General features: G+C 48.5%; 2 protein-coding genes across 2 annotated transcripts; both read left to right on the forward strand.

Moving 5' to 3' along the window:
- The first annotated feature begins 95,379 nt into the window (after positions 1–95,379).
- Positions 95,380–206,487, forward strand: IGSF3 (immunoglobulin superfamily member 3). The gene is made up of 10 exons (XM_056138978.1): positions 95,380–95,456; positions 161,009–161,386; positions 163,011–163,421; positions 169,129–169,518; positions 173,386–173,787; positions 177,005–177,409; positions 189,417–189,827; positions 196,780–197,187; positions 203,440–203,922; positions 206,140–206,487. Exons 1-10 carry the CDS (start codon positions 95,414–95,416, stop codon positions 206,388–206,390), a joined length of 3,582 nt encoding a protein of 1,193 aa, XP_055994953.1. The 5' UTR covers positions 95,380–95,413; the 3' UTR covers positions 206,391–206,487.
- Positions 206,488–219,252: 12,765 nt separating this feature from the next.
- Positions 219,253–256,704, forward strand: CD58 (CD58 molecule). Its single transcript, XM_056139142.1, has 8 exons — positions 219,253–219,362; positions 237,706–237,981; positions 243,079–243,339; positions 246,341–246,406; positions 250,225–250,260; positions 250,707–250,757; positions 251,205–251,279; positions 255,052–256,704. Exons 1-8 carry the CDS (start codon positions 219,293–219,295, stop codon positions 255,057–255,059), a joined length of 843 nt encoding a protein of 280 aa, XP_055995117.1. The 5' UTR covers positions 219,253–219,292; the 3' UTR covers positions 255,060–256,704.
- The last annotated feature ends 31,654 nt before the right edge of the window (positions 256,705–288,358 follow it).

Consider the following 288,358-nt stretch of genomic DNA (forward strand, 5'->3'; position numbering starts at 1 on the left):
AGATGAACTGAGAGGCCATGTAATGGATTACCTAATCGCCCTTTACTAACAGGAGACAAACTCAGACCTACAGTCTGTTTTCAATGGCCCTGGTGCACACAGCAAGATCACATAGGAATATACACAAATGTCCAAGTGGTTAATGAAAGAACCCAAATATTTATCCCATTACACTAGCACTTTACTGTAGCACTGTCCTCCTGTTGTTCATCGTTTTTGCTCTAGCGGGCACCAGTAACATCTCACAACAAATTGTGAGACTTGCTGTTACTGTTTTGGGCGTAAATCTACAACTGTACCTCATGGTGTTTCACTAACAAAAATTTTTAAAAAATGTAAATGATGGAGAATGGGCACTGGTGGAGGGATGAGTACTGGATCATTGTATAACTGAAAGGCAAGCACAAAAATTTGTAAGTCTACAACTGTACCTCATGGTGTTTCACTAATAAAATTTTTTTTTAATTTTAAAAAATAAAAAATAAATAAAATATAAAACTTAGGATAACATTACAAAGGCAGATTCCCCCCACACACCTGTTTCCCAAAGGGCACTTTTAATATTCTCAGATCTTTCTGTGATTTAAAAAGTCTACTAATTGTAGCTTAGTTTTAAATGCTTGAAATCTTCAAGTATTGGTGTTAATATTGCAATGTTGTTAAGATTGCAATTCACAGACAAATAAAAATGTGAGAACAAACAAAACGCATGGAAACTGAGAAGAACAATCAAACAACCAGAACAAATGATCCCCAAACACTTAAGACAGCAAATTCAATGGATGGTGAAGGAAGAAAAGACGAGCTGCGTGCAGCCCACTCGGTGGTGAATGCAGGAAGAATGATGCATGCAGGAAACGGTGGGAGTCCAGACAGAAGAGAGAACAGAGAAAAGAGAAACATTTGACATGGGGCATAGATTGGTGCCCCCAGTAAAGTGTGCCCAGAGGCCAGATTCTAGGGAAAGGGGGATCCTCACAGACAGATTTTTAAAGAAAATTTCCAATTTTATGATTCAATGCTGGGTGAGGGCCTCACCGGGCTGTGCTCAGGGCTTACTCCTGCTCTGTGCTCAGGGATCACTCCTGGCAGTGCTCAGAGGACTATATATGGTGCTGAGGATGCAACCCAGGCTGGCTGCCTGCAAGGCAAATGCCCTGCCTACTGTACTATCTCTCTGGCCCCTGAGTCTTTCAGTGCTTGGGAGGAATCCAGGGTACACATATCAAATTTGGATTAGTCATATGCAAGGCCAGGCCTTAACCCCTGTATATCTCTCCAGTCCTCCAAACTCAGTTTGTTTTATTTTCTATGATGGACAAAGCATATACATGAGCAGTTCACAGATGGAATGCTTTACTAGAAGAAATATCAGTACATGTCTGAGACAATCTCTTATGTGATCCCAAACATACATATCTTTCTCCTCAATTTACAGTGGGATTATGTCCTGATAAACCCTAGAAGTCAGAAATGGTTGTATGCCCTTCAAAAGACCCAGCCACATCCTTTCCTGCACTGTGCACTGTTGGGTGCCAGCAGTTTCCCTGTGATCACGAGGTTAGATCTGAGCTCCTTGCTGCCGCCAAGAACACAGTGAAGGAGTTTGGTAAGATTTAACCGGGGGGGGGGGGGGGGGTCAGGAAAGGAAATAATGCTTCAGAATTCAAAATACTGTTTTAATAAAGGCATATTGCTTTCACACAATTGTAAAGTTGGAAAAAAAAGTAGGTCTAATCATTATTTCAGGGATCAAATATCTGTTTCCCATGATGAATTCCATGTTTCACCTTCAGATTGGCAAAAACTGGAAACCAATGACAGTCCACTCCCCCAGTATTGTACAGAGGGATGGACTGGAGTCATGTGTCGGCTGTAGGTCAGAAATCAAAAATTACGACCAAACTTTAACATGTACTTTGAGGGGTCTCGGGAGATGACAGAAAGGGCTGGAGGTCTAGACACATCCTTTGCCTGTGGTAACCCTGGGCCTCACTCTACATGGTCCCCCAGCACTGCCAAGACTGGACTCTGAGCCCCAGAAGAATAGCTCTGAGCACTGCCAGCTGTGCCTCCCCAAGGAAAGGGAAAGTAGCCTGTCTCTCCACAGTGTTCTGATTTTTGAAGTTTGTCCTATACAAAGATTTCATCAATATGCAAAAATTCTGTTCAAGGATATTTGTTTGTTTGTTTTCTGTTATTTTTTGGTCCGGGGGGGGATGTTTTTTGTCTTTGCTTTTGTTCTGTTTTGGTTTTGGACTACACTTGGTGGTGCTCAGGAGAACATATGGAATTCCAGGGGTCCAACCTGGTTAGAGTGCATGCAAGGCAAGCGCACTCCCTGTTGTATTATCTTTCCAGCTTCTATGGAGCATATTTGTTGTAGTATTTTTAGTAAGAAAAACTGCAAGCAACTACAATTATAGTATATTTATACCAGGAAATGTCATATAATACCATATATCAGGAAGTAATATGTTTCCTGACACAAGTATATTATTAAAAATACCTTTAAATAGGGCTGGAGCAATAGCACAGCAGGTAGGGCATTTGCCTTGCATGCAGCCGAACCGGGTTTGATTCCTCCACCCCTCTCAGAGAGCCCGGCAAACTACCGAGAGTATCTGCCTACACGGCAAAACCTGGCAAGTTACCTGAAACATATTCGATATGCCAAAAACAATAACAAGTCTCACAATTTGTTGTGAGACATTACTGGAGCCCACTCGAGCAAATCAATGAACGGGAGGACAGTGCTACCTTTAAGTAGAATGGCCCGGGGCTGGTGTGATAGGGTGTTTGCCTTGCATGAGACCCGACTTGGGTTCAATTCCCAGCATCCCATATGGTCCCCTGAGCACAGCCAGGAGTAATTCCTGAGTGTATGAACCAGGAGTAAAGTAATACCTGTGCATTGCTGGGTGTGATCCAAAAAGAAAAGGAAAAAAAAAAAGAATGGCCCGTGTTGTATCATAGCTTTTGTACTATACCATACTATACCATATCATACCACTTTATACTATACCATGCCATACAATACCATATCATTGCATACCACACTACCCCATGCCATACCATAGTCATAATACACTGCAGTATACCACCCTTCCCTGCACTACACTATATAACACTGTAATATCATTAACATATATAAGAGAGGACATCTGGTAGAATTTGACTAGACTAAGAGAACTCCCCTGTCATGTCTTCAATTCCCAGGAGGAAATCTGGAAAGAATCTTTTTAAAATCAGCTTTTGTAAAGTTAGAAATTTGGATCACAACAAAAAAAAAAGAAATTTGGATAACAAGCACATTGTTTCTATAATGAAGAGTTTTTGAAAAGAAAAAATTTCTTGAGCTATGCATGCATTTTCACCGCTGAGCTGAGTGATTTTCAGCCTTTCAAGGTCTCATCTGGACTCTGTGGTCACGGCCCCCACGCCCAACTTTAAGGGCAGGGGTTTCTCCCACTCCCGGGGGTTTCCCAAAGTTATCTGGGCCTAAACAGAATAACTTTCTGTTCTTCTCTTTGAAACATTCCTTCTGTCTCTCTCAGGAGTAAGTGGATTTCGGAACAAAAAAGTATCAACCAAGACTGACTGTGAGGACTCAAGGTGAAAAAGAAAAGGATCAATATGTCTGATTTTGTATTATATCAAACTTCCTTGTCAAAAAAGCCATAAAGCATGCAAGAATAAAGTCCTGAAATGAACAAAGATAAACAAATGGGACTACATTAAACTAAGAAACTTCTGCACCTCAAAAGAAACAGTGACCAAAATACAGAGAGAGCCCATGGGATGGAAAGAGTTATTTACGCAGTACACATCAGGTAAGGGTTAGTATCCAGGATATACAAGACACTGGTAGAACTTTAAAAGAAAAAACCTCCAACCCCTTCAAAAAATGGGAAGAAGAAATAAGCAGAAACTTCCTAAAAAAAAATACAAATGGCCAAAAGGCACAAGAAAAAAGTGCTCCACATCGATAGTCATCAGGGAGATGCAAATCAAAACAACAATGAGACATTATCTCATACCACAGAGTCTGGCTCACATAAAAAATAACAAGCATAACCAGTGCTGGCATGGATGAGGATAGAAAGGAACTCTCATTGTTTGTGGGAATGCTGACTGGTACAGTCTTTTTGAAAAACAATATGAATATTCCTCCAAGAATTAGAAATTTATCTCCCATATGACCCAACAATACCACTTCTGGGAATATACCCCAGGGATGCAAAATAGCACAGTAGAAATGACATCTGCACTGTTATGTTAATTGTAGTACTCTTCACCATAGCCAGAATCTGGAAACAATCCAAGAGTCCAAGAACAGACAACTGGTTAAAGAAACTTAGCACATCTATGTGCCAAGTGGAATACTATGCAGTTGTTAGGAGAGATGAAGTCATGAAATTTGCTTATAAGTGGATGGACATGGAGAGTGTCATGCTAAGTGAAATGAGTCAGAAAGAGAAGGACAGACATAGAATGACTGCACTCATTTGTGGAATATAAAATAATATGAGACTAACACCTAAGGACAGTAGACACAAAGAACAGGAGGATCACTCCGCTGTTTGGAAGCCAGTTTCATGTGCTGGGGGAAAAGGCAGTTGGGATGGAGAAGGGATCACTAAGTCAATGATTGGAGGAATCGCTGCGATGGGAGATGTGTGCTGAAAGTAGACTAAGGATGAAACAGGATGGCCTCTTAGTATCTGTATTGTAAACCACACTGCCCAAAAGTAGAGAGAGAGTAAGAAGGAAGGTGCCTACCATAGAGGCAGGGGGTGGGATGGGGGTGAGGGTGGTAGGAGGGATACTTGGGAAACATTGGTGGTAGAAAATGTGCATTGGTGGAGGGATGGGTGTACCATTGTATGAGTGAAACTCAATCATGAAATCTTTGTAGTTGTATCTCACAGTGATTCAATTAAAAAATATATTTTTTAAAAGAAATTTAGGATATAGTGCAGCAGCTTCAGCATTCCCTGAGCATGCACCACTGACACCAAATGAGTCCCCATGCAGCACCAGGAGTGATCCCTAAGCACTGCCCAAATGAAACAAACAAGAAAGAAAAAGATCAGGTCTTGACAGCATAACGGCAGTTCCCATGAGCTGAGTAGATTGTTGGGTTTCAGAGAAAGGCCCATCTGATTTCCTGCTCCATTTCAGTCCAGGGCCTGAGCCAGAGAGAGAGGCTCTGGGGACCTGACCCCTCATCCAGACCACAGCTAGGTGTCCAGCATCAGATGTGGGCCAGACTTGCAGACCCAGCTGCTTCCTTCTGAGAACCCAGCTGGGCCATTGCTGCCGCTTTACCTGAGGGGCTAAGCTGGGTGACCGCTCACCTCCACCACCTGCCCCCCCTCCATTCTCCCTCTACGTGTGCCCTCCTCACACCTTCTCCAAAACTTAGGTGGGAATCCTGAAAAAGAAGTCCAACAGGGATTTCTTGGTGTTGAGAGCAGAGAGGTTTTGGCCACACTCACTGTCATGTGCGATTTTAGCCAAGTTGACACGCAGTTTTGGCCATACTCGCATGCTGTTTCAGCCACACTCATGTGATCACATGTAGTTTTAGCCATGCTCACATGCGGGCTCAGCCATGATCATGTCCCCTCCAACCTGGGTCAACCCTTCTGCTCACACGTGGGCAGCCTCTGGAGGTCCCATGCAAAGCTGTGTCACAATCCAAAGTCATCTGCATAGGCCAAGAGGGAGTGCTGAGCACAGTTCCCCAGGGTCCACTGTCTGTAGCAGGTGCTGTCTGCTTGAAGCAACTGAGCTCTCTTCCTCTCATGTGGGAGGCCCACCTACCCAGCAGGGAGGACAGAGTCGTTCCAGGGAAACAGCCCCAGTGGGAAACCCTGCTTCTCAGATGACTGTTCTACAGCTGGGAAGTCATTGAGGGCCAGACACTCTAGAGGAGAGGATCCATGCCGTCACCCACTGTGTAACCCAGGGTCCCAGGAACAGCACTTCGAGACACAGCTCATTGTGCACTTGTACCAGACAAGGCCTGCAACTCAGGTCTGGGAGTCAGTTCCCACTTGGTGAAGGAGACAAATACTATTCTCTCAAGCTTATTGTGGGAGATGAGCAAGAGGCATGCCTGCATCCCCACGGAGAAGCCCAACAATGTCTGCACTCTCCCATGCTCATCACTGAGTTCCCAGGGCAGGGACTCCTCCCCCAAGAGAATAAAGGAGGAACAACATATGGGGCTTTGCTGTCAGAAATAAGCCAGAAAAAAACAAGGTCTCCAGTTTCGGGAGACCTTCCAGCCAGAGTGAATGATGTTACACTAACAAAGCTAGAAAATGCTATAGGATCTTTTTGGCATGCATTACTTATTAATTTTGTGTGTACTTCCTCCTGTTATTTATCTCTCAGGGCTGATTATCCAGAACACCAGCAGGACCCATGAGTTTTGGGTTCAAGAGTGATGATCAGCTTTTTCATCCAGAAGGGAGCAACATGATGTCCGCCATAGCCATGCCACCAGACCCCGTGCCAGGCTGTTTCACTCAGGGTGCCCCAGAGGGGGGCAGATGAGACCCTCCCTGCCCCAAGGTACCCAGCTCCAGCAGCCGAAAACCTCCAGAACCAACTGCTGCCATGCTCAAGGCCACTCCCCACATGCTTGGGCTGAGCCTCACATATGAGTGAAGGTATTCCTGGACTGTGGGCTGCATTTGCGGCCATGTGACACATCATAAGACACTCCCTACCCATTTCCATAAGTACCACACCACATTTGATGGGGTTCAAATAGAAGGCAACAAATCATAGAGGGAAATATATATATATATATGCATATATACATCAGTTGCTGGGGCTCTGCTCAGGGCGGGGAGGGAAACTCAACCTGCCCCTCTCCAAGGGGCCCTGGTGAGGACAACCAGGTGTGGGGGCAGGAGATTCTGTGTTGATCTCTTCCGGGAGCTTGGTTTTATAGTCTCTGGGTCTTGGCCGTTGATGGGATTACACAGCGCCGGGGGCAGTTGATGGGTGTAAACCTAGCTACTGGAAGATGGGGGATCTGGGTGGAGGACGCCCAGTCCCAATCTGAGCTGGCTTGGAGATCTCAGCCTTGGGTCCCGCATACCTGGGTTCCTCTGCCATTTCCTTCATGCGTGAGGCTCGTCTGAGCATGTGGGGAGTGGTCTTAAGCATGGGTGTGGCTGAATTTCAGAGGTCTTCAGCTGACTGGGCTCTGCCACCGCATTTGCAGCTGTGCAACCTCTTATTGTTTAGTTCTCTCTCTGGGAGAACCTGGCAGGCTACTGAGAGTATCCTGCCCACACGGCAGAGTCTGGCAAGCTCCCTGTGGCACATTCGATATGCCAAAACCCAGTAACAATGATGAGTCTCTTTCCTCTGACCCTGAAAGAGCCTCCAATGTGGCACTTGCTAAAATCTCAGAGCTAGAAGAAATGAAGATGTTACTGGTGCCTGTTCGAGGAAATCAATGAACAACGGGATTACAGCGATACAGTAAAATATACATAGTTTCATATATATGTATACACGCACATCACTCAACCTTTAACAACTTTTAGTGATATTTTAAATAATGTCTTAATGGCCCCTGCCAAAATAAAACAATCTTCACACTGTCTCCTCTATAGATATTTTTTGTAGTGTTTTCAGAAGTTTTCCATAACAGACAATACAAAATATATCATTCTGTTGTTCTTTAGGACAGGGATTGGGGCTTGGGATGGAAACATTCCAAATTTGGTGGTGGGATTGGTGCTTGAATATTAACTGTAATCAAATATTGTGAACCACCTTATAAAATTAAAACATTAAAAAAAAAGAAATAGAGTGATGAGGCCCAGGGAGGTAGTACAGCAGGTAAGGTAAGGTGCTTTCCTTGCTTATGGCCCACCTGAGTGCCAGCCCTGGCACCCCATATGGTCCCCCAAGCACTGCCAGTAGTGATTCTCTGAGCACAGGGCCAGAATTAAACCAAAAGCATAGCTGGGTGTGTCCCCCAAATACAATAAAATAAAATGAAGCAGTGATGAAATGGGCAGGAGAGAGAGAGTTCAACAAGCGAGCGCAGGCTCTGCATTGCCAGAGGCCCAGGTTTGATCCCTGGCTCTGCTTATAGTTCCTGGAGCCCTGCTGGGAACAACTCCAGAGCAATAAGCCAGGAATAGCCCCTGAGCCCCACTGGATATAGCCTCAAAATAAACAGGAAGGACAAATCAAGAAGCAGTGAGGGCAGGGGTATGGCTTAGCTGTAAGTGTGCATGTACAAGGTGTTGGGTTGGATGCCTGGGTACCACTCTACACTCACCCATCCTACCCTTGGCTCCCCATAAAGGAGCAGTGATGGAAGGACCCCGGGGGAAACAGACTGCTTTGGTTCTAGGCTTGCAGGACGAGCACAAACATCCTGCATGCCCAGGAGCAGGGAGTTAGACTGGATGCCAGCAGGGCAGGTGCCAGCAGCTGAGTGACTTCAAGCTCATCCCGCTCTTACCCAGCAGGAAAAGCTCAGTGCATGCTGGTTCCACAAACAATGCCATGGAAGTGGTGGGGCTTCAGCGAGCAGTCCCAAGTATAAAATGCGACTTTCTGACCTCTCTTGTTTGCTCAACTGTGCCATCTACAAAGACCCTCCCAGAGCTACAGTGGAGGGAAGGGCAGATAACTTCACCAGCTCCCTCTATCTTAAAAGGCTGTGGTGAGGATTAGATAAGATCACACATTTTAAAACAAAACAAAAACAATTTACACTGTACCCCAGAAAGCTCAGGAAATGTTGTGTTGGTGAGTAGAAAATGTAGGGCCAACATTAAGGGGACGTTTCTGGGGGGGTGAGTGTTTCAACATTAGCCAGATTGCCCACCCAGAAAACAAAAAGGTGATTTCTTCAGGGCTGGACAAAAGGCATCTCAAGGCCCTTGCAGAACATCCTCCTTCCCACAGCGCCTGGGTCTGCTTTACATCAGGGGACCATGGGCCGAGTCTCTGCCTGCTGCTGTCACCCCCTGGCCACAACCTGAACTGCACCATTGCTAATTTCATAGGTGATTTAGTCCACCTAATTCTTTCTTTCATAAAGTGTTGATCATTGGATAACTGAAACTCAAACACAAAAATTTGTAAGTCTACAACTGTACCTCATGGTGTTTCACTAATAAAAATTAAGAATAAATAAAATAAAATAAAACCTCGTGATTACAAAAAAAAGTTGTATTGCATTGTCCCCAACCACACCCCCATTTACTCAGTTTCTCCTCAAAATAATACTTCTTTATCCACACAATGGGCTGGAGCGATAGCACAGCGGTAGGGCATTTGCCTTGCACGCAGCCAACATGGCCAACCCAAGTTCGATTCCTCCGCCCCTCTCGGAGAGCCCGGCAAGCTACCGAGAGTATCTCGCCTGCACAGCAGAGCTTGGCAAGCTACCCGTGACGTACACGATATGCCAAACACAGTAACAACAAGTCTCATGATGGAGACGTTACTGGGCCCGCTTGAGCAAATCGATGAACAATGGGAGGACCGTGACCATGACCATGATCCACATAATACCATTACAGTGCAGCATATTTGGGCATGAGTAAACCAAGTCCTGACGAACTTCAATGACTCTGTGGCTAATGAACCATCTCTGCTCTGAGTCTGTGTTCTTCCCAGGAGTGTGGCAATGGTTAATTCAGCTACCCCTTGAGAGCTTTTGGAGCTGAACAAGGAGTTCTGCTTTCTGCTTCTGCTCCTTCTTTCTCCACAGACATGAAGCTGAAGATTCCCTGTCTGTACCCGAGGGCCAGAATATGGGCAGGGCCAGTGGTGGCTGTTATATGGATTCAGAATCTGGGATCATAGGCCATGGGGAGAGATACGACAGGAGCCTAGGAGCAAGGCAAAGGACTAACTTCCACCCCTAGATACAAAGTCTGCTGAAAGTGTAGTCTAGTCATCTTTTCTAATGCCACAGCACTGGGACAGCGAGGACAGAGCTTCCCACATCACAGCAACCGTAATCCCACATAGAGGTCCACAACATGTGTCTCTGAGTATCACACACAGAACATGGATGGCATTAGTAAATATGGGATGACATTAGTCAGTGGCTAAGTCATGAAGCCACCTGAGCACCCATCGGAAGGTGAGTGGATAAAGGAGATAAGATGTAGTGGAAACATGTATCTGAATACTATTCAGTTGTTAAAAAGAAGGAAATCAAATCAGAGAGACAGCACGGGGTTAGGGCTCATGCCTTGCATACAGTATCCACATATGGCCCTGAGCACTGCCAGGAGTGAGCACCGCTGGGCATATCCCCAAACAAACAAGGAAAAAATAAATAAAATAAAAGTAGAAAGAGGGATATCTGGCCATTTTCTTTATTTTTTAAAGGGTGGGTGTGAGCCCTACCTACTGGAAGATGGAGGATCTGGGTGGAGGATGCTCAGCCTTGATCCGAGCAGGCTTGGAGATCTCAGCCCCGGGACCCACATGACTTTATTCCTCTGCCGGTACCTTCATGCATGTGGAGAGTGGTCTCAGCATGATTGTGGCTGGTTCTGGAGGTCTTTGGCTGCCAGGGCTCTGCTTGTGGTGGGGAGGGAAACTCAACCTGCCCCCCTCCAAGGGGCCCCGGCGAGGACAGCCAGGTGCGGGGGCAGGAGATTCTGCGCTGTTCTCTTCTGGGAGCTGCCATCTGCCAGTAGGCAGGTGTCACACCCACCAACTGCCCCCCTGCCCACCGGAGCCATGTAATCCCAGAACCAGCCACAACCATGCTGAGACCACTCTCCACACACATGAAGGTACCAGCAGAGGAACAAAGGCATGCAGGTCCAGGGGCTGAGATCTCCAAGCCTGCTTGGATCAAGGCTGAGCATCCTCCACCCAGATCCTCCATCTTCCAGTAGGCAGGGGTTACACCCACCAACTGCCCCCCTCCCCCCCCCCCCCCGTGCTGTGTAATCCCATTAACGGCCAAGACCCAGAGACTATAAAATCCAGCTCCCGGAAGCGCACGGCCGCATTTGCGGCCACACAACATCTTATTATCTCACTCTTTCTTTGGACAACCTGGCAGGCTACCAAATGTAACCTGTCCACATGGCAGAGTCTGGCAAACTCCCCGTGGTGTACCCAATATGCCAAATACCAGTAACAATGATGGGTCTCATTCTCCTATCCCTGAAAGAGCCTTGAATATGGCACTTTTTAAAATCTCAGTGCTAGGGCGAAGGAGACGTTACTGGTGCCTGCTCGAGGCAATCAACGAACAGCAAGATGATCTTGATTTAAAGGGAGGAAGAATGGAAACTTTTATTTCAGAACCCTAGAAATTATTGACACTTTGCATTACTTAGTAAAAAGATATTTATCTTGATTTCAACAAAATGCTACCATTTTCAACAACAGAGATGAAACTGATATGCTAAGTACCTGGAGGATATGTTCTTTGTGATTTTCCTCTGGGGGCCATTCTGGAAGTAGAGAACACACTGTGGTGACAATGGCCCGGTGAAGGGAGATGGAACATGGCCTTAGCTGCATGGTGAGTCAGTTATAGAGGTCTGCTGTGTGACACAGTGCCTACGGCGAATAATAGGGAAATGCACAGTTACAAATTTGGTTGAGCATAAATGTCATACTTCATGTTAAATATTCTTTACCCCCAGCTTTACTGGGATGGGGGGAGGGGAATTTACCTATAACATAAGATTCTAAGGCCTGCAGCTTGGTGCTATGACATGTTGTGGGATGGCTTCCATATAGGGTCAGTGAACATCGCACACACTTACTAACCCATTCCTTTGGATGGGCTTTCCTGTGGGTCAAGACATTTCAAATCAACTCTCAGGGGCCAGAAAGATAAGACAGGGAATAAGGCGTTTGCCTTGCATGCAACCAGCCCCAGTTCAAATTCCTGGCACTCTATGGTGCTCTGAGTAGCATGGGGTACAGTAGCTTTGGTTTCCGAGCATTGCTGGGGGTACCTGGGTGATCCTCAGCACCACAAGTCCTGTTCCCCCAAAAATATCAGCTCTTAAACTTAATCCTATACAAAATCCCCAGCTGGGGATTTTTATTTTCTTTTTATTTCTCTTTGACTTTCCAATAAACACTTTTTCTTTTCATAGACTATTTTAATTGTTCTCCTTTCCAAAATTTTGTTTTGTTAAAGTACCATGAATTACAAATTTATTCATAGTTAAGGGTGGTTGCCTTGCACACAGCCAACCCGACTGACCCGGGTTCAATTCCACCACCCCTCTCAGAGAGCCTGGCAAGCTCCTGAGAGTATCTCGCCCGCACGGCAAAGCATGGCAAGCTACCTGTGACGTATTCAACATGCCAAACACAGTAACAACAAGTCTCACAATGGAGATGTTACTGGGCCCACTAGAGCAAATCGATGAACAATGGGAGGACAGTGACAGTGACAGAAGTTTTTTATATACATTATTCCATCATCAACCCCAACACCAGTGTTAACTTCCCTCCACCAATATTCCCAGGTTCCCTTTCCCACCCCTCCAATAAACTTTTCTATTTAAAGAAATCAACTAAAAAAATCAATTATCCTAGCAACCTTCGAATATAAAATATAATATTGTTGTTTCGGTTTTATTTGTTTGTGAGGGTTTTCTTTGTTTGGGGGCCACACCTAGCAGTGCTCAGCACTTACTCCTGATTTTGTGTTCAGGAATCACTCTTGGTGGGCTCAGGGAACTATATATGATGTCAGGGATTGAACCCAGATCAACTGCATGCAAGGCAAGCACATTACCAACTGTTCTCTATCTTCAGTCCCTAAACTATAGTATTGTTTACTGGGACCCCTATGTCAGACATTAGATGCCCATCTTTCTGGCACATTTCACTTAGCATAACACCCTCAGTTTTTATTTGTACTGCCACAAGTAGCAGAGTTGCCTTCTTTTTCATGACTGATTAATATTCCACCGTGCAAGAGCTTTACTCATGCACTCATCCAAGGTCACTTAAATTATTTCCAGTGCTTGCCCTGAACAATGCAAATGAGCAGACATCTCTTGGAGCCCGGGTCACGTGATTGTTCTATTTTAAATTTGGGGTAACCTCCATATGTGCTCCACCATGGCCATGCCCTCAGATGGAGAAAAACCAAGGATGAGAGGAGAGTGTAGAAGGTGTTGGGCATGGATGGCACTTTGACTGTAATGACAGGGTCAGAGGACTGTGCCTGTGTCCAGATGCACCTCCCTTCATTCAGTACACAGTTCTTTGCATAGCCTTATTCTCCTGTGAAGTTGCTCCAGCAAAACCAAACAAAAGGTTCTCCAGGGTGTCCCTATTCAGAGTCTCAGCCTCTGTCTCTCCCTTGGCAGTCTGTGTCTGTAAACAAAGAACAGATTCCTTTCTTCAGACCTTTGGAGAGGGGGGTACCAGTTGGGGTGGTGCCAAATGAGTCAAGTATGTATTAATAACTCTGAACTCTATTGGCAGCCATGTGGCTTTCTGCAGTCTTTTGCAGCCTGGGAAACATTTTCTGATTAGAAGCCCCTGCTGTTTTATCTATTACATGTGAAACCAAATAAGTCTTCATGTGTCTGCTGGGGATTGGTGAGTAACATCTGAGTGTGCAGTGAGGGAAGGGAATTAAAAAGGGAGCTAATGTCCTCCATGGGGACAGCTGGCAAGGAAACAGCACTCTGGAAGTGAAGGGTGACTAGGACTTCTTGCCAAGTGTTATCCCAGTCCCTTATGGCAGGAACCCCATCTATTGTCCATGTCCTCAACATGGAGAAAAGCAGCTGCAAAGAATCTTAGAACTTGGTCTGCCTTGAGAGCACATTTTTCCTCTTTCAGGGAAGATTTCTTGCAAGCCATACACAGATTTTTGTCTTTCCCAGAGAGCCCTCAATCTCATGTGGGAAAAATGACGTTTTACTGGATTTCAGAGAGGAGGGAATTAGAAATGAACAGACAGACCAGAATTTCATTTGCATCTCCCCAGGGCTGCATGGAAGCCTCAGGTCCCTGGAGAGAAAAGAAAGCATCACTGGGTGCGAACATGGCTGTGGGCAGGGCTCGTCTTTACGACCCAGCATAATGTTCACACCGCTCTGCTGTTTCATTCCTCAGGCCTAAATGGTCCATGTGTTGTGGGTGCGGGGGTGGGATGGAGGGAGAGCAATTTGTGCTACTTCTCAAGCAAGATCAGCATAGCAAAGTGCCCCTGTGTGTGACTTCATCCTTTCAGACTTTGTTTGAGACCCTGGCTCCACTGTCTTCTGTGTTTGCGCCATTTTCGGGGCCAGGGGATGATTCCAAAGGGAGACAAAGGCAGCCGTAACCGCTCACTGTCTGACTTCTGGAGTTTTCTCAGAAGGACAGAAGTTATGTTGGCCCCAAGAATCTTCAGTAAATATCCTCTCCTGTGGTTTGAACTGGGCCTTGGAAATGGGTGGAGGACCTGCAATGGCACTGACAGATTTGGCCAGACTGCTTCAGCTCTCATCAGCACCTTCCAATCTGGGGCAGGCATGCTGAATGGAAGGAAACCAGGGTGGCCATTCAGTGAGGAGGTGTAGATGCAGGTTGGACTCCACATTGTCCACTATCTCCAAGGTAAAGTTTAACAGTGCTTTAAGTGCTTGAAAAGGAGTATACTCCAAAGATGGGTGGAGGCTGAGAGACGGGGGAGACTGGAGATCTGTCTAGAATACTGTAGGCTCCAATTTCCCTAGGAATGGGGGCTATGGGATCCAAAGTATGTTTCTAAGGAGCTGGAGTACAGGGTACAGTGGATAGGGCTCTTGCGCTACATGTAGCTGGCATGTAGAGCAAAAACCTGCCAGGAGTTTTCCCAAGCACAGAGCCAGGAGTAAACCCTGAACACTGCCAGGTGTGGACCCAAAACAAAACTATAAATCCGAAGTGTGTTTAGATTACAGAAAGATGAGGCCAGAGCAGTAGTACAGCGGGTATTTACCTTGCATGTGACCAACCCGGTTTTGACCCCAGCATCCCATTTGGTCGCCCAAGCACCACCAGGAGTAATTCCTGAGTGCAGAGCCAGGAGTAACCCCTGACCATTGCTGGGTGTGACCCAAAAAGAACAAAAAAAAAAGAAAAAGAAAAAGATAGAAAGAAAGAAAGAAAGAAAGAAAGAAAGAAAGAAAGAAAGAAAGAAAGGAAGGTGAGGTGATGGGTTAGGTCTTAGACCTGGGAGAGAAAGACCTCTGAGTGTATTCCTGAGTGCAGAGCCAAGAGTAACCCCTGACCATTGCTGGGTGTGACCCAAAAAGAACAAAAGAAAGGAAGAAAGGAAGAAAGGAAGAAAGGAAGAAAGGAAGAAAGAAAGAAAGAAAGAAAGAAAGAAAGAAAGAAAGAAAGAAAGGTGAGGTGATGGGTTAGGTCTTGGACCTGGGAGAGAAAGACCTCTGAGTGTCTAACACAAGTCAAGGCAGAAGGAAACTGCTGTGAAATAACACTAAGCAAAACCAGCTAGAGAGCCTGAGGTCAGGAATGGAGAGATGGACATGTGTCAGGAGACCCTCAGGTCTGGCTCCAGTGGAGGGAGCAAATGTTCTTTCACCAATAATGAGCACTTAATTATCCTCACGGGGCCACAAGACCCAGCAGGCATGGGGCATCTATTTCCTCATTAGCTTCCCCGCTAGCCTGTATACCCAAGGTGTAAGTCAGCTGCCTATTGGATGCAGGCTTGGTCTGCCCCAGGCACTGCCTTCTGTTCAACCTAAGCAGCTGGTCTGGCTGCAGAGAAACCCCAGCAATTCCCAAGGAGAAGCTTGCAGGGAGGAGATCCAGCCACTCTCAAAACCCAGTCCTGCTCTTCCTTTAAAAGGAGAGTTCATGCAACTTCCCCAAAAAGACTGGCCAGAGAACCAGGGAGAAAGAAGTACATGTCGACCCTTGGAGCCAAAATGAGGAGGATATTAAGCAAGAACATGCTACATCAGTTAAAGCTTCCAAAGAAAAGGTAAGAATAGAGAAAAAAATCAAAATTAAATAGCACCAGCCAAAGCAATTAAGGAGAATAAGATGTGCTTTTACAAATATGTGGAGGGGGGAAGAGATTATGGAAGCGAAATAAGACTTAATAAATGCAGAGGACCATGAAATTAATGATGACCACAAAAGACCTAAAACTTCCATTCATTCTTTGTTAGACTTTAACTAGAAAAACAAAGAAAAGAAATGGGGCAATGAAAAAGGGAGGGCAACTTGAGGAAAGAAGGAATTAGCTGTCTGCAAAGAGGAGATCACCTGTCCCCCCCTCTCCCCTTCCTCCTCTTCTCCTGGTCCTCAACTCTGCAGGAATTCCCATCGGATTCCCCATACCAGAAAAATTGCCACCCCCTCCCCCGTGACACTGGCACCAGCTGGCATCAGGTCACCAGCATGGTACACTGGGGTGTTGAATTTGATGAATTGGCAGGGGTGAGAAGGTGACTCCAGCTGGGCAGCTCTGAAGGCAGAGTGACGGTGGAACCATCCATCAGGCCCCCAAAGTGAGCCGTGAGGAAGTTCAGGGGGCCTCAGCACCACTGTCCTGTGTCCACCCTCTCCTTCCTCCCCAAGTGATCTCAAGTCAGTGTTTCCTCAGTCTGTGCTGACTTTGCCCCATGCTAAGAGCTCACTTACCAGATTGCCTCATTTTTGAGCAAGCACGAAGGACAGAGGCCCCAGCAAGCTGAGCAAACAAAGCAATTTGTCCTGCATTATGGTTGAAAGAGCTCTAGTGACTTCCGGAGCTCACAACCCAATCTTTTTTTTTTTTTTTTTTTTTTTTTTTTTTTTTTCAATTTTTTTTCCCCCTTTATTTTATTTTATTTTTTTTAAAGTTGTAGATTTACAATTTTTTGTGCTTTGGTTTCAATTATACAATGATCAGATACCCATCCCTCCACCAGTGCCCATTTTCCACCACCATGGATAATATCCCTCCCACCCCCATCCCCCCATCCCCCCGTCTCTGTGGCAGGGCAATCCCCTGTGTTCTCTCTCTCCTTTTGGGTGTTGTGGTCTGCAAAAGAGGCATTGAGTGGCAAACATGTTCAGTCCATAGTCTACTTTCGACATGCATCTCCCCTCCTGGGAGGATCCTCCAAACATCCTTTATTTGGTGCTCCCTTCTCTATCTGAACAGCCCTTTCCTCTAGGATACCCGGCTGGCCTCTAAGTTACGGAGTAATCCTCCTGGTGCTGATCTCAGCTATTCTTGTCACAACCCAATCTTGACAATTAGTTGGGGACAGGAGAACAAGGCTTGGAACATCCTGACTTCATTCGCAGAGCTCACAGCCCAGGCAGGGGCCCACAGCAACCAGCTCGGGCCTGCAGCACTGTGACTGTGACCCAGGGGGTATGTGGACAAGCCCCACCACTCAGGAGGAGCAGTGACAGTGGACAGGGCTCACGTGCTTGCTGGCGACAAGGAGCAGGGATTTTGAGAAGTGGCAAAACAGCACTTTCAGCTGCCAGAAGCATGGGTGCAAAGGCAGAGAGCTCAGTCAAACTGCACAATCCCCAGAATAAACTACTCCCATTCCTCTCCAAACTCTCACTATCGCCAGTCTCTGGCTGTTTAATAGTGCCTTAAACTCAAGTGCGAGGACAGGGTCCAGAGTTTTAGGAACATATCAAGTTTTGTTAGCTAAACTCAAGGGAAAGAGAAATGTGAGGAAACGCTTCACCAAGCATTTGGGGTTTTATTATTTTTGACGGTGGCCACACCCAGAGATTCTTGGGGCTCACTCCTAGCTCTGCATTCAGGAATCACTACTGGTAGTGCTCAGAGGACTCTATGAGAGCTGGAGATTGAACTTGGGTTGGCCACGCACAAGACCTTACCCGCTATACTCTGGCTCTCTGACTGTTATTTTTAAAAGCTGGTTAACCAGGGGCTTTCTTTCTGCTTGTTGCCTCCCCCCAGCTCCCCACCCAGCTCCCACAGAGCCTCATCTTTCTTCTTGGACACCAAAGTTTAAAAGGAATGTTGACCTGCTTTGCCTCCAGAGAATGGAACTGAGACAAACGGGCAGGGGGAGGTTGCACAGTGATAAATGCCACTCGGAACAGGCAGATCCTCGTGGACTCAGGACTTGCACTGTTGGCTCCTCACATGCCAACAATGCTAGTGGAGCCAGCCAGCAGTTAGCAGTGCTGGAAAGCTGAGGGGGCCAGGTGGTTAACTGTGGTCAGCCATGGCAGGAGTTGGATTGGATTTTTACTAAGTTTCCTCTGTTTCCACACGGCAGGATTGATGGATCTCCAACTAAGTCTTCAATATGTTTGACCAAATTGACAGTGTCTTTTCAGTTCTTTGTCTTGATCGTATCTTGTCTTTCCATAAAAAAATGTTGGCAGAACAATACCAACTGACAGTCACAGTCCCAGAATCCGGGGGCTGCTGGGGCCTTTCCCCAGTCTGGAGAGACAGGAGCCACATGGCTGTAGATCGGATGCCTGATGGGTGACAAGGTGGGGTGGGAGGGGGACAGGCACATGCAAACGTCTGTAGAAGGGTGCTGGTGGGTGTGGAGGAAAGGGTGCAGGCCGAGGGTGGCCCTGCTACTCTCGGTCTCTCCCCAAGTTGCTGCACAGAGCCTCAGCCGATGGAGGCATGAGGGTCTTCCCTCTGTGCTAGTGTCCCCAGGTCCTACCTGTTTGCCATCCATCCCTGCACATAGCCAAGCCTCATCCTTATGTAGCTCCTGAACCTGGGCACACCCACCTTGTTTCGCATGAGAGCATGTCCTTTTACCCCAATACTAGCTCTTCTTGGCAGCTTCCCAGTGTGTGGAGATGAAGAACTGCAGTCCAGCACTGCCCCGAGGTCCACCCCTCCAGGGTGCACCAGACCACAGGGCCTTAGCACCTGCCCTTCTTGTTCCTTGGGGGAATCCGCACACCACCACCACCACCCCCCAACTCCCATACACGCGTCTTACCTGCCCTGCTGATGCCAGCCAGTGGCACATTCTCAGGGAGCCTTTCCCCACCTTCCTTCCCAGTTCTGCTGCCCTGGGCACCACGGATTTGGTACTCAGCCCTCTCTTTTACAGAATGTCTCCTGTTTTTGTACTTGTACCTTCGTTTCTATGGTGATTTGCTCCAGTTTGGAGTGGAGTGGCCACTACTAGAGGGTGGAAGTATTTGACATTTTCTGTGTTTGCAGTGGCCTGGCCTGAGAGTCAGGTGGACGCTGAAAGGATCATAACCTGCACGGAGCTCCCCAGCTCACATGTCACCTGCATGACCATCCTTCAACTGTAACTACAAGAAGGTTTGCCAAGAACCCCACCTTCTTTGCTCATACCTTCCTTACCTGGTCCATAGCAGAGGTAACAGCTTCAGTACTACCAGCTGCCTTATCATGTCCTCTGGCTTGAGTTCTTGGATCTTAAGTTTCACTCCTGATGTTCTCACTGTCGTTTTCATGTCATTCTCCAAATGTCTCTCTTTTAACCTGCTCTTTGTCATGTTACTCGAGTCATTTGGGGTTTCTCCAAAGCTCTTATTAAGAAAGGTGGGGCTTTTGTACTCATTTGAATCACCAATAACTACCAGGAATTTTGAGTTCCTTGTAACACAGTGTTTGCATGAATGTCTTGCACCCATCACTGAAAAGGTGTTTCATGCTTATTAATTTGCTTGTTCATTTTTGCTGTAGTTGTGGAGCTAGGAATCATACTTGGCATAATATGGTGATGCTGGGGATCAAACCTGAACCTCATATATGCGAGACATGCATCTATTACCAAGATACACCCCACCCGAAAGTCCTTTTTACGGTCTAGAATCGGTAATTTCAACTCTCTGGAATTCCATTCATCACCTATTAAGTGTGGAAATGCAGTGAGACCAGTCATTTCTAGGCTGAAGTCTCCTGATCCTTAGAAAGCTACATCAGAAGAAACAGAGAAAGCTATTCTGACTGTTTTTAAAGGCTGAAAAAGAATGTGTGCAAGTTCCCAGGTAAGTCTGCACTGGGGAAAGTAAACACTGCCTTTTAATCTGGTTGGGAAGATGTCGATTTAGTGTAGTATCATAGGTACATCTCGCTGCTCAGCATGCACATTCTTCAGGAAGCTTGGCTGCAAAGTCTAGAAACCAAGTCTGATTGACTTCAGCAAAAAACAAGTGATCCAGAAAGATGCCAGCTAGCTCCGGGAGAGGAAAGGACAATGAGAAGACTCCAGAAATGCACCACCTCCGAGGAAAGTGGCGTGCTACTATTCTCTCCAAGGTCATGCCAAGGTGCCACCAGATGACCGATATTGGCCCATTGGCACTATGACACTCGAGGTTGGAAGAGACTGCAGGCCAGTGGGGTGAAACATGGGAGCCAGGACTGAGACTTGTGTCCCTCACAGTCTGTACAAATCCCCAAATGAGACTGTCCAGTCAGCTGGTTTCCCCTCAAAAGGGGAAGAGATGGGATCAGAGAGCTGGTACAGGGGTGCAGATGATACAGGGGTACAGGCACATAACCTGCACTTAACCAGGTTCAATCCCCAACCCCAGACCATGGCAGGATGAACCCCTGAGCACAGAACCAGAATGGACCCCTGGGCACCACCGGGAATGACACAACTCCCCTGACCCCAATTTTAAAAATTTTCATGAAACATAGGATCTATTTTTCAAAAAGTCATGACGTTTTGATGATTTGAAAAACTAATCCAAACAGATGATTTGCAAAGTCATTCACAGGCTTAGATATCCCTCTGCAGGTAAGACAGAGAAATAAAGACTCAGATAACTGTCTCAACCACTTACTTGCATCAAAGATAGTCCATGAAATCCTGGACTAGTAGAATTAATCACTGCTCAGAGATGATTAGTCATAGCTGGAATTGGGCTTTGCTACACATAATAAAAATAAATAAAAAGAATAATGGCACAAGTAATTCGGAGTGTTCTTTCCTTTTGGATTTTGGGGCTATACCTAGCAGTGCTCAGGGGCACTCCTTGCAGTGTTTAGGGGACCAAGCAGAACCAGAGACTGAAGTGGGGTTGGCTGCATAGCTATCTTTTGATTCCCTACAGAGTTTTCTTTTACATGTTAGAAATCCAGACGTGGGTAGTCGCAGCTGGTATGGTGGTTTCAGTGTACTCATGAATCCAGACCTATTAATTTTTGCTGTGTCATTCTTAGTAACTCAGGTGCTCATCCTCAAGGAATATCCCCAAAGCTGCAGGTGCTCCAGCCATCAGAATTGCATTTCAGATAGGAAGAAGGAATAGTGAAGGGGCAAAAGGCCACATTCAAACTCACCCTTCTTAACATTTGCTGGATATCAGAGCTAGCAATGTCTGCTTAAAGTCCAGAGAGATAGTACAGGAGGTAAGAAGCTTTCCTTGTATGCAACTGACACTAGTTCAATCCCCCAGCATCATATACGGTTCTCCTGAGTACTTCCTTCTGAGCACAGGGCCAGAAATACTGAGCCGTTGGGGTGTCATCTAAACAACCCTCAAATTGCAAGGCAAGTGCCTTACCCAGTTGTCTTTTCCTTTGGGTTTTCTTTGACAGAGAAATAGTATCACTGTATCACTGTCATCCCATTGTTCATTGATTTACTCGAGTGGGTGTCAGTAATGTCAGTAATTCGTTCCAGCCCTGAGATTTTAGCAGCCTCTCCTTACTCATCTTTCTCGACGATTAGAGGCTCTTTCAGGGTCAGGGAAATGATCCCTGTTATAGTTAATGGTTTTGTCATATTGAATACACCACGGGGAGCTTGCCAGGCCCTACCTGTGCGGGAGGGATACTCTTCATAGCTTGCCGGGCTCTCATATATATATATATATATATATATATATATATATATATATGTATATATATATATCGTTCTGTGATTTGTTGCCTACTGTCTGAACTCCTTCAAACATGATGTGGTAATTATGGAAAATGGTAGGAAGTATCTTATGAGGTTTAGAAAGCGGTGGTTGGGTAGTAGAGATCAGCTGCCGGGGCTGGGTTCCTTAGGGGAGGGAGGGCTCTTGCCCGTCCCCCTCTGGGGTGACCCAAGTGGAAACAGCCTGGCTGGGAGTCTGGTGGCATGGTAATAGGGGCCTCATTTTATACTCCCGTCTGGAAGGAACAGACGTGAGTTCTGGAGGGTGGTCAATGAGGAGATTATCTGGTGCTGGCAGGGTGGTGTGGCTTATGGGTGTGACCCCTGGGTCACCAGTGACTGGGGGAAGCCGGCAGAGGATCTCTACTCCCGGTCCCGTTGATTCCAGAGTCCAAGGTCACAAAGTTCCACATTACCTGGGTTCCATGGGGCTTCACTCCTGCGAAAGGCTCTACCTGAGCGTCCGGAAAGCAGCCTGGAGCGTGGCAGCGGTTGGGTAGTGGAAGTGGGCTGCCGGGGCTGGGTCCCTTGGGGCGGGGAGGGCTCTCCCCCCCCCCGGGGGGGGCGTCCCAAGAGAAGACAGCCTGGTGTGGAGTCAGACAGAGAAATAGTACAACAGATAAAGTATTTGCCTTGCCTGAAGTCAACCCTGTTCTATCACCAGCACTATATGCAGTCCCCAGGACAACTCCAGGAATGGTCCCTGAGCACAGAGTATCCAACCTGAGCAGGAAGAAAAGGAAGGAGTGAGGGGGAGGGAGAGAGGAAGGAAAGGAGGGAGAGAGGGAGGGAGGGACGGAGGGAGGAAGGAAGGAAGGAAGGAAGGAAGGAAGGAAGGAAGGAAGGAAGGAAGGAGGAAGGGAGGAAGGAAGGATAGAAGGGAGGAAGGGAGGATAGAAGGGAGGAAGGAAGGGAGCGAGGGAAGGAGGAAGGAGGAAAAGAGGGAGGAAGGAAGAGAGGAAGGACGGAAGGAAGGAAGGAAGGAAGGAAGGATGAAAGGAGGAAGGAAGGATAGAAGGGAGGAAGGGAGGATAGAAGGGAGGAAGGAAGGGAGCGAGGGAAGGAGGAAGGAGGAAAAGAGGGAGGAAGGAAGAGAGGAAGGACGGAAGGAAGGAAGGAAGGAAGGAAGGAAGGAAGGAAGGATGAAAGGAGGAAGGGAGGAAGGAAGGATAGAAGGGAGGAAGGGAGGATAGAAGGGAGGAAGGAAGGGAGCGAGGGAAGGAGGAAGGAGGAAAAGAGGGAGGAAGGAAGAGAGGAAGGACGGAAGGAAGGAAGGAAGGAAGGAAGGAAGGAAGGGAGGGATTGAGGGAAGGAGGGAGGGAGGGAGGAAGGGAGGGAGGAAGGGATTGAGGGAAGGAGGGAGGGACAGAGGAAGAGAGGGAGGGAGGGATTGAGGGAAGGAGGGAGGGAGAGAGGAAGAGAGGGAGGGAGGGAGGAAGGGAGAGAGGGAAGGAGGGAAGGAGGGAGGGAGGAAGGGAGGGAGGAGGGAGGGAGGGAGGGAGGGAAGACCGATTGTCTTTGGTCACCCACCTAGGAAGCAGGACTTCCTAGGATACATGGAATCGCAGCTGGATACTTTGCCACCTTTAAATAGTGAGCGGGCGACTAGCAGCCCCCCACCCCCACTAAGGAAACTTTAGAGGTGATCTGAGGTAGCCTGAGTCTGCTTGGTGGCCATTGGCTCTTTCTGCTCTTTGTCTTTATTCTTGTTCCTAGTCAATTTGATGTGGTACCCTAAGACCAAAGACTTCTCAGTGGAGATCAGCTTGGATGCTCTGGGAGGGAGGCACCTTTCAGAAATGGGTGCAACAGGGAGCTTCTCCCACTGGTGACAACAACAGTGATGTGCCCTGAAACCAGACTGTGTGAAGACCATCACTGCGCTCTCTCTCCCTCATGCACACAACTTACGCAACAAATAGCAGCCTGCAAGAGGGGAAGCTATGGGGGTAGGGCAACGATACCTTGCCTGGTTATAGGCTGAGTCCAAGTTCTTGACCAACATGCCAGGGCTACACTGTCATACAGTGGGCAGTGGCCAAGAGGAGCTATGCATACTTAGACCTGAAAATCACATATTCATTAGGCTGGAGCCATAGCACAGCAGTTAGAACACTTGTCTTGCATGGGACCAAGCCAGGTTCAATCCCTGGCATCCCCTATGATCCCCCCCCCAGCACTGCCAGGAGTGATTCTCAATCATATGGCCAGGGGTAAGCCCTGAGCATCACCATGTGTGGCCCCAAAACAAAATAAAACAAAAGAGAATTCCACCTTCCATTCCTTAGTCCTACTTGCCACAGATCATAAACATTCAGTAGCCAGATGCATCAAGTGAATTCCTTATCAAATTGTAAATCTATAGATTTCCAAAAACCACAGAAAGTTCTAGCGGGCTCTGCGGGGCCAGAGGATGGGATCATCATTGGCTCTCACTCCTCATAAATGAGGTGATGAGTTCCCTTCCTTTCTCCCTCCGTCTTTCCTGTTTCCACTGCCCTGTCTTGTTACAGCACACACTGCAGTCAAATGCACAGAGACGAGAAATCCTGAAAAAGACAAAACCCAGGAAAACCGGAAAGGTGGCAGCTTGTGAGATGCAGGATGCCACATGCTTAGCTGCGGGCTAGTTGTCAGGAGAGCAGGCTTGGCAATAAGGATGTCCCCAGGAGCATGCTGACAGCTCAGCTCACAGGTGACCACTGGCCAGATACGACTTCCTGAATGCAAGCTCCTTATCTTTTTGTTCCGTCCTATGCTATCTAGCTTCTGCTTCCCCCTGAAGGGGAGCCAGCTGTGTTTCCGTCGAAACCTGCTCTTTGAAAAGGTTGCGCAGCTCCAGCTGCAGCCAAGTCAGATTTTTAAGAACACATTTGCATCTTTTCTCAGTTGCTGCCTTAATTACACATAATAAAGGTATTTAGTTATAGGAGAATAGCTGATGAACCTGAGCTATAATAATAATAATAATAATAATAATGATAAAAGGTCTTGCCAAGAGCCATTTCCTCTGTCAAGAGAAAACTTGCTCAGACAGCAGGAAGCCATGATTCATTCTTATGCCACAAGCACTACTGTAAGAAACTCAGTTCTCTGGGGGTGGCTGGGCTGGTCCCACAGTTTCTAAGGAGTGGCAACCACGAAGCCAGCACTAGCAGGAGGTGAGGCAAGCTTGCCTGGCATGCAGCTGACCCTGGTTTAATCTCCGGCACACTGCCAGGAAGTAAGGCCTCAAAACAAACAAGCAAACAAATAGAAAGTACCCAAATAGAAAGCAACCAATTCCATTCTGTTCTACAGCCCAATACAATTTGTCAGTCTACCATGTTTGCAATATGGGGGCCTAGCTTTGTAAATAAAGTTTTATTGGAAAACATCCCAATTCATCCTTTACATATTGTGTAGGGGGGCTTTGACACTTAGCAGGAGAGCTGAGAAGTCGCAGATGACACCGTAGCACTGCACTGTAGCACTGTCCTGCCATTGTTCATCGTGTGGCCTGGAAATCTGAGTTTACCATCCGACCCTGTGCAGCATCTGGCCCGGAAGGCAGGGGTCGGAGCAGGTCAGAGGCCAGAGCCTACCTGTTGGAGGCTCACACTGACCCACCTAGTTCCCAGGACTCTGGAGGAAACTCAAAGTCCTCTGAGTCCTGCTCACCTACCTACTGTCCCTCTCCAGCCTGTCTGCCTCCCCTGCTCTCTGGCTTCCAAACACACCTTTAATGAGATCTCCACTCACAGGCAGAGGGCACTTGTGTGCACCAAAATGGCCCATCCAGAGAGTGGCCTCAAGGATGAAAACCAGCAGCACAGAGGGACAGACCTCTGCCACTAAGGCACTGGCTCAGGGCTGTTCCTTGCCCCAGGAACCAAACAGGAAGTGGTGCTGGGGGTGTGTCCTCAGAACTGGCCTGCTTTCTTGTCCCTACTTGCACTCATGTGCAGATCTTCATGGGTCCCGGGAAAGTTTTAAAGCCACAGGATAAAAGGGCTGAGTCTCTGAGCCCACTAAAGGATGCAGCAAAACACTGGAGCAGAGATTCCCGCCTGAAGCCCAGTGGGGAAAGTGCCCGTCCAGCTCCGGGGGACCAACCACCAGTCCGTCCGCCCCTCCCCTCCAGGTGGGTCGGGGGCGTCCAGCCGGGAAGTGCTCCTGCCCCCCCAGCTGCGCCTCAGATTCCCGCCTGAAGCCCAGTGGGAAGACTGTAGACCACCCTTCCTCCATTCCAGGATCCTGGGTGGGAGTCACCTGGGACAGGCTAGGGGCATGGCCACCAGGAAAGGGGCGTGGCCTCTTAAAAGTGGGCGTGGCCTTCCACTCGGCGGGCGGCCTCATTACGGCCGCAGTTAGATCACTCACATCAAGTACTCAGGATTCCCATCCCACAACTTGCTGCCTAATACCAACCAAAAATTTCCCACCTCTTCTACTACAATCCAACAACAGCCCACTTGCCTACTCAAGTTCCAACAAAGACCTGTTTGAAAACAGCTGTGTAAGCTCAGTACCAAATAGCACCTCCTCCAAAAGTTTCACTCAATGTTGTTATAAAACAAAGAATAACGCCTGACTGAGAAGAACGTCAAACTCAGAAACGTAGAAGGGTGCCTACCATCGACAAAACCTTATCCATAATCCTTTCCCACTATAAGAGGGAATAGTATAATCTGTGCTGGACGGGAACCGAGGCCCATTGTTCGGCAACAAAACTGAACGGCTCCTGGCAGTCTCTCCTCATTCAACCAGGTACAGCCTGCCCCAAGGCTTGGGACTTCCCCCAGGGAATGCGCAGCTAGCTCGATCCCCTAGAATTGCTGGTTTTCTCCCTTGACCTGCGCAGGACGGGAACTGAGGCAACATCAGATCCCGGGGCAACAAATCTGAATGGATCCGGGAACTCTCTCCTCACTCAACCAGAATAGTAACAGTGAACGTGAAGGACTAAAGCACACTGGTCACAATGGTAAAGCAACGCAAAAACCCACCAAACTTTCTTATTGAAGAGGCTAGCCCAGAAGACACCAACAGTATTGTAGTATTAGACAACCTCTCTGACAAGGAATTCAGAAGGGAGCTACTTAGGATGCTTAGGGAACTAAAAGAAACAATGGAAAGCAATGCCAATAAAAGACAAGAGGATTTGAAGGCAGAAATGAGAAAAATGCAATCGGAAATGTCGGACCTGAAAACCCTGGTAGGCAAATTGAAAACCTCAGTGGAAGGCCTCAGAAGCAGAGTAACAGCTGCTGAGAACAGAATCAGTGAGCTTGAAGATGAAGTTCAGAGACTCGCCAGAAAAGAGCAGAAAATGGAAAAGAGACTCACAGTTCGGGAACAGATGGCAAGAGAAGATCGTGATGAAGCCAAGAGGGGTAACATAAGAATTATTGGAGTCCCAGAGGGATAGGAAGAAAACCCTGATGAAGAAGAAACTGTCAAAGACATCATTGCTACAACATTTCCAGAGCTGAAGAAAACTTGTGACCACATTCAGGAGGCCCGAAGGGTACCAGCTAGAAGAAATCCAAACAAAAATACCCCAAGACATATCCTGATCAAAATGACTAAAACTTTAGACAGAGACAAAATTCTGAAAGCAGCAAAATCGAAGAAAGAAATCTCTTACAAAGGAGCATCCTTAAAATTCACAGCTGATTTTTCTGATGAAACCCTCAGGGCCCGAAAACAGTGGTGGGACATAGTGAAAAAACTCAATGAAATAAATGCCTCCCCAAAAATACTTTACCCAGCGAGACTCTCATTCATAATAGAAAGAACAACACACAGTTTCACAGACAAACAACAGCTCAGGAACTTCATAGACTCAAGACCATGGTTACAAGTACAACTAAATGGGCTACTTTAAGACAGGACAGGCCCCTCAAATACACCTAATTTCAACAGAACAATGGGACAAAATCCTATAACAATAATCTCTCTCAATGTCAATGGGCTAAACGCACCAATTAAAAGACACAGAGTGGCAGGATGGATTAGAAAATTGAACCCAACATTCTGCTGCCTGCAAGAAACACACCTTAATAGTCAAAGCAAACACAGACTCAGAGTCAAAGGCTGGGAAACAATCCTACAGGCAAACAGCTCCCATAAAAAAGCTGGGGTAGCCACCTTAATATCAGACCACATTGATTTCAGAGTGAAGAAGGTCATAAGAGATAGTGAAGGCCATTTCTTAGTGATCAAAGGATCTGTACAACAGGAAGAACTTACAATAATAAATGTATATGCACCTAATGAGAGACCAGCAAAGTACTTAAAACAACTACTCATAGATTTGGAAAAAGACATCAATAGCAACACAATACTAGTGGGAGACTTCAACACCGCTTTGTCACCTCTGGATAGATCAACCAGACTCAAACTTAGCAAGGACATACTTGAGGGAAACAATGGAAGAAAGGGACTTAGTAGATATATACAGGACACTTCATCCTCAAAAGGCTGAATACACATTCTTCTCAAGCGTACATGGAACATTCTCCAAGATAGACCACATGCTGAGCAACAAAACATACCTCCATAAAATTAAGATGATAGAGATTGTATCAACAATCTTCTCAGACCACAATGAGCTTAAATTAGAAGTAAATCACACACAAAAACAGAAAACCAAATCAAACACTTGGAAATTAAACAGTGCGCTATTGAACAACGAGTGGCTTAGACAGGAAATCAAAGAGGAAATCAAAAGATTCCTAGAAACGAATGAAAATGATGACACGAGTTACCAAAACTTATGGGACACAGCAAAAGCTGTCTTAAGAGGAAAGTTTATAGCTCTACAAGCATTCCTCAGAAAGGAGGAGCGAGCCCACATAAATAAACTAACCTCACAGCTTAAGAGCTTGGAGAAGGACCAACAAAAGGAGCACAACCCGAACAGGAGGAAGGAAATAATAAAACTCAGAGCAGAGATTAACGAGATGGAAACCCAAAAAACAATCCGAAAGATCAATGAAACCAAGAGCTGGTTCTTTGAGAAAATTAAAAAGATCGATAAGCCTCTAGCAAAACTCACAAAGAAGGGGAGAGAGAAAACCCTAATAAACCGAATCAGAAATGAAAAGGGGGTCATCACAACAGAAACTACAGAAATTCAAAGGATCCTCAGGGAGTACTTTGAGAAGCTTTATGCCACGGAACATCAAAACCTCGAGGAAATGGATAAATTCCTAGACTCCTACAGACTCCCAAGGCTGAACCAAGAAGACCTGGAATACCTGAACAGACCTATCACCACCAAGGAAATTGAAATCGTAATAAAAAGTCTCCCCAAGCACAAAAGCCCTGGCCCGGATGGATTCACTAGTGAATTCTTCCAAATCTTTAAAGAAGACTTACTCCCAATCCTCTTTAGGCTTTTCCACGAAATTGAAATATCAAAAACACTTCCGAATAGTTTCTATGAAGCGAATATCACACTGATACCAAAAGCAGACAGACATACCACAAAGAAAGAGAATTACAGGCCGATATCCCTGATGAACACAGATGCAAAGATCCTCAACAAACTACTAGCAAATAGAATCCAACTACTCATCAAAAATATCATACACCATGACCAAGTAGGATTCATCCCAGGGATGCAAGGATGGTTTAACATTCGGAAATCAATCAACATAATCCACCATATCAACAAAAGTAAAGATAAAACGCATATGATCATATCAATAGATGCAGAGAAAGCATTTGACAAAATCCAGCACCCCTTTATGATGAAAACCCTAGCCAAAATGGGTATAGAGGGGGACTTTCCTCAACATAGTTAAAGCCATCTACCACATGCCTACAGCAAGCATCATCCTCAATGGGGAAAAACTGAGAGCCTTCCCTCTAAGATCAGGGACAAGACAAGGATGCCCACTCTCTCCACTGCTGTTCAATATAGTACTGGAAGTACTTGCAATAGCGATTAGGCAAGAAAAAGATATTAAGGGCATTCAGGTAGGAAAGGAAGAAATCAAGCTCTCACTATTCGCAGATGATATGTTACTATACTTAGAGAACCCAATAACCTCCACCAAAAAACTCCTAGAAACAATAGACTCGTATAGTAAAGTTGCAGGCTATAAAATCAATACCCAAAAGTCCATGGCTTTCCTATACGCAAACAGTGAGAGAGAAGAAAGCAACATGAAAAAAACAATCCTGTTCACAATTGTGCCCCAGAAAATCAAGTACCTAGGAATCAGCTTAACTAAGGAAGTAAAGGACCTGTACAAAGAAAACTACAAAACGCTACTTCCGGAAATAAAAGAGGACATGAGGAAATGGAAAGATATCCCCTGCTCATGGGTCGGGAGACTTAACATTGTCAAAATGGCAATACTACCGAAAGCATTGTATAAATTCAATGCAATCCCTATAAGGATACCCATGACATTCTTCAAAGAAATGGAGCAAACACTCCTGAAATTTATATGGAACAATAAGCCCCCACGAATAGCTAAAGCAATTCTTGGGAAAAAGAAAATGGGACGAATCAACCTCCCTAACTTCAAACTCTACTACAAAGCAGTAATAATTAAAACAGCGTGGTACTGGAACAAAAGCAGAACTGCAGACCAATGGAACAGGGTTGAATACACTGACATCTCCCCTCAATCATATGATCATCTAATCTTTGATAAAGTTGCAAGAAATGTGAAGTGGAGTAAGGAAAGCCTCTTTAACAAATTGTGCTGGCATCACTGGACGGCTACATGCAAAAAATGGGCTCAGAACTCTCCCTAACACCATGTACAAAAGTAAGATCAAAATGGATTAAAGACCTCAACATCAGACCAGAAACCATAAGGTACATTGAAGACAAAGTTGGCAAAACCCTCCATGACATTGAGGCTAATGGTACTTTCAAAGATGCCACACCACTGGCCGAGCAAGTGAAAACAGAGATAGATAAATGGGACTATCTTAAACTAAGAAGCTTCTGCACCTCCAAAGAAACAGTGACCAAAATACAAAGACGTCTACAGAATGGGAAAGGATATTCGCTGAACACACATCTGACAAGGGGTTGATATCAAGGATATACAAAATACTGGTTGAACTCCACAAGAAGAACACACCCAACCCCATCAAAAAATGGAGCAATGAAATGAACAGGAACTTTCTCAAAGAAGAAATCTGAATGGCAAAAAAGCACATGAGAAAATGCTCTACATCATTAATCATCAGGGAGATGCAGATCAAAACCACAATGAGATACCATCTCACACCTCAAAGACTGGCCCACATTCAAAAGAACAAAAGCAACTGATGCTGGCACGGATGTGGCAAGTGAGGGACGCTCCTTCACTGTTGGTGGGAATGCCGACTAGTTCAGCCCTTTTGGAAAACAGTATGGACGTTTCTCAAAAAATTAGAAATTGAGCTCCCATTTGACCCAGCGATACCACTCCTGGGAATATATCCCAGAGAGGCAAAAATGTGTAGTCGAAATGACATCTGCAATTGTTTGTTCATTGCAGCACTCTTTACAATAGCCAGAAACTGGAAGAAACCTGAGTGCCCAAGAACAGATGACTGGTTAAAGAAACTTTGGTACATCTACACAATGGAGTACTATGTAGCTCTTAGAAAAGATGAAGTCATGAAATTTACATACAAGTGGTACAATATGGAAAGTATCATGCTAAGCGAAATGAGTCAGAAAGAGAGGGATAGACATAGAAAGATTGCATTCATCTGGGGGATATAAAGCAACAAAATATGAGATTAATACCTAAGAATAGCTGAGATCAACACCAGGAGGATTACTCCATAGCTTAGAGGCCAGCCGGGTATTCTAGGGGAAAGGGCAGTTCAGATAGAGAAGGGAGCACCAAATAAAGGGTGTTTGGAGGATCCTCCCAGGAGGGGAAATGCATGTTGAAAGTAGACTATGGACTGAACATGTTTGCCACTCAATGCCTCTTTTGCAGACCACAACACCCAAAAGGAGAGAGAGAACAAAGGGGAATGCCCTGCCACAGAGGCAGGGTGAGAGGGGGAGTGGGGGGGATATTATCCATGGTGGTGGAGGGTGGGCACTGGTGGAGGGATGAGTATTTGATCATTGTATGACCGAAACCCAAGCACAAAGATTTGTAAATCTACAACTGTACCTCATGGTGCTTCACTAATAAAAAAAAAAAAAAACACTGGAGCAGAGTCCCGCTCAGGAGTGAACGTGGAGAGCGCCACATTTTGCCTGGAAAATGTGGGGATTTGCTTGTCTCACTATTGCTCTCACAGATGCAGGAAGTTTGCACCTCCTGTTCCCTCTGCCTGGAATGTTCTTCCCCAATTTTCTACGTGATTCACATTTTCTGGGTCTCTGTTCAAAACTGCTCTTATCTAAGAATTTTTCTAAGATGACCCCAGAATAACAGAGCGAATCAGCTGCTCGCCCAGCCCTGTCCCCTAAGAGTGGTTATTTATGCTAGCTTAGTGTTCAGAGCTGAGCTGTTCACCATCTCTGGATCCACTCAGAAAGGAAGCTCCATGTCCCCGTCACTCAGCAATAAATGAATGAACAGACCAGAAATCTCAAGGACTGACTGTGCAATTATATCCACAGGGGCTGATAGAGAAAAGACATGGCTGGGGGGTGAGGGTGGGGTGGAGGGGGGGAGGGAGATAACTCTGGAATTCTGTGGGTGTTCGAGGACCCTGCTGTTGTGGGGTGTGGGGCACAGCTGTCAGCTCCAGATCTATTCTGGCGCAGGGAACTGAGGTTCTAGAACCCTAGGGTGGGCACTGCAGTTAGCCTGAGGAGTCAGGGGCTGTCACTTGTCCCTAGGGGCAGCAGCATTGAGGACTTGGCTGGGGAAGGAGGCCTGGAGACACATTTCTGGAGGAAGGAAGAAAACGCAGACGTGCCAGCCTGGGAGCTCAGAGGACCCTGGCACGGTCTGATACAGGATGGACATGGGCTGGGTGCAGAGAGGCTACAGGCCTAGACCAGGAACAGACTGGCTGCTGAGCTCCAAAGGCTGAACTGGATTTACAGGGTGATGGGAACTGGGCAAGAAAGGTCTGTCAGGTGTGTATGCCAAAGCTTTGCAGCCTGTGCTGGGGACTGGAATAAGTGTGAGCTTAGAGTTAGGCCAGGGGCGGAGCTCTAGCCAAGGAAACGGGTGATGCTGCTGCCTCTTCCACCTGGTGAGGGGGACACGGGGGTGTCATTTGTGTAAGACAAAATCCAAATCCTGACTGAGTGTCCTACGCCTCACTCACTGCCCAGGAGGGGGCCTGACAAAACACCTGGGGAGCTCCTGTTACAAACAGAGCCCCCAGGAGGCTGAGCAGTAGGACAGCGGGCAGGGTGTTTGCCGTGCTCAGTGCTGACCAGGGTTCAATCTCTGATACTCCGTATGGTCTCCTGAAGCTTCCAGGAGTGATACCTGAGCACAGAGCCAGGAGTAGACCCCGAGCTTTGCCAGGTGTTGTCCCAAAACAAAACAGTCTCCCAATAGGCAAAAGAACTGGGGACCAGCTGAAGGGAGAGCATTTGGCAGGTCCAAGCTTTAGGGTTATGTTTTAATCTAACTTTAATTTAAGATCTTGGGGCCCGAGTCATAGTACAGTGGGTAGGCGGCAGACCCAAGTTCAAAGTCTGGTATCCCATATTGTCCTCAAAGCCCTCCAGGAATGACCACTGAGAACAGTCAGATGTGGCCCCAAAACAAAACAAGAAAATCTTAGTACTATAGTCTTGGCACCTGATGAGAATGAAAAGTTGTACAGGATGGCTCAGGGATCTGATCGGAGCAGCTGCGTTTCTGGAGTCGGTTTTGTTTCCCCAGGGCTGGGCGGGAAGGAGACTCAAAGACATGATGTGGCTCCCACTCCAGCCACAGTGGCCCCCCCTGTTCGCATTAACTTCCATGCAGCTATGTCTCTCCAGCAGCAGTAAGGCAAATGCCTGCCCACATCACCTCCCAAGCCCACTCTCCTAGGAGGGGCCACACAGGGGTGCCAGGAAGGTTTGGAGCTAGGTGACAGGGAGTTCAAGGGCAGCCCAGCTCCAGCCAGGAGTCGAGTCAGTAGGGAGAAGGTAATGCAATCTCGCTTCTCAACCAACGGGAATATGGGGAAACTTTCTGCAGTGAAAGAGCTTGGAGAAGCCCCAAGGATGACAAGAGGCATGAGATGTGTGTGTGTGTGTGTGTGTGTGTGTTAGAGAGGGAGAGACAAGAGGTGTGTGTGTGTGTGTGTGTGTGTTAGAGAGAGAGAGACAAGAGGTGTGTGTGTGAGAGAGAGAGAGAGAGAGAGAGAGAGAGAGAGAGAGACAAGAGGTGTGTGTGTGTGTGAGAGAGAGAGAGAAGAGGGGTATGTTTCTGTGTGCGTGTGAGATGTGTGTGGGGGAGTGAGTGTATGCATGACACGTGGGGGGGTCTATATGAGACATTCTCAGGGAGGAGGTATGAGTGTGCATGTGCATAATACATACGGGGGTGTTTGCTTCATGCAAACACCCCGGAAGCAAAGGATGCCACGCAGGGGCACTCACACTGGGGCACCGAGTCCACAGCAGCCGGTTATGGGCCCTTGTTCCATGTGGGTCCCAAGAGTGGAGGATGAGGGGGCAGCTGATTGGGGACAGCAGGTCCCAGGATGTGCAGGGAAGATGGATGCTCCCACACACCAGCGGCTGAGGTGGCTGACGGGACATTAGTGGCTAAGGTCCGGCTCTGTGTGTCGTCTGGTCAGATCTCAGGTGGCATCATACACCCTGGTGGCAGGGGTAAAAGGGTCCACACAGTGGCCGAGTGATGCCTTTTTAAGTCCCCGCTTCCAGTGGCTTTGGGTCACTGCTCTCACACCCCTACCACCAACTTAAATGGCTCCCAGCCTGTGTGAGCAGAGAAAGGATGGATGACCCCTCAACACTTCCAAGACTCCAATGGGGAGACTTTGCTGCGGGCCCAACCTCTGTCTGGGGTCAGAATTCAGTCAGCCACAGGCTCCTCCAAATGCATTGGCAGCAGAATCAAGTGTCCAAAACTGGGCAGAGCCACTCACAGCCAGGAGAATCATAACAGCCAGTCTGGAGCCTCCGCATATGGGGCCAGAGGTGGGCTGAGCCGTCTTGCTCTCTCCCCGACACACTCCCCTCAGCCTCACAGTGCTCTCAAGAATTAATAGTGATGACTGAACCTGGGCATTGTGGGCGCCCAGACCCAACGCTGCCTGCCTACTCTGACTTCCTTTCCCAGGAGCTCATACTCTCCCTCTAAGTAAGTCATTAACAAACATTACCCAGGATCCAAGTGCCTGACCTCCTCAGACATAGCCACGTCTCTTTCCTCCCCATCCTGTGGTTAGTAGTGTTGCTGCTGCACTCACTACTGATGCAGGTGGAGGGTGAACCCAGGGCCTCACACACACCAGCTCTGGGTCCCACCTATAGAGATACATCCCAGACCTGACTTGGACTTTCCACATTCAGGGCATTTGCCTGGACCTTATGTTTTCCAAGGGTTGGAGCAATGGCACAACCGTAGGGCCTTTGCCTTGTGCGCAGCCAGCCTGGTCGAGCCAGGTTCAATTCTTCCCCCTCTCTTGAAGACCCCAGCAAGCTACGAGAGTATCTCACCCGCACAACAAAGCCTGGCAAGCTATTCGTGACGTACTCAATTTGCCAAACACAGTAACAACAAGTCTCAAAATGGAGACTTACTGGGCCCACTCGAGCAAATTGATGAAAAACGGGAGGACAGTGTTTATGTTCTCCACAGCCCTTCAAAGATGATGGGCTGAAATCAACAGTGACATCTGAGCAGATTTAGCAGTCTAGAGTGAAGGGTTCTGATCTCACCCTGTGAAAGTAAGAAACTGGGGCCAGAGAAATAGAAGAGTGGGTAAGGCACTTGCCTTGCATGCAGCTGGCCCTGGCACCATCCCTGGAACTATTTACGGTCTTTAAGCATTGCCAGGAGTTAGCAGAGTCAGGAATGATCCCCGAGCACAAGTGGGTGGAGCCCCCAACAGGAACCCCAAACAACAAAATAAAAGTAAGAAACCCCTTTACTCTCCATTCGTTAATTCTTCATAATGGGTGTGTCCTGGGTGACTGCTACACCATCTCCTTTACAAACCACAAGGGCAGAATCTGAGGAAACTGCCGTTAATCTTTGTTCAAATGTTGGACAGCAAGTTAAATCCACATGGATAATCCACCCTTGGGCCATCCTCCACTGGTCATTTTCCACATCTGTGGGTGAAAGATGCCTAGCATGTGTCTTCAGAACAATAGCAAAAGCCTGTTCCCAAGTTAACACCTACAAGGGCGATTAGAGGCCTCCCCAAAAGCCTCTATCCCTCTCGGAGAGTCTGGCAAGCTACCGAGAGTATTCCGCCCGCATGGCAGAGCCTCGCAAACTATCCGTTGTGTATTCGATATGCCAAAACCGGTAATTACAATGGGTCTCATTCCCCTGACCCTGAAGGTGTCACCAATATGGCAGTGTTGAGAAGAATGAGGAAGGAGAGGCTGATAAAATCTCAAGGCTGAACTAGGCTGCCAAAACAAAGGAAGACAAAAATGATTGTCTGTGCTTTCAATGCACGTACACTAGCATCGGATGCATCCATCGAGGACCTGATGGTACAAGCACGAAAGATCAAGTACGACATCATTGGTCTGACAGACACAAGAAGGCATCAATCACATCACACCGTTTTCAACACTGGAGAAGAATTGTTCCTCGGAACAAGGGATAAAAGAGGCATTGGAGGCGTCGGTGTCTTTGTCAACACTAACTTGGCCATGAGCATTGATTCATTCGAATGCCTAACAACCCGAATCGGATGTTTACACTTGAATAGATGTGGCTCACTACTGGCAGTTTCTATCTTCATTGTCTACGCACCAACATCCAATTATGATGAAGGAGAAATTGAGAAGTTCTACATAGAGCTGGAGAAGTTCTATAAAGAAGACCACACCTTCTACAAGATCAATGTCGGTGATTTTAATTCCAAGATAGGACCGAGAAGATCAGCCAAAGAACTCCATATCGGGACCCATGGCTAGAATGGAACAAACAGGGTGAGAGACTGTCTGAGTTCATCATGTCGACCAAGACCATCCATGGTAACTCAGTTCCAGAAGGTCGAATCTAAACGTTGGACATGGGAGTCTCCCAGTGGACGGTTCCACAACGAAATAGACCACATCATATTCAATTGACAGTTTTGCCTGACCAATGTCGCTGTTGTCCCAAAATTCCAAACGGGATTGGACCACCGTCTCCTTCGTGCAAAATTCTACTTCACAGAGTGGGGAGAAAGGGCTCAAAGTTTAAGAAGAGAACTCCCAGAACGACCACCAAATGGGAGCTCTTTGGCACTATTGCTGCAACATGGGAAGATGTTGTTGACAACATTGACGAGGAATACGATCGACCACCATGATTATGCGAGGAACGCCAAGAGAGAAAGCAACAAAAAAATGCCTGTCTTTGAAAATTCTTGAGCTTATTCGCCAACATGGTTTGGAGCATGCCTCAAGCAACCGCAAGCAAACGTCCAAGCTCGCAAAGCAGTGCAGAGATGCAATAAAAGAAGACTTCAAAGAGAGAAGAGCAGAAGTGCTGGTAGATGCCAGAAAAAGCATTCATAATGCCCATCTGTCCTTCGCCAACTACAAGACCAAGATGACTGCCCTCCAACGTCCTGATGGATCTATCACATCTTCCAGAAGGGCAATGGAGAAGATTATCCATGACTTCTACTCAGATCTCTTCAATAGCCATGTCCATCTGCCCACATACCAAATTCCACAGGATGAATATATTGTTTCCAACATTCTCCCTTCCGAAATCCAACACGCCATTTCGTCAGTAAAGAAACAAACAGCACCCGGCCCAGACAAGGTCAGACCCAAACAACTGAAGAACCTGTCATCTGTACTCATCAATACATCTGGCTCGGCTATTCAGATGCTACCTGTCTGAATGCAAGGTTCTGTCCCAGTGGAAAACCAGCAGGACTGTACTACTGTACAAGAAGGGAGACATCCATGACATTGGCAACTATCACCCAATCTGCTATTATCTGTCATCTACAAGCTGTTCACTCCAGTCATCCTGAATAGGATTGGAAAAACACTAGATGAAGGACAACCATGCAAGCAAGCCTGGTTCCACAAAGAATTCAGCACTAACAACCATATCCACACTATAACCAAGCTCATTGAGGTTTCTTGGGTGTTCAAGGTGCCACTCTGTCTAATGTTCATTGATTTAAAGAAGGCCTTTGATTCTGTTGAGATGGAAGTGGTCATTGAAGTCCTAGCCAATCAGGGCATTCAAACTCAATACATCAGGATCTTCCATGAGCTGTATTATGGATTCACTACCAGGATCTCACCATTCTACAAAGAAGTGATCATCGATGTCAAGAGAGGGGTTCGGCAGGGTGACACCATTTCAACGAAACTCTTCAGTGCCACCCTCAAGAACATCATGCGATGACTGGAATGGGAAGAAATGGGAGTGAAGATAGATGGTCGGCAACTACACCACCTCCGCTTTGCTGATGACATTGTTCTAGTAACACCAAACATTAGCCAAGTGGCACAAATGCTGGCCGACTTTGATCGTGAGTGTGGAAAGGTCAGACTACAGCTGAATCTTACGAAGACAATGTTTATGAGAAACAGCCTCGTTCCTGACGCTCCATTCGCTCTCAACGGAATGACCATCTCTGAATGCAACAGTTATGTGTACCTAGGTCGAGAAGTCAACATGATGTCAACCTGGCATCTGAATTGTGCAGGAGGAAGAGAGCAGCTTGGGACGCCTTCAAGAGCGTCAAAGAAATAGCTAACAGGATGAAGAACCTTGGGCTCCGGGCACATCTCTTTGATTCCACTGTTCTTCCTGCATTAACATACGCCTCAGAGACCAGGGCCCTACAAAAACAGGATGAGAACGCTATTCGGGTCTCCCAAAGAGGAATGGAAAGAGCTATGCTTGGAGTATCACGTTTCACTCAAATGAGAGAAATAATCCGGAGTTCCGACCTCTGTCGACGATCAAGAATCAGGGACCCTGTCTTGCTTGCCAAGGCATCAAAAATCAGATGGGCTGGTCATGTAATGAAATTTAAAGATGACCGCTGGACTAGAGCCATTACCGACTGGATTCCACGGGATGTCAGAAGACCACGTGGCCGCCCACCTACCAGATGGTCAGACCTCTTCAAGATCCTGAACGATCAGTTTGAGGCTCTTCATGTTCCTAGAATGAACAAACATCATTGTGCTACACTAGCATGTGACAGGGACAAATGGAGACATTACTGGGGCCTGCTCGAGCATATCAATGATTAATTGGAAGTCAAGTGATCAAGTGATCAAGTTCCCAAGTGGGCTGAGGTTTGCACGATGCATGTTTTGTTTCGATAGAGTATATTTTCATATATGATTGAGCCAGAATGGAGTGTTTACCATCTAGCCTTCAAAGAAGGGAGACAATATTTCTCTACTCTGAATGTAATGAATCAGTGTTGGCTTGTTCTTGCAGAGCAGAATGTTCAATTTGGTTTCTGGAGCAATTGCTTGTAGGAGCTCAGAGCTCAGAGCACTGTGAGGCTCATTTGGGCAGGGGGCTTCTGGCTCCCTATTAGAAAGACTACAGCTAGTGTTCTTGGAGCCATGGTGGGAGAAGGGGGAAGGGGATAGGGCCTGCTGTGGGTCCTCAGCACTGTGTTAGAGCGTTGGGAACCTCCAGGTTCTGCTAGACCCTGCAGAGGACCCTGAGGCTAGACTTCCTATGGCAAGTATCCTGGTGATCAGCAATCCCAAGGCAGCTCCAGAGCTGGGACAGTCTTTAGGGCTCAGTGGGGTGAGCCAGGATCCCAGGCATAGCTGACCTGACTCCAGGGAGCTTATCAAAAGGCCGATTGTGTGGAAATGGGTCCTGTGGGAGAGAAGCCTCTCATCCACGAAGCAGGGGCTCCTGGCCACAGGACAGTGCAAGCTGTCCCATGGTGTGGGCTGCCCCTGGGAGAAAGGTCTGTCTTTCTCTTGCCACAAAAGCACTACCAGGTGTTCCCAGACTTACCTCCTTCCTCCCTTTCTGTAGCACATTACTTAGCGCCATAAGTCAGCAGACAGAGGGGGCCCCAAAGCATCTGAGGCTACAGCTGTCTCTACTGTGTCCAGCCCCACCTGCTATGGGCAACACTAATAACCCACCATCTGCCTTCGGGTGTGTCCCTGAAGCACTTTCTCTTGTGTCTTGTCAGCCCATGGAAGAATTGCGTTGTTTTGTTCTGCTATTTCAATTTTGCGGTGCTGGGAATTGAACCCAGGTTCTCCCTATACGAGGCCTGCTCATGACCTACTGTGAGCCCCACCCCAGTCCCCAGAGAACTCTTGATTTCTGGGAGGGGAGCTTCACAAGGCCTGTCCAAGGGGCCAGGGGCCTTCTTTATATTTATGAGGCCATGAAGTCCGGGCTCCCAAAACCCTGAGATGAGCTACATCCTTAAACTTGCGCTAATTCTTCTCTGCTTCCATCTCCTTTAGCTTTGACACGCTGTGAACTCAGCTCACGCTCACTATCAAAGCCTGTTCTAGAGACTCAGACCAAACTCTGCCTGTGGATAGTATGTTCTAGCAGGAGGAAGGGCCTCCCCTGTCTCCAGCAAGCATTGGAGACGCTGGATCCTTGTTTCTGATGGAAAGACAGAGGCACTCTCCCATCTGTCCCCGAGCTTGCCCACTGCTGACCTGCAAAGCACCATTCCAGGAGTGCCCTCAGCAGCATGGAAAGGCCTGGGGAGTGGAGAGACAAGCAGACACACCCAGAGACCTTGGAGTGGACTAATGTCCACTTACTGGGGCCTCTGTCTCCCTCAGGGCTGCGGGAACCTGCTCCAGTCATTTCAGGAGAGAACTCCTCCCCACCCCCACACCCCACAGCAGCATTCATTCTGCCCTTTCTAGATCCAACATCAGTTTTCTTGACCCAGAATTTAGAAGCAAAGTACAACTTGAGTTCTGCCTTCTTGCTCTCATCTATATCAAAATATAATTAGTTCCAATTAGTCCCCAATTAGCCTCCCTTTCCTCTTGAGCTCTCTGCTCCTCTAGTCTCTCTTCACAGACTCCTTCCTAATTTTTGTCTGAACCCCCACCCCCCAGACCTTCACTCCCAATCAATCTGGGGTCTCCAGTGCCCAGGCCCCAGCCATCTCCCCTCAGGGTGCCTGACACTTCTGCTCCTGCAGGGCACAGGGAAGCCCTTTCCCTCCTTTTCTCCTTTAAATGGTGGAAGATGAAATTGTCAGGAGCGTGAGATGGATTGGACACCCTCTGTCTAGCAGAATGAGACTCCCCTGTCCCCACTCCGTCATGCTGACATATCAAACGTGCCAGCCAGAGATGAACTTGCTCCAAGCCTTGAGGGCAGTGCCACCAGCCTGGAACAAGCAGGCGTGAAAACAACTGCTGAGCAGCTGCACTGAGCCATTTGCTGGAATTCCACAGGAGTCTTTGTGACTGTGCCTTATCCCTTGAGCCAACCTTAGTGGCAAGTCCAGACTCCTCTGGTTTCTAGGTTCTACTCCTGATGGTCCCCTCTGCCGGGTCACTCTGGGCTCTCTCTTTCTGAATTGAGTTCACTGCTGTCACCTGTTCCTTGAGCCTGGACCTCTCTGCTCTTAAGTCTACCTATTTTGCACCTAGTGGGGGTTCCTGCACCCCTTCCCCCCACCTGCTCAGCTGCCTCCTGGTTCCCAGCTTGCTGAGCTTTCATGCCTTCACAGTCCTGGTGAGTGAGAGATGCACCACTCTACCCAGCCTGTGCCCTCCCAGCCTTCCAAGGAGCAGGCTGTTCATTTCCTGCTTGCAGGTCTCACGGCACAGCCAGAGGCTCAGGTCCCCAGAATGCTCTGATTCCCTGTTCTTCTCTACTCACTTGATTTCCACGAAGGTGCTCTCACCCCATCCCTCTATCACTCACCCTGCTACCAGCTATGTCTGACACATATCTAACCCTACACTCCTGCAGACTCTTATTTGTCTTTCCAAGTAAAAGTCTGAAGGTCCCTTTTCCCAGAACCTGTTCTCTGTACCCTGAGGGGTAGACTGGGAAGATTGAAAATTACAAATACAAAACTAAGACAATGGTGACTATTTGTAGAAAATGAGAGAATAAGTCATGGCAAGTTTCAAATTTTAAAAAAAGTACACGGGAACCTTCTGCCTGCTGCTCCACCGTCGCACTTGCCTCTGGATGACAACAGTGGACTATTCCAGAACGGGAGGCAGAGCTCCTCCCTGCCAGGTGAGTCCCAGGAACTTCCACACCTAACCATCTTCAGGGTCCACACCACAGCTTCTGAAGCAAGAGATCCACTAAACAAGTTACATGCTGCTCACAGTTAATCTTCCTGTCATTTTGTGAGGACAGGCAGAGATGAGGAAGAGAAATCACCAGCTTATTCCTCATCTTCCAGAGGGGGATAACTGCAGACTCATCCCCAATACAGCAAGAACACTAGAAAACCAATGAGAGAAAACACATAGAAATGCACTAAGCTCAATGAGCAAAAGCAATATCCTCAAAGATATAAACAACACCTTCCCCAGCATCCTATATAGTACCTCAAGCTTCCCAGGAGAAATTTCTGAGTGCAAAGCTAGGAATAAGTTCTAAGCGCCACTGAGTGTGACTCCCCCAACATCCCCTCCTGCAAAAGAAAAAATCCAACACCAGTAAATCTTCAGATCATGACTTTAATGGCACTATGATGAGGATGTTCAATGAATTCAAAGAAATGATAGCACAGGTAGTTAGCATAGCACAAGAAAGTGTGAGAGTCAAAATGAAATGGGACTCATACAAGAAAGTATGACTGTCAAACTTGGTCAGAAATGACAGAAATGAAGAACATTGTAGGTGATATATATTTTTTAAGTCAATAGAATCTCTGTATAGTAGAACCACAGACACTGAGGCAGAAGATCAAGGAATTCAAGATGAGAAGGAACAAATCTCTAGGAACTATCAGAAACTAATGGTATCTTCAAAGATGTCATGCCACTGGCCAAGCAAGTGAAAACAGAGACAGACAAATGGGACTATCTTAAACTAAGAAGCTTCTGTACCTCAAAAGAAACAGTGACCAAAATACAAAGACAGTCTACAGAATGGGAAAGGATATTCGCCGAATACACATCCGACAAGGGGTTGCTATCAAGGATATACAAAGTACAGGTTGAACTCCACAAGAACAAAACATCCAACCCCATCAAAAAATGGGGAGATGAAATGAATAGAAACTTTCTCAAGGAAGAAATCTGAATGTCTAAAAGGCACATGAGAAAATGCTCCACATCATTAATCATCAGGGAGATGCAGATCAAAACCACAATTGAGATATCATTTCACACCACAGACTGGCCCACATCCACAAGAACAAAAGCAACCGGTGCTGGCACGGATGTGGCGAGAAAGGGACCCTCCTTCACTGCTGGTGGAAATGCCAACTGGTTTTGCCCTTTTGGAAAACAGTATGGACGATTCTCAAAAAATTAGAAATTGAGTTCCCATTTGACCCAGCAATACCACTCCTGGGAATATATCCCAGAGAGGCAAAAAAAAGTATAGTCGAAGTGACATCTGCAATTGTTTGTTCATTGCAGCACTCTTTACAATAGCCAGAATCTGGAAAAAACCTGAGTGCCCGAGAACAGATGACTGGTTAAAGAAACTTTGGTACATTTACACAATGGAGTACTATGTAGCTGTTAGAAAAGATGAAGTCATGAAATTTACATACAAGTGGTATTACATGGAAAGTATCATGTTAAGCGAAATGACTCAGAAAGAAAGGGATAGACATAGAAAGAGTGCATTCATCTGGGGAACATAAAGGAACAAACTAGGAGACTAACACCCAAGAATGGCCGAGATTAGTACCAGGAATTTTACTCCATAGCTTGGAGGCCAGCCACACATACTAGGGGAAAACAGAGCTGAGATAGAGAAGGTAGCACCAAATAAAGGGTGTTTTGAAGATCCTCCCAGGATGGGAGAAGCATGCTGAAAGTAAACTATAGCCCAAACATTATTTGTCACCCATTGCCTCTTTTGCAAACCACAACACCCAATAGGAGAGAGAGAGAGAACAAAAGGGAATGCCCTGCCACAGAGGCAAGGTACAATGGGGGGATGAGGGATGGGAGGGATACTGGGATCCGTGGTGATGGGAAATGGACACTGGTGGAGGGATGGGTATTTGATCATTGTATAATTGAAACCCAAACAGAAAAATTTGTAAGTCTACAACTGTACCTCATGGTGTCGCACTAATAAAAATTTTTTTTAAAAACTAGTTTTTCAATAAGCCTGAAAAGAGCTTTAAAGGACAGAAAAACCTTCCTATCATGTGGCATTGAGTATGGCACTCTCTAATGGTGCATATGATTGCTCTCTTCTGGATTAAAGAAGGTTAAAAACAAATAGCAATTAATCACCACAAATTGACTTTTATTGATTTATTTTCCAATAATTCTATTTGCCATTTTTATAAGTTTTATTGGATCAAGTAATATAAAATAAATTTGTAATATACCTGCCAAGGAGGCAGGAGAGGGGTGAAAGAGAACCTGGAGATATAAAAAAATAAGTTTATGGAGTCAAGGATGTGACGTAACAGTAGAGCCTTGGCCTGCACGTATGAGGTCCTAGATACCAGTCCTCGTACCACACACACACACACACACACACACACACACACACACACACTAATAAATACCACAAAACCCAGGTACAAATGTAATCATTTTTGTGTTAATTAATGGCTATTAGAGCTCAATTTTATACTCTATAATGGTCTCTTCATGTGACAACTTCTTTAATATTTTCTATAAAGAGAATGAAATAATTGAATCCTAATTTAGTTGATCAATTTGTGTTATTAATTTTTCAAATTCATAAAATATGCAACTTAGATGGACACATTCTCTATAACTCTTCTACAGTACTTGTGCCCTATAAATAGAGGAATTCTGATAAATTTGATTTTTCATAGACTCTTCAAGGAAGAGCAGGCATGAAGTATTTATAATTTCGTGCTCTGCATATAGAGTACATTCCTGACATACTTCCCTTTACTAAGAATTGATGAAAACTTGGATCCTCCCGTTATCATTCTATGTGTTTTAATTGGAAGAATTTTCTGCAGAATAGCTTATGATTTTGCACATAAAATCTATTTCTTTTCTGCTCCACAAATATATCCAGCTCTGGGTGCTATTAATTACTCATATCACAGTAGATTCATTTATTTTTATATATGTTAGTGAGTAGCTTTATTCAGTGGACAATCAGAGAACTTTTTTTATTTTTTGGTTTGGGACTTACACCTGACTGTGCTCAGAGATCATACCTGGAAGTGTTCAGGAACCATTTGGGATGTCAGGGATTAAACCAGGTCAGCAGCATACAAGGAAATCACCTTCCCGGCACTATTTCATTGGCCCAATAGTACTCCTGTACAGAGAGCTAGGAATACGTTTATTATACAGGCTCCTTAATAAGGTTGTTGAGTTATAGCATTGATGAGGAAAAGACATTTAGACTGGTGCTGAATGAAACAATGTTATTTAAGGATTTACTATTATTACCTGCTTCAAATATAATTGCACTTTCTAAGAACATGTCAATGATGTTAAGTGAAGGCTTACTATACATGGAAGTGTCTTGAAGATCATAGATACATCCTACTTAGCCCAAACTAAATATATTATTAACACAACTGCCTAAGTAAGATCCCTAAAATGCCTGTAGCCATGACCAGGAGATTGGCTGGAAAAAAGTAAATCATCAAAGAAAGTGTAGTTGCCTTCATTGGTTGTGGTTCAAATAAATACCTCTTCTTTGAAAATGTGTAAAACCTACTACCATGCAAATAGATTGCTTGAGACCCTACCATAGCATTAGGCATGGCCCATTAAATAAGAACCCTCATATTTAACTTTGTTACCTTTGTTAGCACCTTTGTTGCCTCTGTGCTAAAACCACTGTTGAGGGTCATCAACTATTTACCTAAGTGAGAGTTGTCAAACTGACTTATGGATTTGGAGGAGGGGAGGGGAACAAGCATTTTCTATATACAAAATCCTGACTATGAGCTTTAGTAGAAACAGCTACATATAAAATTACTTCTAAAAGATTTTACAAAACTACATAATCACAAATAAAATTGAATCTAACAGACTACTTACAAATTGTAACAGTTGGTTGACTTGGAAAGGATGGATTTTGAGATGTTTTATAAGAGCTAAGACACAGGACAAGGGAGAAAGTAAATTCTATGAGGGCAGGTGATGTCTGTTTTCAGGAGAGCATAAAATTGTAAGAAGGGAACATCTTGAAGTTGTCTGGAACAAAGTACTCAATGAAAAAGGGTATTAAAAATTAAATTTAGTAGGACTACTTCTGGCCATAAAAGATAATAAATGGTATACAACCAATCCACCAAATATAAACAACCATGAAGCTATAAAAAGTATATTAAATCATTTTTTTCAGATATAGACAGTGATAGAACAACAATAATCATTCCAAGACTGAGCTCCTGAGAGACAAGAACCAAGTGAGTCATATCTCAGGCCTAGCATTTTACTTGGTATATTTTCTACACTCAGGAGTATGAAGAGGGACTCCAAGCAGAGTTCAGCAGACTTGCTGAGCTGATGAATCAGAGTTTAGAGTTCAAAAAGGCTGAAGTGTCTAGAATTTGTGGCACAGAGGATTAGGATAGAAGAGCAACACAGAAAGTGGCAGAGGAGTCCTACTGAGTCGTTGGCTGAATAATAAGGTGCTGTGTTTGGGGTCACACTCCACATACCCATGTAAATATTAGTGGTCAGGGAAAAGAACTCGTAAGGAGGTAGAAGCTGAAGAACTGCCAAAGCTCACACAGGTTTGCGATTATATTTTATTTCACATCAGCCAGTATGGAAAGATCTTGTCAATACTGAGAATTCCAGTGAATCCAGAAATAGTACAATCTAAAATCAAGGGGCGGTTGGGAGGGGGTGGAGAAGAGAATGACGAGAGGTAATGGGTGAGCAGACATTAGGGCTTTCGTTATTCTGGTGATATAAGTGAGGGGTACAGCCATATATTCAAAACACGGGCTCAGCAACACTGAAAACAACGTCCACTGTAATGTGCCTGTCAAGTTGACAGGTGGGGAAGGAGTGGGGGTTGGGGTGGAGAGGGAATCGGGGAACATTGGTGGAGAGAAGTTGACACTGGGGGAGGGACTGGTGTTGAATTATTGTATACCTGAAACTCAACTATCAGTAACTTTGTAAATCATAGTTCTTTAATAAAAATTTTAAAAACAAGCAAAGAAATAGTATACCTTACTAATCAGGCCTGGAGCGATAGCACAGTGGTAGGGCATTTGCCTTGCACACAGCCAGTCCGGCCGAGCTGGGTTCGATTCCTCCACCCCTCTCAGAGAGCCCCGGAAGCAACCACTACCGAGAGTGTCTCATCCCCACAGCAAAGCCTGTCAAGCTCCCCGGGATGTACTCAATATGCCAAACACAGAAACAACAAGTCTCAAAAATTGAGACTTTACTGGGCCCGCTTGAGCAATATCAATGAACAACTGGAGGACAGTGGACAGTGGACAGTGAACTAATCAGGCCTAAACTAGTTCAAGGATAAGATTACTCCATACCCAAACTTAAAAAGTCTCAAAGGGATCAAATTGATCTAAAATTAAGCTTATTTCTTGCCAAACATACTCAATGTCCTGTTTCGAGAGGGAGGCTTCATTTGGTGGTACATGGCGGTTTATTCTCTGCTCTGTGCTTGAGGGGTGGTCCCAGAGGTGCTAAGGTGGTGCTGGGAATTGAACGTGGGACTCCTGTATGCACACAGGTACTCAGTGTTTTGAGCTACTCTCCTGTTCAAATCTCAGTACTTTTGAAAGGAACACAGGACAATGCAAAACGTAACATTCACAACAGCTAGTGTTCAATCAGAACCATCAGGCATACCCCAAGCAAAAAAATATAACCCATAATGAAGTGGGGAGACAGTCAATAGAAGCAGATCTAGAAATGACAGAGATGGAAGTAGAGACTGAAAAAAACCGTAACATATAAATATTATAAAAATTAGTTCAAAGAACTGAGAGAGAATATGAACATAAGAAAACTATAAGAGTAAATGATAAATAAATTTATATTTTAACCATCCCTAGAAGGAATACTCAATACACATTTGTCAGGTTTAATAGCAGATCAGATGTTTCAGAAGAAAAGGTCAATGATCTTAGAGAAAGTAAAATAGAAACTGTTCAGTTAAAATACATAAGAAGAAAAGACCAGGAAAAAAAATCAGAATTTTGCAACCTATAAGACAGAAATCTTAAAAGGAGAAGAAAGAAGGGGCATGACATTAACTACTAATTCATTAAAATAATTAACTTAAAATAATACCTGATGGCTGACAACTGAATGAGTTAACATTTGAAAATCAGTGTAATTCACCCCATTAACAAAATAAAAAAGCAAAACCATACAATCATCTGAATCCACATAGAAATTCCATATGAGGGACAATAGTACAGCAGGTAGGGCATTTACCTTGCACATGTCCAACCCAGGCATCTCAGATGGTCCCTCGGCACTGCCAAGAGTGATTCCTGAGCGCAAAGCCAGGAGAAACATCTGAGCATCACCAGGTTTGTCCAAAAAAGTCAAAAGAGTTTTTTTTCTATGATTGAATTCAATGATTTATTATTATTTAGAAACAATTCAGCAGATAGAAATAAAAGAATACCATCTCAGGGCCAAAAAGATAGTATAGGAGGTCAGACACTTACCTTGCATGTGGGAGCTGTGGCCAGGTTGGACTCTGGTTCAAGTCCCCAACACCATATATGAGCTCCTGAGCATAATCCAGGGTCACTCCTGAGCACATTGTCAGGAGCCAGGGTATCCCTGGAGCACTGAGGATGTAGGCCTTCATGCCCCCCACTAAAAAGTGGCTTCTCACCCTAAAAAAGGTAGAAAACCTAAGTAAACACCTGATATAGAAAGACATTACTTTCCCATTAATATTGAGATCAAGGCAATAAAAGGCCTTCTGACCTTTTATTCAATATTGTTCTAGTGCCCCAGCCAATGAACTAAGACATGAAAAACAAAAAATAAGCAAGACATGAAAATAAAATCTTACTAATTATGAAAGCAGAAGTTAAATTTTTTACTCAAAGAGGGCATAATTTCATACTATAAAATACATTGAAAGTATAAAAATTAAATACATTAATAAAAATTATTAAGATAGTAGAATATAAGATCAAAACACAAAAAAAATGTTTCTGTATACTAGCCATAGTCAAGAAAATTTAAATGCTACCAAAATAGTGTCAAAAATAGAAATTACTGAAAAGTGAATTAAAGCAAATATATGCAGGACCTACATACTAAAAATATTTTTTAAACTGAAGGAAAAAACTAAGAAATGGAGACCTACACCATGGTTGTGAACACTCAATATTGTTAAGTGGTCAATTCTCCACAAATTTATAGTTTCAATGCAATCCCAATCAAAGTCCTAGTAGGCTTTCTTCATTGTTATACTGAACTTAAAGCTTAAATAGAAATGCCAGAAATCTGTTAGCAGAAATAACCTTGAAAAAAATAGAATTGGAGGGTTTAAACAATCTGGTATCAGAACTTACCTTAAGGCTATGGTAATTAAGATATGTTGTTTTTCACTGTAATGACAGAGTTGAGCCTTTGTGACAGGGACCATACAGTCCACAAAGCCTAAAATATTTACTATCTGACCTTTCACAGAGTGTTCTAAGCCTGTGATAAATGATGTTACAGATACAACCCACTATATGTGGTACAACTCCTCCCTCACTAGATATTAATCTTAGTTATCTGGAATGCAGATAAATGTGTGTGTGTGTGTGTGTGTGTGTGTGTATCCTTCTAATTTGTTTTAAAGCATACATCGCTTTCAAAGAATTAATGTATTTTTCAATCGCTCACAGAGTCATGGTTCAAAATTGTACCTATTAGGGTGAAAATAATTACATGTTAAGTTTGCATCATGTATATGTAAATTAGATTGAGCGTAGTTTAGGAAAATGTCTTCTTAAACCCATTTTATAAATTTAAACATGATGGGAGGTGGGGCTGGAGAAATAGCACAGGGTGCAAGGCGCTTGCCTTGGCACACAGCTGACCTGGGTTTGATGCCTGGTATTCCATCTGGTTCCCCAAGCACTGCCAGAAGTGATCCCTAAGCACAGAGCCAGGAGTAAGCCCTGAGCACCCACTAGGTGTGACCCAAAAGCACCAATAAATGAATGTGATGGGACTAACTGTCAAATACATCTATTAGACTCCACTGAGTGAGTGAGGACGATACAATAAGGAAGAGCAGACCAGCTGGACTGGGAGATTAATAGGTACAGGTTGGTGATGGTTAGGTACAGGTAAGGAAAGCAAGAGAGTGTAAAAAAAAGAATTCTCAGAGATTCTGTGAGTCTGGATTTTTAGATATAATTATTTTGATCTGATGGGAAATTGTGAAGAAATATTTATTTAGGCATTTAGGAACAGAAAGATTATGAGTTCAATTTGCAGCTGCTTCATCTGGGGAACATAAAGCAACAAAAAGGGAGATTAACACCCAGGAATGGCTGAGATTAGTACCAGGAATTTTGCTCCATGAATGGAAGGCCAGCCACACGTTCTAGGTGAAAAGAAGCTCAGATAGAGAAGAGAGCACCAAATGAAGGGTGTTGTGAGGACCCTCCCAGGGTGGGAGAAGCATGCTAAAAGTAGTCTATAGACCAAACATGATTGCCACTCAAAGCCTCTCTTGCAAAACACAGTACCCAAAAGAAGAGAGAGAGAACAAGGGGGAATACCCTGCCACAGAGGCAGGATGGGATGGGGGGGATGGGGGGTGGGGGGGATGCTGGGACCTGTGGTGATGGATGACGGGCACTGGTGGAGGAATGGGCACTTGATCATTGTATAACTGAAACCCAAGCACAAAATTTGTAAACCTATAACTGTACCTCATGGTGTTTCACTAATAAAAAAAGGGAAAAAAGAAAAAAAAAAGGAATGCATTTTGAATTGATATACGTAACAGTGGTTACCTTGTTAGTATGTAAATTGACTCAGTAGTTTGGGGACAAGTCCCAAATTTCCACATTTTCAATAAGTCCTAGGTATTTGTGATATGGCTGATTAAAGAGCAAGTCACTTTGTGACTAATGAATGCTCAAGTCGAGATTTCTTTATGAAGACATAAGGAATGTCCCGCCAGGGAGTGATTTTTGTGCATTTGGAAGGAAGATGTCTATTAGTTTTCTCAATGGTGTAGCGTCAAAGGGACTGCAAACTCAAGGAGAGTTTCAATGTACAAGAAGGGGATCTAGAGATTAAAAGAACTGTCAGAAAGAGGGGAGGAGGAAGGAATCAGGAGTACTTAATGTCATTAAGAAAACCTACACGACCTGAGCGAACAGCACATTGGGTAGAGTGCTTGCCTTGCATGTGGCCTGCCCAGCTCCAATCTCCAATACTACATACAATCCCCTGAGCCCACCAGGAGTGGTCCCTGAGCACAAGCCAGGAGTAACCTCTGAGCTGCCGGGTATAGTTATCCCCAAACAAAACAAAACAAAGAAATCCCGTAGGGTTTGGAGAGATCGTATAGAAGTTAAGTCACTTGCTCTCTATCTCATTTTGAGATATGGGATTTGAACCAGGGAAATTCAAACCCCGGAGCCATATGATTCCCTAAGAACTTTGAGGAATCTCTGAACACAGAACAAAGAATAGCCCCTGAGTACCACAGGGTGTGACCTAAAAACAAAAACAAAAACAAACCAAAGAAACCCTGAGAATACTGAGTTTCAAGGAACAAATCAGTAGAATTCCAGCATGTAAATCATCAATCACGTGATCTTTACTGCTCTCTTTTTATGGTCTTATTTGCACATTTTCCCCCTCCAGTGGCTGTAATAGATTTTACTGAATTGCCTGTTCAAAGTTTCCTCATCAAAATGAGGTCATGACGGCAACAAAAAGAACTAATGTGCTTTTATATGTCCCCAGAGCCCCCCCTCAGCTGGTTGGTCCAGGCCTGGACACCTGATCCCAGCTGGGCCAATCAAGTTCTTCCTTGGAGCTATTCCAATTCCCCAGTGGCAAAAATTATTAGATTATGGTACAGCCTCAAGAGTGGCAAAAGGCGCTAGATAGAAAATCTGCTAAGTTGTTGGCAGCCACATTGGAAGCCAATGTCGAGAGAAATGACAGACAGGTGATAGAAGAGATCCCTGGCTGGGTGCCAATACATCTCAGCCACTCCCAAGCCCTGCCACATCCAAGGCACTTTCCCATGGTTATTCAATGCTCCCTTCCATGGCCCAGAAATTCCCGCTATTGCCCAAGTGAGTTAGAATCTCTTGCATAAGAATCCTGACTAATATCCAGCGAAACTTTTCCCACCCTATTTCCCCACCTAGACAATTTTCCTTGGAACTCTGGATGCCATTGATCATGGCCTTCCCCTGGTTCTTGCAGAAGATGAGAGCAGGCTAGAACTAGCTGCCGGGCAAGACCCATCACCCCCTGCACAGGTCCTCGTGTAAGTTAACATGTCACTGAATACCACTGTACCAAATCCACATATTCATGGCAACAGTCAAAAAGAACCTAGAAACCTCAGATCTCCAGTATGTGTGTCCTCCTCTGGCCAAATGTGAGAGCCCTGGGGACAGAGCTTAACGTGCTCCACTATTTGTGGCACACAATTTCCTTTTTATGCATTTAAACTGAATTAAAATCATTTTGGAATTCTCAAATTTATTGCTCATTGACTTCTCCCCTTTATTTTACATTCTAGTTACATTTCACCCAAACTGAAATCCAGTCACTTCTCTAATTCTCTGGGCACTGCAGGTCCCTAGGAAAGATGCTTTTCCTCTGGGTTTGGGGGACTAGTAAAATAAGAAAATTCTTTAACTGTTGGGGGAAATATTCTTAAAGCAAAATTCACTGTTCTGCAAAAATGTAAATACTAAAAACTTCCTCCGCCCCCCCTCCTCCAACACACACACACACACACACACACACACACACACACACCACACACACCACACACACATACACACACACCAGGTCCAGAGAAAAAGAAGCCGACCTCCCATCACCCCTTCCACAGACAGAAATGCTGGCATTCGTAAGCTGACACTCAAGAAAGACAGCAGCTGTGTTATTCTGTGATTTATAGAACAGATTTGCATTTCCTTGCCTTTGAAGCTTGCCTATAATCTGCCACATAAATATTTGAAAGACAGGATGGTGGAAACAGACCTAAGCAGCTTAATCGAACACTTGGCAGGTAGAGGACTTGAGCTGGTGCTCATTTCAAACGCTCCCCCCTCCCCCCCCCCCCCCCGCCCCCGTGCCATTGCCCTGGGGCCATTTGGGATGTGCGTGCAAAATTGAAATGCAATGTTTAAACCCAATTCCTCAGTCAGAATACCATTTGAAAAAGAAAGAAGCCAGAAGAGCTTCTTTCAAAATACAGGTGTGGTTTCATGTCTGGGCTCCTGGGTCTGAAGCCCAGCTGGCTACCAGGGAGCAAGGAGTCAAGAGTCATAACCCAACAGAAGCCCCACCCCATGTGAATGGGAGGGTGGGAGGCCTCCCTGGCCCAGGGCCACCCTGTGGCCACATAGACGCCACTCCACCCCAAGACCCCAAGTGTGGCCAAACCCAAATGCCCTGGTGGGAGAAGAGCCTCAGATTTTCTGTCTTCCCCTCAGGCTGCATTTCTCCAAATCAGGTTCAGAGAGCATTTCCAGTAAAGAACACCATTCAGAGTAATAGCCAGAGTCCCAGTTTTCAACTCAAAGTCTGGCCAGCAAGCTAACAAAGTCCAAAAACATCCATCTAAGAGTGTTTCTAACTGTTGAAGCAGAAAATATTCACAGTTATTTTTACAGCAGCCCAAGTCCTGTTCTATAGAATGAGTAGAAAATAGGAAATCATGCCCAAATCTGACACTGTAAATGAATGTGAACGTCCCCTAAATAGGCTAGAAGAGGGAACATCAAGGTGGTCTTCATCTTTTTTTTGGGGGGGGGGGGGAACTGTACCTGGTGATGCTCAGGGATTTCTCCTGGTGGTGTTCAAGGGACCATATTGGATGCAGGGGACTGAACCAGGGTTGGCCGTGTGCAAAGCAGGCACCCTATCCACTGTATTGTGTCTCCTACCCTAGGTGGTCTTTATGTTTAAAGCATCCCTGAGAACCACTCAGGGCCCAGGTTGGGGTGGGGGGATGGAAGGAGAGGATGCCCCAGGCTACAAGGATCTTCTGTCAAACTCTGAAGGGAGAGGGCAGATGACAGAGCAAGCAGAACAAAGCAGAGACCTGGACATCAGGGAGCCTGACAGTCCTGCCCTATTGTGAGATTTGTGGTCCTTGCTCTAAGTTCATAGACTTCCACTCCCTGGGCTTCTCTGTTTTCTCTGCAAAGTGAGGGCTGGCCTTAAAGGAGGACCCCAGCTCTCTCTGTGCCTCTGTGCAATTTTCTGTCATAGGCTAGATCTTGAACCACAACGGCACCTCTTCTCCTGTCTCTTCCTAGACACCCATCTTCACTTCAGAGCTCTGGAATAAGCAGCCCAGTCGAAAGTTCCCTCAAGAGCTTTTGATAGAGAGAGGAGGGGTCAGAGAGATGGATGACAAGCGTGGACGTAATAGAGTGGACATGGAAAGGCAGAATGCTAGCAAATTAATCTAACTGGTCACTTTAAAGTCTCACCCATGAATAGATACCCAATCAAAGGAGATGATGGGCTAGTTTGGTGTGTGAGACAGCAAGGAAGAGGAAGCCCTGTCAGGCAACTAGTTCTTTGCCACTTTAAATATGCCCAGACAGCAAATTCTCACTCATCACACATGGCCATGGATGGAGATTAAGGAAAGCCAAGATGTCAGGGAGCTGCTGGGGTACAGTCCTAGAAAGGTCCAGGGACAGAGCAGCAAGGGGACACATGTGACAGGACTCCAGCTGCACACTCCAGCTATGCACTGCATACACTGGTGGAGAAGAGTGTAGACAGAATCAGGTCAGAGGACACTGGAGGCAAGCAGATGGCAAGAGACAGCTGAGTCACATCATTCAGGAGGGGTCCAGAATCACCTATTTAAACTGCACAATAAGCTGTAACTTCTTAAACATCTGCATTTTGCATGCAAATCTTGCACATAATTCTCGAGAACCCACGAGCTCAGGAATTAAGTTCACTAACAGAAGAGATGGTCAGACCTCAAGAGGCCGAAGCCTCCTCACCATGCAGAACCATTCCCAAGGGAACAGGACAGTGCCAGGCTCGAGGGATGGTGCCAGCCACTTACTGGGGGAGCACACTGACCTCCCAGTCTTCCAGTTACCTGGGGCCCTACTCCAGGGTCCTGCCATGCTGTCACCTAGGGCAGGGATCCCTTCTCTGATTCCCAAGAGACTGCCAGAAATCCAATGTCGTGGAAGGTCACAGAGTTTACGAGCCAGTGTGACACTTGCCCTAGAAGGGTCCAAAGAAGTGGGTTGGTTTCCTGAGACATAAGACTAAGGAACATGCCGACATTCTCACAGTCTCACTCGGGCCCACACTAGCTTCCCCCAGACTACAAAAGGAAACAGGACTTGAAATGGATCCACTGATGGGGTTTTAGAGAAGTGGCTCTTGAAGAATGGGGAAAAGAACCTAGTGTCAGGCCTGCCCCAGGGCCAGGGCCAGGTGGGATGAGTCGTGGAGGATCCTGCCTTTCGTTCTCAGCCCCCCAGAAGCCAGCTCACAGAGGGGCGGGGAGATTCTGCACCACAGTCCCAAACACCCTTTCCTGCTTTCCCCACAGCAGCAGCTCTGCCTCACCCCCACATGCTTTCAGGGCCCACCCTGCCTCCAAGGGGCAGCAAGGAGGCCCCTCGGGCCCCAGAGACCCCTGGGACTCCATTCGTGTTACCTTGCACCTCCCTTTTCACTCCCCAGGAAGCTGCGGCTGGGCAAAGCCTCTCGGCAGCACTTGAGAAACCTTTGACCCTGTCAGAGCTGAGGTGGCTTTTTCTCTCTTACTGAGCTGAGCCTGCTGCCTCTATGTCCTCTGCAACTGTCTCTGCCCTGGGTGCGGCTGCAAGCCTAGGCAGGAGAGGCTCAGGGAAGTCAGCATTGCTGCTGTGTGCCCCCTCAGCCAGGGGCAAGAGCCAGACTAGTGGCCGGGAACCGCTTAGAGGGGCCTAAGCTACACACTTAATACCAGTCAGTCTCCTCATCCTGCCCTAGGCTATTGGCATTTGCTGGTGTCTCTGCCTGGATCCTCTTCCTCCTGACCCCCACCTGCCTGGCTGCTCCTGCCCCCTTCTCTACAAGAGTCTGTTCACTGCCTCTCTACCACACTGGCAATTTCCTTTTAAACAATGATTTATGATTATATCATTACCTGTTTGGGCTGGAGTGATAACACAGCGGTAGGGCGTTTGCCTTGCACGCAGCCAACATGGCCGACCCGAGTTCGATTCCTCCGCCCCTCTCAGAGAGCCCGGCAAGCTACCGAGAGTATCTCGCCCGCACGACAGATCCTGGCAAGCTCCCCGTGACGTATTCGATATGCCAGACACAGTAACAACAAAGTCTCCAATGGAGACGTTACTGGGCCCGCTCGAGCAAATCGATGAACAACGGGAGGACAGTGACAGTGACAGTGATCATTACCTGTTTGGTATTCATCAACCCCCCCTTTCCCCTCTCTCTCTTTCTCTCCCCTCTCTCCCCTTTCTCTCTTCCCTCTCTTTCTCCTCTCTCTCCTCTCCTCTCCTCTCTCTCTCCCCCCTCTCTTCTCTCTCTCCTCTCTTTCAATCTCCTCTCTCTCCACTTTCTCTTCTCTCTCTCTCTCTCTCTCTCTCTCTCTCTCTCTCTCTCTCTCTCTCTCTCCTCTTTAGGGGAAGGGTGCTTCCTGTCTTATCCTCACTGTCCATCACTGTTCCCACACCTGGTGCATGGCACATATCTGTGAAACAAATGAATGAATGAATGAATGAATGATACATTGTGATTTTTTTTTCCAAAATCACATTAGCCTCATGTTTTTATCTTTCTGACAACTCCTGTTATTTGATGACCTGTCCTACTTACGATCCTGTTTTACTCTGAGCTGTTCCTGGGCAATTCCTTCCTTGTGCTAGTGACTGGTTTTGGAAAGAACAAGGACATACTCCTGACTGGAATTAGAGCCGAGCCCTCGGATGAGGGGGGCAAATGAGGCTGCTCTTGTAAAGAAAGAGAGATGCAGACTCTGTCATTTGATTCGCTAAGTTACTGAACGAAGCTGACAGACCCAATGCTTGGACACTGAAGAACAAGACCTGTTCAGAAGCATGAGGAAGCTTCTCATGAGTTACCTCTCCTATTGTCTGGCTTAAAAGCCTGCTGGTCCTAGTGGCTCTCTGTGGTCTGTAGACAGAAGATTTTATCCCTGAATTTAGTGTCAGGTAAATAAAGATTCAGAACTTCATCTTTTCCTACTTTTTTTGCACATTTAATAAATGTCACTAAACATTTCTATGTACCAGGCTTTGTTGTGGAAAGAAATGGATTGACACACACAAAAAAGGCCCTGACACCAAGGAGCCCAGAGTTCCATGTCAGTAAGACTTCAGGGGCCAAAAGCATGGTGCAGTGGGTAGGGCACTTGATTTGCACATGATCAACCCAGATTCGATTCCCAGTGCCCTATATAGTCTCCTGATTCCTGCCATGAGTGATCCCTGAGCACAGAGTCAGGAGTAAACTCTGAACATTGAGCACTGCTGGATATGACCCCAAAACAAAACAAAGACTTGTAAACAGAGAATAAGGATGCTGAAACAACTTTTCAGAGCAAGGTGCTGGCAGGGAAGAACAGGGACAAGCCTGAGTTAGGGCCAGGGAGACAGGACAGGGATTGAGGCACTTGTCTTGCATGTGGCTGACTGCCCCACTCAAATCCCCAGCATCATAAATGGTTCCCTGAGCACTGTCAGGAGTGATCCCTTAACTCAGAACCAGGAGTAAGCCCTGAATACAACCAGGTGATATCCAAAACAAAATCAAGAAGAGGCTAAGTCAGGGAGAGGAATGGTCAGGGAGACATTGAATCAGTTTCACCAGAAACTATGTTTCTGAAGGGGAGGTCCTGGGGGTTGGGGAACCAGCAGTGATCAGGAGCTATTTCTTGCTCTCTATGACCCATGATGGTGCTTAGAGACCAATGGGATGCTGGGGATCAAACTGGGGGTCAGCTGTGTGCAAGTCAAGCACCTTATTCCTATACTGTCTTTCCTTCCAGTCATTTAAAAAATAATAAAATTTGCTTGGAGGGTGATTTAATGGGCTAAGAGGAAGCCATTCAATGGCATATAGAAGGCCCAGGTTTGATCCCTGACATCACATGTTCCCCAGGAACCATGAATATTCCCTGAGCACTACCAGGTCTAACCTAAAAACCAAAAATAAATAAAATAAAATCATGCTAATAAAGTTCTTGTATGGAGAAAAAGGGAAAGCTTTGTTTTCTCATGCATGTGTTTATTTCCCCCTTTCTCTTCTCTTCCATTGCTTGGTGGCTTCCATTGTAATAACCAGGGCAGCAACCATGTAATCCTGGGGCCACATAGGGGAACTGTAGCTGTTGTGACGAACCTTGGGACCCAGACAGCAGTAGAGAGCTTGTGCACAATTGTGGCTCTGAGGACCTTCTCCTAGATCACCCTCAGAATGTAGGGTAGTGCCAGGGGTCCAACTTGTGACCTCATTCCTGAGCCATCCCAGGGACCCGCTTTGGTCTTAAACAAAGAAACAAGGACTTTCTTATCAACCAGTCTCTTGACATCCTCTAGAACAGAGGATGGCAAACTCCCATGTTCTAGAAAAGTCAGAATAAATAGGACACTTTGGGGAGGGTGTGATTAGGACCATGCCTAGCCATGGTCAGGGGCTACTTCTGGCTACTCAGGAGAACTTGTGGGGCCCTGAACAACCCTCTACCCCATTCACGCCTGTTCTCAGCCTTTGAGTTAATTCTCTGGATCCTACAGGAAGCCTTGCTGAGCTCTTCAATGTGCCAGGTACCCTGCATAGTGATTTAACAGAAATTTCCCCTCAATCTTAAGGATGGGCATATGATCCCATCTTTTTTGTTTTTGGAGGCATCATACCCAGCATTGTTCAAGATTTATACTCCTGGTTCTGAACTCAGGAATCACTCCTGCACTCAGGATGGGATGTTGGGATCAAACCAAGGCAAGCGTTATACCCATTGTGCTGTGTCTCCAGTCCTTGATCACTTGATCACTTGACTTCCCGTTACTCATCGATTTGCTTGAGTGGGCGCCAGGAACGTCTCCATTCGTCCCTGTTGTGTGCTAGTGTAGCCCAATGATGGATGTCTGTTCGTTCTAGGAACACAAACAGCCTCAAACTGATCGTTCTGGGTCTTGATGAAGAAGTCTGACCATCTTGTAGGTAGGTGGCCATGCGGTCTTTTGACATCCCGTGGAATTCAGTTGGTAACGGCTCTGGTCCAGCGGTCGTCTCCAAATTTCATTACATGACTAGCCCATCTGATTTTCAACACCTTGGCAAAGGAGACAGCGTCCCTGATTCTTGACCATCGACGGAGGTCAGAACTCCGGATTCTTTCTTTCATTTGAGTGAAACATGATACTCCAAGCATAGCTCTTTCCATTCCTCTTTGGGAGACCCGAATAGCACTCCCATCCTGTTTTTGTAGGGCCCAGGTCTCTGAGGTGTATGTTAATGCAGGAAGAAAAGTAGAATAAAAGAGATGTACCTGGAGCCGGAGGTTCTTCGTCCTCTTAGCTATTTATTCAATGCTCTTGAAGGCACCAAGGTGCTCTCTTCCTCAAGTGCGACTCGGGTGCCAGGTCATTTGTCATGTTGACTTCTCGACCTAGGTACACATACTGTTGCATTCGGAGATGTTCATCCCTTTGAGAGTGAATGGAACATCAGAAACGAGACTGTTTCTCATAAACATTGTCTCCATGAGATTCAGCTAGAGTCTGACCTTTCCACACTCACGATCAAAGTCAGCCAGTATTTGTGCTGCTTGGCGAATGTTTGGTGTTATTGGAGCGATGTTATCAGCACAGCGGAGGTGGTGTAGTTGCCAACCATCTATCTTCACTCCTATTCCTTCCCATTCCAGTTGTCGCATGATGTTCTTGAAGGAGGCACTGAAGAGTTTCAGTGAAATGGTGTCACGCTGCTGAACCCCTCTCTTGACATCGATGATCACTTCTTTGTAGAATGGTGAGATCTTGGTAGTGAATCCATAATACAGCTCATGGAGGATCCTGATGTATTGAGTTTGAATGCCCTGATTGGTAGGTCTTTGATGATGGCTTCCATATCAACAGAATCAAAGGCCTTCTTTAAATCAATGAACGTTAGACAGAGCAGCATCTTGAACTCCCAAGAAATCTCAATGAGCTTATCGTGAATATGGTCCATCATGCTGAATCCTTTGTGGAACCCGGCTTGCTTGCATGGTTGTCTTTTATCTAGTGTTCTGCCAATCCTATTCAGGATGACTCGAGTGAACAGCCTGTAGATGACAGACAATAGGCAGATTGGGCGATAGTTGCCAATGTCGTGGATGTCTCCCTTCTTGTATAGTAGTACAGTCCTGCTGGTTTTCCATTGGGATGGAACTTTGCATTCAGACAGGTAACGTGTGAATAGCCGAGCCAGATATATTGATAAGTACAGATGGCAGGTTCTTCAGGTGTTCAGGTCTGACCTTGTCTGGGCCGGGTGCTTGTTCATTTCTTTACCGACAAAACGGCGTGCCGGATTTTGGAAGGGACAACTTTGGGAATACCATATCCATCCTGTGGAATTTGGTATGTGGGCAGGTGAACTTGGCTATCAAAGAGATCTGAGTAGAAGTCATGGATAATCTTCTCCATTGCCCTTCTGGAAGATGTGATAGATCCATCAGGACGTCGGAGAGCAGTCATCTTGGTCTTGTAGTTAGCGAAGGACAGGCGCGTGTTGCAAATGCTTTTCCCGGCTTCTGCCACATCTACCAGCACTGCTGCTCTTCTTTCTTTGAGCTCTTCCTTTATCACATCTCTGCACTGCTTTGTGAGCTCGGACATTTGCTTGCGGTTGCCTGAGGCATGCGCCAAGCCACATTGGCGAATAAGCTCAAGAGTTTTCGAAAACAGGCGGGTTTTTGTGTGTGTTTGTTTGTGTGTGTGTGTGTGTGTGTGTGTGTGTGTGTGTGTGTGTGGCTCTCTCTCTGTTGGTGTTCCTCGCACAATCATGGAGGTGCTGAACCAGTCGATCATATTTCTTGTCAATGTTGTCAACGACGGCATCTTCCCATGTTGCTGCAAAAGTGCCAAAGAGCTCCCAGTTGGTGGTTGTTCTGGGAGTTCTCTTCTTAAACTTTGCAGCCCTTTCTCCCCACTCTGTGAAGTAGAATTTTGCACAAAGGAGACGGTGGTCAGATCCTGTTTTGAATTTTGGGGACAACAGCGACATCGGTCAGGCAAAACTGTTGATTGAATATGATGTGGTCAATTTCCTTATGGAACCGTCCACTGGAAAACTCCCATGTCCAACGTTTAGATTCAGCCGTCTGGAACTGTGAGTTACCATGGATGGTCTTGGTCGACATGATGAACCCAGGCAGTCTCTCATCCTGTTCATTCCATTCTAGGTCATGGGTCCCGATGTGGAGTTCTTCGGCTGATCGTCTTGTTCCTATCTTGGCATTAAAATCACCGACAATGATCTTGTAGAAGGTGTGGTCTTCTTTATAGAATTTCTCCAGCTCCATGTAGAACTTCTCAATTTCTCCTTCATCATAATTGGATGTTGGTGTGTAGACAATGAAGATAGAAACTGCCAGCAGTGAGCCACATCTATTCAAGTGTAATCATCCGATTTGGGTTGTTAGGCATTCGAATGAATCAATGCTCATGGCCAAGTTCATGTTGATAAGGACACCAACACCTCCAACACCTCTTTTGTCGCATGTTCCAAGGAACAATTCTTCTCTAGTGTCGAAAATGGTGTGATGTGATTGATGCCTTCTTGTGTCTGTCAGACCAATGATGTCGTACTTGATCTTTTGAGCTTTTACCATCAGGTCCTCGATGGATGCATCCGATGCCAGCGTATGTGCATTGAAAGTACAGACAATCATTTTTGTCTTTCTTCATTTTGGAAGCCTAGTTCGACCTTGAGATTTTATCAGCCTCTCTTTCTACATCCTTCTCAACGCTGCCGTATTGGTGACTCCTTCAGGGTCAGGGGAATGAGATTCATTGTATTTACTTGTTTTGGCATATTGAATACACAATGGATAGCTTGCCAGGCTCTGCCCTGCAGGTGGGATATCTCAGTAGCTTGCCAGCTCTCTGAGAGGTGACTTCTAATTGCCCTTGTAGTTGTTCCCATGGTTCAAACCATATTTAAACCCTATCAAATATGGTGCGGCAACCCTGGAAGATGGGTATTAAGTGTCTTATGATGTGTCCGGAAAGCATCCTGGAGCATGGAGGCAGCTGGGTAGTGGAGGTAGTGGAGGTCTGCCAGTGAGGTATTTTTCTGGTACCGGTAGGTTGGGTTTTCTGTAGGTAATCCAATCCCTGGGTCTCCAGCGGTTGGTGGAAGCAAACAGGGCAGGGTAGGGTGGGGCTCCTGGTTTTAATCCCTTCGTCACCTGTGGTTGATGGGAGCAGGCAGAGGATCTCTGTCACCGGGTCCATTGAGCCTGGAGTCCAAGGTCTCAGAGTTCCGCTTTATCTTGTTCTGTGAGGCTTCACTTGTTCGTGAGTCTTGGCCCAAGCATCTGGAAAGCATCCTGGAGCATGGCGGCAGCTGAGTATTGGAGGCAGTGGAGGTCCAGTCCTTATGATCCAAATTTTTAACTTTTGTTTTGTTTTGCTTTGTTTGGGGGTCTTACCTGGCAGTGCTCAGGGGCTACTCCTGGCTCTGCATTCAAGTATTACACCTGGCGAGCTCAGGGGACTGTATAGGATGCTGAGGATTGAACCTGGGCCAGCTATGTGACCCAGCAAGGCAAGTGACATACTCATTATACTATCTCACTGAGCCCAATCCCATTTTTTTATATAGAAACTGAGAATCCAGACCATGAGTGCACCCAAGCTCATCCAGCTGGAAAGTGGCAGCCAGGTCTTAAATTCTGGCTTCAGAGCCTACCTTCCTACTGAACCCCAAAGCCCTCTTCTAGAACAGACCCTGTCGGGCAGGTATGCACTTAAACACCAACCCAGAGAACCCTATATGGTGAGGGTCAGACCCCATGGGCAGCGGTGGTGGGAAATGAAGACGCTATACAGAAAACACAACAGCAGGACCAGCTATGTCAATTTCATCCATGATGTTTCATTTTAATGGAACAACTAGACCCCAGGTTGCTGTCTGCTAGCCTTTCCCATTAAATTCACCCTCCTAGCTAATATTATCTCCCCAAACTCACCAGCCTACCAATTTTTGTTAAGCAGCCTGTGACGAGTATTACCCAGGTGGTGAAATAAATAAAACACACCTGTAGTTATGAACTCAGTTCCCTGAAACATGGGCCAGCCCGGGGCACTAGGGACCCCTATGCATCTTAAATAATGAACAGGGATGTGAAGTAGTCAGGCTCCCAACATCATCTGACACTCCAATTCGGCACCCCAGACCCTGTAGGTACCCAGGGATTGCGCTCTCCTTTGCAGGAAACAAAAGGATTTGGCAAACAATCATCATCATCACTAAATAAAGACAACAGCTAATTTCCTGAGGCTTCTGTGTCAGCAGGGAAGGCTATGTTATTGCAAGCCAGCAGCAGCCAACCAAGTGGTGAGACAGTAGTTCTCTTTTACATTACATTAAATGTTGCTATTTCTGAAGGGACTATCTGTGGACCGCTGGTGTAACCCATGGCAACCAGCTAATAAATTGTAACTTACACTGCCTAGGCTTATTGTAGGGGAGGAGAACAGCAGGGGGGGAAAGATTGGGGGGGGGGGGGAGGCGAATGAAGGCAAAAAAAAAAAAGGAAAGAAAAAGGCACATTCCCCCATATAGCACGCAGGCAAACACATACACACACACACACACACACCCCCCAAAAGCTGCGTCAACGTTCCCTGGCAAAATTACTTGTTGAAGTGCAACAATTAGCAGCTAAGATTTTTAGAATTTTGATCTTGTGGTTCCGACACCTCTCTAAAAAGATACCTGTCAGAAAGTATCCTTTAAATGGTTCTGCCTGGATATATAAGACACTAGTAGAACTGTACAAGAAAAAAACCTCTGGAGTTGCCCCCCACCAGCGGCTCTCTGGCAGGGCATGGCCTCAGAGGCACACGGACCTAATTCAGAACCCAGCAGCTTGCAACAGAAATGTGAATGGACTATGTGTTAAACTCTGGTGCCGTGCCCCCCCCCCCCCCCGGGGAGGGAAAGGGTATCTGTCTCTTCCGCCTCCCCCCACACCCCCAGCAGCATGGTGGCTGCTGCCTCAGAGCTTATTGAACATCCAGGTATGAGCTGGTGGTGACGGGGTAACTGCAGCCTCATGGGATGGGGATTGGAACCAGCACGTCTTTCACGCCCTACCGAGGCCACGAGTTGCCCCCCACGAGAGGCTCTCCAGAACGGCCATGGCTCCAGGGGCACACAAACCAATCTTATAATTATCCGGCTTTTGGCAGAAATCCCTCCAGACTTTATTAGTAAAATATCAGAAATCCAAAATTGCGCGGCTGCAACTGGGGCTGCACGGCATCATATGGTCTTCGTAAGCGGCAATAGAAAACAAATTATTTCACAATGCCTTTTCAGAAATTCTGATTATTGGGGGGAAATTCCAAATAATAATGGTGCATCTTTTGTTAAAATAATGAATGTAATCAAAGCAGAGAGAGAGTTAAGTAGAAATCATCTGCCTCACAGACATTGGGAGGGATGAGAAGGGGGTATGTTGGGGTTCTTGGTGTTGAAGAATATGCACTGGTGAAGGGATGGGTGTTTGATCATTGTATGACCAAGACCTGAAAGCTTTGTAACTTTTCTTGTGGTGAGTCAATAAGTAAATTTAAAAAAAAAAAGAAAAGAAAGAAAGAAAAAACCTCCAACTCATCAAAAAATGGGGAGAAGAAATGAACAGAAGCTTCCTTTAAAAAGAAATACAAATGGCCAAAAGGCACATGAAAACATGCTCCACACAGCTAATCATCAGGGAGATGCAAATCAAAACAATGAGATATCATCTCACACCACAGAGACAGGCACACATTCATAAAACAAAAGCAACCAGCGCTGACATGAATGTGGGGAAAAGGGATACTCTCTCACTGTTGGTGGGAATACTAACTGGCCCAGCGTTTCTGGAAAATGATAAGGGTATTCCTTCAAAAATTAGAAATTGAGCTTCCATACAACCCCGCAATACCACTTCTGGGAATATATTCCAAGGGTGCAAAAAAGCACAATAGAAATGACAGCTGCACCTGTATGTTCATTGCAGCACTGGTCACAATAGCCAGAATCTGGAGACAACCCGAGTGCCTGAGAACAGACGACTGGTTGAAGAAACTATGGTACATCTACACAATGGAATACTATGCAGCTGTTAGGAGAATGAAGTCAGGAAATTTGCTTGTAAGTGGATACACATGGAGAGTATCATGCTAAGTGAAATGAGTCAGAAAGAGAGGGACAGACATAGAAAGATTGCACTCATTTGTGGTATATAAAATAACATAATATGAGACTGCCACCAAAGAGAGTAGACACAAGGGCCAGAAATACTGCCCCAGAGTTGGAAACCTGCCTCATGAGCTGGGGGAGAAGGCAGCTGGAATAGAGAAGAAATCACTAAGTCAGTGATGGTTGGAGGGATCATTCAGGATGGGAGATGTGTGCTGAAAGTAGATAAAGGACCAAACGTGATAGCCTCTCAGTATCTATATTGCAAACCATAATGCTCAAAAGTAGAGAGAGTATGGGGGAAATTGTCTGCCATGGAGGCAGGGGAGGGCTGAAAAGGGGAGGAGAATGTGCGCCTGTGGAGGGATGGGTGTTTGGTCATTGTATGACTGTAATCCAAGCATGATGTGAATCAATAGGGGGTGGGGGGGAGAAGGAATAAATAAATAAATAAATAAGTGGTTCTGCCTGTGTCTGGCCCCCTCCGCAAGGGCCACTATGCCAAGGCCCAGACTCTATTGAGGGGCTCCTAGCTCACCCTTTTTCCTTCTGTCTGCAAATTGCTCAGGCCTAATGTTCCCCATATCTCAAATCACAACAAGAGGTGAGCCTTTCCTCTTCACCTCTGTGTCTACTCTTGGGCCCCAAAGCTTGAATTCTTCCCATCCATTAACTCCTATTCTGGGAGCCATCGCTGACATCCCCTAAGACTGGATCGTAGGATCTGTGTTTACAGGGAATCATTCATGGGCACTCTGTGGTCTTTCGTGTGCTCATCGGCTGTAACTAATTAATTGTGTACTCCCACTATCTGTGCGTGTAAATAGAGCTGGACTTACTGAATTGCAATGCCCGTTCCACAGCTTACCAGGAGGAGGTGACCCAGCTTACATCCCCACATAAGGATCACTGAGTCCCATCCTCTGTTTGGCCATCCTGCTCTGCAGGGAGCCAGGCACTGGAAGTCAGGAAAGCCCCAAGACTTGGGCTAGAGGCACTCATGCCTCTGGAGGCCAGCATAAGGTGCAGACTGGAACCTGGGCCATGGCTCTGTGTACTGAGGAGCAAGAACCAGCTCGGATCCTTATCCCATGGAACCCAGCTAGAAAAATTGTCTTTGTTTCTGGGGCCTTTGCTTCTTTACCTGCAAAATCAGGACACTGCAAGAGATCCATTGAGATTGTAGCTGGCATCCAGTGTGTATCTCTACTTGACCAGATCTGACTCCTCATCCCCCAACCCCCAACCCACTATCTTTTGCTCAGCACCAGGCATGTGGTCAGGATGAAAGAACGGGGAATGAATGCATGAATGGCTCTATGTTCTTTCACTTATGATAGAATAAAAAGGAAATCTGGGGAGAATACAAATCTGCAATATGTGTGAAAATGCTCTGCAAATTGTAAGATGACTCAAAACATGAGGCAGCATTGTGAGTATAAATTATTATAATTCATGAATAGTTACAATTAAGAATTACTACAATGAATTATTATGCTGGAGATGCACCATGCTGAGGACCAGCCTCTTCTGTGCTGGGATAAGTGAGTTCTTGACCACACCAGACCTGAGAGAGTTTCTGATGGGACAAGGGGAGAAAGGAAGAGGGCAAAAAACGAGGCATTTTTGCCCCCCACGAAAAGTTAACACTACAATGTACTTACTAATTACTAAGTTCAAAGTTGTCTTTATAATGGAGAGGGCTGATAGATGGTCCCTTAACCAAATAATGAAGCTCAATGCCATGGACCATGTGGGCAGTTGACCTCCCGCCCTCCTGAAATGGACAGTGGGAAGTGTGTAATCTCCAAACAGAATTCTTGCTCCAAACTCTCTGCCGATATAGAAGCACGAGGAAGCTGTCAGCAAGAGCTAGACCATTCAATAGGATGACCTGTGGAACTCTTTAATAATGTCAGTGTCATTAAAACAAAGAAAGAGGAAGGCCAAGGATTCTTCTAGATCAGCAAATACTCACAAGACAGAACAAGCAAACAGTGAATGAGTATTAATGGATCCTGGATTATAAAAAAAAACAATAAAACATTTTTTAAAAGATTGGTGAACCACAGTAGTGCGTTAAAATTAAATTTCCTTAGTGAGGCCTTTACTTTTGGTTTTGGTGCTTGGGAACAATGAGTATCTTGATGCTCTGTAGACACTCCAGTCGTCTCCGACCCATGAATGGGGGGATTGAATCCTTCAGGGCCTCACAAGTGCAAGACAAGGGACCACACCCCCAGACTGATAATGGTAATTTTGGATAGCGTCTTTTATGTTCCACAGTGAAGTGTCATGATGTCTATGTCTTATTTTGAAGTTGTTTAGAAAAAATGTTTTTTGCATACATATATTCATGTATACACACAACATTCAGATGCATGCATACACAGAAAAAAAAGTGAGCATTGAAATAGAAACACAAGGAAACCATCAGCTAGACCTAGACCATTCAATAGGAAATCTCTAATATACATACATATATTCATGTATACACACAACATTCAGATGCATGCATACACAGAAAAAAAAGTGAGCATTGAAATAGAAACACAAGGAAACCATCAGCTAGACCTAGACCATTCAATAGGAAATCTCTAATAATGGCATGACAATTTAATAATGATAGACAGTTTTTGTTATCCATTATACCAATCTCTTTAGTCCATAATTTTTGTAGGCACCATGAATTGCAATACTGTTAATAAAGGGTTTCATGCAGACAATATTCCAAATCACACTCTCTGCCAGAGTATCCCCCTCCACCCCCATACTCCACTTGGTAAATTCAGTTCTGTAGACTAGTTCTCAGGCTCTGTTGCCTCTGACCATTTGTTATTCACTGACTCTATTTCTTTATATCCTATCTATGAGAAAGATCATTCTATATCTGCTGTACATTGCATTATCAGCCATATACATATATTCTGTGTGCAAAAGAAAATATTAAGAGCAAAGATATTAACTTTGCTCCATTATTGTTTGTTGTTTCCAAAATATTAACCGGCTCCTGCAACATATTCCTGTGATGCCTCTCTCTCTCTCTCTGTCTCTGTCTCTCACTCGCTCACTCTCTCGCTCTCTATCTCTCTCTTGCTCTCTCTCTGCCTCTGTCTGTCTGTCTGTCTGCCATGCATTCTCTCTCTCTCTCTCTCTCTCTCTCTCTCTCTCTCTCTCTCTCTCTCCTCTTCTTACAAATGATCTCAAGTGCTCCTTTAGGTGACTTTAAACCCGCCGTCTAGCCCTTTATACCCTGGAGAAAATTTCCTCTGACCAGAAGCAATTAGACAGCATTTGCCAAAGTCCCCAACACTCCCTCATAAATACACACTTGAGATCTGGATAAAGTAGGACAAAGCAGCTCAAATTGAGCCTGGTGCCACACACACATGCACGCATGCACACAGACACACACACACACACACACACACACACACAGAGCAGTACAGCAGGTAGGATGTTTGCCTTACCCACTGACCCTGGCACTGCATAGCATATGGTTCACTGAGCACTACCTGGAGTGATCCTCCCTGAGCGCAAAGTCAGGAGTAAACCCTGAGCATTGCTGGATGTGCCCCAAAAACAAATTTTAAAAAAAAAGTGGGGGGAAGGGATGATACCAGCTTTATCTAGTGCAAAATAAAGGTGGGTTGTGACAAGGAATTTGCTGAAGGAGGGCTGTGAACTGATCTGGTCCTGGCTACTAAAATGTAGAGCAGGCTGAGGTCAGGATGCTCAATCTGGCAGTTTCTGGAAAGGGCAGGTCTCTGCTGCTTCTAGTCCCTAGAGCCAGAAGAGGCCAGCCGGTCATGCTGACCATTGGCCAGTGACCCTTTGCTCTCTGGTGCATGAAAGCCTGAGTGTGCTGATTGCCAGGCCTGCATGCTGTCTTGTGACCCCGTTCCTCAACGTTCCTCCAGCGCGTTGGTCCACAAACAGGGCCAGACATTGCCATGGGCAGAACTAATGCAGGGAGTAGGGTGACACAGAGACCCTTAGAGACTCCATTTCACTGGAGTTTGGCCCAATGGTAAATACTGTCAGGTCTGTCTCTTCCCCTTGGCATACTGCCTGGCACACCGTAACTGCTCAATCAATCTCTGTTGAATGAATGAAGAAATAGATTAATTCCCAGAAAAATTAAGTTAATGGGTAAATATCTCCAGTTTTTAGTTTCTTCCACACTACAATTTTATTAAATCTTTGGCACCTGTTATCGCCTGTCCACTGGCCAGTGCTAGCAGATGACAGAAAGAATTAGTGGGCAGCAAATGAATACTAATGGATCCAGACATAGAAGTCCGTGTTTAGTTTGACAGCTTGTTTTTTAAATCTGGACAGGTGTTTTGGCTTATGGTTGTGATTTTATACTGTGCTCATGTCTGTAAATTTAATTAAATTTAACATTTCTAAGCAACTTAAGCACACAGAAGCTAAATATATAATTTTGTGCTTAATCATAGGCTGTATTTGGGGTGTAAATATATCAATATTTTATGGTGTTCTGCAGAGACCCATGCTGATCGGCACTCCACCGCATGAAAATGTGAGGAACTAGAAGATAACCACTTTCCTGGGACAAATGTGGTCGCTGGAGGTAGATCTTAAGTGGGATGAGGATCCTTTCACATTACAGGGAATCTCAAGGAAAGTTTAAGATAGAGGAAGAAGGGTTGAAGTGAGGCTAGCAAAGGCAGGTGATCTCTCCCCATTTTTCTTCCCATCACTTAAGTCTGAGAAGATAATTCTCTCTCATTTTGTTCTTGTTGAAGGTTAAGGTGTGTTTATTTTTGATGTCTGTGCATTCTGTGTATGCTGGAGTGATAGCACAGCGGGTAGGGCGTTTGCCTTGCACGTGGCCGACCTAGGTTCGATTCCTCCATCCCTCTCAGAGAGCCTGGAAAGCTACCGAAAGAATCCTGCCTGCACAGCAGAGCCTGGCAAGCTCCCCGTGATGTATTTGATATGCCAGTTACTGATAAAACAGTAACAACAAGTCTCACAATTTGTTGTGAGATGTTACTGGTGCCCACTCGAGCAAATCGATGAACAATGGGAGGACAGTGCTACAGTGTATTCTGAAGTCCTGACAAACAACAAAAACTATTAGCTATTCCTGGGTAAAAGAAAAAAAGGAAGATGAAAAAGCACCTGTGAATTGTGAATTGAGTAGAGGGAGAAAAGAGAAGTTCAAGGACAGATCTCTGGGACAAGATGACGAAATGCCTTTGTTCCTCCTGCTACAGAGAAAACTTCATTAGGGCCAGAGAAATAGTAAAGGGGTTCAGTCAGGGATAGCTCCCTGATTCAATTCCTGGCTCCACATAGGATCCCCAAACAGTGTCAGGGATCCCTCCTGAGCATAGAGCCAGGAGTAAGCCCTGAGAACCTCTGAATATGGTTCCAAAACCCAAAACATACAGAAAACAATTATATTAAAGGCTGCGTATTGGCGACTCTTGGAGCTGGTCATAGCATGGTCACTGAAGGGACCATTCCTTCTGTGACTCTATTTCCATCACAAGGGGAAATCTGTGCTAGGAGACATACACATACAATTGGGAGAATGCAGCACATATTGAAAACCACTGGTCTAGGGACAAGAGTGCCAGCTGAAGATAGTTCGTCTTATGGGACATATACATATCTTGTAGGAGGCTGAGTGCTTGGCTAATAATGGCAGGGTGAGCTCAACTCAAAAAGAGAGACAATAGTCAATTCTGTTCCTCATTTCCAATAAAGGATTTCTTATTCTCTGTCTCCTCAGCCTTCCTTTATCCCTTCCTTTGTCCTCAAACTCAATCCATAAAATTGCTAAGAAAATGTAAGCAAATAACATTTCACGTTCTTCTACCTATATGGTAGAACACAGATCCTCTGCCTGCTCCTAGCAGCTCGGCAGACCTCCACTACCTCCACTATCCAGCCCCCGCCATACTCCAGGACACTTTCTGGACCGCGCGGCCGCTTTGCGGCCACACGACACATCATAAAACCTGGCCAACTTCAACCATGAGTGTGGAAAGGTCATACTCCAGCTAAATCTCACGAAGACAATGTTTACGAGAAACAGTCTCATCCCTGATGTTCCATTCACTCTCATAGGGACGAACATCTCCGAATGCAACAGTTATGTGTACCTAGGTTGAGAAGTCAACATGACAAATGACCTGGCACCTGAGTTGCACCTGAGGAAGAGAGCGGCTTGGCGCCTTCAAGAGCATCAAAGAAATAGCTAAGAGGACAAAGAACCTCCAGCTCCGGGCACATCTCTTTGATTCCACTGTTCTTCCTGCATTAACATACGCCTCAGAGACCTGGCCCTATGCAAACAGGATGAGAACGCTATTTGGGTCTACCAAAGAGACATTGAAAGAGCTATACTTGGAGTATCATGCTTCACTGAAATGAGAGAAAGAATCTGGAGTTACAACCTCCGTCGATGGTCAAGAATCAGGGATGCTGTCTCCTTTATCAAGGCATCGAGAATCAGATGGGCTGGACACTTAATGAGATTTGGAGACGACCGCTGGACTAGAGCCATTACCAACTGGATTCCACGGGACATCAAAAGATTGCATGGCCGCCCACGTATGAGATGGTCAGACTTCTTCGTCAAGACCCTGAACGATCGGTTTGAGGCTGTTTGTGTTCCTAGAAAGAGCAGACACCATTGGGCTACACTAGCATGCGACAGGGACGAATAGAGACATTACTGGCACCCGCTCAAGTAAATTGATGAGTAACGGGATGTCAAGTGATCAAGCGATTTACCTATATCTCTCCAGCAATTAATGTCAAGCCCTAGAGTCAAGGATTGGTTTTACATGAGGTTACATTTCTCCCGCATCATGTCAAACCCATTGTTGATCCCAGTTATGTCTCCATGATTGGTCCCTGCAATGCCTCTGTGATTCATCTGTACAAGGACATCATTGAGGGGCCAGTGACACAGCACAGGAATGAAGGTGTTTGCCTTGCTCATACCTGATCCCATCTCTAGCATCCCATATGGTCCTCTGAACACTGCTAGAAATAATTCCCGAGTGTAGAGCAGGAGTAACCCCTGAGCCCTACCAGGTGTGACTCCCTCTCCACCTTCATAAAAAAAATGCTCCCAAATTGAAATCACTCTCTTTATTGCAAATCCTTCTACTACTATGAAGCTATGTGTTTCTTTTCTTTTGTATCAGAATTCAAAAACATTCCTACCAGCAACAGTGGTAAAATTCAGTGATCAATGATCAATCTCTCTCTTATTGTACCAGTTAAGTGTTCAACACAGTTAATTCCTCCTTAATCCTAGAAACACACTATTCCTTGTTCCCAGACACCCTCTCACACCTGCTTTTTCTCTTATTGGACCAGCTGTCTCTATTCTCTCACAGTTGTAATTCTTCTCTTTCTAAACGACACTTTATCCTTTGTCTCTGGGCTCTGTCCTTGAACTTTCCTTTTCTCCTTATACTCAATTCCCTGGTGTGTTTTTGTTTCGTTCTGTTGAATCAGTCTCCTGGATTTGACAATCATCTATATGCCAATGATTGACAAGTGGGTTTTCAGTCTGGACATCCTTGAATTCTATTATGGGTGATTTGGGAAGTGTCTGTAGTGAGGGAAGATGAGCAAACCCAAAGGTGCTCAGAGAGGCCACTCCTATGTGAGATTCTGGATACTTAAAGTCAGTGACCATGAGCTTGTAAGACAAGCTTTTTTTTTTTTTGGCCTTTTGAGCCATACCAAGAGATAGATGCTCAGGGGTTATTCTTGGTTCGGCACCCAGTATTATTCCTGGTGGTGCTCAGGAGACCACATGGGATACCAGGAGTTGAAACCAGATCAATCACATACAAGACAAGTGCCCTACCCACTGTACTCTCTCCAGTCCCCAAGCCAGACACTCTAAGTCTAGTCATAGTCCACTGGACCTTCCCCTGGATGTGAGACCTGTACTTCCAGCTGCCTGCTTGACATCCTAATATGGGTGTCCTGAGCTTCATGTGATCTGTCAGTTGTCTATTCCTGTATAGCAGACCCTAATGCTTAGTGGAAATTGGGCTGGATTCCGCTGAATATTTCATCTGCTGATCTCACCTGGGTTATTCATGCAGTTGAAGTTTTTAGAGGTTTTACTGAGACTTAATGGTTTCAAATGACTTAAGAACATGTGAGCTGGAGTTATTTTTGACTGGAATACTTAGCTTGTTTTCTATGGAACTCAACAGCAAAATAACCTGGGTTTCTCACATAGGCAAATCTGCATTCAAAGAGGGAAAGCCCCTCTGCACAAACGCCACATGCATGATTCAATAAAAAATCTCTCACAATGACCAAAATATAATTCCTGACATCTAATGCCTCCACTCCCAACTTCCCTACCGACAGCCTTTTCTACCTCAGTAATGGTCAGTCCACCTCTCATTCTAAAGCTTCAGAGAGGGGGCCAGAGCAATAGTACAGCAGGTAGGGTGTTTGCCTTGCACAAGGCTGACACAGGTTTGATTCTCAGCACCCCATATGGTTCCCTGAGAACTACGAGGAATGATCCCTGAGCACAGAGACAGGAGTAACCCCAGAGCATCACTGGGTGTGGCCAATTCCCCCAAATAAAGAAATAATAAAGCCTCAAAAGCACTCTAAATTATTCATTTTGTTTTCATACTCCTCTTTGAACCCATCGTTGAATTATTTTTTTTATGTAGGAGTACTGCTATTTATTTAGCCACTGATTAGGCTGATTGAATTGTGCATGAACTCCACCTTACTTTTTTTTCCATTTTTTATAATTATTTATTGAATCACCGTGAGAGCAGTTATAAAGCTTTCGGGTTTAAGTCTCGGCCATACAATGAAACACCCATACCTTCATCAGTGCCCACTATCCACCATCAAAATCCCCAGTATACCCCCATCCCACACCCTCCCCATTCCTGTGGGGCAGATGATGATTTCCAAATTTACTCTCTCAATACTTTGATTACACTCAACATTTCAACACCACACCCATCACTATTATTTGGGATTTTGCTCCAACACTCAGATCTGCTGAAAAGGCAACAGTAGACAATTTGTTTTCTATTACTGGTTATGAATAACGTATGATGTCGCTTAGCTGCAGTAGTGGCCGCATGATTTTGAAATTTTGAAATTTCAACAATTAAATCTGGAGGGATTTCTTGCCAAAATCTTCTGGGTTCCGAGATTTGTTCCTGAGTCTCTGGGATCATGGGCATTAAGCAGCTTGATCAGGAGCCAGAGAGGCCATTCGTGGGCGGTTACTAGCGGTCTCATTGGGGTGGGGAGGAAAGGGCCAGCTACACCCCCATCCCATGAGATCCCATGTGTCTCGTCACTGTGAGCCCATACCTGACTGTCCAGTGGCCTCTGGCAGATGGCTGCCACCAAGCTGCCAAGGAGGAGCAGCAGAGCGACAGCACCCTTTCACTTCTGGGGTGGCCCAACAACAGTAACCTACCACACGGTCCAGACGCATGTCTACCAAAAGCCGCTGGGTTTCAAGATTTGTTTCTAAGTCTTTGGAATCATGGCCATTAAGCACCTTGATGAGGAGCCAGAGAGGCCGTTCATGGGCGGCGATTCAGGGTCTCTTTGGGATGGGAAGCAAAGGGCCGGCTCCACCACCATCCCGTGAGGCACCATGTGTCTCGCCACTGAGGGTCCAAACCTGACTGTCCAATGGCCTCTGGAGGATGGTGGCCACCAGGCTGCCAGGGGGAACAGGCCAAGGCACGAAACCTATTCCCACCTGGGGTGGGCCAGCGCGGGTAACCTACTGCAGGGATCAGACGCATTTCTGCCAAAAGTCGTTGGGTTTCAAGATTTGTTTCTGAGTCTCTAGGATCATGGCTATTAAGCAGCTTGATCAGGAGCCAGAGAGGCTGTTTGTGGGTGGCGACTCAGGGTCTTGTTGGGACTCGGAGGAAAGGGCCGGTTCCACCCCATCCCATGAGGCCCCGCGTGTCTCGTCACTGTGGGCCCAAACCCAATTGTCCAATGGCCTCTGGAAGATGGCATTCACCAGGCCACCAAGGGGGAGCAGGTGAAGGGACAGCACCCTTTCCCCACTGAGGTGGCCTGGCGACAGTAACCTACTGCGTGGTCAAGATGCATTTCTGCCAAAAGCCGCTGGGTTCTGTGATTTGTTTCTGAGTCTCTGGGATGATAGCCGTTAAGCAGTTCAATCAGGAACCAGAGAGGCCATGCCTCCAATTATATAGCTGAGCTGGAGGTGGTTTGTGGGTTTATCTCCCACATACCTAACTTTTGGCCATTTACTTTCTTGGTAAACTTTGCCCCAAGGTTTTGGGGTCTGGCCAAAGGAACAGCAGTAATTTGGGGGTATCTGGAAGTCTGAAGGTGGCATGAGGCTGCTCATGCACTCACCTCACAGTTACAGATTGACCTGCTGCGGCACCATACCCCTGTTGAATTATTTTTTTTAAGAAAAACGTATCTTAAGCCAACCACTTTCCACAGCAACCCTTTTCACCCACAGCAAAGTCACTACCAGCTCACCTACCCCTAACTACTTTCCCCATAGTCATTTCCCCAGCCACCCCCAATCCAACCTGTTTTCAATATTAGGGTTTGAGCAATCTTGTTAAGAATATTAATTGGGTTTTGGAATTCCACTTCTTGAAACTTTCCAAAGTTTTTACAATGGCCAGCAAGTTCCTACATGACCATACCGCCCCTCCCGCCCTGCCCTCCTGCACACACGGCTGCCTCCCTGACCTCATTTCCAGCTCTTCTCTCTCAACTCTTTACTTGGCTCCATCTCTGCTGACCTCCTGAATGTGTCATCAGGATCTAGCACAATTCTGTCCCTGGGCCTTTGCACTTGAAGTTCCCTCTACACACAATGTTCTTCCCTCCAGATATCTATATGCTGGCCCCTTCAATGTCTTCAAGTCTATTTGAAATATTCCTTTCTCAAGGAGCTTCCATTTAAAACAGCAATCCCAATCCTTTATTATTTATTTACTCATTTATTTGGGTTTTGGGTCACCTCCGGCAGTGCTAGGCTCACTCCCGGCTCTGTGGTCAGGGATCACTTTCTTGGCAAGACTCAGGGACCATATGGGACGCTGGAGATTGAACCCGGGTATGCCACGTGCAATGCAAGTGCCTTAGCCTCTGTTACTAAACCTCTGGCCCCATTGAAGGCAGGTTTTCCTTTTATTGGTTTTGTTTACCTAGCACCGGAGCCCGGCATGTAATAGTAATATACATACTAGATGATCCAAGTTCAGTGAGGATTATTGTGTTACATGCTTCTGCCTACATCTTTCCTTTGTATTTTCTTTATTAAGATTGTGAAGAAGGTACTCCCCTATCTTTTCATAGAGACCAGGGCTAGCTTTTCCATTTCACAGATGAGAAAACTGAGGCTAACTTGTAAAGAAATGATCTGAGGTTACAGTGAAAATATGAAGTGTGAAAGTAGAGAGCTTCATTAACTAGCAAAGTCAACTGCCCTTAGCTGTCCTTTTCTTTTCTGGTTTTCTCTCATGCCTCAGTGTGGGAGGTGGCTGGAAGCCCTGGATCTACTGGTCAACATTTTTGAAGGATGTAACTTTCAATGCCACAGTGGGGTTCTATTGCTGATTCATTCATTGTTGTTAAGGGAAAAGAAGGAAGAGGAAGAGAGGGAGGAAGGGAAGAAGGAATCATGGGAAGAGAAACTGATAGGAGGAGGGTAGAAGTGATGACATTAGTGAACCACTTAGCTGTCTCAGGTCTCGGACAGACCACGGGATCACCCAGAAAGCACCCATACTTCTTATCCATCTCTCCATGCTCCCCAATCCTTGGTAGTAGGTCAGCGCTCTTTGTCCATCCTCACAACAACTGGATTCTCAAGCTGAAAACAAGTCCCCATCCTTTAACAAAATAATACAAAAGAATTCTGATGCTGGTTCTTTGTACATAAGAAGTACAAAGCATCATCTACACAAACAGTAAGAAGAGGCAGGCCAATAACAAGAATTGATAATTTCCTTATAATTGCAGGTCTACCATTCTGGTATCTCCCCCCTCACCCTTTCCTTTCTTTTTCTTTTTTTATTAAGACTCCACAATTTACGAAGTTATTCATAGTTGAGCTTCGGTCATACAATATTCCACCATCAATCCCACTACCTGTATCAGCTTTTCTCTGTCAATGTCACCATGGGGAGACCTGGGTTATCCTGGTCCTAGATTACTCTGGTCCTAGACCTAGATTGCCCTGATGATAGAACTGAAAAGAACAGGAGAGGAAAGAGACCAAGGGGCTGGAGCAAGCAGAGGCCAGGAGGGAACAGGAGCAGGGAACTGGGACTTGGACACATTGGCTGTGTAGAGCTGTGGTCTGTCTATCTACATATCTGAATCACAGAGCCAGTGATGCTGACAGCATAATACCAAACAACAACAACCAAACTTAAAATCTGCCTGCCTGAGAAGCAGGCTAGGGGGCGGGAGGGGGATGGAAAACAAGCCTTTTAATCAGCAGCAGTTGCTGAGTTTAGGAACTAAATCTGCCTCACCCCATCCCAGGCCTCTCCTCTCATCCCCTCCCCACCAGCTGGCCGCAGGCAAGATCAGGCTCCACACAGACCTGCCTGGGGTTCAGACAGTCCGTAAGCCCCCACCCCTCCACCAGCTGAACTGACTCTGTGGTGGGTGAGGATGAAAGGGAACTGCTGACTGGCCCACATCTGGCTGCCAGGAGAGAGTTGGAACCTCACCTTGGAACTTTCCCAGTTCACCATGGTTTGAGCATAGGCCACTTGGGTCTGGTGACTGATAAGCACACACATATTTAATAGATTTTTTCTTTTGATTCTTTGCTTCTTAAATACTGTATGACCAAGACAAATAGCTGTGGTTGATAATGTCTGGAGAAAAATAGCAACTGTGTTTGGCTTATCATGTGATAACTCAAACAAAAAAGGAGGGGCTTTGTTTTATGATTGGCCTCTCTGGTGAATTAAACGTTTCATACCTGCCATGCTGCTGTTTCAGGAGTGATACTGCAGTTGTATTTCAGAGATATATGGGGAACTAACTTAATTTAAGGGAGATTCCCACCTACTCCAGGTGGCATCCCAGTGACCAAGACTTCCACAAGCAAGGCCCAGATATGCGGGTTCCAGGACTAAATCTCCAGGCCACATGGTGGCAGAGGACCTGGGCTGTCCCTCCCCAGGTCCCTGCCTGCCCAGAAGACTAGCTGTTATGCCCACAATTAGCCTCCAGGCACCATCTTAGCACACCAACAGCCCTGACTCAGAGACACAGCAGCAAGACACCACAGCACCAGAGATCCCGGAAGACACCACAGCACCAGAGATCTCTCCGGGCCCCAAACCAAGCCAATATCACCAGGGCACCCCAGATGGAGTAGGTACAGTTTCCCTGATTACTCCAGATGGAATCCCGGTGACCAAGAGCTTTCACAAGCAAGGCCCAGGTATGTGGGTTCAGGACTAAATCTCCAGGCCTCATGGTGGCAGAGAACCTGGACTGTCCTGCCCAGAAGACTGTCTGTCAAGCCCACAATTTGCCTTCAGACACTATCTTAACACACCAGCAGCTCTGGCCCAGAGACTCCCAATTGAATCCCAAAATGTATTAGTCCCATACAGAGATGTCTCTGGAACCCAACAATTTACAATCTAGAAATTTACATTTACAATCATGGCCATGTGAGCTCTTGTGATTTTCGAAATGAGCTATGGAAAATATATTATCTAGAGTCTTCCCCTGGCAGGTAAGTTTGAATAGTGGTGGGAAATTTTGAGCAAAATTAATGCCCAAAATTAGAGAGAGAGTATTGGGGACATTGTCCTGGTGGAGGGATGAGTGTTCCATCATTGTATGGCTGAATCTCAAACATGAAAGCTTTGTAACTCTATCTCACAGTGATACAATTAAATAAAGAAAGTAATGTGGAGTTCATGCCCAATTCAAACAGCTTAATCAATGGCTGAACAAATAGCAGTACTCCTACATTACTTAAAAAAAAAAATTTAAGGGAGATAGCTCTTTTTTCCTCCCTTCACATTTTTCTATCTTAATCCTTCTTTTTCTCCTCTTTTTCCCCCACTTTCACTCCCTTCCTTCCCCTTTTTTCCTTATTTGCCTGCTTTCTGTCACTCTGTCTCTGTGTCACCTCTTTGTTTTCCCTCCCTTCCTTCCTTCCTTCCTTCCTTCCTTCCTTCCTTCCTTCCTTTCTTCCTTCCTTTCTTCTCCCTTATCTTTTCTTCTTTGGTTTATTCTGCTCTTTCCCACTTATTTTCCTTCCATTTGCTCCTCCCACACCACTTCCATAAATAATACATTAAAAGTGAGGAAAAGAAAATAATTCTGAGGGAGTGATGGAGGTATTATAGAAAGTGATCTTGAAAGAAGTTTCCCAAACCGGTGGGGACTCACTGTAGGGGCTTGAGGGTGGTATGGTTCCAGAGACCAGTATTAGACTTCCTCTTTTTCCAAGGTGTAAGGAAAAGGACCATATGTCCTCAGTTTGCTCTTTTCCCCAAGGTCTACTCCTTACTTGATTTAGGTTTGCGGATAAATATGCCAGGCTGGAGAGACAGTAAAAGGGTAAGGCCTTGCATGTGTTAGATTCCATGCTCAATCCCCAGTATTGTATATGGTCTCTGAGGTCACTACCAAGGGTCACTCCTGAGCATAGGGCAAGAAATAGCTCATGAGCATCACAGAATGTGGCCCCAAAACTCCAAGACAAAAATAAAGATAAAGCTGGTGTGTGCCTCAGGGGACCAGTCCAGCAGGGAATTTTATTCTTTGTTCTGGTATAGGCTAGCTAAAAACATATTTCTTTGCTCACTTCTCTTATTAAAAAAAAATCTCTTCTTGGCCTACCTCCCACAGCTGCTTGACCCATCCACCAGCCCTGATCTTCATAGTCATGAGCTAAATCTCTGAACTAAATCTCCAAGGAGATGTAAGCCAGCCCCCATTCAAATTCATGGACACTTTTGCCTGAAAATTCTGGGCACCCGCAGGAGGCAGGCAGATCAAGTGCCTATACCCAGACCCCACTCCTGCCCAACTTCTCACTAAGAATATCTGCAAAGACATCAATTCACGGAATTTCCAAGCAACCTGATGTTAGACTGAGAACTCTGAGATCTTCTCTCGGTAAGAGCAGGTAGCCTCCCTCTCCGTCCACACTCCCCATCCATACTTCTAGAACCCTCAGAAGCCACGCCTACCCCCCAACCCCTACAAGTCACTCTGGTCAACTCAGCCCAGTTCTATAGATCCTGAAGTTCCTGGACCACACAGCCCCATACACTACCTCCAAATTCCACAGTAGGAGCACTCCTAATTAGATGAGAAAGTAACATAGAAACCAACTGAGCTCAACAATAACATAGAAGGTACAACTACCAATAGCTTAGAAAATACTTAGACAAGGACTTACAATCCTGTGGTGAGATTTTCACAAATTTTCTTCTACTGAAGTATTGTTGATCCTTTAGTCATTTGGCTGTAACAAAAAATATAAAATAAATTATTATGTGTCTGATATGGGGACAGGCTTGGGGGATGGTTGGGAAAATGGGGACAATGGTGGTGGGTAGGTCACTCAGGTATGGGGAATTGACTTTGGAACAGGAAAGTCTGAACAACGGTATCATGAACAACTCTGTAAACCATGGTGCTTAAAAAAAAGTGTTTACTTTTTAAAAAAATCTTTTCTTCTGACAATACAGGTGAGATGGTTCCTTTGAGGGCCTGGGCCTATTATCTTTCAACCTGTCACCTTGTTGACAATAATGCTTCTCAACTTCACACCTTGACTGCATTGACTGGAATTCAAGCATCTTCACAGGCACGAGGGCACGGTCCAGAGTATTCATTTAGTCACTCCTTCCTCCATCCATAAAGCCTTAGTGGGGTGTCTGCTAATTGGTAGGCCTAGTCCTAGAACATAAGACATAGTTCTATCAGGCAGCTTTTGACCTCCAGAAAAAATCACTGGGGGTTGGAGGGAGAGCTCAACAGACTGAACACAGGCTCTGCACGCAGGAGACCTGGGCTTGATCCCAGGTCTATGGATCTATGAGCACTGTCACATAATGGCACCTGAGTAATGAGCCAGGAGTAGCAACTGAATATGGCTGAATATGGCCAACCAAACAACAAAAACCAGTAGGAAAAGAAAAGCCTATGAGTAAATGGATAAATCAGTGGAAAATCACTAGCATGGAAGTTTCTACTCAACACAAGAGCTTTCACGGGTGATGAGCTCAATGAGAGAGGGAGAAGAAGGGGAGCTACGGAGGATGCACCAGAGACTCTGAAGTAGGATGAGGGTTGTGAAGTCAGTGGCATGTAAGAAAGACACCTAGCAAAATAGGTGTCATTTTTGTAATATAATACATGATCGAGAAATCATAAGTAATGGAGTAAGACCAGATCCTGGTGGGAAGCAGCAAGAGCTTAGGAAAGTTTGAGTGACATTAAGGGGGAAGAGAAAAACACAGGCAACCCATTCTAAGGAACCTGAATCATCTGTAGGTAACTGGCAATCACAAAAGGGTCCCAAACTGAACTTCAGAAGGACAGGACGAAGAGAGCGAGCCCATCCTGTGAGAGATCATGATAATCACCTATACAGTGGAAAGGCCTGAACGAGGGCAGAAGTCACAGACCTGGAAGGGGACAGACAGCTTCAAAAGATGTCAAGGAAGTGTCACTGTTGGCCATTTCCAGGTACCTACTGGTGAGGAACTAAAATGAATCCAAAGGCCTGGCATTTCAGATTGAGTTGAAAATGGTATCATTAACTGAGCAGTGAAATTGAGAAAGGAGAGATATATCTTGGAAGGGACAATAACAATCTGAACCTGGGGTCTATCCAGTCTAAGGCTCAGGAGAGGAACTGAAAATGTTAGTCAAGGGGTGGTGTTGGAGGTGGGGACAGTTGAACGGGAGTAAGGGGAGAAAGAGGGTATGTGGGGGATCACAGAGAGTATACGTTGCGAGCAATCTAACATTTCTTCATGCTCCAAGGCCAATCCATGAAGAAGAGATGCCAGCCATCTCCTCTGTGTCTGTCCTGAATTCCCTTCTCAGCAGCTCCATCAGCAGCACCTTCGGTGAAACCTCCCTTATCTTTCATGTATGTGACAAACTATGCATTGGACTCCACACTTCTATTTTTGCTTCACTGTAGACTATTTCCTATAAGACAGCTAACTGGCCTCTTAAAATGTAAAATAAGTCATGCCATTTTAATGCCCTCAGCCAACCAGTGTTTTCCTTGAGGCATAGGATGAACCAAATTCCTGTTACATCTCTGTGGTCTGACCTTGACCACCTGTTCTTCCCCTTCACCCCCACCCCCATGTTTGCTTTTATTTATTTTTATTATTCTCTTTGCCCCTTCCCCCGCTCGTTATTTTTGGTGATGGTGTTATCATTGTGGTGAAATGACCTTCACATGGTATGCAGACATGGCAATGCATGGGCTTTGAATACATGGCAGCATGGGTCACATAGCATGCTGATAAGACATCGTGGGGTCCTCTGGCTGTGGGGCTGGTCCCTGCGGGGCTCCCATATTAGGATGCAGTGCTAGCCAAGTTCTGCTTTCCTTTAGCTAGGAGTGTGAACTGCAACACACTCCCTGGGGCTCACTCTCTTAGCTGAGGCACACATGTTGCGATTGTGGTTGTGGTACTCAGTGGGGGTCACCTGCTATGGGGATCACTGCAGTGCTCACACGTATGCTCATCAGGGGTATCACTTCATGGCTGTGGTGCTTGCCCAGCTTCTCCTTGAGGTATGTGCTGGGGAGTTGCACCCCTCTTTTTTCAATTGACGTTCTGTGATTTACAATGTGGTTAATTATAATTTCTCATGCACATGATTCTAACACCACACCCATCACCAGCGTACACACATTCCTCTCCCAAGGTCCTGGTAACCCTCCCTTTCAAACCTTCACCCCTAAAACTCAATCTTGTGCATCAGTTCTCTCATTGTCTTTATAGCCTCTTGTTGCTACCTTGCTGCGTGTTTTTAGGTCCCATGCGTGAGAGACCATTCTGTATCTATCCCTTTCCTTCTGACTGACTTCATTCAGCATGACACCCTCTAGTTCCAACCATGTTGTGGCAAATGGCACGAGTTTGTTCTTTCTTCAAGCTGCACAGCATTTCAGAGTGTATGATACCATGATTTCTTGACTTCTTGATCCATTCACCCATAGTTGGGCATTTGGGTTGTTTGCATATCTTGGCTATTGAGCTAAGTGCTATAATGTGCATATGTCCTTTCAAATGAATTTTTTGCGTTTGAGGGATAGATTCCCAGAAGTGATATATCTGGGTTGTATGGGAGTTCTGTTTCTACTTCTCACATGATCTCACATGCCTGGCTGTAGTGTAGCAGAAATTGCTATAGTGCCTATTGGGCTTGGGTCACAACCTTCAGTTTTTAAACTTTATCTGGAAGTGCTCATGGGCTACTCCAGGCTCAGTGCTCTGAGTTTCTTCCTAGCAGTGCTTGGGGATCATGCGATGTTGAGGCTTGAAACTCAGCCTGCATATAGGAATACAGGAAGTATATAGTCCAGACTGCTGAGCTCTCCCTCCACCCCCTAGGACAGTTCTCTTTCATCTTCCTTTCTGAACTCACCTGCCACCCCTCTCTCTCTCTCTCTCTCTCTCTCTCTCTCTCTCTCTCTCTCTCTCTCTCTCTCCTCCTACTCACACTGTTTCTGCCACATAGACTTCCTATCACTCAGGCAGCCTATGCCTTTGCCTGCTCCAAGGCCTTTACTCAGGCTTTTTTCTTAGTTTCGGATGTTCTTCTTTTTAACATGTTTTTGTTCTAGTTCTCTTTTATATAGACACATTCATTTATTTTACCCCCTTCTGCCCCTCTATTTTGATTGCTGTGTGCAATTACAAAGAATTGCACACTTTATTTGCAGTGTTAACTGAGGGGGTGGTCACGCACTTAATTGCAGCATCACTAATCCCAAACTTCAGTCCTCCTGGACAGTACTGAGAATCTGGAGCAATGCTAGGGATCCAACTCATAGTCTCACCTACAGAGCAGGTACTTTTTGTTTTGTTTTGGGGTCGGGGGAGCAGCTAATCTGGGGTGCTCAAAGCTTATTCCTGATTCTGCACTCAGGGATTACTCGTGGTGGGTTCAGAGAAACTGCGGTGCCAGGGATTGAACATGGATCAGCCACATACAAGGCAAAAGGCCTACCTGCTGTACTATTGCTCTGGCCCGATTTCTTTGAATATAGCATGCAATATCAAGTTTGAGCCTATTGCCCATGTCAGACTGTCTCAGTATTTCAGAGCCTGGTGGGCCTGTGTTTGTCTCCTGTGGCTTCTGCCAGTACCCACATCAAGCATCCTATTTTTTGGTTCTAGCAAACTGTGTGCTAGGAATCTCATTTAGAATACTGTGTGGCCCAGGGTGAGAGGCTCTTCCTCTTGGGAGAATTTTTCTTCATTTCTGCAGGTACCTAGTCTAGACCACTCCCACTCACATCTGGTTACTGGAAACCAGCTTGAAAATGTGAGTCAGGGCTGATTCTGCTTCTCAGTTACCCAGAATGCAGCCCCACCCCCTTCTCTCTGTCTCTATTTCTATCTCTCATCCACTTCTCCTGTCCCCCCTCCATTTTTCCTTTCTTTTATATCCTACACAGTCCTCTTAAAGGTTCCTAATTTCAAATTCTGCTCACCTACATCCCCTTCAACCCCCTGCATGCAAAATCTATCCTCACCCCTTGAGCTGGCCTTCCTGTACAATAACTATATATTTTTTTCTATTTTGGGTTGGAGCGATAGCACAGCGGGTAGGGAGTTTGCCTTGCATGCAGCCGACCCAGCCGACCCAGGTTCAAGTCCTCCACCCCTCTTGGAGAGCCTGGCAAGCTACCGAGAGTATCTCGCCCGGCACGGCAAAGCCTGACAAGCTCCCTGTGATGTATTCGATATGCCAAACACAGTAACAAGTGTCACAATGAAGATGTTACTGGGCCCACTCGAGCAAATCGATGAACAACGGGAGGAGAGTAACAGTGACAGTTTGTTTTTTGAACGTGTAGGCAGGGCTCAGGGTTGACTTCTGACTCTGTGATCAGAGGACCATATGGGATGCCTGGAATCGAAACAAAGTCCTCTATGTGCCTGGCAAGCGCCTTATCTGATGTGCCTGGCAAATGCCTTATCTCTCTGCTCTCTTCCCCAATAACTCTATTTTTAACATTAAATCTTCCTGGTCTAAAATTAGCAGAAGCTAATATTCTTCTCTCATCTATCTTTGGGAGGATCCTTCCAACCAATACTAAGCGGGTCCTGACTCTTCTAGTGGTTCTCGACCGACCAGGCCAGGCAGCTCATTGTGTGGGCCTGAGGACCACAGAGGTGCTGAGGCTCAGCAGGGCCACTAACAGTGCTTGGGGTACCAGGGATCAGGCTTGAGACCTTACACATGCAAGGCACATGCCCTGACCCCTTCACTTTCTCCTCTTCCCCCAATTTCCCTGTTTCTTCCAGAGAAATTTATCTCAAATGCCCATAGGAAAATAGCCACTTCCGTCCCTGTATTCTTGATTTTCTTTTCTTCATAGCTCTTATCCCCATCTGCATATTTATTTACTTATTTTTATTATTTGTCTCCTGAAGTAGAAGTGATTTATTCATTTATTAATCTAAGACATACTGAGCCTATCCTCCATGCCAGATGCTTTTCTGGGCTCTGAGCAGACCCTAGAGAACAAGAAAGACCCCTTCTAATTGTGAGAGAGCTTATAGTCAACTAGGGGAGACAGACAAGGAACAGAAAAACAAATACAGAACTGAGCTTCATAGGGAAAGGAATCTTGATGCTTTCTTCAGCACCTCAGGGAGAATAACAATACTTTATGTTAACTGATTATTGGTTTGATTCTTTTAAGGCAAGCATTGTGATTCCAATGTTATTTTCTGATATTATTTCATCATTGATATTTCAACTGTGTTGGTTTTTACCTCTTTTTCCTTTCAAATACATTTCATTTATTTATTTTGGGAGGCACTCATACCCAATTGTGCTCAGAGTTTATTCCTTGTTCTGTGTTCAGGGATCATTCATTCCTGGAGGTGCTTGGAAGGGGAGCATATGTGGCACTGGGGATCAAACCCAGGCAGGTTGGCAAAATGCAAGGCAAGAGCCTTACCTGCTCTATGATCTCTCAGTCGGCAACATATAGCATTTTAAGTATATGGAATGTTAAAGATACATGTGGAAGCCTGGAAATAGAATCACATTTATTATATTACTATTAGAGGGAAATGTGTTCTGAGTTTCAAATAATTGACTTCCGTGTGAACTTTTGGAAACTGTCAGTCAGGGTCCTTATATATATTTGGGTGTAATTTTCCAGTGTCTTTATACTCTTCTGGAAAGAGAGGCAGCCTGCCAGTCAGATGAGACTAGACAGCCCTGGTGCTGGGTGGGGTAGCAGATGTCTCTGTGAGAGCACTGTCACACTCACAGGACGCTGTTCTGCTGTAAGCTTATGGCTGTTTGCATTCTTAGATTCCCAGATCAATGGTGACATACTTTTCCCAGTGTGAGGAAAAGTGTGATTAAACTCTTTCTCTCCACTCTCTCATGAATGTGTGCTCACTCGCTCCTTTTCTCTTTCCCTTTCTCTGGCTTTCTTCAACAGGACAAAGTCAAATTCTTAAGAGTCCTCCACCTACTCTGAGCATGGTGGAAGGAAGCAGCCTTCCCTGGCAGCCTGCCCAGCTGCCCTGAGGCATTGAGAGAGAGTAAGCACAGAACTGGGGCCAGCCAATACAACTCAGAGAAGTCATCCCAATGGGGAGATGCGTCATGACATTCAGCCTGAGCTCATACTCCTTGCCTGCACACAGCATTATGTTATTTCAATTCTTTCATGAAGGGTAGAAAACGAGGCTGTGACTTTCTGGAAAACAATATGGGCATCCATTTAAAAAAACTAAAAATTAAGTTTCCATACGACCAAGCAATATCCCAGGGGTGCAAAAAAAGCACAGTAGAAATGACATCTTCACTTGTATGTTCATTGCAGCACTGTTCATAATAACCAGAATCTAGAAATAACCTGAATGCCCGAGAACAGATGACTGGTTAAAGAAATTTTGGTACATCTACATGATGGAACTCTATTCAGCTGTTAGGAAAGATGAAGTCATGGAATTTGCTTATAAGTGGATGGACATGGAGAGTATCGTGCTAAGTAAAATGGGTCTGAAAGAGAGACAGACATAGAATGACTGCACTCATTTGTGGAATATAAAATAACATATTATGAGACTAACACCCGAGGACAGTAGAGACAGGGGCCAGGAAGATTACTCCATGCTTGGAAGCCTGTGTCATGAGCTGGGAGAGAAGGCAGCTAGGATAGAGAAGGGATCACTAAGTCAGTGATGGTTGGAGGGATCATTCGGGATGTGAGATGTGTGCTGAAAGTAGATAAAGAACCAAACGTGATATTCTCTCAGTATCTGTATTGCAAGCCATAATGTCCAAAAGTAAAGAGAGAGTATGGGGTAAATTATCTGCCATAGAGGCAGGGGAAGGGGTGAAATGGGGTGGGAGGAGGGATACTGGGGACAATGTTGATGGAAACTGTGCACTGGTGAAGAGATGGGTGTTTGATCATTGTATGACTGTAAGTCAAACATGAAAGTTTTATAACGGCATCTCACAGTGGTTAATAAAAAATAATAAAATAAATAAAATTAAAATTAAAAAAAAAAAGAAAATGAGGCTGTGAGCGAGTGCTGGTTTAAGAATGGGATCTAAGGGACCAGCTTGGTGGTAGAGTGCTTACTTTTGCTTACTTTGCATGAGTGAGGCCCTGGGTTCAATCAGAGCTATGACTGGTGAGTTAGCACACACACACACACACACACACACACACACACACACACATACACACGCGTGCGCGCGCGCGTGCACGCATGCACACACAGAGGATGTATGAGATTTGGGGGGGAAATAAGTAAAAAGGGAGTGGTGAGCAGTAAAATGCTCAAGCTTTGGGCTTTGAAGACTAGGGAACTTGCCCGACCACAGTCAAGAATTTCAGAATGGAATATTGTGGGGGAAATATGAGTTATTTTTGCTTTTTATGAAGTAGGTGCCAAGTCATAGAGTTGAGGAGCTTCTGAGTTAGACTGAGAAATTAACTAGGACAGAGGAGAAAGGATCATAAATTTGGAAAGCCCATCCTAAAAAAGTCAGCCACAAGAGTCCTTCCAAGTTAATGGATTTCGGGGCTGGAGTGATAGCACAGTGGGTAGTGCGTTTGCCTTGCACGTGGCTGACCCGGGTTTGATTCCCAGCATCCCATATGGTCCCCTGAGCACCGCCAGGGCTAATTCCTGAGTGCAGAGCCAGGAGGAATCCCTGTGCATTGCCGGGGGTGACCTCCCCCCCAAAAAAAGTTAATGTATTTCAATGTTGTAGTAATGGTAAAGAAAAGGAAGCTTCTGGAGGGGACCTGGGAATCTTCTGCTTGAAACTGACTGGTCAAAGCAGCCTCATTTGACAGAAGAAACTTGGGCCCAGAGAAGTCAAAAATAGTCTGTGCTGAAAGCTAAAACTTCTGACTCTGGCTCCTTCAATAGTGGGAACAGGAGCATAATTAGTGGAAAGCAGAGCTCATGAGCACTAAGAACTAAGAATTAGGCATTTGACTAAGTTCTTTGCACAAATCAGTTACTCTAACCTTTCAGCCCTTCTCGAGAAGACAGGTTCTTTGTTTTTCCCTTTTATAAGGTGGAACCTAGCCCAAGAGAGAGTGGAAAGAACTTGACCAGACTTAAGTGTCACTGAGCACAGAACTGGAGCACACAGCCAGGTGTTTGTTCATCTTCAGGTTCCCATGCTCTATTGGCAGGGAAGAGAGGGCACTATTCTCTGGTTTTCTAGAAGGAGCTTGCTGGCTGCCTAGAACTCCCCCCTAGCCCCCCCCCCCCCACCCCCGGGGAGAAATCAGAGTTCCTTCAGGAGACAAGTCCAGACCCTTCTCACAGCGCTCGATAGCGCCCCTGTGTGGGAGAGCCCTCTCCACCCTGATCTCATGTTTGAGTCAATCCTTCCTTTCGGAGGGCTGGTAATTGCATCAGCTCTTCCTGCTTGGGCTCCGGGAACTCACCTGCCCATGCAGAGGGTCATCGCCAGCAAAGCTTGCTCTCAGGGCTGAGGAGGGCACTTTCAGCTCTGACTATGCTTTTTGTGAGTTGGGAGGCTTTGCTCTTCCCACTTGGCATTTCAAAGTGCATTAAGAGCAATTAACATCCGGGCTGTGAGCACACCCTATCAGGCTATCTTTAGGCAAAATGCCTCCCCTCAACTTTTTGTTGAGAAAGGAGAACATGGCTACCACCACTGCTTTTTAAATGTAACTTTATGTCTCTTGCGGTTTTATCCTTTGCTCCCACCACCACACCCCCCCACCCACACACACACACTTTGTGGTTTATATCAGCCTTTTGATTACAGCTGCTTCAGGTCTGGGGCCTTGGCAGGGCACTTGGCCATATCTTACCCGCAAAGAAATATTATGTTTTTATTTAACAGTGTTTGATTTTTTTTTTCTTTTTAAGTCACACCCAGCAACACACAGGGGTTCCTCCTGGCTTTGCACTCAGGAATTACTCCTGGCAGTGCTTGGGGGACCATATGGGATGCTGGAGATTGAACTCTGGTCGGCTGCGTGCAAGGCAAATGCCCTACCCGCTATATTATCGCTCCAGCCCCTTGATTTATTTTTAAATACCCCTTCCAGGGCTGGAGTGATAGCACAGCGGCTAGGGTGTTTCCTTGCATGCGGTCAACCTGGCCGAGCCGGGTTCGATTCCTCCGCCCCTTTCGAAGAGCCCGGCAAGCAACCAACCGAGACTATCTCGCCCACATGGCAAAGTCTGGCAAGCTCCCCTTGATGTATTCGATATGCCAAACACAGTAACAACAAGTCTTACAATGGAGATGTTACTGGGCCCACTCGAGCAAATCGATGAACAACGGGAGGACAGTGCTACAGTGCTATCCCCTTCCAGTGGATAGCTATGGAGGAACTCAACAAAGCTTTGGATTTCCTGCTTCTTTTGAAAGGTAGGACAGCCAGACAACACTGGCTCTGTTCCCCACTGCAACACTCAGCTGAGGTGATGCTTCTGCGAGGCTTCTATGAACTCTATGGAGAAGATTAAGACATCTAAAACATCCACCTGACTCCAGACCAATGCAGCAAAGCGTTCAACATTCCTGGGTGGGATATTTTGGATCAAGTTACTAATATTTAACCTGGGCATCAGATAGATTTGCTACAGAGGGACTTTTGTCCCCTTCTCTCCTTTGCCCTGTTGTTGTTGTTGTTGTTGTTGTTGTTGTTGTTGTTGTTCTTCTTCTTCTTCTTCTTCTTCTTCTTCTTCTTCTTCTTCTTCTTCTTCTTCTTCTCCTCCTCCTCCTCCTCCTCCTCCTCCTCCTCCTTCTTCTCCTCCTTCTCTTCCTTCTCCTCCTTCTCCACCTCCTCCTCCTTCTCCTCCTTCTCCTTCTTCTTCTTTTTTTTTTTTGGAGGAGATTTGGCCCACACCCAGTGGTGCTCGGGGCTTACTCCTGGTTCTGTGCTCAGGGGTCAGTCCTGGCAGACTCAAGGGATTATATGGGATGCTAAATATTAAACCCTGGTTGACTAAGTGCGAGGCAAGTGCCCCACTAGCTGGACTAGGGCTCCAGACCCCCTGAGTTTCTTCCCTTACTTTCCCTGCTAGAGGATAATTTCCGGGAAAGGGCCCTGGACAGCCGCCATTGTGTGACACGACCTCATCTAATCCTTTCTATGGCAGTTGGGTACAGCCCTTCTTTTTATTGTCCTTAACCCTTTTTGCCCAGTGATTGTCATTACTCTCTGCCTATCTTAGACTTATAAGTGTGCAAATCAAAAAGCTATTATGCTGGGAACCAGCATGTCAAACCCAGGATGGAGATGAAAGTCAAGGGTTGCTAGGTTTTACAGAAGAAGCAAGAGTTCTGGGTTCAAGGATGAAGTGACCAGGAGGGTGCTGGTGGTAGAATCTTCAGAAGAATAATCTTACAGGAGGAGACAGAGCAGTCCAATGGGGTTGAAGAGTCCCAAAGAAGTCTGAGATAACAAACAAACAAACAAACAAAAACCCTTCTGGAAGATTCCTGGACTGTCCTTTATCTCTTCTCATCTATGTCAAACTCTCCAGAAATTCCATCTCATTTTCTTTCACAATGTTTGCAGACACTACCCATTTCTTAAAACCGTATCTCTTCCACTCTCATTTGAGCCATGCTGAGACTCTTACTTAAGAGTACAAGAGCCTCTTTTTCAGTGTCCCTATTCAACCTCCTAAGACTCTGTTCTGCAGCCAAAGAAACCCAACTGCCTCAGGCCTGAGAGTCCTGTAGGATTAGCCTCAGTGTCCTGTCTGATCACACCCCCCTCCCTTTCTCTCTCATGGCATTTCAGGTACGTTAACTAGTAATTTTGCTTTTGTTTTTTGGGGTGGGTCACATTCAGTTGTGCTCTGAGCTTACTCCTGGCACTGTGCTCAGGAATCACTCTTGACAGGGATCGGGGACTATATCAGATGCCAAGGATCAAACCCAGCTCAGATGTAAGCAAGGAAAGTGCCTTACCCTGCTGTATTATTGCTCCTTGCCTAACAGCCTTTTTGTGTCAGAGAATGTTCAGAGGCTTCGTTCCTGTTCCCTATGTTTACAACGATTTTCCTTTCAGAAATCTCCAGGGTTTCCTGATGTCTCTGTTCAAATGTTACTTCGTTTTTAGAGGTTGTTTCTGTGACCAACCACCCCTTTAAAACAGACTCCTCCCATCCTACACACTCACATTCGATTCCCTTATCCTGCTGTTGCTCAGAACACATGTCCCATTCTGGGGCGTGTTTCCTTGCTTCACTGTATGTGTTTCCCACTAGAATGCCAGCCCCTGGGAGTAGACTTCCTGGCACACAGAAGATGCTCAGTAGATATATGAGGGGGCCTAGCAGATAAGGAGAAGCGAGAGGTGCCAGAGCCAGTGTTGCCTTTCTTAGGGAAAGAGATAATATTTAACACACAAGAAGAGATTTTCAATACAAAACATGGCATATGTGATAAATATTCAATTCAATTTGATTCAAGTATTTATAGTGCAATTACTGTATGCAGATTGCAGTGCCAAGAGTTGTTTGAAGGAAATGATAATGAAAGGGCAGATCCCACTGGCGAGGAATTTACAGCCAAGGGAGAGGGTGAGAGTCTCTGTGGACCCCCATCCATGCACGATTGGCGGGGTGGAGGGTGATTCATTCTCTCTCTCTTTCACACACACAGATGGAGGAAGAGAAGAGAAGAGAAGAGAAGAGAAGAGAAGAGAAGAGAAGAGAAGAGAAGAGAAGAGAAGAGAAGAGAGATAGAGGTATATTTCTTTACCAAACCTTTTTACTGTCAAGGATCCAGTAGGGTCTATGATCAAGCTCCTTCTCAGTGTCGGAATCTAATCCATCCTGTTTGCTTCCTAGACATGTTTATTGCAGGCTTCTTGGGCATCTCAAACTAGAAACACTCTGGGGCGTACATTCTGGTCCCAGCAGCTGTGGCCGAGCTGGCTTTTCTGCCCCATTCCTCACCTCCAACTAGACCTTCCCTGGAGTTTCCCCTTTGCTAGTTTACCAGCATCTCACGTCAGTTTTCAGTAACACATCAGCCTCCAGGAGCACACCCCTCTCCTGCGACCTCCACCCTAGGCTGGAGCAATTTCTCTAGAATTCTCCTCTGATAACAAAAGTCCAGTTACCTGCACATCATAGCAAGAGTCCTCCAGTTTTTTTCTTCTCTGCTTCTTTTTTTTTGCAGCCTCATTTGGGCCCAGTGGAGACTTCTGGAACTCTTACACCCGTCTCTTTTGATGGGCCTTCCAGGACACTGATCCCTCTGTCCCTCCTCTGCCTCCAGCTCGGTTTGGATTTTGTTTCCACGTTCTCCAAGAAGCCGGCCTGACCGTATGTTTCCTCATCCTTGAGTTTCTCACTATACCTGACGGATGATGCTGGCCTCTACCCCACCAGCCCCGGGAGGGCAGGATTGACTTGGTGAGCTTCGCTCCTTGTGACCAAGTGTACCCCACGCACGTTTGGTAAAACGCACGTCTGCGTTCTGCGAGAGCTGCCTGAATGAAAGTGCATTCGTGCAGATAGGCCTGTTTTCCATGAAATATGGATAGCTTACACTTACTGACGAGGCACGCACCCTTCTAAGGGTTTGGCCAGCCCGTGTCAGGGACATTTTTCATAACCTATTCATGAAGGGGGTGGGGAGGTGAGGGTGGGGAGCTGTCTCTGTTCATAACAGAAGGGGAAATCGGGGTACAGAGCCAAATCCCTTGTTCCAGGTCGCCGTGAGAAAGCTCAGGAGAAGATCAGAGCCCAGATGGTTTCCGGAGTGCAGTTGGGGTTCAACTTCTAGGAAACTGTTCTAAGCGCGCAGCGCCATGTGGGATTCGCCGGTGAGAAGCAGGGTTTGCTTTGTCCCGGGGAGAGGACGCGCGGTGCCCTTCGCCGTTGCGGGGTTCCTGCGGGCCTTGCAGGGTACCGGGGGTCTGCGGGGGAGTCCCCGGCGGAACTTCCCGGGCTGCGGGGCGGGCGCCGGCGGCGCGGGGCGGGAAGGGGCGGGCCGCGCCGGGGCGGGGACTCGGGCGGCGGGCGGGCGCCGGGAGGGGGCGGCGGGAGGAGGCGTGCGCGGGCCGGGCGGACGGACAGACGGACTCGGGAGGTGGGCGGGCGCCCGGAGGGGGCGGCGGGACCGGGAGGCGCGCGAGGGGCGCGCGGACGGACGGACGGACGCGGCGCGGGACGGGCGGGCGCCGGGAGGAGGCGGCGGGCCCCGGGGCCGAACGCGGGGCGTGCGGACCGACAGACGGACGGACGCGGCCGGGCGGGCGCGGCGGGCGCGGGCTCCGAGCGGGGGTCCGGCCCGAGAGCCCCCAGCGCTCCCCCTGCTGCGGCCGGAGCCCCGCGCGGTGAGACAATAGCGGGGCCGGGCGGGAGGGGCCGCGGGAGCCCGGGACGGGGCGCGGGGCCGGGGCCGGGCCCACCCGCCGCCGTGTCCGCCCCGAGCGCGATCCCCGCCGGCACCGGGGGCGGGTGCAGGGGACCTTCGGATGGGGACACGCCCGCCGTGGACGCCGCCGGGGCTGCGCGGCTGCCGGAGGTTCCGCTCCAACCTGCCCCGCTCTCGCGGGTGAATCCGAACCGGGAGACGACAGACACCTTGACTGGGAGCGCCAAGGACATTGCTGCATAATCGGTGGATGAAAGGGTTTCCCCGCTCTGCCCCTTCCTTCTCCTGGAGGACCGGACCGCAGCAGCCCCAGTCCCCGGGGAGCGCCGGGAGAGGATGCGACCGGGGCCCGGGACGTCGGCACGGTGCGCGCGGGCGCGCCTGGCGCCCAGGGGACCCTGAACCCTGCCCTCCCGCGCCCGCTCCTCTCCGGACTAATCCCCGTGCAGAACGGGCCCGGAGCCCGGGGATCGCCGCCGGCAATGAGACGCTGACCGCTGGGACGGAGGAAGCCCCCGCGCTCCCCCGCTGGGCTGTCGACATGAAGGGCTGCTTCCGCGTGCTCTGCTGCCTGGCCGTGCTGGGTAAGTGGCCTGCTGGCCTGTGACCCAGGGTAAGTGGCCTGTTGGCCTGTGACCCTCGGGAAAGCCAAACCCTCTGGGTGCCTGTGGCCGCGGGGTGGACTCATTCCTCAGCGCAGCCCTCAGCTCTGCGGGACAGCAGGAGGCAGTGTCACGGGTGGGCAGAGCAGGGAACAGGCCCTTTCCCACTGAGGAGGCTTGTCTGGAGGAAGAGGTCTCTGCCCTCTTGCCTTGTGTCTGCCCCAGGCCTTGAGGCAAGTCAGTTGTGCTGTGCAGCTGTGGTTTAGACACGATGTGCTGGAGGGCTGGTTTCCTGCTGCGTATTACAAATATGGTGCTTCCACACTGTTGGCAAAGTTGGTTTGGGTTCCCGGTCCTTCTTCTGGAGAAGTGAAGGCGGGGCTTGAGAGAGGCTTTGCCTGCCTCAGGTGATCTGGAGCTAGGAGTGCTGGATGCTGTGAGTGTGTGTCCCTCACCAGGGATGCCCAGATCACTCTGAAGGGATGGTAGGAGGGCCCAGGGAGTGGGCTGCCATGGGCAGGACCCACGAGCAGGGAGATGAGACTGTGATCCCAGGAGTCAAGAACCTTGACTCTTCTCTTAGGGAGCCCCTCCCCACGGAGACCCCTCTGACTCTGGGCCCACTTCTAACACCATGTGTTGAACCAGCTCCCAGCCAGAATTGAGTTTGTCCTGCCTTCAATTCCCCCCTCCGACTTGTGCCAGGGACCCCCACCCCCATTCCAAAGAGGAATGCTGTTTACACCCCCACGTAGAGTCTTGAATTTAGTGTCCACGCAGAAGAATGATTTCACGTGATGTCTGTCTACAACAGAGAGTCCCTAACTTGTCTGACCTTTTGCTCCCTTTTGAGGATAAAAAACAATCACATAATCACACAGTGCCCCACTGGGACCCTTTCCTTAAGTGAACCAAGTGCCCACCAGCTGCATCAAGGCTACTGCTGCCTGCCTCCAGTAACATTGGAGCTGTTTCCCGGACCATCCAGGGCTGATGGTTCCCACTTTGGAAGACACTTGTCTACACCCTTGCAGGAGTTCATAGGTGTTTGGAAAGAAAGCAGACTTTGGTGTTAGAAAACCCACAGTAGAACCTCAGCCTGATCTTAGTAGCCCTCTGCCTCTCAGGAGAGTGGGGTGACACCTGGCAGGTATAGGGGGCTGCTGTCTTGACACTTAAAGACTCTGTCTCAGATGCTTGGAAAAGTGGTTGGGACTTACCATAAATGGACAGTCAAATCTGGGTGCCTCTTGAGATCTTTCAAAACTTCAGGGAGCAACGTGTGGCCGTTTGTGTGTGCGTGGTGATCTGGAAGCAGAACCAGGCTGGGCTGAGTTCTCTCATCCCAGCCCACCCTGGCCACCAACACACAGACATAGCTATGTCTAGTTGCTCAGGCTGACTTGCTCCTCTGGTTCCAGCCCAAAATATTTATTTATTTATTTATTAGTGAAACACCATGAGGTACAGTTATAGACTTATAAATTTTTGTGCTTGGGTTTCAGTTATACAATGATCAAGTACCCATCCCTCTACCAGCTCCCATCCTCCACCACCACGGGTCCCAGCATCCCTCCCACCCCCCATACCCCCATCCCACCCTGCCTCTGTGGCAGGGCATTCCCCCTGTTCTCTCTCTTCTTTTGGGTCCTGTGTTTTGCAAACCAGCCGGAAATATTTTATTGATATTTGTTATACTGTATTTGTCATCCATCCTGAGTCTGGGCTACAATCAGTGATCAGTGACTCATGGGACTCCGGAGGGTGCTAGGAAGGGAAGCCCCTAGTGCGGGTGCTGTGGGGGATGGGACTGAGTCTGCAAGGGTGGAAGGCAGGGCAGGAGGAGGGGCCGTCCCTGGGAAAGCAAGTGAGACCACCTGCTGGTTGCCTGCCAGGCCACAGTACTGGGTGGACCTGGGGCCCTGGCACTGGGCCCTGTGGGTCTCCCCACCTCTTGCAGCCTCAGGGGTGGGCAGCTGCCTTAGGGAAAAGTGAACAGCAAGATGGATTTAAAGGGAGGCGGTGGCAGGTGTGCAGGACAGAGGGAAGGCTTGGGCTAGCGTGGAGCCTTTCCCCTCTGCCCAGTTTGTTCAGCCCCACCGGACAGCTTCATCTGTCCTTGCCCCCTCATCGGGTCTCAGCCGGGGGTAGCACTGGGCCTCGCTACCTCTGGCTTCACCTTGGAGAAGCAGAAGGCGCTTGGAGAGGGAACAAAGCCCGTGGTGTTGGGGTCTCGTTTCCTGATGCATTCTGGCATGCAGTGCTTCCTGTGTCAGCATTCTCAGTGTGTGATGCAAATTCATGTGGAATGTGAATTTGAAGTGTGAGGAATCCCAGGGTTTTATGCCCAGGTGGGTCACACCCTTTGAATAAGATGTTTGTCCAGAGGGGGCTCAGTCCAGGTGCACAGTGGTGGGAGAGCATGTAGGCACTGCAGTGGGAGTTAGGACCCCCCCCCCCCGTGAGGAGAGAGGGGCATGGGGCATGCTAGCCACTCTTCTGATGTCCTTAGACCTGGGACTTCTGCCCCCTTCGAAGCTTCACCACGTCAGCGATTGAACTCAGGGTTCTCTTTTCCTGTCTGTCTGGATACTAAGTCCTGCCCATGTCTTTGTCCTCCTGAAGCCACAAGGCTCTGTCCCTGTCCTCTTGGTCATTGTGGTTAGTGGTCTGCCTGCTGTTGCCCTCAAACTCCCTGACAGCCAGGGGTCAGGGGTCATGTTTGCTTTGCTTCCATCCAAAGCCATCATTAAGTCTGGACCCGCTTCACCCCAGAGGACAGCTAGGCTGAGACTGGTAGGTCTGGGCAAAGCAGAAGAGGAAAGCCGGGGCTGGTGGGAATGTGAGAGAGGGGCAGGAGCAAGGGGGGGGGGGGGGGGCAGGGCGACTATGCTGCACCTGCGAGGAGCAGTGGGTACAAGTGACAATCACAGGGAAATTGACAGCACTGTCACTGTCGGGGAGAAAGAGGGTTCCTGCTTTCTGCCAGAGCAGGAAGAGGATCACTGGGGGAAATGAATAGAAGTGTTTGGCACATAAAGCAGATTTTGATTGTGCATGAAAAGTTATGCTTCCCAGACCCGCGCTCATGTTGCAAACAAGGAAAAAGAACTTTAAGTGTTCGCAGTGAAAAATTAAGGTGATGGGTCACATCTCCCGATCCACACAGGAGAACGTAGCTTTCCTGCAGTGCATTTGGAAGGCGAGGGGAATCCCTGTGTTTGAACAGAAAGGGGCTGCTAGCCAGGGGAGAGGCCAGGGGGTGCTGCAGGGAGAGACAGGAAGAGATTTTGTTCATTTGAGAGGCGAGAGCTCGGAGCAGCTCTGGGCAACCAAAGGGGGAGAAGAGAATCCAAGGGGGCAGCGTGTCAGGGTGAAGGTGAGGGTCTGATTGCTGCTACAGTCCTGACAGTCATCCTGAACAGAGGAGGAGCCTTTCCTCTCAGGGCGACTCTCCGGCCAGGTGCTGGAGGGGAATTTTGTCAGGAGAGCTCGCCTGGCTTGGATGGAAGCCTTCAGCAGCACCTGTTGAGCCACGTCTGGGCCCCTCAAGCACCAACACTTTTCTTTGCATCTTAAAAGAGTTATAGGAGGACAGCCACTTCTCTTAGCCCTCTTGGTTGCTGTGAAGCCAGCTCTGCCTCAGCCCACACAATAACCTTGTCAGGAAAACACCGTGTCCCATCTTTTTTTTTTTTTGAAACAGGAGATGCCAAGGTCCAGAGAGGCTAACGAGCTGGGGTGAATTATTGTGCTAATTTGATGTGTCACAGTCCTTCACAGTGGTGAAGATCTTTTCTCTTGTGCCGTGTCCATATTGGCATTCTCAAAGTGATCCCATCGTCCAAGATGCCATTGTTAGCCCAGTCTCAGGACCCTTCTGAGACAGTCCACCTGTCATTTCTGCTTACATTCCACTGGTTCAAACTTGATTGCAGCACCAGACTTTGTTCTAAGGCAGGCTGGGGAAAATGATCCTTAATCTGGAGTGTTCGAGCTGGAGAGTGTATGCTTTGCATGTCGGAGACCTGGGTTTCATCCCTAGCACCGTGTTGTCCTTCAAACGCTGCTGGGAGCAACCCTGAGCACATAGCTGGGAGTAGTCCCTGAGCACTGCTGGCTGTGGCTCAGAAACAGACAAACAAATATGAGTGTTCTGTTCAAATCTGTTCTGCTCCTGGAGGGGAAGGAGAGAACAGATTTGGGTCTTCAGCTACTTGTGTGCTCTTTTGTAGTCAGAGCTAGTAAGAAGCAGAGCAGGGTTTGGAAGCTCGGACCATTTGGTTCTAAAGCCTGCGTTCTTTGTCTAACAAGCTGCTCTGTAGGTGAGTAAGGCTCAGCCCTGCCCTCTTAAGAAATCTTCGTGGAAAGGCCTGCGCTAGCTGAACTGACAGTTGTCACATAGGAAGCAGCTTATATCATATGATTCAAGAGTGAATGCTGAGTTTTTAGCAGTAGCATAGTGTTCAGAGAACACTTATGTGATCGTCGTACAGCATGTCTGAATAAACGGCCTCGTTAAAGATGGCCTCAGTCAGGTTCATTACTGTAGCCCCAGAGGTCAACCTCATACCTGGCATAAAGTAGGATATTGTGTCCATTTTTTTGAAGAATGAATGGTTTCATAGGATTGGTAGTGTTTCCATATTGGCACCTTTGTTCATGATAAGGAAAATTTAAGTTTCAGGGAGTTTAAGTTTTGCTCTAAGGAAAAAAGCTGAAACTTGTAAGAGTCTTGATTTGAACCCTAATTTGTCTGGTTTGAGAGCTTGTGCCTTTACTGCACCAAACAGGTTCTCACCTCTTTTGTCTCATGAATCCTCTGGCAAGGCAGACCCCTTTTAGGATAACATTTAAAAGTGTGTTAATGAAGATACAGAGGCCAACAAAGAAAATCAATTTTATTGAAAGGTAGCCACCATGATATTAAGATTTTTTTTTTGATATAACAGTCGGCTTCTTTAGTAGCATTAAATGGTAGCATCTAACAGCAGGTCAGAATGTGTGAATAATTTTGTGTTTGTGTGTGGCAACTCTATTGTGTCTGAGTTCCAGGGCCCAAGATAGGAGCATGACACTTACCTACAGTCACAGGAATCAATGGTGTGCAAGATCACACACCATCTGAACACTATCCCCAAATATCTGTGAAGTTCAAAGTCAAGCTCCATGGTGATGAGGATACAGCAGGAGAGCCCTTAAGTTGGGCTTTTAGGAATGGGCAAGGCTTGGTGGGGAGAAATTCCAGCCCTAGAAGAATTCTGAATGTGCTGGGTGCAGGTGTCGCCACATGGAACTGAGTTTGGGCTTTGGGCCTACACTGGGTCCATGGAGCCCAGACTGACTGCTGCCACTGAGCCCAGGCCAGAAGTGGGTGGAATGATCCCAGCTGATGGCCACCTCAGTGCTAGGGCTTGGTGCTGCTGCACGCCAAGGTATGGTCCCTTAATTGGTATTTTTAGGCTCCTTTGGAGTTCTTCATTTGCCATGATTGGACACCTGTTTCTCTCCCTCTTCAAAGGGAACACAGCTATGCCTTTCAAAAAGGTGTTTTAGTTGTTTTTTTTTTTTATTTAAGGAAATTTGGGACACCTGCCTGTGAATTCCCCCTGATTTTTAAAGAAGTGCCTACATCAGAATTAACATTATATTTGTAGAAAATCATGTACTGCCAAATGCTCTCAGAAGAACCTTTGATTCAGTACTAATTGTGGCCAGCCTGCCAGGCATATCCGGAGCTCACGAGCATGGACCTCGCCTAACTAGGATCCTCCATTAAGTGGGATTTTGTTTTATTTTGGAACACGACTTTCCATGAAGGCAAACATCATGAGACATGGTTGGGAAGATCCTTCTAGAAACCAGCTTTCTGGCCACTGTCCTCCCGTCTCCACATCTTCCGCATCTATAATTAGAGCAGTAGATGAGCCTGAGGGCTCTGTAAGATCCTAAATCAAAGATTCAATTATATTAACTCTACCCAGGCCAGAAAGTGGTCCGATGTCATTTAAAAAGCTTTATAATAGGGTTTGTGACAGTGAACACTGAAGCAAAGTTTCTGCCGAGTCCTCACTTAGGCCTCTAATGAGATTCTCCCTGGGCCCCGTTCTCCAGGTAGCCCAGGCTGGCTCTCCCTGGCCTCTGTCTGTGAGGTGACCATAGTGAAGGGTAAACAGGGTAAACAGGTCCAAAGTCACTAATACTGTTTACTTTTTCCAAGGAGTGTCTACTGGATAAAACTGGGATGCAAGGCCCTGGATTCTCCCTTTCCACTCCTCAGCAGGAAGTGTGCAGGGATTGAGGCTGCAGAAACTCAGCCCCTGTCTGGAAGGGCTTTCTGGAAGAACTGGAATGTTGGCTGTTATTTAACAGGAGAGGAAAGGCTCAGCAGCACTGTGGGGCGGGGGACAGGGGGGTATGGGGAGCTGCTCTGAAGAGGCTTCTTAAGGGATGTGGGATGAATGGGAGTTGGAGGGTCCTGGAGAGGCTGACCAGTAAGGGTTGGAGGTAGAGGTGGCACCAGCGCAGGGATGGTAGGCACCAGCGCTGTTCTTGGGTGTCTGAGGACCACAAGGAGGAGTGGGAGGAGCAGAGCAGGTGTCCAGAGTGAAAGTGAGAAAGAAAAGCTGCCTCTGTGCCTGCAGAGCTGCAGGGCCTGGGGTGTGGTTCAGAGGCTGAGTGTCTGCCTTGCTTATGTGAACCCCTGGCTTTGGGCCCGGGTACCACGAGCCCTCAAAGTCTCTAATAGGAAAAGGCATTCTGGTGAAACTGAACACAGATAAAGTACAACTCAATCTGGCCTGCAAGTGGAGGCCTCTTCCCATCAACTTTCAGGTCCCCCAAACTTGCCTTTGTAAACTTGGGAAAGAAGTCTCATACCAGTCCCACTTTCTTTCCAATTCTGATGCTTTGGTGCAAAAGGGGAAGTTCAGGATTGCCTAAATTCACATTATTTTCATGCACTTAAGGCTGCTTTTGTTTGCAACATCTATTACCACTGTGATAGGGTGCAGATTCTTTCCCATGGCAGCCTTCGGGAGCCTGGTGTCTGCCCTCCTCTCTGGGTATGCCCACGCTTGGCTGCTCCATCACTCACAGGCCAGACCATGAAACATGCCCAGGAGTCCCTGCATTTGGACTCTCCCGTCTTCTAGGCAGACCACATGCATTCTGCAGGAATTCATCTTTATACTCCCCTGTGTGATAGCCAGCACTATGGCTCACTCTCAAATAAATGCAGCCCAACTCGAAAGCCAACTCAGCATGGTAGACTGGGTTGCTGATGACCTTAGACACGTATCACCTCATCCTGAAGCCTCTCTTAGCCCTGTCTGTGCAGTTTAGTGGCATCAGCATTAAGTGTTTGTGAAATTTCTAGGTGCTGGTTTCCTTCTCCCAGGTGTAACTAACAAGTCTAGAGAGCTTATGGAGGGAGACTCGGTGGCCCATTTGTTTGCATGAGGCCTTGAATGGCTTTCTTAGGAAGTACTTTCCCTTGGAAAGGGCAGCAGGACACTTGGCGCTGAGGACTTCCCCGTTGCTGCAGGGCCGCCCACCCCCACCTGCTCTGGCCAGATATTGTCTGCTCCCTTAAGATTTTGTTGTTGTTGTTCATATTTTGGGCCATACCAGCAGTGTTCAGGGACTACCCTCAGCATTGGGGATTGCACCATTGTGTTGCTAAGGGTTGAACCCTGGCCTTTGCATGCAAAGCATGTGCTCAGCTCTTTGAAACTGTCTCTCTGACCCCAAAGACAAATCTTGTTTTATTTATTTTCCGAGACTCACCCAGCAAATCTCTCGGAGTATTCTTGGTTCTGTGCTTAGATGCTCAAGGGTCACTCTGGTTGGTTGCAGGGAACCATATGAGGTTCCAGGCATTAAACTGGGGTCTGCAGGCAAGATTTTTGATCCCCTGCTATCTCACCAGCCCTTCTCCCCACCTCCTGCTCTCCCCTAAAATAAAAAAAATTTCAGAGAGTAAAGTTTCAAAATCTCTTGGTGTAATACCCCCCTATCAGGTTACCTTAGTTTTCACTAAAGATTTCATTTCAATTAAGTCTTACTTTAATGATGAAATGCTTCAGGGTAAGATATAACAGTAAGGTGATGAAAGACTTACTTCAATTTGGGGACAACTTGTATTTGCTTGGTTTTGCGCATTTTACTTATTTTACTTGAAGTAACATGGTTTCTGACATCTAAGTTTTAGGGGCGCTTCATTATAAGGCAATACCTGTATGTTCACTGGAAATCTAATTCATCCTTCACCATACAATTGACCCCTTTTGCCAAATTTATTCTTTCTCCTTCTTCCTTCCCTTCTGGTGGTCATTAATTTGGTCTTATAGTCTAAATGTTGATTATGTTGATTTTGCTTTATATGTTCATCTATTCCGTTATTTATGAAGATGATTGAAATCTTAGTGTTTGTTGTTCTTCCTCATTAAGCAGAATGCCTTCTAGGTCCATCCATGTCGTTGCAAATGACAAGATTTCATCTTTTTTTTCATAGCTGAGAAGTTGAATTTTGACTGTGACAAAGCTAACTTGGTTATGGTTCTACTATTAAAAAATAAAAATTTAAACATTACAAAGTAAAGTGTGAAATTTCCTTTCTCAGCCTCTTGCCCCTTACTGAGTCTGATACCTAGTCTTTACAGTTTGATGTATTCTTCTAGACCATGGTCTATAATTTCTATGCATATAGTGACATAAATAATAGATTTTTTCCCCTGACATAAATGGAATCTTACAGATTATATTGTGTAACAACTTGATTTTAAAGGGGTGATTTACTATATTATTTTTGCAGGCTTAATTTTATGGTCATATCAGAACTGATTTGGTTATTTTATAGCTAGTTGAAGCTGTAATTTGTAAAATCATTGGGGAGTTGTGAGCCTCTTTCAGTAACTATATAATGGAATCATTTTGTCTTGCTTTATCAAGAGTAAGAACCATAGTAAAAACACTACTCCTAAACCCTGATGTATTTAATGAAAATAATTGACCTGTTATTCTGAATACCTTTTCCAAAAATGTATTTAGCAAATTAAGCTCGCACACACCATTTCATTGAGTATTTTAGTTGTATTTTGAAAGTATGTTGAATTAAAATGTAGGAAGGCCATTTGAAACTTGTTAAGGGCCAGAGAGATGGTTCAGCAGGTAGGGAACTTGCCTTACATGGAGATGATCCAGGTTCCATCCCTGGTACTCCATATAATCCCGAGCCCTACCAGAAGTGATGCTGAGCACAGAGCCAGGAATAAGCCCTGAGCACCACCCAGTGTGGGCCCCAAAACCACAAAAGAAAAAGGAAAAGAGGAGGAGGAGGAGATGAAAGAGAAGAAAGCACAATCATAAGTACTGGTTTTCTGTCTGATATGCTTGTGTGCTCAGAGCGTAGGAGGAAAATGAGAAGTTTTCCTACATTTTCAATTTCCAGAGTAGTCTAGCATTTAAAAGGAAGGGAAGGTGAGGAGCCTGAGAGATGACTGGCTCCCAACACTGACCTTCTAGCCCTGGCCCAGGTGAAGAGCAGTTTCTCTCCCAGCCCTGCAGAAGCAGCAGTTGTAGGAAGACAGTCATGTCAGAGTATTGCTGATGTCTCAGCTCACTAGTTTGGCTTTCTTGAGACCCTCTGGTGCAAAAGCAGGTTTCCTGGAGGACCCACTTTTGGACTTGGCTTTTAAAAATAGTTACTATTTTGAAGGAATGGTTAGTAAATATTTTTTGTAAGTATCAAAGCTTGCTCTCCATCCTGAAGCCACTGGATAGACCCTATTAAACTTGTTGTTGTTGTTGTTGTTCTTATTTGATTTTTGGTTTGGGGGCCACATCTGACTATGCTCAGGTCATACTCCTGGCAGTGCGCAGAGGACCATATGCAGTGCCAGGGATCACACCTGCATGGGTCAGCTGCATGCAAGGCAAGTGCTCTACTCCTGCTGTGTGATCTCTGCAGCTACCCCCTTAGACTCTTATAACATGTTCCTAAAAAGATTTTCCATCTGCTCATTTGACAAATATTTGAGTGCCTGCTACAAGCACTCATTGTTCTGTTATCTCAAATACCAAGAATTAAAATTTAAACCATGCTGAACATTTTGTCACCTGATCCATACTTTTAATCTTTAATAAATAGAAAGATTAATTAAAAGCACTCTGACCTCAGGGAACTCCTTTTTCTCCCTCAGGTGAGTCTTTTTTTTTTAATATTACTTAATATTTTTTATCTTTCCCTTTGTTCATAGCTCTCCTATAGCTGCCCTTTAGGGTTAAGACCAGAGATTAAGACCTGTGAAGACCAAAGATGGGGTGGTTGGGGTGGGGAGGGATAGTCAGGGGCAGGGGAAGGACAGACTCTTTCTTTTGAAAATATGCAAATGTCCCTTAGAATTCTGACTTTGCAATGTCCTTATTAACTGTGGGAGATACTGCCTGTCAACAGAAATTGGGAATTTCATACCTAGTGCTGAATTCCCGGAAAGCCAGAACAAAAGAGAAAGGCTGAATCATTCATTGACTTTGCCTTGTGGAGGTGGCGCATTCCTACAGGACTTTCTCCAGGACCTTAGAGAGTGTGTGATGGGAAGGTCAAATCCATCTGCTTCTCAACCTTGAACTTGGCTTCTCTAGTTCCCCCCGGGTGTGGGGCTTCCCTGGGTTGAGCCTATGTTCCTATCAGCTCTGGGGTTCTCTTGAATCTCTACCTTGCCGGGTGCTCTTCCCGCTGAGAGAAATCTTCAGCAGGCCTCCGTCCACCCCTGCACCTGCCACTCTGCTCTCCCTTCTCCCCAGCTCCCAGTGCCTGCAGGGCTCATGGGGTTAGAAGCTGTGCCCTGGGGAAATAGCCTCAGCCCCGGAGCAGGTGGCAGGCCTGGAATCTCTTTGTAGTCCCCTATCCTGCACCCTGAATGCAACACTGCTTGGCAGTCTATATGGCTTTCCCTTTTGGTTGTTTGCCACGGTAGTTTCACGATGGTTTGGAGAAGCTGGGTCTGCTGGGAATTCGCAGATGGGCTCATCTGTTTGATGCTTGGTGAGCAGTGGAACAGATGGATTTGTTGGAGGCCCACCCTAACACTGCACAACCCTTTAGGGACTGTGGAGAGATGACTTGCTAGTCTATGAGTGTCTTCTGATGTTTCAGCACCAACAGGAGCTGGCTGACCGTTCTCCAGTGTTGGTATTTTGTATTATATTCAGTATTATTTTCTGCCTCTTGGTTTTTGCATGGACCCTCTTCTGAGTCCCAATTTGTCACTGTCTCCTGCTTCTGCCCAAAGCATGGTGGCCTCTAGCAGGATGTTCAGGATACTTCTCAGGTATGGGACCATGGTGTTGTAGCCCTAATTCCTTTCTCATGCTTGGAGTCAGGAATTCAACCCTTCTAGGTCACTCCCTGCAAGTGGCAGACTTGTAGAGGGGAGGAAGTGAGGGGAGAGGGATGTGCCTCTGGCTGTATCATCTGTGCCTTAATGACGGCACTGCCCACACAGCGGCCTTCCCACTCTCACCCCACCCCAGCAAGCTGTAATTTCCCATATTTGGAGTTCAGGCAGAGCCAGACCCCATTTAAGAACAAGGCTGGATTCAACGTGTGCTTTGGGAGAAGGCAAGTAAATCAGAGAGCCTCAAGAGCTGTGGTATTTATGGTGAATCTATGATTACTGTATGTGCCTTCCCATCATCATTTATTTAGCATCTCTGTGTCCTGGAGCTGGGGCCAGGCACATCAGTAATCTGACTCCTGTTTTCTTCTACATATTTTCCCTTTTGCAACTGTAGATGCATCCAGCTTTAATCAAGCAGGCTTTTGCTCTGTCATCTATAATGGCCTGGACATGACTTGTGGAGGATTTTAAGTAACTAAGCTTTTAAGACATTCAGAGCATAATCTCCCCCCTCCTGCTGTTCATCTCGCCTGCTTCCCAGAGATTACAAGGTTCTGCACAGGCTGCAGGAAGGGACTTTGGCATCCTTCGGGAACACAGGCTGCAGCCCTTCCTGGTGACAGGTTTTCCTGTGCTCTTGGCTTGGGCCCGGGGCTGCTGACCATCCCCATAGAGAGAGAGTTCAAGATGGCCTTTGAATATGGCCAGTGTTTTTCCTGAATCTCTGCTGCACTGGAGAACAATGGCAGCCCCAACAGACCAGAAATACTGCCCGGCTCAGAGCATCTGTGCAGTTTGTCCGGGACGAGCTCGCAGGAAGTTCTGTAAGATCCTGCTGGTCAGGACACAGTGATCTCTACCCAGCCAATCAAAAGACCAGTGTTGGAGGGTCCAAAACCTTCACATACTTTGCTTGTAATTTCAGTGCAACTTCATACATATGCCGTTGAGTGGGTTATAGTTGCTCTCCAAACTGCACTTGTTTTTAGCTTTCTCCCAACTTTTCTGATTTTAGCATGGGTTCTTGCAGCCCAAAGAACTGGGTGGCAGCCTTTCATCCTTTCGCTTCATAGGATGGCAAAGTCCCTAGCAACAAGGACCAATGAGATGGATTAGTTTGGATGGTAGTAAAATACCTGAATCATCAAATATTTTTCAAGAACTTCAGTTGTTGCTAGTTGTAAGTGAATACTGTAACTCAAACTGGGCTAATAGAGCACCTAATAGAGATCCTCGGGGATCCTGCTCTAGAGAGACATAAGAATGGTTTGCAATTAGCCTCCTCATTGTTTATGTAAATAGAATTTCTGAGGTACTAGATTGTACTTGAAAATGATTTGTCCTCTTAAGTGTTTTAAATAGTCTTTGTGCAGCACCATATATGGATGCTGCTGGTAGCTTGTATGTGGAGCAAAGACCAGTTTTTGAAGTCTTAATTCACAACTTTATTGTTAATATTTGGAGTTCCCAGCAAATGGTCCCAATTCTTGCCTTTTGAGATTTTGATCAGTGTGCTTTCACATCATATGGCAACTGTGCTGGCCTCGTATATAACAAGTATGAATATGATTAACAAATATCTAATGTTTGGTTGGCCAGAGAGATAGTACAGCATGTAAGGCATTTACCTTGCATGCCACCAACCCAGCTTTGATCCCCAGCATCCCATATGGTCCCCAGAGCACCACCTTGAGTAATTCCTGAGTGCAGAGCTAGGAGTAACCCCTGAGCATCACTAGGTGTGTCCCCCAAACAAACAAAAAAACAACGAAACACAAAAGAACAGAAATCTAATGTTTGGATTTGCCCTTGGCAGTATATAATATGGAAGAGAGCCATATTACAGCTCATTGGCTAGCAAAGAAGTTAGGCAATCAGCAAATAAATACACATAAAATGAACCATGGAAGTACTGATAGGTATGTATCCTTTTCTAGTGAGTGCTTTACTCCCATAAACTGTGAATTCCACAAGGAGAGATTCTGTCCATGTCATAGGTCCTGTTGCCCCAAACTCCCTGAGCCAATTGCCTGGCCTCGAGTAAATATTAGCAGGAATTGCAGGATGCAGGATCTTTGTAGATCAGAATCTTCAAATATCAACAGGGTCATATGGTTTAGCTGAAGTTCAGTTGATATATATTGAGTGTTGAATAAATCTCCTAATCGATGAGCTCTTGCAGTCAGCTACATTGAACACTTTCTCCAGCCAAGAAGGTATCACTACAGTATTAGAAAAAGGAACCTCAAAACATAAATTGTCTTGCATGTGTGAGACCCCAAGTTCAATCCCCAGCAGCTAAGCACTACAAAATCTAAGAAAACAAATGGCCAACATCCTTTCCTCAAATCCTCTCTCAAAAACCAAACAACGACAAAACCAAGAAACAAACTCAGATAGCTGAATTTCATGGGCCTGCCTTGTGTAAGGCATCAGTGGGACTCTAGGACCTTGCATCCAGTGTATTTTCTATGCAGTCCTTGGGCCGTTTCCCAGCCCCTCAGGGGAGACGTGTGTATTGAGGTCTGCAGCTTCAAAGAATATGGGAGAGTGTTCTGGAAAGCTCACATGGAAAGCAAACACAAGTTAGCTGCAGAAAAAAGAGGGGGGAGCTGGCTCCTTATTTTATTTTCTTATTTTATTTATGTATTCATTGAGCCACACCCATTAATCTTAGGGCTGTTCCAGCACAGTGCAGGCATGAACCTGACCCCCAGCAGACGAAACATACACAGTAGGCCGAGAGCCTTGGCCCCAGCCCTTTTACTCTCGAGCAAAGGGAACAGATGTGCATTGCCCCAGCACATTACTAGGGAGGCACCGACCTTTCTCATCATGGGAGCATCCTTTGTGCCCAGATCTGAGTGTAGAACTGTTGGCGGCAGGGGTTGAACTGAGGAGAAGGCCCAGCTGGACCCTGCTGGGAGCAGCTCAGCACTCTGTCCTGGAGCCGCCTGTCTGCAGAACTGGGAGTGAGGCCCAGCCCAGGGTTGGACTGGAGCCCCCCAGACCTCCTTTACTGAATTCTGTTTCGCATCTGTTTGGATTTCATAGCCTCTTTGCCATATTGCTTCAAATGCACAAAGGTTTAGTTGTGCCTCTCTATTGTGATTGTCACTATTTCCTCACACCCACAGGGTAATTTCAAGTTGGGCTCAGTTCCACAGCTATTTGTTGTGTATCCGTCTGTGCTAGCACACGACAGGGGTGGCTAGTGGGGGAAAACACAAAGAGATGACATTGGTCCCTCCGTGCAGCAGAACCCTGCTAGCTGACTGGGAGCAGCCGTTCTTTTCCTTGATGGCTGGCAGAGCCCCGGTTGTTTTAGTTTGTTTCCCCTCCTCCCACCCAGTGGAGAAGGCGGCCTTACTTCTAGCTGTAGGGTAGAAATGGATCTAAGCCTGTCCTAGGGACTCTAAGCTTAGACATGGTGCTGGCACAGTTTTAGCTAATTAGATAAGAGGGGGACAGGAGGGGCTCTTACAAAGAAACCAGAGAAGCAGGGAGAACACCCCCACCCAGTTCCTAGAAATGAGGCAGCCTTTTTTTTTTTTTTTTACACGGAGCGAAAACAAGTTTGTTGAGGTTGCTTGAAGGGAAAGGTTGGGAAGAATCAAGTCCCTTAACGTCAGAGCCTCTGTGAACAGAGCAGGTGACCCCATAATCTCTGTCCTCACAATTTTAGCCAGTTGCTTTGCTCTGTGCCGCAACTAAAAACTGAACCAGTGTAGATTTTACTCTCCCTCCAAAAAGTTAGAAATAAGATGGTCCAGGTGTCACTCCTGGTGGTACCTGGAGGACTGTGGTGTCAGGACAGAACTGAGCTTTCTGTATGCAGAGCGTGTGCTCAGCCCTCAGAGTGTTCTCTCTGGCTCTGCGATATATTAAGTTCTTTATTTTTTCACTTTTGGGTTTTGGACCCCCTGCTGGTGTTCAAGGCTTACTCCTGGTTCTGTGCTCAGGGATCACTCCAGATGGTACTCAGGGGATCTTTTGCAGTGTGGGAGATAGAACCAGGGATGGCCTTGTGTGAGGCAAGTTGCCTTCACCCCTTTTCCAACTCTCTGGCCCCATATGGGATTCATCCTTTTAAAACTGTACATTTCAGATGTTCATCCAAATATATACTTTTCTATGGAAAGACTCCCAAGGAGAGAGAACCCTCCCACCAAGATTTATTGAAGTCGTTGGGTTTGTGGTGGACCCTGAGCAGGTCTGGGATCCATGCAGGAAGCAGAAAGGCCTTCGTTGGGGCAGCCAGCACAGCTGCCCCAGGAAGATGTGTGGTCTGTGCTCGGAGCCACAGAGCGGGATCTTGGCTGACTGCACAACAGGTCTGAGCACATCGCAAATCTCAGCCTTAGAAGGTGACTCTTGATTAATGCCATAGGAGTGTATTGTCCTTTATCGTAAAGAATCGTGGATCCTAGAGCAGCCGAGGAATTAAGAACATGAACTCAGGAAGGGAGGGGAAGCCCAGAATCCAGACTGGGGTCCTAACGTCCTTTAGTTCTAGGGAGTGAGGTTAGAATTGAAAGCTGTGGGGTAGGGGAGCCGATAGCAAACGGAAATTGTCAAGGAGTGAAATAGCCACCAACAGAAGGGCTGATGGCATGTGGAAGCCAGGGAGATTTGATGGCTCCAGGCATTTGATGACTTGGGAAATGACAAGTGGAAATTCAGAACAAGTGATTGATTTGTCTGGTTTTGCCAGTATGATTTTGAGGTAATAATGGGAGTGCTAGGTAATAAAATCTCTCAACTTCCTCTGAAAATAAGTGCTAGATTTTGGGTTAGAGAAACCAGCGTTTCAGAAGAAGAGAGAGTGGTGATAGCTCAGATATGCACAGTCCTCCCTGGAGATTTGAGGAAGTGGTTTCTTGACCCCACAGGAGTCCAGTGTGTTTCTCCATCTCCTCCCCTGCCATGGAAGTCTTGGGGCCCTGGGGTGGCAAGTACCCTACATGGGTGGCAGTATCCTTTGGGGATCCACTCAAGAGTCCCAAAGATCTGGTTGAAAGTGGTGTCTCAGGAAAAAGTTCTAGACTTCCAGACTGAAGAGGGAGGTGCAGAGTCCACCTTGTTTAATCTTGCACTCTCCAAGATTGCAAATCTGCTTTTCTTAAAGGAGCAGGGCTTTGGCACCAGGAGTCTTGCCGGGCCGGCTCCTGTTATTTTCCTAAGGGCAGAGGCCAAGGCAGTGCTGGGAGGCATTTGGATCTGGTTTTCGTCAGGCAGTGAGTCAAAGTACAGATGCTCTATCTGATCTTCCTTTAAACGAAGCCCAGCTAGACTGGAAGGCAGGGTGGGGGCGGGGTGTGTGGGGGTGGGAGGGAGATGCCCCTCCCCCGGCTGATCTCCCACATGTCCTGGTTCCTTTCCACCTAAAAACTCCACAGATACCCAGAAGAGAACCCTGAAACCTGGAACAGCCAGCATTGCCCACCCCCAGGCATTTCCCCTGCTCCCTTTTTTGGGCTGTTTTTTTATTTTCCTCCACTGGTGGTGCTCAGGGCTTACTCTCGGCTCTGGGATCAGGGGTCACTCTTGATGGTGCTTGGGGGACCATACAGGGTGGCGGGGATTAAACCCGAGTTGGGTGCAAGACAAGCACCTTCCTCTCTGTGCTAGCCACACAGCCCCCTCCACAGGCCCCTCCTGGGCTTCTTGATGGATTCAAGCATGGAGAGGCAGACAGGGGCCTTTTCCTGTCTCATGGAACAATGGTGTTTCCTTTTCCTCCTATCTCAATGGAATTGACTTGTTATAAACATGTGCCAGTGTGTGACTTCGCTCTTAAGGAGCACCTGCTCTCCTCCAGCTCCCTCCCACGGGCCCGAGGGGTCCTAGTCCTGTTCCCCACACATAGAGGAGGACACGGGCCATCTGTTGGCCTGGCTTTCTTGGCCTTTGTTCATTTGTCCTCCTTCCTTCTATCTGTCCATTCAGCCCACAGTTAGCAAGTGACATAACCATCCACAATGCCATTTCTGCTTCTGTGAGCAGAGGCAGTGCCTCAGCCTGGGTCATAGGTGGAGTCATCCAAAGGGTGTGCCTCCCCTCCCCTCTGCATGTCTGAAACGACCAGCAAATGGTCATCAACCTTATTGCTGTCCAGCCCCAGGTGTCCCCCATACCAGCTGGCATCATGGCCATTAGAGATAGGACCACGGCTATAGCGGCTATAGCGCAGTTTCCAGCCGCAAAGACACGACCTTTGGACTGCAGTACTCTGGCTGCAGGCTTGCGCTTCTGGTTTTAGTCTTGGGGAGACCATGGTCATGGGGTCTAATACTCTGAACTGCTGATAACAGACACTGGGCCCTTGGCTTTGCCAACCATGAGTTATCTGATGTTGAGCAGGTTGGCAGCTCCGAGGGGTTCCTGAGCTCTTTTGTGGGGGAGGAAACACCCAGCAGTTCTCAGGACTTACTCCTGGCTCTGTTCTCAGAGGTCACTCTTGGCGGTGCTCAGGGTGCTCACAGGATGCTGGGGATTGAGCTCAGGTCAGCTGTGTGCAAGGCAACTTTCTCTGTTGCACTGTCACTCCCGCCTTGGTTCTCTTGTTCAGCCCCACCCATCTTATTACCTGCGTCACTTTTGTCCCTGCATCCTGAACATTGCTCTGACACATAAACCATTGTCTCTTCCAGCTGCATTCAGCCTCTCAGGCTCCGGTGTCTGGTGCTGCTGGTGTGGTTCTCCCCAGAATGCTCCCTGGGAACAGTGATAAATCACTTCACGACACAGGTCTTAATCTGAAAGAATTTACTGGCCTGGCCGTGGAGGGTCTTGGAGAGGTAGAACATGCGAGCTGAGTCCCCTGAAGGAAGGTCTAGGGGAAATCTGTCCCCCAAAACACAGGCACCCACCAGACTCTCTTGCAGGTGGCTGAGGGCCCGGGGGGGCAGCTGCTGTGGCCCGTGGTGCCTCTCACACTGAACCCACCTGGGTCTGCCTTCCTCCGGTCACGTGATGGCTCCTCTCCCCACAGACAGCCTCATTCCAGCTACATGCAGGGAGGAAGTTCTCATCTTCCTTCCCTGTAAGCCCTAGACTGGCCCTACATTGGCTGCTCAATCCACTGTGCTAAGGAGAACTTTTGAAATTAAAAAGCCAGACTAGGGGAATAATAGTACAGTGGGGAGGGCATTTGCCTTGCACAGCATCCCCTGTGGACCCCCCGCCAAGCATCACTGGGTGTGACCCAAAAAGAAAAAAAAAAAGCCAGACTAGCGTGCCACAGCACTGTCAAGCTTTCTGCGTTTCCTGAAAGTCTTTCTCATCCTCTCCCCTGTATTCCATGTCTTTTAAGCTGATGGCCAGGAATGTGGGGACCCAGCTTGTCCTTGAACCTATGGAGAGGGCTGGCGCTGCAACTGCATGTATGTGTCGGTGCTGAGGGCTCCCCTGCCCCAGGAACTAATCACAGTGCCTTCATGAAGGTGTCTGACTGACCGTGGCCGGCCCCTACTAAGGGGAGGACCTAGTGGGGAGCTGTGGTTACGGGAGAGCCCTTGTGTGACCTTCAGTTAAGGTGGAAGAAATAAGAGGCCTGGAGGCCACAGCCAGGGGGGTCTCAGGCCAAATGGCCCAGGCAGCAGCAGCTGGCCCTCAGCCCTGCCCGTTCCCACTGTGCTCCACCTCCCCCCTCTGGTAGTGGTGGCCTCGTTTCCCTGCCCCCAGAGTCTTGGTTCTTCCCCTGCACCACCTGGACCACAGCTGCAGTCCAGTCCGGGCTGTGTGAGCCTTTCCCTCAGCGCTAGCCAGAGCAGCCCACCCCTGGCTGACTGAGGGGCCTCTCATTTATTCATGTGAGGAGGGGAGGCACGCCAAATGCTTGCTGAGCCTCCCCTTTGTCTCAGGATCTGCGGGGTCACTCATGCCCCCAGTGTCCAGCCAGTGGACTTGCAGCCTCTGGTATAGATGACACAAGGCAGGGCCAGGCTCTGGGATGCATCCAGGTGGCAGCTGGCTCACCCCCCCTCCCTTTGCTCCTGTGAAGGAGAAGGGGCCAGGATCATGTGTGTGGCCTTCTTGTGGTCTGTCACACACGCAGCACTCTCCAGTTCTCAGCTTGGGATTCGTGGAGGTGAATGCAGGGTGTCCATCCACACCTCTCTCTCTCTGACCACGCCCCTTCCCTCCTCATCCCTCCCCTGGCAGGTTGTCCCCAGGCTGTGCCCCCACCCACCTCCTGCTGATGCCTCTTGGGAATATCACCAGGGGAGCAGAGAGTGCCCGTGTGGTTGAAGAGTGCTGTCCAAGCCCTCACCATCAGATGTGGAGCCCTCCCATTACCCCACAGGCTCTGTGCCCGTCTCCAGGACATGGGAGCCACAGGTCTCATTTGTTCTTAGCTTTCCTGGCTGAGAATCAGGTGAACATAAGATCCTGATCATGAAGGTTCTCCAAGCAGAAAGCTTGATCCTGCCTTACCGCTCTGTGCTTGCACTTGGCTGGCCCATGCCTTTATTACTGCTGAGTAGTTCTCCAGCGTGTGGCCCTCTCACCATCCGGCTGGTCATCTGTCTGTGGACATTGGGCTTGTTTTCAGTTTGGAGTCAGACGAATGAGGCTGCTCTGATGTGTCTAAGCCATTGTGCTGACTTTGGTGGTTTTCATTTCTATTGGGTAAATACCGGGAGGGGGGCTTCGGGGTCATAAAAGTGAGGGTATGTTTAACTTGGTAAGAAATGGCCAGATTCGTTTCCAAATTACCTCTTTCATCCCCTATTACCCCCGGGAGATGGGAGGGGACTGGGTCCATTTCATTCTCATCTCGGGCCTTTCTGCTCATGGCATAAGTGCCAACAGCAGCTGAGGGGCCGGTCACTGAGCTCTGCTAACATGTGCACGGCTGCCTCTGGACACCAGAGAGCTTTCTCCAGTGGCTAATGAGGCAGCTGTGTTCCCTGAGGACGGCCTACTGCACCAACACTGCCCCCTCCCGCCCCCAATTTGGGAGTTGGGAGTGGGACTCTCAGGCAGAGGACTGGGTCGCTATTGGGGACACTTGACCAGTTATGCTGGACTGTTGAGTGACTGTGATGCAAGGCTCAGAAGATCTGCAGATCATCAGGGCTAAACCTGGCGGTGCTGAGGAACTGGGCACCACCAGGGCTACACCCAGCAGTGTTGGGGTCCCCCGGGACGGCATCCAATTATACTTAGGGCCACCAGACCCATACCCAGCAGTGCTAGGGTCCCCCAAGGCTCTCTCTGGTGTTGGGTTCCCCAGAGCTACACTGGGCAGTGTTGGGATGGGGTGTGAACATTGCCCAGGAGGGAAGCTGGGTTCTGGGAAGTCAGGGCTTGTGCCTGTCAGCCCCAAGCTCTCTCCTTTCATGCTGTCCTCCCCGCTGTCACCTGCGTCAGTTCAGATGCACCTGTGGAACCTCATGGTTAGTAGCTCACGCCCACTCACAGCTACGACCCCTGACTCTTCCACAGCTGTGCTCTGCCCTGCCCCCCCCGTCCTACCCCCCCCTTCCGTGGGGCCCATCCCAGAGGATGCAGCACTCAGGGGACATGCTGCATCTGCGGGTCCCTGGGACGCCCCCGCTGCCCAGGATCCCTCCCACAGCTGTGTGCTAGCTGCAACTTTCTGCTTTGCTTTCCCAGTGATTCCTGAGGTTTGGCCTGAAAGTGATAAGAGGTGCCGCCAGTTTACCCCACCCCCCAGTGAGGCCTCTCTGGGACAGAAGGGTTCAGAGATCATTAGTGGGGTTGCTGAGTTTCTGGTTCCTGAGTCGGGGTGGCTTTTCTTTGGTGGGGGGAGCTAGACAAGGCTTTAGGAGCCGTCTTCCTGCACTCCTGGAGTCAGGAACCAGTGCTCTGCTTGTGAGACTGGTCTGGTGCATGCGAGGGCCTGACTCTAGTATTCGAGAGCTTAGGGGCCTCCCTGAACTGTGGGGAGGCAGAGACCAGCAGGTGAGCCTGCCCTGCCCTGCCCTGCCCCTGATTCCTACGACTTTATGGTTCTGGATGAGTCATGCATCCTGCTGTGAACCGGAGGACTTCTGTCACACTGAGGCCGTGAGCTGCTCTCACTCCATGCAAGGGCACTATGGGAGCCCTGCCCTTGGCTGCTCTACTGGATGTGCCTGGGCAGGGGCTAGGTACCCCCCAGGCCACTGCTGCTTCCTCTCTGGCCTCTCCCTCTGCCTGCATCTCAGGAAGACAGGCTGGGACGAGCTGGTCCCAGATGACCATCAGTGGAGAATGATACATCCACGTCCAATGGCCGACCTGAAAACTCACCCCAGTTATAAATGCTCCTCTGGGAGTTCAGAGCCCTTGGCGGCACAGGACACAGGGAACTGTGTGAGGAGGCCAGGGCTCCTGAAGGTCATGCTAGGAGCACCCCTGTGTTTGGGGTCGGCGGGAAGCCCAGAGGTGTGATAGGGATGCAGCTGAGATGCCCGGCTCAAGCTGTCCCTCTTGGGGGTGGGGTGGGGGTGGGAGTGATGGGGACACACCTGGACCCTGGGGCCCTGGGTCAGCGACTGTTTCCTTTCCAGGAAGGAGGGGGCTGGGGTCAAGGCAACCTTCACGCTGACTCTCACTGGACATGCATGGGGAGTGCCTGGCAGGACCCTGGCGACCCTATGGGATACTGGCTCCTCAGCTCAGAGCAGCCACATGCATTGCAAGTGCCCCCCTGCTGTGCAATGGCTCCAGCCCCTTCAGCACCTTTGTATTCTGGAGGGCAAATCCCCATAGCTGAGAATACTACTGTAGGGGCAGAAGTGGGAGTGAAGCTGCAGGTGAAGGAGGGTGGGACGCACAGGTGCCATCAGGGTAAGGGAGGTCCAGTGGCTGGGCCTGGCTGCAGAGCTGCTCTGCACCTGCTGCTTCCAAGTCTTGGGATACTTTGCTGTTCTTTAAAAAAAAAAAAAAGCACTGTAGCCCTGTCCTCCCATTGTTCATCGATTTGCTCGAGTGGACCCAGTAACGTCTCCATTGTGAGACTTGTTACTGTGTTTGGCATATCGAATACATCACGGGTAGCTCTCCAGGCTTTGCCGTGGAGGTGAGATACTCTCGGTAGCTTGCTGGGCTCTCTGAGAGGGGCAGAGGAATCGAACCCAGCTCGGCCCATCCGGCCACGCGCAAGGCAAACACCCTACCGCTGATATTTTAGGCAACTTGATTTAGAGTATTGATAATGGCAGGAATTTATGCGTAGAACCTCCCAACACCACAGCCTCCACCGTCTTCACTCCCCCCGCCGTGTCCCGTGCCCCCATCCTCCAGGGCATACTTCCTGTTGAAAACCAGCTCACAGCTTCTGTGGCCCTTGAATATGTGCTGTTTCTTTACTGTTCCTTTACACCCCGCACGTGAGGAGATCGCTCTGTAGTAAACCACTAACACTTGAAGCTTTTCCTTTCCCGCGTCCTTAACCCAGATGGTGGGAGCCCTTTGCACCCCACCGGGTAGTTCTTGCTCTGCCTTGAGTCCCTTTCCATGCTGGCTTCTTCTAGATTCATCTTTCACAATCCAGTTCCTTTCCCGTGCTGGGTCCTAGGCCCTGCTCCGGCTGCTTGGAAGCATGCAGCCACTGCATCAGGATCTCAGACTTACTCCAAACATGCAGATGGGAACTGGTCCTCAGTAGGAAGCTTGCCACTGGTAGGGAGGGGGCAGGAATAGGATCGGAAAGAGAACACTATCACAGTGGTGGGGGGAAGTTGTCACTTGGAGGGAAAGGCTGGAAGGGGTAAAGTGTAATGCAGGAAACCCAGTCAGTAACAGCACTATAAAACACAGTGCCTAAATTCTCCCCCTTTTTTTTAAAGTGCCTCCCAAAGAGGCAGATGTGGGTAAGAGGGAAAGAGGAGGCATTGGTGGAGCGAAGTGGATAATGATGAAGGGATTGGTGTTGGAACATTGTAAATCTAAAACCCAATCATGAAAAACTCTAATCCACAGTGACTTAAGTAAAATAAAATACAAGTTGACTTCTAGGGGCCAGAGTGGTTAGGGCATTTGTTTGCATGCAGCCCACCTGAGTTTGATCCTTGCCACTTCCTATGGTTCCCCAAGACCCCCAGGAGTGAATCCAGAGTGCAAAGCCAGGAGTAATTCCTGAGCACCACTGGGTGTGGCCCCCAAACCAATAAAAATGTAGACTCCTAGGCCAGAATTGTACTCCAGTGCTAAAGTACTTGTCTTGCGTATGTGAAGCCCTGGGTTTTATCCATGGCACTGAAAATGCGTATTTCTATAGCTCCATTCAATAAAATTATTCTTTATATGCAAAAAGAAAAATAAATGCATGCACATGCAGCATGGTCTTTATCTTTATTGAAATTCCCCCCAATTAAAACCCAAAATAAAAACCCACGTCTGGGGGTGTTGCAAGGAGATGACTCGGGGCAGGCACACATGCTTTGTATGCTAGGGTCCTGGGGGGGTCCCCTGCACTGCAGGGGGTCCACCTACTAGATGGGGCACTCCCCACTGCACTCCCATCCAAAGCCAAAGAACCACCTTTTTTTACTAAAAAAAAAATGTTTTGAGGGGGTGAGGATATAGAATGTGTCTCAGCAGTAGAATAACACGCCTGACTGCCACGGCCTTGGGTTCAGTCTCTAGCGTGGTGGGAAGGAGGGTGGTGGCTGGGAGAGGTGGGGAAAATCTTTGGTCACAGATGATTCTTGTTCATATTAGAGATCAAATTTGGAGTAACGAAAACAAAAGAAATGTTCTCTTTTTCAGCTATACAGTGTTAGTGCTTGGCTGCTACTCCAGAATCAGAACCAAAAAAAGCTTGTATTCCAGTGCATTGACTCATCTCCCCAGCCCAGAATATTCTATATCTCGAAGTGAAATTATATAGGGCAAAACCTTGAGTGAAGTCTGATAGTATTTCATTTGATGCTACAATGTGGTCATCAGAAATAGTCATTCTTGGGCTGGAGCGATAGCACAGTGGATAGGGAGTTTTTCTTGCACATGGCTGACCCGGGTTTGATTCCCAGCATCCCATATGGTCCTCTGAGCACCTGCAGGACTAATTCCTGAGTGCAAAGCCAGGAGTAACCCCTGTGCATTGCCAGGTATACCCAAAGAGCAAAAAAAAAAAAGTAGTCATTTTTGGGGCTGGAGAAGTGGTACAGAGTCAGGCACTTGCCCTGCACTGCAGACCCGGCATGGTCTCCCCAGCCACACTGGGAGCGACCCCTGAGTGCAGAGCCAGGAGTAAGCCCTGAGCACTGCCAGGTGTGACCCCCAAAGAAACACAAAACAAGAAAAGAAGTACTAACTGTAATGATAGTCCTAACTCCTTGGCTTCACTTGAACCCCCAGCTGCTTTGGCCCTTTCGCTGCCTGTCCTCTCTTCAGCCCTGTCCTTCCTGAAGCCTGTTTTAAGTGTTGTTCTTTGGATGTTTTTTACTGTTTCTTTGTTTGGGGGCTATACCCAGCAGTGCTCTCGGCTTACTCCTGGCTCTGTGCTCAGGGATCACTCTTGGTGATAGGGGTTGAGCCAGAGTCAGCCACAGACCAGGTAAGCACCTTATCTGCCATGCTACCCCCCAGCCTCTGGGTATTTTTTGCTCTGGATGCAAATATATGCTAACGTGTAGTGAACAGGATAATGAACCAGTTTCAGCACTGACCTCTCAACCTGTCTTATTTTATCTCTCATTTTCCTACTTTTTCTGTATAATTTTCCTGTTAATTGTTTCATATATTTATGAATTTAATATAGAGAATTTAATGAGATTATATTTAGAGCTTAACTCTTAGGTGTGTTACTATTTTCAAGTAGGGTTTCTTTCCTCTCCTCCCCTCCCCATTTCTCTCCTATTGTCACCTCTCCCCTCCTTTCCCCTCTCACCAGCAGTGCTCAGGGACTGCTTCTGGCTCTGTCCTCATGAGTAATTCCTGATGGTACCCAGGGGACCAAATGTGGAGTGAGGGAATGAAACCAGGGCTTGCTGCATGTATGGCAAATGATTTATCTCTCTGGCCCCGAGTCGAGTTTCTTTTCCTTTCATAAAACTTCCTTAAGTGTTTATTGGCAGACCAGTTTAGTGGTAATTAATTTCTTTAACTGTTGTTTACCTGCAGAGCCTAGATTCTGCCTTCCAGTATGAGTGATAATTTACCTGGATGAATATTCTTGGTTCTAGGACTTTTCCATTGAGCGCTTTGCATGCATCGTGCAATTCCTTCTAACTTTAGTTTATGTGGGAAAATCTGATGATAGTCTTATGGGGGAAGTTCTCTTATAGATGATTCTTTGCTTTTCTTTTGCTGGATTTAGGATTCTCTTTTTACCTTTGATTTCTCTCATTTCCCCCTCCCCCATTTAAATTACAATATATATATATTTTTTAAGTTTTATTTTATTTTATTTTTATTAGTGAAACACCATGAGGTACAGTTGTAGACTTATAAACTTTTGTGCTTGGGTTTCAGTTGTACAATGATCGGGTACCCATCCCTCCACCAGTGCCCATTCTTCACCACCAATGATCCCAGTAGCCCTTCCACCCCCTCACCCCATCCTATCCCCACCCCACCCCACCTCTGTGGCAAGGCATTCCCTTTTGCTCTCTTTTTTCTTTAGGGTGTTGTGGTTTGCAGTAGAGGTAGAGTGGCCATCGTGTTCGGTCTGTAGTCTACTTTCAGCACACATCTCGGATCCTAAGTGAATCCTCCAAACTTCCCTTCTCTATCTGAGATGCTTTTACCCCCAACTTATGCTGCCAGCTTCCAAGCCGTGGAGCAGACCTCCTGGTACTTAACTATTCTTGGGTGTTCGACTCCCATTCTGTTACTCTGTATTCCCCAGGTGAGTACAGTCTTTCTATGTCTGTGCCTCTCTTTCTGGCTCATTTCACTTAGCATGATACTTTCCATGTAGAACCACTTGCATGTAAATTTCATGACTTCATCTTTTCTAACAGCTGCATAGTATTCCATTGTGTAGAAGTACCAAAGTTTCTGTAATCAGTCATCTGTTCTTGGGCACTTGGGTTTTTTCCAGATTTTGGCTATTGTGAACAGTGCAGCAGTGAACATACAAGTGCAGATGTCATTTCAACTGTACTTTTTTTACCTCTCCAGGATATATTCCCAGGAGTGGTATTGCTGGGTCAAATTGGAGCTCGATTTCTAATTTTTTGAGACTTGTCCATACTGTTTTCCAAAAGGGCTGAACCAGTCGGCATTCCCACCAGCAGTGAAGGAGGGTCCCTTTCTTGCTACATCCACGCCAACACCGGTTGCTTTTTTTCTTTTGGATGTGGGCCATTCTCTGTGGTGTGAGATGATATCTCATTGTTGTTTTGATCTGCATCTCCCTGATGATCAGTGATGTAGAGCATTTCCTCATGTGCCTTTTAGCCATTCAGATTTCTTCTTTGAGAAAGTTTCTGTTCATTTTGTCACCCCATTTTTTATGGGGTTGGATGTTTTCTTCTTGTGGAGTTCAACCAGTGCTTTATATGTCCTTGATATCAACCCCTTATCAGATGGGTATTGGGTGAATATCCTTTCCCATTCTGTAGACTTTCTTTGTATTTTGTTCAGTGTTTCTTTTGAGGTGCAGAAGCTTCTTAATTTAATATAGTCCCATTTGTCTATCTATATTTTCACTTGGTTGGCCAGTGGCGTGGCATCTTTGAAGATACCCTTAGCTTCAATGTCGTGGAAGTTTTTGCCAACCTTGTCTTCATTGTATCTTATGGATTCTGGTCTGATATTGAAGTCTTTAATCCATTTTTATCTTACTTTTGTATATGGTGTTAGGTAGAGATCTCAGCCCATTTTTTTTCATGTAGCTGTCCAGTTTTGCCAGCACAATTTGTTTAAGAGGCTTTCCTTGCTCTACTTCACATTTCTTGCTCCCTTACCAAAGAAGAGCTGATCATATATTTGAGGGGAGTGTCAATATATTCAACCCTGTTCCTTTGGTCTGCGGCTCTGCCTTTGTTCCAGTACCATGCTGTTTTAATTATTACTGCTTTGTTAGTAGAGTTTGAGGTTGGGGAGGTTGATTCCTCCCATTTTCTTTTCCCCAAGAATTGTTTTAGCTATTCGTGGGGGCTTATTGTTTCATGTGAATTTCAGGAGTGTTTGCTCCATTTCTTTGAAGAATGTCAAGGTATCCTTATAGGGATCACATTGAATTTGTACAATGCTTTGGGAAGTATTGCCATTTTGACAATGTTAATTCTCCCAATCCATGAGCAGGGGCTATTTTTCCATTTCCTCGTGTCCTCTTTTAGTTCCTGAAGTAGTGTTTTGTAGTTTTCTTTGTATAGGTTTTTTATGTCCTTAGTTAAGCTGATTACTAGGTACTTGATTTTCTAAGGCACAATTGTGAACGGGATTTTTTTTATGTCACTTTCTTCTCTCATTATTTGCATATAGGAAAGCCATGGACTTTGGGGTATTGATTTTTATAGCCTGCAACTTTACTATACAAGTCTTGTGTAAACTCAAAAAGGGACCGCAGTAGCAGAGGTCCATCTCTCCTGCCACCTGCGTTTGGTAGTCTCCCGTTGCTTTCCCCACCCTGGGGAGGTCGATGGCGATGGGCAGGCGAAGGAAGGAACGAGGGGCAGGCAAAGGAAGGAACGAGGGCCAGGCTGGTTGGTCTTAGTTGCAGTTTATTCCGTTCCCATCTTCATTCTCTGATTCTCCTCCTGCTTCTTCCTCCCCCATGCTACTTTATTCTCCTCCTCAATCCCCCTTCATCTTCCTTCTGGCTCTGGAATCTGGATCTGGATCCCCTTTCTCCTTCTCCTTCTGGAGTCTGACTCCTGATCTTGATTCTCCAGCCCACTCTTACAGTCTAGTTAAATTCCAAAACCATGAGGGATTGGCGCTTGCACATAGGTGTGGTCACAATCAATAAGGGTAAAGTTCTTTCCCTAGGGGAAAGCCGCTTCTAAGACAGATACTCTCTCAGCAGGATGACCCACCCTAGAATGGAATCCCCTGGGTCTGTTTCTCCTCTCCTTGTCCAACAAACATATAAGCAGACATAATATAAATCATTTTGTATGGATACAGTAAGAAATACCTTAAGCTTATAGAATTGCTCTCCTAGGGCCAACTCGATCTCAGACTACAGTGCTCAGGCCAGATAGTCTTTCTTATCCCTAGCAGGGTCCTAGTCTCGTCGTTACTTTTGGATCATGACAGCATTTGTCTATGATCAAGCTCTTAACTTATAGTTAAGAATCATGACACTTTGGCCTGGCCCATTTCGATGCCAGGGTAGCTAACTGCTTGCCCTGGGGTCCATTCAGTCCCTTGTTGGGACCCTGCTTTTGGGGTGTTAGGAACCAAGGGCAACTGAGCTTAAGTCAAGAAAGCAGATGCCCGGGAGTGAATAGTATTCAAAGCCAATTAAATCCTAAGATACAAAGCATAATATTAACTGTCTTCCTGTATCTATACAAAAAGGACATTGCATTAAAGTAAGCTATTCAAAAGACATAAGGAGAAGAGAAAGGCAATATTAACTTACAATACAGTTTCAGTGTCTTAGAAGGATCTGACATTACAAATTAACAGATTCTGATTAGAAGGAAAAACAGATTAACTGATTGGTGAAGAGAGCATAGAGAAGTGGTTACAGATAAATGAAGGAATGGGAGTGACTCTGGAGCACTGTGATGGGTGTAGCTTGATAAACCTAAGCTCCTTGTGGCAAGGGAGAAAGGACAAAGCAATGTGTTGTTTCTAGGAGTTTTTTGGTAGAGATTTTGGGGTTCTCTAAGTGTAGTATCATATCATATGCGAATAGTGAGAGCTTGATTTCTTCCTTTCCTACTTGAATGCCCTTAATATCTCTTTCTTGCCTAACCGCTATTGCAAGTACTTCTAGTACTATATTGAACAGCAGTGGAGAGAGTGGGCATCCTTGTCTCATCCCTGATCTTAGAGGGAAGGCGCTTAGTTTTTCCCCACTGAGGATGATACTTGCCGTAGGTTTCTGGTAGATGACTTTAACTATATTGAGGAAAGTCCCTTAACACCCATTTTGGTGAGGGTTTTCATCATAAATGGGTGCTGGATCTTATCAAATGCTTACACTTAATCTATTGATATGATCATATGGTTTTTATCTTTTCTTTTGTTGATATGATGGATTATGTTGATTTATTTCCGAATGTTAAACCATCCTTGCATCCCCAGGATGAATCCCACTTGGTCATGGTGTATAATCTTTTTGATGAGTTGTTGAATTTTATTTGCTAGTATTTTGTTGAGAATCTTCGCATCCATGTTCATCAGGGATATCGACCTGTAGCTTTCTTTTCTTGTGATGTCTTTGTTTCCTTTTGGTATTAGAGAGATATGAGCCTCATAGAAACTGTTTGGGAGAGTTTCTCTTTCTTCAGTTTCCTGGAAAAGCTTGAGAAGAACTGGCATTAGGTCCTCTTTTACGTGTTTGGAAAAATTCTCTAGTGAATCCATCTGGACCTGGGCTTTTTTATTTGGGAAGACTTTTGATTAAAGTTTCAATTTCCTTGATGTTAATAGGACTATTCAGGTATTCTAGATCTTTTTGATTCAGCCATGGGAGATTATAAGAATGCAGGAATTTATCCATTTCTTCTAGGTTCTCTTGTTTCGTGACACAGAGATTTTCAAAATAGTCTGTGATAATCTTTTGAATTCTTTGGTTTCTGTTGTGATATCCCCCTTTTCATTTCTGATTCTGTTTATTAGAATTCTCACTTTCTTTGTGAGTCTTGCTAGTGGTTTATCTATCTTGTTTATTTTCTTGAAGAACCAGCTCTTGGTTTCATTGATCTTTTGGAATGTTTTTTGGGTTTCCATGTCGTTGATTTCTGCTCTAAGTTTTATTATCTCTTTCCTTCTGCCTGGGGCTGGAGTGATAGCACAGTGGTAGGGCGTTTGCCTTGCACGCAGCCAACATTGCCAACCCGAGTTCGATTCCTCCGCCCCTCTCGGAGAGCCCGGCTAGCTACCGAGAGTATCTCGCCCGCACGGCAGAGCCTGGCAAGCTCCCCGTGACGTATTCAATATGCCAAACACAGTAACAACAAAGTCTCCAATGGAGACGTTACTGAGCCCGCTCGAGCAAATCGATGATCAACGGGAGGGCCTTTACTTTACTTTCCTTCTGCCTGGTTTGGCCTCCTTTTGTTGGTCATTTTCTAAGATCTTGATCTGTGAAGTTAAGTTGTTTATGTGGGCTCTTTCTTCCTGAGAAATGCTTGCAAAGCTATAAGTTTTCCCCTTAACACAGCTTTAGCTGCATCCCACAGTTTCTGGTAGCTCGTGTCTTCATTCTCATTTGTTTCCAGGTATCTTTTGATTTCTTCCTTGATTTCTTTCCTGACCCACTTGTTGTTCAACATTGAATTTTTTAATTTCCAGGTGTTTGATTTGGTTTTCTGCATCTGTACATGATTAACTTCTATCTTTAGTGCATCGTGGTCTGAAAAGATAGTTGATACAATGTCTGTCTTCCTGATTCTGTTGAGGTATGCTTTGTGGCCCAGCACATGGTCTATTCTGGAAAATGTTCCATGTGCACTGGAAAAGAATGTGTATTCTTTTTTGGGGGGATATAAAGTCCTATATAGATCTATTAGCCCTCTATCTTCTATTTCTTCCTTCAGAGCCATTATTTCCTTGCTGAGTTTTAATCTTCTTGATCTATCCAGAGGTTATAAGGTGGGGTTGAAGTCTCCAAGTATTATTGTGTTGCTCGCAATGTCCTTCTTGAGGTCTGTTACCAGTTGTTGTAGGTATTTGGCTGGTCCCTCAGTACGTGCGTATATGTTTAGGATTGTGATTTCTTCCTGCTATACATATCCCTTGATTAATAAAAGATGGCCTTCACTGTCCCTCCTAATCTTTTTCAACCTGAAATCTGTGTTGTCTGATACTAGTGAGGTCACCCCAGCTTTTTTGAGGGGGTTGTTTGCTTGCAGGATTGTTTTCCATCCTTTGACTTTGAGTCTGTGTTTGTTCTGACTGTTCAGATGTGTTTCTTGTAGGCAGCAGAATGTTGGATTCTGTCTCTGAATCCATTTTGCCACTCCGTGTCTCTTAATTGGTGGATTTAGACCACTGATGTTGAGAGAGATTATTTATGGGGTTTTGTGTCATCTCTCTGTAAGGTTTTGTTGTGCTTGTAAGGGTTTGTCTTGTCTTACAGTAGCCCCTTTAGCCCTTGTTTTAGGTTTGGTTTTGAGTCTGTGAAGTTCCTGAGCTGTTGTTTATCCACAGAATAGTGTACCCTTCCTTCTAGTTTGAGTGCGAGTTTAGCTGGGTAAAGTATTCTTAGTGAAGTGTTCATTTCATTGAATTTTTTCACTATATCCCACCATTGCCTTCGGGCTTGGAGGGTTTCCTCTGATAGGTCTGCTGTGAATCTAAGGGGTGCTACTTCGTATGTGATTTCCTTCTTTGACTTTGCTGCTTTCAGTATTGTGTCTCTGTTCGTGGCATCCATCATTCTAACTATGATATATCTTGGAGTGTTTTTGTTAGGGTCTCTTTTAGCTGGCACCCTTCGGGCTCCTTGAATCTGGATGCCTGCATTATCCAGCTCTGGGAACTTTTCAGCAATGGTTTCTTTAACTGTGGCTTTTTCATTGGGAAAGGCTTCCCTGACCTTCTGGTACGCCAATGATTCTAATGTTGTTCCTCTTGAAATCATCCCCTAAAGCTCTGATTCTCTCTAGAGCTATTTTGAGGTCTCTTCCTATTGTTTGTTGTTGCCTGTATGCTTCCTGAAGCTCATCTTCAAGCTCACTGATTCTGTCTTCGGTTGTAGATATTCTTCTGTTGAGGGCACACACTGAGTTTTTTATTTCAGCTACCGAATCCTTTATTCATGACACTTCTGTCATGAATAGCATAGCAAAGGCATAGCTTTTCTATTTCTGCTCTCATTTCTTCCTGTATTTTCTCAATTGTCCGATCCATTGTTTCTTTCATGTCCTCCTTTAATTTACTGGATATCTATCTCACTGTTTCTTTGAGTTCATCGAACATCTTCATTACTTCATCTCTGAGTTCTTTTCAGAGAGGTATCATTTGTGAGTAACGCCTATTGAGACTTCTGGACTCTTTTCATCGTCCTCTCCTTGTGGTGGGGATTTGCGCTGTCCCTTCATGTTGTTGTGATGGTAGGAAGACTGAGATGTGACACCAGATTGCTGGGTATGGGTAATATAACTGTGGCCCCAATATAGGGCACTCCCACTTCTTCACTGGCCACGCCTACTTCTTCAGAGGCCACACCTTCTATGGGTGCCTGGTGTGTGGGGGGTGCAGACCTGGGAGAGGGAGAAAACTGGGCGTTGGGACGGACAGCTAAATTACAGTATAGCTTGATCTACCCGTTTTCAAATTGTGAGTTTTAAAGTCTTCGTGCTTCCTACCTCTGTATGTCTAATTCCTTTCTTAGCTTGTGGGAATTCACATTTATTATTTCTCCAAATAAGAATTCTGCTCTTTCTTTCTTTCTTTCTTTCTTTCTTTCTTTCTTTCTTTCTTTCTCTTTCTCCCTCTCTCTCCCCCCACCTCTCTCTCTCTCTCTCTGGAACCCCTATGGTATAAAAGCTATTCCTCTAAGTGCTGTTCCATATGGCATTTATTATATATATAAATATATATATATATATATATATCTCCTTTTTGCTCATCCTTTTTGGAGTTTTTTTTCAGTACCTTCATGCTCACTAATTGATTTTCACTTTCCTCTATTCTGGTGCTGCACCCTCTATTGTATGTTGTAGTCCAGGTACTGTCTATTTATTTTTTAAGTTAGTGGGACCAAAACTGGCCACATTCCTGACCCCTGCTACTGTATCCTTTAGCTTTGTGATTTTTGTTCGTACATTCCTCAAACTTTCCTGCATAATTTCTTTGTCTTGATTAAAGTTCCTTTTTATTCATCTCATTTTGCTGTACATCATTACAGCGATTGGTTTGGAATCTTCTTTGGATTGCTGGCATAGCTTGATTGTATTAGAGGTTCTTTCCAGTCTGTTGTCTGGATCCATCAAGTGGTTGAGTTCTTTTCATTATGTCTGGTACTTCATGAGGACCTGCTGGGGCTGGGGAACGGGTTAAAGGGAGGTCCGGACTTGCAGTCCTACCTGATGCTGGGGTCGACTCAGTTCTGGGTTGTCAGAGCCTGCAAGAGAAAACAGCAGATACTGGGGCCCTCTTGTTTACTGACTGTTTCAGGACTATAGGATTCGTACATAGGGTTCACTCCTGGCTTAGTACTCAGGGATCATTGAGGATGCTGGGGGCACTGTGTTTGGTTTCAGGGATTGAACTGTGTGAGCCCCCTGAAAGGCAAGGCCCTTAATCCCTGTGCCATCTTTCTAGTCCTGTCATTCTTGGTAATTGTCTCTTTGTAGCCAGCTACCACCCTGCTGCTGCTGTTTGCTAGTTGTAGTCAAAGTTCTTCTCCAAATCTCCAAATCTTAGGAATTTGTCCCCTGGATCTGTAACTGCGGCAAATGAGAATCTGTGTCATGCAGTGGCATTGCTGTCTGCTGGGCAAGAGAGATCCTAAGCATGGTTGCCTTTTATACTCATCCCAGTGGTCCAAGTCACAGGGCCATAGGAGTGGGGTGATAGGTGTTCGGGGCTAAACAGTACCCCTCTACCTCCCATTCCCAGAATAAAGTTCTGACCATAAGAACCTATTCTTGATTGCAGCTTGCCATTCTGTGGTGGAGTTTCTTTCTCAGGAAGGTCATCTCTGTCCAGTTCTTTTGAATGTGGGCTTTCTGTTTCTTGCTATGAAAGGTTTGTTCATGGAGGCTTCAAGTCTGTTTTTGTGTAATATATATTTTGTTTCTTTTTTTGTTTGCTTTGTTGGTTTTAGTATTTGGGGCAGGGGGCTGGGGAGGGCACACCTGGTGGTGCTCAGGGTTACTCCTGGCCCTGCACTCAGAAATCACTCCTGGAGGGCTCAGGGAAACATGGGGTGCCAAGGATCGAACTGAGGCCAGCTGCATGAAGGGCAAGCCCCTACCCACTGTACTATCTCTTCAGCCCCAGATTAATGCAAGTTTTGATATAGATTTGCCATATTGGCAGAGGAAAGTAACATAAGTTCTTTCTTTACCCTTTCCTTTCTGAATTATTTTTAAGAAAATCTAAGAAACACTTAACAGTAAGTGTTCCCACATGCTGTTGAAACTCATGCCCACAAGTCTGCATGAGTATTTCATTTTCATGAAAATGAAAATTCATTTTTAAAATGAAAGGGAGGTAAGCATTTTTCCCCCATCAGACTGGCTTAAAAAAAAAAAGAGCTGACAAAAACATGGGACAGAGAGAACATTTGCACACTGATCTTGGGAATCTCAGTTGATACCAGATGCTGCATTGCAGTTCGGACAATGCCTAGTGTGACTGAGGAAACTTCTTGAAGAACATTTACCAGTTTTTTTTTTATTGGAGTGAATAGATGGAAACCACATCAGAAAATGAGCAAACAAATTGTGATATATATAGTGAGTGTTCATACAATAGATTATGACATGCAGCAATAAAAAGAAATGCCTTAAAGTGACACATGCCAACAAGAATTACTCAGAATTATGCCTAAATATGGTGTATCAGTCTTGGTACATTGGTGGAGAATCACTGAGGCTGCTGTGGATTTGGAGTTGAAACACATTGAATGCCCCCAAATTAAAGGCTTTGTAAATTTCCCCAAAAAAATGTAATAAATGTTGAAAAACTGTATCCAGTAAAAGAAAGATACCGCTGAACAGTACAGACCATGTGGTACCATTTGAATCAGCTTTTAATTATTTGTTTTTAGTGGCATCTCATACATGCAAGGCAGGTGCTCTACTATTGAGATATAAATGGTTTCGCAACATGTAAGAACTCCGGTTTTGGGTACCTACATATATGGTAAAGTAAAATAAAGTCTGAGATACGGACTAGGGATTGCATGGTGGTCAAGCATCTGCCTTGCTGGTGTGAGGTTGTGTGTTTTATCCCCAGTATCGCTCCCCCCCCCCCATAAACCACCAGCCCTTTTTTGTGCCTCCTGGTGCCACACCAAAGTGTGATCTCTGGTACATCACAGCCAAGGACTGTGAGGGCATCAGAACGAAAGTGTGCAATCCCTGTCACGGTGTTCCTGCCTACAAGCACCACAAACAGTGTCATCCAAGCCATTGCAGCCACATCAGGCAGAAGGGAGAAGGGACAAACACGAGTGAGCTTGATGAGTGCCACATTCAGGATGGGCTGGCATTAGGGATTTGGAAAGGGATTAGGGAAAAGGGAAAGACGGTAATCAGGATTGGAGAGGTGTCTTTAACATTTTCTTTCTTTCTCTCTTTATCTTCCTTTTTCCTCCCTTTCTCTCTTTTTTGGGGAGCCCACAACTGGTGGTGTTCAGGGCTTACTCCTGGTTCTGCTCTCAGAATTCCTCCTAGCCTGCTCAGGGGGACCATATGGGATGTTGGGAATAGAAACCAGGTCAGCTGCTTTCAAGGCAAGTGCCCTTTCCACTGTACTATCACTCTAGCCTTTAACATTTTTTAAGAAAGAATGAAAGAAAGAAAGAAAGAAAGAAAGAAAGAAAGAAAGAAAGAAAGAAAGAAAATCTAAAGCAAATGTGGCAAAATGTCGCTTTGAAAGTCCTGGTTGTATGCTGGTGTTTATTATCCTTGCCTTTTTCGTTGTTTTTTTTAATCTTACCTCATTCAAAAATTAATGTGAGACTGGGTGATTGTCCTTCATCTTCTAATGACCTTGAGAACACTACTGTTGTTACAGGATCTTATCAGTTTCTAGGTTGAGGCTGTGCAGCTTGTTTTTTCTTACCTAGAAAGTGTATTTCCTTACCATCTAATGACAGGGATCATGGAAAGCCTCCTGCATGGAATGGACTCCCGGAGGTGATGGCACCGGCTGTTGCCAGATAGTTCTATTGGTGGAAAAATCCCAGTGATGAAGCCCTCATGGTTTCACTTCACAAGTCTGCAGGAGAAGCTGTTGCCTTATGGATTGCAATTTTTTTTTCCTTTTGAAGACAGTGAAAAAAGAACATCAAGAAGAGAGGAGGTGAAGGAGGGACCACCCTGTTGGCATGCATGGGGTCTGCATTGTGTTTCCTTCCTTTCATCATTGCGAGTGCAGCACCCGAGATGAGCATGGTGGAGTAGACAGACTGGCAGATGGACGACCTTGAAGGAAATAGGGTTTAGAACAGTGGTTTTCAAAAGCCTGTCCACTTCCTGTCAGCCCTTGAGAAAGTTATTGCAGATTAACTTTTAAGTCCCATCAGTGATGAAAACCAAATGGATGTCAAAGCAGCAGCCTCTCTTCTCTGCAGCTCTGCCTGGCCACGGTCATCCTACATTCTAGAGAAGAGGTAGAGGCAGATTCTGCACAATCTCTTACTTTGAATTAGCAGTGGTTTTCTCGAAAGCTCAAGACATTCTATTATTAGCATTTTTTGCCTTCCGCTTGGTGTCTGGTAATTATAAAATTAAATAACTATAGAATTTTCATTTTACAATATTAGGTTTTAAAATGAATACCCAAGTCCCATTTCTAAATAATGGGTTTTGTTACTGTCTTTGTGGTCTGGGAAATATGAATTCGATTTTCACTGTTCTACAGGTATACAAAGGTTGAAAACCACTGATTTCTTTTTTTTTTTTAAGAATTTACTCAGGAATAAATTTATTATTTTCTAGTAAGACTTTTTTTAAAATTTTTTTTATTAGTGAAACACCATGAGGTACAGTTGTAGATTTACAATTTTTTGTGCTTGGGTTTGATTATACAATGATCAGATACCCATCCCTCCACCAGTGCCCATTTTCCACCACCATGGATAATATCCCCCCCACCCCATCCCCCCACGCCCCCCCTGCCTCTGTGGCAGGGCAATCCCCTGTGTTCTCTCTCTCTTTTTCGGTGTTGTGGTCTGCAAAAGAGGCATTGAGTGGCAAACATGTTCAGTCCATAGTCCACTTTCGACATGCATCTCCCCTCCTGGGAGGGTCCTCCAAACACCCTTTATTTGGTGTTCCCTTCTCTGTCTGAGCTGCCCTTTCCTCTAGAATGCCCGACTGGCCATTAAGCTATGGAGTAATCCTCCTGGTGCTGATCTCAGCTATTCTTGGGTATTAATCTCATATTTTGTTACTTTATGTCCCCCAGATGGATGCAATCTTTCTATGTCTATCCCCCTCTTTCTGACTCATTTCGCTTAGCATGATACTTTCCATGTTGTACCACTTGTATATAAATTTCATGACTTCATCTTTTCTAAGAGCTACATAGTACTCCATTGTGTAGATGTACCAAAGTTTCTTTAACCAGTCATCTGTTCTTGGGCACTCAGGTTTCTTCCAGTTTCTGGCTATTGTAAAGAGTGCTGCAATGAACAAACAAGTACAGATGTCACTTCGACTATACATTTTTGCCTCTCTGGGATATATTCCCAGGAGGAAAACCACTGATTTCAACAATGAGAAGTGTTTCTCTTTCTGCTTTTGCATTTTGGGGGATAAAAAAAATTGGTGGTGGGGATTGGGATGCTGCTCCTAGCTCTGTACCCAGCAGTTGTTCTGCAGTGCTTGGGACACTGGACAAGCTGGTGCTGGAGATCAAACCTTGGCCTCCTGTGTGCAAAGCTGGAGTGAATTCAGGCCCCTGGGCTCTCTCTTCATTGCCAAAACTGAGTGTTGATTACATATACGTGTTGAAGGCCTAACTTTTTGTTTTCATTTAATTGAATCACTGTGAATTGCAAAGTTACAGTAACATGATGGAGTTTCAGGTGTATATTGTTCCAACATTCATTCCTTCACCTATGCCAACTACCCTCCACCAATGTCCTGAGTTTTCCTCCCACGCCGCAGCCTGCCTCTGTGGCAAGGCACTTCCCCTCTCCTGTCCTAGTGCTCCCTTCCCTGACTTATCCCCTGACCCCTGCCTGAGTGCTGAGCTTCCTACAGAGACCAGTTCTGTGCTCTGTTTCTACTGTTGTCAGGCATTTGATATTCCCCTGTGAGGTTTCTTTATATTCCACATATGGGAGAGATCATTATGAGTCTGTTTCTCTCCGTCTGGCTGATTTCACTCAACATGGTACTCTCCAGATCCATCCACGTTGCAGCAAATCGCATAACTTTATCTTCTTTTATGGCTAAGTAGTATTCCATTGTGCATGTTTACTGTAGTTTCTTTATCCATTCATCTGTAGTCATTTGGGTTGTTTCCGTATTTTGGCTATTGTATATAGTGCTGCAGTGAACATAGAAGTGCAGATGTCTTTTCGGCAAACCCTTTGAGGTCAGGGCCTGGCCATCTATCTTGACTTCTGCAGCCCCCTGACCTTTGTGCATCTTCCTTCCAGTCACAGCCCACAGACACCCTCTCTGGGAGCTCCACCCGCAGCCCTGGCTCTGCCGTGCTCTGCCGTAAGGGGAGGCCTGTCCTCCCACCCATCCCTTCCTGGCCCCCATCTAGGTGCTTTTCTAGACTCAGCTGGAGACCATGATGGTGAGGTGCCTGCCAGAGTCCTACAAGCCCTTTTGAATCAGCAGAGATGTTGTGTGACCCAGACAGCTTTCTTACTTTTTTTCCTTTTATTTTATTGAGATAACCTTGGCTTACAAGAGCACAAATGCTTGTGTGTTTTATGGGTACGGTGTTCTCACACCATATTTCTCCACCATAAATCAATTCTTTTTCAGCCCCTTCCCTGCACTCCTTGGTCACCTCGATTCAACTCTATCCCATCGCTTTGTTCCCTTCATTTACTTATTAATAATTGGAGTAGGACTGGCCGGTGAGTTGAAAGCACTGGAGCTGCAATGTTTGATGAGAGATTTTTGGCAGCTTAGGATGCAGGACCATGGAATAAAATTTTCATGTTTATTAGTTCATTTGCTTTAGGGCTTCCTAAGGCTGGGGGTGCTCTGAGCCAATTGGACTGGATGTATCAGTGGAAGGACCTCGAGGATGCAGAGCTGCTCAAGTTCACTGGTGCTGGAACCACTTATTCTGAAGCTTTGTGCTGTTTGGGAGTGCCCAGGATTACACTCTGTGGGTCCCGGTAATGCTAGGTGTTGAACTATGCAACTTGTTCCGCACATTTCTCAGGAATGTTCATGTCTGTTTCCATGTCTAGAATGTGCTCAGTGAATCATGAATGGATAAATCAGATCCTGGGTCCATCCTGTGACCAGAATCTTTGAGTCCCATTTCAGTTCAAAGTAAAGAACTTTGTTTCAGAACACATGAACACACACACACACACACACACTCATCCTCACACACACATACATACACACTCACATTCACACACACACACACACTCATACATACACACATTCATCCTCACACACACATACATACACACTCACATTCACACACACACACTCATACATACACACATTCATCCTCACACACTCATACATACACACTCACATTCACACACGCACATGTTGTCAGCAGTGAAGATTCACCCTGGGGGTCCAAACAGGGAGTTGCCCTTATGGGTGTGGCTAGCTCAGCAGCTCCCCAGGAATCTACTCTTCTTTCCTGCGTCAGGACTTCCTGGTGGAGGATGGGGAAGTGGGTAAAAATTTCTGTCACTGGAGCTGGCTTGCCGCAAGTAAATGAATCTGCTGGCAAACTTACAAGTGTACCTCACCCACCCCCAACACTACTTTTTATAATTTCTAGATGAAATGCCCTCATTTGAAATTGCAGCGAGTAGAATTTAAGCTAATAGTGTGATTGCAGCCCCATCTGCTTGGCTTCATGGCCCAGTAGATCTGCCGAGCCATTTGTCACCATTTGTTTTAAAGCCAGAAAACGGCTCCTGGCTTCAGCCCAGAGCTTCTCACGGGGCTGCTGTCTTTCGAGCGGGGATGGGGTGGGTTCAAGGAGTGGGTTGGACTGAAGGAAGGCTGTGCGCAGGGAGGCGAGGGCTGGGGTTCCAGGGCATCCTCGCGGGAGCATAGCAGCTGCAGGCTGGGTGACCATTCTGCTCCTCGGCCTCATCCAACACTGGTCAGGCAACCTGTCTTTCATTCCCTCGACTAATATTTGGAATTCCTGCTGGTGGACCAACACTGTAGTAGGAAAGGGGAATTCAGCAGAAACTTTATTTTATTTTCTTATTTTGGTTTGGAGGCCACACCTGGCAGTTCTCAGGGCTTACTTCAAGCTCTATGCTCAGGAATCACTTCTATTGGTGGTCAGGGACCATATGTGATGATAGGGGTCAAACTTGGATGGACTGCATGCAAGGCAGGCCCCTTTCCTTTTGTACTGTATCCCCTGTATCACGGACCCATCAGCAACAATCCCTGCCCTGGTTTGAAGACCTGTGATAGTAAGAATATCACAGCCCCCATCATCAGAGAGCAGCATATTTTCCAGCCATGAGAACTGTATGCAGACACTGCTCTGAGCTCAGGAGATGATGTCACCAGCTGCCCCTCTTTTCTGAGCATAGCCAGGTCAGCTCAGGAACAATGTGGCACACCACTGCAGAGACCAGATTCACCAAGCACATGCTCAGATGCTAATACAGGCGCTGTGGAGCAAGGAAGGGGCCAGAAACCTAGTGTGGGGAATTCTTACAGGAAATATATGGATGAAGAGGGACTTCTTCACGTGACAAGGTGTCCTTCTTGGCTTGAAGGAAGACTTCAGAGCAGAGTGGGGGTGAGGGAAGGTCCCCAAGGGGAGGGGAGCTGCTCAGTGAGTGGCATGGAGCTGCATGGTGGAAGAAGGTTTAGGAGAAGCAGTAGTGGATTCATCTTACACACAGTTACCAGCCTCAGCAGAAGCACAGACAGACATGAGCACGAAGCTGAGAGAAGATTCCACTGAGACTTTAGGGGCCCTAGAGTCTGGTGACACTGGTGTGTGAGTAGGTAATTTGCCACACAGTCAGTGACACAACCCAAGAGGTGCGGAACTAACTGCTTAAGGGGGCAAGAAAGGTTTCCCCACAGGAATGACTAGGGGGCCGGGCCTTCCCGAGTGGCCGGAGCTGACTGGCTGGGATGGGACAGAGGCTGTGGCCAGTCTGGCGCTGTCCTGAGTTGCCTTTATGCTGTCACTGAGGCTGAGACTGTACTGCCCCAGGTTCCTGTTTGATATGTGGGGTCACAGGGGTTGGACTTCATGGTTCAGGGAAGATGATGGCCAGCACACTGTGAGGAGAATTCTCAGTGGCAGGGCACACACATACCTTGTGCGTGTGGGATCTGGGTTTGGATTTTATCCCCAACATTGCAAAAAAGATAATGGGTTTTTAAAATTTTTTTTAATTGATTCATGATTGAGTTTCAGCAATATAGTGTTCCAACACCTGTCCCTTCAGCACTGTCCACTTACCTCCACCAATGACCCTGTGTCCCCCCACATCCCATCCTGCGCCTATGATAGACACTTCTTTTCCCTCTGGGTGTCAGGGGTCGCAGTGCTGCTGTTGAGACGCTTCACGCATGACGCTTCCCCTCAGCACCACCAACTGTGGCTCCATAGTGGCCACTTCCCTCCACTTCTTTTGCAGTGTCCCAAGCAAATTTCATGACTTCATTTTTTTTATGACTTCATTTCCTAACCGCTGTAAAGTATTCCTTTCTCACTATATTCTTGCAAGCAGGTGTTGCGACTAGGAGTGGTAAAAGCTGGGCTGCTCGCCTTGCCCAGCAGCTTCACTGGAGCCTAATGGGGGCTGGGTCAGGGCAACCCCTCATCTCTACCTGTAGCTGGCCTGGGAGCACCTCAGAGCATGAGGGTTTGGAGCAGTTCCTGCTCACATGGCAGCTTGGAGAGTCAAGATTTGTCCTCAGAGAACCAGGCAAAGCCTTCCCTGACCTGGTCTGGCCTCCCTCCATCACATCAACAGCCCACCCAGCATTGGAGGGGTGGGATGCCCACCTTCTTCCATGGAGACCAGAGCAACAGGATGGGAGCAGGTGCTGGCTGTTGCCCAGTGGTGAAATGATACAGACAAGGATCATTGCTAGTATGACTACAAGCAGAGAAGATGGTGTGGGTATAGGAGGAGAGGAGATGGTGTGATTATAGGGAGAGGAGGTGGTGTGAGTACTGGCTGAAGAGATGGTGTGAGTAGAAGGTGGAGGAGATGGTGTGAGTACAGGTGAACAGGAGATGGTGTAAGTACAGGGAGAGAGAAGATGGTGTGAGTACAGGGAGAGGAAATGGTACGACTACTGGAAGTGAACAAATATTCTTGCAAGCAGGTGTTGTGACTAGGAGTGGCAAGAGCTGGGCTGCTGGCTGCTGGTGTGAGTACAGGCAGAGGAGATGGTGTGAGTACAGGCAGAGGAGATGGTGTGAGTGCAGGCAGAGAGGATAGTGTGAGTACAGGGAGTGAAGAGATGGTGTGAGTACAGGCAGAGGGGATGGTGTGAGCAAAGGCAGTGCAGGAGAGTACAGAGGTATGTTGGGCAGCCTGGGCGCCTGTGCAGGAATGGAGACATGAACAGAGGGTACAGGAGACCAGGAGGTTGTGGGCTCCTGGTGGAGCTGAAGCCGATGTGGCTACTGAGTATGGTAGAGACGGGGACTTGGCCACGGACCTTGGAGTTTTTCAGCTTTTTATTTCAGTTGCCTCTTGAGTGCTCTAATTAGTCCCCATAGCCCTCTAGAGAAATCTAGGGTTGTATTTCCTTGTTTGTTTGGGAGGTCACAACTAGCAGTACTTAGAGCTTAGCTGAGCCTGACTCTGTGCTCAGATATCACTCCTGGTGGGGTCCAGGAACCATATGTGTTGCCAGGGATCAAACCAGCGTGGCCACATGCAAGGCAGGCATCCTACCCACTGTACTATCTCTCGGACCCTGGGGGTTCGGCGCTTTTTCCCGACTTCTGACATTGTTTCTTTCCTCTGCTGTGTGTGTAATCAAAAAATAAATGAGTGATCAGCTTCATGGGCAGTCTCTCGCCCATCCTATGCATTCAGTGGCCACGAGCCACTTCCCCACTCCGGCCTGCTGCCTCTGCCAACAGATGCATGAAGGAAGCAACAGGGCCGCCAGGCTGGTTGGTGATCAGTTGCCATGTATTTCGTTCTCCCCACACACCTGTTCCAGGCTTTACTTGTCTCCCCATTCTAGTCTCACTGCCCCTCATTCCCGTCTCCTTCTGTCTCCCATGCTAGTCTCTCCATGCTACATCTCGCTGCCTCCATCTCCTGTCAAACCTCCAAGCCTTGGGGGTAGTAACCACACTTACGTCTGGTAGCACAATCAACATATGAAAGCCCTTTCTGTCCTCCTGCAGCCAGGAGATAAGCTCAAGGGCAAAATATCACTTAGGGTGTGTTTCTCCTTTCCTTAGTCCAACAACCATTTAAACATTCATCTTGATTCTACTTCTTAATATTAGTCATTTTGTTGGGCACAATAAAAGATGTGCCTTTGTAGGGAGGCTCTCTGGGGAACATCTCGCTATAGATCTGACTACAGTGCTCAGGCAAGATTAATTTTTCCTAACCCTAGCAGGGTCCTAATCTAGTTGTTATTCCTTGAATCATGGTAGAATTTGTCCATGATGGTACTCTTTTTTTTTTTCTCTTGCTTTTTTGGGTCACACCCGGCAATGCACAGGGGCTACTCCTGGCTCTGCACTCAGGAGTTACTCCTGGCGGTGCTCAGGGGACCATATGGGATGCTGGAAATCGAACCCGGGTCGGCCGCGTGCAAGGCAAACGCCCTACCCGCTGTGCCATCTCTCCAGCCCCCATGAAGGTACTCTTAACTTATAGTTAAGTATTATGGCTCTTGGCCTGACCCATTTCGATGCCAGGGTAGCTCACAACTTGCTCTGGGTCCATTCAGTTCCTCGTCAGTTCCCTGCTTTTGGGGTGCTAGGAATTAAGGGCAACTGAAGCTTAAGCTGAGAAAACAGATGCCCAGGAGTGAATATTATTCGGAGTCATTTAACTTCCAAGTTACAAAAATGTAGCATCAGGGCTGGAGCATCGGGGCTGGAGCTGGAGTACAGCAGGTAGGGCATTTGCTGTGTACACAGCTGACCCGGGTTTGATTCCCACCATCCCATATGGTCCCCTGAGCACCACCAGGAGTAATTCCTGAGTGCATGAGACAGGGAGTCACCCCTGTGCCGGGTGTGACCCAAAAAGCAAAAAAAAAAAAAAAAAAAAAAAAAAAAATGTAGCATTAACCATCTTCCTGTGTCTATACAAAAAGGACGTTGCTCTGAAGTAAATTATGCAAAAGGACGTAAGGAGAAGAGAAAAGCAGTATTTTACTTACAAATATAAAATCAGATTTCTGAGGAATTTGGCTTTACAAATCACTTTACAAGTCAACTGCTTGGAAGAGATGAGTGATTAATAGACAGGGGAAGCAAAACAAAGAAGTCAGAAATAAACACATGGAGGAGTGGGAATGCCTCGGGAGCACTGTGATGGGTGCAATCCAAAAAACCCAAGCTTCATGCGGCCAGGGAGAAAGGACAAACCAATGTTATCCTACAGTCTGTTCTTCTAATCATTGCCCCCCGGTCTCATGCCCTGCCCCACCACCACTTATGTGATTTTCACTTGTGCTCCCTTGAGATATCCTGGAGACCTGCAGGAAATTATCCTTGGGAAATGCTAGCACACCTTCGTGGTGCCTGGAATCAAACTCTCCACATCGCTACCACTTGAGTTCTCTCCCTGCCCCTAAGTGACATTTTATTAGAAGGAAAAACTATTGGGGGGTAGGGATGATTGTAAGGCTGCACCTAGTGCTTCTTGGGGGCGATTCTTAACTGTGCTCAGTAGTTACGATTGGGGTACCATATGCAGTGCAGGTATAAACCAGAGTTGGCTATATGCAAGGCAAGGGCCTCCCCACTGTAGTATCTCTCAGGTCATATTAGGAGAAATTGAAAATTAATTATCATTGTATTTTTTTACTCTATTTTACTTAGAAATGGCTTGTCTATGTATTCATTTGTTTTTGAACAGTAATGTGCTTAATTAAAAAGGATACCAAAAAATATAGACAGTGAAAATTAAGTCTTCTTCTCACTAGCTACCCAGGGATTCCAGCTTAGACCAACTTTGTGTATATTCTCCAGAAGCTCTTTCTTCTTCCTGGTATGTACCACATACAGGGATTTGCTTCCCAGCCTGGAGGCCCTTCCCTACCCATCACCCACCTTCTGGAGAAAGCCGGGCCTTTGTGCTCAGGCTGGCTCCAGCCCTGGATCCTGGCCAGGCTTTGATAAACTCATAATGTTCAGGGTTGCTTCTAAATCAGGCAAGGTTTGTTCCATGTTGGTTTCATTTTTGCTTTGAAGAATGAGTTAAAGAACATTGTTCTTGGGCTGGCAAGCTAGCACAGTGGATAGGTGCTTGCCTGCACACAGCCAATCCGGGTTCAATCACAGCATCTCATGGTTCACAAGCACTGTTGAGAGTAAGTCCTTAGTGCAGAGTCAGGAGTAACCCCTGAGCATCGCTGTGTATAGCCCCAAAACAAAAAGAGCTCTTCTTCTGCTCCTCAAACTGTGATTGAAATAGTTCTCATCCTCTGCCGTGCATGGTGAGCTTTTCTCTGGCAGAGGCAGATACATATACCTGAGGGATTCCGGGGGCTTTGCAGTTCGATATCACAGAACCACATAGTCTTAGAACTGAAAAAGGAACGTCCCTCCCTTTCTTTGGGAGCTACACCGAGCAGTGCTCAGGGCTTATTCCTGGCTCTGCACTCCGGGATCACTCCTGGTGGTGTTTGGGTACCCTACAGGATACCAGAGACACATGCAAGCGTCCTACCCACTGTATTATTTCTTTTGTCCTGGAAAGAAATGTTAGTGATTATCTGGGCCCCCTACACACCCCAAATCACAGACTTATTTTGGTCTTATTTAAGAAGTTTTTCCCCCTACATAAAGTAACAAAATAGGAGACTAACACCCAAGAATAGCCGAGATAAGTACCAGGAGGATTACTCCATGGCTTTGAGGCCAGCCGCACACGCTAGGGGAAAAGGCAGCTCAGATAGAGAAGGGAGCACCAAATAAAGGGTGTTGGGAGGTTCTTCTCAGGATGGGAGATGCGTGATGAGAGAAGACTATAGACCGAACATGATTGCCACTCAATGTCTCTTTTGCAAACCACAGCACCCAAAAGGAGAGAGATAACAAAAGGGAATGCCCTGCCACAGAGGTAGGGTGCAATGGGGGGAAGGGGGTGGGAGGGATACTGGGATCAGTGGTGGTGGAGAATGTGCACTGGTAGAGGGATGGGTATTCGATCATTGTATAACTGAAACCCAAGCACAAAAATTTGTAAGTCTACAACTGTACCTCATGGTGTTTCACTAATAGAAATTTAAGGAAAAAAAATAAAAATAAAATAAAAAGTTTTTCCCCCTGCCTGTAGAAAGTTAAGCTTGTAGAGGATTAAGATCTCTTGCCAGTCCCTAGATGCCTCAACTCCTGCCCCCAAACTTAGCTGCCTCTCCCTTGCTCCCGGAAAGGATGGTGGCTGGAACCTCCCTGATTCCTGGTTCCGTGGGTCAGAGAGTGGGCAACACCTGACACCCTGTGCTTCCAAGCCAGGGAGGCCTGAGCAGGGATGTCAGCATGGGCAGCTAGACTGACTTTTTCACTGGCCTCCCGAGGATGCTGTCCACTGAGCCTGGGCGGCACACAGGAACCAGGCCAGGCTGCCGTGCACAGCATTGACCTTGGAAGGCGAAGCTATTTTCTCCTCTGGATGTCCACAGAATTCATGACTTTACAATGAGCCTGTCCTTCTGGTTCTCATCCTTTCTGGAATTTTCACCTTCGCCACCCCCACTCATGGGGGTTCAGTATTTGTATACAGTCCCCAACTCTCTCCCCCTCTCTGGCCTTTGTGGCAGACTTTGTGCTGCTGGCGCTCACTGACATTCTGTGGCAAGGATTCAGAGCAGCACCTTTGCTCCTGGAAAGTCCTCTCATGCCTGGGACCTGTGTAGTGGGCTGCACTGACTCTGCCTGTCAGGGCATTGCCCAGTTAACAACCCGTCTGTTTCCCCCATGGAGCCTCAACCTCCCAAGTGCCTTGGAAGGTTGGGGGACTTCAGGAGGCCGGGTAGGATTACCTCCAACATCTCTGGCCTCGTTTGCTTTCTTCCTGGGGTTGTTTTATGCCCCCTCCCCACCAGGAGTCCTCACGCAGCATGTCACATGCGTTGTTAGTCCCTAGTGGTCTAGAAAGTGGTTTCTGTGATGCTGTTTAAGCCCTGGAGAGTGGGGCTGGAGCAGTAGCACAGAAGTACTGCACTTGCCTTGCTCGCAGCTAACCAGATTCAGTCCCAGAGGGTCCCCTGAGCCCACCTGGAGTAATCCCTGAGCACAGAGCTAGAAGCGGCCCTGAGCACAGCTGAGCATGACCCAGAAACCAATCAGTCAGTCCTGGGGAGCATGCCACCATTTGGTTGTACTCCACTGCTGTTTAAGATGCTGGCTGCGCCCCCTGTCGCCTTCCCTCTCCACCCATAAGGGGTCCAGCCTCGCACAGAAAAGTCAAGGGTAACTCTGACAGCATTTGGAGTGGTCTTTGTTTTCTGGTTTTAGCATCTAGGTTTGTGTTTTGGTTTGGGAGCTACACCCTGCGGTGCTGGGTTGGGGGAGGGGGCGCCTTGTGGCTCCTTGAGCCAGAAGGGTGCTCAGGGGAGTTGCCACAGGACAGAGCCTCAGACCCAAGCTCCAACCCGGTTAGCATTTTCCAGCGCCCCCTCCCCCCTCTCAGGACAAGCTTCAAGCACAGAGACTGCTAGCCTTCCCCCTCCCAGCCTGACTGTGGGCCTCACTATTGGATCACCTGCTATTCTGAGCGTCTCCCCTCTCTCCTTTGTAAGCACCTCATTCTCCCTGGCCTTCATGACTGACTCAACTGCTCCCTCTGGCACCCTTGAATGTTTTCCGGGGAATGCCTATGTTCTTGGTGACTTTTGTGCTGTGTCCCCTTGCTGTGTTCAGGGTCTGCCCAGGAGGGGACTTTGAGGCCCTCTGGACACCGGCTGCTCGGGAGCAGTGCGGTGAACCATCTTCTCGTGCCTGTCTCCCCTGCTGCTGTCTTTGGTCAGCCTGTCATGACATCTGCTCCCAGGACACTCCCATCGTTGGTGTCCATTCCATGCTCCCATGGTCCCATCCAGTGCTGACTCCTGAGCTGGAAACACAGCCCAGTGATGCCCTCACCCCTACCCACCTGCCCTTTCATCTCTTCCTCTGCACCTCCCCGCCCCTGGGCTTCAGAACTGTGTAGTTTCCTGGTCACCGCAGGGCTTCGGCATGTCACCTTTGCTGCTTTGAAGAACGAGTTTAAGAACATTGTTCTTCTGGGGCTGGAAGAACAATGAGCCCACGTGGAGTAATCCCTGAGCACAGAGCCAGAAGCCGGCCATGAGCACAGCTGAGCATGACCCTTCACCTCCACCTTTCCTGCCTGCTCCCTGCCTCCCCCTCCAGATCTGGTCTGGTTCGGCTGGTTTACTGCAGGGCCTTTTCCTGTGGTTCCCGCCAGATCCTCCTGGACATCCAGCTCTGGCTCTCCTGCTCACCTGCAGGTGTTCTGGAGCCTTCTGACAGACAGCCAACCCCAGCTCTCAGCCTCTCGCGCTCTCCATAAGCCTTCACCTCTTGGGACACCTGTCAACGAGGGGCCACTGTCTTCCCTAGACCTCCTGTGTACAGATAGTCTCAGGAGTGGCTGCTCATCCCCGTGAGAATCCAGCACTGGTGGCTCTTCCCAGAAGCCTACCTCACCCCATGTGCTTAGAGGGAATGTTGCCCCTTGGCTTCCCTGTGTCCTTCAGCTTGTCCAGCGCTTGTTAGCTTCTGTTTCCACATCTCTCTTCTCCGTCTAGAGTGAGCATTTGGGTCTCCTGTCATCTGCCTTGCACAGAACCCTGCAGGGTTCTACATTCAGTCTGCAGAGCACTGTTAAATTGAGTTGGGGTACAGTGAGTTGGGCTTGGTGTGCCTCCACCATAATTATGTCTCTGGGCCTTGGCGGGCTCATTGGTAAAATGGGCAGAGAAAATCTCCCCCAGTTAGATCAGAGGCCCCGTTGGGAACACGCTTGCCCCAAACCATTTTGTTAGCAGCAGTTCAGTTTGTCTTCTTGAGGAAGCACTTGGGAGAAAGCCTCAGTGTTCGGTTGACGCACCTTGTCTCCTAATGACCCTGTTTCTCTTGTCCTTTTCCCAGGAGGGTATCTCAGTGTCTCTGATTTGGATTAAGTGCCCCAGGCCCCTCTGAGCATCTGCCAAGTCTTCTTCACGTGGTCCCCAGTTGTCTTGAGTTATTCAGACCCCAGTTCTGAATTGTCTGGCCCCAAAGGGTTTCTGCCTTGGATGGCATAGCCTCTGCTCCCCCCGCCCTATTTCCCATTTCCAGAGCCCCTCCCTATCTTCTCTCTCAGTTGGGCTTTGGAAACAGCCTGTGCTCGGCACTGGGCAAGTCCGTGACAGCCTGATGTCTGCACGTTGATGCTGCACCCGGTGCTCGGGGATGCTACCACCATCTGTCCCCCAACTGTCTTCTTGCACAGGAAGTGCTTTTCCTCAGAGCTCACAGTGTCTATTAATGCTGCAGGGAGGAGGCATCTGGCTGAAAGGAACAAGAGACACGGTGCATTAGAGAGCTCAGAAGGGATCAGCCTGGAATTGAAAGTTTAATAATTCGGAAAATAAGGAGTTTTAGGAAAGCAACTAAACAGCTTTGGTGGGGGTGCGAGTGGGGGTGGAGATGAGGTCAGACCTGTTCAAGCAGGCTCATTTCCCAGGAGGTGCATGGCACAGGGGCCTGGGCCGGGCTGGCCCCGGCCTGTCTCAGGCTCGCGCTGTCTCCTGCCCTCCCTGTTTCATTAGCCCCTTGGCCTCCCCTCAGCCCTGGCATGAGCCTCATTCATGTGTGCCAAAACATGCCACTCCTCTTACTCCCATTTGGGGAGGGTGTGCGGGTGTGTGTGTGTGTGTGTGTGTGTGTGTGTGTGTGTATGTGTATTGGGGCCATTTTCACAGAAGCTTTATTTTTCTTATGTTTTTGGCCTATACCCGGCTCTGCTCAGGTCTTACTCTTGGCTCTGTTCAGGGATCACTTCTGGCAGGGCTCACAGGAACATATGTGGTGCGAGGGGGATCTTACCTGGGTCGGCCATGTACAAGATAAGCATCTGACCTACTGTACTATCACTGTGAGTAAAAATTAATTTTGAACTTTTTTAGAACCTTTCCTTTGTTTCCTTAGTCATAGGATTTTAATATTTTAGGTGTTCATAAATACATTTTGCTGTTTTTTCCCAGCTCCTAACACAGTGCTCTGGGGCGGGGGTTGAACCTGGCAAAGCAGGCATACTAGGGCCAGAGAGATAGTACATTGGGTAAGGCACTTGACTTCCACATGGCTGACGTGGGTTTGATCCCCTTAAGGTTTCCAAGCCCGCTAGGAGTGATTCTTGAGTTCAGAGCCTGGATTAAGTCCTGAGCACTGGTGGGTGTAGCCCAAACAGAATTTTTAAAAAGAATAAGAAGGATAAGGGAAAGAAAATTGGCATCCCACCCTTTGCAGTCTCCCTGATTAATGTGACTTTTCTTGACCGCATAGTATTTCAGCACCCGGGGAAGTGCTGTAATTCACATCTTTGTGTTTCTCCTGGTGGATTGAGTTCTCTTGCTTCCCACTCCCACCCCATGACTGGTTGCTCGTTTTTCTCCCTCTTTTTGGAATGTTCCTGCACTCTGCTAGTACCCCCTGCACATCTTCCAGTGCTGTGACCAGAACTGATCTCAGAGATACTGCAAGTTTAACCTCTCTCTATGGTTCAACTCTTGTGTTTGTGCTCCCCAGTGACAAGGAGCTGGAGCTCATGGCCTGTTTGTGCCTCCCCAGTGACAAGGAGCTGGAGCTCATGGCCTGTTGCCTGTTGGATTGAATTGGAGGAACTTGCAAGAGGAGGGCTGTCTGCAGGAGAGGGCAGGGCACAAGGTGCCAGGCCACCAACAGTGCACATCAGAGTGGAGAAGGAATGGATGGTTTGAGGGTTTTTCTGGGGGGGTGGGGGAGTGGCAGGAGGGGCAATGCTCAGGGATTGCTTCCGGCTCTGCACTCAGGGATCACTCCTATTGATTCTCAGGGGGCCATATGGGATGCCAGGGATCAAACCCTTGCAAATCACATGCAAGGCAAGCAGCCTACTCACTATAGTATCTGTCTCTCCAGCCCAAGAAGAAACGGATTGTTGTTGTTATAAGAACCAGTTGCTTAGGAAAGTCTCCCCCCCCCCCCACACACACACACACTCCCCCGCAAAGCAGTATCATTGTGTTTGACGATGATTTTCTAGTGATGTGTAGGTGTTTGTGCTAGACATAATTCAGACTGCTCAGAGCTGGGTGTGGCTGCTGTACCCAGGGTCCCTCCTGCTTTCAGTGTTGGAGGGCAGGAAATTGCGTGTAGCAGCCCGTCTGATCGAATGTGGCTGGACCCTGCTAGGGTGAAGTGTGTATAGTAGATGGCCTCCACACTGGCCACTTTGGAAGCCTGGAGACAGGCAAGGGAGTCGCCCAGACTCTGAAATGGCCTCAGCACAGTTTACCACACACACAGTTTACCTCAGCGCAGTTTACCACACAGTGGCCCAGATTCCCACTCTGAGGCCATGTGGATGCTGTGTGACAGGGGTCCACATTCGCTGAAGCTCTGCTCTGAGCTTCACTGTGTGGCTTGTCTCCCTGCTTCCCCTCTGTCACTCTACCAGACACACCTGAGGTTGTTGATGGGGCTTAGCACCCTGCAGTGCTGCCACAAACACCCTGGGGGCCGGCCCACGTGTGTGTGAGTGTGTGTGTGTGTGAGTGTGTGTGTGTGTGTGTGTGTGTGTGTGTGTGTATAGGTACTCATGGGCAAGAGTGACAGTCATTGCCACCTCCTGGACTGTCCCCAGAGGCCCCTGCCTCTCCACAGTAGTAACTTGGTGGCTGGAATGGGATACCATGGAGAAATGGAAATGTGGAGCCAATTTCATGTTGCTCAGTGGCTCTGTCCCTCAGAAGACCCAGAAGAGCACTATGTGCTGAGCTCACCTACCCTGCCTGGTCCAGGAAAGCCCAGCTTGGTTGGGGGTGGGGAGCACTGGGTGGAGTCGTGAGAAGGGGAGCCTGGGGGCTTTGCACTGGGAATGTTTGCAGAGGGGCAGCTGGAGGGGTTCCATCGGGACGGAAATGGCTGAGACCTCTCTGGAGACTGCCCATTCAAACATGGGTCCTCCTCTTTTTAGGATGGGGAGATAGGGATGGGGAAGAGTGAGACAGTGGCTCAGATGCAGGGGACTAATCTATCTTATCTCTGCTGGAAAGGAGTCCACGGTGGAGGCAAGAGAGGAAGGAAAGGAGAGGGGAGACCCCCCAGTTTCTAGAGCCTGGGCACTGAGTGGACAATATCCCGGTGCAGGAGGCAGGTTGGCTTCTCATGAGCCTTCTGAATCCACATTCTGCCCTTCCCTCCCCATTCTCATCTGCGTCCTGCTTCAGAGGCCACTGGACAGTCCCCTTGTGATTTTTTTGCTGCTCTGTGCCCTGTCCAGTGACATCCTTTTTCAGGAAGGCCCTCAGCTCAGTGTCTTTTCCCTGGGCCCTGAGAGCATTAAGCGGACACAGAGGAAACTCTGGGTCTTGCTTCTACGAGTCTGGAGAGAGCAGAGCTGAGGACGGCATCATCTGCCCCCATGCGAGGTGGGCAGGACGGCTGATAAGGACACTGCCTGACATCCCCTAGTTCCTTGTAGACCATCCTGGGAAGTTGGAACCTGCCAAGCCCAGAGACATGGCCTGGTACCGCTGGGCTATGGAGTTCAGCCTCAGCTGGTGCCCACTGAGGGGCGGTATACAGGAACCTACTATGAGCTTATGGTTCCCAGGCCTCTGGCCTTCCCTGGGGTGCTGTGCTGTGAGGCTGCCCTCTTGCAGGAACAACTCCCCTGACACACCGCCATTGCTTTTATCTCTGAAGCCTGATGGACGGAAACCATCCTGGCCAGTAGATCTAGGGTAATTACAGGGAACACATTTGCAGGCCAGTAATCTGATTCCATCACTTAATTGCCACTCCTGCCCGCACCCCAAGAAAAAAGAAGGCGAATACTGCTGCTCTTGTTCAGTTATAGGAACTTTCTATTGGATTTGCTGCCTGGTATCCTGGTAGCCAGTGGGTTTTGACAGTTGCCAGGGGCATGGTGGGGTGAGAGCAGGCTGTGGGCCCTCTTATGATGAGGAGAGAGGGACACAAGGAAGAGTGAGAAAGTGACGCAGGGGGACTAATCTATTCTGTGTCTACTGGGGAAGAAGTTACATGGTAGTGGCAAGAGAGGAAGGACTGGAGAGGGGACGCAGTGACAGAGAGTGAGGTCTGACTGCCAAGCTTATCCTGGGACAGTGGAAGTGCCCAGGCTTCTGTGGGGTCCAGTAGTCAGGATGTGCCAATTTGGTGCAGGAAGGGCAGTGGGTAGGAGGTGTGTAACAGAGGAGGGTTTGTTGGTCACAGCAGCATAATCAGAAAGAACACAGTATCACAGGGTATGTAAGATGTGATGTAACCCTCTGATGATTGCTCTACCAACATGGAAAAGGAAGGAACTAGAAAATAATGAGAAAAGCCAGGAAACCAAAAACATCGTGTATAAAATGATCAACCTTTATGAAGACAATGCTGAAAAATACTACATACTTTCAGTAGTTAAATATTTGTATATATATGCTTTCTTTTCTTTCTTTCTTGGGGGTACTTTTTCCTCTTTTCTTGGCCTGGGCTCGCACCTGACTCTGCACTCAGGGATCACTCCTCCAGGGCTCCAGGGACCATGTATGGTGCCGGGTATAGAACCTGGCTGGCTGCCTATAAGGCAAGCGCTGTCTGTTGCTCTGGAGTTTCCTCCATGTCCGCCCAGTGCTCTCAGGGCCCAGGGAAGGGACACTGAGCCGAGGGCCTTCCTGAAAAAGGATGTCACTGGACAGGGCACAGAGCAGCAAAAGATCACAAGGGGACTGTCCAGTGGCCTCTGAAGCAGGGCGCGGATGAGAATGGGGAGGGAAGGGCAGAATGTGGATTCAGAAGGGTCATGAGAAGCCAACCTGCCTCCTGCACCGGGATATTGTCCACTCAGTGCCCAGGCTCTAGAAACTGGGGATATCTCCTCTCCTTTCCTTCCTCTCTTGCCACCACCCTAGACTCCTTTCCAGCAGAGACAGGACAGATTAGTCCCCTGCATCTGAGCCACTGTCTCACTCTTCGCCATCCCTCTCTCCCCATCCTAAAAAGAGGAGGACCCATGCTTGAATGGGAAGTCTTCAGAGGGGTTAGGTATCTTACCTTAAGTCGACCCTAGGATGTTGAGACCGTGTTGGAGGAGTCGTGTCTAGCAGCCCCCGGGCAGCAGCGTCAGTGATGAGTGAGTTCAGGATGGTGTGGACACAGTGCCCTGTGTAGGGGCGTGGCAGCTCAGCTCTCAGCCTGTGACTCAGAGATTCAATGTCTGAGAGTCAGAGTTGGCAGGAGGGTGTGAACCAGTGTTATTCTCCCACTGACTCCGTCCTGGTAGTCCCACCTTCTTGGAGATGACATCAGTAATTCAACATTTATTAATTCTGCTCAGTTGCCACTGTTGATTTCAACAAACAAAAACGAGTCAAAGTATGAATGAGTGATACTTTTTGTCCCAGAACTGAAAGCCAGGCCATGCCTTTCTCTTTCACCTCATCTCTTCCTTGGCTCTTACTGACTCTGGTCTTGCTCTGCTCTCTGTCCTCAGGAGGGATGAGCCAGAAGCCCAGCCCTGACCTGTCTGTACTTCTGCTCGAAACGGCCATGCTCTCTGGGTGCCTTCCTTTCACAGGACTGGGCAAACGTCTCCTGGTCCTGGGGCATAATCCAGGGCTACCTGTGGCCTTTGCTCCTCAGGAACCTTCAAGACCTGCGTTCACTGCTGTCACTTCTGGGGGATCTTTGGGGACCTGCTTCCCCCTCTGACGCGTCACCGACTGCCAGCACACTTGTCAGCTGTTTGCTCCAGGATGCTCAGTTCAGGGTAAAATAGGGGTTGGTCATCTCCCTGTGGTTTTGCCCAGTTCCCCACTTGCAGTTGGACTTGTTTGCAAGTGTAGCATCATGTACTAGGCGCCATTGTCTGACAAATCTTTTTGTCTCTGTACTCTGTTGGCCCAGAAAGGGATCAAAGGATCTCTTAATTTGTGTCCTGTGGACATGGGCTAAAAAGTGGCACCCTCAGGATCAGAGAAATAGTACAGCAGGTAGAGGCATTTGCCTTGCATGACGCCAATGAAGGTTTTACCTCCAGCATCCCATATGATCACTTGAGCACCACCAAGAGAAATTTCTGAGCCAGGGGTAAGCCCTGAACATCACAGGTACGGCCCAATAGCCACAACCAAACAAATCTTGTCAGATCTTGTCACCTAAGTATTCCTGGCTGCTTGCTCTGCAGAGTCTTTAGGTCCTAGAAAACGCTCAGCTGACCTGGCCTGGCCTGGCCCCCAAGTGGGGTGGTTTGTCCAGTATTTTGTTTCTCTTATTGTTTTTGCTTTGGGGGCACACCAGGGATGCTCAGGGCTTACTCCTGACTCTGTGCTCAGAGATCACTCCTGGCATGGCTCAGGGACCACCTGTAGCGCCAGGGGTGGAAGGAACCAGGGTCTGTTGTGTGCAAGGCAAGCCCCTCACCCTCTTTACCATCTCTCTGGATCCGTGCTTGCCATTTCAGGATCCTCTGATTTCCCGGTATAGATGTTAGGATGTGGTGGAGAGGAGAGCCCGCTTGGTTTACCCTGACTCACTGGTTACAGTCTCACCAAGCACATTCACTAGGAGTCATGGACCCAGAAGACTGCTGGTTCTTTGTCATGAGAAAGTGGTGAAAGCTGGAAGACCATTTCCTTCTGTGACAAATGAGGCGGCAGTGACGCTGACCTCCTTTCTCTGCTCGGAGGATTGAGTGCGGGGACATGCGAATCATTAGAGCTATTTATCTTGCTTCCCAAACACACAAACTGGCTTCTTTAAAAGAATAAATAAATAAGAGGAAAGTGTGTGTTGGGAAGGAGGGACTTCTCCGTATCTGCCACTCCACAGAGCCACCCTGTTGCCTCAGTTAATGTGTTTGGGTCATCTCTGTAGGGCTGGTTTCTTGTTTTTTTTTTTTTTTGAGCATAGGGGTTTTTTTTCACTGCACTGACAGTTTTCCATTTTTAAACTCAAGCCAGACAATTAATATTCTTTGTAATGTGCTCGTACTTAACGTTTTTCCCCTTATTTTCAGAGTGATTGTTCACACTGGTAGAAGTGAGTTACTTATTTAGTTCTAGTTTGGGGACCATTGCCAGTGGTGCTCAGGGCTACTTCCAGCTTTGTGCTTAGGGTCCTTCCTGGGTTCTTTGGTGATCGGTGGTGCCAGAGATGGAACCTCCAGGCCTCCTGCATGCAAGGCTGGAGTTATATATATCACTGAGTGATCTCTGAAGCTCCTGAGATTTTACAGCGCTGGTTTTCCCAGGGCTATTTGATCTTTGATACAGAATATTATTGCCGGCTGGGTTCTATGCAGTGTTTGCTTGTTCTGTAAGAGCTTTGGTGACAGTAGATGTGAGATGGTGACACTTGGACAAGCTCTTATCGCATCATTATGTGCGTGTAAATTGGAGTCTGCTTAGAGTCTCTGATCCCAGGAGGTTCCCCCTGACTCTGCCCCCAACCCAAATGCATGGGGGAACCGGCTTTTATGGACACAGTGATACCTTCTAGCACATATGACCCCAAATTATCCTGTGGCCAGCAGGTTCATCTGGGTTCCAGCACACGGGGAAGAGCAGGAGTGTCCACTGACAAGGAAGGACCCTGAAAAACTAGCCCAGCTATGTATGGCACATGCTTATGTCAATGCAGGGAGACTGTCAAAATGACTTTCAAAGGGGCCAACCTTTCCCCTGACCAGTGAATGAAAGCAGTCTTCACCTTTCTTTGTGGCCTTGAATCCTATTTGAGAACTGTAAGAAATATCCGGATCTTTAGTCAAGAAGAGTCACACATGCGATTGTAACTCAGCTTTCCAGCCAATGTTAGGGTTCAGGGGTTTCCATAGTCCTGATATTTATCACCATAAAATAAATCACTTCAAAGCATACAGCTTAAATCACCAGTAAATTCTTTTTTATTTTATTTTGTACCTAAAAACTTCCTAAACATTTTTTAAAACTTTTTAAAATTTCTATCTTGCTTGGAGAGAAATTTCAGAGGCAGCTGTGACTGAAATTACCCATGGAATTCTTTGCTATATTTTCTCCCTCTTCCCCCTCCCTCTGTTGATGGTAATTGTGGCAGTTCTGTTGAGGCCTGCGCGAAAATTTTTCCTAACAATCTCATGGGATTGGGAGATTGCTTCGTAGCTGCTGAGCATCAAGTGATAAACTCGACCCCCAGTGCTCCTGTATGCACCAAGCACAGTCCTGGCTGCTGTGCTCTGAATCTGCACCCCCAGTGATCCCAGCCACACACACACCACAGTCGGTCCACTCCAGTGCCACAGATAAAGGATGTTGGCCTTGCCCCCCACAGTTCTGCACGCACCTTCCTCCCCACCCCATTATATGATCTGTTATCTAGGGTCTGCGTCTTCCCTAGTTGGCTCTTTCTGCTTGGTGATATGCATCTAGTGTTCCTCCATCTTTCCAGGGTTTGGTAGGCCACTTCTCTTCATGCTCAAACCATCCCATTATCCGGATGCACCAGTTTTTCTCTTCACTGCTGAAAGACATCTTGATTGGATCCAAGTTTAGAAAATCCAGGATAAAGCAACTGCAAACATGCATGTGGAGGCTCTCCTGAGGCAGCATCACTGCTCCTTCTACAGGCGGTGCTTCTTGATCATGTAGTAAGAGTGGGCTTAGTTTCATTTGAAGCTGCCAGACTGTCTTTCAAAGATGGACCATTTTGTACTCCTCCAGCAGGGTGAGGGGTGCCTCCTGCCCCCCAGCTTTCCAGCATCTGCTGCCATGGCAGGTTCTGGATTTTGACCGTTTAATAGGCATGTTGCCTCATTATTTTAGTTTTCACTTTCCTGTTGACATATGAAGTGGAGTATCTATTCATATGCTTAGTTGCCATCTGCATTGCTTCCTTGGTAAGTGTTGAGATCTTTGGCCCTCTTTTAAATAAGATTGGGTTTTTTTGTTTTGTGTTGTGTTATTTTCTTGTGGTTTGGGGCCATACCCAGTGTACTCAGGCTACTTCCAGCTCAGTGCTCAGATGGAGGAAGAGTTGTATGGTGCCAGGGACTGAGCCTGGGCTTCCCATATGCCAAGTGTGTGCTCCAGTTCATTGAGGTATATCCTCAGTTTATATCAGATTTTTTCCTAATTGTTGAGTTTTTTTGTTGTTGTTGAAATTTCTCATGTATTCTCAGTCGCCTTGTTAGATGTATCTTTTGCAAGTTATTTCTCATTTCTATGTTTAGTATATTAACCTTATATCCTGCAACCTTGGGCTGGAGTGATAGCGCAGTGGGTAGGGCATTTGCCTTGCACGTGACCGACCTGGCTGACCCAGGTTCGATTCCTCTGCCCATCTTGGAGAGCCCGGCAAGCTACCGAGAATATCTCACCCATACGGCAAAGCTTGGCAAGCTACCTGTGAGTGTATTCGATATGCCGAACACAGTACCAAGTGTCACAATGGAGACATTATTGGGCCCGCTCGAGCAAATCAATGAACAACAGGAGTGACAGTGACAGAATCCTGCAACCTTGCTATAATCACATATTAGTTGTAAGAGCATTTTTTGTCTGTTCTTGCAGGCTCTCTACATAGACAGTCATTTCATCTGTGACAAAAAGGACAGTTTTGTCTAGTCCTCGTCTTGAGTTTTCAGAGATTGTGTTTTTTAAGGAATTGGTCTATTTGGGCTATCAGATTTGTGAGTAATCATGGTATTCCTTTATTTTCATTTCCATAACATATGTAGTGACCACTTTGTTTCATTTTGGTATTCATAATGTGTGCCTTCTTAGCTAGTCTGGCTAAAGGTTTATTAATTTTAATTGACTTTTTCAGAGAACCAGCTTTTGGTCCCATTGATTTTTCTCTTTTGATTTCCTATTTTCAATGTCATTGATTGATGATCTAATTTTTATTATTTCTTCTGCTTACTTCTGCACTTCCTTTTCTATTTCCAAAGGTAGGGACTTAGAGTATTGGTTTTTAGATCTTTCTAATATATATGTAGCTCATTTCTGTTCTCTTCCTCCCAAGCACTAATTTTGTGCACCTACAGCATTTGGAGTGTTATGTTTCATTTTCATTCATTCCAAATACTTTTAAATTTCTCTTGAGAGTTGTCCCTTAGCTCATGTGTTATTTAGAAGTGTATAGTTGAATCTCTGTGTTTGGAATTTTCAGTTACCTTTCTGTTGCTGATTAGTTTTTGGTTTACCAGTAGACATTGTATGATTTCTGTCCTTGTTAATTTGCAAAGGTATTTTTGGTAGCCCAGAAAGTGCTCTGTCTTGGTGAATGTCCCATGAAAGTTTGAGAAAAATGTGTATACTGCTGTTGAATTGAGTAATTCATAACATATCCTTCATCCTCGGTTGATTGATGGCATAGTTGAGTTTAACTATTTTTGTAGTAATTGTCTGTGTGCTACGTCTGTCAATTTGTGATAGAAGGTAAGTGCCTATGTTAGTGTAAAGTAAAGTAAAGTAAAGGCCCTCCCGTTGATCATCGATTTGCTCAAGCGGGCCCAGTAACGTCTCCATTGGAGACTTTGTTGTTACTGTGTCTGGCATATCGAATACTCTCGGTAGCTTGCCGGGCTCTCCGAGAGGGGCAGAGGAATCGAACTCAGGTCGGTCATGTTGGCTGCGTGCAAGGCAGACGCCCTACCCGCTGTGCTATGTTAGTGAATTCATCCATTTCTCCTTGCAGTTTTATCAGATTTTTCATTATGAAGTTTCATACTCTGTTATTAGATGCATACACTGTTACCATATGTTGAAGTAGTAAACACTATTTTATTATAGAATGCCATTGTTTAATCTTTGGTAAGTTTCTATATTTGGACATCTACTCCAAAGTTAATATACTAGTTCTGTTTTCTTTTAGTGTTAGCACAGTATATTTTTCTTTGTCCATTTACTTTTATTCTGTGTGTTTCTCTATATTTAAAATGGGTTTTCTGTAAACAGGAAGTCGTTGGGTTGTGCGTTTTGATTCACTCTCACAATGTCTCTTCAATGATACACTGTGACTATTGACATTCAGGGTGATATCGATTTGCTTAGATGACTGTCTCCCATATTTTTGTGGTGGTGCCGGGGGATCCTCATACTTGTTGCAGTGCTGAGGATCATACTTGGTGATGTAGAGTGATGCTGGGATCAAACCCAGTACCTCACATATGCAAGTCACACCCTCTTCATACCCGCCAGCCCAATTTGTACCTCTCTACGCTCAGTACTCTTTTCTATCAGTCTTGTTTTCTCCTTGTTTTCCCATTTCTTCTCTTTCTGCCTTTTTTTTTTATACAGTTACACATATTACTTGATGTTTTTAGAGCATAGAACTGGTATTTGCTTTTGCAAAGTAATAAAAAGAGTACAGGAATGTCTAAAGTTTTTATTTTTTATGGCATTGTAGCACTGTCCTCCCATTGTTCATTGATTTGCTCAAGCGGGCACCAGTAGTGTCTCCATTGTGAGACTTGTTGTTACTGTCTTTGGCATATCGAATACATCATGGGTAGCTTGCCATGGGGGCAGGATACTCTCGGTAGCTTGGTGGGCTCTCTAAGGGGGACGGAGGAATCAAACCCGGGTCGGCTGCATGCAAGGCAAACACCCTACCCGTTATGCTATCACTCCAGCCCTTTATTTTTTATAAGGTTATTTAATGTGCACTGGTGGAGGGATGGGTGTTGGAACACTGTATGACTGAAACTTAATCATGAACAGCTTTGTTATTATATATATTATATATAATTGATATATAATATATTATATAATATATGTTATATATTATTATCTATATATTATTATTTTGGAGCAATAGCACAGCGGGTAGGGCGTTTGCCTTACACGCGGCCAACATGGCCGACCTGAGTTCGATTCCTCCGCCCCTCTCGGAGAGCCCGGCAAGCTACCGAGAGTATTCGATATGCCAGACACAGTAACAACAAAGTCTCCAATGGAGACGTTACTGGGCCCGCTCGAGCAAATCGACGATCAACGGGAGGGCCTTTACCTTTATATTATTATTTGGTCTATCTCAGTGATAAAATTTTTTAAATTTAATAATAAATAATTTTTTACAAAAGGTTATTTAAAGGGTGGGAGAACTAGCACAATAGGGTAAGGCAAGTGCCTTGCACATGTGGACCCAGGTTCAATCTCCAGCATCCCACATGATTCCCCAAACACCACCAGGAGTGACTCCTATGTGCAGATCCAGTATACCCCAGTATCACCACATGTGGCTCATTACACCCTCTTCCCCGACCCATAAAAGGTGATTTAAGATAAAGGCAGTGACTGCTGAAGAGGAGTTTTGAGAGGAGCTGGAAGAGATTGTGGAGTGCGGGGTGCTTGGGTGGAAGCCAGGGGCCAGTCAGAGGCGTCAGCATCCCAGAGACACCAATAGCAGCTCCTGAGCAACAGAAGGAAGTGCAGGGGAGTGCAGGGTGAACACAGGTCCTGAGAAGAAAAAGTTCATTTTTATTTCTGTGTTAAGGTCTATTTTGTAAAATCAGCATCATCTTCAGGGGCCAAAGTTCCTTAGTGGGATGGGCAGGAAAGCAAGAAGCTACTGATTAAGCAGGTGCAGCCCAGTGTATGTGGTTCAAGTCCAGTCCCATATTTGTTTATTTGTTAAGGCTGTTTATTACCTGCTTCCTGCCTGGACAAGTTGTTTTGACCCTGATGCCCTGGCTCATTCAGGCCACTTAACACTGTTTACCACTCTGGAGGTGAGGTGAACAGGTGAGGTGAACGATCCAATGGGCCAGTGCTTTTGTAAGGTCTGTAAATAGAAGGCACTCTGGGTAGGCTCATTATTGCATTACAATAGCTTATCTGATGGGCTCAGCTGCCTCCTTCTGCCCATTCACTAGCAGAGAAAGAAACTTCTTACCGCAAATCAATGGCGAGCCTTTGCAAAAGGGAGGAGCTTAGTGAAAGCCTTTAATGGGGAATGTTCTTCCCTACAGCTGAGACACCACAGTGCCAAGGCTCGGCCCAGAGTGGTAGTTCCGTGGCACTCATCATGCGTGCATGAGGCCCTGGGCGCTCTCCTTCCTCATAAATAAACAAAACACCCAAACCCCAGTTATTACCCTGCACTATTATTTTTAAAAATATATCATGATTTTTAAAAAGTCTAAGTTCCAGGTATTATCCCAGTTCCTGAGGTGCAGTAGAGAGTACAGTCCTGCTAGTTTTTTTGTTTGCTTTGGGGGCACACCTGGCTATACCCAGGGCTTACTCCTGGCTCTGTGCTGAGGGGTCACTCCTGGCAGGCCGTGGGGCCCAATGTGGTGTGGACTCAGGTCAGCCAGTACAGAGCAAGAGCCCGACCACTGCTCTCTCCAGACCGAGCCCCCTCAAGGGCAGTGCTGAGGACTGAACCCAGGTCTCCTGCCTTCAGGGCTCATCCCCTGCTGCTGAGCTGCCTCCCATCCTGGATTCAATTCACACTGTCCCAGACAAGAGGGAAACTGGCAAGTCATGTTGAAACACACAGGAAATACCTGAGATGTTGTCTTTGCCTTGATTCTCAGCACAGCCCCATGCTGTCCACTCGACAGTGCCATGTCCACTCACATACCACATGGCTCTGTGGATTTGTGCTCATCCCATTTGGTCAGTTTCCCCACTGCCTCTGCTAAAGCCATGGCAGGGTTCCACGTAGTATTTTGGAGCCAGAGCAATAGTAGAGGAATCTAGGCTCTGCCTCACATGCTGCTGGCATAGGTTTGATCTCTGGTACTTCATGATTTCCTTAGTTCCGTCAGGTGCAGCCCTGAAAGTCCCCCAAGCACCACCAGGTGTGGTCCTGGAATCCTCCAGCACCACTGGGGTGGCATGAGCCACACTGCATTCTCGGGCCCTTGCGTTGAATTGGGGACCCAGCATATCTCCTTAGTACTGCTTAGAGGGCTGCAATAAAAGACTTTGCTAGAGAGAAAGGTTTTGCATGAGGAGTTTGCAATCCATCAGTCTTTCCTAGAGTGTTTTAAAGATACCACCAGCCTGAGGCGCAGACACTTTGAGTCTGCCCAGAGCTGCAGCCACACTGGTACTGGAGCGTCAGCAGTGCTCCAGCCAGCACTGCTTCAGGTGGGCTTACACCCAGAGCTCAGCTCCTGTTGCCGAGGGAGGCACGTTCCCGGATCTGCTGCTGTGCTGGTGTCGGTGCCCGTAGATTCTCCCACTGTCTGGAAGCCACTTTGGGATGTGCCTGAGTGATCCAGGGACAAACCCGGTTCTCTGTGGGTCCAGGGCTTTAGAATACTCCAGTTGGGGGGAGTCTTGGCTGCTGTCCTCAGGGAGGGTCAGCTTGCTGACCTTGTCTTATGACTTTCTTGTAGCATTGGGGGCACAACTCATTGCACATGTGTGCTGAGACTCAGGGCAGTTCAGTGGCAGCACAGGTGTGGGCGACTCAAGCCACTGCAAAGCCTTGAGAACCCTTTCAGGGCCAGGAGGGACCAGTGTGGCCATGGCCACCAGAATGATCCTGCTGTCCCATCCTGTGGCCAGGGGTGGCTGCTTCAGGGGACTATGGGCTCGGGTCTCAGGTACAATAGAGGAAACTGATGTCAGTATGTGTTGTGCCATGTTGGAACCCCCATTTTACCATGTGTGCCATCCCATTCCTGCTCTGCAAGGAGAGATGGCGGTTAAGAAACAGCTGGAGAGGGTTCTGAGGAGCCCCAGATTTCACCCCTATCCCTGCCTTGTCTTCCTCAGCAGCATCAGGAGTGACTCCTTCCCACAGCAGAGAGCTTGGAGTAACCCCTGAACACTGGGACAGTGTAGCACCAAAAGGCAAAGAGAGAGGGACTGGAGAGATAGTACAGCTGATAGAGCCTTTTGTACAGGCAGCCAACCCAGGTTTGATCCTCAGCGTTCCATATTCGGCATCCCATATTTGATCCCAGAGCATCACCAGGAGAAATTCCTCAGCGCAGAGAGCCAGAGTTAACCCCTGAGCGTTACTGGGTGTCCCTTCCCCCCACCTCATCCCCCCCCCACAAAAAAAAGCAGAGAGACAATAGAGAGAGAGAAACAGAAGCAACACACAGTAGGCAGACAGGAGAGAACCGTGTCCTGGCCAGGAGTCAGGGCTAGTGGGCAACTTGGAGCTGTGAGCATGCAGACAGGTGACTTCCTTATCTACACGGTCTCTCTCCTGTTACCAGCATGTGGGCCTCTGGGTGCAAGGCCTATGTACTCAGCCGAAATCAGCAGGGGCCCTGCTGCCCGCAGGAGTTCCCGGCTCTCCTTTATGTTAGGCAGAGGGAAGGAAAGCTCCCGGCAGCAGTTGCATTTCCAAACAGGGGACAGTGCCAAGACAGGGCTCCTGGCCTCACCACTCCCCACCTCCCGCTTGCCAGCCTGGAACCCTGGAAGAAGCCTTCCCTGTTAGCCAGATTGCAAGACTTTTATTTGTTTTCATCAGCTTTTGCACCAAGAAGCTTAGCTTCTCCTGCTCATTTTATGAAAACCTTGATAAACAACACTATTATTAGACAGAACACTGCCTCCTAAGTGGCAGAGAGACTCCGTGAGATTCCCAAGGGGTGGTGTTGACAAAGAAACAGAATCGCTTCTTTGCACCATCAAATCCCCATCTATGCAAATGAATCCAGTGCTGGGCCTCCGAGAGTTTTAATTAATACTGATAAATCACAGAGTGCCTCCCTCACGGAAGGCCAGCAAGCCTTCTGGTCAGTGTGCCAGTGCGGAAATGGGAGCCTGGCCTGGATCTGCCCACCTTGCAATTTGACCTGAGAACTAAGTGCTGCATATGTGTTGTGTGTGTCCTCCCCAGGTGTCGTGTCGGCTCAGCGGCAGGTGGCCGTACAGGAGGGACCTTTGTTTCGCACCGAGGGCTCCCATGTCACCATCTGGTGCAATGTGAGCGGCTTCCAGGGCCCTTCTGAGCAGAATTTCCAGTGGTCCATCTACCTGCCGTCGGCCCCCGAGCGTGAGGTGCAGATCATCAGCACCGTGGACTCCTCCTTCCCCTATGCCATCTACACACAGCGCGTCCGTGGGGGCAAGATCTACGTGGAGCGCACCCAGGGCAACGCGGTGCTGCTGCACATCACTGACCTCCAGGCCCGGGACGCCGGCGAGTACGAGTGTCACACGCCCAGCACTGATGACCAGTACTTTGGGAGTTACAGTGCCAAAACAAACCTCGTGGGTAAGGAGTTCCTCCTCCCCTGCCCTGTTCTGACTGCAGCTGTTTCTCTTACCCTCAGGGGCTGGTCGGGGTAGGCATGTGGGCTCAGGTCGCTCACCTCTGGGAATACGAGTTCTCAGAGGGCAGAAAGAGAAGGATATGACTCTCTGGGCTTCCTTTTTTGCCTAAAGACATTCACCCCATTTCTGGGCCTTCTGCCACCCTCTGACTTGAACTCACCTGCTCCAAGTGCAGCTTTATCTGATTTATGCAAAGCTCCCCAGATAGTTTAGAGGCCAACAGGTGGCATGAGTGGGCCAATTTTTTTTTTTGGTCTTGATTTGCAGCCGATAGAAGGTTGAGGCTGAAAAGACGGGTTGCAGATGGTAAAGAGGGTTCAGAGCACATGCGGGGAAAGGGATATGAAAAGACAAGGCAACAAATGTGTAGCCGATTATCAGGAGAAATGAGGAAGGTGTGTGCTCTGATAGCAGCCAGACGGGGAGTTCCGGGTGGGGACCTTTGTGCTGGCGCAGGCACCTGTTTGCTTAGTGCGGAGGTGGATGAGCTGCCTGTCCTTGCCCAGCCATGGACTCCCTTGCCAGGACCTTTGGCCCCATGAGTAAGGAAGTGGACCCCAGTTTTCTTCCCTGGCCATCTGCAGGCTGCAGGAAGCTCCAGGGAGCATTGGGGAGACTCCAGTGTGGACAGCTTTGGGCCCCAGTGATGGCCACTGCAAAGGGTCAGGCCTACCCAAGCTGTTCGGTTACACTGCCCAAGTCCTCAAGGTGAGGCTCGAAACAGGAAATCAAGGCCAGAGAGATAGAAGAGGGGGAAAGGCACTTGCCTTGCTGCAACTGACGCTGTAACACAGGTGTCTGTGAAGCCTCGGTCGTGTCCCCATGATGGCCCAGTCTCCAGAGCATTGCCAGTAGTGATCCTTGAGCACAGAGCCAGAGTCAGCGCCACCAGGTCTATCCCTGCAACAGAAACAGGGTACGGCAGTCAGCCCGAATGGCCTTCCTGCGTCCAGCCCCCCCTCGCAAGCACTGAGGCCAGTGCTGGAATCTCAGGCAGCCACGTCCCAATCCACCCCACAGTGGGGGCAGGGGAGACCACAGAGAATTACGGTGGGGCCCCTTCATCCATCAGTGGGGGTGCTTAGTGCCCAAAAGATAATTTGGGGGAGTGAAGGGGTGGTCGTGGTGGAGCGTTGGGCGGAAATGAAGTTGTCTAAGTATAAAAATTCTGAAAATTCCAATAAATATTTCTGGTGGACGATCAGTGAAAAGTGAAGTGCCGGTACTTGAGGCTTTGCTATAAAAGGAGTAACCAAGTCTGATTTGACCTAAGAGGAGAGTCCTTTTTTTAACCTGGTGTTTTTAGGGAGCTCATTTATTATGCAAAACCACATCCTTTTTTAGCCAAGAGTTCTTTAAATACAGAACCAGCCCGTATAAGTGCATACCTATTGCAGTCCAAACCCAAACAGGAAGCCCCTGCCATTTTGTGCTATTGGGAGTGGCCAGTGGCTCCCCAGTATTTCTCACGGGGCAGGGGGCTGGCGGGGGGGTGGGGTAGGGGGTCAGCCCCAGACGTTGAGAGTGTGGTTTTGTGACTGCTTTGGAACATCTCTGTGTTTCAGTGATCCCCGACACTCTACAGACCACTGCCGTGCCCCAGTCGCTGCACAAGGTAGAGCAGGACCCTTTAGAGCTGACCTGTGAGGTGGCCACGGAGACTGTCCAGCACAGCCACCTGTCAGTGGCCTGGCTCCGGCAGAAGGGCAACGACAGGCCCGTGGAGGTCATCGCCCTGGCCCGGGACTTCGTCCTGCAGTCCAGCAGCGAGTATGCGCAGAGGCAGAGCCTGGGCGAGGTGCGGCTGGACAAGCTGGGGAGTACCACCTTCCGCCTCACCATCTTCCACCTGCAGCCCTCCGACCAGGGCGAGTTCTACTGCAGAGCTGCCGAGTGGATCCAGGATCCTGATGGCTCGTGGTACGCCATGACGCAGAAGCGTTCCGAGGGCACCGTGGTCAACGTCCAACCCACTGGTCAGTTCTGTGGTCCCCTTCACACTGCTTTCTTTAGTGGCCTCAAAAGGTACTTGGAGGGGGGGTGGTCTTTGAATGACCTCAGTTGGTCCAGCATCATTTGGTTGTTTACCTTGGGGAGAGAAGAGAAAGAATTTGGATCTAGGCCTCTGGACAGTGGCTGTTTTGCTAGCAGATGAAGCCGGGTGGTCCAAGAGCCTTTCCTTGTGTTGAAGAGGAGCACAGCCAGCCTGGTTTTGGTTTGGGGGCCACACCCAGCTGTATTCAGAGAGAGTGTCTCCTGGCTCTTTGCTCAGATGTCTCTCCTGCCAGAACTTGGGGAACCTAATGGGGGTTTCCAGGGATTGAACGTGGGTCAGCTGCATGCCAGGCAAGAGCCTCGACTGCAGTACTGCCTCTCCAGGCCTGGGGCTCCCTCTTATGGCCGTGCCTGCGAGTGTCCTTGTCCCTTGGGCTGCTCCGTGGGGTCTTGGTCTTTGGGAGCTCTGCTGCCTCTTGGTTTGTTCTTCGGGACCAACCTCACAGTTCTTGTTCCTCAGGTGCACCCAGGAAGCCCAGGCCAGCTCCTGGGGTTGTCCCCGAGTGCTGAGTTTCACCACACACAAGGTGATCTCGCCAGATGATGTCTCATCAAACACAGCTCAAGAGTTAGCAGTGCAGAAGCAATTCTCCACATCTAATGGATTCAGGGGGTTACTAAAAGAACTGGGCTCCCCAGCAAATAGCAGTTTATCTGCTCTGTGGAGTCAAGGGCATTTAAAAACTGCTGGATTTCCCAGTCCTAAGCCATCCTGCAAGGCGCTTTATTTCATATCACTCATTTCCCTTCCTAGATGGTTCTCAGATCAGCTTCAAAAGTGTAGGCCAAAATTCAAATTGTAATGCTTTTAAATTAGGTCGCATCTGTTAATCTTCTTTTTTATTTTAATAGTAACCAATTTGCACTTAGGACTTTTTGGATTTGCTCATTGAGTGTGCAGGCTGAGCCAGCAGAGAGAAAAGTAGACCAAAAGAAAATGTGGATGGACTCTGCTGGCAGTCTGTTTTGACCAGTGACTGCACCACAATTTGTGCCCTTTCTTTAGTTTCAGTAAATGTTTTACTTCTCACATTTTACATTTCAATAAACATTTAGTAAGTATAAACCAGAAGATGTGGCAAGAGGCTTTAGGAACTCAAAGATGAGTAACATGTGTTCCCCACACCGGGGAGATTGCAAATGTAGAATCCGTGGCTGAGTGGAGCACTCTAGGTGCTGTAGTTGTGTTGTGTACAGAGTGCTCTAACAGCACAGTAAATGTGGTGTGTTCTTGCCATAATCAGTTTTCCTTGGATGGGGTAACTGTTAAGGTGAATTTAAGAAAACCAACCGTTTGGTGACTTTGATGGGTCTTAATTCCTGAGGAGTAGCAGGAGGAGTGGCACAAAGCTACAACAATACGTGATGTGTTTGGCAAATGGAGAGAATCAAGCAGGAGGGATGTTGAGTCCCGGATAAAGACAGCGAGAAACTCTTTGTACTGTATTAGTCCAGAAGTTGACCTCTGGATCAAGAGTTTTCAGGCTGCTCTTCCTGGAGCTTGTGAATATAAAAGAAGGTGAATCCTTTGAGATGGAGGCTTTTGAAGGCCTTGCACTCTCCTCAGAGTGCTTCCGGCGTCTTCTGTGTTGTGCATCCTCTTACATATGAAGAAGGAAGTTCTCTTTCTCCACCCTCTCCCCTTCACTTAAAGTTTAAAAATCACTGCTACCAATACTTGGAATGGGGAATAGAGACTTTTTGCGGGAAATGGGGGGGTGGGGAATTGGAACCACATCTGCCAGTGCTCAGGGGCTACTGCTGGCTCTATGCTAGGGGCCTCACTGGGAGGTTCTCAGGGAACTGTATGTGATGCGACGATTTGAATAGGGTCAACCAAGGCTATGACATTACCCTGGACTATCTATCATCCTAGAATATAGAGATTTTTTTAACCTTCAAGATATATTTTGTATATTTAGAAACCATATATTTGTATATAATCATGAGTTATAAAACATAAAAATAATATTTGGAAAGGACATTAAATTTTTCTGATTAATAATAAACAGGGGCTTGAGCGATAGCACAGCAGTAGGGCATTTGCCTTGCACGCAGCCAACATGGCCGACCCGAGTTCAATTCTTCTGCCCCTCTCGGAGAGCCCAGCAAGCTACCGAGAGTATCTCGCCCGCACGGCAGAGCCTGGCAAGCTACCTGTGACGTACTCGATATGCCAAACACAATAACAACAAAGTCTCCGATGGATACGTTACTAGGCCCGCTTGAGCAAATTGATGAACAAGGGGAGGACCATGACCGTGAATAATAAACAGATTTTTGTTTTTGTCTCCTAATGTGACATGATTATGCTGACAAGATAGCACTATCGGTAAGGTGCTGATCTTGCAACTGTTTTGAAGCAGGGAGTGACACAATCAGATAAGAGTTTGAGCAGGAAAATCATGTTGACTGCCTGGACATTGGTCACAGTCAGATCTGGAGTTGAGAGACTGTGCAGAAACGAGCTCCTGGGGCCAGGACAGGGGTTGGTGACTGCAACCTGGAAAGCAGCCAAGGGGCAGGAAACCTGGTGGTAGGAGGAGTCCAGTTGCCCAGGAGTCCCTAGACAGAGGGTCCAAGTGGTTCCTTGGACTGTGGTCTGGAAGAAAGGTGGGCAAAGAAATGCCAGGGGGCGACACCTCAAAGTCTTTGCTTCCCCATTAGTGGCAGCGCTGGGTAGCTTTTGGGGGTAGGAGCTTGTGGCGGGGTCTCACCTGTTGGTGCTTCAGAGCTTACTCCTAGCTCTGTGCTCAGGGATCTTTTCTGGTGGAGCTTACGGGACCGTACTGGTGCTGGGGATCCAACCAGGCCAACCATGTGCTAAGCAGGTGCCTACCCTGTACTGTCTCTTTGGCCCAGGGACTTTTGTATCCCCTCCCCACCAAAAATTTTAGTTAAGGATTTGATCTCACAAGCTGACTCTTCTAGAGATGGTTGGTATGTGTGATGACTGGTGTGTCGTGGGACCTGGGGCTCAGTTAGAGGCCAAGCTGGGGAGAGGTGATGGCTTGTGAAGACAGAAAGGGTGGGAGAGAAGCAGCAGTGAGGGGCAGCCAGAGGAGCAGGTCTGGTGAGAGAGGAGAGTCTTCTGACAAGCAAGAGCAGAAACAAGGAGAGAGTATGCCATGGAGCTCAGAGTGTGTGTGTGTGTGTGTGTGTGTGTGTGTGTGTGTGTGTGTGTTGCTGTGTGTGTGCAGGGGATGCAGGGGCCATGGTTGATGCCTGTGTGGGAAGTCATTGGTTGTGGGGGAAGAGGCAGAAGGATCATGGGTGACGTTTGAGTAAACGGCAAGTAAAATATGGAAGAAGGACCAGAAGCTCATTTCAGTGAACTGAGGAGTGAGGGCACTAGAAAAGCCATAAATCAGTTCCTAGAGGTTTGCTTGATGGGGAATAACTGTCAGCAAAATAGTTTTGCAGTTTGATGGTGCACTGTAAATCTTGCACTTCAGCCTGGGAGTGTGAAGTCTTCTCCAAGCCACGCCTGGGGGAGTTCTAAGAAAGAAGAATCGGGCTTCTCAGAGAAGGTCACAGTTTGAGTCAGCCTCATGGAGGAAACATAAAAGGCCCTCAGTGTAGGGCTCCTGTCTGCATTCATTCTTGGAAGCCTCAAAATCACTGCTATGTGTTGACCAGAGTGCCCATAGCTGGCCAGAAATGTGGGCAAACTCCTGTGAGTGCATGTGTGACAGTGCAGGGTAGACTTTCACGAGAGGGAAGCTGAGCAGCTGTCACACGGGTGATGTTAGTCTTGTTTGTTGGGAAGTTTGGGCAATAAAGGAAGGTACTAATACACGGGAGCAGAAAATGGATGTTTGGGGCAAGAGACGTGTTGGAGGGAAGGAGATAAAGAGCCTGAGGGAAGTTGGGTGTTGTGCCACGCTTGGGTGCAAGAGATAGAGGCAGGGCTGCCCTTGTGTTCAACGGGTGCTCTCCAGCAAGCACTTTCAGAGGGCATGGGATAGTGGGATGAAATCAGGGCTCGCTGGGCTGGAGAGAGACTGTGGTGGGTAGGGTGCTTGCTTTGTGTGCAGGTAACCCAGCTTGGGTTCCCAGCACTGCCTCTGGTCCTCTGAGCACTGTCAGGAGTGATCCCTGAGCACAGAGCCAGGAGTAAGCCTTGAAGACTGCCAGTATTTTTCCCAAACCAAAACCACACAAACAAAATTATGAGGCAGAGATGGTAGTGGTAATTGCTTGGAAGTGCCAAGGTTGGTAAGGCAAAGCAGATTGGAGCTAATGAAACTGCAAGAATCCAGGCATCTCTTTGAAGGTAACTGATGGCCGTCAGGCACCAAGATGTAGCTGCAGGAGGCTGTTAGTGGCCATGAGACCTTCCGTGCTCTCCCCCATATGCCTTGAAGGCTGCTTGGACTCATAGACCATTCAGAAGTTGTTTCTGGCTTTCACCAGAAGTAGATGCTTTCTCCATACTTCTCAAGAGTTGATCTGATGAGGAAAGATTGAATATAAGACATTAACTGTTTTTCCCATGTATAATTTTGTTAGGAGGTTGTCTTGCCTCTGTCTTATTTCCAGTAACCACACAGGAATGGAGACTGTGTATCAATAGGTTTATTTTGAGTCTGTGTTAGGGTTAGGGCCAGCACTCAGAGCACTGCATGGTTCTGTCTCACAAGCCTTAGTAGGAAAAGTCTTAATGGTATCTGCAGAAACTATTTGTGGTCTTTCTGCTTACATGGAGTTTTCTGAGTTTCAACGGTAGACATTTGGATCTTTGACTTACACATGTTGGAAATGTCAGATGTTCCTTATTAACCTCCGGGATTCTAACCTAAGGTATGGCAGTAGGTTACTGGCAGAGTCCCACCAGTACTCACTGGGCTGACGTGTCCCTATTGGGGGCAGCCTACTGTGAGTCCTCTCTGTAATGCAGTAGAGTCCAGTGGCCTCATCAGCTGGGTCTGAGTTCCCTCCTCCTCTCAAGAGAGGCATGGTGGTGCCTTCCCAGGGTGAGCACAGTAAAGAAGGCCATGGCAGACAGGACTTAATGTCCTCATGATGAGATATAACGATTTTCACAATTTCTCCTACGGAAATAGTTTTTGATCATTCTCTTAGCCATTTAGTGGTAAAAAGCAGTATTGTAGGACTGTAGCATTGTCCTCCTGCTGTTCATCGATTTGCTCTAGCGGGCACCTACAACATGTCCATTGTGAGACTTGTTACTGTTTTTGGCATATCGAATACCACACAGGGAGCTTGCCAGGCTCTGATGTATGGGTGGGATACTCTCAGTAGCTTGGTGGGCTCTCTAAGAGGGATGGAGGAATCGAACCTGGGTCAGCTGCATGCAAGACAAACGCCTTACCCACTGTGCCCAAGAAGCAGTACAAAATAAATTATTGTGGGTCTGCTATGGGATCAAGCTTGAGGGGTGGTTAGGAAAATAGAATCAGTGGCAGAGGGACATAAGAGTGGCCTTGGTGTTGGAGTATTGAATGCCTGTAACAAACTGTCATGGACAACTTTGTGAACCATGGTGTTTAAATAAAGTGGGGAGAAAGTAAAGAGGAGCATGGGTGAGGGGAATGTGTTGAAGCACTTAAGGTGCATGTCCAAGAATGCTCAATAATGTGCACATTTCACAATTGGCCTTCGCAGACAAGGAGTTTCTGGTGCGGCTGGAGACCGAGAAGCGGCTGTACACTGCCGGCGAGGCGGCCGAGTTCAGGTGCATCCTGGAGGCGCAGAATGTCCCTGATCGCTACTTTGCCGTCTCCTGGGCCTTCAACAGCTCGCTGATCGCCAGCATGGGGCCCAACGCAGTGCCAGTGCTCAACAATGAGTTCGCCCACCGGGAGGCGCGGGGCCAGCTGAAAGTGGCCAAGGAAAGTGATGGCGTCTTTGTGCTGAAGATCTACCACCTCCGCCAGGAGGACAGTGGGAAGTACAACTGCCGAGTGACCGAGCGGGAGAAGACAGTCACGGGTGACTTCATCGACAAGGAGAGCAAGCGGCCCAAGAACATCCCTATTGTCGTTCTGCCAATCAGTAAGTGGTGCAGGGCTGTCTTCCTCCTCCTGCTGGGTTGCTGAAGTCGGGGAAGCCTGAGGCGGGAGGCAAGGGCTGCGGAGGAGGGGTCTGGGGTCCTCAGAGAGCTGGTTAGGGTTCCGATCGGTTCATCTCTTACTTCTCCAACCTGCCTGAGCAGGCACCCTCCCACATCCTCCCAGAGAGGCGAGTGCTCACAGTGTGTCTGCAGGAGGCACCCAGGCCGGCTCTGCTGCCCTCTTTGCAGGGGGAGCACAGGCTTCGGAACAGCTATGCACCTGTGTGGGAGCGACACCCAGAATTGGGTTAATGCCCATCTTGAAAACGTACTTTTTCAGTGGGCAGGTCTTTTATGGGATGAGCTTAAAGCCATAAAGTGCATTATTGGTTGGGACAGGAGAGATAGTTCAGCCAGCCGGGCACAGGCTGTGCGTATGGCCAGCCCCAGCTCGATCCCTGGCATCCCAGATGGTCACCGGAGACTTGCAGGAGTGACCCCTGAACACAGAGCCAGGAGTAAGCCCTGAGCAGTGCCAGGAGTGGCCGCAAAGCAAACAAACAAATGAGCACATTATTGAAAGTGGGTCCGAAAGCTAGCATCTCCCTAATTGTCTTTTTCCTGTTGAAACTGGGGTTTTCACCATCCATGGGTTGAACAGCTCCCGATCTCCTGAAGCAAAGGCTTGGTACGGTGAGGCTGCTAGGTGGGGTCCCTGCTTCCTTGTAAGCCGGGGTGGGGAGCAGACTCTGGGGATCCCTGTGCTTGCCTATGTTGGGTTTGTCATCCACAACAGCAGGAGGTTCTCACTAATCTCTCATCTCTTTTACAGTTCTATTTCTAGCAAAGAGAGATTTAAAGCTGTCAGTGCCAGGTTTTAAGTGAGATAGTGAAGTTTCCAAACTAACCTTTAACCTTCCCTCCACGGCTACCCCTGTTCTTTCTCTTAGCCCAGTAATAAATCCCCTTACATTTGTTTAATTTACACCTTTACAATTTTAATATTCAAGTGTGAAGAATATAAAAACAAAGGTTCTTGCTATTTCTTTTCTCATCCACAGGAATACTTTCTATCATGCCTATTATTTTAGTTGAAAGCACTCACACCTCATTGTCTTGCAATGCTTTTGTTTCTTGGTCTTTATTGTTTTTTAATTTTTCCATTTCTACAATGCCTAGCATGATGCTTTGCATAGGGTAGGTGCTTGCTGGACTTTGTAGAATTGAAATGGTAGAATTGAATGTCCACTCTCTGTGTTCCCGTTAGTCTGTGCCTGCCTTAACCACGGACTCTCTCCTATTAAATCCTCAACTAATCCTCTGTTTCGTAAGGATCCAGGGAAGGGCAGCCACACTGTTTTCTTCTTATATTTTTTTATACTAAGAGATTCCCCCCAACCCCCTTCCAAGAACTTGTTTGATGATCTGTGGCCTGCTATATTGCTTTTCCAGCAGATAACTGGGTAGTTAAAGTCCCCCAGCACCACCAGATCCTGCCCCAAGGCCACTTGGGTAAGTCTACGAGAACAACAATGATCACGTTGGTAATGCTGATTATACCTTGGAATTTAATGGGGCTTTTCCTCCTGAGAGCCGGTCGAAAATGCTTCTGCATATCTCATCTCCTGCTCTGCTCCACCCCTCTCTGGTCCCTGTAGAGGCCAATTTTATATTCATCCAGTGAATAGGAAAGCCAGAGCGCCACAGAGAAGTGGTAGAACCACGGGTGCCCTTTGCAGTTGAGCTTGCATTGCGTTAGAAACGTTTGCTTCTAACTCCAGATCCACTGCTCTGTGCTTCAGCCTGTGCCAGCGTCATCCACCTGCTGATTTGGAATTTTATTTGTCAACATGCACTCAGATTCTTATCAGCTCTGTCCTAGTTTTTCACTTAATCTAGAGAAGTTGAATTTGTCGGCTGCTTTTTCTCAGGCCTAGGAACACACAGTGTGAACAGGCATGGTAGGGCTGCTGCCTGGGGTGCTAGGTTGGCTTTTCTTCTCCTGGTGGTACCTTCTGACTGGGAGATTTTTTCAGGCTTGCTCAGCACAGAGCACCCAGCAAGCACCCTTACAGAGCCTGTTGGGGTGACAGTAGGGATGAATGAGAGCTGTTATTCTGCGTAAGACAGGGAGGCTTTCCTCCTCTTGGTGCTAAGGATCCCTTTTGAATTCCTCCCTTTTGAATTGATAATAGTGGTGGAGAGTCTTTAAAGAGGAGTAGTGTTATCTGTGATGATACTGTGAACACCTCATTGTACAGGCCCTGAGAAGTTGGGGTTGTTGGTATCATATCTCCATATCTCCATTTTGTACATGAGCAATCAGAGCTCGAGTCCTCACTTGAACCAGGAGCCAACCTGATTCAAGCTCATCACGACTCCTCCATCAGGTTGGCCTGCCTCAGTCTCCCTGCTTCCAGGTCCTGTGTTATAGGTAGTTGCAGATCAGGAGCCACTGTAGCTCTGTGAATTTTCTCCCAAGAAGAGTCCTAGGCCTGCCCTGTCACCAGGACTGAAAGGAGTCATTACATGGGGCCAGAGAGATAGTATAGCAGGTAAGGTGCTTGCTTGCCTTACATGATTGATCCAGGTTCAATCCCTAGCATCCCGTAGTCACCTGAGAACTGCCAGGAGGGATCTCTGAGTATCACTGGGTGTTGTCCCACAAAACAATAAATACATAAAATAAAAGGAGTCATTCCAGACAGGGTCTCGCAGTCATCTTCACCATCAACAGAGCTACACGCAAGGTCTCTGAGCTCATCTTTGCCTTTTTCTCCCTGTGGGGAAAATACAGGGAGGAAAGATTGATTCAGTGCATGGGTTTGGGTATGTCTGCCTCTTCTCCGCAGTGATCAGCCACGCCTCTTAATCTGGAATTTGATTTCATTGATTTTTGGTTTGTTGTGTTTCACATGGGCGGTGCCCAGGAAATAGGAGCCAAATTAGTTATTAGTAGTTAGTACTTTGTTTTGTTATGATTACTTGGGAGACTTTGTGCACTTAATTTAGTTGATCATGCAGAATAGTATATTCGTTTTTAAGATAGATTAGAATACCTCTGTCATTTATAGAAATCAGAGGAATTAGTGGGGATAGTAAAATTAATTATGATCATGGTGATTCGTTTTTGAAAATTTTCTTTATGTGAGGTGATTTATGCACACAGTATCACTTTCTTTTGGGTCCTCACAAAAGCAAGTGTCATACACAACACTCTTCTGTCCTGTAAGAGAAGGCATTGAGAGCTTAACTAACCTGGTTGAGCTCACAGAACTCAGGGAGCAGCAAAGGCTAAATAGAGGCAGCAAAGAGTGAATATGATCTTGGAGCCGGAGCCATAGCACAGCAGGTAGGGCATTTGCCTTGCATGCGGCTGACCTGGGTTTGATTCCCAGCATCCTATATGGTCCCCTGAGCACCACCAGGAGTATTTCCTGAGTGCATGAGCCAGGAGTAACACCTGTGCATCGCCAGGTGTGGCCCAAAAAGCATTAAAAAAAAAAAGAATAGATATTGATCTTTATCGTAACTCTGATTCCAGAAAATTTCAAAGTGAAGTGCAAGAGAAGGTTGTAGGTTGCCTGGTAAATTGTTTGATGCCCTGAGCATCATGTCCTTAGGTTATATGTCTCAGCATCTGATTCACACTCAGTTTCTAGACCCTCACTGTCCCAATCCCAGGCATGCCCCAAAGGAGTGCCAAGGCTCTCCAAGATAAAGTCTTGGTGAGCGGTGCAGAACGCCAAGGTTGGCAGCAGCAAATGTCAGAGACTCACCCAAGGTGTCAGGTGTGTGCTCCTGTCTTAGGCTGGTGGGGAGGTGTGGGGGAACCAGAACCCAGCACTGCACTCTGTCCCTCTTCCCAGAGAGCAGCATCTCCGTGGAGGTCGCCAGCAACGCCAGCGTCATCCTGGAGGGCGAGAACCTGCACTTCTCCTGCAGTGTCCGCACGGCGGGCCGGCCCCAGGGCCACTTCTCGGTCATCTGGCAGCTTGTGGACAGGCAGAACCGCCGCAGCAACATCCTCTGGCTGGACCGCGAGGGCTCCGTGCAGTACGGCGCCGCCTACTGGGAGCGCAGCCGCTTTGGAGGCATCCAGCTGGAGCAGGTGCAGCCCGGCGCCTTCAGCCTGGGCCTCTTTGGCAGCAGGAAGGAGGACGAGGGCCAGTACGAGTGCCACGTGACGGAGTGGGTGCGGGCCGTGGACGGCGAGTGGCAGGTGGTGGGGGAGCGCCGCGCCAGCACCCCCATCTCCATCACAGCTCTTGGTAAGTCAGCACAACTTATGAGAACCTCCCAAGGGCCCGAGCCGCCAGAGCCTCAGAAGCTGTGTGGGTGTAGACACGGCGTGGAATGCTATGGGCTGTAGGAAAGTAGGGCATCCTGCAGTGGGCTGCCAATGCATGAAACTGGAGGCCACTGTGAAGAGCAGATACTGGGTAATTCCATACCTTATGGCCTAGAGAGGAGCAAAACAGGGAGTAGGCTCTATAGAAAGATGCCAAACCCTTGGGACTGACTTGCTAATACAGCTGTTCATCTCCTCTTTAGCATGGAATTAAAAGATATCTTGATATTTGCTAAAACGAAAACATCTGAGACATACTTCTTACAGGGCCGGGAAAGAGGCATCTCCGAGAGCCTCTGCCTAATGGAAGCAGCAGATTCCATTGTAAAGGTCAGCTGGCCAGGTGGCCGGAAAGGTGGTCTGTCTTGCTCACTTCCTGTTGGTCAGGAGAGCCATGACGTTGGTGTTTCCTGAGACTTTACATCCTGCGCCCGGGGGCCATGGTATCCCCTTTCTCAAGCTTGGCTGGTTTGAGACACACTCACTAAAGCTAGCAGCTCCAAGTGATACCAGCACTAAGGTCTCCATTTCTCCCCCAATCTCTGCATGGGAATCACTATTTTTGTCCTTTTTTTTTCATTTGTGCCACACCCAGGGGTGCTCAGGACTCATCCCTGGCTCTAATTTCAGAAATCATTCCTGGCTTGGCTCTGGGGACCAGGGGAATGCCATGGATAAAACCCATGTTGGTCATGTGCAAAGCAAGTGTTCTACCCACTGTGCTATCACTCCAGCATCTCTTAATTCTATTTTCCCCCCACTGGTGGGAGTTGAACCCAGAACCTCCTGTATGCAGGGCTGGTGCTCTGCCCCAGAACTCCACCCCCAACCGTGTTTTCTGGAAACATAAAACCAACTATTGAACTGCTTTGGGCTGGAGCGATAGCACAGCGGGTAGGGCGTCTGCCTTGCACGCAGACAACATGGCCGACCCGAGTTCAATTCCTCCGCCCCTCTCGGAGAGCCCGGCAAGCTACCGAGAGTATTCGATATGCCAGACACAGTAACAACAAAGTCTCCAATGGAGACGTTACTTGGCCCGCTCGAGCAAATCGACGATCAACGGGAGGGCCTTTACCTTTACCTTTATTGAACTGCTTTCTGCAATGGACGCAAAGCCCAGTGGTTGAGCTTCCTGTTGAGCTCGGCCCCGTGTCTCTGCTCAGTGTGCAGTGTGGAGCCCATGGGGAAGGGTCTGGCGTCCACCCATGGTGGCCCTTCCTCAACCTGGGAAGGAGAGGCACACTGAGGTGTGGCTGCTGGCCAGGAGTTCAGGTCCTAGCCCAGACGTTTTTCTTACTCGCATTGGTCTGTGATTCTTGTGGTTAGGGCTCACTCAGACCTGGGGCCTGGGTCTGCTCACTCTTCCCCAGCTGGCTAATGTGGAGCTGAGGGCAGCCCAAAGGGGCAGAAGGGCAGGAAGACATCCTGGAAAAAGCTTGACATTCAGTTGGAACCATAACACAAATGACAGTGCATATAGGGGCTGAGTATAGTCGGGTCTCCTCATGGTGGGGGCCCAGGGGAGATCACCAAGTGACCCGTCCCTCTGTTAAGTCCAGGCCATTGTGGCCCTTCACTTAGAGCCACCTGGGGCCTGTGTGTTGTGAGCCTGTGTGCCTGGTGACGGCCCTGCTCTGAGGAGCTCTTGCCTTCTCAGGTGATGGCAGGATGGAGCTCGGCCCACGCTCTCATCATTGTTTAAAGATGACCATCTGTGTATGATCTGATTGAGTTGATAAGCAATGATTTATGAAATTCAAATAGCACTTCTACTGGGCAAGATTATACAGAGGTGCTTGCCTTGCACACAGCTGACCCTGGTTTGAACCTCAGCACCCCATACAGTCTCCAGGCCCCATGAAGAGTGACCTCTGGGCACAGAGCCAGGTGTGAGTCCTGACCACAGCTGTGGTAGCTCAAACCTCTGTCTCCTAGCCTTGAAATTGAAGACATAGAGTTTTCTGAAAATCTCGCTCACCCATGCTGACTACACCTTGCCCTGAAGTCTGAAGCTCATTCTGTTCCCGGTCTTCTGTCTATTGGGTTGGAAGAACTTTATTTTGCATCTATTTTGTTTCTTCTTTTTGGTAGTACAAGGACCGAGCCCAGGGGCTCACATGTATAAGGCAAAGTGTGCTACCTCTGAGCTCCATTCCCAGCTCCTCTATTTTGTTTCCTTAATTAATTTTATACTATGTGCTAGGTCACATGCCATAGCTTTTTAGTAACGCTAATTCATTTCATCCTCACCTGGACCCATTTCTCAGATGGCGAACATAAAAGCAGAGAGAAGTTAGGTACATTGTCCAACATCACACAATTAGGGAGTGGCATAACTGGACTTCAGGGTCTCTTTCTTCTACCTGCTACCTGGAGCTTCCTCTTGAGTTAAGCAAGCAAAGGTCCATGGAATCAGTCACCTACAGGTGTGTGGCCAGATGTTGTACTTTTGCTACCCAGTTTGATCACTTCACGTCTAAAAAGGAACAAGAACCCCTCTTGCCCTTTAAGGTCATTCAAGGACTGAGCAGAGCAGAGCTGGGACACGAGGCTGAACACCTGGGTGGCCCTGAGTCGGCCCTCCCTGCACTCAGAGTGGTGACTCGCTTCCCTGGTAGGACTCGGGGTGTGTCAGGGCTCACCTGGTCAGCAATCCAGTGCCTCGGGCCCTACTGCATACCCCACTGCTGTCCCCTTACTGAGTGGGAACAGGACCACGGAGCAAGCTTGACCTAGAGGCCAGGAAGCAGGGCTGCCTCTTCTATGCCTCCCGTTGCCTTCTCTGGGGATGGTGGGCTAATGGGCGGATTCAGGTGGGTGAGCCCCTAGCATGGACAAAGCAACCGGGCTGTGGGATTTGGCCTCTCTGGCTTGATCAGAAATCCAAAAGTGTCTATCTACATTCACCCCACTGGAGGGTGTTATCGGAGGGCCTGCTCATGGCCACAGGGAGGGTCGCCACCTCTCCCCAGGAGTCTCACAGCTGCTGGACTGCCCCTCAGAGTGATGGCCAGCGCAGCCTTGCCTGGATGCCTGAGGAGAGAGCCAAAGAGCATTTGTCTGCATTCCCTCTGATCTCTCTCTCTCTCTCTCTCTCTCTCTCTCTCTCTCTCTCTCCACACCCCTCGCCCCAGAGACGGGCTTTGCAGTCACGGCCATCTCCCGGACGCCGGGGGTCACCTACAGTGACTCCTTCGACTTGCAGTGCATCCTCAAACCCCACTATCCCATCCGGGTGCCCGTGTCGGTGACGTGGCGCTTCCAGCCGGTGGGCACCCTCGAATTCCACGACCTGGTGACCTTCACACGGGACGGAGGCGTGCAGTGGGGGGATCGCTCTTCCAGCTTCCGGACACGGACGGCCATTGAGAAGGCCGAGTCCAGCAACAACGTGCGTCTGAGCATCAGCCGAGCCAGTGACACTGAGGCGGGCAAGTACCAGTGCGTGGCGGAGCTGTGGCGCAGGAACTACAACCACACCTGGACGCGGCTGGCCGAGCGCGCCTCCAACCTGCTGGAGATCAGGGTGCTGCAGCCAGGTGAGCACCAGCTGCCCAGAGGGAAGGGGCGAGGTGTGCGGGGCAGAGGGTCATAGCCCAGTGGAGTGTGGCCATCACAACCTAGCAAAAAACACAAATAAAGCCATCATGGGGCCCGGGTTGGCTCAGGCAGAGTGCCTCCTCATAAACTTGGATGCCACAAGGTTGCAAGTTTAATTTTTTTAAGATTATTTTTTGGTTTGGGGGCCACACCCAAGAGTGCTTAGGGCCTACTCCCATGCTGTGCTCAGGCGTCACTCCTGGAGGGGCTCAGGGGACCATATGGTATGTGAGGAATCGAACCACGGTTGGCCAACGCAAGGCAAGTGGCCCGACCCTGGACACTCTGAGATTATGAGTCTGACCCCAGCCCTGTCCCCATGCATGAGTGAGGTGCCACTTCCCTGCCTCTGCCCATCTGCCAGGTACATCCCTGCCCCAAAGTTTCTTTTTCCTTCTAAGCTGAAACCCCACCAGGGTTGGCTCGTGATTTTCAGCAGTCACAGCCCTTTAAATTCCTTGCTTTTGAGGAGAGGGAATGAAGGGACTTAAGTATGCTGAGGACTTAACCCTGGTTTTGCACTCAGAGATCCCACCTAATGGGGCTCAGGGAACCTTGTGGGGTGCAGGGGATCAAACCAGGCTTGACTGCCTGCAGGACTCCACCTTGCTGCCTGAAATACCTTTCCTACCCTTCTTCTCCAGCATTCCCTGCGAGCTGCAGCCCTTTCCTTCCCAGCTCCCTCCTCTCTAATGATCTCGAACCCTGGTAGAGAGCCAAAGAGCATTTGTCTGCTCTTTGGGGAGGGGCAGTGACTAGCATTTCCTGGCCCTCATTTTTAGCCTGATCTCTGTGTGTTGGAGACTTAGGCTTGCTAGCTGGATTTTCACAGCCACCTCTAGAGAGATGGGGGAAGTACACCAGAGCCATGCAGCTGGTGAGTGGTGGCCCCCATTTGGACCCTGGCTCCTTCCCTGCCCTGTGCTGGGTTTGTGTGGCCCTCGCCTCAGGAGAACGATGCAGTTCTGGCTGATCAGAAGCATCCTAGTCGGCATGCAGCGCTTTGCTTTCTGCAAACACCCTGCCTCTCCTCTAACCCAGGGAGGGGATTAACAAGTTGCTCTGATGGTCTGGTGGGTTGTTCCTGTCCCTGTAGGTTGGGGGTGGGCAAGCCCACACAGAGGCCTGCCTCCTTCCACCTTCCTGTTGGGGGTGGGAAAGCCCACGCAGAGGCTTGCCTCCTTCCTGTTGGGCGGGCGAGCCCACGCAGAGGCCTGCATCCTTCCTTTGGGCCCTGCGAGCAGAGGGGGAGTTAAACGGAAGGGCCCTGCAGAGCCTTCCCAAACTGTTCCGACCCACAGCTCTGCCAACTGGCCGGGCGGCCTTGCAGGGCTGATGTCCCTGCCCAAGCGTGTGCCCCACCACTCCAAATGGTAGTACTGTGGTTTGTGGCCAAGTGAGGCTGCAGCTTTGTCCTGTCTGGGCTCAGCCTGAGTGCTCGACCCCTAGCAGAGTCCCCTCTGTCCTTGAGTTTATAGGACTGAGTCTTATGAATGATGGGATGGTCCGTTGGCCAATTAGAGCTGAAACACAGGCGACGAGCTGTATGGGGGAAAGGCCGTCCTGCTAAGTGGATCCTGGGTTAATGGGGCTTACTCAGAGGGCCGATTTGGAATGAACCCTTGTGTGAAAAGTGCTGAGGGCCCTGCTAACTGGCCCTCATGGGGAGACCATGGTGGTCATAATGGCACCTGCTCTTGTTCCCTCTAACCCTGAGGGTCTGTGTTAAGAGCAGCAATTGCCCCCTTTCTCCCCACTGTGCTCTCTGGTTGTAACTGGTATCTTTATTTGGGGCAAAGGAAACAGAAAAATACCAGCAGCTGCCCTTGTGCTGGAGCCTGTATTGATTGCTTGGAAACTGTTATCCACTTGTTCTCGCATCCTGGGCGGGAGTCCCGGCCTCCTCAGTTTTGAGAAGCCAGGGATCTGAGCATCCGCCAGGCTCTCTTGCATGCTATGTTGTTTCTGTTTGAGGGCTTCAGCCTGCAGTGTGGGGTTACTGCTGGTCTGAACTCAAGCAGGATTCCTGGCGGTGATTAGAGGATCATATGTGGTGCTGGGGATCAAACCAGTCAGCCGCTTCCAAGGCAAGTGCCTTGACTCCTGTACTATCTCTTCAGCCTCAGCCTGGCTTGCAGAAGTCAAACAGTGGGTGTGCCTGTGGAAAAGCAGTGGGGTGGAGAAGTGAGGGTGGGAGTCTCTGTCTTTGTCAAGGCCAGGAGGAAGAGTAGCAGTGACATTGCAAGAGCGGCTCCTATACTGTGCCCAGGCTGCATGCTTTCTGTGGAGGAACTAGCCTAGTTTTTTCTTAGTCCATGCAGCACCTTGAGGGATCATCTCTCCCATCATGGGGAGGAATACAATGACATGGGGGTTAACCCAAATGTCCAACGAGCCATCAGAAGTGCCAGGATTTCAGCTGGGATAGAGAAGGGATCACTAGGTCAATGATGGTTGGAGGGATCGCTCCGGATAGGAGATGTGTGCTGAAAGTAGATAAAGGACCACATGTGATGGCCTCTCAGTATCTATTGCAAACCATAATGTCCAAAAATAGAGAGAGACTATGGGGGCAAACTATCTGCCATACAGGTAGGGGGAGGGGTGGGTTGGGGGGTGGTGGGAGGGATACTGGGGACATTGGTGGTGGAAAATGTGCACTTGTGGAGGGATGGGTATTCGATCATTATATGACGGAAACTCAATCATGAAAGCTTTGTAACTGCATCTCAGTGATCCAATTTAAAAAATAAATAAAAAAATAAATAAATAAATGATTTAAAGAAAAGAAAAAGAATAAAAAGAAGTGCCAGGATTCAAATTTAGTCAGGAAGTTTGGCTCCAGAGTCCAGGTCTTAATTTTATTCTCTATAATAATTTCTGGGCTGGAGCCATAGCACAGCGGTAGGGCATTTGTCTTGCGCACAGCCAGCCTGGCCGAGCCGGGTTCGATTCCTCCGCCCCTCTTGGAGAGCCTGGCAAGCTACCGAGAATATCTCGGCTGCATGGCAAAGCCTGGCAAGCTCCCCATGACATATTCAATATGCCAAACACAGTAACAAGAAGTCTCAAAATGGAGACGTTACTGGTCCCGTGCGAGCAAATCAATGAACAACGGGAGGACAGTGATACAATGATAATTAGAATTAGAATTACGCCCTCCCGTTGATTATCGATTTGCTCGAGCGGGCCCAGTAACGTCTCCATTGGAGACTTTGTTGTTACTGTGTTTGGCATATCGAATACGTCACGGGGAGCTTGCCAGGCTCTGCCGTGCAGGTGAGATACTCTCGGTAGCTTGCCGGGCTCTCCGAGAGGGGCGGAGGAATCGAACTCAGGTCGGCCATGTTGGCTGCGTGCAAGGCAAACGCCCTACTGTTGTGCTTTCGCTCCAGCCCAGACAATAATAATTTCTAGATTTTTTTTTAAGAAGTCTTCTCCAGTACCACATCCTTTTGTTGGGATGCTACCTGGTGGCCCCCAAGGCTTACTCCTGTCCATGCCCAGGAGTCAGTCTTGGGGGTGCCACCTTGCCAGGGTCAGACCAGAGCCCACTGCTTCCAGGGCAAGTGCCTCCTCCCCTCTCTCCTGCCCAGTACCAGGCTCTTTTATTGAAATTCCCTCCTTTCTCCTATCTACCATCCTTGATTTTCCTTGGTAAGGACTTAAGTGTGAGTTTTGGAAATTGGGGTTCCAGGCCTCAAGACCCTGCTGCTTTACTCCTGCCTTTGTCTCTGCTGCTCCTCCCTCTGCCATGAGGGGGCCTTTCTCTGGGCAAGCCGAGTTGCCGACTCTTTCTCTCCCCTCCCCACTCCTCCCCCCAGACTGTCCTCCTGACCCTGGGCTCCCAGACCTGTGTTTTCCATAGAAATGTCTCCTTCTTTTCCCTTCCCATGCTTAGAATATTTTACTGGATATTTTTCTTTTAACTGCCTGTTTGGAGCCTTCTGTGAGCCCTTTGTACTGTCGTCATCTGCTCCTGAGAAGGCTCGGGTGGTTAGTACAGTAGCCTTGGTGCACAGACCTGCTGCCCTGACCACCTCACGGGCCCTGGACTCACTAGTCTCTGGTCCATGGCATCTCACGTTGCTCCGTGGTGGACTGCCGTGGACTCTGCTTCTGCATAGCCCCTCCAGTCCTGCTCAGCAGTGCCCTGGTGGTGGCTCTCTGTGCCAGCCTGGCCCCCTTCTGCAGTGCCCTGCTGGTGGCGGCCTCCCCGTGCCAGCCTGGCTCCCATCCAGCCATGCATAGTAGGCCATACTCTGGGCCAGTCCAACATATCCAGTTCTTCGTCAGTGTTTTCCTCTTTTTTAAAAAAATGTGGGGGGTCGCGGGGAAGCTGGAGTGATGGCGTAGTGTAAGGCAGGGTACTGGCCTTGCATTGGCTGGCCCACGCTCTTTACCCAACATCTCATATGGTCCCCGAGTCCCTGCTAGGAGTAAGCCCTGAGCACTGCTGGGTGTGGCTCAAAAAAAAAGTGGTATGGGGGGGGCACCCCCAGCTGTTCTCAGGCTTTTCTTCCTCCTCTGCATTCAAGGATTGCTCGTACCAGGGCCCAGGGCCCATATGTGGTGCCAGGGATCGACTGTGTCAGTCTTAGGCAAGGCAAGTACTCGCTCTCCAGCCCCACTCTTTTAATTAATTTATTTTTCTTTAGCCACACCCTGGCTCTTCACTCAGGAATCACTCCTGGTGGGCACCATCAGGGATGCCAGGGAGTGAACCCAGCTTGGCTGGAATACAAGGCAAGTGCCCCACCCACTATGCTATTACTCCAGCCGCCCCCCCCTTTTTAATTTTAAAGCCTCACTTTATTTTCTTTTGATTTTCTTTAGTACCAACCTTCTCCCCTATGCTCACCACCCCACCCCCGCCCCACACATACCCCTTCCAATTACATATACCTCAGTGCAGAAGCAATAGGAAAAACGTCAGCATTCATTTTCAAAATGTTTATGGCCACATCTTGGTCTGGCTATTAAACATTGCACATTAAAATTGACAAAGCCATAAACCAGCTCTGAGGACGACAGCCTCCGGTGGAGAAGCTGGCTTGTCAGTGGCTGTATTCTGCTGGGATTTTACTGATGGGTAGTCAGAATGAATATTTAATGCCCTCTGGATGCTGCCAAATCCGTTTTCTCCAATTTCTTAGTGCTGACCTGGCAGGTTGGGAGTGCTGAGGCTTTATCTGTGATTTCCGAGTCTAGGACACATGAACACTGGCTCTCCTTGTCACAGTCTGGTGGGTGACAAGCTGCGTGTCCCTCAGGAACTGGCCCTTGCTTTCTTTCAATAGAGCCTGGAGCTGGAGTGATAGGATAGTGGGGAGGATGTTTGCCTTGCACATGGCTAACCCGGGTCTTATCTGGCACCGCTACTGATTCCCTGGGCCCTGCTGGGAGTGATCCCTTAGCACAGAGCCAAGAGTAGTAACAACCCCTGAGAACTGCTGGTGTCACCAAAATTAAAATCAAGTTGCTACGATGCTCCACTTGTGGAATGGGGAGAAATTGGGGCGGGGCGGAGGGGGACTATTTATACTCACATTCATACACACTCACACAGTCACAGCACTTTAACTCAGTCACGCTCACACTTTCACTCACACTCTCATTCACTCACCTTCACACTCACTCTCACACTCACTCTAACACACTCACTCTAATTCACGCTAAACTCTCACACCCATAGGCACTCTCAGATCCTCACTCACTCTCAGATTCCCACACTCTCACTTACGCTCACTCTCACTCGTATTTTCACTCCCTCACCGTCAGAGTCACACTCATTCTAACACTCTCACTAACATTCTCAGACACACTCGTACCCTCATTCACACTTTCAGTCACCCTCTCTTACCCTCTCTCACTCACACACTCACACTCATACCTCACACACTCACACATACTCGTACACTCACACCATCACTCACACTCACACTCTCACACTACACGATCACACCCTCACGCATACTCATACACTCACTCACACTGTCACTCACACTCACACCCTCACTCATACTCACACTCTTTCTCATACTCTAGCTCACTCTCACACTAACTCACACTCTCACTCTCTCAAGCCCTCGTTCTCACACTCGCATTCCATCATTCACATTCTCACTGTCACTGTCATACCCTCATTCGCACTCATTCACTCTCACACAGTCATTCTCACACTCTTGCTTACTCTCACGCTGTTTCAACCTCACACCCTCACCCTCTCACTCCCACACTCTCACACTCCCTCACTCTCACTCTCACACCCTCACTCTCACACTCACCCTCACACTCTCACTCTCATACTCTCACTCACCTTCACACCCTCACACTCTCACACCCTCACTCTCACACTCTTACACCCTCACTCTCACACCCTTACTTTCACACACTCAGCCTCACACTCATTCACTTGCACATCCACTCCCCTCTCTCCTTCACACACTCACATTCTCATTTCTCTCACTCATACCCTCACTAACCCACCTTCTCACCCTCACCCTCACTCTTGCGTCACGCCCGTGTGCTCCCTGAATGCACTCCCACACACTTTCTCTGCAGCTGTCCTTCTCTCCTGCCCCTTGGCTGACAAGCCTCCCCCATCTGAAAGCTTTCTACCGCCCATGCCTGCCCCGTCTCTGCATATGCCTTTAGTCAAGAGCAGTGTTGGGAGCCAGAGTGCCCGTACAGGGCCAGTGTGCTTACCTTGCCAATATGTTCCATCCCCTGCACCACATATTCCCCCACCCCCAGCACTGCCAGAGTGACCCCTGAGCAACGCCAGGGGTAACCCAGACTTCCCAATTCCTCAAAATAAAATGATACATCGCCTTCCTTCTCTGCTACTCAGTCTTGTCCAGAGCAAGCGATATTGCACACACGCGCATGCGTGCGTGCACACACGCACACACACGCACACACATGCGCACACACACACGGCAGGGGGCAACAGTGATGGGGGCATGTAGTAGCCTCGGGTACACTTGGGGAAAGCTTTCTGTTTGCTTAAATAAGGCAGGTTTCCAGGAGACCCACCGAGGAATTACTTCTTCTGAAAAGGAGGCTGTAGCCAAATGAGTGTGCGGGACCCTCTGTTCCCCCTTGCTCCCTCTCTGCCCACGTCACTTATCCTGTACCCTGTGTCTGCTGCCCACAGAGCTGCATGGACATCACTGTCCAGAGGTCACCCACCATGCCGGGGCTTCTCCAGCTGGTGTCTGCAGAGCGTCCTGGGAGCTCGTAGCTAGCCGGATTCCCTGGCCCAGGGTGGCGGCAAGGCTGAGGAGGGCTCCTTGGGTGACAGGGTGGAAGGCCTCTGCTGTTGCTAATGTCCCCCATTCTTGGACCCCATCCTCGGCCAGTCTGTCTTGGTGCCTAACACCCCCTTCTCCGTGTTCATTGTCCAGCCACCCCTTCCCTTGCCCTCCCGGCTGCCCGGGGTCCCACTCAGATGGCCCCTGCCTTACGTGCCACTCACTGCAGGGTGCTGCCTCTGTTCCACAGCTGCACAGAGAGAAGTTGAGGTTGTGTGGCCACACTCAGTGGCTCAGTAGGTGGCTGGTTTTGCCTGTGTCCATGGTGTCTCCGGAGCACTCATGCCATGGACAGCTCAGCTCACTTCAGTGCAAGACAGCGTGGGAGAGGAGGCTGGGGTAGGAGGGAAGGCTTCTTTGTTGTTGATTTGGTTCTTGTGTCCTTGGTTTGGACTGCACCTGCTGTGCTTGGGGCTTCCTCCCGGCTCTGCACTCGGACTCAGGCTCGCTCCCAGGCAGCCGCTCCTCTCGGTTAACCGTTAACGTGTCATGGTTACGAATTCTGTGAACACATGAAGCAGCTGCTTGTACTCTGCCTCAATTCTCTCTTTGTATGAAACATGTTATGTGTGAATTATAAGTTATTTTTTTTCTAACCTGCTCAGAGTACCTGGTGGTGAAGTGTGTCAGATATATTAGGGTTCAAATTCCAGTTACATTAATTAACTGGCTTGATTAGAGCAGATTTCTTTATTGGTTCTAATAATTTTTTCTAATAAAGGATGGTTGTGATTTTTACGTTAAAAAAAAAAAGGAATCATTCCTGGCAGTGCTCAGGAGACCATATGGGATTCCAGGGATCAAACCCAGATTGGCCACATGTGAGGCAAGCGCCCTCCCCATTGGGTATTGCTGGACAGAGAGAAATGAGTTCTGAGTTACAGATGCACTCACAGTAGGGGTGGTTCCTGAGTCAAGCTCTCACGGTGGGACCCTTGGCAGTGCTCGGGAGCATCATCAAGGAGCTGCTTTAGGCTGCAAAACCCCCATGTCCCTCCCTCAGTCCTGCTGGGTTGGACCTTAGCAGATAGTACCTGCCTCACGGCTCTTGCCTTGCACGTGGCCAATCTAGGGTCAATCCCCAGCATTGCAGAGTGTCCCTCGAGCAAAAGTGACCCCTGAGCACTGCTGCGTATGACCAAAAACCAGGGGGGAAAAGACTCAGTATTCACCTGCAGCCCAGCTCCAACAGTGCTGGGGTGCTCCCAGTGTGGTTGGGGTCTGTTCCTTCAAGGTCGCTCTGCCCAGGCAAGTTCAGGGGCTTACAGGAAGTCCAGCCTGCGCTCCCCGTGCCCCTTCCTGTCCTCCTTCCTCCCGATCATTCTCATTGGAGATCAGACGTGAATTACAGAGTCTGAGCATGCCTGTCTTTCTGTCCCTTCTGCATCCTTATATCTCTGCATCCATTGGTTCTGACAGCCCAGGTGTACCACGGGTGCTTGTTACTGGAAAAGCCTGAGCCAGCTGGTCTGCAGTATAGCCCATGTCTCTCTAACAAGCTCCCGAGCGGTGCCCGCCCTGCTCATCCATGCACAGCTCATAGGAGCAAGTTTGCCAGCCAGCCAGACAGTTCTAAATCTCATGCGGAGCTTTGAAATAAGGGCAAAGCCAGAAAACCAAAAAGAAATGGGAACAATTCTCCAGTGTGTCTCGTTTTTATCCCCTGCCAACACGTACCACTCATCTGCAAGTCCTGAGAGGTTTGCAGGTGAACATCTTCTGACCTCCTTGAGAGGGGGTCTTCCCTAAGCCAAAGGAGGAGGGCAATAACAGACAGCCTCTCCCCCAGATGGGCTACGGGGATGAGGGATGATGACCTGGGGACAAGAGGGAAGGCCCCCACGCCTGCCACTGTAGGAAGGAACTCCACTCTAGGTTCAGAGCCCGCCTCCACCCCCGTGTGTCCCACACCAGATCTCAAAAGTGCCTCCTTTTTCATCACTCTACAATATTTTGACATGGGAAGGGGTGGGGCAGGGGGTGGAAATTCTTTGAAGCATTTCTCTTCCTTGGATGCTAGTTCTCAGCTTATGTGACCGATTTGAAGTTTAGTCCTGGAATTCCAGTTTAACATATGCAGTTACTATAGCAATTGAGGTTTCCTTAGTAACAGTTGCAAAAAATAATCTGGCCCCAATTAATAATACATTTGAAAGCTCTTTCTATTCTACATGGAACAACCCAGAGTTTTTTGGCCAGGAACCTGGTAGTTAATGTGGTGTCCCTTGCACCAGTTGGGATATCATTTACATGCAGGGCTGGAGAGGAATGAAAAATACGTGGCAGGATAGGAATTTGGGCGGGAAGCTGGCCGGGAAGCTTGCTGTTTGACCCTGCCCACTGTGTTGGGCTAGTTCACCTTGCCTCAGGGACTTGTTCATTGGAAGAAGAGAGAGGCTGGGCTTACTCAAAGAGAAGAAGACACTGGTAAAAGGGAGGTGGCAGGGAGTGGTTTCTCTCCGTCCAGTGCTGGGCCTTCAGGCCTGCTAAGAGTCTCTGCGGGTGTGGATGCTTCCGCCTGACCAGCAGGGACTGGGTGTGTCCAAAGTGCCTTTTGGGCTCAGAGTCCACCACCCCTTGGCTGGCCAGTCCTCTCCGCTCTTCCAAGCATATGTCTCTGTGCTGCCTTGGCACCCAAGTAATAGCCTAGCCCACATTCGCTTTGCTTGGGTGCCTGCATCTCAGGACTTAATGCTGTTTCTGTCTGCCAAGCTCCGCACTGGACGTCTGTGGAGTCCAGGCACTTATAGTGGGCTCTGTCGGGTCTGCATAAACAGGGCAGCAGCTGCGAGGCAGACCTCCTCCCCCAGGCTCCCCCCCCCACCCCCCGGGCCAGCCCCCTGCAGGGAAGCCCCCAACCCTTCCCCTCCAGGTACTCTGCCTCAGCTGCCAAGAGACTTGTTCTCCCAGAGATCAGTGGACAGAGAGGAGCGGAGGGGGAATGGAGCTTCCTCTGAGCGGGTCTGGGGTTTGTGCTGGCCTAGTGTCTTGGCAGGGGGGAAAGCAAGTCAGGAGACATCTGTGTACCACACCCTGCACCTAGCATGAGGATGATGAAGCAGGTGAGAATGGCAGGTGACCTTCATGGCATATTTCAGTAAATGACTCTTGACTGGGGAAGCTGGTTATCAGAGGCCTGCCCTCACTCCTGATTCGAGGTCCAGAGCAAAGGGCAGAGGAGACTGAAGGGAGGGGTGTCCCCCATGACCTGTTGGCTCCCTCCCCCATGCCTGGGAGAAGCTTCGCCAAGTCCTGCAGCTTCCTGGTACCACTCTCCCCAGCCTGTGCCCGTTTGCTCACCACTTCCATACTTCAGGAAACACTGATTTAGGAAACATTTTCCCCCAAAGTCCCCAGTCTCTCAGGGAGGCGTATGAGAAGCTTGTTCACTGTGGACTTGTTCTTATTTTCCAGGGCCCTCTGCACGTTTTGTCATGAGGGGCACAGAGCAAGTGCTGGGAATTTGCAGGCGGGGGGGGGGGGGGGGCTGGGCAGGTGGCTAAAGGGGTGCATTAGGTGCATATGCGAGCTCTTTGGATCAGTCTCCACCATTGCATGACCCCCGCACACACTGCTCACAGCTGAAACAAAGCTGGTATGGCCCACGCAACATCCCACAAATACATAAGTAAATATTTACAGGGGGAGTGGCCAGAGTTGTTTGAGTTTTAAATAAAAACCCAAATCTGGGGGGTGTGGGGCGCACACCCAGCAGTGCTCAGGGCTTACTCCTGACTCTGCACTCAGGGATCACTCCTGGCCAGGCTTGGGGGGCCATGTGGAGTGCCAGGGATTGGAGCCAGGTCAGCTTCATGCAAGGAAAGCACCCTGTCCGCTCTGTTGCCCCAGCCCCTGAGAATGGGATTTTGATCACTGCACTCGGACTTTCGCAGAGACTTGGGAGAAACTAGGAAGTGTAGAGTGGGTGCAGTGGAGGTCAGAGGGTGACCAGAGGGGTGGAGTGAGGGAGAGGAGGTGGAAGGGCCAGGGAAGGGATGGGTGGGGACAGATGTGCACGTACCAGAGCGTCACGGAGTGGGAATTGGGGCCAGTAGGAGACAGCAGAGAGAAGTGGCACAGTTGAGCGAAGCTGCAGGGAGCTCAGGGGGGAGGGTGGGATCCGAGCTGAGAAGGGCGTCTGGGGACAGGTGAGACATGGGTAGGGCCAGCTCTGAGCATCTCTGTACTGTGAGCTTGAAAGGCCATGGGGAACCACTCGCAGGGTTTCACTGCGTGGCTGCGGTGCAGGCTGGTCCTCGGTGGCGAAGGGCGGTGCAGGGATGGACGCCAGGGCCTCATGCAAGGCAGTAGCTCTGGAGAGCTGAGGCCCAGCCTCTGTACAGTGGGCAGTGATGAGGCAGGCTGGCCTCCGGGGGTCCCCCAAAGGCATTGTGAAGGAGAGGGGCAGATGGCCAGCAGGCACATGGAGCAGAGAGCAAGCGGACAGAAGGTTGGGGTGTTGGGGAGTTGGCGAGTGGAGGGGGGCTGAGTGCAGCCATCCCCGTTCTCCCACACAAGCTGTGAGCTGCGGGAAGCCGTCCCCAGTCAGCCTAGGGGAACCCAGGGTTGCTGGGCAGTGTGGGCAGGGTGCGGCCCCCTCCTAACCCCTCCCTGCTCTTCTCCTTCAAAGTGACCAAGCTGCAGGTGAGCAAATCCAAGCGGACCCTCACGCTGGTGGAGAACAGGCCCATCCAGCTGAACTGCTCCGTCAAGTCCCAGACCAGCCCCAACTCCCACTTCGCAGTGCTGTGGTACGTGCACAAGCCCTCGGACGCCGACGGCAAGCTCATCCTCAAGACCACACACAACTCCGCCTTCGAGTACGGCACCTACGCCGAGGAGGAGGGCCTTCGCACCCGCCTGCAGTTCGAGAGACACGCCTTTGGGGGCCTGTTCAGCCTCACCGTCCAGCGGGCCGAGGTCAGCGACAGCGGCAGCTACTACTGCCACGTGGAGGAGTGGCTGCTGAGCCCCAACTACGCCTGGTACAAGCTGGCCGAGGAGGTGTCAGGGCGCACAGAGGTCACCGTGAAGCAGCCAGGTGAGGACTCCGCACACATGCTCCCTCCTGCCAGCTGGGTCCTTCTCATGGCTGAGTAGTGTCCCACGGCCACTTACAATCCCATTATCCGTTATCTCCTCATCTGCTGTGAATAATATTGTGCTATTACACTTGTGGATTAATGTTTCTGGGGGTGGTTGGTCCTAGGAGGGGGTGTCACTTTATGCTGTGAATTTCTGTTCTTAATTTTCTTTCTCTTTCGGTTTTTTGCTGGGCTACACCTTGCAATGCTCAGGGGTAGTTCCTGACTCTACACTCAGGAATTACTTCTGACAGTGCTCCGGAGACCATATGGGATGCCTGGGATCCAACCTTGGATCGGCAAATGCCCTACCTGCTGTACTATTGCTCCAGTCTGCTAGTCTTGATTTTCTGAGGCATCTTCACAGTACTTTGTATAAGGGCTAGGCCAGACATTGGTACCACCAATAGTGAATAAAGGCTCCATTTCCCACATCCTGCCAACACTTTCATGCAGCTGGCCCAGGTTCAATCCCCAGCATCCCAAGCACCGCCAGGAGTAACTCCTGAATACAGAGCCAGGAGTAACCTCTGTGCATTTCCAGGTTTGCTCCTTGTTTGATGTGTGAGTATTTTATCCCACTCAGCTGAGGAGTGTCTTTTCATTTGGGGTATCATTCTTGTGCCTACTCCGAGGAGGAGGGCCTTTTAAACCTGACATAGTCCCACTTGCTTCACCTCTGCCTTAGTTCTGTTTGCTGGAGGCTTATCTCCTTGATGAATCCTCTGAAGTCAGTAACAGGGAGGGCCTTCCCTTCTTTTCCTGGACGTTTTTACTGGTTTCAGGTCTGATGATTGAGGTCTTCAGTCCATTTTTAATTAGCCTCTGTGCACATGACTATCCATTTTTTCCCAGCAGCATTCATTGAAGTGGCTCTCCTTGCTTCACTTCATGGTCCCAGACCCTTTGTCGTAGATTATCGGCACATACATCTAATGGTTTCTCTCTGGGCTGTTAATCCTACTCCATTGATTTGAGAGTCTCATTCCAGGTCTGTGTATTTTTGATTCCAATAGCTTTGTAGTATAGTTTAAAATCAGGGTCTGCAATGCCTTCCATCTTTTTCTTCAGGGTTATTTTAGCTATTCTGGGAGTCTTATGGTTTTGTACAAATTTTAGAAGTGTTTGTTCTATGTGCTGAAGAATGCTGTAGGAATTTTAATGAAGATAGTGTTGAATCTGGGATTTGCTTTCAGAAAGATGATAAACATTCTGCCGATCTGTGAACAAGGAATGTGTTTGCATTTCCTTGTGTCATTTCTTTCAGTAGTGTTATCACTTTTATCAGATAGGTCTTTCACCTTCTTTGTTGAGTTTATTATTCCTATTATTTGAGTGCTTGGGTGACAATCGTAAATGAAATTTTCAAAAAAAAGTATTTCTGGGGTTGGAGAGATATTACAGGGGAGTAAGACACTTTTCTTGCATATGTCAGGCCCTTTTTTGATCCTTGACACTACATTGCACATCAGGTCCCTCAGCACTGCCAGGAGTGATTCATGAGTACTGCTAGGCGTGGCCCCAAAACCAAAAAAAAAATTATTTCTTTGTTCTCTCCATATTTATATATGAGAATGCAACAGATCCTATGCATTGATTTTATAAGTTGATACTTTGCAGTTTTTAGGTTTTATTTATGTATTTTATCGTGTCATCTGCAAATAATGATAATATGATTTCTTTATCAATCTGAATTGCTTTGATTTCTGTCTCTCACCTTACTGCTGTCACAGGGACTGCAAATACTATGTAAACTAAAAGGATATCCTGTCTTATTCTTGATCTTAGAGGAAAAAACTTTAGTTTTCTTCATTCAGTGTTTTAATTTCTATGAGATTGTTGTATATGGCCTTTACTGCATTAGGTAACTTCTTTCAACACTCATTCTGTTGAAGGTATATTTTTTAATCATGAATGGTTAATTGAATCTTATTGAACAATTTATCTGCATTTATAGAGATGATCATATGGCTCTTATCTTTCCTCTTATTATATTAATGTGGTATATTACAGTTGATCTATTTATGTTGAGCCATCCTTGTATCCCTGGAATAAACTCTGTTTGATCGTGATATATGAGGTGTTTAATGGATTGCATATTTAGTTCATAAGGATTTTATCTAGCATCTTTATATTCATATTCTTCAAGGATATTGTGTTGAAAAAAATTTTAGTAATGTCTGTCTGCTTTTGATAGCAAGATAACTGTTGGTATGAGCTTGAGAAGGGAGGGTAGTTGGTCCTTTTTATAATTTATTTTTTAATTTCAATTAATTGTTTTAAGTCACCGTGAGATACAGGGTTACAAAGCTGATCGTGGTCAGGGTTCAGTCATACAGAGTCCAACACCTGTCCTCCCACCAGTGCACATTTCCCACCACCAATGGCCCCAGTTTCCCTCCCGCCTCCCTCCCTTCAGCCTGCCTCATGGCAAAGGCTGGGGAGAAGGCGGTTGGGATGGAGAAGGGACCACCATGACAAAGATACTTGGAAATGATCACTCTGTGCCGAAAACAGGTAAAGGAACGAACATGATAGTATCTCAGTATCTGTATTGCAGACCATAATTCCTCAGAGGGCAGAGAGAGACAGCGACAGATAGAGACAGAGGCAGAATAAAAGTCCTTTTGTAAGGCTTGGCAGACCTCACGAGTAAGCCTATCCAGCTCCAGGCTTGGTGGGAAAGATTTGGGTTTGGAAAGATTTTAGTTCTAGAAAGATTTTCTGCTACTTTCTCAACTTCCTCAACTGGTAATTTGAGTGATCTTCTTCTTCACTCAGTTTAAGGGCTCTACATTTTTTTCTATTTCTCCTAAATTCTCTAATAAAGTTGATGTAACCATTCAAGGTTGCTCTGACATAATCTTGAATGTTTGGTATTTCCGGGGGGGGAGGGTGTCTGTCATAAGTTCTCTTATTTCATTTTTGATCCGATTTATTAGGATTCTCTCTTTTCCCTTTGTGATTCCAGCCAAGGATTTGTCAATCCTATTATTTGGGGAAGGAGGTTTGGGTCACACCCAGCAGTGCCCAGAGCTTGATCTCTGACTGTTTGGGGATCTCTCCTGCTGCTGCTCTGGGGACCATCACAGTGTCAAGGATCACATGGGGGTCATCCACATGCAAGGCTTAGCCCCTCAATCAGATCATTAGTAGTAATGATCTTATCATTTCTTTTCAAGACACAGCTCTTGGTTTCGCTGATCTTTTGTAATATATTTGCAATTTCCATATTACTGACATCCCCTCAAGTTTTTATTCCTTCTGCTTACTTCGAGCTCCCTGTGTTGCTCTCTTTGAGTCCCTTGAGGTGTGAGGTTTGATTGTTGGTGCCTGCTGTTGTTTCCTAAGGACACCTGTAAGCAGTTGTCTCTTCTCCATGACACTGTAAGTTCTTTGAGTTGAAGCCATGCTGGTGCATCCACAGCCTCTGACACAGTAGTCACTGACCCTTAATAGGCTTGGCTTGAGTCAGCCATGGGTGTTACTTGCTTTGAGCACCCAAGGCAGGTCCTTGATTCTTGCTGTTCTCGTAGCCTGGGACATATTCACCATCGAAATTTATCTAGTTCTGTCTACCAGAGAGAGTTTTCTCAGCTCCGGAGAATTCCAGCTGCCCTCCAGTTCCCTGCACTCATTCTCTGCTCCCCTCCGTCACATGTTGTGCCTGCCTACCTTCCCCTGTCAGCAATATAAGATAGAGCCAGATTGGGGCAGAGCAGGCCCCGGGCCAGACTGTGATGTTGGCCAGCCCACTGTCCAGCAGGAGAGCCTGGAGGTTGGGGGCAGCTTGACCCGTCACACTTCCTGAGGACAGAATTCACTCACTGTGTCTGCGCTGCTGTGCAGTGACGCATGTCACTCTCCCATGTTAGGGTTTGCGAGCGACTCCCTTGTCTCCGCTTAGGGAGCGCCCCTCGTCCTCCGTGAGGTGTGCTCCTCACTTGTGCCTCTGTCTGCACTCACCCCATCTCTTCCTGAGAGAGAAGCACAGCATCCCTCATCACCCCTTCCCTGCTGCCTCTCCCATCCCGCTGTCACTCTGGGCTCTTTGCTGGCCCCCAGTGACCTTTGCCGTGGCCCTTCCTGATTGAAAAGGAGCTTTGGGCATCCCCAGTGACCTTCGCCCGATGTCTGGGGCCTTTGAGAGCAAACTGGGGCCTCAGACCCCAGAATCCGTTCTGTGCTCTCACCTGCTTCTGGTTCCTTTGGTTTCCCCCAGGCCGGCATCTCCCGCTGTTGCCTCTGCACAGTCCTCCTTTGCCGTTCCTGTGTGTGTGCCAGAACACAGATGTTCTGCTGGGTACTGAATCCAAGCAGACAGACTGACAGCCGGCTCTCTCAGGACCACACAAGGGTTCGGGATGCTTCCCCGAAACAGCCTAAGTGCAGTCGCGGCCAGAGGGCTAACATGCCATGCGCCTGGAAGCCCCCAGCACAGCACGTGTGTTCCCCTTTCTGTTGAGATTTTTTTGTTGCTATGATTGGTTTTTTTATACCCCCCCCCCAGGCTTCTGATTCTTTTTTTTTCCTTTAATTTTCCCTCTATTTTTTCCCCTAGTGAAAGAACTGACACTTAGAGAGCTTTTGAAAAACATTTCTTTAAAAGCACAGAGACAGGCTGGAGCAGGGGTGAAGGCCCATGCCCAGTCCCTGCCCCATGTCTGCTTCCACCAGCACAACCAGGAGTGACCCTTGAGCACTGCCCCTCCAACCAAAGACCCAGAGTCAACATCTTCACTGTTTCTCTCTGCAGATACTGCTTATTTGAACTGTACTTTCTGGGGCCAGAGAGACAGTACAGAGGTTTAGGCTCTTACACTGCTAACAGATGACCCCAGTTTTGTTTTGTTTTGTTTTGTCTTTAATTTTTATTAGTGAAACACCATGAGGTACAGTTGTAGACTTACAGATTTTTGTGCTTGGGTTTCAGTTATACAATGATCGAGTTCCCATCCCTCCACCAGTGCCCATTCTCCACCACCACTGATCCCAGTATCCCTCCCACCGCCCCATCCCCTCCATCCCACCTCTTTTGTTCTCTCTCTCCTTTTGGGTGCTGTGGTTTGCAAAAGAGGCATTGAGTGGCAATCATGTTCGGTCTATAGCCTACTTTCAGCATGCATCTCTCATCCTGGGAGGATCCTCCCAACACCCTTTATTTGGTGCTCCCTTCTCTGTCTGAGCTCCCTTTTCCCCTAGCGTGTGCAGCTGACCTCCAAGCCATGGAGTGAACCTCCTGGTACTTATCTCAGCTATTCTTGGGTATTAGTCTCCTGTTTTGTTACTTTATGTTCCCCAGATGAATGCAGTCTTTCTACGTCTGTCCCTCTCTTTCTGACTCATTTCACTTAGCATGATACTTTCCATTAGTACCACTTGTATGTAAATTTCTTGACTTCATCTTTTCTAACAGCTACATAGTACTCCATTGTGTAGATGTACCAAAGTTTCTTTAACCAGTCATCTTTCTCGGACACTCAGGTTTTTTCCAGATTCTAGCTATTGTAAACAGTGTTGCAGTGAACAAACAAGTGCAGATGTCACTTCGACTATACTTTTTTGCCTCTCTGGGATGATAACCCCAGTTTGATCCCTCACACTGCATATGGACCTCCGAGCCCAGCCAGGAGTGACCGCAGAGTAGGGGCAGGAGTAAAACCTGAGCACCACTGAGTATTGCCCCAAAAGAAACAAGCAAACTATATATACATACACACACATATATACACACACACATTATATATATACACACACACATATATACATACACACATATACACACATATATACACACACATATATATACACCTGCGTGTACACAAACACACATACACACACATATAATTGTCTTTTTTTAAGCAGTCATTTTTTTGGTTTGGTTTGGTTTGTTTTTTTGGCCACACCTGGTTAAACCCAAGGGTTACTCCTGGCTCTGTGCTCAGGAATTGCTCATGGCCCCTGACTGGGCTCAGGGGACCATATGGGATGCCGAAAGTGAAACCCAGTCAGCTGCATGCAAGGCAGGTGCCCTGCCCTCTGTGCTCTCTCCAGCCCCTGAAGCGACCCTTGCATCATGCTGGCAGGTCTGTCCCTGTCACGCCTGGTGACAGGCTTGAGGTGTGTGAGGCCCCCTCCGTGGAGCCCCCGAGGACAGCCCTCCCCGGTGCCTGTGTGTTGACTGACAGGCCCATCCCCATCAGATCTGGAGGGGCTCATCTCATAGAGTTGGAGCCATGCCACGGGCTGCCGTGAGTGGTGCTTGTCCTGGCTGGGAGCCTGCCTGGCTTTCTCAGTCTGCTCAGTGCTGTTCTCACCCTTGGCTTGTTTGAAAGGAAGGGAGAACTGCCGCTCTCGGCACCTCCTGGGCAGGGCCAAGCAGGCCTCCATGCAGCCTGGGTGTTCTTGCCGTCCCCCTGGTCCGAAGGTGCCCTCCTGCTGGGAGAGGGGCTTTCCCCCTGCCCCTTCCTGTTCCCTCCCCACAGTCATGTGCTTCATGACCCTGTTCTTTAGACACGCAGTCTAATCACCTAAGCTACCCCTTGGCATGTGAGCCCAGAGGGCTATAAACTAGGGGAGGGGTGTTGCTGTGACACGGAACCTCAGCATGGGCACCCAGACCTACAGCCAAGGAGTTTGGATTGTTGAGGGCACGCATCTGAGAACCAGTCCTGCCCACTGACGTGTCTGCGTCCACCCTGTGTGCAGAAAATGTGCGTGTGAGTCTGTGTCTGTATGTATGTGTGTGTGTGTGTGTGTGTGTGTGTGTGTGTGTGTGTGCGTACGCTCATGCACAGAGAAAGTGTGGGCATGCATGTGGGAAGCACACGAGCCTGTGAACATGTGTGGACGTGTGTGCCGCCCGGGCTGTGCGGTACTCATTCTCACCGCTCTCTCTTGCCCTCACAGACAGCCGCCTGAAGCTTAGCCAAGCCCAGGGGAACCTGTCGGTGCTGGAGACGCAGCAGGTACGGCTGGAGTGCCTGGTCCTGAACCGCACGAGCGCCGCTTCACAGCTCCTGGTGGAGTGGTTCGTGTGGAAACCCAACCACCCCGAGCGGGAGGCCGTGGCCCGCCTGGGCCGGGATGGCACCTTCCACTATGGGGAGCAGGCAGCCAGGAACCGCCTACAGGGCCGACTGCATGTCGAGAGCCCGGCCCCCGGCGCCTTCCGCCTCCTGGTGCAGAACGTGGCCGTGCAGGACTCGGGCACCTACAGCTGCCGTGTGGAGGAGTGGCTGCCCAGCCCCAGCGGCCGCTGGTACAAGCGGGCAGAGGACACAGCGGGGCAGACTGCCGTCACCATCACACGGCCAGGTGAGTGGGAGGACCTGGCCCCAACTCCTGAGGCTGTTCTGCCTGGAACTGGGGTATTCTGTGCACCTCATAAAGTCAGTTATTGTTTGCAGCTAAATATCTGAGCATCAGTTGCATCTCAAATGTCCTTTCCCTGCTGAATAGAAAATTGCACACCTCATTTGGGTCAGAAGTGATTCTCTCTCTCTGTCTCTCTCTCTCTCTCTCCCTCCCTCCCTCCATCCCTCCCTCCCCCTCTCTCCCTCTCTCTCTGTCTCTCCCTCTCCCTCTCTCCTTCTCTCTCTTCCCCCTCTCTCTCCCTCTCTCTCTCTCTGTCTCTCTGTCTCTCTTCCTCCCTCCCTCCATCCCTCCCTCCCCCTCTCTCCCTCTCTCTCTGTCTCTCCCTCTCCCTCTCTCCTTCTCTCTCTTCCCCCTCTCTCTCCCTCTCTCTCTCTCTGTCTCTCTGTCTCTCTTCCTCCCTCCCTCCATCCCTCCCTCCCCCTCTCTGCCTCTCTCTCTGTCTCTCCCTCTCCCTCTCTCCTTCTCTCTCTTCCCCCTCTCTCTCCCTCTCTCTTTCTCTCTCTGTCTCTCTGTCTCTCTTCCTCCCTCTCTCCCTCTCTCCTCTCTCTCTCCCTCGGCCACTCTCTCTCCCTCTCTCTCTGTCTCTCCCTCTCCCTCTCCTTCTCTCTCTTCCACCTCTCTCTCCCTCACTCTGTCTCTCTCTCTCTCTTCCTCCCTCTCTCCCTCTCTCCCTCTCTCCTCTCTCTCTCCCTCGGCCACTCTCTCTCCCCCCTATCTCTCTCTCTCTCTCTCCCTCCTCTCTCCCTCCTCCCCCACTCCTCCCCAGTGTTTGAGTTTGAGATGTTCAGGCATTTCTCCTAGACATCTTAGAAACCCCTGTGGTGCTGGGGAACTCTGCAGACCAAGCCTTCAGCCCTTTGAGATGTCTCTCCAGCCAAATTCAGTTTCTCGTGCTTTTTTTTTTTTTCCAGTGTCAGAGAGGGTAGAAAGGGGCAGGTTGGGGCCACATCTGGCAGTGCTTAGCAGTTCATTTTAAAAAATATATATTTTTTTTTTCAGGGCTGGAGCAATAGCACATTGGGTAGGGCATTTGCCTTGCATGTGGCCAACCTGGTTCAATTCCAGCATCCCATATGGTACCCCAAGCACCGCCAGGAGTAATTCCTGAGTGCAGGAGCCAGGAGTAAGCCCTGTGCATCACCAGGTGTGACCCAAAAAGCAAAAAATAATAATAAATAAATAAATTACTTTTTTCTTATAACACCATGATTTACTAAGTTGTTCATAATACAACTTAGTTGTTTTAGGCATTCAGTGTTTCAGCACCAATCCCGCCTCTAGTGTGACCTTCCCTCCATCATTGTCCTGTGTCCCACCCTTCCCCCAAACCTGTCTCCTGAGCAGGCACACATTCCATGAACTTACTTCATATTGTATGTTATAGCACAACAGCAAATGGAATTATCAAATCTTAGATCAATTATATTCAATTTTATCTCATTGTATCATATCTCACAATTTTATCTCATTATGTCATTCTATCTCACAGTTCATTATATCTCCTATAGTCTAAGTCCTGGTCTGAGGATCTGCTGTGCTGGTTAGTGCTAGTTGCTTTGACTCAGGTTCATTGAGCCTGTGGGCTTCTATGCAACTCTCCCATCAGATGTGCTGTGATAGTCCCAGGCTGACAGTACAGTGAGATTTGGAGATGTCGTGTGGTCACATATGTGGCTGTCCATTCCAGGGACTGTCGATCTAGAGCAGTTTGGTGGCTTGGCATCTTGATAAGGTTCAGTTGTGGAATTGACCATTTCCTTGTGGGAGGGTATTGCATGTGGCTGTGGGCTCCTGTGCCCTCAGGCAGAAGGGGGAGTCCCGCCCCCGTTCTGAGAAGACCCCAGAACCTGGACCAGTCTACCGGGAAAGATTCTGGAGATGAGTTGTGAAGCTGAGCTGTTTCTTACCTGGCAAGATGGCAGGTGTTGGTGGGGCTGCTGGGTCTTCCAGTGTGTGTGTGGGGGGGGAGTTGTGTGTGGCTGTGGGCAGTTTTCAGCCCAACCCATTCTGAGGTCGCTCCTGGCCATGCTCTTGGGATCACTGAGAACTGAGTTGACTGTGTGCAAGGCAAAGTGCCGTACTGCTGACCACTGCTCCTCCCCACACATGGAATACAGAATGTTTCCTTTCTAAAGAGTGCATTCGAATTTGGACAAGGGTAGAAATCTTGAGCTAGTAGCTCTGTAGACTGAATAAATAAGCATGTGGATTTTCAGAGGGGGGAAAAATTATTCCCGTGCTTTAAATAGAAAGAGGAAGTGTCTGCAGTTTCTCTCTCGCTTCCTAATCACTTTATTGGTGCTAATGACTAGTCTGTGTGGCCTTGTCTTTTTTTGTTGTTTTAATCTTCATTATTGTTTCTCAAGGACCAAGCTGCAGGTAGCAACTCAGGATAATTGTCACCACACGGTTCAGCGCCTCATTAAAGCAGAGGGGCAGGTTCCTGTGTCCCCAGCCATCCACCCAGATCAAAAGCAAAGGCCCAGAGGGGCCATGGAGCATAGGAAGGAGGGCTGGGATGGGCCATGAGAGCCTTTGTCTTCTTGGCTTTCCATGTGTTTCAGCGATCTGCTGGCATTGGTGGGAGCTTCGGAGTGTTTTCACATCTAAGTGGAGCAGCTGTATTGGTGGACTGGGTGGAGGTCACTGCAGCCTCAGGAGCCCTGCGCAGCTGTGACTCCCATGGCAGGACCCAAAGGGGGATCCCTGCTCCCCTCCCTCCTCCTCTTCGTTCTTGTCCCCTCTTCTCTGGGCAGCAGCTCCTCTCTCCTCCACACCTCCCCCCCATTTCACTGACCCTTCACCCTCAGCCTCACATGCAGGAAAGGGCAGAGGAGAGCAGCAGCTGCACCCACCAGTTAGATGACATGTTTGGAGCTCACAGTGACCTTGAGGGCAGATGTCACTAGCCACCTGAAGCCTGAGGGAGACTCTGCACAGCTGGGAAGGGAGGCTGGACCAGTGCCAGCTCACTCCTCCCATACCCTCCCTGCCTCCCTCCATTCCTCCTGCCCTCTTCCCTCCCTCCCTCTCACCTCCCTTCCTCCCTCCTTTCCTGACCTCCCTCTCTCCTCCCACCCTCCCTTCCTCCTGCCCTCTCTTCTTCCCTCCCGCCCTCCCCCTCCCTTCCTCTCTCCCTCACTTCCTCCCAGCCTCCCTTCTTCCCTCCCTCCCTCCTTCCTTCCTCCCTCCCTCTCTCCTCCCTCCCTCCCTTTTTCCTGCCCTCCCTTCTTCCCTCCCTCTCTTCCCTCCCTCCCTCCCTTCCTTCCTCCTTCCCTCTCTCCTCCCTCCCTCTCTTTTTCCTGCCCTCCCTCTCTTCCCTCCCTCCTCCCTTCTTTCCCTCCCTCCCTCTTTCTTCCCTCCCTCCCTCCCCCTTCTCTCTCCCTCACTTCCTCCCAGCTTCCCTTCTTCCCTCCCTCCCTCCCTCTCTCCTCTCTCCCTCCCTTTTTCCTGCCCTCCCTTCTTCCCTCCCTCTCTTCCCTCCCTCCTCCCTTCTTTCCCTCCCTCTCTCTTTCTTCCCTCCCTCCCTCCCTCCCTCCCTCCCTCCCTCCCCTCCCTTCCTCTCTCCCTCACTTCCTCCCAGCCTCCCTTCTTCCCTCCCTTCCTCCTTCCTTCCTCCCTCCCTTTCTCCTCCCTCCCTCTCTTTTTCCTGACCTCCCTTCTTCCTGCCCTCCCTCCCTTCCTCCCTCCCTCTCTCTTGCCCTTCCTCCTCCTTCTCTCTGTCCCTTCCATTTTCTCTCTCTCCCTTCCTCCCTCCAGCCCTCTCTCCCTCCTCTCCCATCCTTCCTTCTTTCCATATTTTCTCCCTCCATCTCTAACCAACATCCCTATCATTCCTTCTTCCCTCTCTCCCTCTCTCCTTCTTAAGCTTTCCTTCCTTCTTTGCTTCCTTATGTCCTGCCTTCCTCCTTTTACTCTTTCCTTCCAACCTACTTACCCTTCCGTGATTAAATGAGCTGACTGTGTTATTATTCAGAAAACACATAAACATAGTTTTGGGAGCTTGGGCCACACCCAAAGGTGCTCAAGGAAATTCCTGGCTCTGTGATCAAGGATCACTCATGGTGGTGCTTGAGAAACCATATGTGGTGCCAGAGATCAAATCTGGGTCAGCGAAGTGCAAGGCAAGCACCTTAGGAAAGTGGCCTGCACGTTCTCACTGGCCCTAGAAGGTATGTCCTGAGGAGAAAGGTTGTCTGTAACCTCCTTCCCTGCACGCTTCCCCATGCTTCCTGCTGTTCTGAATGAAGTCAGGATCTCACTGTTTTTTTAGGTCATTGAAAGAATTTGAGATTTTTTAGGTCATTGAAAGCATCTGTAAAACTACAACCACTTTTACTGGTTGATTATTATTTCTTCCATGGATGCACTTGAGGTACTTTTTATGAAGTTCAAGTTGAGCATAGGGAAGGCTTGAAATGGCATGCCTGACAAACGGTCACCACATCTCTCGCTGTAATTAAGAAAACAGTCACCTGGAACAGCTACACACTGGCCTTCGTGGGGGATGTTTTAAAGGGAAGGAGGGGTTTCTTCTCAGTGCACAGGGAGGGGAGAGTTGTGAGGAGCTCGCTGTGGGGCAGGACAGGCCACATTCTCCTGCAGGGCCTTTGGGGCAGCAGACTAGGCGGGGCAAGGCCCACAGCAAGAAGGAGGGGCAGGTGAGTGAACTGAGAGGTGCTGGGACAGGCTGGAGGACAGTGTGCGTTGGGCCACGTCATGCCACACAGCTGCGCAAGTCCTGCAAGCACAGGCCAGGCAGAGAACTCCCATGGGGGACCAGAGCAATAGCATAGCAGGTAGGCGCTTGCCTTGCCACACGGCCGACCCATGCTTGGTCCCCAGTATCTCATATGGGCCCCTATGCACCGCCAGGAGTGATTCCTAAGTGCAGAGCCAGGAGTAAACCCTGAGCATCACCAGGTGTGGCCCATAAATAAATAAATAAATAAATAAATAAATAAAAAGTATAAAAGAAAATCAGCTGAGTATGCACACAGGGAGTTGAGGAAGTCCTTGTGGAGGAGGCCTGGGGCGCCTTTGCCCAGGATGCCCCCAACTATGGATAGAGGAACAGCCCCTCCTGGTCGCCCCGTCCGTCCATCCGCAGTGTCGCTGTCTTGCTCTGGGGTTGCACTCAGTCCTTTGTAAATTGATTCCCGATTCCCTGAACCAATAGCTGAGCTCCATCCACTACCTGCAGCTGGTTCCCAAGCCTGTGTGTCTGAGGGGAGAGTCTGAGGGGCTTTGGGGCAGCCCCACCCCAGTTCCCTCTGTCTGGAAGCTGCACTGACCAAGGGCAATGCTGGGAGGTGCTGGGTGCTGGTCTGTGCCCGGGTGGGGCTGGGCGTTGGGCACTTGGTTGGTGGGCCTTGCACTGGCTTCTTTCCTGGCAGGCATTTCACTAACAGAGAGACCTCCTGGGCGCTGGGAGTGGGTTACCCCAGGAAGGTAGCCCCGGGCCCCAGAGAGTTAAAAAGCAGCAAAATGAAGTCGGGGCTTGTGCCCTGCCTCGTGGGGTCTCCCCACTATCCTGTCTCCACATCTCACTTCCCCCCCTCAGCCACGGGGCCGCTCCTGCATCCTGCAGGGCTCAGAGCAGGCCAGGACCCTTCAGGTTTGCTGGTACTTGCCTCAAGCCTGGAGCATCGGCCCCTGGGGCTCCCCCATCCCAGGCCACACTCAGACTCCTGCGATTCAGATTCCAGGGCTGGTGCAAGGAGAAGATGCTGCCCCTCATGCGGCTCCCTGGGCACCACAGACGGGCCCAAGCAGGCACATGTGGCCCAGGCAACAAATAAATAAGCACCAAATCGCCAAAGGGCCCAGCCAGCCCTCCCCCAGCAGGAAAGGCTGGTGTCAGCGAGGCCCGCCCCTCAGGGCTCTGGGCAGGGTCCTGTCCTGCCCTCCCATCTGTGTGTCTGTCTGCTATCCTTTTGCAAACAGCACAGGGTGTGTGGAGGACACAGCCCACCTCAGTGTCCCACACTTGCGACCCCCGGCCACCATCTGTGTTGGCCCCTCGCCCCACCCGGCTCTAGTGACTCGTCTACAGAGATCCAGGCACATCTGCCCTAGAAAGCGTCCTGGGTGCCGGCCCCAGCTGGACGCCCCTACCCTAGCTCTGCACGTGGGGGGCCTGTGTGTCTGTGTGAAAACTGAAGCCCCTCCCCCCTCTGTCCCTCTCCCCAGCTGCTGCCCTGCAGGTAGACATGCTCGTGGCCAACACCACGGTGCCGGAGCATGCGGAGTTCCAGCTTGACTGCCACGTCATGTCGCGCTCAGGCCAGGACTCCCGCTTTTCCGTGGCCTGGTACTCCCTGCGGACAAAAGCCGGAGGCAAGAGGGGCGGCCAGGGCCTGGAGGAGGCAAGCGAGGAAGAGGAGGAGGAGGAGAAGGACAAGGAGGAGGAGGAGGACCCCACCGAGCGCACAGCCCTGCTGAGTGTGGGCCCAGACTCTGTCTTCGGGCCCGAGGGCGGCCCCTGGGAGGGGCGGCTGCGACTCCAGAGGCTCTCTCCGCTGCTCTTCCGCCTCACCGTGCTGCACGCCAGCCCCCGGGACACAGGAAACTACTCCTGCAGGGTGGGCGAGTGGCTGCCCAGCCCCCAGAAGGACTGGTACCAGCTGACCCAGGAGGAGTCGGCCCCCGTGAGCATCCGCGTGCTGGACACAAGTGAGTCTGACCACATGGACGAAGGAAGGGGTGGCAGCTGTTGCTGGCTGTGTGCATGCAAGACCCTTCCGGGCTGGGTTGGGAGTTAATGAGCAGCATCCTCCCTTGTTCAGACGTTTAGCAGTTGACACACCAGCTCGTGTAATTGGCTCTTGATTGCCCATGCAAACAAAACAGTGGTAGGAGTTCTGTGTGAATGCGCCAGACCTTTTTCCTGATTAGCCTGAGGTCCCACCAGACTCCGTGGCAGTCCAGCTGGGGTTTCCTTTGCTCCCTGGGACTGTGGACTCTCGACCTGGACTGCCCGCAGTCAGCAGGTGCCCAGGTGGATGCCTGAGCGTCCTCACGTCACTGTGCCCTTCCAACTTCCCAGATCATTCTCCTTTGGAAGGGTGACATGGGGGCACCTCGGAGGATTTAGGAAAGTTAAGAGGGCTGACTAAGAAAGTCAACGAACAGCATCTGGGCATCAACCCTGTTTGCCATTCGTGTTATACCAGAATGTTTCAGAATTCTGACTTTTTTTATGAGGGACTCTTGGAACAGAGACCAGAAGAACTAGTTGGTGCTCTGAATTTTTGGTTCTAACCAGAGACTCCTGTGGTTCCTTCTGTGAAAAAGTGAACTGCAGGGGCCAGAGTGATAGTACAGTAGGGTAGGGGAGGGCATTTGCTTTGCATGCCACCAACCCAGGTTCAATCCCCAGCACTCCATATGGTCCCCCAAGCACCACCTGAGTGCAGAGCCAGGAGTAACACCTGAGCATCACTAGGTGTGACCCAAAAAGCCGAAAAAAAAAAAAGTGAACTGCAATAAATGATAAAGTTTGTCTTTGGTGGCAGAAGCAGCCCACACTGCAGAATGGAACCTTTGCTAGATGTTCCTTTTACTTTTCCATCAAAGCATTTCCCCTGATCACTTTGACTTGAGTTTTGAATATCATGTGTGTTTTTTCTTTTCATGAACCATCCCCTATTTTTACATGAAATTGAATCATACAAAATTTAGGTTGCATGGGTCAAAAGTGACAAGTTCTCCACAAGTTCACACTCTCTAGAAATCTCCAAAATCTAAGTGTCCTGAGCACAGCCATGAGGGAGAGAGGAAGCACCAGCCTCACTGTGTGCAGCCCTCCAGTGACAGCGAAGACTGTGCCGGCCGAAGTGCATCGAGTTTAAGCGTGTGTGCCAAGCCCAGGCCAGAGGGCCTGTTGCCAGCACAGAGCCATCGCATGTAGCCTTACTCTGCCCGCAGATGCAGGTTTCAGAGGTCAGGGTCCTGCTGAGCTCTCGTAGGTGAAAGGTCCACCCTCAGCCCTGTCTGGCCTGCTGGTCTGGGTTCCCTCCTCCCCCCACGTATAGTACTGACTCCTGCTCCCAGCATGCACTGCAGAGTCACAAGGACATCTGCACACTGCCCCAACCATGTTCTAATTGATCCTATTTAGCGGGCATCATTTCAGGCCCAAGAACACTCAGAGGCTGTCAGGGAGAGAATGTGTTCTACTCCCAAAGAAGGACTTTGGGTGTGGAACTAAGAGCAGAAGGGACCTGTAAAATAGAAACTTACAGAGCAATAGAGCTTTTGCCTTGCACGCGGCCGACCTGGATTCAATCCCCTGGCATCCCATCTGGTTCCCTAAGCACTACCAGAAGTAATTTCTGAGTGCAGAGCCAGGAGTAACATCTGAGCATTGCTTGGTGTGACCCTCAAACAAAACCAAAACCAAAACCAACACAATATGTCTCTTACCAGGCAGTATGGATAGCCTGAATTGGAGTGAGCTAGTACCGCCTGGGCTCCAGGGGAACTCTTTCTCCAAAAGGGCACTTCACACACACACACATACACGCATGCACACACGTACACACACAAACACACACACACACACGGACATGCACACAGACTCATAGATTCACAAGCCCTGCGAGTGAGGCATTAGTGTTGGTTATTCATGCGGCATTGCTCAAGGTCTTGGGGAAGGGGCTGGAGCACAGCGGGTAGAGCATTTGCCTTGCACGTGGCCGACCCAGGTTCGATTCCCAGCATCCCATATGGTCCCCTGAGCACTGCCAAGGGTAATTCCTGAGTGCAGAACCAGGATCAACCCCTGTGCATCTCTGGGTGCGACCCAAAAAGCAAAAAAAAAAAAGTCTTGGGGAAGACACCCCTAGCCGTGTCCCCGCCCTCACTCTTCATGTACTCTGTCCCCTGCAGGTTCCAGCCTTCAGTCTGTGATCTGCTCCAATGACGCCCTCTTCTACTTTGTCTTCTTCTACCCCTTCCCCATCTTCGGCATCCTCATCATCACCATCCTGCTGGTACGCTTCAAAAGCCGCAGCTCCAGCAAGAATTCAGAAGGGAAGAACGGGGTGCCCCTACTGTGGATCAAAGAGCCACATCTCAACTACTCTCCCACCTGCCTGGAGCCCCCCGTGCTCAGCATCCACCCAGGAGCCATCGACTAGGGGCCCAGGGTATCTCCACTGAGAAGCTGAGGCTCTCCCTTGCCTGTTCGGTGTGGGGTGGGCACGCACAGGACCCCCACACTTGCGTGCCCCCACAGAGAACCCTCAGACTGGACAGGACAGTTCCGAGACAGACTGCCATGGGGCAGGCTTGGGAGTCTGGAGCCGTCTACTGTGGGGCTGGGTCTCAGGGTGGGGTTGAGGCTCAGTTCCCTTTCGGATATCGTCGTGAGTCCTTCCCATGCCACAACTGTCACTGGGTTCTGTAGCATTGTCTGATAGATGTCACAGGGCTTCCGAGTCTTTGTCATGGACTCTTTTAAGATCTTTTTTGCTTTGCCCTTTTTGGATTCCCTGAACTTTTCGTGGACCAATTTCCATACCACCGATGACAAAAAAAAAGGGGGGGGGGGGAGGGGGGAATGAGGAACCTTCTTATAACCTTATTCCACCAAGGAATCTTTTGCAAGACATTTGGTCCTGCACACTTGAAAATGCTGTCTGTGGAGCAAAATATAGCCAAGGATTTTTTTTATTTTGTTTGTTTTTTTTAACTTTCTTATGGAGACTTGAAAATGATGTGACATGTGGGCCCAATTTGTATCTTATCTTTCCTCTTAGCTGAAGTTGCTGGAACCACTTTGGCTTTGAGATGCGAGTTTTGCATTGTGCTTCAAAGAGCAGCATATGCTCCAGAGATCTCGACCCCCAGTGGGAGGAGGTTGTGCCTGGCCAGCCTGTTAAGGAGACAAAGTTAAGACTTCGTCCCAACCTTGCCCAAGACAAGGAGACTCACCTGGAAAAAAATAAAAAATTTCACAGGGTTCAGTCAGGGGGGTGCCCCACTGGGTGAACGTGGGCTTAGCCACTCTCAGCCTTGCGGGATTTCCAGACTGATCAAAGGCAGAGATCAGTGTTGGGGGTGCAGGTGTGGCGGGAGGGAGGCTTGCTCTGGGCTTGGGTCCTGTAGGACAGAGCTGTGAGCAGTGGGTTTCTATTTCAAGGTGCTTTTCCAAACTCTTAAGAGAAAATGGCCAAGAGCATGGCCCAGTGGCAGCCCTGAGTCAGCACGGCCCTGCACTGATATGGGGCAGGGTCCCCCAAAGAGGGTTGAATACAGGCTGGAACCAGCAGGCTGGGAGGAGGCTTCAAGCCTGACTCAGGGCGCCCAGGGCCGTTACCTCGCTGGCAGGTTCTCTTCCTCCTGTGTAGATTCTCCTCCCGGACATCTGCACCGTGCGTTCCTGGCCACGCTCACCCCCCGGACCCTCCAGCCCCAGCCCCAGTCTCACTCCTTTGTCCTTGTTTTTTTGTTGGTTTCCCAGCCTTCTCTTTCCTTTGTGGGCTCAGGTGATTGGGTGACTTTTCACTGTAAGGCCTCGTTTTAGCAGACAGGGCACCATTTGCCATGCCCTGGGACTCTTGGGTCTAAGGGAGTTCCCAGTTTGGAAAAAAGATGACAACAACAACCACAAACCGCTGGGGCTTCTGGAGCTGAGTCCCCCAGAGAGATTGACCTGGAGCTTTGTTCTGAGATGCAGCAGCCTCGGCCTGCAGAGGGATATGGAGCCCCCAGCCGTTTGCACGCTGATGCAGTTCCAGGGTGGAGGCAGCCCTGCCGTCTTGTTCTCCTGGAGGCACCCCACCTCGGCCCACTGCCCCCGCGACTCCTTCCCCTTTATTACACTGCATCTATGCTTTGGAAGTTCAGACTTGGTTCTGGGGCATGGAAGGCCAGTGTTTTGCCTGTGTCTTCGTGTCAGGGTGAAAGGGGTGCTAACACCTGCCTTCCAGACCAAGCCCATGAGGAAAGAAGAGAGGACTGTGGTGCCTGTCTGGGCAGGACAAAGCCTGAGAGCTGCCCTGGCTGGGACCTGCACCTCTGAGTCAAGTCTGGAGTGACTCACCATGATGGAGAAGTGAATTGAAGCAGTGACTGGAAGGAGAGAAAGAAACCGGAGCCAGTATTTTAGCAAACGCTTTTGTTTATCCAGTGTGTTTTCTAGTGGGCGGGCGAGAGCAGCCGAGGGGGAAGCATTTCCAGCTTTCTATGAAAATCCTGACTTTTGTTCTTGGGCCGTTTCTATGGAAACGTGGTGTCAGGCGGGAGGTAAGGGTACCCTCTAGAGGCCACCAGGCCTCACTGCACCTCGCCTGCCGTGCTTTCCTCCGGAGCCGGAGGGACTCGCTGCTTCAGACTAAACTATCTGAGATGCAGCATTTGTGAAAAGTGCACCGGGGCCACTCCAGAACGGTGGCTGTGTCCACCCTCGCCAGGCTGCCTCTCTCGCGAGTTTTCAGCTTCTTTTTAAAGCAATGGTTTCTCTGCGGGGAAGGTTGGCGAAGGTAAAGTAAGGTGGGGGGACGGAAATGACCCCATGCATGCCGTAGAGAGCTGTTGATTCAGTTGGTTTTGTTTGCTTTTATTTTTTAAGGAAAACTATTTGTAAGATGTTGCACTAAAATGTTTTCTATACATCAGAGACCTGTAGTAAATGATGTTGAAAATACGGCTGTATGAGTTCCTGGGCCACTGGCCTCACCTGTCCTCTGAGAAGCCCAGCCCCCGCCCGCATTGGGGCACCTTGAACACAGGACCCAAGTTCCTTCTCCAAGACGTTTGGCTGCCCTGTGCAGAACATGTGGGAACAAATGCACAGTCGGTCCTGTCTGCCAGTGCCGGGCTGCTCCAGGGACCCACTGTTGTGCCGGGGTTCTCTTAATTGAGCACAGAGACCCTCCATGGTGGGAGAACCTGGAGGTCCTTATTACACTGGCCGGCCAGGCCCAGGGTCTAGGATAGACAGGCACTTGAGACCTTCAACCAAGCTCAGGGGTCTGAGAGCCTACTTTTATACGTAAGACTGCAAACTTACCATTACTTTGCTTCCTACTCAAGTAACGAAGGGGGTGCACACACGATGATATCTTATCAGTACAGTTATGGGGAGTTTCCGAAAAATCAGCATTTTCTTAGCTTGGAACAAGGAAGTTCATCCCAAGTGCAGTCAGGGTGGGCACCTTTTTAAGACTTTACACCCACAAGCAAAATCCTCTCTATAAAGTACATTCTACAAATCAATTATAAAACCAAAGATACATATAATAAATGTCCATCATAATATCACCACAGTACACAGGCCCAATAGATCAGAGCTTAGCGAATAACCTCTTCAGTTTGATTTTGCTGGGGGTCTGGCGGGGCTGGAGAGAGGGTGTCAAGGGTAGACGCTTGCATTGACCCCCCCCCCAAGCCCTGCTTCCAATCTTCGGCTATATACGGCCCCCCGAGTATCTTCAAGGTCACACTGGAGCTAAGAGCCAGGAGCACTGCTGAGCACTGTCAGGTGTGGCCCCAGTCCCCCCAAATCACAGAGGATGGAAAGACTTTCTACTCCAGCAGCAGGGCCTTCAGCACCTTCTTTACCAGACTAGTTGCTGTTGCCCCAGCTGTGAAACCCATGGCATTCCCAGGATGCAGAAAAGTGCAGGAACTGCATGGAAGCCTGTGGGAACCCTGTCTCTGGCCCCTGAGCACCCCCAGAGTTGGGACTTGCAGGAGTTTGCCACATGCTTTGAGGAGGATGGGGGGATTAAAGCTATCACAGAACCCCCCTTGACTCTTTAAAATTAACAGAAGACTCTCCAAAAGGAAGTGGAGGGGAAGTCAGAAGCCAGGGGAGGTGCTGCTTTTCTTTTAAAACTTTCCATGAAACAAATGTGTTTCAAGCCTTTCCATGGAACAGATGAGCCGCTCAGTCGCTCCCAGCCCCCGGCCGCTCCTTATCAGCTCCATGCAGCTGCCCACTTGGCCAGGAGCTGCAGTGGACCGTGACTGCCTAGGGATCTCCAGTGGTTCTCTGAGAGTTTCACAGGTTTGATTTCTCACTTGCTATACCGTCTCCCCAAATAATCTTTCTCCCAGGAAACATTTCTACAGCAGGAAAGTAGGTTCTTGTGGAGTGAGGTCACCTCATGACCCAGCGCACAGGCCTGCTCTGTTTCCACTGGGAGGAGCACTGACTTCTCCGGGAAGGTGGGGACAGGCTTTCCTCAAGGGGCCCTGAGTGTCCAGGGGTGGTTCTGAGCATCTGGTGGGAACCAGAGGCTTGGAGGGAGGCAGGGAGCGCTGCTGGGTGAGCTCCAGTTCCCTTCTAACCATCGTCATTGCCCAGGACAGCTCTCTCTGGGTCTCTCAACACAGCACAGGAGAATGTACCTCAGATCTTCCTTTGGTCAGGAGGCTATGGACGGAGCCTCAACTACCTGCCCACGCCTGGTAGGGCCAACACTGCTGCTCCACGCTGACTCATTAGGTGGGCCAGACCCAGATTCGGGCATTTCTGCTGCCTGGGAGCTTTCTCCCTGCAGCGCAGCAAACACCGTGGGAGGGTCAGGCGCATCAGCCAAGGAAGACCTAAGGTTCACTCCTTGCCCAGTGTTCCCAGCCTTGTTGGGGAGGCAACTTTTAGAAGGGGCTGACAGCTCCCACTGGTCCAGAAGCCACACCCTGCTCTGGATGGGAGATGAGCGCATTACTTTGGCCTCCACCTTGATGAGGACTTCCAAGTGTACATCTCACTGAGTGTGGAACGCAGCTTGAGCTTTCTGAGTCTCAATTTCCTCACGTGAGTGGGGAAAGCACCACTGAGCCTCCATGCCCTGGTGGGCGTCTGTTCACAGCCCTGGTTAGCTTCAAACAGAAATGGAAGTACAACTGAGCATCAGGAAGCAGCAGGATGCTCACCCTGATGTTCAGGGGACTTGGGGGTGACCTGGTCTTTAATTCAGTATTTCCAGGCCAGCCATCATTTTCCTTGGCATATAATGAGCGATAAAAAAGAGGCTGCTGAAAGGCATAGCAGATAGAGCACTTGCCTTACACACAGCCCCCAGATTCGATCCCTGGCATATGGTCCCCAAAGCACCTCCAGAAGTAATTCTTGGGTGCAGAGCCAAGAGTAAGCTCTGAACATCACTGGGTGTGACCCCCCCCCAAAAAAAAGTTTAAAATAAAGAAGGTCCAAAGGTTTGGAGCGTGTGCTTCACACACTGGAAGTGGAGCGATCTCAATCCCAACACTGAATTGGTCCCCACTGGTAACGAACCCTGAGCACTGTGCCAGGAATATCCCCTGCTGATCTATGCCAGAGTCTGAACCCAGATCAGCCACGAGCTAGGATGCCTTGCTGCCATCCAATCTCTCTGGCTCCAATGCACAGTAGGATTCTTTTTGCACAGATGGAAGGACTTCGGATGGGTAGGGCTGCTAAAACCTCCAGTAAATGGCGTCAGAGTGATTGTACAGCAGGTAGGGTGCTTGCCTTGCACACAGCTGACACAGGTTCAATCCCTGACATCCTATATGGTCCCCTGAGCACTACCAGAATTCCTGAGTGCAGAGTCAGGAGAAAACCTTGAGCATCACTGGGATGGCCCCAAACCAAAAACTAACAAAACCTCCAGCAATCCTCCCTGCCTTTAAAGGGCCCCTGGGTTCGTCTATCTTCCACTGGGATGATCATCTGGCTACTTCCCCCTCTCTTGTCATGCCAGTGTCAAGGATAGCATGACATATGTGCTGGCATTAACGAAGTTGACTCCATGGGCCCCAAACACCAGCCAGCATCGCACTGAAGTGGCAAACACAGAAGTCTCCAGAATGTGTAAGGAGGGTTGCCAGAGCCCGGTGTCCCAGCCTCAGGCCCCAGCCCAGTGCTGCAGGCAGAGCATTCGTACAGAGTGTCACACCCCTGTCCTCCCCCAGCTGCCCTCATGACCTGAGCATGTGAAGGGCTGTGGCTCCTGCTTCCAAACCTCTCTGGTGGAAAGTAGAAAACTGGGTTTCTGTTCAGGTTGGTTAAGGCCTGGTTCCCTTCTCTTGTAATGATGACAAATTACTGATACGTTTTTGTGCCCTATGTAAAAATTTAACTGGCTATGCTGGGACACAGACTACCTCTGTCCTAACAGCCCAGTATATGGATGAAAGGTCTGTGAGCTCATTATTCAACATCACCTGTCAGGACTTAATCTGGCTTCAGAAAAAAGGCAACAAAAACCTCTTGATTGTTAACAAATTATATTCCATTCTACCTGAACTGAAGGTTGAACATGGTCTAAACCCACTGATAGACGACTTTCTATTGAATGTCCAATCACAGTGGGAAGTTGGGGGTAAAATTAGGAACAGAGCCATATTTGCTGAATATTTTTTTTGTTTTTGCTTTTTGGGTCACACCCAGCAATGCAAAGAGGTTACTCCTGTCTCATACACTCAGGTATTACTCCTGGCAGTGCTCGGGGGACCATATGGGATGCTGGGAATCGTACCCAGGTTGACCGCATGCTATTGCTCCAGCCCCATGCTAAGATTTTTTTTTTAGTCTTCCGTGTGTGTGTGTGTGTGTGTGTGTAGGGCTGGAGCAATAGCACAGCAGGTAGGCTGTTTGCCTTGCATGCAGCCGACCCGGGTTCAATTCCTCCATCCCTCTCGGAGAGCCTGGCAAGCTACCGAGAGTATCCTGCCCGAACAGCAGAGCCTGGCAAGCTCCCCGTGGCATATTCAATATGCCAAAAATAGTAACAACAAGTCTCACAATGAAGACCTTACTGGTGCCCGCTCGAGCAAATTGATGAACAATGGGAGGACAGTGCTACATATATATTTATAAATTCGTTCCTGGGTCCAAGAGATAGTATAACAAGTAGGGTGCTTGTCTTGCATGCAGCCAACCCCAGGTTTGATCCCCGGCATGCCGTATGGTCCCCCAACACCACCAGAAGTGATTACTGAGTGTTGAGCCAGGAATAAGCCCTGAGCGGGCTCAAAAAAGGGCCACGGGAGGGTGTGGGGGAAGGGCCCTGGACCCTGAGAGTGCACCATGGCAGAGCTCCTACCCTAAGCATGACGCTGTGGGTGTGGCCTCTGGTACTACCCCACATGCATCGTGGCACCAACACAAAGTGGGTGAGATTTCCAGTTCACAGCAGCCGCCTGAGTTCGCCCACACACTGTGGCACCACAGCACTTCAGAAGGGAGGGAGGGACAAAAACACTAAAAACATTCTTTTGTTAAAGTCTCATAGTTACATTTTTTAGTACAGTAATGAGATGAAATGAATCCACTCAGCACAGGGCTAGCTCACAGTTGTCAACAGGTATTCATGTTCTCTCTCATCCCAGCTGTGATGCGTCCTGCCTCTCAGGGTGGCCCAGCCCAGCACCACACCTGCCCTGGAGGGCTTTATCTTCCCTCATGCCCCTCTGTTTTCCATTATCTACAGGCTAGGCTCTGCCGTGAAGTAACCATGCCATGACACCAGGCAGGGTTTTCACGGACAGGAGTACTTTTTGTTTGAGAGGGTGGTACTTTCTGGCTGTGCTCAGAGGCCACAGAACTGCACCCACTGGTGAGGGAGGGAAAAGAGCAGAGTGAAGATGGAGCAGCTCCCACCCGGGAAAGGCATGTGCTCTGCCATCTGAGTCACATCCCCGGTCCCTGATAAAACCCCTTAAGATTCTATAGTTGGGACTGGGGAGATACAGTCCAAGGGTAAAGACACTTTCCTGGCATCATGTGTGGTGATGTATTGCCAGAGGGTAACCCCTGAGCACAGATCAGGAAGTAAGCCACGAATGCAGCAGTCAATTCTGACCTTCCCCTCAAAAAAAAAAAATTTAAAAAAGCCCCAACTTAAAAATAAAGGCCTGAGGGGCTGGAGCAATAGCACAGCAGGTAGGGCATTTGCCTAACATGCAGCTGACCTGGGTTTTATTCCCAGCGTCCCATATGTTCCCCCAAGCACCGCCAGGAGTGACTCCTGAGTGCAGAGCCAGGAATAACCCCTGAGAATCGCCGGGTGTGACCCAAAAAAAAAGCAAATAAATAAATAAATATATATATATATATATATATATATATATATACTATAATGCTGTCCTCCCATTGTTGATTGATTTGCTCGAGCAGGCCCAGTAACATCTCCATTTTTTTGAGACTTGCTGTTACTGTGTTTGGCATATTGAATTTGTCACGGGCAGCTTGCCAGGCTTTGCCGTGCGGGCAAAATACTCTCGGTAGCTTGCCTGGCTCTCCGAGATGGGCAGAGGAATCAAACCCGGCTTGGCCAGGCTGGCTGCACGCAAGACAAACGCTCTGCCACTGTGCTATCGCTCCAGCCCTAAATAAATAAATAAAAATTAAAAATAAATAAATAAATAAATAAAAGCTTGAGAGATAGTATAGTACTAGGGTACTTGTGCACATCAAACAGCTCATCCCAGCTCTAACTCTGACACTGCACATGGCCTGAGAAACTCCAGAAATAAGCAATCCTTGAGCACAGAACCAGAGTAAGCTGCAGAGGGTTTAACAAATTCTCCTCCCCAGAAGGTTTTCATAAATAATTCCTGGGGACCAGTGAGATGGCTCAGGGGCTGAGCCCTCTATTGCCTGCAGAAGGACTGTCCCCACCCCTGGCACCACATGGTCCCCCAAAACCGAACAGGACAGCACCAAGTCAGGAGAACCCCTGAACACTGCGTGGGTATGGCTTCAAAACAGAAAGAAAGAACTCACGGGACCACAATTTTATTTTTTTTTAATGTAGGAGTACTGCTATTTATTCAGCCACTGATTAGCTGATTGAATTGGGCATGAACTCCACCTTATTTTTTTTCATAATTTTATTTTATTTATTTTTCTTCATATGTTTATTTATTGAATCACTGTGGAAAAAGTTACTAAGCTTTCAGGTTTAAGTCTCGATCATACAATGATCAAACACCTTTCCCTTCACCAGTACTCATTTTTCACCACCAAGAACCCCAATATACCCCCCCTCCCACCCCTCCCAATGCCTGTGAGGCAGATGATTTCCACTGAACTCTTCTCTACATTGATTACATCATTATTTTGACAAAAGATGCACCATTATTGTTTAGAATTCCCCCCCCCCAACAATCAGAATTGCTGAAAAGGCATTGTGAAATACTTTGTTTTCTGTAACTGGTTATGAGAATCATATAATGTCATGCGGTCACGATTTTGGATTTCTGCAAAGAGCCAGATAATTACGAGATTGGTTTCTGTGCGTCTGGTGTTATGGCTGTGCTGGAGAGTCACTCAGGGAGGCAACTTGTGACCTCGGTAGGGCGTGAAGAATGAGCTGGTACTGCCCCACTTCCCATGAGACTGCAGTTGCCCTGTCACTGCCGGCTTGTACCTGGCTTTCCTAAAAGCTCTGAGGCGGCGGCCACCTTGCTGCCAGGGGGGAAAAGGTGGAAGGGAGCAACACCCTTTCCCTCCCAGGGAGGCATGGCGCCGTAGTTTAATGCATGGTCCATTCACTTTTTTGCCACAAGCTGCTGGGCTCTGGATTAAGTTTTTTTGCCTCTGGAGCCATGGCCGTGCTGGAGAGCCGCTTGTGGGGGGCAACTCGTCGGGACCACAATTTTAAAGACCAGATTTTGCTTGCATGAGACCTGGGTTCGATCGTCAGCTGTTGCTGAGCTCTGTGAGGAGAGAGCTCTTATGGCCAATGAACTTGAGAGCTTCTGTCAGTGTCAACTCCAGGAAAAAGCCAGATCCAAGGGCCACATAGATCCGTGAAGCATCTGGGACCACTGTATCAATGAAGAAGTTACAGCCCAAATCCACCTGCATATATAACTCCGAGCGATTTGTTTCCTGGATTTGCTCAATGAATTTCTCAATTGAAGGTATTTGGCCAGCTGCTCATATACCTTGTCAAGATGGTCTAGCACCTCTTGCAGGTCCTGCGGTAGCACATTACTGATAAAGGTCTCATAGTGCAGCAATTTCTTCCCCAAGGGATCCACTGCCCGCTGTTTGGGGGGTGTCACCATGATGGGCTCCTTAGGACCACCAGCAATACGACTGATGGCCAAGACACATGAATGTTTTGAAAAATTCTTTAGGAGGCTGGAGTGATAGTACAGAGGGTAAGGTACTTGCCTTGCATGTAGCTGACCCAGGTTTGATCCCTGGCACCACATTTGGTGCCCTGAGCTTGCCAGCAGTGACCCTGAGCTGAGAGCAAGGAGTCCTAAGCACTGCTGGTGTGCCCCCCCCCCCCCAAAGATATTCTTAGCATCATGATTTGGAGTATAAATAGTAATGCTTCAAGCACCAGCGGCTGCCCCATCAGTCACCAGCCACCTGGAGCCTCCGCCATTGTGTTTGACTCCCAGTTGCCCCTCCCAGCCCTTCTCCTCTTCGTTGTCACTGGTCGTTGTTTATTCCCTTCCTTGTTTCTTTACACTCTGGAACCAGGGAATGAAAGAGACTCTGCGGTGTGGTCCCCCCCTCTCTTTGACTCACTTCACTCAGCTTCATGTCCTCCATTTTTTCTCGTTGCTGAGTAACATTTTCATTCTGTAGAGATGACACAACTTCTTCATCCCCTCCTCTCCTCTGTCAATCAGGCTGTATCTGGATCATGGCCATTGTGAATAGCCCTTCAGTGAACATAGGAGCACAAATCACTTTTCAAACAAACATCTTGGGCAGGGGCAGGGGGCGCTCTAGGGATACATGCCAAGGAATCTATGAGTGTTTGCAGTAAAGGTGGAGTTCTTTGAGTGCTTTTATTATTATGATTATTGTTTGGTTAAGAAGTAGAATTTATGTTAGTGGGTGGGCGGAGGTGGCTGAGTGCTGGGGTGAGGATGGAGGACTGGGGTGCAGGGCAGTCCTGCATTTGGTGTGGATGGGCTGGATGATTTGACCTAGGTGGACCCTGGCCACTGTGCCCTGGGGCTTCCCAAAGGCCCCTCTCCCCCATATGCCGGTTTGGAGCCTGAGATTGGGGCAGTATGAGAGCAGAGAGGATTGTCTGTGGCAAAGGCCAGTGATGCTGTCTGCGGCCAGGCACACTGGCCCCAGGGCAGTGTCCTTGAGTGCTCTTGGAGTCCCACTAAGGATAAGGAAGATGGGCCCAGCAAGATACTACATCAGGTAAGGCTTTTGCTCTGCATGCCCCTGACCCGGATTCAATCTCCAGCATTACATACAGGTCCCCAGAAACCTGCTAGGAGTTATCCCTGAGCACAGAGCCAGGAGTAAATCTGAGCACTGCTGGGTATGTTCTGACCCCCCCCCCCCCCGCCAAAAAAAAAAAAAAAAAAAAAAACAAACAAAGGCTGATGGAGAGGACAGCCAAGTGTGAGGTCAATTTCTACAGGTTTCCTGCAACCAGCTGATGCTTACAGGACATTGGGGGATCCTGTTGGGGAGAGGGGTTCTCTTCCACTGAAAGACGTCAGGACGGTGGGGGGGGGGTTCGGGGGTTTGGTGGGTATGACGGAGGGCAAGCCAAGGGACAGGCTAAGCAATAGAATTGTGCATTCTGGCTCTCTGCTCACCAGGGAAAGATTTGGGGAGACCCAACAGCGACAGGGAGCGGGGAGAAGGAGGAAGGGAACTGTCCCCTCCTCTTGGCAGATTTCCAACCTAGATGCAGGAAGAGGAGGAAAAAAAAACAAGGAGAACCTAGAAGGGAGAACCCAAGGGTGGAAAATACCTGGTAGAGGCTAGGGGAGAAGGTAGGGTGCAGGCTTTGGGCACGCACTTGAGTTAGGAAAGAGAAGCACCTTGGGGCACGAGGGACTGCACTGCAGTGGCTGTCAAAAACATTCCAGTTTCCATAGTGAAGGGATAGGTGTGGGACACTGTGTGACTAAGACTCAACCATCAGCAACTTTGCAACTGTATCTCATGGTGATGCAATTAAGAAACATTAGAGGGGCTGGAGCAATAGCACAGCAGGTAGGGCGCTTGCCTTGAATGCGGCCAACCTGGGTTCGATTCCCAGCATCCTATATGGTCCCGGAGCACTGCCAGGACTAATTCCTGAGTGCATGAGCCAGGAGTAACCCCTGTGCAATGCCGGATGTGACCCAAAAAGAAAAAAAAAAAAGAAACATTAGAACACCAAAAAACTGTGTTTGTAGCTGGAAGCCTGTCTCACGGTGTGTGTGTGGGGGGGGGGGGGGGGGAAGGAGAGAAGGCAGCTGGAATAGAGAAGGGATCACTAAGTCATTGATGGTTGGAGGGATCATTCAGGACGGGAGATATGTGCTAAAAGTAGATAAAGGACCAAACGTGATAGCCTCTCAGTATCTGTATTGCAAACCATAATGCCCAAAAGTAGAGAGAGAGTATTGGGAGGAAATGTCTACCATGGAGGCAGGGGGAGGGTTGGAAAGGGGGGGAGGTTATACTGGGGACGTTTGTGGTGAAGACAAATGTGCACTGGTGGAGGGATGGGTGTTTATCATTGTATGACTGAACCTCAAACATGAAAGCTTTGTAACTGTATCTCAGTGATTCAATTTAAAAAAAACCACAAACAAAAAAATGTGTTATCCTTCTGTCTGCATATCTGGCGCCTCCTGGCATGCCCCTGTCTCGCATTAGACCCCCGCAGCTCCACATGGTCCCACTCACCAGAGGTCACTCTGGGCACAGAGCCCGGGCAGCGGAGCGCCCCTGTGCATCAGGGAAGAAAAGTCCAGAAGCTCCTGCAAGGCTAGTCCTTGGAGCTGGCTGGAAAGCACAGGAGCCACGCCTTCCTGAATCTCCTGGGTCAAGCCAGTGGCAGCGCCTTTGGGGGGTGTTGGCAGCGCACCCCAGTGCAACGTTCTCGCCCCCAGCTGCGCGTTGCCTCAGTTCGCTCCAGCGACGGACAGCGGGTTGACCATGCTGGAGGGTACGGAAAGGGAGAGGAGGAGCTGGGGGAGGAGCCCGGGTGGCCCCAGTCAGAGAACGGGCGGGGCGGAAGGCCAGAGCTGCGCGGGGTCGGAGCTGTGGGCGGGGCCCCAGCGGCGCAGAGCGGGCACGCCGAGCGCGGCCCCAGCAAAGAGGCCCGCGCTGGACATGGCCGCTTGCTGCCCACCGCCGTGGCTTCTGAGAGTCCTGATCGCGCTCTCCCTGGCGCGTGCGGTCTGTGAGTGGACGCGGATTCCCGCGCGCGGGACGGGCGGAGACGGGGGGCCCGGACGGAGAGGGGAACTCGGGCGGAGAGGGGATCCGGGCGAAGAGTGGGGCCGGCCGGAGAGGGAGAGGGGACCCGGGCAGAGAGGGGGGGTGGGCGCGGAGAGGGGCCGGAGCGGCCGTCATTTGGTCCCGCTGCGGTACGGACACGGAAGGACCCGTCGAACTTTGTCCGGGACACGGCACCGGGAGTAGGGAAACGGCTCGGGCAGGCGTCTCGGGCCTTAGGGACCGATCAGGACTGGTCGAGTGGGTGAGGGGTGCTCAGGCGTCAGGTCCCTGGGCGGCCCGGTCCCCCGCCGGCCCGCGCGCTCAGGGGGTGCTCTCCTGGTTCCAGCCCGGCGGTGCCGGAAGGGGTGAGCACCCAGCGCCAACACCCCGGGAGGGCCAACACCCCGCCTCGCCCGTCCGCAAGCCCGCCGGGCTCGGGGTTCCGTTCTCCCCGCCCTCATCCTGCGCGCTGCCGCCGTGGGGCACCCAAACCCTTTCCTCTCCTCGGGGCTGCCCGTCGTGAGGCCAGCCCCCCCCCCCCCCCATCCCCCGGCGGACAGCGGGCGGGCTATAGCCGGGCTCGGGAACCGAATGCCGCGCGCTGGGAGCGCAGGGGACGCGCCGGGACTTCATCAGGAAGCAGAGCAGCAGGAACTGGGCAGGGAGGACGTTGGACCCGTTGCCAACAGGCCTTGCCCCCACCCGGGCCTGTTACAGCCAGAGCGCCACTCACCTGATGGAGGGCTTAAGCTAGCTTCTTTTTGTTTCTTAAATTGAATCATCATGAGATACAGTTACAAAGCTTTCCTGTTACAAAGTTTCAGTGATACTATGGTGGAAGACCCACCCCCCCCCACCTGCGAGTAATGGGGAACGCCCATTCCACCACCAAGGTCTCCAGTATTCCTCCCGCCACCCCCACTGCGCCCACCGTGTCCCACCCCCTGCCTCTGTGGCAGGCACCTTACGGTTTGCAATACAGATACTGAGAAATTATCATGTTTGGTCCATAGCCTACTTTCAGCACACATCTCCCATTCTCAGCGATCCCTCCAACCGTCATTGATTTAGTGGTCCCTTCTCTATCCCTAATATATCTTTTAAGCCTGAGTTTCTTTTGCCTTGTAAAATCTTTTCAATTTGATATTTCATTTTTTTGTCTTTCTTATTTTTGCCAGTGGAATCAAACCATAGTTTTGCCTATATTTGACTTAGTTCGTTTTAGCATAGTTTAGCTTACTTGGTTACAATAGTATTGACGTTCACGGTGTTCATGTACTTCAGATGAATATTTGTTGCCCCCCCACCCCAAATCTTTCACCCATCTTGTAGCATCCAGTAGTGATTTCCCCTGCCCCAAGTCCATTATCACTAAAATATTTCCATTCCACATCATTGACAGTCTTTCGTAATGAAGTTTTTGTATCTTCCTTTTAACTTGTATTTTCATGTTAGTATAGTCTCAGATATTTTTGAAGGTATGGGAATTACTGATATTACCCACTTTGATGTTCAAATTTGATCCTATATTTGGAAAAATGGCAACCCACTTCAGGTCTCCATGTTCTTTGTCATGTTTCCATGATTTTTTTGAGTACTTTATCACTTTATGACACAAAAAAGAGATTCTGGACTTGATAGCTGTTCCTCTTAGAAAGACTATATTTAGAAATCAGGGTGTGGTTGCTGATTTGCTCAAGGCCACTGGAACAGTGACTTCTTACAGTTTGAAGAACTTAGTGATAAATTTGTTTAGGGGCCACATCCAGCTGTCCTTGGGGCTTACTCCTAGCTCTGTGCTCAGAAATCGCTCCTTTTTTTTTTTTTTTTTGGTTTGTTGGTCACACCCTGCGATACACAGGGTTTACTCCTGGCTCTGCACTCAGGAATTAATCCTGGCAGTGCTCGGGGAATCATATGGGTTGCTGGGAATTGAACCTGTGTTGACCATGTGCAAGGCAAACGCCCTACCTACGCTGTGCTATCTCTCCAGCCCCAGCAATTACTCGTGGTGGTGCTAGGGGACCCTATATGTGTGCCTTGTAATCATGCTAATCCATTTTATTATTTCTCTGGTTTGAGATAGACTTTTATTACATTTTGTTTTGTTTTTGTTTGGTTACCACACCTGGCAGTGCTCAGGCCTTACTTCTGGTTCTGCACTTAGGGATCATCTTGGCAGTGCTCAGGAAGCCATATGAGGTGCCGGAGATCAAAACCGGGTCAGCTGTGGGCAAGGCAAGTGCCCTACCCACTCTACTATCTCTCCAGCTTCTGAGATACTTTTAAAAATCAAGTCAGGTTTATCCTGGTTTTACTAACTTATTCAATAATTTGATTCTTCCTCCTGACACATGTATCTCCTCCTCCTATAGGGAGCTCTGTTCTTTATATATTTTATATATTTTTCTAAACTAAGTTAAACATAAGATTATTTCAGTTGCTATACCAACACTGCTACCAGGCACAAGTTTACTAAGAATATTTCAACATGTCTTTGGAGTTCTTTCTATTTTTTCACGTTTTCTACTAAGAAGGAACGAATGACTTTTTCTCTTTTGGGGTGTGTGACCACACCCAGTAGTGCTCAAGGCTTGCTCCTGACTCTGGTCAGGGCTAACTCCTGGTAGCTCATATGGGGTGTTGAGGATGTTGAGGGTCAGACCCAGGTCAGTTTCATGACTTCGCTTACTACCTTCCTGGCCCCCCAGAAAACCTTTTCTGAGAGTATTTGGTATCTTTTCCCCCCTTCTGTATCGTTATATTACAATTTTCTATATACAAAACCCAAAATTAATAAATAAAAGAACCAGAGCAGTAGTACAAAGGCTGACCCGACTTCCATTCTCAGTACTCCATGTGGTCCCTTGAGTGATTCCTGAGTGAAGAGCCAGGAGTAAGCCCTAATCATTGCCTGATGTGGCCCAAACTGCCTCCCCCCAATCAATGGGTGCAAGCACAGGGGGATATGGCACTTACTTTGTATGCAGCTGACTTTGGTGCCAGCCCCAGCATCATGTGAGATCCCCTGAGGACCACAGCACTAACCCCTGAGCACTACCTGGTGTGATCCCAAAACCAAAACTTGAAAACATAACTTTAAAAAGCATTCTCTCCCCCAACATGTTTTGTTTATATTTATCTTTTTTGTTTCTTTTTGTTTGCACAAATAGCTACATATGTTTATTCCTAACTCCCTTTCTCAAACAACAGATAACATAATTCATTTGCACCTAACTTTTGTCTTTACCATATGGCGGGTTATCATTCTTTACCAGTTCATAGGATTCATCCCTTTTTTGTTGTCTTGGGGGCCACACAAGGCAGTGCTCAGGGGCTACTCCTGGCTCTGCACTCAAAATCACTCCTGGCGGTGCTCAGGGGACCTATGGGATGCCAAGGATCGAACCAGGTCACTGCAAATGCCCTACCCATTGTGCTATAGCCCCCGCCTGTCCCTCTTTTAGCAGCTGCTTGGTATTAAGTGCTAGGGGTGGGGAGATATGTGACCTTCCCTTCAGCTATGCTGGTGATTCTTTTGTGTGGTGTGGTCACCCCTGACAGGGACAGATTTTTTTTTTATTTTTTGGTTTATTTGGGTCACACTTGGCAGTCACCATCACAATCATCCTGTTGTTCATTGATTGCCTCAAGCAGGCACCAGTAACGTCTCCTTCGCCATGGCCCTGAGATTTTAAAAAGTGCCATATTCAAGACTCTTTCAGGGTTAGGAGAATGAGACCCATCATTGTTACTGGTATTTGGCATATTGGGTACACCACGGGGAGTTTGCCAGACTCTGCCGTGTGGGCAGGCTACATTCGGCAGCCTGCCAGGTTGTCCAAAGTAAGACACCTGGCAATGCTCAGGGGTTAACTTCTGCTTCTGCACTCGGGGATTATTCCTGGTGGTGTGGGGGTACCATATGGGATGCCAGGAATCAAAACCAGGTTGGCCATGTGCAAGGCAAACACCCCACTCAACCTGCTGTACTATCGCTCCAGCCTCAGGGACATTTTCTCTGAACTATCAGATGACAGTTGAGATTTTAGGAAGTAGGGAGCTGACCAGAACCAGGGGTCTCTTGAGAAGAGTAGTATTTCATTCAGCCCGAGATAGGGTTCAAGCACTTTCTCAGTGTTTCCCTACCCCCCTCCAGCTCCCTCACATCCTTCCCTTTTGTTGTGGCTGGGAGATACCACATACGCTTTAGTTGTGGCGCTTGAACAAATGTTACACTCTTGATTGTACTTCATTGTGGCACTGAGCATGGCTTTGCTGCTATCTGTAGAGCCCTGGATGGGACCCATGGCCTCCTGCCCCTGACCACTGAGCACACCTGACCCAGACTGCCTGCTATATTGCATGGATTCCAAGGAGAACAGGAAGTTCAAGAGGTAGTGCAGTGGGGAGGGTGCTTGCCTTGTATGAGGCTGACTTGGGTGCAATCCCGGGCACCACATATGGTTCCCCAAGCACCATCAGGAATGATTCCTGAGTGAAGAGACAGGACTAACCCCTGAGCATCACCTGCGCGGCCCCAAAACAAACAAAAACATCAAGGGTAGAGAGAAGAGAAGTTGGGGACCCTCAAAGACTTTCACTTTCCCAGCAATGAAATGGGAAGCTTGGCAAGATTTGAACAGGGATGACTGAAATAACGACCTGAGTGTTTTAAAGAACTGTTTTGGGTGCAGGATAGAGAATGTGGGGGTGGAGGGATCTTGGAGGGGAGAAGCAGGGAGACCAGTTAGGAGTGGGAGAGTGGAAGCGAGAAGTGGAGACACCGTCGTGTGTGTGTGTGTGTGTGTGTGTGTGTGTGTGTGTGTGTGTGTGTAAAGTGCAGCGTCGGGCTCTGGGTGCCAGTGGTAGGACATGCTCTGGGTGAGGAGCAAAGTAGAGCCTGTGGTGGCGCATCTATCCATCCGCAGCGCCTGTGAGGCTCTGTGCTATTGACCTTTCACCCATCCTGTATCCATTTAGCTCCTCATATGGAGGAACCTAAGACTTAAGAAAAACCCAAGTACTTAAGAAAAACTCTCCATGGATTTAGTTTTGAACAGTACAGATTTTTTAATTTGGCTGTTCGTGAAGTCTATGCCAAGCATTTCTTTGTTTTATGTTATTAAACAGAATCACCTCATTATGTGAGACTTGTTCAGATGCTTTGCTGCAATCCAGATTTGGAGTGTGTGTGTGTGTGTGTGTGTGTGTGTGTGTGTGTGTGTGTGTGTGTGTGTGTTTAGGAAAAAAATTTTTTAAAAGAAGCCAGAACAGTGTTGTATATTCTGATCAGGAGGCTGAGCTCAGTGTTATAATGGGTGTAAATAATCATGAGAACTCCCACAAATTATGCCCGTTTGGAGGTATGTTTAGTGTTCTAGATCTTTGTTTCTTGTTTTTTCTTTTGAGGTCATACATGGCCGTGCTCAGAACTTCCTCCAATTCTGCTCTCAGGGATCACTCCTGGCCATGCTTGGGGGATCATATGTGGTTTCGAGGATTGACTCTGAGTTGACAGTAGCCCTACTATGTCTCTGTTCCTAGATACACAATGTTTTCTTTCTTTTGAGAGCCATACCTCTGATGCTCAGGGATTACTCCTGGCTCTGCACTCAGGTCAGTCCTGGTGGGCTCAGGGGATATATGAAATGCTGGGGATTGAACCTGGGTTGACCCTCGTGCAAGGTAAGCTCCCTACCTGCTGTACTGTCCCTCTGGCCCCTAGACATGCACCTTTATAAAGTTTAGAACTTTTAAAAAGGTTGATGCAGCGATAGTTTATTTCTCCTGTGAGACATGCATAATTATACAGCATAATTTTACTAATGCATGGCAGAGCCTGGCAAGTTAATCGTGACATATTCGATATGCCAAAAACAGTAACAATAACGGCTCTTATTCCCCTGACCCTGAAAGAGCCCCCAGTATGCCATTGGGTTACGCTAGCATGCAACAGGGACAAATGGAGAAGTTACTGGTGCCCGCTCAAGCAAATCGAGCACAATGGGATGACAAGTGATACAAGTGAATTTTACTAAAGCACGTGAAATTATAAGGACAGCACACTTGGCAAAACTGTAAGATTATATTTGGTTTCAGAATTTATAATAAGAATGTGGGAAAATCTTTTTTGCAATCTTAAAATTGAGAAAATTGAGAATGGGTTATTTGCATGCTTATTAATTTTTTATATTTATTTTCTGTACACCCACATTTCATTCTTAAATACTTTTACATAATCCTAATAAATTAATATTTATGAAAATTAAAAGTAATCTCTTTCTTTTTTTAAAATTTTTTTGTTTATTAGTGAAATACCATGAGGTACAGTTGTAGATTTACAATTTTGTGTGCTTGGGTTTCGATTATACAATGATCAGATACCCATCCCTCCACCAGTGCCCATTTTCCACCACCATGGATAATATCCCCTCACCCCCATACCCCCATCCCCCCCTGCCTCTGTGGCAGGGCAATCCCCTGTGTTCTCTCTCTCCTTTTGGGTGTTGTGGTCTGCAAAAGAGGCATTGAGTGGCAAACATGTTCAGTCCATAGTCTACTTTCGACATGCATCTCCCCTCCTGGGAGGATCCTCCAAACATCCTTTATTTGGTGTTCCCTTCTCTATCTGAGCTGCCCTTTCCTCTAGAATGCCCGGCTGGCCACTAAGCTATGGAGTAATCCTCCTGGTGCTGATCTCAGCTATTCTTGGGTATTAATCTCATATTTTGTTACTTTATATCCCCCAGATGAATGCAATCTTTCTATGTCTATCCCTCTCTTTCTGACTCATTTCGCTTACCATGATAAAAAGTAATCTCTCTCTAACTATGTTTTAATGTCCCCAGAACTTAGAATGTCTTTAAAAAACAAAACCTAGGATCACAGATAATTCTCTTATTTTTTATGCATTGAATTTGTTGTTGTTTGAGGTTTAATTTTGATAGGTCTCCTTCATCAGTTCGGCAAGAGACTTAGAAGCACTTTTCAGGAACTAGATCCAGGAGTTGGCTTTATTGATCTCTAATTCTGATATTCCTTTAGTAAATGCTCCGCTGAGGGTAGGAGGGTGTTTCTGTTTAGAAGCAGAAAGTCTGCCTGTTTCTATGCTCCTGCCTTTGCTGGGTCTTTCACCTTCTGATTGCTTCTTTCTTTCTTTCTTTCTTTCTTTCTTTCTTTCTTTCTTTCTTTCTTTCTTTCCTTCCTTCCTTCCTTCCTTCCTTCCTTCTTTCTTTCTTTCTTTCTTTCTTTCTTTCTTTCTTAACTTTTTAATTGAATCACTGTGAGATAGACCCTTACAAAGCTGTTCATGATTGAGTTTCAGTCATACAGTGTTCCAACACCCATCCCTCCACCATTGGACATTTCCCAGTGCCAGTGTCCCCAGGTTTCCTCCCATCACTCCCCAACCCCCACCCCCTGCCTGCCCCTATGGCAGGTGCTTTCTTCTCTCTCTCCCTCTCTATCTCTCTCTCTATCCCCCTCTATCTCTCTCCTTTGGGCATTGTGGTTTGCAATATTGATACTGAAAAATTACCAAGAATATCCCTTACCTACTTTTAACCCTCAGATCTTGTCCAGCATGATCATTCCCAGCTGTTATTGTCATACCGGTCTCTTCTCGATCTTACCTACTCTTAGCCCCTCACACACTTGTGGTTAGTTCCAACGATTGACCAGTCCTTCTAACCCCTGTTTACCCTGGCTGTGAGTATTATTCTTCCACTATGTATTTTTATATACCTCAAATGAAAGCAGTCATTCTTATCTGTCCCTTTCCTTCTAACTCATTTCACTCAGCATGATACTCTCCATGTCCATCCATTTATAGACAAATCTCATGACTTCATTTTTCCTAACAGATGCATAGATGTGCTGTGTAGATGTGCCATAGTTTCTTTATCCATTCATCTGTTCTTAGGCACTCAGGTTGCTTCCACATTCTGGCTATGGTGAATAGTGTTGCAATGAACATAGGAGTGCAGATGGTGTTTCTGCTGTGTGTTTTGGGCCCCTGGAGTATATTCCCAAGAAGTGGTATTGCTGGGTCAGATAGAAGCTCAGTTTCTAGGTTGTGTTTTTTTTTTTTTATGTAGGAGCACTGCTATTTATTCAGGCACTGATTATCTGATTGAATTGTGCATGAACTCCACCTTACTTTTTTTTTTTCATTTATTATAATTTTATTTATTGAATCACTGTGAGAGCAGTTACAAAACTTTCAGGTCTAAGTCTCAGTCATACAATGAAACACCCATACCTTCACCAGTGCCCATTCTCCATCCCCAACAACCCCAGTATACTCCCATCCCACGCCCTCCCCCTACCTGTGGGACAGATGATTTCCACATTACTTTCTCTCTACTTTGATCACATTCAATATTTTGACACCAGGCCCACCATTATTATTTGAGATTTTACCCCAACACTCAGATCTGCTGAAAAGGCAACAGTAGACAATTTGTTTTCTATTGCTGGTTATGAATAACATACGATGTCAAGTGGCTGCAGTAGTGGCCACGAGATTTTGAAATTTTGAAATTTTAACACTTAAATCTGGAGGGATTTCTGCCGAAACCTGCTGGGTTTTGAGATTTGCTCCTGAGTCTCTGGGATTATGGCCTTTAAGCAGCTTGATCAGGAGCCAGAAAGGCCATTTGTGGGCGATGTCTTGGGGTCTCGTTAGGGTGGGGAGGACAGGACTGGCTCCACCCCCATCTCATGAGGCCCAAAATGTCTCGTCACTGCGGGCCCAAACCTGACTGTCCAATGGCCTCTGGAGGATGACAGCCACTGAGCCACCAGGGGGAAGCAGGTGGAGGGACAACACCCTTCCCCCCCTGGGGTGGCCCGGCAACAGTAACCTACTGCGTGGTCCGAACACATTTCTGCCAAAAGCCACTGGGTTTTGAGATTTGTTTCTGAGTCTCTGGGATCATGGCCATTAAGCAGCTTGATCAGGAGCCAGAGAGACCGTTCATGGGCGATGACTTGGGGTTTCATTGGGATAGGAAGGACAGGACGGGCTCCACCCCCATCCCGTGAGACCCAACAAGTTTCATCACTGCAGGCCAAGCCTGACTGTCCAATGGCCTCTGGAGGATGACAGCCACCGAGCCACCAAGGGGGAGCAGGCGGAGTGACAACACCCTTTCCCTCCTGGGGTGGCCCGGCAATAGTAACCTACTCTGTGGTCTGGACGCATTTCTGCCAAATGCCACTGGGTTTCGAGATTTGTTTCTGAGTCTCTGGGATCATGACTGTTAAGCAGCTTGATCAGGAGCCAGAGAGGCCATTCGTGGGTGATGACTTGGGGTCTCATTGGGGTGGAGAGTACAGGACCGGCTCCACCCCCATCCCATGAGGCCCTGAGTGTCTCATCACTGCGGGCCCAAACCTGACAGTCCAGTGGCCTCTGGAGGATGGCGGCCACAGGGCTGCCAGGGGGAACAGGCCAAGGCACGAAACCTATTCCCGCCTGGGTTGGCCCAGCACTTGTAACCTACTGCAGGGACCAGATGCATTTCTGCCAAAAGCCACTGGGTTTTAAGATTTGTTTCTGAGTCTCTGGGATCATGGCCATTAAGCAGTTCAATCAGGAACCAGAGAGGCCATGCCTCCAATTATATAGCTGAGCTGGAGGTGGTTTGTGGGTGTATTTCCCACATACCTAACCTTTGGCCTTTTACTTTCTTGGTAAACTTTGCCCCAAGTTTTTGGAATCTGGCCAAAGGCACAGCAGCAATTTTGGGGTATCTGGAAGTCTGAAGACGCCATGAGGCTGCTGATGCACTCGCTTCGCAGGTACACACTGACCTGCTGGCGGCACCATACCCCCAGTTTCTAGTTTATTGAGGAACCTCCATATTGTTTTCCAAAAAGACTGGACCAGTTGGCATTCCCACCAACAGTGAATGAGAGTCCCTTTCTATCCACATCCCTGCCAACACTTCTTTTGGATGTGCCAGTCTCTATGGTGTGAGATGATATCTTATTGTTCTTTTAGTTTTGTTTGCTTTTTGGGTCACACCCATTGATATACAGGGGTTACTCCTGGCTCTGCGCTCAGGAATTACTCCTGTTGATGCTGGGGGTGGGGGGGGGGGGGATGGGAGACCATATGGGATGCTGGGAATTCAACCTGGCCACGTGCAAGGCAAAGCCCTACCTGCTGTGCTATCACACCAGCCCCCTCATTGTTGTTTTGATATGCATTCTGATTGCTTCTTAAACTGTTTCTCCTCAGACACAGAAGGGTTTCTGAAGCTCAAGGACACCATCCCTAGTTGTGGCAGCCCTAGAACCTCTGTCTCTGGATGGAAAGTGAATCAGGAAACAGTCTTGCCCTGAGCCCTGGGTGGTTGGAGTTGAGTGTGAAGTGCAGATGCCACCCCACAGGGCTGTGGCTGGCTCAGAGCTGCCTCCATCCTGGGAGCTCGTCTTTGGAGATGGTGCTCAGCTCTCCTTAGCCCTGTGACACTGCCTCCCAGCGCCGCACCCTCTGCTCCCTCTCCGTTCCCTTTCATTTCTTTTGTGTGTGCCTGTGACCTTGCCCTTTGGTCAGCTGCTATATGTGCAGGTGATCTCGGAGTGCACAGATGCAGGGACTCAGAATGAAACCAGCAGAAGGTGCTCTGAAGTCACTTTCTACCCACTCCTTCCACCCTCCTCGCCCCACGGAAGAACCCTAGTCACGGGTGTAGTTATTGTGACTTGGATCTGTTCTGCCAACTAGATTTCCCTCCACGGGAACCAGACCATTTTGATAGGCTTGTTCTCAGGAAGCAGACACACTGAATTCCTACTCCCTTCACTTCCTTTTTACAATGTTCTCCAAGTTGTCTTTGGAATTAGAGTCTGAATTTCCATCAGGCAGATTGGTGTGTAGTTTTTTGAGTGTTTTTTCCTCCCATCGCAGCTAAAAACGAGAAAAGTGGGGAAGTTTAGTGTAAACATTCAAGAAATAGATATTCAGGTGAATGTGAAACATACAGCCTGACATCATCATAAATAGGTTGTAATAGACTTTTAAAATTATGAACCAAATGACTGGGAAGCAGCCAGGATTATAATGAAAATTTTAGCACAGTGAACTATAGCGAACAGAAATAGCTCGAATCAGACATTGGAGACAAGATTCTAAAAGACTCCCGGAATCCAAGATAGTACCCGTAAGAGTCACATTCCCCAAAGCAAGCTGTGGGCCTCGCCTGGATTCTGTCTTAAACAAGAACTGTCACCTTGAAACAGTTCCCTCTGGATGGGGGGTGTGGGGGTTGGGGGTGTGGCAGACAGGCTGGATCAGTGCTGTCCAACTGGAGTATGATCTGAAAGGTGAAATTAATTTTAACATCCGATACCATACCATCTCGTACCATACACTGATTGCTCAGGTAATCGCATAAAGATGTTAATCCGAGAGTCTGTGTCCCCTTTTCATACTAAGGCTTCAAGGCCTGGCATCCACTTTCCTCCCATAACCCGTCTCTCCCTGAGTTTCATGTACTCATGAGCCTACCTGGCTCATGTGGCTAATGGCCGCTGATCAGATTGGGCTACAGTGGGGCGCTATCATGGCAGGAAAGCTCAAATAGAGACAGAAGCAGTGCCTTGAATTCTGAATGAGCTCCTCCAGGCAGTTTCACTGACACACAGCCCCCAGGTCGTAACATCAAGAGAATCTTTGGAACTCAGAAGCCAGGAACTGGTTGCTTTGGGGGTTAGGTTGTAGCTGTTCCAGTCTGAAGTGAAGATTGGCAGTGGCAGTGCAGCCCAGAAGATTCTGTGCATGCGACATTGTGTCTGGACTGGGCAGGGGGACCCCAGCCCAGCCTCTGGGCCTGAGCATCATCTCTGTTTCTCTGGTGGTCTCACTCTTTGGATGCTTGTTCCCATCTTCTCAAGCTCAGTTTCTTCCTATTTTCACACCCTTCCTGCAATAAGAGTCTCTTTTTCTGTGATTACGCTTCTCCCTATGCTGTAACATAAACGTAAGAGGAGAGAATTTGGCTGCTTTGTTCACTGCTGTAACCTGGCCTTTAAAGTAGGGTGGTCACTCCCTTCAGGTGAGCAGATTGAGGCAGTAGTGGTCCCTTCAGCGCTGAGCCGATTCAGGGCTGAGTATGACTCTGGCTCTCTCTGTGTCTCCTTCTGCCTGAGTCAGCACACAGGAAGCAAGGTGTCTGTGTTTCTGCTGCTGCTGAGGAGTATTACCCTCATTGTTTTGTTCGGCCACAATCCAGCGCTACTCCAGGGTTACTCCTGGCTCTGCACTCCAGAATCACTCCTGGTGGCCCTGGGGAGACCCTCTGGGGTGCCAGGATTTGAACCCAGGTCAGCTGCATGCAAGACAAACCCCTCCTATCTGCCTCTCCAACCCCTCTTCATTATTGCTCTGCCCCGGGGAGTAGAGTTTACCCAGACTGTTCTATGGTTCTGCCTTCGCTGTGATCCCTTGTTTGGCTTGGGGCTTGAGCTGAGGGCCTCACAGGTGTGAAGCCCGCCCTGCCTGCCCTCTCTGAGCCTCCGCTCCCCCCATATGGGATGCTTGGGGGTCTTGATGAAACAAACGGTTTGGTATCAGCATTGATGTATGAGATGAGATTGGGCCTCTTGGCTCTGCAGGTCTGTGTAGGTCGGTGGGAGGCCGGAGCTTTGCTTGCGGGGCCGCTCACTCTGCTGCTCTTAGTGGGTGTCACCCAAGAGTGGTTGGTGGCCAGGCCAGAGCCTCCTCTGGAGGCGGGGAACCTACCGGCCCACATGGGTATAGAAATACCCCAAAGCCTGTTCCTCTCGGCCTGAAGGCGGTTTCGACTAAATCACCGTTAGAAAGATCTGTGTCAGGGGGAAATACCAAGATTTGGATAGCCGAGGCCAAAACTTTTAGGGGATTTTTTTCTACCGTTTTTTGAATTGAGCTGTTAACCTGTGCTGCTGACACAACATTTCTAGTGCAGCCCCCCTGGCCCCATGGGACTTCAGACTGTTGAAAGAGAAATACGTGTGTTAGAATCCGGTTACTCAGGTCTAAGAAGAAGTTAAGAAAAACTATCCTCCACATCCCAGCCACGGGCAGTCCGCTCTGGCTTTGGAGCTGCAGGAGTCTGGGGGAGGGGGGCTCTTCCAGCACCTGATGGGTTCTTTACCTCTGCTTAACATCCTCACTCCCCTGCTGTGACTTTTGAACCAGGTTCTGCAATAATTTGGAGTCTTACAGTACAAACTTTTGGATTCCTCTTTGGTTGTGACTCCCAAGTAAAGTGGTTTGAGGAGCTGAAGCGAGAGAACAGCGGGTCGGGCTGCTCGCCTTGCACATAGTTGACTCAGGTTCATCCCTGGCACCTCATCTGTTTCCCGAGCACCGCCAGGATTGACCCCTGAGCATGGAGCTGAAAGTGAACCCTGAGCACAGCCTGGTATTGCTGAGAGAGAGAGAGAGAGAGAGAGAGAGAGAGAGAGAGAGAGAGAGAGAGAGAGCAGTTTGGTTTGAGTTTCTCATTCCCTTTGTCTTCTGTTTCTGTGAGTTTGGGAAATGAGAAATCTGCATCCTGAGAAATCTCACATGTAGCTACTGTCTTAAGTAGCCTTATTGCCACATTTCATGCCAAATAAACTATGAGTACAGCCTGCTGGAGTAACACTATCTGGGGTCAGAACCAGCTTCTCCACTTAACTAGAAAATCATTTAACCTTTGTGGCCATCACTTTCCCTCTTTGTCAAAATGGTTAAAAAATCAAAAACACCTCCTTAGTAAAGACTTACAAGGATTCATAAGTGTACACTCATCTCTAACTTCGAACACTGTGTGCTGCCTGTGAGTTGATGAAATTAACCAAAATAGCTAAATCCCAGAACACATGACAAAATGCATAGAGGATTTTATATCTGGTTGTGAGGCTTCATTTTCATTAAACCCACAGTTATGTTGACTGTGGTTCCTAAATACAGTCAGAACTCATCATCAGAATATTTAGGATCCACTTCTTACTACAAGCTATGTAAGAACAACTGTCGAAAATAGGGTGTTCTGTCATTTTGTTAGGACATTGCAGTAGAATGTTTGAAATAGGAATTTGTGGGTTTTATTTTCTCTTTTGAAGCTCAGTGATTTACAAGACTGTTAATGATAGGGTTTCAAAACATACAATATTCCAACAACACACCCTCTACCTGTGTTCACTTTCCTTCACTGAAATTGGAGTATTTTTCTTTTCAAGATTTATGGTATGGAGGCCAGAGCAATAGTACAATGGATAAGGCACTTACTTTGCATGCAGCCAACTCCAGTTAAATTTCCAACATTTGATATGGTCCCCTGAGCACTGCCAGGAGTTATTCCTGAGTGCAGAGTCAGCAGTAACCCTTGAGCATCACCAAGTATGGCCCCATAACAAAACAATCAAAAAAAGATACAAAATATTGAATGTGATCAAAGTGGAGAGAGAAAGTAATGTGGAAATCATCTGCCCCACAGGTAGGGAGAGGGTGTGGGATGGGAGTATACTGGGGTTTTTGGTGGTGGTGAATGACCACTGGTGAAGGTACAGGTGTTTCATTGTATGACCGAGACTTAGACCCGAAAGCTTTGTAACTGCTCTCAAGGTGATTCAATAAATAAAATTCTAAAAAATGAAAAAAAAAAAAGATACATGGTTTATGGGTTATTGATTACCTTTGTGTCTTTAAAAAGAAAAGATTATTCAGTTTCATGAAAACAAACCTGCAGTAGTTAAAAATATGGCTAGTGTATCATATCTTTTCAATAACCACTGGTATGTTCCTCCCAGCCAGGGCCCCTCTTTCTGCCTGTAAAGAGCAAAAACTCAGCTGTGTCATCAGCAGTGCCCTGAGGAGGGTCACTGACCAGCTCGTGCTCCTGCTGCTGGGGATTGAATCTGGGCTCTGGTATACCCCTCACCTGAAAACACACATTCAAATAGCAACTAAATGTCACTTTTGCCTAGTACAAGACAAAAATTTACAAAGCAAGCCCCTGGTGTTGGGAATGTTAGCAGAAGAGCCAGGAAAATATGATTCTGGCATTACTGATGAAATGTAAATGCTAGAAATCCCCCCACCCCCTTGTAAGCAATGTGGCACTTCTATTAACATTTAAAAATTGAATAAAAACAATCTAGCACTTCCTGGCCCCACTCCCAGGACCCTTCCCATCAGTATGAAGCTGTAATCCATAGGAATATGTACCAGGATAGCTGTTACAGTGTTGCTGCAGTAAAAGGATCTCGGGACGAAAGAGTGTTCGGCAGCAGAGATGGCTAATTGAGGATGGTCAGTTTGTATGTGGTACCAATAAATAAGCAGCCATTAAAATAATAATAATAATAATAATAATAATAATAATAGAGTTGGGCCATGTCAGATAACTTGGTGGGGTTTATTTATTTTTTATTTTGTTCTTGACTTCTGGGTCACACCTGGCAGGGTGCAGGGCTTGCTTCTGGCTGTGCGCTCAGGGACCATTCACAACAGACTCAGGAACCACTTGGGAGTCACAACTAAGGCGGAATCCAAAAGTACTGTACGTATAGAGTGCTAGGGTTTGAACTGGGTCATCTGCGTGCAAGGCAGACACTCGCTGCTCTAGTATCTCTCCACCCCTAACTTGGTGGGGGTTTTATAAGGTATCATGAATCTATGTAGGGAGAGAAATATTGAAGAATCTGCAGATAACATAATTGGAGGTGACCACAGGGGTCAGAGGGCAGAGTAAAGGCTTCACCCTCACCCTGCCTAGGCGTGTCCCCCATCTGTCCGAGGAGCCCCCCCCCCCCAGCTTCATGTTCTCAGAGTTTGGGGAGCCTCCTCTGTTCACCTCAGTAGCCCCACCCCAGGGTGCCTGCCCAAACAACTCCCAAACTGTGTTTTCAGCGACTGACTAATGGCCAGTCCCAGCAGTGGTGACCTGAGCAAGGAGTGGGGTTGTGGTATCCTGGGCTTCTCTGCTTCACACGCGAGCTACTGCAGTGCTCTGTCCCCTGGAGCCTTTCCCCATACCCGCCATGCGGGGCCAGTGGCAGCTGCTCTTGAAGGTGGCGGGTGCTGAAAGGGACCTGAGAGTTTGAGCAGTGCAGAGAGCAGGCATTCCAGAACATTCTGCCCTTTCCCTGGGTCCTTGTCACCTCACTTTTTTCCTTCTGAACGGGTCTTTCTTTTCTCCACTCTTTCTTTCATCCACCACTAGGTCCTTTCTGACTTCTTCACCCCCAGCTAACACCCTCTCCCCGGGAAGGCACCTCTCTCTTCAGACACCAGGACCTGTATCCCACCCCCGCACATACTGTCCTTCCACCCACCTGTTGGTTCATAGCACGATTTGGGCTTCTGGTCGGCGGCGATTCTCACCTCTCAGAATTCTAGACAATTTCGTTGTGTTCTGGTTGACCAGCCAAGCAAAGGAAGGTTGCTGGTGGGGCTATTGAGAACAGTTCCTCTTAATTAAGGGAGGTGGGTTCCAAAAATAAGTGCTAAGAGACAAACTGAGGCTGTCTGCTTCTCCTTTGAAGCTTCTAAGCACTGTCACTCCAAGATGTCTAGTTCACGGCCTCTATTCCCCCATGACTTTCACTACTTGGATGGCTCTTAGCAAAATAATTCATCTCTAGGGTCTTCACTTGAACAGCTACTCTTCTCTATTAAAAAGAAAGTCAAGTCTGGAGTTAGATTCACATGGAAACTGACTCTTGGGTATGGAAAATACCCCCATCTGGGGGCGGGTAGTAAATCTTTAACAGGCAGATTAGTGTGGAGGAGCAGGACGCTCTGACTTAAAGCATTGGTCAGTTTATTTGCCGTAAATATTCTCACCCTCATAAGTTCCCAGGGCCCCCCAGACTTCACTGTTATGAATAAGCAGAGGCGCCAGCCATGGGCTCTAAGGGTGACGGCAAAGGCTCTGGGCACCCCTGTCCCAGTCTCTGAGCACTTCCGTCTCATTCCCAACTTGCTTTCCAGTCTTAAAGTTAATCTTTATTAATATTATTTTGGTTTGGGGGTACACTAGAGGTGCTTGGGGATTGCGCCCGGGAGTGAGGGGTGGAGGACCTCACGTGGGCCTGTCAGGCTCTGTCCACCCTTGGCTCTTGCGAAGGAACCTGACCGCTCTCTGTGGCCATACTTGGGGGGGGCCCTGTGGCCACTCCAGCCATACTTGCCACCTGGGCTGGACAGTTGAAAGCCAAGGATGAGGTGCTGGTGAGGACCTGCAGCCAGAGACCATTCGGGCCACCAGGGGTGCTTTGGAGGTTCCCGGGGGACTCCTGGTAGTACTGGGGGATCCTTGGATGCCAGAATCGAGCTGGATTCCTGAACATCAGAATGACACCTGACCCTGTACCACCTCCCAGACCCTGAGTCCTGGTGATCTCTCTGATCTCCCCAGACCCCAAGCTCTCCCCTATTCAGGGTCTAATGGCCCGCGGCCTGGCCCTGTGCATGCCCTCCTCCTGCATCTCTGACCCTCCCTGCTGGCTGCCTCCTCTTGACATCTCGGGAGGGTTTCTGGGTCTCCCGGGGACAGCCCTGCACCAGCAACTTCTTTCCTCCTTGGTTTCTCACCACTGCTCGAACACATGGCAGGGTGGGTGGCCACTGACTTGCTGACTGCCTTACTCCCGGCTTGGCCTGCAGATGCAGTTGGTGACTCTGATCCTTTCTGACACAGAGGCCCCAGTTCCCTATGACACATGTCTCTCCACGCCCTGGGCCGCAGAGAGACACCAAGGAGGGAAGAAGTCACTGCTGAAGGGTTGATCCTAGGAGTCCCGCTGAAACCCTCCAGCAGCAGATCACTGAAGGGTGGACAAGAGGAGGCAGCCAGCTGGGAAGGGTCAGAGTGCGGGGAGAAGACACGCAATCCTGGGCACCCATACAGTAAACCCCAGCACCCCATACAGTCCCCCGAGGACTGTCAGGAGTAACCGCTGTGTATCACTGGGTGTGGTCCAAAAACAACAAAAAATGAATTAAAAAAAAAATACTCACCTCTCAACTTAGTCCTATGTTAAGTTCCACCCCTAAGTGTAAACCCTCCGGCGCATTTCTTTTACTTTCCCTTTACTTTCTAATTCACTTTTCTAGTTCAAAAAACCAAGAAGTCACTTCCATGCTCATGCATTTTCTATTTCCTGTTAGTAGTATACCAATATAGCACAAAAGGTGGTAAGGAATTGTCCCCCTAACTTGTTAATTTTTATCCCCAAAAAAGAGCATCCTTGAAAATAGGTTTTAGTTTTCAATCAAGTTATGTTATTTCTAACTTTTTTTCCCTCTTTCTCTACCTTAGATTCAGTTAGCAGTGAGTCCGTTTATGGAGCTGTGAATCAGAGTGTGACTTTCCACGTATCAAACTCGTTACCCCTTACTGAAATTCTCTGGACGAAAGAGAAGGATAAAGTAGCTGAGTGGGACTATGGCTCCCAACCCCGGGTGTTTCCCCCCTTTGAGGGTAGGATTCACTTAGACATCACGTCTGGGAACCTCAACATCTCTGGTTTATCCTCAAAAGATGAAGGCGTCTATGAATTTGATAATACAAAGAAGTTCTCTTTAATTGTGTTTGGTGAGTAAACCATGTGTTGGTTTGTTAATTGCGAAATTTCCTGGGCTAGAGTGACAGCTCAAGGACTGGCGTTGCTGAGGGAGGTCCGGTTCTGACACCCAGTACTGCCCTAGCAGACCCCCATTGACACTGGGAGGGTTTCTTGGGGGCAACCCTAAAACCCCAAAACCAACCAGCCAAGTGAAACTTCTGGCTAATTTGAGACTAGTACAAATTAATGGTCCATGAGAGAAAGAATTTGGTATTGCATGTTGCCAGAGTTTGCGCTCTTTTTGGTACCCAAGAACCACTTCCTTGCCATCCTGGATAAAGAGAGGGTGTGACTGAGGTGAGAAGAACATCACCAGGGAGCAGAACTGCCACAAGAGTTGTCACTTTCCATAATAGGAATATTTTGGAAAGGGAGGTGGTAGCTGCAGTGAACACAGACCTCTGCATTCCTCTGAGGTGCTGCTATATCCATTCGGCCTCTCCCCCTGCACTCACCGGGTGTAGACGGGGGAAAGTGAGCAGAGTCCCTCCTGCAGTATTGATTTTATTGTTTTGTATTTTGGGGGCCTCCCCAGCTGTGCTTGAGCACCTGGGGTCACTTTCTGGCTCTCTGAGGCTGACCCAGCAGTGCAGGGACAGGTCACAGGGACCACCTGGAGGTGCTCCAGGTGCTGGGGGCTGAGCTCAGGACTCCAGGCCAGGGTTTTCTGCCTGGCCTATCTCTCCTACATCTCTTTAAGCTATAGCTGGAAACAAGCTGTGGTTCCTCCAAGCTTTTTATTGATGTTTCCAAGTCCCCAAAGCACCTCCAGTGTTTGCAGCCATCATGCCCAGTGGGGGCCGGGGGGCCCCAAATGGCTCTGATCTTTTTTTTGGCTTTTTGGGTCACACCTGGCTCTGCACTCAGGAATTACCCCTGGCGCTGCTCAGGGGACCATATGGGATGCTGGGAATCGAACCCGGGTTGGCCGCGTGCAAGGCAAACACCCTACCCGCTGTGCTATTGCTCTGATCTTCTTTTTATGTTTTGATTTTGTTTCAGTTTTGAGTTACACCAGCAGTACTCAAGGCTTACTCCTAGCTTAGGGATCACTCCTGATGCGGTGGGAAGACCATGTGTGGTACCAAGGACCTAATCTAGGTCAGACACGTGCAAGGCAAGCATCCTTCGTGCTATCCTATCTTTTAGCCCAGTGTTCTTTTTTGAAATTTGATGAAATTTTCTAAAAAATTTAAAATCCATGCTAGCTCAATAAAGGTGTTTGATTTGGGTTTCAGGCCAGCTGAACAGTCCTTAGGGAGCCTAGCAAAAGCCTGTGGAGGAGAGGAGCACAGGGAGCCAATTTCCTTGGGGGCAGTAGGAAGGGAAGACTTTTGGGTCCTATTTTGGGGCTCTGAATAGTACCCTGTGCTAGTGGAAGCCACTGTATCTGATAGTAGAGCAAGAAGTAACTTGATGAAATGTGTTTTTTTGGAAGACAAATCACATGGTGGGTATTTACAGTGGGTTTGGTTGTTAGTAGTACATGTTTGAATAAGAACTGCACTGCACTGTCCTCCCATTGTTCATCGATTTGCTCGAGCAGGCACCAGTAACGTCTAACAACAGATTGTGAGACTTGTTACTGTTTTTGGCATATCAAATACATCAAGGGTAGCTTTCCAGGCTTTGCCATGTGGGCAAGATACTCTTGGTAGCTTGCCGGGCTCTCAGAGAGGGGCAGAGGAATCAAACTCGGGTCAGCCGCATGCAAGGCAAATGCCCTACCTGCTGTGCTATTGCTCCAGCCCACATTTTGAATAGAATCAAAAAATACTTTCAAGTATCTTTGGGTGTGACCATAAAACAAAACAAAAACCAAACAAAGCATGGCACAAAAGTCAACAACTATTTGGGATCTTCTTTTTGTTGTTTGGTTTTTGTTCCACACTTGGCAGTATTTAGGGGCTAGTCCTGGCTCTGTGTTTCGGATTCTCTCCTGGAGCCAGGAACTGAGGTGGTGTTCGCCAGGTGCAGAGCAAAGTGCCTCACCTCCTTCGCTGTCTCTCCAGCCCCTGTTTTGCTTCTTGAAAGACATGACTCACGATTTCGTACCAATATGATTTGTTCAGTCATGTGCTTCTGTAGAAATGAGGAAGACTCACTTCCTTGGGGGTCTGTTTATGCTTGTTTGTGGGGTTTGGCAGTCTTCCGGAGACCCCAAACCTCAGTGGAGAGCCTTTAGAAAGGATATTTCAGATGGGGGTTTCCTCACGCCTCCTAAGCTCAGAGCACCTACTTCCTTCTTTGTGTACACTGTCATCTGCCTTTCTTTCACCCCCACAAGCATGTCTACCACAAATGCCTTTTCACTTTGTGTATTAGTTTTCCCATCCTCTTTGTTCATGTAAATACAATTAACCACTTTCTCCTTAAATGCTTTGGTTTGTATATGATTTTTTAAAAAAAAATTAAAGATTATGGGGCCAAAGCAATAGTACAGTGGGGAGGCTGCTTGTCTTGCACATGGCTCACCTAGGTTTGATCCCTGATATTCCGTATGGTCCTCTGAGTCCACCAGGAGTGATCTCTGAGTCCAGAGCCAGGAGTGATCCCTGAGCACAACCAAGTGTGGTCCTAAAAAAACAAACAAAAAATAAAGATCACAAAAACATGTACCATTTTTTGTAAAATGTCATCAGATACATATAAGAAATTTTCATTTCTTACAGAGTAGTGAGCTGAATTAATTCATTGTAAACTAAGTTATCTTAGGAATGAAATAGGCATGTTCCCGCTCAGTTTACAGCTGCCTAAGTAGACATATAACTGGTCTTTGTGGCTCTGTCTGGAGGAAGTCCCATGGAGACAGAGACTGTGTAGATGACAGACAATATGAGGTCCAGAAGCTCTCACTCAGAGCTCCAGGAAGATCAGTGGAGTAATGAGGACCCCAAATAGATGAGGGCTTACTAAGGGGGCTCAAACACCAGGGGTGCTCCCCTCACTAGCTCTAGACAGCTTTATGTTGCCTACAACAGAGGACGGTGAGACATCTTCAGCAATGATGAGATGATTTCATAAAACTCTTCCCAGTGCTAAATGGTTGTGGTCTAGGATCACTAAGCAAGCCATGGAGCAAACTTGGGCCTCCAACTCCTGGTGTGATTCTTTTTGTGTCGTCTGCCTTCTGGGGGGCCTCATCTATTTTTCCTCTGCCACATTCCAGCCAGCATGTGCTCAGCCCCTGGATAGTGCCAGCCTGCATGTCCCTCCATCTGTTAGCTGTTACCGCATCAACTCATTCAAGCTTCGGTACAGTCGGAGGGTGGGGGGGCTTGCTCTCACATGTAGGAGAGGAGACAGAGCACAGGGTCCTTCCCAAGATTTCCCAGTAGATCTGAGTCGTGGATCTAGGCTGCTGGTCCCCTAATCTATGCTCTTCCCCCTCATGCTATTCCTTTCTGAAGTGAGTAGACTGAAGGCTGTCTTTCATAATGATCCTTCTATCTGTTCATCCCTTTAGCTGTCTAACATCTCTCTTCTTTATTAAGAGACAAAATAAACCCTGTACCCTTGTATCATGTCAATTTCTCTAGTTAAGAAATAGTACCTGGTTTTAGGGGGTATGGTGCCACCAGCAAGTCAATCTGTACCTGTGAGGCGAGTGCATCTGCAGCCTGATGGCACCTTCAGACTTCCAGATACCCCAAAATTCCTTCTGTGCCTTTGACCAGACCCCAAAAACTTGGGGCAAAGTTTACCAAGAAAGTAAATGGCCAAAAGTTAGGCATGTGGGAGACACACCCACAAATCACCTTCAGCTCAGCTATATAATTGGAGGCATGGCCTCTCTGGTTCCTGATTGAACTGCTTAATGGCCATGATCTCAGAGACTCAGAAACAAATGTTGAAACCCAGCGGCTTTTGGCAGAAATGTGTCTTGACCGCGCAGTAGGTTACTGTCGCTGGGCCACCCCAGGTGGGGGGAATAGGTGCTGTCCCTCCACCTGCTCCCCCTTGGCGGCTCGGTGGCCGCCATCTGCCACAGGCCATTGGACAGTCAGGTTTGGGCCCACAGTAATGAGACACGCAGGGTCTCACGGGATGGGGGTGGAGCTGGCCCTTTCCTCCCCGTCCCAACGAGACCCCGAGTTGCCACCCACGAATGGCCTCTCTGGCTCCTGATCAAGCTGCTTAACAGCCATGATCCCAGAGACTCAAACAAATCTTGAAACCCAGCAGCCTTTGGCAGAAATGCATCTGGACTGCTCAGTAGGTTACTGTCGCTGGGCCACCCCAGCGGGGAAAAGGTGCAGTCCCTCCACCTGCTCCCCCGTGGCGGCTCAGTGGCTGCCATCTGCCAGAGGCCATTGGACAGGCAGGTTTGGGCCCGCAGTGACAAGACACGTGGGGCTTCATGGGATGGGGGTGGAGCCCTTTCCTCCCCATCCCATTGAGACCCCAAATAGCCGTCCACAAATGGGCTCTCTGGCTCCTGATCAAGCTGCTTAATGGCCATGATCCCGGAGACTCAGAAACAAATCTCAGAACCCAGTGGCTTTTGGCAGATATGCATCTAGACCCCGCAGTATGTTACTGTCGCCGGGCCATTCCAGGGGGGAAAGGGTGCTGTTCCTCCACCTGCTCCCCCTAGGTGGCTCGGTGGCTGCGATGCTCCAGAGGCCATTGGACAGTCAGGTTTGGGCCCTCAGTGATGAGATGCGGGGCCTCACAGGATGGGGGGTGGAGCCAGATCTTTCCTCCCCATCCCAACGAGACCCCGATTCACCGCCCACGAATGACCTTTCTGGCTCCTGATCAAGTTGCTTAACATCCATGATCCAAGAGACTCAGGAACAAATCCATTTATGTAAAACTTCTGGTCTTTCAGAACTTCTTTGATTTCAGAATTGAGGCTAAGGGATGTTAGCAACTCTTACATATTCTCAACTTGGGCAGCTAGATCTGACCTGAAAAAGAGAATTCTCTCAAGGAAACAGTCTGCTTGTCTTTTTAAGTTCATGGATGAGAATTTGAAGGGTACTTCATAAATGTGGATACTTGGAGTATAAATGCTGTTCTTTTCTGTACTAAGTACTGCGTTCTCTCTTTTTTTTTTCCAGAACCTCTTCCATCTCCAGAAATAAGTTTTAAATCGAATAATAGCAGCATTATAGTCACGTGTTCAATCCCAGCGTCTTACCAGAGCCATTTAGAAAATGTAAAAGTATCATGGAACTGCTCTGTACCAAAGTGTGCAAATAGTTCAACATTTGATATAGTATTTGGAGAGACAGATGATCATCCACAGAAAATATGTTGTATTGTTAGCAATCCATTGTTCCAGGCAAATTCATCAATTTCTTTGGTACCGGATAGCTCAGGTAAGTAACTATGTGTTATGGCAAATGGACCTTATACAAGTGAGGTTTCAGGAGATAGCAGGCAAAGGTTTGTGAGCGTCCAAGCACACCTGTAGAGGCAGATGTATATTTCACAGATCTGAGACATCATATAGTGGGTTACTGTTTTCACAGACATCTGATTTCAAGATTAACACTTTTGGCACTTACTCTCAGGTTCCATTATAGACAGAGTGTTAATTCAATCCTCAAGCATTCCTGTTCAAGCATTGAACTGAGGTTGTCTACATGTAGGGCCAGTGCCTTAACTTCTGTCCTTTCTCTCCAGCCCCTCATGTATTATCTTTTTTTAAGTGCAAAACCATTTTGAATTTGCAACAGGATTTTGTTGCTAAAGACAGAAAAAGATCACATCCTCAGTGGAGTCACTCATATGGATACAAATCACATAACCACCAAGAGGTTTTAAAACTCAGCTCGCTTGCAGACCACAACACTCAAAAGGAGAGAGAGAACACAGGGGATTGCCCTGCCACAGAGGCAGGGGAGGATGGGGGGATGGGGGTGGGGGGGATATTATCCATGGTGGTGGAAAATGGGCACTGGTGGAGGGATGGGTATCTGATCATTGTATAATCGAAACCCAAGCACAAAAAATTGTAAATCTACATCTGTACCTCATGGTGTTTCACTAATAAAAATTAAAAGAAAAAGAGGAAATACTCAGAGCTGGACATGCACGTTGTAAAATGGTCAATTTAGGATATTAGCTTTCTCAAAAGAAAAGCAGAATAATCATATTGGAGTAAGTCCTTTTGGGACATTTTCCTGACCCCCTCCTGCCAAAATCATGACTCCAGTAGTTCACATAGTTTCATTCAGTCCAAAATATAATAACTGGAGGAGTAATTCATATTAAACTTCGTGTGAAACGTCAGGAAAACAACTGTTTAACCCACAAGTGATAAGACTAAATCTTATCACTTGTCATACATACTGAGGTTTAACTGTAAGCTCCCAGTTTTCCCCAACTTTCGAAGCAGACAGAATCCAAAATAAAGCAAAAAAAAAAAAAACCAACAACAAAAAACTCAGCTCGCAGAGTTAATCATTTTGTTATGCTCAGAGTGAACACTGTTCTTCATTTCACCTAGTGTTTGGCTGTTTGATAGTACCCAAGGCAGATTATGGAAATGGGATGTGTATTCTAGCAGATAATTTCTTTACAGTGGTTTTACACACACACACACACACACACACACACGCACACACACATGCACACACACGCAGAGCCAGAGTGCTTCTGGTGTGTGTGTGGAGTACACAGAATACTGAGATAAAGAGGCAGGCACGAAATAGACAAGGGAGCTGAACCCTTGAGGAGCTTCAGCTGTTTCCAGAGGAATAATTTTTTGTTGTTGTTGTTTTGGAGTAATACCCAGCGATGCTCAGAAATTACTCCTTGCTCTGCACTCAGGAATTACTCCTGGCGGTGCTCAGGGGACCATATGGGATGCCAGGGATTGAACCCAGGTCATCCACGTGCAAGGCAAATGCTCAACCCGCTGTACTATTGCTCCGCCCCCAAGGAATGATTCTTGAGATCATTCCTTTCCTTTTCTTTTTTAAATGTTGGTGAGGAAATTTTTATTTCAATGTTGATATCAACACTTAAGAATTACAGGTATACTTAATGAATTTTAATCTTTCTAAAATATGTAATTTTTATTACTAGATACTGGTACAAAAGATTTTTGGATTTTTTTCCCCTCCATGTTCCCTAACACCATCGCCGCCGCCCCTCCTTCCCCCCCCCCCCCCGCCCCGCCCCCGCCCCTGGCCCTGAGGAGATAATTCCAGGGAAAAAAACTCCCCTAGGCTTACTTTGCAAGCACTTGCCCTTGCATGATTTTCATTTAACTTTCAAATGAAATGTCCATGTGAGATGTTCTTCCCTGTCAAAATAAGTCGAGAAAAGGTTCTAGTACTATCCCTGTCAACCATGTGAAACGAATATCATTGATTGGAAAATGGATGCTTTGGTGCAGTAAACACGCTGATCTGTTGTCCATGTATCTCATCCCTATTGCCTGTAGATTTGGTGTTTCACTTCTGTTTTTCCCATACCCTTCCCTTATTGTTGTCATTTGCTGCTGCTGTGGTCACTGGGGATGACACACTTGGCTTGGTGCTCACTCACCATCCTTACAGGCTCACTCACTTTAGTTGTGATGTTTGCACATACATTGATTGCTGTGCTCACAGGATTCCCACCCAGAGCTGGGGAGGGGCCATGTGAAGTGGTGCTGGCACGCTTGAACACGGTGCTGGGAACCCCCAGTTGTGCTGGGACCGCACACAGCCTATGGTATGGAGCCAGGATATTAAGGAGTGCAGGCCTGTCTGTCTCTGCTTCTGCCTCTGCCCTGGCCTCTGCCTCTGTGCCCTCCCTCCGGGCCCTCCCTCTCTTCCTTCCCTCCGTACCCTCTCTCCGTGCCTTCCTTCCGTGCCCTCCTTCTATTCCTTCCTTCCATGCCCTCCCTCTGTGCCCTCCCTCCTTGTCCTCCCTCTGCACCCTCCTCTGTGCTCTTTCCACCGACCTAGTTGTCACTAATAAGTCTAATGAAATAGCAAGAGAAAGCATCCAGTGTACAGGCCTGGTGCTAAGCAGCTCAGGAGGGTGCCGCGGACAGAGTATGGACCTTCCTGCCTCACCAGAGCTTGTGCCTGGGACAGACCAGAGCTCTTCTGGGCTGGGGCAGGGGTCCGGGCTGGGGCTGGGCCTCTGGTGGAGTGCTACTTTGCATAGATGAAGCCTTAGGTTTGAACCCTAACAGCACTTAATTCCAGATTTTTAGTTTCACTGTTCTTATCTCATCTGTGAAAGGATATAAAAGCTACACTCTATGTATTTATTTGTGGAATACAAGTAAAATTTAATAAGTACATTGTAAATAAGGAGGATTGACTATTTCTGTATTGTGGTCAGTTCAGCTAATCATATCATATTTTTTAATTTTAGCACATTATCCAAGGAAACGGTGGTTTCTAATCCTCTCTGCACTGACCTTAGCAGTAGCAGTTTATGGTATGTATACTTTTGAGTTCACATGAAGTGCATAAAAAATTTTTCAGGGACTGGAGAGATAGCACAGCAGGTAGGGTGCTTGCCTTGCATGAAACTGACCTGGGTTTGATCCCTGGCATCCCCTGAGCACCACCAGGACAGGAGTAATTCTTGAGTGTGGAGCCGGGAGTAAGCCCTGAACATCACCAGGTCTGGCCCCAAAAGAACGAAAACAACCAAAAGCAATAAACTTGTTTAAAAAATAATGCTTTTTCAAACTTGAATCAGTTGCTCAATAACCAGAGTTGAAAGATGAGAAAGCATTGGACGTTTCAGACATGGTGAGAGCAGCACACTCACTTTGCTAATTTGGGCTTGCCAGGTGTGCCAGGTTCCTTCTACGATGCTGCCTTCTCTCAAATGGGAGAGTGAACCCTCAGACCAGAGTGAGCTTTGCAGGAGCCATGGAGCCCTTTATTCATCTGTTATTTTTTTCAGCGGCCACATCCAGCAGTACTCAGCCTCTGTGCTCAGTGACCTCTCCTGGTGGGGCTTGGGGGGGCCATGTGGGGTGCTGGGGATCAAACCCAGGTTGTTTGCATGCAAGGCAAGTGCCTTACCTGCTATACTACCTCTCGGCCCCCAGTACCCCTTGGGCCTGTTCCATAGGTTTCTTTGTATGTATCTCTTCAGTACTGTTGTTCTGACCTCCAGGCCGTATTTCTCAGAATTCCCTGTCTCTTGCACTTCCTTGTCTCAAAGCCCAGGCAGAGTGCTGGCCTGGAAGGCATCTTTGCTGAGTGGGATGGCTTGGAGTGAGAAGTAGTTGTGCTGGCCTTGGTGGATGTTGCCTTGCTTAGCTTCCCCTTTTCCCTCCTCAAGTCCCAAAGGACATGAAGCGAACTGTAAATGTGAAGGGCTGGTGAACTGTAGCCCCCAGCAAAAAAGGCTTTTTTCTAACAGCCTTCACCATAAGCACATGTGTATGACTCATTTGTCACTCCCCCAGGGAAGGCCGGAGAGCGGCTGGCTACAGGTTCATGGCGTTGAGGGTCCATGTCATTATAAACTCATGTCTTGGAGGGGGTGCATAAGAGCCAAAAAAAAAAAAAAAAAGAGAGAGAGACTCATGTTTGAACAAGCTTGCAAGTTAGGTTTCTGTTTCCCTGGATTTCACTACTCAGTTCATTTGGGCACTACTAGCATGTTGTGGTTGAAATACCAAGTTGAACTAATTAAAATGAAATAAATAGAATTTATTTCTCAGTTGCACTAGCCACATCCCAGGTGCCAGGTACTCGATAGTCACCAGGGGCCAGTGGCCACAGTGGCCACAGCCCAGATGTTATCACTAGAAAAGTTCCACTGGCCAGTGGTGACCTAGACTGCCTGGGGAAGATTGGCACACTTTCTTGAGCCACACCTGGGCTGCTGGGGGTCTTAGCTCTGTGTTCAGGAGTTGCTCTCAGTGGTGCCTGGCCAACCACGCAGGCCAGGGGCAACCTCAGTGCTCCACGTACGAAGCACATGTGCCAGGCCAAGCTGTCTCCCTGGCTAGAATCTAGCTCTTTGTTTTTTGTGTCACACCCAGCAATGCTCAGGGGTTGCTCCTGTCTCTGCACCCAGGAATCCCTCCTGGAAAAGTCTGGGGGACCTTGTGGGAAGCTGGAGATTGAACCCAAGTTGATTGCATGCAAAGCAAGTGCCCAGCCCACTGCACGATCACTCCAGCCCTGCAGCCTAGTTCCTGAGGATACCCTTTCCATGCTAGAGGTGTCAGATGCCATGACTCCTAAGTAATAGGTCACTGGCCATTTGTTTTGCCTCTAAACAAGTAATGCGGTTCAGCTGAGGTACACTTTGAATCCTCATTGAGAAAGCATAGGGGAAGCTCAGGTGTTCTGTTTTGAAGGTTTAGTTCAGGGATGGAAGGTAGAACAGTGGTCAAGGCAGGTGCCTAGTATATGCCTGGCCTGGCTTGATTCTTAGCACTGTGTGGTCCCTGAGCATCATCAGATATAGCCCTAGAGCCGTGGGTAGCACCCAGTGGCCCGGGTCACGCTCAGCTGTGCAGGCCTGAGCAGCATCTCATCCTCCTTGCACTGGCCAGAATTGCTTGTGGGACTTCCTGAGCACTGATGGGGAGTCCCCCCACCACCAGGTTGGTTGCTGTGTAATTTTCAGTGCCAGGGATCGCGTGCAGAGCTTCACACATTTAAAGGCTGTATCCTAGCACCAAACCACATCCACAGTCTAAAGCAGTTATTTTTTTATGTCCAAATGAAAGCAGAATAATGAGCTATTCTCATAACAGACTGGTCCTGAGATACTGAAATTGCTTTCCACTGATTAGAATTATGTGGACCTACCACCAAAGGACCTAATCCTAAAGAAGGTGACACTGGTAGCCGCGTACTTACAAGAATGATTGACTTGAAAGTCTTGTTCAGTGAGGAGAAAATTGCAGAAGAAAATCACTTCAGGTTAGCTCTACACCCTGAAAACAATTGTTCTAGAAAAACCACTGTATTTGAAAGCATCTCCATGCTAAAAGTCATTCCTTGGACCTGACGGTGGGGCCCAACTCCTAAGGTGCTCAGTAAGCCTGTGCTCTGGGTGAGGATTGAGGCCTCTCAGGAGCCTGCTGCCTGCATGAGGGGACAGTTGCGTCTCTGCGCTCATCACCACACGGCAGTCAGCAGCCACCAACACATGCCTGCTCAGTGCTGGGAGTCTAAGGAGTGGAAAGGTATGGAGCACACACAATTTTGTCGGACTCAGTGTGAGGAAAGGACTACAACATTTCTCACGGATAATGTGGATGGTATTGTAATGCTTGAGGTCTAATGGGATAAACTCTGGAAATGACTCTTCTTAATGTGGATACTGCAACTTTGAAATTAGTAGGGCCAGGGAAGTGGCCTGGACACTGCCCACTGTGGCTCCCACAACTCACAACAGGAAACTAGACTGGAGGGACAGTGCAGGGGTCAGCACTTGCCTGGCACTGTGGCCAGCCTCAGGTTGGTCCCTGGCACTGCATGGTGCCCTGAGCACGATGGTCAGGGGCAGCCCTGGTGGCTCCCTGAAGCACCACAGCCCACTCGGCAGGCTCTGCATCCCCAGAGCTCTGCAGTTAGCTTTTGCCCCAAATACTGAGGACTGATGGGAGTGGGGGAGTAGGGGGGGAAGGGGAAAGGCTGCTTGGGAGGCCCTTGAAGTATTTTTTTTAAATAAAATTGGGGCCAGCATCTAGGGTCCTTGCCTTGTACATAGATGACCCAGGTTTGATCTCCAGCATTCCATATGGTCCCCCAAGCCCCTTCAAGAGTAATTCTTGAGTGCAAAGCCGGGGGTCAGCCCTGAGCATTGCCGAGTGTGGCCACCAAACCAAAAGTAAATTAGTAAAATTAAAATGTTTATTAATTAGGTGGCTCCCATTATATTTCTGCTGAGCAGCACTACTTCAGACTTCCCAGGGCCCTGTGCAATTAACTATTTACTAGTAACTGTGTTATGTCATCTGTTCTGTTTGTGGGGGACCTTCCTAAGTGGGGCTCGGGAGGCTCAGACCCCTCCTCCAGTCCTCAGCACTGTGTGCCGTGGTGTTGGGTGTTACCCAGGTCTCCCCATTGGTGCTCCGGAGCCTCCAGGGTCACACCCAGGGGCGTGCGCGGGAACCAATCCCACCTGTTCCCTCCAGACAACTCATGAGGCTGCTGCCAGCTGTTTGCTCTAAGCACTGGGAAAGTAGGCAATCTAGGTGGACAGGCGCTGGGTCTGAGGCTTCAGCTTCTCTTTTCAACTCATTCATTACAATGGCATTTTCTTATCTGTAGGTATTTTCAACCATAGACAAAACACTAGATCTCCAGGTAAGTAACTGAAGACTCGGCATAGGGTGTGTGGAATGTCAAGTCTCAGAAAGGGGCTAGCCCTGATGAGAAGTGGGTATTACTGGGATGCCAGATTCTACTCACCTGTTGAACAGCAGGAAGAGACATCAGCAGGTGTACTAGCCACAGGGTACGCACCTCAGGAGTGCTTATCACAGGGGTACTCCTAGGGCACTAACCCAGGGATATTTACCAAAGTGGTGCTAACCGCAGGGCACTAATCACAGGGGTACTCCTACAGGGTTACTAGCCACCTGTTGTGCCAGCTGCTTCCCATGTTGAATCCTCTGGGGAGCCGCATGGGGTGGGGTGTGTGGGTGGGTATCTTGGTTCTGCTTGCTTAGACTCAGAGAGCTGGAGCTGGGACGGGAGCCGGGTCTTCAGACTGCAGCCTCCATCACACAGTCCTTTTTATCTCCCCTCAGGAAATGTGGAGCAAGCTTCAGAGTCAAAGCCAGCCTGTGACGAGAGCGAAGGTAGGTAAGGCCTGGGCACTGACTGATACAGCAGAGCCCAAGAAGCCAGGGTTACCAACCACGGGAGTTTGGAGGTGTCCTAGTATTGTGATTATCATACTCGCCTCACCAACCACAGGGGTACTCCCACAGGGTACCAACCACAGGGGTATCAACTACAGAGGTACTCCTACAGGGGTGCTAATCACAGGGTACTCCCACAGGGGTTCTTGCCACAGGGGCACTAATCACGGGGGTACTCCTACCGGGTTACTAGCCACCTGTTGTGCCCAGCTGCTGTGCCAGCTGCTTCCCATGTTGAATCCTCCAGGGAGCCGCATGGGGGGGTTCTTGGTCCAGCTTGCTTAGAGACGTGAGTGTGCAACTGCAAGACCTGGAGCTGGGATGGGAATCCGGGTCTTCAGACTGCAGCCTCCATCACACAGTCTCCTCTTATTTCCCCCTCAGGCACATTTCCTGAAGCTCAGGAACAAGCTTCAGAGTTACTGCAGAAGCCAGAGTCAGCCTGTGACGAGAGGGAAGGTAGGACCTGGCACTGATATGAGCAGGGACCCCTGTGGGCTCAGGGCTGTGAGAAGGCGCAGGACCCTGGGTGGTGTGGGCCAGCTAGTGGATCGCGAGGCGACGTGTGTGTGTCAATGGATATCACAGGGTTGGAGAACAGTGCTGTGACTGGCAGCTTCTATCATTTTTTTTTCCCTGAGGAATTTCAGGATTTTCCTTGTTGTTTTTGTTTTGATTTATGGCCTACACCCAGCAATACTCAGAGGTTACTCCTGGCTTTGTACTCAGGAATCACTCCTGCTGGTGCTCGGGACCATATGGGATGCCAGGATTGAACCCGGGTTCGCCACATGCAAGGCAAATGCCCTGCCCACCGTGCTATCGCTCCAGCCCCTGAGGATCTTTCATCAAGGCCATTCTTCAGAAAGCTCACTGCGGGGGGAGCACAGGAGGCTGGAGAGGAAGTGGGGGTCCCTGAGTGAATGAGTTCAGCCAAGCCTGGCAGAAGTCCTGAGTTCTGGTGGGAGTGGAAGCATGAACAGGGAGCACTGATGTTGAGAGAAATAAGATCAGCTTAGCAAGAGTTCCAGCTCGGGACTCAGGTCCTGGCACCAAACTCCCCGGTTTCACCTCAAGTGCTAGCTCCATCTTACACGCCTTGGGCAGGTCAACTCTGTATCTCAGCAGCCTCTGTGGAAGAAGGGACCTCACAGTGACCTGCAAATAGTGACAAGAAGACAGGTCATAAATGTAGAAATGACAACATGTAGAAACAACACAAGATGTTTAGAGTCATGGCGGCTCCTGGAAGCACTCAGTAGATATTCCTGATGACCATGATGGTGTTTATTACCTCACAAGAAAGAAAGCAACTGTCACAGGAATTCTCATCCCATGGTGTGCAGAAGAGGTGGCTGTTCTCAACATAGCAGGAGGCAGGACCAGGCTCTTTTGGGGAAGGGAAAGTAAGCCATTATTAACAGTATTTTTGGGTCACACTCAGCAATATTCATGGGTTACTCCTGGCTCTGCACTCAGGAATTACTCATGGCGGTGCTCAGGGGGTCATATGGGGGCCAGGGATCAAACCCAGGTTGGCCGTGTGCAAGGCAGACGCCCTACCTGCTGTGCTGTCACTCCAGCCCCGAGATCACTTCTCTTAGATGAGCAATGTGTACTGTGCAGAACTTGTGCTCTGTGTGCTTCCTTCCTATTTAAATACTAAATGCCATTCGTTCAGTGGGGTTGCAGAGGGGGCTCTCGTAAATTGTTTTAAGAGGGTTATAAATGTGGGGTAATCGGTTTGGAGCTTGCTATAGAGCTTCCTTAGGAAGTTAAAGACAGGGACGCCAGAGTGATAGTATAGCCGGCTGGGAGTGTGCGAGCAAGGAGCTGGCCCAGGTTCGATCCCCGGCACACCACTTGGCCCTTTGAGCACCACCAGGAATAGTGCAGAGCCAGGAATAATCCCAGGAATTGCTTAGTGTGGCCAAAAATAAAATCAAAAAAGAAGCTAACGGTAGGGCTGGAGGGGATAGTACAGCAGGTATAGTACAAGGCTTGCCTTGAGCATGATTTGACCTGATTTGACCCTCAGTAGTAGACAGAGTCTCCTCAGCACTGCCAAGAATGATTCTGAGTTCAGAACCAGGAGTTAGCCCTGAGCACAACCAGGTGTGCCCCTCTCTCAAAAAAGTTAGCTACCATATGATCTAGCAATCCCACTTTGTGGCATCTACCTTAAGACAAAGAAAACATTAACACAGAGAAAATAACCTGCTAAAAACTCAGGTACAGAGGTCCCAGTGACTGAAATCCGCAGGCTTTCTCAGAGTTGTGATGGGCTATTCCCGCCTAACCCCCCACACCTCCCTGTACTTCTAGAAGCCGTGACAGTCATGTTCACATCCCAGAGCTGCCATCCAGTTAAAAATTTAACTCCCAGGCTGGAGCAATAGTATAGTGGGTAGGGTGTTTGCCTTACATACAGCTGACCCGGGTTTGATTCCCAGCATCCCATATGGTCCTCCAAGCACTGCCAGGAGCAATTCCTGAGTGCAGAGCCAGGAGTAACCCCTGTGCATCGCTGGGTGTGACCCAAGAAGAAAAAAAAATTTAACTCCAGCTGTACAGCCCAGAAAAAAACTAAATTTCCTGAAGTGTGTGGCTACATTCATGGCTGTTCGATGCCTCCACTCTCTCACACTGATGATCAGTAGGGGCACACCAGATGGGGTTGGTGTAATGCAGAAGCCAACCAATCTCTACCAGCCAAAATGTTAACACAGAGGCTTCACTTGCATGAGTAATCCCTCATACACAGACTTAGTGTCTCCATGGTGAGATACGACAATTTATACCCACTTTCTTCTAAGAAATATTTTTTGATGATCCCATTAGCAAATTATAGGTAACAAGCAAAATAAATATATTGTTGTGAGCCTGCTACAGGGGCAGACTGAGGGATGATTAAGAATATTGTTTACTGTGGTGGAGGGAAGGTAATAGTGGTGGTGGGATTGGTGTTCAAATATTGAATGCCTGAAACAAATCATCATGAACTGCTTTGTAAACCACAGTGTTTACAAAGATGTACACACACACACACACACACACACACACACACACACACGTGACATTTTCCCATTTGCAACCAAATGGAAGGAGCTCTGAGGAATTATGTGATGTAAAGTAAGTCAGAAGAGAAAAGGCAAACGTTGGGTTATTTGACCTGTAACTGATGAACAGACAAACTGATTGCAAAGGCAAGGCAGTGGTGATTGAGGAAGAGAAGCCAAAGGAAGGGGATAAAGTGAAGGGTGTAAAAAACCAAAAATCCCTGGATAAGTGAGCATAGAAGAAAGGGTTTGCAAAGCCATGGCAGGCCAAGGCCAGGGAGGTATTGGGGAGGGATGCACATTCTGGGGACAGAGGAGAAGTCATCACACGGGGGACCCAGGAAGAGCTACCCAGCCCAGAAGGAATGGGCCCAGCATGGACGGTTTCAGGGAAGGGCTGCTCTGAATTTGAAGGAAACATTGATAAAGACGGCAGGAGAACCCTGTTCTCTGGGAAGGGAGGCTTCAGCGGCGTGCCAGGGAGCAACCACATCAGAGCTGCACGCCTGGTCCTGTGGCAGTGGGCGGCAGGTGTGAGAGGTTGCGTAGGGCACGGGGGTATCCAGCCCCACAAGCAGGAAGAATGCGGGGCTGGGGGAGCTGATCTGACACTTCCCCTCACTTCACCCCCTCGCCTGAGTTCCCGGCATACACTGGAAAGGTCCTTTGAAGGGAAAACTTATGCCCCACCTGCCTGCCCTGGCCCAGGGCTCGCCTCACTCTCCGTGCCCGTTGCCAAGGATGCAGCTGTTGGGGAGCCTGTTCTGGTCTGGGGACTCGGTGAAAGACAGAAGACCTGGGGAGCATGACTTGAAGGAGCTCCACTAGCCGTCACATCTTGGTGGCCTTGTTCGCAGGTGTCCCAGCACGGCCGTACCTGGGTCTCCCTGACTAAGCTCTGTTACTGGAAAGGTGTCAGGAGACCAACCTGGTCTGTGGGCCCCGAGTTGGCTCACCAGTGCTGGCACTGGAGCACTCAGACACTAAGCCCAGACCAACCCCAGAGGCCCGATGTCAGGCTCCTCCAGCCTGCTCCCTGGCCTGCTCTTGGTTTAACACAAAAGGGCACCTTCCATTCAAGGCAAGGAGGGGGCAGTGAACACTGTTGGTTTATAGAACACATTCACTACGTTTACCTGTTACTAACAGGAACTTGTTATTTCTTGTTTCAGATGAATGATAATAGAGGATGCACTACTCAGGTATGTGGTGAATTGACTCACTCAAGCATTGCAGAACCGTGCAGGTTGCAGTTCAAATATAACTGTGCCTGAAGAAACTCTGGCAGCTTCACCTGCAGCCTCTGAAGACACAGTCGCTACAGTCACTTCCCAGCTGCAGCTCCAAACCCCAACCTCACCCCAGCTCCCAAAGTAAGAGGGAACTGATAGCAGATGCCTCAGAATCATCAAAATAAACTGTTGGTCAACAATGCCTTTTGCACAGCCAGAACTCGGCCTGCGCCCTCTTGCAGTGGTCAGACTCTCACACCCACCCACTGCCAGGTGTCTGGCCAGTCCATGCATGGGCACTTTGGAAAATAGGTGGCCTCCTGGTGTTGGCAGGATGGGGAGAGGCATGTCTGAGCTGCCTGTGGCCAGCTATGGAGGCCTGGTAGTGGACATTACTGCAGCAGAGGGCCAGGCGTTTCTGGACAACCAAGTCTCCAGGATGTTGTTGAGTTCCTCTCCGGAGGAGCAGCAGCCGAGAGCTGAGTGAACCGGCCAGACACTGCTGTGCTGTCATAGAGGCTGTCTGAGCCCCTCCTTGGGCCCCTGAGTGGCCATGAAGAGCTGTCTTTGGAGCACTTACTTCTGCATCTCAGGGAAGATTCGGCAGTTCTCTGTGTTCAGTTTGGAAACAGATCTGGTGCCAAGTGTAAGGGGGATGGTGGGGATTTTATGCTCTAACTGCATCACTGTCTCGCTACTGAAGGAAACTCAACTGCCTCTCTACACACACACCTGACGTCCTGTGGTCCTGGCTGAGTCACAGCATCTCCCCTAGAAAACCAAATGCCTTAAAAGTTCAAATTCAGTGACAAAATGAAAGAGAAAGGATTGTCTTCAGAAGTCGATTTTAAGGACTTAGAAGTGAGGAATCTAACAGTGAATTAAAACATAGCAACTATGCAGGAAATCAGTGTGCTGTATCAAGTGAAGTTTAACGCAAAGTCAAGCATTAACAAAATAAAAAAGAACATAAAGGAACAGAAGGAATTCTTCACCTGACTGCAGCTATAAAAAATCCCAGAGATGCTGATCTGAAAGCGCGCTGAAGTGAAAGACTCTGTGAAAATAGAGCAAGGGATTCGATGCATCAGAGAAAAGAATGATTGGGCTAAAGAATAAGATTCCTGTAATGACTCAAAAGGAAGAAAGACAAATGAGATTTAGGGAAGAATGATGAAATCCTGCAAGAACTGGAAGAATCAGACTCCTTTGGTAGAGGAAACATAAAAATAATGGATTAATCAGAAGGCAAAGAGAGTCTAGTCAAGGAAATCACAACTGAGAACTTCCTGATCTTAAAGAACTAGCTGCAGGCATTCAGAAAGGTGATAGAGCACCACAAAATCTAAATTAAAAATAACTTCAAAGGGCTGGAGTGACAGTACAGCGGGAAGGGCGTTTGCCTTGCACACGGGACCCAGGTTCAGTTCCTAGTATCCCATATGGTCCCCCGAGCACCGCCAGGAGTAATTCCTGAGTGAAAAGCCAGGAGTAACCCCTGTGCATCGCCTGGTGTGACCCAAAAAGAAAAAAAAAAAAAACTTCAAGACTAACAATAAGCAACAGACTGCCAGGGTCTGGGTAATAGCAAAAGCAGTGTTAAGAAGAAAGTTGATAGCAATACAGACTCATTACAGTAAGCAAAACTACAAATAAACATGTCAACTTGCCTTTGGAGAACTCACAGAACAACAGGTCACACCAGCAGTCCAGCAGGGAAGGTGCTTGCCTTGAACACGGCCGACCCGGGTTCAGTCCCGAGTCCCACCAGAGTGATCCCTAAGGGCAGAGCTGTGGGATTTGGCTGAGTGGTAGAGGACTTCGTGCATGTGTAAGATGTATACAGTTTGACCTCTGACAAGAAAAACATTAACTGACAATATGCATTAGTTTCTACTCTGTGACAAATTTTTTATGACTGTGTGTGCTTATTATCTAGTTTTAAATCTGGAGAACCTGGCAGACTACCAAAAGTATCCTGCCCACACGGCAGAGTCTGGCAAACTCCCCGTGGTGTATTCAATATGCCAAAAACCAGTAACAATGTGGGTCTCATTCTCCTGACTCTGAAAGAGTCTCGAATGTGGCCCAACGAGGGTTCCATTAAGAAGAAGCCAGAATGGATTTCTTCAGATAGAGTTAAAATGATAGATCTCATCTTAATATATGTTAATTATAGTATTATTACTATTGATGTTAATTGGTATTAACATATTAATTTTTATATTATACATGTTTTTGCTGCCTCCTAGAGATGTTTGCCCTATGAAATATGGCAGAAATCATTCTCTTTGCATTTTTGTATTCCAGATATGATGTGAAACATTGTGTCAGATATTTTCCTATTATCTTACCTGCTTAGAAATCATGCTGATATATGATGTCTATAGGAGATTTTATAAAACAAACAAACAAACAAAAAAAAAAAACAACTAAAATTTGGGGCCTGGGTGTCAAACACTTGCCATTCTTGATTCAAAACTGCCCAACTACTTTTGGTTCTCTGACCAACACCAGGGGTCACGGCTGAGCACAGAGCCAGCAGTAAGCCCTGAGCATTGGCCGGTGAGGTCCCCAGACAAAAAATTCTAAAGCTTTTAAAATTTTTTGTAAAATCTTCAGAAATTTTAACTCTTAACCTTGATATATCTGTGAAATTTAAGTGTTTGTGAGTTTTTAAGTTTGAATTGTATTTTTTGGTTGAGCAGGGCGTGCAGCGGGAGAGGGGCCCAAGGGCTGCTCCCAGGCTACTCCTGGCCCCGCAGCTGAACCAAGGCTCCAGCAGGCAAAGTAAACTAAGAATGATCTGAGTCATTTTGCTTCTTTTACTTTTTGAACCACACCTGACTCTGCTCAAAGCTTACTTCTGACTCTACCCTCAGGGCTGGCCCAGGGGGCTGGGGTTTGAACCCTATGGGCTGTGTGCAAGGCAAGCGCCCTCCCCACTGTACTGTTTCTCCAGCCCCAAGCCTTAGTCATTTTGATAATGACAAGCTAAGTTGGAAGGTTAGTGTATTGTTTTAAAAAATCCTAAGAAAAGTCATAGCTAACTATAGATCTGTCTTTGCAAAAAACAGATTAGTAAAATTTCTATCCAAATAATTTATGTGATCAAACAACGTTGTTACTCTGTCCCCCCTCCCCTCCCCCCCACACACGCACACACACAAATTCTAAAAACTTTTGGATAAAAGAAGCTAAACCTGGGACCCGAGAGCTAGTGCAGAGGTTGGGTGGGTGCTTCCCTTTCATGCAGCCAGCATGGGTCCTATAGTGAGTGGGCTCTTGGGTGTATAGCTTTCGCAAGACATTGCCTATAGAATATTTACAGAGTTGGGGCTGGAGCGATAGCACAGCAGGTAGGGGGTTTGCCTTTCATGCAGCCGACACGGGTTCGGTTCCCAGCAGCCTATATGGTCCCCTGAGCAGTGCCAGGAGTGATTCTTGAGTGCAGAACCAGGAGTGGCTCCTGTGCATCGCTGGGTGTGACCCCCCCCCAAAAAGAAGAAGAATGTTTACAGGGTTAAGAAAGGCATTTTACAAAATTAGGATGTATGGCCAACAGGAGCTAGAACTTGATGTCAGCCTGTGATTTAATGAGTAGCCTTTTGAAGAGCCGAGATAACCTGTTCTCTCCCCATCTGTTCCATGACTACCCTTTTTTTTTTTGCCTCTGCCCCGAAGCTATGAGGGACAAAGCTTAAACTCAATGTATATAAGTACTGTTGAATTTACAATGAAGCAGCTTCAGCTTCTGCTCACTATAATCCTGCTCTCTGTCTCACTCTCACACCCTCTTCCTGTTACCTACGTTGACTAGTCCCATGGTTGGGACAGGGTCTGATCCCAGCGCCCCTGTGATCTGAGCACCTCCAGGAGTAGCTTTTGAGAGTCGAATCAGAAGTCTCCCCTGAGCATCGCTGGGGTGGTCAGAAAGAAAAAAAGGGAAAAAGCCCAAAGGCAAGGAAAGCCAAAAGGGCCCAAGACGATGTACAAGCGGTGAGGTGCATGCCTGTGAGCACAGGCCAGGTGCAGCTCTGGCGTGGCCAGCATGTTCGGGCGTGGCTCTTTACATAGTTGCTGATAGAAACCACCTTGCTATGTTCTTTGCAAGACATGCTTCCCAGCTTGGGTTGGTTTTTTTGCCAAACTCTCTTTCCTTTCCTAGTCTGTTGCTTCTGTGCTTTCACAGATACTACTTAGTATCACGGTCATGGTCACGGTCCTCCCGTTGTTCATCGATTTGCTCAAGCGGGCCCAGTAAGGTCTCCATCGTGAGACTTGTTGTTACTGTGTTTGGCATATTGAATACATCACGGGTAGCTTGCCAGGCCCTGCCGTGCAGGCGAGATACTCTCGGTAGCTTGTCAGGCTCTCCTCAGGGGCAGAGGAATCGAACTCTGGAGCGATAGCACTATTTAGTATGCACAAGAGTAATAAAAAAATCCAGCCTTCAGGATGGTTTCGACTATTTGCTTTTCATAGTCCCACAACATTATACTGCTTGTAACATTATCCTGTCATACTACTTGTCATGTTAGACCACAGTTATTTGCTTACAGGTAGAGCTTCTCGAAGCATCTTCTCCCTCATCATCACCACAGTTCCACTCTGACTGAGTCTCATAGATAAATTCTTCTCATCCCATTATCCAAAAACGAAGTTTAAAAAAATCAACACAAATAATGGGGATAAAGACTTGGGGTGTAAACTTTTTTTCTGATTTGTTTTTGGGGGGACACACCTGGCGATGCTCAGGAGTCATATGGTATGTCAGGGATGGAACCTAGCTGGACCACAGGCAGGGCAAGTGCTGCGCATGCTGCCTGTCACTCTGGTCCTTTTTGTAAGACTCAAAAATTTCATTCTCAAGTGCAATTTTAATAAAAGGGACCAACCTAGAATTTAGTGAACTTTTGTGACTGTTTTGTAGACTCTAGTTTCTTTTTTTGTAAAATGTATCTGGGCCAAAGACATAGTACAGTGGGTAGGGCACTTAGTTTGCATGTGGCTAAGGGTTTGATCCTCTGAGCCTGCCAGCAGTGATCCCTGAGCATCGCTGAACAGGGAGTAAGCCTGAGCACCCCTGGGGGTGGCCCCCAAACTAACCTGTTATCTGCTGTATGTAAGTGTGAGATAAGGTTTGCTGTAAAACGGTATTTTAAAAAAAGTTAAAAACTGTTTACTAATATATCAGGGTTCTACTTTAATGGGTTTTGCTAATGTTTTTGAAACAAAAGAATGTTGGATTCCTTTATTTTTAAATAAAAATTTCTTTCTCCACTATTGGTGCCATTCACTGTGGGAGGTGGGTAGGGGAACATTGTAACTGGTGAATCCCATCCAGGTGCAGGATGCAGCAGCTCCTAAGTCTGGAAGTGAAATCTGGCCAGTGTTGGGGGCTACAGAACAGGGTGGCCCCACCAGAAAGAGCCATAACCACAACCTTACCTAGGAAGTGCCAAGGGTCCGAACTCCTAAAAGAGTGTGGACAGCCCCAGGCTGGCCACCATCTGTCAGGCTGTTCCCAAGACCCCACTGCTGTGCATTGTGGGGACTAATCCCTGCTTCCCACCCAAGATTTGGGGGGAGTGTGGTGCCAGGGTTGAATTGAGAAACGCACTTCAGGAGATGATGAAGAAACAAAGTACTTTTATTAAGGAAATATGACGGAGAAGAAAGAAGAGAGAACTGTGTAAAGGAAAAAAATTGCACACCCCAGGTTGGAATGCAGGTGACCCCCGAAGTCAGTGGAGCCACAGGAAAGGAAAAAGCTGCACGCCCAGAGTAGAGGGTGGGCAGAGGCTGGATTGAGGTGTGCCTGGCCCTCATGAGGTTGGTCTCAGGCCCTTCTCCCAGCAGCTCTGTCTGGAGCTAAGAGTCCATTGCTAGGGTGTTTTCAAGGAAAAGAGACATTTGTGTGGTCTGCATTCAGGCTCATTAGAGCCTCTAGTTCCTGCTGAAGTAGAGGGTCCCGCCTTCTGCGTTTGGGAAGGCGTCATTCAGAGTCAGGCCTAGCTCCTGCTGATCCACAGAGAGCACAGGCTTTGCCTTTGGGAGCCAGGGGTGCTGCCTGGGCCCTGTGCCCCCAAACAGGCAGCTCAGCTCTGGAGAAAGGGGTACTGCAGGGGTCCTCTGCTCAGGACTTACCTCACACCCCCACTCTCCCAGGACACAGGCAGAGGAAAGAACAATCAGAGTCCACGGCGAAGCTCAGTGGAAGCCTTAGAAAGGTGAGGCCGCCAAGGAGTGGGACAGAGTGGTCCTTCCGTTCCTCCTGCCCTCTTCACCTCTTGGTGCAGCCTGCATCGATGCAGGGGTGTCCTCCTGCACCCTGCTTCCTAAACAGTGGCTATCTTCAGGGAAACATCCTATGAAACCAGCGGAGTCCTCATCCCACAGCCAGCAGCCTCCGCTACCCCCAGCCCAGTCTCTTCTCTCTCTTCTCATTATACGCTCCCCCACTCTGACTCTTCTTTCCAAGGATGTCTCCGCTCACTGTTCTCCGAGGAAGCCCTCAGGAGATGCCAAGTCCCTTTTGATTCGCAAACTAGGACACTGACAGGCCAGTGACCTGTAAGTGGAAGAAACTGGTTTCAAGCCCAGCCAGTGTGGTCCTAGAAGCCTCTTCGCCAACAAGCCACACCACTGAAAAACCGTTGCTTGTGGTCTTTCATGAGAAATTGTTCAAAGGGCGCCCCTTGAAACCTTTCTCTGAGTCTTGCATTTGCATTCACGCCAGGAAAATGTTTGTCTTTGATGTGGGGGCTTGGTTTAGCCACTTTCCTTGACCATGTGGCAGAGGGATCAAATGCCGCGCTTAGTTCCTCCTTCTAGATGGTTCAAGGGAGAAAACTGGTCTGGGAGCCTCGGCCAGCTCGGCTAACACAGTGGGAAGACCAGCAGTAGGGGCCCCAGCATCAGACCTCTGGTCCAGTACTCTCCGTGGCAGGGGTGCACTAGATTTACCCCCACCCCAGGGCTTGGGCTAGGCATCAGCCCAAGAATCACAGTTCTGGCTTCTGAGACTGGCACTGGAGGCTGGCAGAGGGGCACCATTCCTCTGGGTCTGATGGGGCTGGTGGGTGAGGTGGAAGTGGGAACCCAGTGGGCACATGTGTGAGTCACAGGCTGTGGGCTCCCGCCTGAGCCCAGGGAGCCAGAAGATAACTTCCCCTTTCTCAGTCTTCCTCCTTTTGACTTCCTGTTGGTCTCCCTCACTTCCTTCTCAGTGCTTCTTTCCGCCAGACAAACCCAGTGATCCTTCTAGGGGCCTTTGTGTCTTGATTTTGGGCATGTGGGAATGAGTGGGTGTGGAAGGCTGCAGGGGGAGTGGATATGTCCCTGGGGAGGCCTGTTCGCCCCATCAGTCCAGTGGTGTTTGGGTTTGACCCTCCCAGTGTTGAACTTGTCTTGTATCACACTTTGTAATTCGGCTTAGACTCCACCCTTCCCTATTGTCTTGCTGCCTCTGTCCCTTATCCCACCAAGATAACTGATCTCTAAGTATGCCTGGGAAGCCCCAGAGCCTTGGATCAGGTGGGTAGGGTCAAAGATGAGAGAGAGAGAGAGAGAGAGAGAGAGAGAGAGAGAGAGAGAGAGAGAGAGAAGAAAAGTGCCTACCATAGAGGCAGGCGGGAGAGGGGGGTTGCAGAGCAAAACTGGGGACATTGGTGGTGGGAAATGTACACTGGTGAAGGGATGGGTGCTGGAACATTGTATGACTGAAACCCACCCATGAACAACTTTGTAACTATATCTCACTGTGATTCAATTAAAAAATAAATAATTTTTAAAAGAATTAAAATTATTACATGTACTTTGGTAATTGAAGAAGCTTCTATCCTCATCTTCACTTTTATTAATAAAAGTTTATTTACTAAAAATATATCAAACCAAAGACACTCACTCATCCTTAACCATGTGGGGAGTCCCTTAGCCCCAGCTCCTTCACTCCAGGAGCTCAGAGACAGTGCCAGAGTAAAGGGACTCCCTAGGGAGACCTGGGGCTCAAATTTCCCCACAATAAAGTGAAACCAGAGCTCAGCCAGAAGTAAATCAGATGTCTGGAAAGTGAGCACCCACTTCTTCCACGCCTGGTTTATGGAAGAAGCACCCAGGCGAGCTTCTCCCCCATCCAGACACCTTCAGGCCCTTCCTTCCTTGCAGGACTCAAATTGCTCAAGCTAGATGCGATGTTCTCACTTTTGTCCTGTTTCAGAGCTACTGTGTCTTGCCTGTGTTGAACTAGTTCCTGCCCAAAGATATCCTCTGAGCCCAGACCCGCTTTGCCTGCTCCTGGAGAGTAAGTTCTGTGCTGGAATCCCTGCTTGGTGCTGGGGAGGAGCCCTCAGCCCACCCTGCTGCCTCAGATGTTGTACTGCTGTTATACTCTGTATCCCTTCCATGCCACCCAGACTGAGGGAATGGCAATCAGGCCAGAGGTGACATTGGACAGTGGTGGAGGGTCGTGGAATCCTTGACACTGTGGGGGAGGGGGTGCAGTACCTAAACTTAAACACCATTATAACCTTATTACTTAAACTACAATATTTTTCCAGCTATAATCCAGACAGACTCATCCTAGCAAAAACTACTTTTATGAACATTCACATCATTGAAGTTTCAAAGCAACTCTGTGAATTAGCTAATGTCACCCTGTTTTGCAGACAGGGGATAAGATGTAGTGATGTGACTTTTCCAGTCCTCTGGCATGTCCAGGGATTTGAAGCTGGGTAGATCTGTCCCAGCGCCCTGCCAGCCCCCACCAGTGATAGCCTTGATGTCTCCTTACACCCGCACTCTTTGCCATCTCAGCAAAGTGCAACAAGATAAACTGTAAAAATAAGACCGTGATATACCAAGCCTCCCCCCACGCCCCCATTCATAGCCAGTGCAGAATAATAGGTGAGAACCAATGAGGAGGGTATGTCCCACAGACCTGCTAGCTACTTCCTACTCATACACATAAGTTTTTTTTGTCATGATGTCCCACTTCTCTGATTCCTGTATGTGACCCATATGTCTCTTCCATAAAACCCAGTGCTCAAGTGGGTATGCTAAATGCACAGGAAAGAGAGTGTCACACGTCCAGAGACACTACAAGTGCACCTACCTATTGACATGAATGTCACCTAGGTTGAGGTGCGTCTGTTTCCAAGTCTTCTTCATCCCAGTCATGGTTGGAAGAATGTTGCATAAGCTGGGGAGATGTGAGAGTAAAAGGAAGAGGACTGTTTCTGAAAGAACCACAGTTTTTGTAAAAAAAAAATGTATTAAAACATCATGATTGAGGCTGGAGCGATAGCACAGCGGATAGGGTGTTTGCCTTGCACGCAGCCGACCCGGGTTCGATTCCCAACATCCCATATGGTCCTCTGAACACCGCCAGGAGTAATTCCTGAGTGCAGAAGCAGGAGTAACCCCTGAGCATCACTGAATGTCACAGTCAAACAAACACTGTCATCCCGTTGTTCATTGATTTTGCTCGAGCGGGCCCAGTAACATCTCCATTTTGAGACTTCTTGTTACTGTGTTTATCATATCGAGTACATCACGGGTAGCTTGCCAGGCTTTGCCATGAGGGTGAGATACTCTCGGTAGCTTGCCGGGCTCTCCAAAAGGGGAAGAGGAATCGAACCCGGCTCGGCCGGGCTGGCTGCAAGCAAGGCCAACGCCCTACCACTGTGCTATGTAACAGAAAAAAAAAAAACATATGATTTAGTAAGTTGTTCATAATACAGTTGTTTCAGCATTAAATGTAACACTGATCCCACCACCAGTGTAAACTTTCCTCAGTTTGTCCCGTTTCCCACCTACCACCCGATCTGCCCACTTGCAGGGGCAATCAACTTTATTTTATATTGCTTGTCACAACACAAAGGTGAATGGAATGATGAGTCAGTCTGTGCTGTTATACCTGACACCAGTATCACTGAGTCACTGTCTGCAGCTCTCCTGTTGAACTTCTATTACTGTTTGGGCTCCCTGAGCTTCTGGCTTCTCTGCAACTTTCCCATCAGACTTGCTGTGATCCTACTGGGCTGACAGTACTATGAAAATTTGAGATGTCACCCAGCCATGTACAAGCTATAGATCTGGGACAATTTGGTGGCTTGGAGGCTGTTTGATGAATTTCAATGTGGATTTGGATTATTTCTAAGTTGGAGTGGGTCTGGTATGGTGTGGGCTGCTGAGCTTTGGGGCAGAAGGGGGAATCTGTCTTCCCCATTCTAAAAAGGTCCCAGAGTTCTCAGCTCAGAGCAGTCTACCTGGGAAGATGCGGGATATCATACCTTCCTGGAGCTGTGACCTTGGGCTGAATAAGGGTAGAATAGAGGCAGGGAACATTAAAAATTATATGAGTTTCAGTAAGGTGCTTGCCTTGCATCAGCCAATCCAGGTCCAACTCAGCACCCCATATGATCCCCTGAGCCCACTAAGTGTGATTCCTGAGCATAGAGCCAGGAGTAAATCCTAGGTTGTGTCCCCCGCCCCCCACTCCCAATGTTATGAGTTTTCTGTGGTAACTCTGTTTAGCAAGTGTCTAAATTCTAATCTACTCTACTACAGCTGAACTGGTAACTGTAGATAATGCATTAGTTTTTGTACTAAAGACAGGGTGGGGGCAGAACTCCAAAAGACAGTAGATATTCTCAACGAGAAGACTCTGGTTCTATGGTGTGTGAGTTCACAAAATAAGTGAATGGCAGTTGCGATGTGGTCTCTCTCTCCCACAGCTTGTGTTCGGTGGCCATGAGCAGCTTCCCTATCCTGGCTTACAGCCGCTGCCAACACACCCATGAAGGAGGGAACAGGGTGGCCAGGCTGACTGGTGATCAGGTGCCGCTTATTCCATTCTCCCCACGTGCTTGTTTCAGTCTCATTAAGGACCCCATTCCAGTCTCACACTGCCCCTCATTCCCATCTCTTCCTATCCTTCATGCTAGTCTCTTCCCACTTAGTCTTGCAGCCTTGGTCTAGCGCCCCAACCTCCAAGCATTCAGGGTCTTAGGTCTACTACCTTAGGCTACTACCCTTAGGTCAGGTAGCACAATCAACATATGAAAGCCCCTCCTTTCAGGGAAGCTCTTCTAAGACAAAGATCTCCTGCGGCCAGGAGATCTGCTCAAGGAGTGTGTTTCTCCTTTTCTTAGTCCAAAAACCATCTTGGATTTACTTCACTGTATCACTGTAACACTATCATCTCCTTATTCAAGGATTTGCTTGAGCAGGCACCAGTAAGCGGCTGCATTCGTCCTAGCCCTGAGATTTTAGCAGCCTCTCCTTACTCGTCCTTCTCAACGGTGCCGCATTGGAGGCTCTGTCAGGGTCAGGGGAATGAGACACATCATTGGTACTGTTTTTGGCATATCAAATACGCCATGGGAGCTTGCCAGGCTCTGCCATGTGGGCAGGATACTCTCAGTAGCTTGTCGGGTTCTTCGAGAAGGAGAACTAGACTATAAGAGCTTTGTTTTATAGTCTCTGGATCTTGGCCATTGATGGGATTTCATGGTGGGGGGTGGGGGGGCAGTTTGTGGGTGTAACTGTCTAGCTACTGGAAAATGGGGAATCTGGGTGGAGGAGGCCCAGTCCCAATCCGAGTAAACTACGAAAAAGACATAAGGAGAAGAGAAATGCATTATTTTGCTTATAAATACAAATCCAGAGTCCTTACAAAGATCTGATCTTAGAACTCAACAGTCTGATTTTGGGAGAAAGGTGACTGACCAGTTGGAGAAGCAGAGCACAGAGAAGAGGTTGAAGATAAACACAGAGGAATGGGAGTGTCTCCAGAGAACTGTGAATAATGTAACCCAATAAACCTAAGCTCCCTGAGACCAGGGAGAAACGACAATGTTATCCTACACTATGGCAATTGACTAATAAGTGTAAATGTATATGTTTTAGGCTAATGAAAATGTCACAATCTGGTCATACATATCCCTCCCCTTGAAGGTCATGCTTTAGTTTTCATTTGCTTATTATTTATTTTGTCTTTCACCACAAACGATTTATAATACAGCTTGGTGAATGTAACTTATAGTCAGATATATATGTATATATATTATATATATACTTATATATTATATATATTTAGCACTGTCCTCCCGTTGTTCATCAATTTTCTCGAGCAGGCCCAGTAACATCTCCATTTTGAGACTTGTTGTTACAAGTATTTGGCATATTGAATACATCATGAGTAGCTTGCCAGGCTTTGCCATGTGGGCAAGATACTCTCGGTAGCTTGCCAGGCTCTCCGAGAGGGGCGGAGGAACTGAACCTGGCTCGGCTGGGCTGACTGCATGCAAGGCAAATGCCCTACTGCTGTGCTATTGCTCCAGCTCATTTTATATATATATATAAAATGAGGCTAAGAGGCTGAAGAACCTCTGGCTCCAGGCATATCTCTTTGATTCCACTGTTCTTCCTACATTAACATACGCCTCAGAGACCTGGGCCCTACGCAAACAGGATGAGAACGCTATTCGGGTCTCCCAAAGAGGAATTGAAAGAGCTATGCTTGGAATATCACGTTTCACTCAAATGAGAGAAAGAATCTGGAGTTTCGACATCCGTCGACGATCAAGAAATCAGGGACACTGTCTCATTTGCCAAGGTGTCAAAAATCAGATGGGCTGGTCACATAATGAGATTTAAAGATGACCGCTGGACTAGAGCTGTTACCAACTGGATTCCACGAGATGTCAAAAGACTGCGTGGCCGCCCACCTACCAGATGGTCAGACTTCTTCATCAAGATCATGAACGATCGGTTTGAGGCTCTTCATGTTCCCAGAGCGAACAGATGCCATTGGGCTACACTAGCACGCGACAGGGACAAATGGAGACATTACTGGCGCCTGCTTGAGCAAATCGACGATTAACAGGAAGTCAAGTGATCAAGCGATGTATATATATATACATATACATACTTGTGAGGGGGTGTTTTAGACCACAACCAAGCAGTGCTTGGAGCTTACTCCAAGCTCTGTGCTCAGGGATCACTCCTGGTAAACTCAAGGTAACATATGGGGTTCTGGGGTTGAAACCCAGGTCTGCTTCATGCAAGGCAAGTACCCTACCTACTATAGTATCTTTCTAGCCTGATAATTTTATTTTTATTGTGTAGAGTCTCAGGCAAGGAATAACTAGGTCAAAAGAGAGATGTCTTTTTAGTTCAACCTTACTAGATGATGTGACACTGCTTTTCAAAAGGCTCTGCTTTCCAAGACAAAAGTCTGTTTTCTGCATTCCCAGCAGCTACAGGGAGTCTTGGAAAATGTTGGCTATCCTGATTAAAACAATAAATAAATAAGGAAGTATCTCACTGCTACTTAAATTTGTATTTCCATAAATAGAGTTGGAAATCATGTTTTTAAAATCATTTGGACTCACTTTTCTGTGAACGGCCTCTTTGCTTCCTTTAGAGATTCCTGCGATAAGTCAATAATACAGGCAGGGTGCTTGCTTTGCATGTAGCTAACAGGCTCGATTCCCTGACAGCCTGTATGTTTCCCCAAGCCTTGCCAGGAGTGATATCTGAGGGCAGAGCCAGGAGTAAGCCCTCATTCCCCCAACAAAACAAAGTAGACCAAATCTAGAAATTTGCATTCTTTCTGTAATTCTCTGCTTTAATTAATTTTTGCAAATTGTTCAACAATTTCCACTCCTGTCTCATGGGAAAAAATTGCAAAATGTGGGACCCAGAGACACTACATCTGGTTCCATCCCCAGCACTGTACGGTCCCCCTGAGTGGAGATCTGAGAGTCACCCCCAAACACCCCTGGAGTGGCCCTGAACAAACAAGTAAAAACAATGAAAGCAAAATGTTCCAGTGACTCAGTAAAGTGGAGAGCAAGGAGGTGAACTGGAGAAGAGTGTTTCTACCTCGGTATCCAGTGCTTGGGTAGCGCATGGCCCAAGTAGGCCAGTCCCAGCTTCCTTGCAGGCATTGTGGGTCTGTCGCCTTTTCCTCACAGAAAGGGATTTCAGGAGGAGGCGAATTGTGAAGCAAAAAAGTTTTCTTGAAACTTATTTAGAAAGATATGATGGGGAGAAGCGTGTGTTCAAGTGAGAACACCAGCTTCTCCAGAACAGGCAGCGACAGGGACAAGGAAACGAGACTCGTATCCAGGGGGAGCAAGAGAACCAGCCCCAAACGGCCACAAAGCAGCTTTTATACGATGATTCCAAATGGGTTTTTCTGGAGTTTTGCATACAAGAAAGCTAAGCTGGACATTGTCATAGGAAAACCTCGGACTATTGATGGTCTCACGGTCTCAGCCCACAGTTAATGGTCTTTTCATAATATTAGATTCTTCTGTAGCTTCTCCGAGGAATCCACCCTTCTCTGGGTAGGAACTTGGGTTCCTCCATCGGGCTGGTGCAGTTTCTCGGCTCCAGAGAGCTCCAGATTTTATTTCAGAGTAATGTGACCTGTGATGTGGTTTTTGTGCTCCTGGGCCACTTCAGGGCTAGAAATCTCTTCATGAGTTTTATTGTTTTCCCAAAAGTACATTACCAGGACCCCCCCTACTCATCTGCCTGCAACCAAATCAAACCAAACAAACAAAAACCCTAGATTATGTTTTGATCTGGATTATGTTTTTGATCTATTAAAATTGATCTGTTGCGATCAATAAACCATGAAACTTAAACAGAGGATATCAAACTGCAAGAGGCTGTCCAAAACCATCTGCAGAGAGAAATTAGAACCAAAAGCAAGGGATGAAATCAGAATCTGGGCACTTGAGAGCATAGAAGTGACGTCACCTATGGGGGCCAGGCTGATCTGTGGTGACAAGACAGATGAGCCCCAGAGCTGCTGCCGAGAGCCTCCTGCCAAGAGCCTCCTCTCTCTGCCCCGGGTTGGTCAGGGACACAGCCATTCCACAGCCAAGCCCTGCAGTGTCGTGGCTAGGCTGCATGACCAGCTAGTGGGCGAACCAGGACTAGGACCCAGACCAGACCTGCCAACAACTAGCCCCTAGCGACCCCGTGATGGGTGTGAGAAGAATCGTCCAGGAGCAAACAGGCTGACAAAACTGGCCAGGAAGCTTGTGGCCAGAACAGGGTTGTTAGAGGCAAAGGCAAGAAGCTGGGCAGCCCTCTGGGGGGGAGGGGGGGGAGGAGCAGTGGCAGGATGATGGGTAGGCTGTGGTCAGCTCAGTGCCGGGGCACAGGGGCCTGGCAGGGGGCCCAGGTGTCAGCACTGGTCCAGGCGTGACTCATGCAGCTGATGTCACACCCAGCTTCAGCAGGAAGTCAGTGAGTGCAAGGATGTGCTTGTTTAAGAAGCTATTATTGGCTTAGTCCCTGTCACCCTAAGAACTCTTAAGTCTTTTGTGTCTTCTCTCCTCCCACAGCCTCGGGGTAATAGGCCTCTTCGGGAAGAACAGAGAGCAGCCCAGTCCCAGCAAGGGACAAGAAACCCCAGACCCAGATACAGTAGCTTATGAGTAGGGGGTCTCCATGTGGCTATAGGGGTAAGGTCTTAGAAGGTCACCAAAGGTCTCTGGACCTGCTTCCAAGTCAAATGCTCACTGCACTCCTCGTCACTGTGGGTGAGTGATCTCATGGGTGATATGGTGGAGCTCTCTCTCGTAATTTTCCAAATTTTTCTGTGCAATGGGCCTGCACGGACTCAAGTGTTTGGTGGCTGAGAGCCACCTCCCCAGGCTGGTACACGGTGGAGGCATTCAACAGCGAAGGATGGGCAATGGAGGAACAGGAACTGGGCTAGTCAACAGTTGGTTTACCTCTCTCTCCTCCCCGGCATGGTCCAATCTCTCTCTTATGGCACAGTCATAGTTATAGTTTTGACCATAGTCCCGGTCATCAGAGTTCCATCACCCTAGTCTAAAAGGCTTCTCTTTCGTTCTATCTCCTCCTCATCTTGAGGTAGTCTCATAGTCCCCTACTTGCAATCATTGTTGTCATCTGTTAATAGTCCCCAGTTCTCAGTTCTCCTCTAGTCTTCCTAATGTAGTCGTTGACCTTCTTGGAGTCCCAGTGCCTCATCTTCAGCATCTAGTCCCCAATGTCTCCAACATCTCATCCTCAGCATCTAGACCCCCAAAGTCTTCAACATCTTGTCTTCAGCATCTCCTGCATCTCATCCTCAGCATCTAGTCTCCACCATCTTGTCCCCCAACATCTAGTCCCCTCTTAACCTTTACAGCATAGTTATATAGAAATCATGAAGGGTGGGGATACAAAGGTGGGGTTGAACATTATCATCACTCCCGCAGGGGATTAACTCAAGGACAAAATCTCATCTGAGGGTTTAGCACTTCAGATTACTAGGATATCCACTCAAGGGCAGGATTTCATCTAGGGTATATTGCTTTCTCCTTTCTTCAGCTAGTAATCCATTTAAACAGTCATAGTAAATTTATTTCCTTACATGACTTTAAACATTCATAGTAAATTTACTTCTTATATTTCTAGCAATGTCATTTTGTATGAACACAGTAAGAAATATATTGAGTTTAAAGGTTGGCTCTGCCTGGGTCATCTCACTATATATTCCAGACCATAGTCCTCAGGCCAGGTTAGTCTTTCCTAACCCCAGCAGGGTCCTTATTCAGTTACTTCTTTTTGGGTCATGACAGAATTTGTCCATGACCGTGCTCTTAACTTATAGTTAAGTATTATGGCACTTGGCCTGGCCCATTTCAATGCCAGGGTAGCTCACAGCTTGCCCTGGGTGGATCAGTCCCTCATCGGGACCCTGCTCTCAGAGTGCTAGGAACTAAGGGCAACTGAGGCTTAAGTAAATATGGATGCCCAGGAGTAAATGTTATTTTGGAGTCAATTAACTCCCATGTTATGTAACATTGCATCACCTGTATTCCTGTGTCTGTACAAAATGAACATTGCTAAATCACTTAATCACTTAACTTCCCCGTTAGTCGTCGATTTGCTCGAGCGGGCGCCAGTAACATCTCCATTTGTCCCTGTCGCGTGCTAGTGTAACCCAATGGCATCTCTTCGCTCTGGGAACATGAAGAGCCTCAAACCGATCGTTCATGATCTTGATGAAGAAGTCTGACCATCTGGTAGGTGGGCGGCCACGCAGTCTTTTGACATCTTGTGGAATCCAGTCGGTAACAGCTCTAGTCCAGCGGTCGTCTTTAAATCTCATTATGTGACTAGCCCATCTGATTTTGGACACCTTGGCAAATGAGACAGCGTCCCTGATTCTTGATCATCGACGGATGTCGAAACTCCGGATTCCTTCTCTCATTTGAGTGAAACGTGATATTCCAAGCATAGCTCTTTCAATTCCACTTTGAGAGACCCGAATAGTTGTTCTCATCCTGTTTGCGTAGGGCCCAGGTCTCTGAGGCGTATGTTAATGTAGGAAGAACAGTGGAATCAAAGAGATGTGCCCGGAGCCGGAGGTTCTTCGTCCTCTTAGCTATTTCTTCGACGTTCTTGAAGGTGTTCCAAGCTGCTCTCTTCCTCCTGCGCAGCTCGGGTGTCAGGTCATTTGTCATGTTTACTTCTTGACCTAGGTACACATAGCTGTTGCATTCGGAGATGGTCGTTCCGTTGAGAGCGAATGGGGCATCAGGAACGAGGCTGTTTCTCATAAACACTGTCTTCATGAGATTCAGCTGTAGTCCTACCTTTCCACACTCATGGTCAAAGTTGGCCAGCATTTGTGCCGCTTGGCTGATGTTTGGTGTTATTAAAACAATGTCATCAGCAAAGCGGAGGTGGTGTAGTTGCCGACCATCTATCTTCACTCCCATTCCTTCCCATTCCAGTCATCGCATGATGTTCTCGAGGGTGCCACTGAAGAGTTTCGGTGAAATGGTATCACCCTGCCGAACCCCTCTCTTGACATCAATGATTACTTCACATTGCTAAATAAACGATGCAAATGACATAAAGGAAAGAGAAAATCAATATAAGATTATTAGTGCCTGATGGAGTCAGGTGAGCCTCAGGGGCATTGTTATGGGAGTGGCTCAATAAACCGTAAGCTCCTGCGGGAGGATCAAGGACAACCCAATGTTATCCAACATCCTAAACAGCCCTTCCCTGAGTGGGAGGGAGCAAAGCAAGTTGGGGAGGTCTTTGGCCCCAAGGTAAGGCTGGTTTCATCCTTGCAGGAAAGAAACCAGTAGGGAGGAAATGTTGCTATTATGTCCATCCAGGTAGGACTAAAAGGATAAGACAGGAGTAAGTTCCTGCCTTGGCGCGGCCAATGCCAGTTCCACCGCAGGCACCAGACTGGCACCAGAGTCCCCCGGCAAGCTGGGGGTCTTCCCCTCCCTTTCCTTCTCCTCCCCGTCCCTTCCCGTTCCCTAAAGAAAATAGACCCACCCAAAGCAAGTTGCCTGTTTCTTAACAAGAATCAGTATATCTCGCCTTGACTTCATTATGGACATCAGAGAATAAAGAGCCTGTGACAGTCTTAGACTTTGTGAGCCAGGCACAAACCCTAAACCAGGAAAGAGGTAGGGTGCACATCTGCCTAACTGAAACTCAACCATGGCTCAAAAGCTATTTTTTTAAATTAATTTATTATTTTTTGTTTGTTTGCTCAGGGGTTATTCCTGCTCTGAACTCAGGAATTACCCCTGGCCCTGCTCAAATGCTCTGACATACATTTTTGGACGCCAGAAATTGAGCCGCATTGGATGGGAAAACCATATTGGATGGAAATGGAACTATATGTGATGTCGGTGGGCCCCACGGGTGGCTCATGTGAAGTGGGGCGGAGAAAGATGGTTACTTCCTCTCGATCCACCTCTGCCACCTGGAACCAGGATTAATGGGTTCTTGTCTCACCTCGCAGGAAGAAATTTCAGGAGTAGACTAACAGTGAAATTGCACAGTTCTTATTTGGAGGTTTTGAAGGGAAGGAGGGAGAAAAAGTGGGAGAGAGTGGAAAGTAACACGCTCAAGAGAGAGTGTAGGCTTCTCCACGGGCGGAGAGAGCCCCTACACACACCCCAGCATTAGACAGGAAAGCATGAAAGTACATATCTCAAGAGGGGAGATGTGGATGACACATGTGCTCGGCCATGTTGGCGCAAGCAGCACATGGGCCTGGGTAGCATATACGAGCCCTTCTTTGTTCAAGGTGGCCTTTATAGGGTTTCTCCAACCTGCCCCCACATGGGGCTTCTACCTAGGTAAAAGTCTGTTGTTAAGGAGGTTACCAAGGGGGTTGGGAGTGGTGATGGTCTTCTTTGAAATTCCTTTCCTGGCCTTTTGTTTCTGCAGGAGCTTCTCTGGGTCTGTTGCTGTAGATGGGTGAGGGTCTTATCAGGTCTTAGTTCCTGTTTTTACCTGTTTTCTGCAAAGTCGACTTTTGCCATTGCCTTGGGAGGGAGCCTCCCTATCTTATGGCATTCCCTATCCTATGGGATTCCTTCCCTACATCATATGGGATTCCAGGAATTGAATCTGTATTGGCCTCATGTAAGGCAAACACCTGACCCACTGTACTATCTTTCTGGCCCTTCAAAAGTTATTTTCTATTCAAGTAACCAGCTTTCCACTCTCCCCTGGAGAAAACTGAATTGAAGGGTCAGTTTTCTGAGCAGCAATAAATTGCATGCTAGTTGCATGGCCTAGGTTTTGCTCTTTGGTCTCTTGGCATGAGGGGACCAACACCTCAGTTTCTGCATCTGCGAAACTGGGAATAATGACACTGATTTCACTAGATGAGGTGACTCTACATGCCATCCTGGGTGTCTGGTTTATTGTGATGACAATTCTCCTCCTGGGGAAGCAGATGCGGTAAAGCTTCTCCAGGGCCCAGGGAGCACATGTCCAACGAAAGGTGGGCAATGGGAGGCCACAGGGAATGTGGGAGCCATGCCAAGGGGACCCCTCGCCTGTCCCCGGGGCGGCGCTGAGCTGTCTCCATGGAGCTGTGTGAGAACTCAGACCTGGTGTTAGTTTACCTTTTCAGAGCCACTGGGTTGCCTGATTTATCATTTGGTTTTCAATAAACACACAGGAACAACCAAACCATGCATGAGGAGGGGACACACTGTTAGGGGGCAAGCCGCATTGAACCAAGCGGCAACGAAACCTCCAGAGGACACTTCTTCTCAGGAACCAGACTAGCCCCATGAAAGCAGGCGCAGAGGAAGTGCTTCTTCCTTGCGAAGCAGCATCGAGAGGAACGTGTAGGGTGGAGTGTGGAGAGGAAAACGCTCCCACAGACACCCACCCCTGCCTTGGTAACGCCTGGGCGCGGCTCTCGGGGCGGCACTACCATAAAATGCCACTGGGTGTCGCTGTCGCACTGAAGACGGCACAGCCGCTGCTCAGTGCTCTGGGCAGTCTCCAGAGCCCAAAGCGGGGGTGGGGGGGGGTGGGGGGGGTGGGTGGCGGAGGTTCTGTCTCCAGAACAGGAGCCAGGGCCACTCCTGTCCCCCTGCAGAGAAAGACTGGCTTGCAGTGGCTTCAGGGGCTTCGGTAGAGGACAGCCGCGTGGTCCTGGGGCCACCAGAGCGGTCAGCCCCAGGGGTCTCTGCCTCCCCCTGTGTGCGGCATACAGAGCCTTCCCTGCAGCTCATGGAGCTGCGGTCGGGGAGCTGCCCCCTGGCACTGTCCCAGCCTGGCTAACTCAGGCCCCCGCCCCAGGCCAGCCAGAGCTTCCTGTGGGAAGCTGGACCAGGGTGGGCCTGAGGTCTTCGGTTATCACGTTTCATGCTGGGGGAGCCCAGGCAGAACCTCCAGCCTGGGGAGTCAGGAACCGTCACAGGGACCAGAGACGGGGACTCTGCGGGCCAGGTGCCCCAGGACCAAAATGCTTCCTCTGTGCCCAGACTCGTCACAGGCAGAGTGCCATGCCCGCCCAGGAAAACCAGCCCTGAGGAGCGGGGAACTCACGGTCATGGAACAACAGCACTTGGGGCTGAAGGAGTCTACCTTCACCTCAGCACCACACATACACCACATCAGCACCACACACAGCCCTGCCGGGGTGCCCCTGAGCACAGAGTCAGGGTCTGTGTGTGGGGTGTGGGTCTGTGTGAGGTGTGTATGGTTTGTGTCTATATGGTGTCTGTCTGTGTGGGGTGTGTATACCTCTGTGCTTGTGAGGTGATTGTGTGCTGTGTGTGTATGTAATGTTTGTGTCTGTGTGGGGGGTATGTGTGGGGTGTCTGTGTGTGGGTGTATGTCTGTGTGGGGGTGTCTGTGTGGGTGAGTGGGGTGTGTGTGAGGGTGGGGGTATCTGTGTGAGGTATGTGACTACGTGGGGTGTGTATGTGTGGGTGTCAGTGTGAGGTGTGTGTCTGTGTGAGAGTGTGGAGTGTGTGTGTCTGGGTGAGGTGTGTGTCTGTGTCACTCAGGGTTCTACTTACACTCCTCCCCTCCCCTCTGCGACCCCCTCAGTGCTCCTGCAGTTTCCAAGACACACCTGGTTTCTCCCAGACCCTGGGTGGGGGCCAGACTGGGGCCCTCTTCAACTTCTGGAAGCTTCCACCACAGATCTGGGTCTCCTGAAGCTGGTCCTGGAAGAAAGGACCCATCACTTAGTGCTCCTTAGGGCTCTAGGTTTTTCAAGTTGGCTACAGAAAATGTAGACATGGGCAGCAAAGGAAAGGTACAGAGGGGCTTTAGGCGGAAACCAGCATGTGCAGCTTGGGACATGGAGGTTTATTTTGCTTTTTATTTTTCCTTTGGTTTTTCCTTTGGTTTTGTTTGGGGGCCATATCTGGTGGTGTTTAGGGTTATTCCTGGCTCTGTACCTATAGATCATTTCTGGCAATTCTCAGAAGACCATACGGGGTGCTGGGGATCAAACCTGGGTTGGCTGCGTGCAAGACAAGTGCTCTCCCTGCTGTGCTATCTCTTGTTGGGGACATAGAGATTTAACTGAGCACATATTATGTGCCCCCATGCAGAGGGCTCAGAGTAAACAAAACAAAGTGGTGGTCCTCAGCCAGCTTATGTTCTTGTAGAGGACATGGTCGGCAGAGTTGAGTGAAGGGCCAGAAGCAGATGAAATACACCTCACTCTCTGCAGGTGATGAAGGCCAGTGGACTCAAGGATGGGGAGGGGGGCAGGGGCAGGGCGGGCTAGCACAACTGCAGCTGAGTGAGCAGGGTGGCGAGAGTGGGGTCGCTGGCCTGGTGGGGACTGTGATGTGGGTGGAGCTCACAGTCCCACTGACCTGCTCTGCCATTGTGGGGCTCACCCAGAGGAGGAAAGACTCTCCCTGCAGAGGAAGGGCTGTGACGGGCAGTACCGAGACCAGCGCCTCAGAGCAGGAGGCATTCTCCCCTTTCAGATGAAGAACTCCTGTGCTTGTCGCCCGTAAGCCAAGCTTCCGGTGGGGCCCAGCAAGCCTCTGCGGCACTGGGCCGCAGGGCCTCCCCTCATTCCCCGTTCCCCGGGAGACGGCCTCTGCTCCCGAGAGTGCCCAGCCAGTCTGGCCACGGGGCTGCATCTCACTCCCTTCTGCACCAGCTTCTCCGGAAGGACGTTTCCTTCACCATGGTTACTGTGAGGGTGTACTCTGTGTGGATGCTGAGTAACACGTGGGACGTGGAGTTGCCGCCTAGGAGAGGGGCGTCCTGAAGCCCCCGGGCCCTCTCCCCGTGGTCTCTGAGCTCCTGTGCTGAAACCTGTGAGAGAGCAGTTTCAGCAGTGCTAGGCTGGCAGAACTCTGCGGCAGACCAGGAGCCTGCTTGTTAGGACTCCAGCCGCATCCCCAGGGGCGCGGGCCCGCCTCACCCCAGCCTCAGTGTCAGAGGGAGGCCAGAGAGGTGCTTTCCATGGAGGAGGCCTGGGTTCATTTCTCTCATGCCACCATTCCTTGAGCACTGAGTCAGGAGTTGCCCCTGAGCGCCACCAAGTATGACCCAAAACCTAGAAGAGGGAAAATATGTCACTAGAAAAACCTGACAGGTTTTAGAATTCAGGAAGCAGAGAGGTTGGGGTTTTGGGGGAGAGGGGTGGAGGGCCTTGGGGGTAGGGGCAGCTGGTTCACACTTCTCTGGGCCTGAGCTCAGAAGCACACAAGGAAAGGGCCTCTCCCTGCACCGGCTCAAGAAGTAACGAGATTCTGCAGTAGATTCAGGCCCCCGTCTCGGGTGTGGCCAGCTGGTGCCGCTGACAGAGATGCGCCCATTAGGGCTGGACAGAGCCTTGCCTGAGTGAGCCTCTGGCTCCCATCCTTGAGCACCCCAATAAAAAGGATGAAACAAAACCTCTGCCCAAGGAGCTCTGTGCTGGCTGGGAGCTGTGCGGGGGTGGCCTGAGGGACCATGGCAGGGAGGGGTCATGATTCTAACTCTGCAGGCCCCCAGAGGGCCCTTGGAGATGTGTCAGGGTGGGGACCCGAGTGTGCGTGAGGAGTCTCACTGAGGGAGACCGACAAGTCACTGGATTGGGGTACCCCGGTTTGGTCTCTCTCCTCCCTCCCTCCCTCCCTCCCTCCCTCCCTCCCTCCCTCCCTCCCTTCGCCTCTCCCTCCCTCCCTCCCTCCTTCCCTCCCTCCCTCCTTCATTCCTTCCTCCCATCCTTCCTTACCTCCTCTCTCTTCCTGTTCTCTCTGTGTCTGTCTGCCTGTCAGTCTTTCTTTCTTCTCCTCCTGTCTCTCTTCCTTTGCCACACCCAGGAGTGCACAGGGGCGGTCCCTGGCTCAGTGCACAGGGGACCCTGCAGGGCTCCCGCACTTACTGGGCCATCTCCAGGACCCCGGGCCTCTCCCAGTTTCTTCAGACCATTTTGCTGAACTCCCTGTGATCTCTCCTGAGTTGGGCTGTCAAACTGCGAGGCCATTGGTAGCCTGAGAAATACCAGCCTAGCGCCAACACTGACCACACATGCCCCAGCTGGCGCCCTGGCCCTGGGGGTCTCTGCGTGTGGGGAGGAGATTGGAGAGTTCCCAGCGGAGAGACAGGCTCGGCACTGGAGCTGGGGCTGGCCAGAAAGGAAGGCCTGTGAGTGGTAATTTTCCCTCAATTACTGGAAAGGGAAAAAAAAAATCAACAGAACCAGACCAAGAGCAGACCACTAAAAAGATTTCTCTGAGTCATGCTTCTTTCCTGGAAGCTGTGGGCTGGGTCCTGCCAACAGCCATCAATCTGATGCTAGCCCTTAGCCTCCCTAACTGCTTTCTCGCCATCAGCTGCTTTCCTGTTCCTTCCCGGCTTCCCCACATTCACTCAGCCAGCCTGACGGTGTGCTGGGGGCTTCCGCAGCTCGTCCTGCCTGCCCAACTCCAGGCATCTGCTGTCCTGGCATGTCCTGGTCTGTCCTGGCCGCTCCTGCTGGCTCTCAGTCTCCTCACAAGGGTTTTCCTGCAGGACGTACTGCCCCCCGCCAGACTGTCCCAGCAGGCGCCCCCTCGGAGAGCCCCCTCCTTCGTGGTGGGGCCCCCTGCCTCCTCAGGCCCGCAGCACCCCTCTGAACTGTGACCAGCAGTGTCAGGGCTTCTCCACTGTGATGGTCTTCAGGGCCCAGTACGCCCTTCCCAGAGCCCCGACCAGTCCTAGCGAGCCAGACCCCGTGCCCCCAGCAACCAGGAGGGGCCCAGGCCCTAAGTGTCTCTCAGCAGCTAGCCTGGGTGGAGGCTAGCGTGCCCAGAGGCTCCGCGGCAGCCTCGGGGGTCTGCTTGGCTCTCGTCCCCCAAGGCTTCGCCTTGCAGGATGCCGCTCTTCAGGGGCCCAGCCGCTCCCCCTGGCTCTTCTGTCAGGGTAGCAATGCAGCCTCACCTGGGCCCACAGGGTGCTCAGTCTGTCCCCGCTGCAAAAACTAATCCCGAGATGGCAGCCCCCATCCAGGGGACACGGGGTGGGGCATGCTGGCTGCAGGAACTCGGGCTCAGGCACTTGCCGGCCTGTGACAAGGATTCTGAAATGGACCTCACCTGCCTCTTTTCTCTCCTTTCTCACTCTACTCTCTCTTCTATCTGTTTCTCCACTCTTCCCCCTCCCCTCCTTCTCCCTCTCTCCCCCTCTCTCCTCTCCCTCTCCTTCTCTCTCTCTCCTCTGTGTTCTCTCTCTCTCTCTCTCTCTCTCTCTCTCTCCTTTTCATCTTGTTTTCAGGCCACACCAGCAGTGCTCAGGGCTTACTCATGGCTCTGTGCTCGGGAATTACCTCTGCCAGTGCTCGGAGCAAGGGGAGGTATATGGGATACTGGGATCACAGCCGGGTGGGCTGTATGCAAGGCAAGTGCCCACCCATTGTGCTGTCGCTCTGGCATCTGCTTCTTGCTCCTTAACATGTCTGCTGCCACTTTAGAATGACGAGGGTCAGGGATGAGCATCGTGGGCACTGCCAGTTGTGACCCCTACAATAAACAGCAGTGAAGGTTGGCTGGTGAGGTAGTGCAGGGGCTAAGCAATTGCCTTGCAATGTGTTGGCCCAAGCACAGAGCCAGGCTGGCTCCTGAGGGCCGGTGGGGTATGGCACCCTCTCCCTCATAAATTAAATGGTTTCTGGATCCCTTTCCTTTGAAAAAGGAACACTTGGAAGCTGCAAAGCTCTGTTTTCTCCTGCTGCCCTCATTATCTGAGAGCACTTTAGGCAACTGAAGCTTCAAGCTCTACTTCCTCCCATGAGGGTGTCAAATGCTCCTGATGCTCTCCAGGGTTGTTCAATCCACTCTGCTCTGACCTTATTGAACCTGCAGAGCTCAGCAGGCACAGGTCTGATTGGAAGGGTGGGCCGTCCCTGAACGCTGGTCCCCAGGAGGGTAGCGCATCTGACTCCACGGCTGGGATGCAGGGCAAGCAGGTGACTCCAGGCCTAGGGACCTGCTCATTGCTAGAGGACAAAGCACAGGTGCCAGAGGGGAAGACGAGCGGCCCATGGAGAAGCTGAGCAGGACAGCCCGTGGGGCGCGGGAGGTGCTGGCAGGAGGGGCGGGGTGGCAGGGGGGGTGTCCTCCACAAGCCCCAGACCAAGAGGCAACTCGAAGCTGGGTTTGCAGCTGAGGAGGAAAGAGAGGGGACGCTTCGATACTCAGGCCTGGTGATAGTGGGGGTCTAGAGGTGCAGCAAGGAACCCATTGGTGCCCCCCCCCCCCCCCCCGAGAGGTCCTCCTCCTCTCTGGAGCAGGTCAGTGATTCCATAGCGACTAATGGCCAGCCCAGGCCAGCCTCCAAGTGGCCATGGAGAGAAGAAACAGAGGAAGCAGCTCAGCGTCCGACACGGTACCCTGCTAGGAACGAGGGAAGGCGCACGAACCACGAGCAGGGACATGGCCTCAGCTGCTCATGCCAGCAGCAACCGCCAGCTGATTGCTTCAGTAGCAATGATGCCTCCAGGTTGCCTCTGTTTGTCACCCCAAGTGATGGCCAGATGGGCTGGGGTGGGCTTGCTCACATCCCATGGCCAGTGTTCTCTGCAGGACACCGCACGGGGAGGCCCCCTGCACACTCAACTGGCACTGGGCCTGCCTTCCAGGAGACGCTGGAGCCCAGGAGCCCAGCGCAGCCCTCACCCAGCAGAGAGGAGGACCCTCTGCTGCCCCCAGGAAAGGGGGTTGGATGGCAGAGCCACTTCTGAGCAGGTCCTGAGCAGAGGACTAGAGTGGTTTGGTGGTCAGCTGGCGCGACCCCGCCCGTGCTTTCCCCTGGCTGCCTGGCGCAGAAGGCCAGGCCTGCAGTGGGGACTGGGCACCGAGGCCACAGACCCGCGGGTGTGCAATTCAGACCAGCCTCCGGCAGTCAATTTTATTCGAAGATTATTTAGTTTTTCATGTATTTTTGGGGTGAAGACACAGTTCCGCAGGTGAGGCACTTGCCTTGCACATGGCAATCTTGGTTGAAACTCTTGAGCCCCACAGACAGTTCTTCGGACACTCCTGGGAATGCACAGGACCGGGAGTAAGTCCAGAGCGCCTCTGGAGTGTCGCCCAGAGATCAAAACACACCTGCAGACACACAGACACGCATACACATAGAGACACACACACACACACACACACACAAACACACACAGCCAAGAGCCAGAGATAAGGGTTAAGTCATTTGTCTTGTGTGCGGTTGACCCCAGTGTGACCCCTGTGCACTGCTGGGAGCCGGAGTAGATTTCCTGAGCAGCACCAGGTAGAAGCATCGAGTGTCCCCCCACCTCCCCAAATAAGACAACAGAAATGAACAAAGCCTGGGGAGGTCGGAGCCTCTCAAGAGGAGCCCTGGGACACGGCTGGGACTGTCCCCAGCAGGACAGGCACATGTTGGTTTAAGGCAGGCACCAGTGCAGGTAATGCAGAGCCCCTCCTGCTCCCCAGAGAGACGGCTAGGAGTGTTAGAGGCTGTGTGCGAAGGCGTGTTGGGGCCGGAGACAGATGCCAGGGCTGAGTGGCGTTTCCTGATTTCTTTACTGAGACAAACCCAAGCAATGCGTGTCCTCTGTGAGTAGGACCTGGCCAGACTCCCACAGGATGTGTCGTGCTGAGGGTTTGTTCCCAGGGCTCAGGGGGCTCGTGTGTGCCTGCCCCGCAGCTGGAGCACAACATGGCTGCACATGCAAACCGGCACGTTCCAAGCAAGGGCAGAACAAAGAGCAGGTGCAGAGGGTGTCGGTGGGCGAGAGAAAGTAGCATCCTCCCCCCTGGGACTCTGTTCGGGACACCTTGGGGAAAGCAGGGCCTGAAGGGCAGCTGGCAAGAGAGAGGAACAAAGGTGGGCTTGGGAGGGAGGGGCAGTGCCTGCCGCCGCCGCCAGGGGCGCTGTCTCAGGGGCTGCCAACCTTCAGACTCTTTTCTGACCTTGAACATGCATCTCAGGGGCCAGCAAGCCTCGGAGTCCTGGGCCCACCGTAACTGCTCAGACCTAATCAACTCTTTCTGTTACCTGGAGTTGGAGGGCACCCAAGCCTGCAGTGCTCGGGGCTTACTCAGAAACTAACTGCTGGCACTGCGAGGGGAACCCTACGGGGTGCCAGGATCGACCCTGGGTCTGCCCATGCAGGTGAATGCCCACCCAACTGTGCTCTCTCCAGCCCTGGCCACACTCCGTAGCTTTCACGTGTATCCACAGCCTCACCCCTGACAGGGAGCTGAGAATCGAGTTTCTCTGCAAGGGCTTTGGGGGAAGCGCTGGGAGCTGAATGGGGCAATGGGTAAGTTCCAGCTCTCAGGGGGCCGGGAGCTCTGAGCCCCTCCTAGCCACCCCCGAGAGGGCACCACTCCAGTGGGTGGGAAGAAAGTTCCAGGTGCCCTCTGTGTGCCCTTGGGGGTAGGAACACAGATTGGTCTGTGGGTGGGGAATGTTCCCTCACTCTCAGGCGGGGGCCGTGCTCGCTGGTGTCCGGATGTTTGACTTCTTGCATCTCCCTGAACAATGCCATCTCTGTCCTGGCACTGCCAGCGTGCAGCTCCACAAGAGCCAGGTTCTCGTCACATGTCCTTTCCTGGCGTGAGTTACTGGGGGATCGAGTGTGACCTTCACGGGCTGGGAGGTGAGGGCAGCTGGGAAAGCACAAGGCCCTGTGCTCAGGCCCGTCCGCCAACTCTCGCTGGTGACCTAGGAAGGCGGGTTGCACAAGGCAGATGTTGAGTGAGCCCAGGTGTGAGCCACGGGCAGGTAACTCCCCTCAGGCTCTGGGTCTCTCTGACTGCAATCGCAGGGTCCACGACTGTGGAGGGAGGAAGGACACCCCTCTCTGTGCCCAAGGAGAACCAGAGAGTTACTGTGACTCAGCCTCGGGGCATTGAGGGGTTGCGAGTGAGAGGGGCTGCCCGTAAGCCAGGGCAGAGATGCAGAGAGATGCACAACAGTCCTGAGGATCAAGATTCAGCTTTGCCTTAGAAGCAGAGACTACTTTTAGGGTGGTGACATAAAAGAGAGCCCCAAATTATGTCTCACCTCACTGACCTCGGGGATTAGGTGTGACTGTGGGCACCCTGGGGTCTCAACCAGGGCTGCCAGTGTGGGGAAGAGAGGAGTCAGGGAAACTGAGAGTTGGGGGGCTGAGGGGACTGGGGGCACTGAGAATGGGGGGTGGACTAGAAGATGGGGGCTGAGAGTGGGGGGAGAACCAGTGGGAGGAGGGATCTGGGGGCCAGGGGGTCCTGGAGAAACCAAGAGCCACCCATACTGGCCTTGCACCTCAGGCAAAGCCTCCTGGCTTTTCTGGGATGGATGTTTCACAAGCAGCTTCTCTAGACCAGAGGGGTTTTTTGTTTGTTTGTTTTATAGAGTTGATCATGATGATTTGTTACATTCAATATTCCAACAACAAATTACCACCATTACATCTTCCTACCACCAAATTATTTCCAATTTTCCTGACCACCACTAAAGTCTGCCCCAATAGCGGCCCTAAATGATTTATTTTACATTACTTGTCATGAATAATTCACTAAAAATGATCAAAAAGGCTTCCTTAGAAAAAAAAATGTGTGAAGGTTGTTGTATCTCACCCTGGAGTTCTTAAGCCCTTGTACAGGAGATTACCAACATGTTGTTACAGATTAAGCCTTGTGTGCTAATATTTTCTTAATCAAGATCGGTTGCTTCCTACTTTACACCTCATTCAATATGATGTGGTTATTAGTGGTGTAGAGTTTGAGATGTCACTCCAGGAATTCTAAAATTTTGAATTGGGTGATGCAGCTGGAGTTAAGTTTTTAACTGGTTGGTGACTTTGGGGCCCTGAAGCATATTTGCAGCTTGTTGATCTCTTTGGAGATTTATTTATAAGGATCATGGCTGGTTAATGAGCGTATGTGGCACTAGAGGCAGTTCCTGGGTGTGACTGCCAGACTCCCGGAAGAACAGGGAGATGGGGGGAGGTTGCCCACTCCCGACTCTGTGCGAGCCTGGAGATTTCAGTCACCAAACCCACATACCTGATTTTTTTTTTTTTTAACAAATCAACTTCTGGATGAGGCTCTTCCCAGGTGGTGGAGCCTGGCTGTGAGCATGAGGGGATTGTGGAGTGTGGAGCTTTCAGCTGCCAGGGGTCTTTTGTATGGGTGGTGAGCTGCCTAGCCACCCCCCGCCCCGGGGTGCCAAGATTGAGACCAGAGTTTCTTTTAACATTTGTCCACGACTCCTGTGACCCAGACTCTCTCTGCTGCCCTGGGTATTAAGGCAGATAAAGTAGGTGTGCAATTGAGAAGCCTAAACGATTATTGTGAAGCCCTAAGCTATTATTAGGCAATGATTTTTAAAGTGTGGCCACCCCACAGGAAGACACAGCCAGTCTACGACACACAGGTCCTGACCAGTAGGCATCTGAACCAGTGCCCCTTCTCCCGAACTTCCCATGAGTACTTAGCTCTTGAGCCTAAAAGTAAAAACACAAGTAAGGGAGATCTGAGAACCATCCTCCCCAGGTGGCCCCTCAAACACGTGTTCAGAAGCAACCCCACTTTTGCCGAATCTCTGACCTGAGTTTGGATGCTGCAATGAACCCAGAGTGGTGGCCACGGTCAGTCTAACTTTCCAGTTCCAGCTGCCTGGTGAGCTGCCCGATGTATGCCCAGGAGGCCCCTCTGACAGCCCACATGCCCTGAACTTGATGCTGAGCGTTGCGGTGCTCCTGCCCAGGACCGCCGAGAGTGACCGTTATAAAAGTAATTTTGCTTTTTTCCAATTCACCTCCAATTCCTGAGTGCCTGCTCCCCACTACGAGTCTGCTCTGGGGACAGTCTGCATCACTGGTCAGGCAGGTGCTCAGCTGGAGACCGAGCAAGTCAACTGGCCCCACAGTGGATGCAAACACTCTAGGAGACATGTTGCTCTGAGACGAAAACACAATCCTGCAGCGGCCTCTGAAAGGAGAGGGACTCAATCTTAGCTGAGAGGGCTTCCTGGAGGAGGGACACTTGGACCAGCTGGGGGGGGGGTGGTTTAGACACACAGGCTGGGGGTGGGGGGAGGCAAGGAGGGTGGAGCTGACCAGCAGGGGTACAAGCCAGAATGAACCTAGAGCAGGAGCTCACAGCCATCTCAGGAGCTCTCTCTTGCCAGAGCTTCGGATGTGCATGAGGGAAAACTTAGAGATTCAGGCAAAGGCTGATTCCAGAAAATCTTCACGCTTCTAGGGATGAAGACGGAAGGGAGGAGCTGGGAGCAGAGATGTTCTGAGGGAACTCGAGGGGCAATCACTGTAACCCAGGTGGGGGTGCTGAAGGCCAGTCCCAAAGGGGAGGAGGCCCAGAAAGACAAGAGCAGCTCATGGAGGGATCCCCAAGCCCAGACTCAGACCCGTGAATCAGGCTCTAACCCAGCATCCGAATCCTGACTGCGTTGGTCTCTGATACAGCCCATGCATTGTGCACTCACTTAGGCCTGACCCTGTGCTGGCATCTGAATCTATCACCCGATATCAATGATCACAATTAGACTTATTGTGATTTATTTCCTTTAAGTTTTGTAGGAACAAGTGGCAGCCTGGGGGGTGGGAGGGAGCCTGGGACTGGTGTTGTATGCCTTGAATTGTCTGCCTGAAACAGCTTTACTGTCAACAAGTTTGCAAACCACGGTGCTTTTTTTTTTTTTTTTTTTGCTTTTTGGGTCACACCCAGTGATGGTCAGGGGTTACTGCTGGCTCTGCGCTCAGGTATTACTCCTGGCAGTGCTGGGGGGACCATAGGGGATGCTGGGAATTAAACCCGGGTTGGCCGCTTGCAAGGCAAATGCCCTACCTGCTGTGCTAGTGCTCCAGTCCCACCATGGTGTCTTAATAAAAATTTAAATAAACAAAGAAATAAAAGTTTCACACACTGAACAGCAGGAAGAAGCTGCTCGGATCCCCCTGTAGGTGGGGAGCAGGGGGAGGGGTGTCAGGGGAGCTTCAAGCTTCTTATCTTCCAGGACCCTTATCTATGGCATTCATTTTCTTTAGGTGTTTTTAAAAAAGAAATGTCCTTGGCCGCCACATTCCCGCGCATCCTGGGGCCCCTTAGCTCGTGGACCCCATGCTTGCTGCTCTGTCTAACAGGCCTCTTTGCTGGGTCCAACCAGGTCCTGGCCATGCTGCACTGGTGTCTGCAAAGTTACCTGGAGGGGCTGGAGGTGGGACGCTCCTCTGTAGATTTGCTGATTCCCATGGTGCTAAGCGCCTGCTCTGGCCGATTCTGAGCTCCACTGTGCTGTGTGACGTCCCTAACTACTGGGCCCAGGAGAGAGATGCGGAGGGAGAGCACAGGCCCAGTGTGTGTGGATCCTGAATTTGTTTCCCTGCACCACTGGGGACTGTGGCCTCATGCACCGTATTGCCCTGTCTACACGCAGAGTCTTCAGACCTGCTCCACCCAGGCGTGGATAAATCATGCCTCTAGGGTCAGGAGCACCCTGTAAGCAGACCCCCTGGGCCCAGGAGTCGGCTTATGCTCTGCACCGAGGGAGATGGGGGTTTGGTCCCTGCACAGCATGGTCCCCTGACCATGGCCAGCACTGACACTCAGCATGGGAGTGGCCCCTACCACTGCCTGTTGCAAGCCCCAAACAATAGCAACTCCACCCACCCACCCCCAAATATTTAGCAAAGGATTAAGTTGAAGCAGAGTGTTGCAGCTAGCTAGGGGGTTGCAGCCTGAGCGTATAGTGCAAGCCTGGAGGAGAGCCCAGTGCAGTTGCCTCGGGACAGAGACGCTCCCCGCAGAGATCCGGGAAGGCCGGGGAGGTGGAGCGGGGCCTTCGTTCGCCTCCCGGCAGTAGCTCCCTCGGCCGGCAGGTGGCAGCACCTCGCGCTCACCCCAACGAGGCGCCTTTGTTCCGCGCCTAAGGCTGCGGGGCAGTTAAGTGGCCTGTCCTCGGTTGACCCTCGCCATCGGCATCCGTGGACAGGCGAGGGTTCAGGAAGGTGTGGGAGGGGTCTCGGGGCCCTGCCAGCCGAGGCATCTTCTCTCGGCAGGACTCTGGAGCCCACCATGCTCACTGCAGGGATAGGAGCCCCTGACCCCTCTGGTCCCCGGGAAACGCCGCTGACCTCGCCCTGGGGATGTGTCCACCATCGGGGGCTCTAGGCGGGCTTGCAATTCTGATGCGTGTGTCTGAGGACAGGGCAGGGTCTGGGGTGACTCAACGGGCAAGCCCTGCCTTGACACCGAGGACTCCAGTCTGTCCCCAGATGCGCTCAGACCGGCTCCTGACCCCGCAGCCCAGGTGCAGCCCGCCGAGCACCGCCTGCACCTGGGCTGTGACCTCCCGGTTTTACTGCCACGCAGGACAAACGAGGGAGAGCAAAGAGCTGGTTTCATTTCCAGTAGCACCTGTGCCCTTTGGGCTGGCGACAGGATGGGCCAGGCCTGGTCAAGCCCTCAGCATCCCATCCAGTCACTGGAGATGA

The sequence above is a fragment of the Sorex fumeus genome, unplaced genomic scaffold (assembly GCF_029834395.1).
Source record: "Sorex fumeus unplaced genomic scaffold, SorFum_2.1 ptg000131l, whole genome shotgun sequence".
In the NCBI taxonomy this organism is placed as follows: domain Eukaryota; kingdom Metazoa; phylum Chordata; class Mammalia; order Eulipotyphla; family Soricidae; genus Sorex; species Sorex fumeus.

Bases quoted from the DNA above. Each gene is read 5' to 3' on its own strand.
- IGSF3 (XM_056138978.1), top strand. From the start codon at position 95,414: ATGAAGGGCTGCTTCCGCGTGCTCTGCTGCCTGGCCGTGCTGG. The intron at 161,387-163,010 runs GTAAGGAGTTCC...TCTGTGTTTCAG, and splicing joins TGCCAAAACAAACCTCGTGG to TGATCCCCGACACTCTACAG. The intron at 173,788-177,004 runs GTAAGTCAGCAC...CCCTCGCCCCAG, and splicing joins CATCTCCATCACAGCTCTTG to AGACGGGCTTTGCAGTCACG.
- CD58 (XM_056139142.1), top strand. From the start codon at position 219,293: ATGGCCGCTTGCTGCCCACCGCCGTGGCTTCTGAGAGTCCTGATCGCG. The intron at 250,261-250,706 runs GTAAGTAACTGA...ATCTCCCCTCAG, and splicing joins ACAAAACACTAGATCTCCAG to GAAATGTGGAGCAAGCTTCA. The intron at 250,758-251,204 runs GTAGGTAAGGCC...TTTCCCCCTCAG, and splicing joins AGCCTGTGACGAGAGCGAAG to GCACATTTCCTGAAGCTCAG.